At 33.9% G+C, this 214,092-nt stretch overlaps 1 protein-coding gene across 2 annotated transcripts; it reads left to right on the top strand.

Moving 5' to 3' along the window:
• The first annotated feature begins 47,498 nt into the window (after nt 1-47,498).
• Nucleotides 47,499-172,892, top strand: cntn3b (contactin 3b). Of its 2 annotated transcripts, none has more exons than XR_012408172.1 (23): nt 47,499-47,829; nt 62,008-62,145; nt 67,417-67,561; nt 85,624-85,799; nt 95,889-95,984; nt 105,401-105,604; nt 108,687-108,789; nt 111,435-111,619; nt 117,801-117,937; nt 121,378-121,507; nt 121,927-122,077; nt 122,366-122,493; nt 129,298-129,473; nt 138,987-139,104; nt 141,997-142,155; nt 144,423-144,572; nt 148,384-148,454; nt 150,946-151,199; nt 154,498-154,607; nt 162,316-162,502; nt 167,682-167,794; nt 169,569-169,734; nt 172,437-172,795. XR_012408172.1 is itself a non-coding variant. In XM_679004.11 (23 exons), exons 2-23 carry the CDS (start codon nt 62,091-62,093, stop codon nt 172,529-172,531), a joined length of 3,090 nt encoding a protein of 1,029 aa, XP_684096.6. In that variant the 5' UTR covers nt 47,499-47,829; nt 62,008-62,090; the 3' UTR covers nt 172,532-172,892. The 2 variants fall into 2 exon arrangements, 1 of the variants encoding a protein (XP_684096.6); XM_679004.11 differs by having other exon boundaries at nt 150,965-151,199; nt 172,437-172,892.
• The last annotated feature ends 41,200 nt before the right edge of the window (nt 172,893-214,092 follow it).

The following is a 214,092-nucleotide window of genomic DNA, read 5'->3' as shown; positions in this document are numbered from 1 at the left end:
TAACAAGCGTGGACTTAAATGTTAATAATAAATTAGTAAATGTTCAATTATGATTAATAAATGCTGTACATGTGTTGATCATGATTAGTTCATGTTAGTAAATGCATTAACTAATAATATAATTAACATCTTGTATTACAAAATGTATTCAAAATAGAACAATGAAAATTACATTTGTAAACCATTTAAAAATTATATAATAACTATAAATAAGAATATGTTTGTACATATTCATGTCGTTTGGAAATGATTTAATAATCATTTGTATTGTCAGTGTAAAATGTAAATAAATTACAGTTAAATTGTCATACTGTTTAATTAAAATGTGGTAAAGGGCATTTTACATAAAAAGAAGTAGTGGTAAGGCTTTATACTACAAAATGAAATTGCCACTGTAAAACAATATTACAAGTAAGTTGCTGTAAAGGGGCATTTGCAATAACTCACTTGTAACAATGCTGCCATTAAGTTATCACAAAAATACAATAAAATGTTTACCAGTGTATCCTTTTTACATGAAGAGCATGACAACTTGTCAAACAAGACACAGTGTGTGCTTTAGAGCTCCTGTTCTTACAAAACTATTTAAACCATTTAAACAATATTGTAATTTACAGTGCACTTTACATAGTTAAAAAATGTGCAATCTGCGCAAATCCTTAGGTCAGCATTTACCAAACTTAAGCATAAAGCAAACAGATTACCATTCATCTCCAAGAATGCATCTTGAAGGACACTTACAGCTGGCTTTCATGATATCTGTTCAGTAAAGCTTCAGTACTCAAAGAGCCAATTGTAAATACCTCCATACAGTGTACTTCTCTGTGATTGACTGTCAAAATAAATGAAGATTTTTCCCTGTATGCAAGCAATTGCTCAGAAATGGTTGAACAAAACGTTAAAGCTGGTGTAAGTTAGTCTTTCCATCTAACGCCTGTCACCGAAGACTTGAGCACAAGCTAAACAAAAGAACAATTAAGTCTGAGAGGAATAAAATAGCTGCGGTACATGCTGTGTCCTTCCTCTTTGAAATTTCATCAAGAATGCAAACCTTGAGTTCTTTATAAAACCTCACACATTCACAACTTCCAATAACCAAACCAGACTCTAATCAAACCAGATGCGACTTTCGAATGAAAAGAGAGAAATATGTGACTCGTTTCCTTCTACGGAGCACCGTCGTGTTTTAACAGACTGTGAAGATGATTCATAAGAACAAGGCTTGTGTCAAATGTCTGTCTTTCATTTTTTGTATCAGTACTCCCACCTATCCACACTTACAGTCACATAGATAGACACAGCTGCTTGTCAAGTTCTGGATTCTCATATATAGAAGAATTTATGTGGATATGGCTTGCAATTCCACTTCTGCTTTCCAAATCGCAGCCTCTCTGATCTTCCTAAGGAGCTTGCGTTTGATGTACTTGAAGGTTATAGGTTTAAAGAACAGGATGTCATATTCCTTTTGAGGATTTTGATGTGCTCTGCTTATCTTCTTGGCATGTTTGTATCATTTTTTTTAACGATAATGAAAGCTGGGTCGTGTCTAATGAAACATGAAGATCACGTGACCTAACAAGTGTGTGATTCTTTGAATTAAGAGTCTTTCAAAGGGTCAAGGTTGGCTACCATGCTTAATTTAACTGTTGGCAAGAGATTTATTATGTTATTTTTAACATTTTATTTACTTGTTTAAAGTGATGAAAACCATGCTTAAAGTCCACACCCTAGCACAAAACCTTAGCAACCACAATGCAACACCCTAGCATCAATAACACTAGCAACCATCGGGCAAATACAATTTCAGCCACTTAAAACATCATGTTAAACACCTATAGCAGCAACAAGTCAGCCAGAACACCCTATGAACTGCATAACAACTGTTTAAAGAACCTCATAACAACGTTGTGACCGCAACAGCCACCCTGAACAACCAAACAGCCACCCTGAACACCAATGGAACCAGATTGCAACATTCTAGCAGCCACCCAGATCAACTGTAATAACCCTAAATTATTTGTACAGAGAAACCCACACCGACTATGGTACATACAGTAGCTACTGGCACCTAGCAACATCCTAGCAGACAGCAACACCCAGCAGATATCAATAACACTAGCAACACCCATTCAGTCACAGAGAACAACCATACGTAGAGGACCTGCATAGCAACAACCAAGCAACACCCATAACAATCAGACACAAAAAACACCCTAGCAATCAACTAACCATAGCAACACCCCAGGAGCCACACAACATGAGAGGGATCCGTCTGCAGACTCGGTGCAGTGCAATCAGAGCTGCATCCAATGATTTTTAATTCGCTCACCTAACCCCACCCCTAAGCCCTTCCCCTCACAGTGACATCACTAGTAGCTCCACAGAGTGCATTGTGTCTGAGATTGCATTTCTGAGCGGTGCAATCTCAGCTTTCATCATAAAGGCTGCATCCAGATACTATTGCACAGCACTCTAACAAGTACACAGCAACACTCTATCAACTGCCCAGAACACCCTAGCAACTACTAAGCATCCGCTACCAAGACCACATTTGCATAATTATACTAAACAGCAAATTTGCCATTGTACATTTACACCACAGGTGGGGAATTTAACACTTTTCTGGTGTGTAAATACGAGTGCCACCAGCAAAGTGCTCAGGTTACACTTTCAAAAGTGTTGAAAATACACACCTCTGCAGTGTAAACTATTTTATTTTACAGTGTAAAAAATGCACACCACATTAAACATTTTAATACCTGCTGGATAAATTGTCTAGTGTGTCCGTTGTTAAATTACACTCTCTTCTAGTGTATATATGAATCCCACCAGCCCAGTGTTTAAAAAGTGTTGAATTAATACATTTAAGCAGAGTAAATAATTGTAAACTAAGAGTGCAAAAACTGTATACTAGATTAAATACTCTATCACCACTGCCAGGTCATATTTAGTATAAATTATATTTTTTTTCTTTATACTGACATGAGCAACATTTTCCATTTTAACATTTCGAGCCTCGGCTGGGTCAGTTGGTGTTTCTGTGTGGAGTTTGCATGTTCTCCCTGCGTTCGTGTGGGTTTCTTCCAGGTGCTCCGGTTTCTCCCAAAGTCCAAAAACATGCAGTACAGGTGAATTGAGTAGGCTAATTTACGCCGCTGCGTAAAACAAGCGCAGGATAAGTTGGTGGTTCATTCCGCTTTGGCGACCCCGGATTAATAAAGGGGCTAAGCCGAAAAGAAAATGAATATATTAATAAATAAAAATAATGATAAAAGTAGTAATAATAATAATAATAATAATAATAATAATAATATTAATATAAAATGTCAATAAACTATTACATTTGGATTTTTAACTCTATAACACTACATGGGCTTACACCCGAAATTCAACACTTTACAATTTGCAGTGTAAGAATACAACAACTACCTAAAAGTATCAACAACCTACAGCAGCAATACCTGACAAAACATTGTCAGTCACCCAGAACTCCTTAGCAACCGTATTTCAGCCATTCAGAACAAGAACTTAATATCAAAACCCTGGAATATGCAGATAACATCTTAAAAGCCAGCCGGTAATTACTTTTCAGTAACCAGATCTCCCTAGCAATCACTTAGCAGCATTGTAGTAATCATTTACTGTACTATAAGCAAATACCAAGTAACACCTTATCAGCCAAAACAGACTAGGAACCACCAAGCATAAACACTTACTCAAAACACCCCAATAACAGCCTAGCAATGTATTTTTAGCAGCCCAGAAAAGGTTAGCATCCAACTAATTAATCAATATTCTTGAAACCCCCCAAAACATGCTGACAACAACATTAGATCATTGTTAGACCCATAGCAGCTATTGTATATTGAAGTAAATCACGTGCAATATCTGCAGGAAAATGTGGTCAAAAACACTGAAGACCAAAATGTATGTTAAAAGTCTTAATTTCATTGTTTTTATTGTAAATGTCATTTGAAAAAGATCACTTTGGCAGAGTTTCACTGAGGTTTTTGCTATTTTAGATGTACAGTTACCAGTATACAGGTAATTACTATAAATACAGTTTGCTATAAATGCAGGTCAACAAGAAACAGTTGTTAACCTTAATAATCTTGAGTTACCTAAAGTGTGTTTTAGTTGCACAATTAATCATTCTTTTTTTTAAATTTATATATCACATATCCATCCAACGTGTTGCAGATCAAAGCTTTTACATAAGAAATCATTAACATCCATAGTGTATGTATATATGGATGTAGAAAAGATGTTATAGACTTGTATGAGCCAGAATTTCTAGAAAGCAATACAATCACAGATGGGAAGAGAACATACAGAGTGAGTTAACGGATCTTTCTGTGAGGCCAGAGCCATCTGCACACTACATTTCATTTTTTCAGAATAGGCAAAACTCTGTTTAAACAATTTTTTTGATCCCAGATCTGTAAGTGATGATAAATTGTTGAAATATGAAAGTGTATTATGATTGGAAAAAATTGATGATATTTTAAATAGATGCTATCAATACAATTTTATACTTTATTAAAAAATATAAATTATTATTTACTTACCCTCATTTTGATCCAAAACTGCATTATCTTATTCTGTGGAGCATAAAATGAGACATTTTTAGAATTACACAGTTGCTCTTTTCCATGTAATTGCATACAGCATAACAGGTATTAGACTTTTAAGCTTAAAATCAGTCAATAAATATCAGTCAATTAATTGTAAAGATGGTTCACAAGATGTAAACATTTATTATTTGTTTATGTATAATGTTATGTCATTTATATACTTATTTAAATGGTGGAAAGCAATACCCAAAATACCCTCTGAATTATAGGGTGCAAATACGCTAGCATTACACCGTAACATCCACATTGTAATACATAAAAAAATTATTACTGCTACTTGTTCAAACTACCAGTTTAAAATGAGCTAAACAAAACAAAATTTGTGTATTTCTTCGTCTAATTTCTTTGTTTTATGTTCAGTGCCCTTACATGTGTAAACCTTTATGTTAACTTAGATGTTTTGTGTTGGGACAACATGTAGGAATTGTGTTCGTTCAACTAGCTGATTAGGGGATTTGTGGTTCCCAGCATGCTTTATGTGGGATTGAATTAGGTGAGGGAAAAGTTGACAATAAAAGTAGTCTTAAGTCTTTGAAGTTAATAGAAAGACTTGTCAGTGTTTAATCTTCACTTTAGTTTGAAGATTTAGAGTTTCATAATGCTTTGAGTATTGAGATTACCACCTTGCAGAAGCACCGATGCTTTGGGTGTAGGCAGCTTGATTAGCAAAAATGCAGTCAGTTTGCTCAGTGTGCAAGAACTGTCCAAAAATTCGTTTTGAGATCAGTCTTAATCAGCTGTATGTGTAACTCTTGAAATATGCTTAAAATGGCTTGCATAGTTTATTTAGGATAACTTCAAATAAAACCAAGAAACCTCGAAATGTACAGCACATAATAGACATACATGATATTATCAGACCTATGAGTTTAAGTTAAATAAAAATAGTTATGTATTTAAACTTTTATTTGATAAAATTATGTTAAACCAACTTAATAGCATTTAATTGTGTAAAAAGTTTTTTTTTTAGTTGGTGCTAAACAAATTTATTGGATGGGAAACCTGCCCTCAATTAAATTGATTTCATCTAATGAGTTATTTTTTTTAAGTGTACCCTTGCATCACTAATACCATACAGCCTAGCAACTACATAGCAACATTACATAAACCTCCTAGCAACTACCTGACAATACCCTTTCAGTCACAACAACCCTAGGAAATGCATAGAATCACCCTTAAACCACCAAAACACCCTAACAACCAACTAGCACTTTTTATTTATTTTTTTTACCAGCCACAGAAAACCGAACCATCTACAAACCAACACCTTTTCAGACAAAAAAAATGCCTTGTAATCACAATGCAAAAACACCCACTCAAAACACCATAACAGCTGCCTAGCAACAACATTTTAGCAACCCAGAACATTCTAGCAACCACCTATCAACCACCTAGAACACCCTGGCAACCACAGTACTTGTAATACTGTAGCAACCACCTTATAACATTAGCCATGAACAACAACAAAGACTAATGCTGATCAATAAAGCTTATCAAAGCTTTTAGAAACACTACTGGAACAAAACTCTAAATGGTTTTCACAAAACACAAAACTTATTTTATTGTTTTTTTTATATTTATTTAATTTTTGTTTATTTATTTATTTATTTAGTTATTTATTTATTTATTTATTCATTTATTTATTTATTATTTTTTTTTTTATTTATTTATTCATTTTGAGCTTCAAACTTAATCTTCAGTGCAATGGCAGGCAATCTTTACATTGTGAAACTGTATCTGTGATTAAATGGACACACTGATGGTCAACACTGAATTTACTGCAAGTTTTAAAACCTTTTGCAGGACTTTAAACACATTTTATATATCTTTCTTTTCCCCTCACACTGCTGATATTAGAATCGTTTAAAAACATTTAATCTCATTCACAATGGGTTATCCAGCATGTCTTAAAAAATGACCTTCGCAATTCACCAGCCAGTCCCAACATAATAAAAATTTCAACCAGCTGGTCTGAGATACCAATCAGAGCTTTGTTCGGTTGTTGTTATTTCAACTAGCAGAGCTCTGTAATCCTCAACACTACTCAGAGAAGCTGTAATGACAGCAAAAGAGTTCCTCAAAATCCTGGTTTTGTGATGAAATGACTGTGTGAAAGTACTTACAAGAAGCTTACACCAAGGAAAGCATCAGTGAAGCGCTAAAGACAACCTCTTTGTCTCTGTGAAGGATTACACAAGCCAGTGATCTCAGCCCAGAGTGTTCCTGAGATGCCTGAAGAGGCTCTGGGAAACACGACTGCTTTCCTGAGTCTCTATTTAGGAGCAGAAATGTTCACATTACACCCACTACACTTTGAAGCCTGCTGCTTGACTGCCTGTAACAGTACTGTTAATGCCTATAGCCTGGTTCAGTGCTGTCTATTACTATTGGTGGTACTGTACAATAGTAAAGTCTTGTTTCTTTAGATCAGATTTGAAACACAAAAAAGAAGAGAAAAGGGGAAAATAATATTTTGGAAAAAAAAAAACTTATTTTACTTAAAAATATATGCTATATTTACAAATCAGTAGTGAGATTTCTGAAGGAGTGCTTATTTGTAGACAGAAATCCAACAATCAACTAATTTAATTTAATTTAATTTAATTTAATTTAATTTAATTTAATTTAATTTAATTTAATTTAATTTAATTTAATTTAATTTAATTTAATTTAATTTAAAAATAAATAAATCTAATTAACTCACAAAACATGTTTAAACTGTCATTAATAACATTGACTTCTATATATGTAATTAATTTTAAATTAGATAGCAAAAGGATGATTAAATTTTTTTAATTTAATTAATATTTTAAATTTAATTAAATTAAATTTATTTATTTTTTTCCCGATTTAAATGAAAATGAAATGAAAAGTTTGGGTTCAACTGAACTATTATATTTATATTAAATATTGACGTTAATGCTTATACTTTTCAAAAGTGTGGCAATTCACAGTGAGAACACAGTTGCAGACTAAAATTAATCGCAATTAACTGGCCATCTGTGAACATGTCACACTAAGTGCCTGATGATTTTTTTTTTTTCTATAATAAGAAATCTTATTACAATCACTGGAAGCAAGTGCATCTTTCTTACTGCAAAGAAATGTTCAAGGCTTCATATATTCCACAACATACAGCCACAATGCGAAGGGCTCTCACCTTTTGTGAGATTACTCCATCAAGCATCACACTCTCCATCAGAGATAAGTCAAATTAGATTGAGAAATGATGTGATTAATTGCAAGAGAGGAATGAAAGTCCCTATTCTCATTATTTACAAGGGTGGTGGTGAGAGCTTTTATTTGGATTCCCATAGCAAAGCAGATAAGTACAGCTAAAGGACAAGGACACTGTGTTTGTGCTCACCGTTGAGCTCAGATGGCATTTCTCAGCTGTTAGACACTTGATAAGAGCATGTTTGATTCTTAGGTTGTATTATTACATTTGCACAGAATTAAGATTGCTCGGATACATTTCTGCAGCTAATTACAGTCATCCTGCTGTATATCTTTAATTAACACAATGATTTAGTGCCAATATTACAGCATGTTATTTTAAAGGCTGCTCATTTTGTTTTTCAAGGTCTTCTAAAATATTTATATGTATCTACAATAGATAAACAGCCATTCAGTATATTAACAATTATTCCTTAACTATATAGTGCCTAGTAACCAAGTGCACTGTAACATCAATAGACGACACTGATTGAGAAAATTCAGGCTAACATAAAAAAAAAATAATTTTCCATTTTATCAGATGATGCTACTCTGCTCAGATTTGTTAGATGATTCTATTCTGCTCTGATTGGTCAGATAATTCTACTCTGAGTGGTCAGATGATGCTACTCTGCTCAGATTTGTCAGATGATTCTACTCTACTCTGATTTGTCAGGTGATTCTACTCTGCTCTGATTGTTCAGATAATTCTACTCTGAGTGGTCGGATGATGCTACTCTGCTCAGATTTGTCAGATGATTCTTCTCTGCTCAGATTTGTCAGATGATTCTACTCTGCTCTGATTGGTCAGATGATTCTATTCTGCTCTGATTGGTCAGATGATTCTATTCTGCTCTGACTGGTCAGATAATTCTACTCTGCTCTAATAAGTCAGAGGATTCGTTGGATGGTTCAATTCTGCTCTGATTTGTAAGGAGATTCTGCTCTACTCTGATTGGTCAAATAATTCTGCTCGGCTCTGATTGGTCACATTATTCTACTCTCCTCTGATTGTCAGATGATTCTACTCGGCTCTGGTTAGTCAGATGATTCTATTCTGCTCTTATTGGTCAGATGGTTCTACTCTGCTCCGATTAATCAGATGATTCCACTATGCTCTAATTGGTTATACAATTTTACTCTACTCTGATTGGTCACATCACTATACTCTGCTCAGATTGGTCAAATGGTTTACTACTATACCTCATGTCAAACCTTCATTAACCTACCTGAATTTGCACCCTGGAGACTTGCTAAGCACATTTAAATACAAGAAGTAGTATTAACAGTAACAATTTTACTATTTAACAATTTGAGCCTCAGCATGTAGTGCATGCAATTAGGATTTTACAGTGCTTTTACAGAGAAAAAAAAAAAAAAAAAAACCCTTCTCAACACGGCGACAACATAAACCAAACCTTTCCATACTTCAGGGTCAAAGCAGAAGCTATTCGCAGACAGCAAACAAAGACAATAGGTTTTTATTATCCACGTTTATTTTAAGCCTACATATGTTTGTGCTGGAAGTAAGACTGTAATTACCGACGACTCATTTCAGACAGTTCATTGAAACTGATCTTTGAAAACTTGCAGACCTTTCACATTCGCAAACAGCTAATGAAAGGTAATACCCAGGAAAGCTTAATAGGGGTACTTTAAGGTAGATGCACTGCAGTATAGCACAGACATGAATGCAGAATGCTAAATAACAACTTCGCAGAGCAAGTCAACTCAGTAATGCTGTTATTTATCCACTTTAATGTACACCAAGAGCTTGTCATAATGCAGTCCAAGGCATTAGCAAGCTTTTCAGTCATAGTCTGCAGAGAAGTATTCATAAAACAACACATATGCATTTTTCCCCTAAGCTTTTAAGCAAGTGTGGAACGTCATGATCAATTTTGAATGAGTGCTTTTGGAAACCACATTCTCTGCGTGTGTAAAAGTTTGAATCAGTGAAGTGTTGGCAGAAAAACAGCCTCTCTGGTTTGCCTCTGGTTGCATATATTGTGTTTTTAAGCTGTGTAGGTGTGAGGCTGAGGAGGCCTAACATGTTTTAGGAAACTTTCTGTCCCTCAGGTCTTATTCAGCCCAAAGGAAATTCCATTTCTCTTTTTGCAGAGCATATTCTGCATACATCTGAAACAAGACAGCCGCTTTAGAGAGTGTGAATCAAATTTGAGGTATGGAGAGATGTATAAATTGACTGGCCTTGGTGACGTTCGCTCTTCCTCAACAAACATCGACATATAATTAAGAACTCTAGACTGTACGCAGCTTGCAGGCATAAACACAGAACAGCGTTTCATTTCATGTTTCATGAATTTTTAGGTCTAAATCAATGCCCTGCCATAGATAAACAATATATAGTGGCATACCGTAGCACAGAATTGAAAATATATAATATTAGTCAGTAGTCACCCCTGCTGTGCATTTGCATTTAAATGGAAAAAACAATAAAACTCACCAAGTTCATTTATTGCCCGACACATACTGCCTAATTTGTATGCAACCCATAAATAAATATATATATATATATATATATATATATATATATATATATATATATATATATATATATATATATATATATATATATATATATATATATATATATATATATATATATATATGTATATGTGTATGTATATATATATATATATATATATATATATATATATATATATATATATATATATATATATATATATATATATATATATATATATGTGTATGTATATATATATATATATATATATATATATATATATATATATATATATATATATATATATATATATATGTATATATATATATATATATATATGTATATATATATATATATATATATATATATATATATATGTATATATGTGTGTGTGTGTATATATATATATATATATATATATATATATATATATATATATATATATATATATATATATATATATAAATATATATATATATATATATATATATATATATATATATATATATATATATATATATATATATATATATATATATATATATATATATATATATGTATATGTGTGTGTGTGTGTGTGTGTGTGTGTGTGTGTTAATATATTTATTTATTTATTTATTTATTTATAGAGAGAGAGATGGACAACCAAAATAATTAGCTTTTTGCATGTAAGTCATGTGTAAACCATGTGTTTTCATTCACCATGTCTGTAGTATGTGGGGATCATATTTAATCAAAACTGATCAGTCCATCATAGGTCAAGTAACTTTTATCAGTTAGCTTCTGTCTTTACTGTTACGCTCATGCTTCAGTATTCTTTCACAGTATAGTAAGTTGCTCCAAAAGAAGAAAATAGTAACCATGGTGATGAAGGAAACTCGCGGGAGAACATGCAAAAGGGTTGAAGGGTGAACAAAATAAAGAATGCAGAGAATTTAACAAAAATTTAACAAACAAAAAAAAGAAATTGAAACCTTTTTTTTGTAAAGCTCCATTGCTCATTGCTGCCTCCTCAGACATGATTCAAAGAAATGGAGATTAAAGGGCACCTGTGATGAAAATTCTAATTTGTAAGCTGTTTGGCCTGAACATTGTGTAGGTACAGTGTGTCCACTGTCATATCGGGGTGATATAAAGACAATAAGCCTCTTTTTTTTTTTTTTTTTTAATGTTGAAATATGATCTAAATCCCTTCCATTTTTAGGCCTACAGCAACGTGACATGGGAGTGGTGTTACTTCGCCCACTGAATTGATTGACAGCAGAGTATTAACATGTTTCTGTAGTTACACATAGAATCATATCAACAAGACAGGACGTGCGCAAAGCAGCTGGGATTAAAAGATCTGTTCAGCTCTCTGTGATCATCAGTCATCTTCAAATGTGATCAAGAATGAGTTTTACAAGTTAATTTTTTTTTTTTTAAACATGCATGTTTGTTATAAAGACATTTAAAAAAAAATTATGTAATTTATCACCACAGCCGCATGTCAGTACAACTATAAAAGAAGATGCTTCAATAGTGGTTTGTGGACGTTAAAGCAGGTTTATGTTGTACATTGACATAACGGATACAGAAGTGTATATAAACGAAAATCCTATCACATTTGCCGTGCAAAAACAATGCAAATTTAAACATGCAAGCTGTGTGTGTGACTCATTTTTGCAAAAGGCTTGAATTAACTCCAGAACAAATATATCAAATAACCCTTGAAAAAGTTCTTACTGTAGTATTTCTCACAAATGTGAAATCTGCTTCCTTCATGTCTGTCACTGTGCTGTTTATCTGATGTAGCAGGAGATAAAGACACTATCACACACTCTGACAGGCACGTGGTAACGGTGGGTGAGAAGAATTAGCTAATTTGCATTAGGGGCACAGGCAACAAAAACAGCTTGTTTTCAGAGCTGAAAATCCAATATTTTGAAAGGTATAATAAATAATCTGATGGGTATTTTGTGATAAAACTTAACAGACACATTCTGGAGACACTGAAGATGCATCTGTTACAATAACCAGCGATCGTTCTCCGGAGATCGCTGGTTTTCACTGTATCCATGAACTACACTTCCGCCTTTTCCTGGACCACATTTTCATACATGCACTCCTCCCTGACACCCATGCTCATTCATCTAACTTGATTGCATTCATCACCTGAACCTTGTCATAGACTGATATCTCACCACTTAAAAGCCACTCATGAACCCATCAAGTTTGTCGAGTCTTGTTTACTGTTAAGTGACATTACAACGCGTTTCTCCCTGTCTTGTTTCTCCGTGTTTGAACCTAGCCTTGTATCCTTGTTATCCTGTTTAGCCGCCAGCCTTTCGACCTTTTGCCTGTTTACCGTTTATGATTCTGGATTGCCTTAATATACCCGTTTGCACCTTTATGACCACTGCTTGCCTGACAAAGAATAAACCTGCATATTGGATCCTACCTCAGTTGTATCTGTCACTCCCTCCCCGGTCGTTACAGCATCTTAAATCTTAAAAATGGGTAAAATAAGTGGCCTTTAAAACTAACAGAGATTGAAATTATATATATTATATACATTATATATATTTAGACATGAAAATTGTATGTGTATTTGCCAAATGTAAATCCCAAACTTTCTACTAGTACTGCAAATAATATTTTTATTTCTCAAAACTGAAAGTTGAAAGAAAAAAACATAAAATAGTCCTAACATAATATTCATGATATTGCCTACTGTAAATTAAATGTAATTAGTTTCAATGCAAATACATTGAGCAGATACAGTATAGTTAAGATCTTATACCCTCATTTAGGTTCTACTCAAGGTTTATTTAATGATAAAAAAAGAATAATATGTATATAACGTGCTCGTGTGGGTTTCCTTCGAGTGCTCCGGTTTCCCCCACAGTCCAAAGACATGTGATACAGGTGAATTGAGCTAAACTAAATTGGCCAGAGTGTATGTGTGTGAATGTGAGAGTCTATCGGTTTGACCAGTACTGGGTTGCAGCTGGAAGATCATCTGCTGTGTACAACATATGCTGGATTAGTTGGAGGTTCATTCCTCTGTGGCGACCCCTGATGAATAAAGGGACTAAGCCGAAGAAAAATGAATGAATTTATAATATAATATAATATAATATAATATAATATAATATAATATAATATAATATAATATAATATAATATAATATAATACAATATAATTCAATATAAAATAGTTACTGTCTCACTGTAATCACTATGACCTATCAGCAACTTTTCACCACATTCTTTGGATAACTGCCACAAGATTCATTTTAAAACAAACCAAACACTCTGAACTTTCAAAGACTTCTTTCGGAAAAAAAAGATCAAAAACTTGTCTGATAATAGTGTGGATGGCCACAGTTGCAAAGGTTTATGGCCAGCGAGGTTGTTAGGCAGGAGCAAAATGCATGCTAAACAGAAAAGATCAAACAAACACAAAGATAATAGGCTGAGAGACAACAGACCCAAACAAACAAAGCAAAAATTCTCAGTGATCATTGCAAACTTTTACAGTCAACACTATAATGAAGTCCCCATGCGCTGTGTTGCCGCACTGCAGTGGGAGTAGTCTGTGTCTCGATCCTGTTGCATCTTTTCTATTCAAGTAAACCATCATCTTTTGTGGGCAAAACACTATTCCTCTCTGTATTTTTCTTCCATGTGCCCTTGCAACCCTAGACATCAGATTTTTAAGCATTGCCTCCAGACTTCATTCTGTTAGTAATCTATGCAGTTGTAGCTACTTTCTGTACCCTTTGTAAATTCAAGAGCCATCACCCGAACCCGGGCTAAGCTTTGCTATTCACAGCTGCGATGCGGATAAAACCCTCCTCTGAGTTTTCCTCAGCAGCCTGTGGGTTGCATAATGAGTAAAATACAGTGACTGATTGCTGTTAGGACGCCAGCGGCTATTTGGCTAACCATGAGGCTTTTCCGGCGTGAAAACAACGTGAAGACATTAACATTTACACAGCGAATTTGTGCAATTTAAGCCCAGAGTATGCTTAATTTATTTATATGTTTATTCTTTGAACAGTTTAATGTGCAGGCTTTTACTGAATTAGGTACCATATGGGAACACAGATCAACTAAAAAGATTCATCCTTGTGTAGAGTCATGTGCTACATGCATGTTTAAACCCACTGTGTTTCACTCAAAGACACAAGATCCTGTGATTCACTCTGCAACCTCCCAACCCCCAAAAGAGAAAAGTTTCTTTGAGAGAACATGTTTTAACATTGTGTAAAAACCTTAGGATTTCACTTTTCATGTAGATACGACATGGTTTTGGGCAGCTAGAGATGTGTCAATATGGCTGCAGAGTAAGTAAACAGAAAGAGTACTGAAAAATCATCCTCAAATACAAGTACTTGCCAAAAAATGTAGTGCAAGTAGTGAAAAAGTATCCGTTGTAAATATTATTCAAAATATGAGTAAAAAGTAACCCTTCAAGAGAAGTGAGTAGTACACTGTGAAAAGTTGATGCGTTTACATGCAGTTTGTGCAGGGATGTGTAAACGTAACATTCTGTAGTGCATTTAGTGATCTTCCTATATTCCTTCCTTCCATTGTTTGTTCATTCTGTCCTTCCATCATTCATTTGTTTGTTCATTTCTTTCATTCATTTGTTCCTTTTTTTATTAGGTCACTTGTTTATTCAATCATTCGTTCCTTCCCTCCTTAGTTTGTTTAGTCCTTACTTGAATCCTTCCTTCTTTCAGTGCTTTCTTCCATTCCTTGTTCAGTCCTTCCTTCATTCGGCTGTTCCGTCCATACGTCATTCGTTCCATTTAGTGATTCTTTAAGCGTTGATACATGAGGCCCCTGGTATTTGCGTGGTAGCTCATTATGAACTTTGTCACCAAAAAAAAGCTGTGTGACAATGTGGTAGAACCAGGTGGCCAATATGGTGTCAGTTGACATCAAGCTAATATATTATGCACAACGACAAGCCAACGGGACATTTGCAGAAATGGACACAGCGGACTCTGGTGGATTTATGACAAACGGCATGTATGAGAAAACATGCCCTAGTAACGTATTTGAGATAGTCCGAAATTCACACAGTGGATTTGTGAAAACTGCAGGCAGATGTAAATAAATTTTAGTACATTATTCTTGGTTCTCAAAAATGCATCCCTGGGCACATAATTGCGATGAGCATAAGTTGCATAATTTCTAATCAAATACATTTGCCTCACCTATCTATTCCTGTAGAGACAAGATATCTAGCATGGTCAGTTTGCTCAATGGCTTACTGAATATGGTGTTAATGCAGAGCACTTGGGTATGAGCAAAGTGAAGCACAGTTCCAAAGCATTGTAAAATCAAGTTAAAAACTGTATTGTTCCTTGCTTTTGAAAACTCTATTGTTTGGTTTTGAGAAACGGTTTAGGTTAGTGGTTCGCTGATCTAGGTGATCTGTACTACGAGCCTCACATTCTTGTCTTAAACCAGGAGAAATGTATTTTAGGTTTAGCTAAAATGAAGGCTGATGCCTCATTTAGACTAACAGCAACTTCGTAGCTGCCTGTCGCTCTGGGTTGCGATCTGCTGCAAACGCAGCTCTGTAAGCACGAATACAACCTGCCTCTGAGCAAGCTGAGAGAGGATCATGTGAGCTCTACAGGTGCTCCTATTGGCTGTCGCTCAAGACAATTGCTCTTCATTTGCGCAAAGTTGAAGGATTCTCAACTTTGTCGCATCGCTCGACATTCCCAGTTGGTCGCCAATGGTCACTGTCACTCGCGCAGACTGAGGTTGTCGGAAGTCGCTCGCTCTCCTTTAAAATAAACAGTCGCTTGTCACTTTGTCGCTGCGAGTCGCTTGTAGTGTGAATGAGGCTTGAGGAATGTATTTGATGGTACACAAGTTGTCAGAGAAGTAAGACAATGCATTTATTGTGCTGATGATTGAACTTGCACATGTGCACTCTATGCATACCCCAACATGTAGTACAAAATATACTTTGTGGATATAAGAGGGTTATTAAATCCACTCAATTTTGTCAAATCAAATTGTTGCAATTGCATACCTGCAACAATATCTAGAAAAAAGACAACACATAAATAAGTTGCATCCTCAGTAACTCGATGATGATGGTAACAAATGCCACCTTTAAGTCACTAAATCTAGAATAAGCATGAGCGGCCTGCGTCCTATCATTCATTCTTGATAGCCTTTTACCATGAAGCACAATGATGAGCTAGCCAGAAGATGCAGAGGGGATGCTGGGAGCAGTCGTGAGCTTGAGTGTGAAGCGTGTATGACCTGATTGATTGTGTTGTTATTGTTAAGGACTCTGTTCCGTCTGCCTGCGGGATTCTCCCTCACCATTCATCCACTCGTCTGTTTGCTCTGGCTCTCATAAATTTCACAGGCAGAGCCGAGCTCTGCTGGGAGCTTAAACAATTGCCTTATTGATGGATGCCCACGTATGAGTGGAGAGAGAATCTTTACAGGAGCTGCTCCTTAAGGCCTTGTGAATTTTTTCTTTTTTAGTTTGCTGGCTGCATTCAATCATTATGTTAATTGTTAATTTGCTATGGATGCATATACTTCATTTTGGGTATGGTGCAACAAGTGTTTCTTTCCAGTCCATTCTTCTCTGTTGATCGTCTTGATCTCTGTCAGACTGGACATTTTTAGGTTTTTCAAAAGATGTTTGGGTCCATATTCCAGCTCTAATCGGACCATTCAAGTTCGTAGTTCATAGGGACACTTCCAAGCATCTAACTTTCAGTCCTGTATGAGGTTTTGAGTGCTTTGGATCATGTTTTATTTTATTCATTTATTTTTTTTTTTATTAAAGGAATATCTCTAATATTAGCTTTTCTTATTTTGTTTGCTTCTCAAGTGCCTGTCTTCAAAACAACAACACTATGGCAAAGACTGTAGAATACACAAGACATCTCACTCAAATAGTTCTGAAAGGGGAAAAGTGTAATGGTCAATATTGCAAATGAACCACCGCCTACTAGTACAGGAGCCAATCATTGATCGCTATGGACTGATAATTCTCTGGGGAGAAGCTCAGACCAGATCTATGCTTTTAGGGCCCTTTCTTACACCCATTGCAATGTGGTGCAAAGCGCAGCACAATAGTCTTTTGGTAGTTTCAGCTTGGCGCAAGAGTCGTTTTGAGGCGTTGCGCTACGCTGTTAAAATAGCAAATGCATTAGCGCTCATATGTGCGCCCATAGGCATTCTGGTCTAAAAAGGGAGGCGTTCTGAGGCGCATTGATGGCGCGTTGCTATTTTGAGAAACTAAAACAGGTTTTTCATTTGACCAAAACAAACCCGGTCTAAACTCCGGCGCAAAGTTGCGCCTCGCTTACACACTGCTTTATACGCACAAGAGAGCAATAGGCAAATATCTTTACAGATGAAAAAAAATAATATTAAGGATATATATAGGATATAATAGGAATAGATATATGATTTAAATATTAAGGATTAAAATATTACAAAACATATTATTTTCTAGCCTACATAAATATGAAAAATCACTGCTTTTATGTCTTCTTTATCTCGGGAGGCTTTTTCAGTTCATTCATAACAATTTGCTTTTGTGTAATGTTATTATTATTAGCAGTATTATTTATTATATCCATATTTATATTTGTTTTATTAAAAACAAGCTTAGATTTGCCCACCTGTCAGGTTTTAGACCATATGGGGCACAGCATGTGTATTAGGATATAACTCAGTTTTTTGAGCACACTTTGTTATTATTGGTCATTTATTCATTTGCTGGAAGTTAGAACTGAATTTAGAAATAGTTTTGAAACGAATATTAGCGTTTAACAAACGCAATTAATTATTTATAGAATAATGGATGTCTGTGCGTAAAGGTTTCCCTATCCAAGAGCGAAAGTGAAAGTAGATCGATTATCTCTCATTCTCACGCAGTAGATGCTCTGTTTAACAGTTTTCTGTTAAAAAAAAATAAAAATGTTAACTGTTTGCTAGTGAAATGCTCAGTTTTTCCACTTAGACTTACTTTACGTCTTGTAAATAGTGAATGTGCTTATGGCGCGACGGAGCTGGCTCTTAAATGTAATAGGAGATGAGACTCTGATTGGTTTATTCTCAAGACACGCCTATAACTCATTAAGAAAATAAACTCAACCCTTTTAGACTATGCGCCATGGCACAAAGCGGATTTTTCCATCCTTAAATTAGCAAAAAATGCGTTCTGACACGCCCTGAAAGCGTTTGCGCCCTTCGTTTTGCGCTCTGCGCATGGACCGTCAAACTAGAGCCCTTAGTTTTTGTGGTTAACAAGCGCACTGGAATCTCAGCGAATACTTGCTTCACAGGCATAATAAGAAATATATCCAAATAAAGCTTAAAATCTCTTCTTTTAAATGTACCAACTACACTTGAAAACAAAAGTTTTTTGGTTTTGTAATCTGTATGAAACTAACACGAGGTACAGTCTGTCCTGTCACAAGCACATCACATGACAGCAACAACTCAAACACCCACAAACATGTAAACAAAGAGTCACTGTCATTTCTAGAGGAGATTCGTCATCAGGACCAATTGTGAATTACTTCAGAAGACCAGCACAATCTAATAAAGCATTATGTAGAGGATGATATATGTAAAACGGCCATAAATGAGGTTGGTGTTGTGATCTTGTTCCTTTCGAGTGCGCATGCACATTAGTTTGAGCAACATGACAAAATTATGATTTTGTTTGATTTGAACATTTAGAAATGAAACTTAAGATACAGTTGTTGTTTAATTATATTGGTGATTCCAAACATGTAATGTAATCGTAAGCTTGGCAAACAGTTTTGGAGAATTTGATGTTTCCCAATTTGGACAGAATGCTTGAGCATATTTCCCGAAAAGCATTTCAAAGATGGCTGCTGAGTGAAATGACTTGTCTTAAACTATGCTTCACTGATATATACTGTTTAGGGGATTTTCCTCTAAGCATGATGCTTTTAATTAGGGTTCATCAAATAAGAAAATTTTGTTTCTCACAGTTGCTCTCCACATCTTTTCCAGCAAGGCAGTTTAAGTGCTGGTTTGAAGCCAGAGCCTATTGACAAATTGGTTTCTTGTCTTTTGACACCCAAAACACTGGCTCTGAACCAGAAAAAGTGTTTATTAAGTATCACCAAAACATTGCAGGGTTAGAAGTAAGAACCAATTGTATCAGGAAGTAAATATAAACTATTTTGAGCTACAGATTTGAATAGATATTTTTTTCACATTTCTGGGTTTCTCAGCAGTAGAAGTCTTCATAGTTGGGTTACTTTGAGGGCAGCTTATTGAAGAGTGCCTCGAATATAGAGTTGAAGTCAGAATTATTAGCCCCTCTGAATTATTAGACTCCTTGTTTATTTTTTCCCCAATTTCTGTTTACTGGAGTAAATATTTTTTCAACACATTTCTAAACATAATAGTTATAATAACTCATTTCTAATAACTGATTTATTTTATCTTTGCCATGACGATATTAAATAATATTTTACTAGATATTTTTAAAGACACTTCTATACAGCTTAAAGTGACATTTCAAGGCTTAACTAGGTTAATTCACTAAATTAACTAAGCAGGTTAGGGCAATTATGCAAGTTATTATATAACAATGGTTTGTTCTGCCAACAATCGAAAAATATATAGCTTAAAAAGGGGTTAATATTTTGACCTTAAAATGGTTTTTAAACAAAAAATAAAGTGTTTTTTTTTCTTTCAAAATCAAACAAATAAGACTTTCTCCAGAAAAAAAAAAAAAAAAAAAAAAAAAAATATATATATATATATATATATATATATATATATATATATATATATATATATATATATATATATATATATATATATATATATATATATATATATAAGATGACATACTTTAAAAATTTCCTTGCACTGTTAACCTCCTAGGGCAGGGATGTCAAACTCAATTCCTGGAGGGCCGCAGCCCTGCACAGTTTAGATCTAACCCTGCTCCAACACACTTACCTGTAGGTTTCAAACAACCCTGAAGGACTCAGTTAGTTTGATCAGGTGCGTTTTATTAGGGCTGGAACTAAACTGTGCAGGGCTGCGGCCCTCCAGGAATTGAGTTTGACATCCCTGTCCTAGGGCTTAGTGGCCACATACGTGGACAGCACATTTTAGCTGTTAAGTGGCTATTTAAAATACTTTGAACCTTTTATATGTTGTTACAGACATACAGTGTCATCCTGCATATGAAATGTCCTAAACACTATTTTTAACTGTCCAAAATGGGGAAAAAAATGTAGATTTTACTCTCTGATAGTCAAAACATAAAAAAAAAATAATAAATAAAAATCTATGTTAAATATGCATCACAAAAAAGTCAGAAAAAAGTGTTTATGTAAATTCAGACCACGAGTCCACATATATGGACATTTTTCTTTTTTTTTCTAAAAGTACATCATACCAAAAGATGATACTTAGGTTTTTATTCTAATTAGGTTCCAATAAGGCCAAATAGCAAAGAGGAAAAAAAAAGTGCATGTAAAAAACTTCTTGGGCCTAGCACAATTTGGTTAAACATAATTTAAACATCATTTGGGAAGTATATATATATTTAAATATATTCAAAATAAGGGGGGTTAATAATTCTGACTTTAACTGTAAATAATTTGCATTCAAATTATTCACATAGCAAAATAAAAAATCCACAATCGTGTTTTCATGTCGTGAGACATGTGAGACACAACGGCAGTCAGAAAAGAGAACAATGTCACATTTTCTGTCCTGTCCAAAGATGCTGTAATAGAAACACCTCACATAAGTGTTAACTAGTCATTTTTGTAATTGGATGTAAAGAAAATAACAGTGGCTGGATACGGGAACAGGGTTGAGGATCCAGTAGCAGTTTGATAAGTGAATCATCTTGCAAGCAAAAGTTAAAACAGAAACAAACAGAAGGATACAGATAATCCAAAGCACGGTCAATAAACAGGTGAATGGTTGGTACAGGTGGCAAACAATGTAAACAACGAAACAAAGCAAAGAGTCAAACATGGCCAGGCATGGGAAAAGGAAGTTTAGGGAAAATGTGCCTTAATGCTCACTTAACAGTTCAACAAGACTCGGAACCGATGTATCAGTGTGCTGAGATTATAGTCCTTGAAATCAGTCAATAACAATCTTCCGGCTGTGCTTGTGTAATCAGTCGGAATTAGAAACCGGTGTGTGCGAGGTGCATGCTGGGAGTTGTGGTTTGTTAATGTGGAATGTGTGTAGTTCTGCTTATGACTGTTGAAAAGCTGTTGAAAGGGTCAATGCTAAAATCATTATTGCTTCCAAAAATGTATTCTCCCTTGTATTTTCCTTCTATACAAACTACATAGTGCTGCATAAACACATTATTATCAATCGTAATGTTGGTTTATACAAACTATGGCACTACATTAACAAATTGGATTTGCTTTGTTTAGTTGTCGATAAACAGGTGTGCAAGTTATTGACACATCATTGATGCCACATTTGTATTTTGCAGTTCCATATTTGTCTTGCTGGTATGAGAGGTATGCAGTGACATCAGACCTGGCTCTGCGGTGACCCTTGAAATTGTGGGAAAGCAAAGCAATTCTAGAAGGCTTACCAAACCAACCAGCCCTGAACCGGCAATAGTACTGGCTCCAATCTATAGCATAGGGTTCATGCTGGTGGAAAAGGGATTATAAGAGATCTTGAGTTGTTTGTTAGGTGGTTTTCCAATGGGGTTGGTGTGCCTTCATTGAGAAAAGGCATCCTTCTGGCTAATATGCAATAATGTCCTTATTGTTGAGGTGTTTGCCCTTAAATTTTTACCATTTAAATACATTGTTTTCATCTCCATATGTGATCATAGATCTCAGTCAGAGGGGTCACCACCATCTAGTTTACCACTCAAAGCTCTTCTCCTGCAATTTCTTAGCTTAGCTAGAAGACCTGCTTTTGGAAAAGTCTACAACAACAGTCTTGTGCAACAACCTTTATCGGAAAAAGGTTGTTCCAAACTTCCTCCATTCATGATTATAGAGGCTAGATTCACCCATCAACCTATAACACAGAAGAAGTTTTCCCCTGGTGTATGCCTCAACACAGTCCTGTCACTTAGCCCTGCAGTCCATTTCTTTGACTTCATGGCTTGGCTTTTGTTCTGATATGCATGTCCAGAAGGCTTTTCTACTTCTTTAACCAACAGGACTGACACTCATAGGACATATATTAGATTTTGCACCATTTTCTATAAAACCTAAATATAGTTCTGTGTAAAAATCCAGTACATCAGCATTTTCTGAAATATTCAGACTAACCTGTCTTGCACCTACAACCATCCCACTTTCAAAGTCACTTTCAAAATTACTTTCTTTCCCATTAAGGCTGTAAATGCATTGGGTTGCTGCCATATGTGTGTGTACAAATCAAACTAATATGGCTGTAATTCCCGTTTTTATAGATTCTTAGAAGTGCACTGAGGAGGCAGAGACAATTATCTGGCTCATTTCTTTTATGGAGTCCCTGAACTTTTCAAAAATGTATAAGCATATTTTTAAAAAATAAAAATAAAATTGTCATACCTGCAGAAAAAAAGCTCTAGTTAATTTAAGCATTTTAAATCATTATACCTTAACAATTACTTAAATTAAAAAATCTGTCTCACAGGATCATCAGTCTAGATATATTTGTAACCATCTTATGAAATTTGAAATTGATATTATTGTTCAAAATGTCATTTTTTTAAAAATATATTATATGTTTAATATAATATATTGAACGCACTATTGAAATTGACTCATAGAAATCTCAAAAGTCCACGGTTCATGTAATGTGTTTGTAACCTACAGTATGTATCCTCTCCCTTAATTGTTACACTTGTGTATGCCCTTTTCAAGACATTAGACATACTAAGAATGAATTATGTTTTTTATGTTTCTAAAAGTATCATGTTTGGTGTCATTCTACTCTATACAAAGTTTTACAGCTTATAATCTAGGACATTTGATGATAACTTGTATGCTTTGTGTAATTTTATACCAAGAGTTAAAGTCTGTCTGTGTGTCTTTGCACGGCACAGAACAGTGAGGAGGAGCAAAGACTTTTCCTCTCACGCTATTGGTCAGTCAAGATAGACTGGGAGTGACTTATATAGTCAAAATCCTTCTACACCCCAAAATCCTGGCAGAAGGTCCCTGACATGAGGGAAGACCTGACAAAAGAACGTCCTTGAGACTCCATCTTCTAAACATCAAAGAAAATAACAGGAAGAAAGACAGAGACCCAGATGCAGGTACTGGTCATGGGTTTTTACAGGGCCATATAGGCCCCCTGCCCCTGTCTCACTCAGCTGGGTGTTTTCACATCTCTAATTTGAAAAAAGTCAGGAAAGTGGTCGAGTCCAGCTTTGTTTAGGTGGGAGTGTCGAGTGGCGAAAGAACGAAGGGTTTCCATGAAAAGGGGAGTTTCAGTTCGAGCATATGCTGATTTTCACAGAGGCAAAACAACAAACAGACTCAAGGGGAAAGACAGTGACTATGTTTACAATGACATCAGTAACTGAATCATTTGCCAAATTATTATTAACAAGGTGTTCACATGTTTCCATTCTGAGAGCAGCATTAACAGCGGATCTTTCAGTCCATGATATTGTAGTGATATTAACGTATTGTAAACTTCAACTTCAACTTCAACTTCTTAACTACATCTTTTTGACTAAGTTATGCCTTAAAAAACTGAAAGAGTATGCGTGAGTCCAGCTGTGCTCTCATAGCGGGGAATTGAAAACAAATCTTTCGTTGCGGCACATCTATAAACGTAACACTGACGACCCACGTCTCCAAACAATTCTTCTTCTTCCACTTGTTTTAATTATGGTGGACAGCACAATGTGGCGTCTCTCTGCCGTCTAAACACCTTAACAGGTAAAAAGAGTCTTCGAAGCTATCATGCATATTAATGAAGTTGCACCTCATACACAATAGAGCGTGCTAATTGGTTTATCCAAAGGTGTTTTTATAGTCTTGTTGGTTCTTGTTGTGGGGAGGAACTGAACAAAATTTGTCATTCTTTCATCTACATTATCTATTTTCCTCGCTGTTCTTTTGTTTGTGTATTGTATGTTCGTTCGTTATGTGTTAGACTAGTCATTAAACCAATTTATAATCACGTTGAATTGTCTTTGTTTGCCTCAAAGAAATGGTCACTTTAACGGTAAAATCCGCAAGAAGTAAGCTATAATTCCCTTTCTAGATAAATAAACAATAAAAAGTCTGCTCAGATGAGTGGACAAAGTCATTGTTATATTTACGTTGTTAAATTAATTATAAGTTAATTCGGAATATTCAAAATAATAATAACTTGTTGTTCGCAGCCGGCAGCTACTGTAGCTCACTGCAACTCTCACATGGTCGCCTGAAGCCAAGCAGAGCTGCGCCCAGTCAGTACCTGGATGGGACACCACATGGGAAAGCTAGGCTGCTGCCGGAGGTGTTGTTAGTAAGACCAGCAGGGGGCATCAACCTGTGGTCTGTGTAGGTCCTAATGCCCCAGTATAGTGATGAGGACTCTACAATGCTCAGTGAGTGCCGTCTTTTGGATGAGACGTTAAACTGAGGCCCTAACTCTGTGGTCGTTTAAAATCCCAGGATGTTCTGCAAAAAAAGAGAAGGGGTTTAACCCCGGCATCCTGGACAAATTTGCCCACTGGGCTTTATCCATCATGGCTTCCTAACCATCCCCATACCCATAATTGGCCTAAGTACTCTGTCTCCTCTCCATCATTCAGCTGGTGTGTGGTATGCGGTCTGGCACAATATGGCTGCCATCACGTCATCCAGGTGGATGCTACACACTAGTGATGGATGAGGAGATTCCCCCAATGTGTAAAGCTCTTGGAGCGCTATAAACATGTAAGGAATTATTATTATTATTATTATTATTATTATTATTATTCATTAATATACACAAATTGAGCTAATTTCACCACAGATGTGTTCAAAAAAGTAAGAATGTTTTAGAGTTAGACAAACTAAAACCTCAGTTAATAATTGTTTTCCCTCTAAAACAATCTTACTTTAAAGAGGGTGATGCTGAAAACATTTCAAATCTAACCTATAAACACTTTCAACACACACAACAGTAATCTTATAATACAATAATTTTTAATACGATTTCCAGGCTTACATCAAATATCGCATTCTATTTAATAAGACAACAATGTACTTTACTGCACAGCAGGAAGCCCCCGTAAGCGAATTAAAATGTTGACTCATATAAATACACTGATTTTCAGAATGTTTGAATGCGCGTCTATAATTTCCTCCCAATAATGAAGCAATATGAGTCTTAATGGGCCTTCCAGAAAGCCTCACCTCAGCGATGCCCTGCTTGTTTTGTTCCCTTTTTTTTTCAAGAACAAATACTGCTATAACATGTTTAATTCTTGCATGCATCAGCTCGAGGCACACACTGAGTCAGTGGGGGAGCTGGCGAAATGGAGTGCTGAAATATTTATCAAGGCGTTGCATATTCAGCCTGAGGTCCTTTGTGAGTGCTCTTGTGATCTTCCGCAACACGTTCGCAAATTAAATATTGATGGCGTTTAAATAAATAGGGGAATGGTGCACCCCGGCTCAAAAGGATGCCAAACTGAATAAGTGAACATATCGGTGGTGGTTGGGACGCTTCTTTTGTCATAAGGCGCAGGAGCGATAAGGACAGATCGCTACTGTATCTTGCTTTCGTGGCACGTCTTGCCTCTTCACACTGGATAAAGGCATCAGTTCCGCACATGGTTTGATTGAATACGGTCATAACAAAAGAAAAGCATTAGGTCAATGGACCCTAGTCAAGCAGATGCCGTGTTTAATATTGGGCGGGATGAAAACAAGGCTGAGGAATTGGCATACGGTCTGTTCTGTAGGTTTACCCTGCCAAATTGATGGCTGAAATATACAATAGATTTCTCAAAGAAGAAAGGGTGTTGTTAACACTTTCTGTGCTAAAGAAAATTGCAACCAAATACGATTTACAATTATGGATTGTTGTTTTTTACAGTTATTAGTAGTTGGTGCTAATTACTATAATTCAGATGTTTTCAGGAAGTAACAAGAACTGCTTTTTATTTTATATTTTATGTATAGGTTTATGCGTGAGGGAATCGTCAAAATAAACAGCAAAAGTCAGTCTATGACACTCTAAAAATGTGAAAAAAAAAAAAAAAAGCTTTTATTGACATGGCTATTACTTAAAACTGCACCTTCGCATTTCAGCAAACACTTGCCTTTATCATGGTAACAGAGATCAGGTATGTCTGGAGTTTCTTTTGAACATAAGTTTTTGAGTCACGAGACCATAGTGTTTAAAAGAAACTCCAGACGCACATGATCTCTGTTACTCTGATGAAGGTAAGTGCTTGCCAAAACACCTAGGTGCAGTTTAAAGGAATAGCCAGGTCAATAAATGCTTTTTAATATTGTTTTTCCACCCTTTTCAAGTGCCTTGCACTGACTTTTTACAACACCTAAGCTGGTTCAGAAACAACATTACTGGCCAGCCTAACAAGACCTATTTCTTATATACTTTTTGAAGTGGCTGACACATTGCTTTAGAACATATTTTAGTCTAATGTTTTAGTTTTCAGACTGACAGTTAAACTGTCAGACAATTTGCTTTTTAAATAGCAAAAATAAGTTGGTTATATATACATAATTTCCCTTTTCTTTCTTCATGCAGCATCATTCAATTTTTTTTTTCTTACAATTCCAAGTTCATTCAATCATTCATTTACCTTCATCTTAGTGTCTTTTTTCACAGGTCACCACAGCGCAGTGAACTGCCAACTATTTCACCATGTTTTTTTGCAGCGGATGCCCCTTTCAGTCGCAAACCATACCGGGAAACCCATACATACTCTCACTCATACACTACGGCCAATTTAGTTTATTCTATTCACCTATATCTCATGTCTTTGGACTGTGGGGGAAACCAGAGCACCCGGAGGAAAGCCACACAAACACTGAGAACATGCAAGCTCCACTCAGCCACAAGACTCAGCCACCTGCTGTGAGGCACCTACTGAGCCATTGTGCTGCCCCAATTCCAAGTTCACATTTTGAAATTCTTTTTTTTTATCTAAATTTTAAAATGTACGAGCAAGTGGACAGATCTAACTGATTTGATAAATGTAATCCAACACATTCATTCATTTTCTTGTCTGCTTAGCCCCTTTATTAATGCGGGTCGCCACAGCGGAATGAACCGCCAACTTATCCAGCACATTTTATGCAGCGGATGCCCATCCAGCTACAACCCATCTCTGGGAAACATCCACACACACTCACACATTCACAAACACACACACTACCCAATTCACCTGTATCGCATATCTTAGGACTATGGAGGAAACCAGAGCTACCTACTGCACCACTGTGTTGCCTAATCCAACACAACATTAAGAAAAAATCCCATATGCAGTTAAATCTACAGAACAAACAACTATAATTTTACCTGCAATGATGCATAAGAGTGGTTACTTTGATGAGGAAGGTCAATAAACGTTAAAGGGTCTGTTCACAGTAAAAGAAATCTGTCAATATTTGCTCAACATTGAGTTGTTTTTAAACCATAAGTAATGTGTTCATTCTCAATAGAGAAATGCAGATATTTGTCATCAAATCCGAGAGATTTCTCTCCCTCCAATGAAACTCTGACACTTCAAAACATTGATGAAGAGATCAAAAATAAATCCACATGGATTGAGTGCTTTAATCCAATAGTCCTCTAAAGAGACATGATTGCTTTATATGCATGAACAGATTATGGAGATTGTGTGTACTGATGTAATTTAGGCCAAATTCGAACACTATAAACATTGTTTATACCATTCAGTTTGGTCATGGAAGCTCAAGCATGTTTGCTTGACACACGAGAAGGACATAATATATGTTTTGATCTACAAACATTTTAAAGCATCACACATTTGGATGCAAAGACTTTAAATGAATGGATCTGATTAAAATATACATTTATTTGTGTCCTGAAGATGATTAGGAAACTCTTCTGCATTTGAAAACAAATCGAGGGTGAGTAAAGTATTGCAGAATTTTCATTTCGAATTAAACTAGCCCTTTTAAATAGACCCCATAATTAAAACTTCAATCAGAAAAAAAGCAAGAAAATGATATGAGAAAGAACACCCAGTATCCTGATTCTTCCAATTTGGAGGGCAGCCAAGAGTTGATATATTCATGCATAAATTTGTTGGTTCCATATTGCATATTCTTTTCAAAAGCGTAAACAAAAGAGCACACTACAATAGCACGTATTGGTTTTGACAATGCACTGTAGAAACGCACACCACCTGGGCCTCACACTTCCTCTAACCTACATTGGGAAAGATAAGGAGGAAAACATCAGAAGCTCACTCATATCCTGTTCTTCTTCCCCAGACGGGCACCGTGGGAATACAGCATCATTTATAACGCTTCAAATTACAAACAGAACAGGATAAGGAGATGGATTCAAAGTGCTCGTTTGCATTAAGGTATTGCCTTCGTTTCTTCTATGTGCATAAGATTTGTTGTTGAGCATATAAATATAGTGATCTTTTAGCTGTCAGATGCAGGCTAGCAGGGGCCTCCTGGGATATGATCCAGTTTTAAAGATCCCCTTAGGAAATTCACAATCCCCAGCGGTGGTACACATGCTATAAATACGCATGTGTCAGAAAAGCAGATATGTAAAATATTGTACACTTACGCTTGACAGCTACTTTGTAATGATCCAGAAAGACACCAGAAAGGGCAAGATGTTCATTTGAGTTTTGACAGTATTTGAGAAAATAAAAATGAGTAACACTTTAAAATAATAGTCCATTAGTTAATGTATTTGCTAACATGAACAAAGCGTTAGTAATGCATTTATTACAGTATTTGTGCACCTTTTTTAAAGGTTAGTTAATGTTATTTAGGTTAAATAATGTTAGTTCATGTTAAGTAGCGCATTAACTAACAAAAGCAAGCACTACTTTGGATTTTAGTAATGCATTAGCTAACGTTGAAATATGATTAATAAATGCTTTACAAGACTATTGATACTTAGTTATTGTTAGTAAATACATTAACTAAAGAACCATTATTCTGAAGTGTTACCGAAAAACAGACAGTGGTTACTTTCAGGTATTAAAGGACAATCAGATAAAGGGATAATTTAATTTACCGGATTATATCATCAATTATAGTGTAAATAAAATGAATAGCCTGCATATTCATTTAATTTCTTTCCAGAAAAAAGTTGATTGTTTATTTTTTATAGCATCCTTATGAATATTTGAATATAAATTGTCACCTTGGAATTATAAGGTTATGTCTGCATTCTGAATGATTTTAAGATATTGAGCTTCAAAGTTTTTGCATTCCATATAGCAAACAAAATGTGTGTAACAATATATATTTTTTTTTTAATAAAAAGTCTTAAAATGTAAACAACTGATAAAAAAAAAAAAAAAAAAAAAAAAACATCCCATAATGTAAGTTGTCATTTAATAAGAACATGTCGGTAAATGTAAGATAAGTAATGGAATTTGCATAAAAAATTTTTGTATGCATTTACTAACATGAACAAAGCATTGGTTATGCATTTAGTACAGTATTTATTCATCTTTTTTTAACGTTAGTTAATGTTATTTAGGTTATATAACGTTAGTTCATGTTAGTCCATGTTAAGTAGTGCATTAATTAATGTAGACAAGCACAACTTTGGATTTTTATTATGCATTAGCTAATGTTGAACTATGATAAATACATCCTCTACTAGATTATAGATACATAGTTAATGTTAGTAAATACATTACTAAAGGACAATTATTCTAAAGTGTTACAGAAGTTATTTTTATTTATTATAGAAAATCAGTTAAGAAAGGGATAATTTAGTCAGCCAGATTACAGTATATCATCAAATATATTGAAAAAAAAATGAATAGCCTCCAAACTCATTCTCTATATTCTCTCATAAATATCAGTAACTGTAAAATATACTGCAAAAATTATGAATGCAACTGATTACTCAACACAATCAGTATTCCAAAAAAATGTAGATGCATTATTTTATATGGTATTTATGGATATATGAATATAAATGTGTATACAAAAATGATAATACTGTATATAAATGAAAAATCTGACTTGTTACACAGACATTCATTTCAGCATAAAAATAGGCTTTTACTGATAAACTATTTACATAATTTTATTCAATGGATTTTGGAAACCCAGGCTCATTGCGAATATGTACACAACTCTACATTTCTGACAGCGAAATACATAATCAGAGTTAAGTCTGCTCGAGACATCCACCAGAGGCCACTATATATGCTATTTGATGATCTCAAATTTCTCTCCATGTCCTCCTCTCACATAAATCCACCAGAGGGTGCAATGTGCACTTCGGCCGACCAGGCCAGCTTGCTGTCGACTGACCAACTGACTGACCCACCCACCCCTTCTCTAAACCCAACCAATAGTGTTTTCAAAGGCAATCTAGAAAAAGAAAACCAGTCGTGGCTACAACGTTTTCAGTCAGTTTATTTATTTGCTTTTGGTGTATCTGGTTTCTGGAACCACTCTTCACTGGACTTGAACCCGATCATCAGAGTCAACTCTGCTCTGTGTCCCAAGTTCATCAACACATGCGACAAGCCATTGCACACAAAGGTAAACGCTCAGCAACAGCTCAAAAAGGAACAGAAGCCATTGGCAGCATCATACCACCCCATAGAATTCATTTTAATGATGGAATGCAGCTAAACCCCTGGCTGGATAATTTGGGATCTCTGCAAATGTAGACAGGGGTGTGTATTCACAATTAGACTATGTTGGATTTTGTATATAAGTAATGACCAAATCCAATGATCTAATAATCTCCTTAATATGTTTACTGATTCTACAATTCCAGAACTTCTTTGAATCAATATTGCTTGATCAATAGCTGGCCTCACTGCTAGTTTTGATTCTGAAAAGCTGAGAGAAAACACATCAATCAATAACAATAATAATATTAATAATATTTAATAATAATAATAATAAACATTCTGGAAAAAAAACTTTAATTTTAGCAGTGATTACAATACTATCCATCATCAGGTAAGGGTTTATTATCAGCAATATTTTCAAGAGACCCAGCTGTATTTCACTTAAATGCCATGCCGCCGCTGAAGTATTTCTGTAAAACGGTCTAGCAATGACCCTGGTTCAAAGATTGTTTTATCTCAAGATGAAGTGGGACGCAATGGATTGAATAGCAGGCGCTGAGTTTTTGAGTGAGTGTTGCGAACATGCTTAGTCAAGAGGAAAATTCTTCTATCTGCCAAAAAGAACCAAACACAGACACTAAACAAACTCATACTGTGCAGAGATAAGATTGATATTGACAGCTGCAACACCCAAAAAGGCACAACAGATATTTCTTATCTAAAAGACTCAACAGACATTTTATGTGGCTTTGCTTTTTGAGACTCTGAGCCTATTTATTTTATCCCACCGAGGAACAGTCCACCAAAAAAATGAATGTTCTGTTGTCATTTACTCACCATTATGTTTGGTTGTTGCTGACATTTATTTTTTGTACTGTATTCGCCCACATGCATTCTTTTGAATACAATGTATACAAGCCATATGGACTACTTTAAGCATACTGTATCATTAATTGAAGACTCAAGTCACTTATCAAGATTCTTTAATCAAGTTGAGGAGTCAGAAACTGGAGATAAATAAAGTGTTTCGTGTTTAAAGTCTAAAACACACACACACACACACACACACACACACTCATGCACAGGCATTCATCCAACACTGGCATAGAGCATGTGGGCCAAACATGGCCTGGTTTCGGCAGAGGTGGTACTGTGTTTAAGGCTGCACAGTAACTTTGAGTAAAAACAAATCCATAATGCACCCAAAGCGCAATGCTTTGTGGGTTTATCAATTTCATTGCAGTCGTGCCAGACCAACATATCTGGCCCAGTTCAGGCCCAGTTATGGGTTATTAAACTAGCTGAGATTTGGCCCAGATATGGTCCATGTTTGCCCCTTGTTTGGAAGCCAGACTTGGTTCAGTCATGCACCGTAATTCAGAGCGGCATGTGGGCCAAGCAAAAGCTGACATGGGCCACAGCTGGGCCGGAGAAATTTTGCTATGTTGGAATTGTTTCAACAACAATAATGATTCAACATACTGATGATATTTTTGTACTTAACATGGAGAACCAGTGCTGAGTATATTCCTCATTACAGATTACAGTACATATTCCAAATGAATTGACAAAAATTGTAGTCTAATTTAGTCTATATTGTAGTCTAATTGTAATTGTAGTCACTAATTGCAATCTAGATGACTTTAGTTTTAGGTAGTGCATTCTGGCTATTTATAGTTTATTTTTAGATAACTTTGACCTTTTTATTTGTTCAGAAGCATTGATTGTTGTTCAAAAGATCACGCCAAGATATTTTGGTGCTATTTGTACTACACTTTGAACCAGCTTAAAACAATTACTGTAATTTGTTAGAGCTAAATTTGATAGTTTTTCCTCATAGTATTATTTAGCTTTGGTTTAAACTATGAATAAATTTTTTTTTTTATGTTTTATATTTGTAATTTTTTTATATTTATTATAGTCAACAAATGGAATTACATTTACACAAACTAAAAATATTGTTTAATATAGAGATAATAATTATATACATGTTATTTTCAATGATGAGGTAAACTACTGTATCTGCTAGTAATTTCAGTACTGCTATAAATGTCATGCAATATGGTAATCAAACTCATATTAGAAATATTACCTTGAGAAAAATGTATGCTTTATTAAGTTTTTCCCATAGGGGATTCAAGGCCAATTAAATAAAACAGGTTACAATCAGAAAACATTGTTTCTTACCTAATCCAATATGAAAAAAAAATATCTTTGAATAAAAGACACAGCAATTTATTTATTTATTTATTTATTTATTTATTTATTTATTTATTTATTTATTTATTTATTTATTTATTTATTTATTTATTTATTTATTATTTTCTTTTCAAACCATCAAGTTTTGTTATGGTAATGGCTGAAATCCACACTGCAGCATTTTTGACCTGTGAAAACAGCGCATTTTGAAAAGTCGATGAAGAACCCTTTTCATTTTTGGAAAATGATGGTCTTCCATTTTAGATTAGAGGGGATTTGTTGTGAACATTAGTAGGATATTTGGTTGTGTTTGGTTTTTTTCTTCAGCACCACCCATAGCCAGTTTTTTCTAATATTTAGTTGTTTATTGTCTGAAATTGTATATATTGTAAAAATCTTACTCGTATCTTACTCTTATCTCTTTAAATATCTTATTTTACCCTCACTTTTTTGTAAATAAATCACCATCATTTTGTTCACTAATTCTTGTTGTTCATCCTTACTTTGTAACACAATTTACTTTGAGTTTTTTTCGCAATCAAAATTCTCAGCTGAGGTGTACAACCCCACTCCCCTAGACTCCCAAGTGTTGAAACAGTATACTGTATAGACTGAAACACTGACTTTTGGTATCTATAATCACTCTTTGATAGGTCTTCTTTGCTATTGCTTATCAATCCCTGATTAATCATGCACCTCTCATTTGTTTAATAAACATTTGGTTGACAGCAAATCCAGATGCTGGCCAAGTATGAACATGCCCAGTGAATGTGAATGGTCAGGCATCGTGTGTTTTACGCTAGTATGGATGAAGATTGTTTAAACACAATTAAAATCTCAATATGAACGAAGAGAATTTTCATTTTAAAACAAAATTGAACTAGTGTAAATACATTGTTTCTGTAGTTTTGCAGTGATACTTATATCCATAAGAAAAAATAATTCACATAATCTTGTGATCTAAGTTTCCCCTGCAATTACAGTAAATGGTCAAAATTATGACAAGAAGTTGCAGTTTCAGATGTTTTTATAAAATTGTGGCAAATATATAACTCTCCCTCTCTGAAACATAATAAAATAAGTATAAGAGATCATTTCTTCTTTTGTTTTCAGGAGATCCAAGAGGTTTTCTACAATACACAATAAATAAATAATAAATAAAGAACAAATGTCCACTCTGCAAGTTTTTATTGGGGTATTGCGGTAGAGTCCGCTGCCCTGAATAAACTGAAGTCATAACCACAGCTGCGCTATCATTTACAACCTCAAATCATCACTTCCAAAACCCTGTTGCCAAAAAGCCTTAGCGGCAGAGACTTCGGAGGGCACCTAATTGGGAGCAATGTCTGTCGTGGGTCAGAGCGTAGCCGTACAGATCTCCCTCTCTTTTTAATTAATACCAGTGGGCTGTCACAGCCTCCAAATGAGAAGTCATGAAAGATGAGCGTGCAGTCGACCATGCAGCCATCTGAGAAAAAAAAAAAAAAAAAAAAAACTATGTGTTTGTATTGATGCCTCGTTCGCTGTGTTTTTTTTTTTTTTTCTGTTCTTGTTCGCTGTTGTGGATCAAACTATTTAGTCAATAAGGCTGTTTGGTGAGCTGGACACGTTGAGAAATGTTCCAGCAATCCAGAGTTATGACATACATATAATAACACAAGCAATGTAGGTCAATATTGCACCATATCCAAACATTGATCGTCATGTCACTTCTTAATCATACCTGTGTCTTAAAAAATCGAAACTTGACAGTGACATACCATACAAAGGGTCAGTTCATTCAAGCTAAAATATAAAATTGACTCATCATTACCCTCATGTCATTTTGTTCATCTTCAGAACACAAAACAGGCTAAATTAATATAATCATTCAGAAATGTTAGCTGCTCAATTTACTGAAAATATATATGTTTTTCTTACTTGGAGTTTTTGTCTGGTTTCTAGTCCAAATATCTCAAAATTCTTAAATCAAGAAGCATTTTCTAGATCAACAAAAAATAGTCTCATATTTAATTAGACAAAATAAATGTTCCTTAAAATGAGCAAAATAAATTGTCAATGTGACAAGCAAAATAATTTTGCTTTCAATTTGATATAATTATTTTTTTTTACCTCATTGAAAGATTATTTAGCTTTTTAAAGCAAAACACAACTTGCTTAATTTTGACATGATATTTTTGAAAACAACACAACATTATTTAGTTGTCTAGAAAATGCTTCTTGATATAAGAATTTTTTGATATTTTGACTAAAAACAAGACAAAAAAAGTTTTTTTTTTTTTTTTTTTTTTTTTTGCAGTGTTGAAGGTTTTAGGTTTGAAGTTTTAATCATAGTTTACGATTTACTGGTGCAATATGAATGTTTTCTGTGCTAATATGATAATATATGATATATGATAATAATACAAACGATCAAAGAATCCTAAAAAAACATTTAGCCAAAAGACTCATTTTATGATCTGCGCACACAAAGCTTTTGAATCATTTCATAATATTTAGATTGAACAGCTGAACAGTTCAATGATTACTTTTAAGATGTTTTGCCTGAGGGGCAGACATATCTCAGGTTTCAGTAAAATATTTTAAAGATGAACAGAAATCTTATGGGTTTGAAATGAGTGTGAATAAATAATTGAACTAACGTTAAATAAGAATAATAAATACTACAACCAGTGTGTTCCCAGTTCTGGGTTACAGCTGAAAGGGCATCCGCTGTGTAAAACAAATGCTGGAATAGTTGGCGATTCATTCCACTGTGGCGACCTCTAAAATAGAGGCCGAAGAAAAATTAATAAATGGATAACCAATGTGCAGTATTGAACATCATTGTAAAGTGTCATGCATTTTTGTTCTGGCATAAAATGCAATTTTAAACCAAAAATGATTTTATATATATATAAAGAAGGAGAAGAAAAAAGTTTGGCGGCCTTGTTCAAAGATATCATTTCATTATAAATCATTTTCTAAAAGAAAAAAAAAAAGCATTGTTTGCAACCCAGAGGCAATATTATGTAATATTGGGTTAAAAATAAAGGCTGTTATAGAGTAAACAGCAAGTTTAACCTATGATACAACTTTACACTCTCAGAAACAAAGGTACACAAGCTATTACCTGGGTGGTACCTTTTTAAAAAGTACAAATTTGTACCTAAAAGGTCTTAATACCTTAAGGGTTCATATTAGTACCTACAAAGTACAAAAGTGTTCCACTTACATTTTTAGGTACTAATATATACTTTTGAGGTACCAATATGGACCTTTAAGGAACAAATGTACTTTTAAAAAAAGGTACCAAACCAGTGACAGCACGCATACCTTTATCTTTAAGAGTGTACTTAGTGTAGTCGATAGAAGCATGAATAGGTAAACAACCAACACAGGCTCATTCTGAAAACGTACCATTATATATGTTTTTGAAGAGCCCCAAATATGTTGCTGGAGGTATGCTTTTTTGCAGTTTTTGTTCCATTTTTTTATTTTTTATTTTTTTGATCCACAAGAGGCCACTTTGTATGCTTTTTCAGATCTCAAATTTCTTCCGCGCCTGCTATTCACGCATAAGTTCACCAGAGGCCACTGTCGACTGACTGACTGATTGACTGACTAACTGACGGACCGACTGACCGACTGACTGACTGACTCACCCTCCTCCTACCCTAAACCCATCCAATAGTTTTTAAAAAACAATCCAGAAAAAGAAAACCCATCGCCTGGTTTTTACCACATTTTCACATCTTACATCTTCTTACCCTGTTATTTACTTGTTTATTTCATTTTTTGTCTTCTCTTTTTGTCTTACCCCATTTCTAGAACTGTTCTTTGCCAGACTCGAACCTCGAAAAGAAAATACCACACCGGATTGTTCATTTTAAAGGCAAAATGCAGTCTTACGTACTTCTGGCTACATTATTCATGATCTCCAGAAACGTATGTAGGACTATGTTTTCAGAATGAGCCTATGTTGTATACAACCCTTGAAAAATGTATTCAATTACTTCATTAAACCAGGCAGCCAATCTTTGACACATTTAATGATTAAGTTTTTCAGATTCTACAGGCAAAAGAGAATGTGTTATTTGATATGAGGTGATGAAAGTAAGCCTACTGAAACCATATATTAAAATATTTATATTTAATGTCATTTTGCAATTTATAAATGCAAATCACAAATCTCCCTTAATATCTACAGTATTTGTAGATTTTTATTATCAAAACTAACCAAATAAATAAGTACACACATTAGGTCATGCATTCGGTTTAATTAAAAGTTTCCTTCAACAATTTGATCATGATTGATGATTAAGAGAGTCATGATGGATGACCAGTCATTAAAGGTTTCCCAAACTATTTGGCTATGATTTATGATGAGCCATGATTGACGGGTCATTCAGGAGTTTCATTACTAAATATGTTTTGAAAGCCAGAAATAATGATTTTTCTTGGAAATTAGGCCATTAAAAGATGGAACTGCAAACATGGGGCTTGGAAATTTACAAAATCACATCAACATTAAACACTGCATCCTAAGAAAATCCTGCACGGTTGTTTCAATCCAATGTGGGTCAGAATTTATAAAAAAAAAAAAAAAAACAACCACTGGGTTAAAAGTTTTATTTTTAAAATTAAATATTTAACTTAATGGTTAAGTTTTAATCCATATTCCACCCATAATTTGGGTAAAAAAAAATCTAAAATCTTCTCTGTTGACATTTGTTTGTTTTTTTTGTACTTGAACTCCTATTGTTCAAACTCTATACAGTAAAATTCTGGTTGCCTTACATTTTTAAGCTGATTTAAATTAACCACGAGTCACTTATATTATATTAAACTGACTTAAAAAGCTTGCGTAACATACACAATTAAGTTAGAACATGATTAACTTAGTTTAATAACTTACAACTAACTGAAAACATATAATGTCATGATTAATTGTTCATTTAAATTCAGATGTGCACTAAGAATATAATTTTAAATCAACTGCAATTGCAAACAATGTATTGAAGCATTATTCAAGTTGACTGAGCCGTAGGTGCCAATTAGGAAAAAGGAGATACAAAAGAAGTGTAGTTTGGCAGAAAGTATATCACACAAGCTTATCGTTGTCTCGAGAATGCACAAATAAGACACGCTGCACTGTCTAGAGAATACAATGAAAGCAATGCCATGCTGAATAAGCATTGCGGTACCCTTGATTTGCTCAAAGCCTATAGGGGAACCAGATGGATCTGTGTCACCTGCCCAGCTTTGAAGTTCACAAACCCCAGCAGGATTTCCACCAAATGAGGGATCATATTCTGTTTGATGCCATTTTTTCCCCTCTCTGTATTGAAAGATAAAATAACGTGAGAAGATTTGTCTTTATTGCACATAGCCAGGGTCTCATCCTCGAGCCTGGATAATGAAATCTGAGGTTAAAGCTGCTTTTCATAATAATGTTTGTTTAGATGTTTAGTTTGCTGGCTCAGCTACTAAATCGAATTTACTTGTCTATTAAAGTTATGTGATATGTATGTAAGCCATATACCAATTCATGCAAGTATTACTTAAAACATTGTCTATACCTGTTCACATACAGTACATGTATTTGTGTGTATGTGTGTGTGTGCCTTAAAGGCGTAGTTGACCTAAAAGATAAATGTACTCATTATTTACTCATCCTCAAGTGGTTCTGTACCTTTATGAATATCTTGTTTTCTGTTGAACATAAATTAGGATATTTTGAAGAATGCTGGAAACCGATTGCCATAATAGATCAATGGCAATGAATTTTTAATATTATTCAAAACATGTTCTTAGGTGTTCAATAATATATATGATGACAGTAAATAATATTTGACTAGGTATTTTTCAAGACACTTCCATACAGCTTAAAGTTACATTTAAATGCTTAACTAGGTTAATTAATCTAAATAGGCAGGTTAGGGTAATTAGGCAAGTTATTGTTTGTTCTGAAGACTATTGAAAAAATACAGCTTAAAGGGGCTAACAATTTTGACCTTAAGTTTTTGTTTTTTAAGATTAAAAACTGCATTTATTCTAACTGAAATAAAACAAATAAGACTTTCTCCAGTAGAGAAATATTATCAGACATACTGTGAAAATCTATATATACACAACTGTTCTTTTTGGTTCCTGAATCTGATTGGTTGATGGCCGTGCGATATTTTCAAAATCACAGCACTCGTACACCCTCTTCACCTTTCACTCCTAAGTATTACTCCGCCCACATACAGCAACAAGCAAAGCAAATTTTGATGCTGTTGGACAACATAATTTACTTTTGAAATTTTTTTGTCAACTATGTGGTTGTTTAGATTGCAACTATGCAGCTTTATTTATGAGGATAGTGACTTTTTTTTTAATATTTATAATTTTCGAGATCAGCGCATCGGTCACCATCAGCCTGTCAGACTAAAGAAAGTGACGGTTGACAGAACGACTGGGACCGCATAATAAGTCAGAGAGAGAAAAACTCAGGGTGTTCTCAATGTAAGTTTCAAACTATAACTGAATAATTAATTATAAATACGGTAAGTGACAATCTAAGTCGATCTCTATTTTGTAGTGCTATATTTATACTATAGAAACCAGTAGTGTTTGCTTTGCTTTGGCTTTTTCGTGGTTATTTATTGTGATATCCTGATTTACAAGGAAATACTGGGAAAAGTCTCTAGATTGATGGTATAATATGCCGTTTAGCCTTATAATCTTAAAATGTAAGCAAATGGGGGCTGTTTTGTCATCACTTTAAACATTAAGCTAGAGAATCATTCAAATTCTAGCTCTAATGTGACGTTTGTGAATTGGAAACAGTTTCTGCTGTTTTGATGATCAGCTGCAGATTTGTCGGAAGAAAGTAGTTCTTCGTACAAAAGGGTTTTGAGACTCTCCGTGTTTAACTGTATTTTCTAACACATGATTATGCTGTTGAACTGTTGTATAAATGTAATATCACAGTCCAAGTGAGATCACAGTGCGATATGGCTGTATAACGGCACTCCCTCTTTCACCAGTGTCGATACACAGCCATATCACACTGCTACTCGTGTGATATTGCTCATATATTACCTGGTTTGGGGGGTTGAACTATTGCAAACCAGTACATGCTATTTTTCCATTTAAGATGATTCTGTTTGATTTCCACTTAGTTAAATATTAAAAAAAAAAACTGTGATGCTGTTTGTGAAACAAATGTGAAGACATTTATGCATTGGTGTTATTGTACCGTTATAAAGTTTTGACTAATTTTATTTTAATTTTAGTAATTTGCTTTTGACTGAAAAGAGGAGTTATTTTCTTATCAGTAACCTATAGGGTGTTATGTTGTTCAATTATTAGTAACTTTATTAAATACAATTTCAAGTTATATGCAACAGGATCCAGTCAGAAATCTATTTTAATAAAGGAATAAAAGTCTAATTATATAGAATATATAGAATGGAGAGTGAGCACCATTAAGAGAAATTTCACACTTACAGCTACAATACTTAGATCAGATAGAAAGAGGGCGAGTTCAGCCAACTTAACGCCAGTTGTACAACCGCAACATCTGTATTTATGAAGATAGGAACTGGGTGCTCACAAACTTACATGATTGTTAAAAACACCCTGTGCATTCAATGTATGTGGCAACTGAGATCCACGTAGTAAAGAGTACATTTTCTTCAATTCTAAAAAAAAAAATAAAATAAAAAAAAATACAAATAAAAAAAGTAAAAAAAAAAAAACTAAATATTTGCTGACTGACTTGAGGTATTATCTGTTGAAGCAAATTTTTGCACACCTTACATTGAACACTTGAAATCAAGAGTAAAAAATGGAAAACATAATACACCACATAATAAACACTTATATAACAACTCATAGTGACACCTGACATGAGGGTGGGTAAGTGAAACGATTTTCATTTTGGGTGAATCATTCCTTTAATGTTTATGTAGCTGTAAAATATAGGCTTATGTTCACCTCAAGCGAAATGGTGCAAATGACATGTTAGAACACTGGCCAGTGCAGTCAACCGTTCAGCTAGATTCAATGTTTCACAAAGCAGCAGGTCATGCGGTTGTCAGCTGAAGATGTTTTCACCCCTAGATGAGGAGCTTCTCAGGGTCTCACATAATTAAATGAAAAACTGTGCTATTATTTACTAGACATATCTGAAAGACCTTTTGCTCCATCTCTCATCAGTGGCTCATCTATCTTTCTCTGATTTCTAGAAACTGCAATGCGCTTTGACACAGGGTCAAAGAAAAAAACTCCATCCTTGGGCCACAATACCATAAATCTAACCTTCAGATATCTCAGGCATTATCGATTGACACTGTTAAGTGTTTGGTTCACTCTGCACAATCGTAAAAAAAGATATTTCCACTTTTCTTTTTCACCACTTCTCATTGCAATGACGTTAAGAACAATACTAGATTGAGTTTTAAAAGTAAATGTGTTTAGTACCATTGCTAATGAAAAATAACAGCTTTAACCATCCAACAATGCATTACAAGAAATGCAATTTTATGAAAAGTTTTATATATATGTTCCACACAACAGGATCTCACAGCAATTTGTAACGTTATTTATTTTGTCATACGATCTCATTCATAACTTTTAGTATGATTTGCTCATTCCCTAATCAGTGTTGCCAACTTTTTTCAATTAAAAGGCACTAAGCTCTGCCTGAAAAATCACTAAAAGTCCACCTAGATTATGTCATATTTCAATTAGCATATTACTAATGTCATCACATCCAACTTTTTCTGTTTGTTTAACAGCTTATGGTTAATAAAGGGGTATTTATATTTGCACAATGATTTATGTATACATGTAAATGTAACTAAATTCATTGCTCTTTGAATACAGTATATCAGTATAGATGTGTAGTGAATTTGCAGTAATCTCTCAGACGTAATAATCTCAGACAAGTTCCAAAACTGTCACTGAAATATCTGTGAGTGTGAACAAGAGAAGAGTGAACAGTCAAGTTAAATTATAACATTTAAAACAAGGGAGATGCAGATCACTTTGACTATACAAGGGAAATACCTCACACTCGCCGTGCTAAATCTTATGCAGAGGAATGATCTGCCCTCGGGCTGCAGGTGGGAGAGAATTGCTGTATGAGGACTGGGCCGCCTGCGTGTGCTCTGAGGCATGAGAGCGACCAACAGCATCATGTGCAGCTCATTGAAAAGAGTAGGAACAGTACAGTATCGACACATGAGTCTATAAACATCTATAGTAACACCAAAATGTCGCTAGATTTGTCGCTAGTTGCTTTTTTTGAAAATTTGTCATTAATGGGGTCTGAAAAGTTGCTAAATTTGCAACACTGCCCCTAGTGATGGTTAGATCTAGGATTGAAGTAAATAATTTATGGGTGAAGTATGCCTTTAAGAGTGTATGAATGTAAAATGTTCTTCAAGAAACTATCAATGTCAATAAAGCACCATTATAGGTCAATTCAGTAGAATCCTTTATTTCTTAGTCTAAGAGAAAAATTATATATATATATATATATATATATATATATATATATATATATATATATATATATATATATATATATATATATATATATATATATATATATACATACATACATACATACATACATACATACATACATACATACATACATAACATACATAACATACATACAGTTGAAGTCAGAATTATTAGCCCCCTTTGAATTTTTTTTCCTCTTTTTTTATATTTCCTAAATGATTTTGACAGAGCAATGACATTTTCACAGTATGTCTGATAATGTATTTTTTTTCCCTCTGGAGAAAGTCTTATTAGTTTTATTTTGACTAGAATAAAAGCAGTTTTTAATTTTTTAAACAAAATTTTAGGGACAAAATGATTAGTTCCCTTAGGCTATTTTCTTTTAGTCTACAGAACAAACCATCATTATACAATAACTTGTATACACACACACACACACACACATATATATATATATATATATATATATATATATATATATATATATATATATATATATATATATATATATACTTGTATACATATATACACACACACACACACACACACACACACACATACATACATACATACATACATACATACATACATAACTATTTGCCCCCTGTTTATTTTTTCCCCAATTTCTGTTTATTGGAAAGCAGATTTTTTCAACACGTTTCTTAACATAATAGTTTTAATGACTCATCTATAATAACTGATTTATTTTATCTTTGCCATGATGACAGTAAATAATGTTTGACTAGAAATTTTTCAAGACACTTCTAAACAGCTTAAAGTGACATTTAAAGGCTTTACTAGGTTAATAAGGTTAACTAGGCAGGTTAGGGTAATTAGGCAAATTATTGTATAACGATGGTTTGTTCTGTAGACTATTGAAAAAATATATATAGCTTAAGGAGATTAATAATAATTAGGTCCTTAAAATGGCTTGTAAAAAGTTTAAAACTGTTTTTATTCCAGCCGAAATAAAACAAATAGACTTTCTCTAGAGGAGAAAATATTATCAGACATACTGTGAAAATTTCCTTGCTCTGTTAAACATCATTTAGGAAATATTTTTAAAAAGAAAAAAATTCAAAGGGGGCTGATAATTCTGACTTCAACTGTATATATATATATATATATATATATATATATATATATATATATATATATATATATATATATATATATATATATATATATATATATATATATATATACAGTTGAAGTCAGAATTATCAGCCCCCTTTGAATTTTTTTTCTTTTTAAAAATATATATATTTACATTTAGTCATTTAGCAGACGTTTTTATCCAAAGCCACTTACAAATTAGGACAAGGAAGCAATTTACACAACTATAAGAGCAACAATGAATAAGTGCTGTAGGCAAGTTTCAGGTGTGTAAAGTGTAAGAAGCAAAGCATTAGTGATGTAAGTTTTTTTTATTTTTTATTTAGTTAGCGGTGGAGCCAGAGAGGCAGTTGCATATATTATATATTATATATTTATATATATAATCACAATAAATAACCTATATACAATGAAAAGATTCTTCAAGAAACAAACAATGCTAAAAAAAAAGACTTTTGTTTTTAAGAGAGTAAAAGTTTTGTTTTCCACAAGTGTTCTTTATAGTAGTAAAATGTTCTTAATGAGTCAAATATTATTCATCTATTAGTCAAAGAAAATAAAAGCATATTTTGGGAAATGAATACTGAAAAGTTAATTCATATAATTGTCAATGACAATAACAATCCTTTTTTTTTTCTTCTTTTTTTTCACAAGAATATGCCAGTTTGGTTTTGAATTTGTTTAGCTGGTCTTCCAGGATGACCAAATCCAGACATCAGAAGTCTAATACTACAAACTTAAATCAACAACTAAAAAGCAGCACACCACATATTTCATGCATGTAAAGCTGTGAAGGACAAAGGTTGTGCAAGGTTCAGAGGACTAACATTGACTGCGATATGGTGGCATTCAGCAGTAGGGTGTGCTGTTTTGTAGCTGAATTCCCAATGACCTGGAATGGTATGGGTTATCTGAGATTACTCTGGTTTCCTAGTCAGTTTAAATCACGGGAGACTGGGGCTAATTGTCACACATAGAAGTTTGCAAGGGCTATATGTCAGTGCCTATAATGTTTTGAGGCAAAAGTCCAATTAAATGAATATTTTTTCTAGCTGTTATATTGTTGGTTGGGAGACCAAGTTCAAATCATTTTGCAGTAAATAAGAATCTGTCACGATTAAAACAAACATTATAATATAATAATAGTTGTTTTGAAATAAGCAAATTAACAGCTTAGAAGAATAGTTTACCCCAAAACAAAAGTTGGTGTTAATTTACTCAGCTTAAGACCATACGAGAGACTTTCTTTTTTCAGTAGAATTAAAGAAGAGCAAACTGATGTTTTTAGAGATTTATGAAATGTGATATTCATTGGGAACTCAAAGAGTAAAAAATAAATAAATAAAGTAAATCATACTAAGTTATGTTATTATAAAGTTAAAAGGATAGTTCACCCAAAAGCTATGTCATAATTTACTCACCCTTTATCTTTTCCAAATCTGTTTGTTTGTTCCTTTTTTTTTTCTTTTCTTTTTTTTGAACACAATGGAATATAGGTGGGTTATTCCGCTGTGGCAACCCCTAAATAATAAAGGGACTAAACCAAAAATGAAAAAAAGAAAAAAAGAAAATGAATGAATGAATGAATGAACAATGAAATATATTTTGAAAAGAGATGGAAATAACCATTGACTTCCATAGTATTTGTTTTATTATGGTATCAATAGTCAAAATTAACAGGATTTCAGCTCTTTTAAAAATAAAATATCTAGCATTTAACAGAATAAAAAACTCATTAAGATTTAGAACCACTTGAGGGTGAGTAAATAATGAGTACATTTTTTCTTATTTTGGGGTTAACTATCCTTTAATACATGTGGATCTTGACCAGATATGCCAAAAGTAGGGCCTGTGGGCCAAAGTTGGCCCAGTGTAACCTTTTATTTGGCCCACCGTCCCATCTGAGGGGAGAGTGAGAGTGATGGAGAGGGTCAGAGCAATTGCATGTAACACAGAGATCATCATTTCTAATGTGACGTAACCTTTTTTGTTTATTTTATTGCTGAGCTACAAAAAAGCACACTGAAATTAAATGTTTCAATCAATTCTATTCTATTTTTAAAAATCTATTTTTAAAATATATTTATTATCTGTTTTTTGTCCTGTCTCTGTAATTCTGTTGCACTGTAGAAGCTCTGTCACGAAAACAAATCCATTGTATGTGTGAACATCCCTGGCAATAAAGTTTTTTCTGATTCAGATATGTAAATGAATCTGGTTAAAATATTGTATCTTGATGGATAGAGGACTGTGCTGAAGTCATCGGTGAGAAAATCAAGTCAAGAACTAGTGTAATTCTGTTATGAATGAGATTGTTTTGTTTTTACTGTAATAAATTTATTTTAAAATGTAAAAAACTGTAGTTTATATAAAGCAATATCACTATAAGTCATTATCACTATAAAGTGCCTTTGATGTCCCACAAGATTGAATCAGTTCTATATGAACACAATGTGAAATAATGACATTCTGATGTTTTAATATAATTGGTTACACCTTTACACACATGCAGGTAGAATTGTAAGTGTTTTAAAATATGTATTTGTTAACTTTTGTCATAATCTTTCCTTGAATGGATGTGATTTTGCCATAAATTAAAAAAAAAAATTTAAATATTCTGATTGTCTTTAACAAGTTATTTGACAAAAAAAGGTCAAAAAAAGATGTCCTAAAGGCACATTATAGTAATGTGACTCAAAAGTGATAACGTTTACTGGTCATTTTTAAATATTATTAAATAAATTAGAAATTTACGCATGGAAACTATATTTACCTTCGGCCCACAAGCCTCAATCAAGTTTGGTTTTTGGCCCTTCATAAGAAAAAGTTTGTGCATCCCTTGTCTTGACAATACATTGAAGTGTCACATGTGCCCTATATTATATTTTTAACAAATTAAAATTAAATGATTCATTTCTGTTTATCACAACATACCTTAGACGTTTTGTGTTTCATTACCTCTTTTGTTAAAGCCTGACAACGTTCCCCGTTGGGCTGATTGATGTGTGTTCATTCAACTGTATCTTTCAGTGCTGGACATGTTTAATTGCTTTTTTCACAGCCTTTAAGTCTGTTCCTAATTGACTTTCAAAAATAAACCTGCCCTGAGAAACATTCACAGGAGTAAAACGTGTGACAACTAGCACCCATCTCCCAAAAGTTGAGCTGTGAACAAACTGAAAACGCTACAGGGTGGAGTGCTTTTGTGGAACAACTATATCTTCTAAACATATTAGATGTACTAAATTTACACTGCAGATGTAAGCGGAATTAAAGGATAGCCATTACAGGCTGTTGCAGTTCTAATATTGCAGAAAATGAATTTCTTAAGGGTACAATTCTCAGAGGTTATCCAATTTCTAATGCACACAGTGGCACTGCAGGAGTGGGCAAGCATTAGACAAGTGATGCAAATTTAACAATCGCATAAAAAACGTTCTCTTTGAGCCACTTTGCTCGCTGAATTTGGGGCGTGCTAACAGAGACACTCTCAGCAGGAGGTGTATCAGCATGTAAGGTACCACAACTGCGCATTTCATCCACTGAGCGGCTGCTGGAGGAGGAGATACGCATCATATATACCCAACCAACCGTCTTTTTGGATCACTCTGCTGGTCGGAACCGATCACGGGGCACGTGTGTGCAGTGGATACGCCGGAGCGCCGTGATTCGTGGACTAATTGCGGGGCGCTTGCGGGAATACGAGGAGCTTCTCTGCGCACAAGAGGGAATAAATCTCCTTTTCCTGTCCGTCTCCACGCAGTCTTCGATTTAGAGGGCATTTATTTGATACTAAAAGTGAGAGAACGATCTCAGGCAAAATGTTACCGACGACATTAGGAGGTTAGAGGTGTTGAGGTTTAACCCATCACTGAACATGGAATAAATTCGCTCGTCTTCGCTCATTTGGACTTGGAATAACGAGAGCGCATCACGGTGAGTTTGATTCATTAGTTCAACTGGAAGTGCAAGTTTTATCCGAGATGCCAAATGATGAACATGATTATGGACATCGTTATGAATAGTAGGCTGTATCGCGTCGAGTTAAATAGGAAGCAAGCGCTGCTTTTACACATCAACACCCATAACGACCGCACTTCGGATTCGCTGCTGCTATTTAGGGATATCACTTTGGAGGAGTCCAATTTTTCTTGACAGATCCTGTGCCTTGACAGTTCCACTTGTAATCGTCGAATAGTTTTGAGGAAGCGAATATGAAGCTAGATAAAATGCATTTACTTAAGAATTTAGCTTCTGCAATGATTGATGGGATCACTTTATAACAAATAAAAAAATGGCTATTCGTTTCCATGTTGCCTACTTTTCAAAAACTATTTATAATACCCTATTGAACACCAGACCAAGTATGTGTTTTTTTAAAAAAAAATCTTATTTTGATATCATGCATTCATTCAATTTCTTTTCAGCTTAGCTCATTGATTAATCAGGAGTCACCACAGCGGAATGAACCACCTTATTTTGATATCACTATTACATTACCTCAATGTCTGTCCTGCGATGCAATAGCTAACATGTAAAAACATGCCTACGAGGTTTAGCCTATAAATACAACAAAATATTTCAGACTCAATAAACCATTGATTCAAATAACGACTGAGACATATAAAAGAATCAGAGTCGTCTGGGAATCCGACTGTGTTTCACTTTGTTTTATTGAATCAGTCGTGGATTCTGTTTTTCACTCACAATAATTGGTTTATTCATTCATATATTTATTTTCTTTTCGGTTTAGTCCCTTTATTAATCAGGGGTTGCCACAGAGGAATGAACCGGCAACTTGTTTAGCACATGTTTTACACAGCGGATGCCCTTCCAGCCGCAACCTATCACTGGGAAACACCCATACACATTCGATAATTGGTATATTCATACATTCATTCATTTTGTTTTCAGTTTAGTCCCTTTATTAATCTGGGGTCACCACAGCGGAATGAATCGTTAACTTATCCAGAACAAGCTTTACGCAGCGGATGCCCTTCCAGTTGCAACCTATCACTGGGAAAAAACCATACACACTCATTAATTGTTATAAAATAGAGTCATTTATTCGCATAATTTAAATAATTCACTAACAAAAGCATAAGAGATTCATAAGAGAATCAAAGTGTGGATCTAATTCGGGCATGGACATTTGTACTATGCTGGGTCTAGTTTGCTTTATAAAAATAGCCTAGTGAGGTAATCATTAAAATGTTTTTAAATATAATATTGTAAAAAATAAAAAAAAACTAGTTTAATTTAAATCCAGAGGTTTGTATGCTTACATTTTCAGTTTTTCATGTAATATATTTTAAACTCACCCGTTAATATTTTTTAAAAAATTTTTTATGGGTGGTATTATTATTATTATTATTTATCCTTTTTTATTGTATAACAATTCCTATTAACCTGAGTTTTACCTTGCTCTCTTTCAACTTTAAACGCTTCAATTGGTGCTCTGAACTGTAAACTCCGCCTTCTTTAATTCTGGTGGGCTCTGATGGTGGACGAGGGCTGTGTAGTAGCATAAAATACAGAATTTACTGACATTGTATATTTGCCATACTGCCACAATCTTTGACCTCTGTTACTTATAACATTCTGAAAACTAAGATGCAACTAAGTAACAATTTAAGTTATTGAATTTTTTCAATTTATATATATATATATATATATATATATATATATATATATATATATATATATATATATATATATATATATATATATATATATATATATATATATATATATATATATATAATTATTATTATTTTTTTTTTGCAGCCAAGTTTTTAAAATATACATAAATTCTGACAGCGCCTTATGCTATTTTAGTTGCAGCACATGTTTGATTCATTAGGTGAACTGCACACTGTTCTCAGTCATATAGGGCAGAAGATCACAAGGGGCGTAAACATCATCCCTATTTCAGATAACCTAAAATTCCCTTTGACTCAGGATTCATAATATACAGTAAAGCTGACAGGTGCAACCGGTAGGTCTTTGGCATCTTTCATGTCGGTTTTTAGAGTGTAAGTGGGTAAAACCACATTGTGTAAAGCTTTTATAAGTGTGATCCAATCTGGGTTGGTTTCTTTTGAAGTATACCCTCAAACAAATGTAAGGTGGATCAATAAACTCTCCTTAGATCAGCCAACCCTGCCTCTGCCACCTGGCTTATAATCTCGCAGAGGTGTTCTAAAACTTTGGGAATTTAAGTGCCATTATGCATCGCAGGATTGAGACAGAGATGGAAAGGAAGGACACAGGAGAAAATACACATTCGGCTCTCTATCTACACCACATCTGCTATTCAAATAGGAATGGGATCCTTCTCTTGTGTGTTCATGTTTATTTATGGATGCATCTGGGATGCATGGCTCATCTCATTTTGTTGCTAACAAGCACAGCCAAATTAGAGGTGAGAACACTGGGAAACAGCAGTGTGCGGGATTCAGTCAAACCAGTCCACAGCACAGCTTGGCTTCCTATGAGACTATTTATTTATCTCATTGTGTTGTATAAAGTTCATTTAAAGAGAGACTAAAGCTAAATTTGAACATGAGGGAGGAATTCATTAGAGATGAAAGTAATGTTAGTTTATATAACATTTTTTTTCTGTCTTTCTTAATATCCATCTCTGGAATTTGCTTTCTACAGTCTGGATCACAAACTTTTTCCACACATCCTTATCTTTGTAAGTGCTTTTCTTATATCTTTTTAATCTTTCATGCCTGAAGGAATAGTTCACCCCAAGATGAACATTGTCATGTTGATGTTGTTTCAATCTGTGGAAGAGAAAAACTGAGAAAGTTTGATGAATTTTCTTGTGGGTTTTGATGTTATGGTCGAAGTCATCAAAGTATCAAGTCATTTAAAGGACAGTTCACGTAAAAAAAGAGAATTTGCTCATACATACTCACCCTCAAGTGGTTCCAAACCTTTGAGTTTATATCTTTTGGTAAACACAGCTGGAAAATGGAACCATTTTGTTCCAAAGTATTTGTTTGTCCTACATGTAAGTCAGATTTTCAGCTTTCTTCAAAATATTTACTTTGTGTTCAACAAAACAAATAAACCTAAAATAAAAATAAAAAAATACATTAAATGCATCTTTATTATCAGCATTACAGATGGAATTGTTTAGTCTTATTTTCTCTTTTCCTTAGATTTGATTCCCTTTACCAACATTAAAAGCTAATTTAAAGTTAATCTTCGCTAACCCTTTGGTATCAAAAATCTAATATTTAATAATCACAAATTGCATTATAAAGTTGTGATGCCATTTTTAAATGTACTTATACATACTTAAATTATTTTAAAAACTTTTTTGAATGTTACTATATGATAATTGTAATATAAGCACATACTATTTTATGTTTAATGTAGCATAATGTTTGAAGCATTAAATACTAAAAACAACTAAATCCTGGTTGTTCAAAATAAGTATGTAAAATGAGCATAATCAACACAATGGTTATGTTTTTTGTGACAACTTAATTGTTTTACAGTATGTTCAATCAACTTGAATTTATAAATAGAGAATTACAACTCACTGTAAAAAATGCTGGGTTCCACTCAAATTCCTTCATGTTGTCCTAACACAAATCCATTAAGTTAACTTTGTGAAAACTTAATTGATTTGTGTTAGGACAACATGAAGGAATTTGTGTGGAACCCAGCATTTTTTACAGTGAGTTGTAATTCTCTATTTATAAATTCAAGTACATGCGAGTTTAGAATGACACAATTGTGAGCAAATGATGACAGAATTGTCTTTCATAGATGAACTATGTCTCTAAGGCAGAAGGAGTGTGTCTGTTTGTGTGTGTTTGTGTTTGTGTGTGTGTGTGTGTGTGTGTGTGTGTGTGTGTGTGTGTGTGTGTGTGTGTGTGTGTGTGTGTGTGTGTGTGTGTGTGTGTGTGTGTGTGTGTGTTGAAGAGGGACCTGCCACTGTGATTATTGGGTTGTGGGATGGATCGCTGGCTGCAGTCTTACTGTTAAGTGCACTTTTTCTTCTCATCCCACAACACTTTTACAGAAGGCATCTTTCAATTTTATAGACACCAAAAGAGAAAAACTGTTTTTAAAAGGTTGGTGGTGAGGCTTGTGTATATTCTGTTTAGGCTTTAGTCATGCTTTATCTGTATTCATTACTGTAAAATAAAAGTATCTGTAAATTGACCCTATTCCATTATTTTAGATTTATGTTTTTTATTCATTTATTTATGCTTTAAAATTGCATTTGGCATTTTGACCTTCCTCCAACAACTTTTGATAATTGAAAATTTGCAAAAGTGAAAATTATTAATAGTCTTAATTGATATGTTGACTATATTGGTGTTGTAAATTATGATTATGTAAATACAAAAATTTTCACAGAGATGGGTTGTGACTGGAAGGCCATCCGCTGAGTAAAAACTTGCTGGATAAGTTGGCGGTTCATTCTGCTGTGGCGACCCCAGATTAATAAAGGGACTAAGCCAACAAGAAAATGAATGAATAAATACAAAAACCTGGTAATAAACTGTCAGTCCTTTCTCTGTCGTATTACAGACTTAATTCTGTATATTATTTGATTTTACAATATATCACAATAAGGAGCGAGACGTGTTTGGTACGATTTGTTGCTGTTTTTAGACCACTGGGTTTGAGTTTATTCACCATATGGGGCATAAGAATAGGAAATGTGGTTGGATATAACTTTATTAATGAACTTTTTTTGACCACACCTCTTAACTTAGAAAAAGTTTTGAAACAAATACTTGCGCTTACTAAATGAAATTAAGCTAATGAATGTCTTGAAGTGAAGTGAGTTTCCACCTTTTTCTTATCCACGAAATGAAGGAGTAAATAGTAAAAGTAAAGAGAAAGAGAAAGTAAAAAGGGTTGAATGAAGGAGACTCGTTCTTTATCCTCATGCAAATGGTCTGTTTAACTGTTTTCTCGCTAATCAAGCATTACATTTTTCCACTTACAAATTCTGATATGTAAATAGCAAATGTGCCATGGTGTGACAAAACTGACTCTTAAAGGGAACAGAGATAGGGCCTCTGTTTGTAACATCAAAATTTGACAGAGCAAAATTCAACTTCCCATAAATGCAATTCATACCTACAAATAAATAGATAAAAGCAGTGAATCATAAAATGTGTAATCTGTAAATTAACAGATATTTTTTTACAGTGTATAGTTGGCCACTTGCACTCAAACTGCTTCAATCAAAACTATATAAAAAAATTGTTACAACATTTCCAATTTCCATCTAATATTTATATTTCGTTTTATAACACTGGCTGCAGCAGACCTCTTTATTCTCGCAAATCGCTATGCTTCAATGGTCATGCATGGGACATGATTTATTATCACTGGCTAAAAGACAATATGCAGTCAACTTCCCCATATTGTTACAAGAACTGATGATTTATAGCAGAAATATGAAACCAGCTCCTACACCAAATGTTCAGTGACAGTTGAAGCACCACTGTGCAGTTGATCTACAGTAATTATAGTCTAAAAGTACATGTAATGCTAAGGTTCAGCTGACACACTTTTCCAAAGAGTCTTATAGCACACTTATTAAAAGGGACAATCCCCCTGAAGTAACTTGAGGTTAAGTAGCTTGCTCAAGAGCATGACGGAGACGGTTTCAGGAGCCGTTCTTTTCAGATGATAGAGTTTGCCAAGTAAGATGAGTTCTGTCAACATTAGTGTTTGATTTTGGACCATTATTCCTGTCAACAAAATGTTTTTAAGGCAACCCATGGCCACATCCATGGCCCCAGTGCAAGAGTTGAGAACTTCTAGCCTAGCCTTAGCCTCAGACATCATGAACTGCTCACTAAATGACAAAACTGGAAACATTTCAGGAGTTTTGAAGTTCTCATCTGATTCTACAGGATTTGTGTAAGATGTTTATATATTCTTAACCTTATAACCTGGAAAGACAGCTGTTATGATGGCAAATTCCTTGTTTGGAAGATGAAAGCCATTGTAATAAAAAGCAACAAATGGCACTTAAAGGGATAGGTCATCCAGAAATGAAAAGTGTGTTATCATTTACTCACTCTTTTCTTGTTTCAAACCTTTATGAATTTCTTTCTTCTGTTAAACACAAAAGGGGATTTTTTTTTTTGTGTGTGTGTGTTCAACAGAAGACAGAAAATCATAAAAGTTTGGAACCACTTGAGAGTGAGTAAATCATGATTCAGTTTACATTTTTGGGTGAACTATTCTTTTAATATAATAAATTACATTCTAAATTTTACAAAAATGATTTGTAGGTTACACTATACCATCTAAAAGATAGAGACTGCTCTGTTATTGTGGGGATATTGACAATACATTTTACAAGTAACACTTGAAGGTGATGTAGTTACACATATCCCAAGCATTACCATTGTAATTACAATGAATTGTGCATAATTACATGTAGCTAATCCTACACCTAACTCACATTCTAGCCTTTTTTTTTGCATAACAAGAACAATAGCATACAAAAAATGAGGAATACAATGCTTACATTTTTCACATCAAAGGAACAAATCAGTAGAGAATAAAAAAAAAAAACAGGAGATACAGATTTTACAAAAAAAATTGCATAAGAAAAGGATTCAAAAATTGCATACATCCTTACAGATTTTTAAAAATATGTTTTATATCTTTTAGGGTTTTAATATAATGCTTAACATCAATTTTAAACAAATAAATAGTAGGCTTATCATTGGACCATTTCTGTTTGTGTATATGGTACTTCCTATATATTATCATTAAACTAATAAACAAATTTTGCTCCAAAGTTTTGTTATTATTGTATATCAAAAAAAAAAAATAACAATCTTTACAAGTCCACATTGTAACCTCAACATATAGTAAGTCCATGTGATGAATTAATATTACTCAGTAGTTAAAAGAATTGTTACACTGTGACTACTTCACTTAACCCTAACCCTAATTGCCATACCCCTAAACATAATGATGAACAAAACAAACTGTGATTGGTTTCCATGGTCAATAAAATATACAATAGATTTTAGACCTGCTGGCATTAGTATTTAAGTTTGGCTGTGTGAGAATAGCACTGGCCAAAACCTCCAGCCTCAGACATCTTGCCCACAGACCCCTGACTGAGCTGATGCAAAACACCATGTTTACATCAGAAGCAGCCCAATGCAGTGTGACTAAAAACACTGCCTGACTAAAAACAGGCCTTAAAGTCACTTAAGGCAGTGGCTTCCATAGCATTGAATAGTATGACACCTTAAGGTTGTCAATGGTTACAGGTTTTCAGCATTCTTCAAAATATCTTCTTTTGTATTCTTCAAAGTCAAGGGTGAGTAAATGATGGCAGAGTTTATGAGTGAACTATCCCTTCGACTCACAAGCATACTATGTTTACATTGTTGCACGTTAAAGGTCCAGTAAAAGTAAAAAAAAAAAGTTTTTTAGATGTTTGCATTAGAATGTTAGTAATGAGTGTTATCTATAAGCTAGTGTGCTACAAAACAATGTCGAATATTGCATTTAAAATATATAAAACTAATATAAACATCTAAAGCTTGCAGTTTGTCGCTTCCTCCTGAATGAATCAATGTTTTTTTTTTTTTTTTTTTTTTACATCACCTCAATCTTCAGTCATTCAATAATTAATTTTCCTTTGGCTTAGTCCCTTTATTAATCAGGGGTCACCACAGCAGAATGAACCGCCAACTTATCCAGCATATGTTTTACACAGTGAATGCCCTTGCAGGTGCAACTCAGCACTGGGAAACACTCATAAACTCTCGCATTCACTACCATACACTATGGCCAATTTAGCTTAATCAATTTACCTGTACCACATGTAACTTCACACAGAAATGCCAACTGACCATGCCATGACTCTAACCAGTGACCTGTTTTTGCTGTGAGGTGACAGTGCTAACCACTAAGCCACTGTACAGCACCCTCAAACTTCAGAATCTCATCAAATCTTGACCAATCAAATGCTCTCTAGTATCTGACATGCCCTGCCCCCTTCAAGACATTTCTTATTTGCTTTTCATTTGATGTGCTTGATCTCAACCACTCCCACCAGCAGAGCTGTGATAAAACAAAATGCTATTGGCGTTTTTTTTTTTTTTTCTCTCTACATGTTTCAGTTGAAATTATGTCAAACATTGAATAAAATTTTACATTTTAAAGCACTTCTCAGTATCTTTCAGTACAATTATGTGTAATTGAGCTTGGCTTGATTCCCACAGAAAGTCTTTCGTAAAATTGCAATTGTTCTGTTGGTGGATTATTTTTCATATAGTATCTTACATTTTTAAATACAGCATGATCTGAGATTTCTAAGTCAATCCATGCTTATACATTTTCTTTTATTTGATCATACACAAAAACAACCTTTACTGTTCCACTAAACCAATGAACAATCTTGGCTTCAGCACAGAGAGTGTGATGCTTCATGCTCACTGCTTAATTCCTTTTTATCTTAATCATTGATCCGCATTTAAAACCGTCATTGCACAGATATGTGTCATCACTATGACGCACTGTTTACCACATTGATCCCGCTTTTTATCGCTCTGTGTGAAAAGGGTTTAAAAACAAAAGGTCCATGTTGATATGTAAGATTTGTAAGATTTCTATATATATATATATATATATATATATATATATATATATATATATATATATATATATATATATATATATAAACACATCAACATTTGTAATCTATTTTGTCTTCTAGTGGGAAATTTACTTAAAGATAGCTTCCACATACAGGTCAGTACCATAACCAGAGAGCTACAGTGCTTGGCATGTTCCTCAACACACCCCACACTGATGATCATCTCCGCAAAATGTGTTTTCAAATCCTTACATCCTGACTCTATGAAATCAACCTGAATTGCTTCCCCATTCTGCATCGTACTATAATAGTTCATCCACGAGTTACATCGTTGTTTGGAAAACGTACCCCTGATCAGTTTGTTATTTGCCTAATAAATGATAATAGGCTACAGTTTTTAATCAGAAACTTTAACAGATTACTATTTTTTTCTAATGATATATGATGTAATTAATTTGTATTTCTTTCTTATTTCTGTATTGTAAATCTTTAGGAAATATTTGGAACATAAAAAAGTGTGATTATAATGAACATCCGACAAGTTAATCCAGCTAAAAACAGTGCTTAAATGTCATTAAAATGACACCATCATCGTAAAGATATGTGTTATCACTATGACATACTGTTTACCAGATTGGTCCCACTTTTTAGCGCTCTGTGTAAAAAGGGTTTAATAACAAAAGCCCCATGTTGATAAGATTTACAGCAATGCCACAAATTAATAAATAAATCAACCTTTGTGATCTATTTTGACTTCAAGTGGGAAATTTACTTGAAGATAGTTACAATATACAGATCAGCAGCATAACCAGAGAGCTACAGTCCTTGGCATGTTCCTCAACACACCCCACACTGATCATCCTCTTTGCAAAATGTGTTATCCGTTTGCAATTACATGTGCATGTGGCTCAAATCCTTACATCATGACACTATGAAATTGTGAATTGCTCCCCCTTCTCCTCACACTTTCCAATCGTTTCTTTAGAGTGAAAAAAAAGATGCCTTTAACCACTTCTTACATTAGCTGTATGCCAAAACGGTGCTTTTGGTAACCAAGCAGTGACTCATTTACTGGTGCAATGGAAGCATGCAGTGGCTTTCATTGCATAGCACTGATGCAGAGGTGATGCCGCACTGCCTCATTACATTTGCCAGTCGAATGCTCATCATTCTGCTTAATAAGATGCTTGGTGGAAGCTGGTGGAAAATGACACCACTGAAATGTTTTTTTTTTTTTAGTGGGGGAAGCTCACGAGAGATTGCTTGTAATTGCAATTCATGGCTTGTCTCTCGTGATGCTGGATGTGAAATGAACACAATTTCGAAACTACATCCATTGTTTGGCTTGCATTTATTTTTTTTCCCCTACAAAAATCTGCTTTTGAAAGCCTTGCTGTGAGGTGTTAGTTATCTTGTTTTTATTTGCAGGCTTGCCTGTTAGTGTGCTTTTGTTGGGCTGCATACACTGCACAGGTTGCATGCAGGGGTCATAAAGCGAAACATAGACAGCTGAAATGATTTCCTCTCCCCTCTTGTCCTGCGTCAAAAGCAGAGCTGTGTAATCCAATCTGACAGAGTTTCCTGCAGCATAACGTGCCCCCAAACTTAAAAGACGCCAGGCAAATCCGCCCAGGGACCCCCTGTCCCTGCAATTACGACAGACACCCAGCAGTTATCCCCACCAGGATACAGCGCTAAACAAGGGGCTCCTCTGAAGATTATGCAATTATAACGAAACGATAGCAGATTACTCTTCCCCAAAGCCTTCATGCTTTTATTCATTTAAAGGGCCAGTGCTGCAAAAAATGAGTAAGCCTTTCAGAACAGAACTGAGAAAAATAGTGTAGACAAATGGTTTTAAACCTCAGGGTGTTAAATAAAGACTGTCTAACTGGTTCTTTAGATGAAAAAAAAAATCATATGGCCTTAGGCTATAGAGCTAGAACTGTGACAGTTAGGGCTTTTCGAAAGCAAGTAAAGAAAAATCTCCAATTCTCACAGGAGTGAAGCCCTCATGAAATGCTATAAAAATCCCACAGTGCTCACCAGTCTGTCAAGATAACTTTTTAGAGTAACAGAGTAAATGCAGCTTTTTGATCTAGAGCCTCACAGCGCATAGAAAAGCTCAGAGTAGAAGAAATGAGACATCACTATCTATATTTTAGTGGACATTATACCATCAAAAATCATTTGTCATTTTATATTTATGGATTTTTATCATTTATTTATTTGGGTTGGCAGTCAATTATAGGCATTGTAATAAAAATGAATCACTTGGGCTATTTAGTCAATTCATCAGTGTACTAATAAATATGGATGTATAATAAATAATGAATATTTGTGGTGAAAAATGTATTGCATTTAATGTATATTGCTCTTCATTTTGACATGTGCATTTTCTACGGTCTACTGTCCTTTTTTTAATCATTGCTTTTGCACACATTGCAGGCCTGTAATAGCCAGGGGGGGTTCTGGTGGTTTGGAATATACACATATCACTGACTGCAGAATTTGTCCCATAATCAGCTCATTTGTCCTGTTTTGACTGCTATGCCATCATAAAAAGTGAAAATAACCCTTTGAAAAAGGCTTTAAGACTAAGCGGAATTTTTTGTAGGCTGTGGTTCCGATGTGACTTCAGCTAGTTTTGGCCAATGCTAACAAATATTTTTCATGAGTGTAACATCCAGCTGTGCAAGAAAACACACAATCTGATGTAGGAGAAGTCCTGCATTGTTTTTAAATAGAGAAAACATTTAAGAGTAACTTTTATTCAAAATCTTTTAAATATTTTTTTTATTGAAATGGCCAAATTTTGACTGAAGAAAATTGAAGTTGCATTTCCGAAAACCATTATTAGCCAACTAAGATTACAAGTTCTGTAGATACAAACATAGTTTGTTGATTTGGCGTTTCCCAAATATGTCGTTTCAACAAACATTTGCAAACTGCATCGCAAACTTGTACACTTGCAACTACACCTCTAGAGTTGTAGAAGCAAAGTTCCTGGTTGTGTTCTAGTCCCAGTTATCTCTCATATGCCCTATTGATTTAGAACGTTCCAACATTTAAACTTGGAATGATTTATAAACAAACAAACATTAAAGTCATCTATCTTGTAATTTGCTTTGCAGGTGTTTTTACAGTTAAGTTTTAGCAATCTTCATAATGACAATTGCGCTCCTTTCGTAGTGCACTTTGAAAATATCTATGCTATTTTGAACGCAGCTGTAGCTCATGACGAAAGCTATATATGACCTATTATTTAAAGGCTGAGTTTATGTCTTCAAAGCTTATGAAAACAAAAACATATAGCATACTTTAATGGTTTTAATTAATAGTAGGTTATTTATTAAGAAACATATCTGTACTATAGGCCTATATGACATGGACCTGATGGTTAGAACATTTCCATAGTGAATTGAATGTCAAATTGTACTTAAAAATAAAAATTAATAAATAAACACTATCCAACTTAATAATAATAATAATAATAATAATAATAATAATAATAATAATAATAATAATTATTATTATTATTATTATTATTATTATTATTATTATTATTATTATTATTATCATCATCATTATTATTATTCTTTTTTATTATTATATATTATTATTGAGTAGGATTTTTTTATTTCTTAATAAATAGCTTACTGTAAATTGAATCATTAATTATTTATATGATTTATATATGAGATTACATGTTAGTTAAGTGTATAGATTAACTATAGATTATGAAAAATATTTTTTTGTACATTTTTTGATTCTAAGTCTGTTGGGAATATTTGGTACATCAAAATATATGATTATGATGACCATTCGACAAGCCAATCCAGCTACAAAAATAGTGCTTGCGATGTTACTAAAATGCAGATATAAAATTTAAATCTCATAAGTAAATAGGAAATGAGGCAAATAACTGCAAAAGGTCCAGTTTTTAAGAAAAAAGAACTACTTCTTTCACCAGGCTGGCTACGGGTCTGCATTGCATTTTGCGTGATCTGCTGAACACAAATGAAGAATTTTTTTTTCATTCCAGCACATTTGAGCTTCATATTAAACTGCTTGATTCATATGGATTTATTTTTTAATCTCTTTATGGACGGCTTTGAAGCAGTGTTTGAGTTTTGTGTGAATAGGCATTCAGCAGAGATGCACAAATATCTCTGATTAGATTAAAAATAACTTCATTTGTGTCCTGAAGACAAATAAAAATGTAATGAAATGATGGAGGCTGAAATAATCCTTTCAGTTTAACATTGTTTAACTTTAAAAAATTGGCAGCACGGTTGCTCAGTGGTTAGCACTGTCACCTCACAGCAAGAAAGCCGCTGGTTCGAGTGCCAGTTGACATTTCTTTGTGGAGTTTGCATGTTTTCCCTGTGTTTGTGTTGCTTTTCTCTGGGTGCTCCAGTTTCCCCCACAGTCCAAAGACATGTGGTATAGCTGAATTGAATAAACTAAATCGGCCATAGTGTATGTGTGTGAATGAGAGAGTGTCTCCTGGCACTGAGTTGCAGCTGCAGGGCTAGGCTAAAACATATGCTGGATAAGTTGGCGGTTCATTCCACTGTGGCAACTCCTAATGAATAAATGCACTAAGCTGAAGTAAAATGAATAAATGAATGAATGAACTTTAAAAAACTCCAGACCCCTGCTTTAAGTTCCGTTTGGTTAAACTCCATCTGTTTGAACACAAGAATTTCACAGTAAAATGAAGATATCCATAAACAGCGTGGATGCAAAATGGCTGCATTTCTGGTAATCAAAATGAAATATCCTCCGAGGAGACATTGCGAATTATACTGTCAGATTAAACCCAGGGCCTCAGACGATGTCATTTTGCCTGTAAATGTGGGTGGAATTCTACGGTATGTGCTAATGAAAGCGGCTAACGGTATTTAGGTTGGCTCCTAGCTCCTATTAATAGTCGAGAGAAAGTAGCTTTTGAGGTCAATAAACTCCAGCCCCCTTATTTCTCTGATGTTGCAGGTTTCTGTTTGTTCCTTTCGGTCTCACAAATAATAATGCATAATTTAGACGGCATCAAGCTTCACAACAAAAGCACAGGATCTCAAAAGCAGTTTCTCTCTTTTTTTAATGCAGGATGAATATAGAGTTAACAGTTGGGGGTTTCTATAACTGTCTGCTTTCTTGTTTTATTCTTCCATCCAAGCGTCGCTCCCATCTGTCATTCACACTCAAAACATCATCGCATTGATTTTCTGCACATTTTGACTCTAGTCTCTGAGGGCTTTTGTTTGCAGTTCTTTAATATTTTAGTTGGCATCACATTGAAAACATCTCAGTTGTTAACTTTCTTTGTGATCCAACAATGTTTCACTAGCGTTTGTCCTGACAGTCAAGGTGATCGCTTCAGCAGAGGTGCAGTCTTTCAGATCTGTCTATAAAAGCAGCGTGTCTGTCATTTTTTTTTTTGACGCAGAATGTCTTATTTTAATTATTTCTGTAATTACTTTCCCCCACAGATTATACGTCTCACATTCAAGGGAGAAATCATTCCATTCACAAGCAATTGGATGAGAGTCATACTTGCCCTTGGCAACTAAAGATGACGTTACTATGGAAACGACTTGTGGCGCTATCAATCATTGGCTGCCTCGCAGGTAAATTATTGTCCTGCTGTTTGTCAAACTGCTGACTTTCTTTCTGTTTTTATTTTGGTGCTCGATGTTTATGTTTAATGGACTGTCATGAAAGAAAGTATTTCATTACGATCTTAATCCTTGGATTCATTCAGTCCTCCGAGGAGGTTTGAGAGGAGACACTGAGGTTTGATGAGTTTATTTGCGCACTCATGTGGAATAGATTGTTATTTTGAATGCCATTGAACTTGATTATCATATTGTGTTCAGAAAAGAAATAACAGTTAGACACATGCAGTGAAAGTCCCCAATTTTTATTGATCAATTTGATTTTAATAATTAAACTCAATAATTACCATTTACAGTCCTCAGCCTATATGAGTGCACCCTTTATAAATCAATCTTTTAAACTCATATTTTTTTTAATAGGAAGCTATACCATATTATATTTGAACATATACATTGTATATGTACTGTATTGTATGAGTACTGAAGCCAAATCTGAAGCTTATCTAACAAGATAACGGTCTAAAAACTAGTACACCCAAATTTATATGTTATAGAAAAATATAAAATACAAATTTAAAAAAAGAGGAAAATTTAAGAGAAGCAAAACATTGACAAAATTAGTTGAAATTTTGTAGATTGTATATATTTTTGCAATGTTTTGCTTGAATTTGATTGTGTTATCTTTCTATTTCTAAATATGTTTGGTGACAAAAATATTATTTTAATAAATATAACTGTTTAATTAATCTGTTTTGCTTAAATGCACCAAAATACATTGCCTATAATCACTGAGAATAAAAATTTGGGGTGTAGTTAATTATGCTGAGCACTATATATAACCACAGTTTTGCCACAAATGAACCATGGTTAAATTATTATTATTATTTGTTTTTATATGTTGTAATTTATTTTTGATTTTTCACAAGTCTTGTGGCTGTGTGCTTAGCATCTTGCTAATCAAGACAGAAACACGCAATGTGATGAAATACAGATAATTCATGCTTGCATAGTATTAAAACATGCTAACAACATACTAAAAATGCTAGCTATCTTATGAAAATAAGTAAACCAAAAATGTACAAAAAAGTCCCACTTTCTTCATAAAGAACAATTCTGCCAAAACTCAAAATCATGCTAATGTTTGGGGTGAAAACCTGCTAGCAACATAGTAAACATGCTAACTGCAACACGCTACAAATTCTGCTAGTAGCATGATCATGCTAACAATATGTTAAAAATGCAAGCTATGTGCTAAAAATGATTATTTCTTTGTCTCCCTCTTCTCTGTATTCCGTTCGGCTGTTATTTCTTTCTCCATAATTACTATATTACCTCAATATATATATAAATATATATGTTAGTGTTTTGTACATTATTTGGTGCAGTCACTCCCCTGCCGTCCAAATTCACGGCTCCTGAAATCGCAAACACGCTCAATAAAGATGACAAAGACCCACTAGATTATGTCATTCGTCAGTTATCGTACTTTATAATAGTACAATTTTTAATGAAAAACTGTATTATATCTAGCATGTTTTCAGTTGTGTAGTTAGCAAGCAAAACTCGTCAAATTGTGCAATATTGCAAGGATCGCTGGTCTCACTCTCACATGCTTTGTCCTAAAGCGACCATACTATGCTTAGTGGTTGGTCAGTGGTGTGCAGAAATTACACATTACTAAGGCATACTTACATGCTATTTTAGACTGAATATTCAGAATAGCATTGTAAACAATAAAAGGACTGCGGCACAGATTGTCATTGTTTAAAAATTAACCAATGTGAATATAAAACCAACTTCACCTCAGTAAAGCGGGCTAGGCAGAATAACGCTATTTACTTATGTTTTGTTTTTAAACTAAATAAAAGTTCTACATTATCAATGTTGTAAAAGTTCCCTTACGAATTTAAAAATAGTCACATCAAGCTTTCGCCAGAAGATTTCTGTGGCTGAACCACACTTCTGTGCATATAGCCTATTCAAAACACAACAAAATCTAAAGCAGCTTTACGTGACTAAAATAGTTTTATAACAGAACATTACCTGTCTAAAAGAAATACTTCAGCCATGTTGTCATCCTTCCTCCAGCGTGCAAAAGTAACTCCAATATTGATATAAGATTTTAAATTTTTGATTCAGCATTTATTTTTACCGCTGTCATTCGAGTCCATGTGATCGCATCATGCATGTACGCGCATCAGAGTATCTGCATGAACAGGGGTGCACAGCTCTACAAATCTATATTTGCTGACAGACAGTTTGGGCTACTTATCAGAATCATGGGAATTATCTGCCTGACAACTTTTAATTGGATGAACATTTTTATTTTATTTTATTATATTCATTATATATATATATATATATATATATATATATATATATATATATTTATATATATATTTATATATATATATATATATATATATATATATATATATATATATATATATATATATTATTTTATTTTTATTTTTTATTTTTTTCACCCAGAATTCAAAATACATATAAATACATTTAGATCATTTACTTTAATTTATTACTATTGAAATGTGAAGAGACTTTCACAACAAAAAATATTTCTGAAGACAATCACCTACTGCACCTTTAAATAACAAAACATGGTTTGAGATAACTGTAGGAACCCTGATTTATAATATTTTTTCTTCACCCAGTCTTTATATCCATCTACAGTATGCTTGGTTGCGGTGAAGCTGTGTCCCGATACCTGTTTGTCAAAGATTATTATCAGGAAACCTGGGATTGAGGTTTACTTGTATCTCAGCAGAAACCGCTGCCTATTTTCCTCTCTCTGGATGATATTTTTCAAATACAACTAAAAGGCAACTTATTTTTGTTCATTGGTGGCAGTATTTAAAAGCTAAAATTTATCAATAAATGTCCATGTGATATATAGATATATATATAGACAAAATTTACTTATTTTCTTCCTCTATTGATGAAACCAAAACAAAGAACAATTATAACCAGTACATGCATCAAGTAACCCATGGTTTGTAATTTCAGAATTGATACACACAACCATTCCTCTGTTGATTTTTCCACAACAGCTGCTGACAGAAGTTTATTTTCCTGTAGTATGGTGTTTCAGCATGAATTCTCTGGCCGCTTTGTATATGTGGCTTCAAGGTGGATCCCTGTATAATCTTAATTAATACAGAGAAAATCACGGCCGCAAGCCTTTGGAATCTATTTCGATATATTATATAATATTCTAACAATGGGGGCGTAATGTCTCCTGAAGCACACTTCTAGAAAAATGAGGTGCATAGAGCTGCCAAAGATGTGTGAATAATGGCATTTACTGTAGTTGTGGATATCTTTTACCATTATCATATGAGCTCTCCAAGCACGCAAAATATAATCAGGCAATTTTTTTTTTTTCAAACACTGTTTTAGGTGACAAAAAATGTAATGTTATGTAAACCTTTGTTGCTCACATTTTATAATAAGTTTCATTAGTTATTGTATTTACTAACATGAACTAATAATGAACAATACTTTGAGAGCATGTATTAATCATAGTTCAACATTTACTAATGCATAAATAACATCCAAATTCATACTTGTTAACATGAATTAATGCACCATGAGTTAACTAACAAAGAACAACTGCATTTTCATTAACTGTTAATTAACATGAACAAATATGTGTTGTTTATGGTTCATGTTAGTAAACTAACTTTAACTAATACAACCCTATTATAAAGTGTTACCCTGTTGTTTACAGTAGCGTCAAAAAGAGCTAAATCTGATATACTGTATTATGCCTTTAATCTAATGTATTTATGATGTTAATGCACTGTATATTATTTTTGGAATTAATATTGCGTCTGTGCACTTTGGCAAGTACTAATTTGTCAACAACACATTTTCACTATTATAAACATATATTATTTTATGTATTAAGCACATTTAAAAATAAGTGTGTTGTTTTATTTTTACATAAATACATACACTCACCGGCCACTTTATTAGGTTCACTAATACATTACTAGTCCCGGGGTGGAACCCCTTTTTGCCTTCAGAGCTGGTACTGTTCAACAAAGTACTGGAAATATTCCTCAGAGATATGGTCCATATTGACATGATTGCATCACACAGATTTGTCAGCTGCACATCCATGATGCAAATCTCCTATTCTACCACATCTCAAGGTGCTCTATTGCTCCATTTGCTCCATTTGAGAACAGTGAACTCATTGTCATGTTCAAGAAACCAGTCTGAGATAATTTGCGTTTTATGACATGGTGCATTAGCCTGCTGGAAGATGGGTACACTGAGGTCATAAAGAGATAGACATGGTCAGCAACAATACTCAGGTTGTATGGTAGGTACTGGCCGCAAAGTGTGCCAAGAAAATATCCTGTTACACCACCACCACCAGCCTGAACCGTTGATACAAGGCAGGATGGATCCATGTTTCATGTTGTTGATGCAAAATTCTGACTGTACCTTATGTTGCTGCAGAAACCGAGACTCATCAGACCAGCAACATTTTTTCAATCTTTTATTGTTCAATTTTGGTGAGCTTGTGCAAATTATAGCCTCAGTTTCCTGTTCTTAGCAGACAGGAGTGGGACCCGGTGTGGTCTTCTGCTGCTGTAGCCCATCTGCCTCAAGGTTGTATTTGTTGTGCGTTTAGAGATGCTCCTCTGCATACCTCGATTGTACAAGTGTTTTTCTGGCCAATCTACTCTGACCTCTGGCATCAACAAGGCATTTGCGTCCACAGAACTGCAGCTCACTGGATATTTTCTCTTTTTTGGACCACTCTCTGTAAACCCTATAGATGGTTGTGCATGAAAATCCCAGTAGATCAACAGTTTCTGAAATACTTAGACCAGCCTGTCTGGCACCAACAACCATGCCACGTACGAGGTCACTTAAATCATCTTTCTTCCCTATTCTGATGCTCAGATTGAACTGCAGCAGTTCGTCTTGACCATGTATACAGTACATGCATAGATATTTGCATTAACATGCTGTTGGAAAGGTGTACCTAATAAAGTGGCGGTAAGTGTATGTTTTACTGAATGACAGTGAAGCATTAAAAATATTTTATACTTGTCTGGCAGGTTATTTTTACAGAAGTTATTTGAAACATTCAAGTAGACAGTTTACTAATTATGAATGTTCTGAAATATAGTAGTGCATCCAAACCATCGAGGATCAACCTAAAATTGCCATAAAGGAATATAAAGTTAGACTAAATGACTGCATATTCAAATATTAAAGTAAAATACATATTTCTGTCTGTCTCAGTCTCATTAGCACAAGCAGAGGACGCTAAATTCTCTGGTCCAAGCTGGAAACGAGAACCAGAAGACCTGATACTACCCATCTATTCCCCTCAACAAGAGGCTGTTTTAAGCTGTGAGGCGTCTGGAGCCCCTTCTCCTCAATACAGGTAGGAATGAGTCTAATCTAGCGTCCTATGATAGCAATTTATGCATCCTTTCATTGCTATTACAAACCATTTAAGGTGGTTGGCTTTGGCAAATTGGCAGCTTATTCCCTTAAGGATCAACTTGAAAAGTAATGGCGCTGATTGCTATTGATTTTCCAGGTGAGAGCCAATTTATTTGTCCTTGGGGTCTGTTATTGCATAAATCCAGCAAACTACTGTATTTCTATCAGCCAATCCCAGTAGCATCCAACTGTGAACCATCTTCTATTTGCTTTCCAGTGTCAATAATCTTAAATGTAGATCAACAGATTTGATGCTAAAAAAAGGCAATTGGCAGTCTAGCCTACATACTTCCTGTGTACACATATCAGTAAGAGCTTCATACATTTGAATTATTATTATTATTATTTTTTTCACTTATGGTCTAATATTTTATTCATATGTACATATTTAATATTTATACCCTTTCAGCTTTTTTGTTTTAGTTGCACCTGATGTTATTTTTGTCATAATAAATATTGTAGCTACTATTTTTTGTAGCTCGGTCAAAAATGAGACATCCTTTGTCATTCAGAATAACATTTCTGCATAAATACAAATTAAGTATGTATTTATCCTTTAGGTCTGCCATTGCATGAATCCAGTAAACTACTATATTTCTAAAAGCTTACCCAAGTGGCATCCCACTGTGAACCATTTTCCATTCACTTTCCAGTGTCAATAAATTTAAATGTGCATCAACAGATTTGTTAAAATATTGCAGTCTAGCCTACATACTGTGTACACATATCAACAAGAGCTTTATGCTTTAGCATTATGTATATTATTTTCTTTCTATTTTATTTCTATTTTATGTCTAGCCTGTCAACTTTCTCTTATAGAGTTTTAGCTGCATCTGTTGTTTTAATTTAAATTTTTATTTATTATTGTCATCCTTATTAAGATTTTTAATAAGAAGCTTTGTTCTAGAAATTTGCTAATCGTCATCACTGAGGGTCTGCTGTTGCATAAATCCAGTAAACTACCAGTAGCATCAGACTACAACCCATTTTTCATATGCTTTTTAGTGTCAATGACTTTAATTATACTGCATATCAACATATTTGCTTAAAAATGTCTATTTAGCCTACATACAGAAATAATTGTTCAATTTTACATACCTGTGTGCACATAACAGCAAGTGCTTTAGCAATTAATGTAAATTTTTTTTTAATAATATAACATTTTAATTTCTGTTTTGCTTTTTAATATCTTTTTTCGTTGCTATTTTTTTCTTTCTCCGTACACATTTTTTGCACCTAAATTTGGCGATTTTAGCTTTAACATTGAAATACTGATTAATCTTCTGAGAGTATGCTCAGAGAATAACATTTCTGCTTAAATACAAATGAAGTATTTATGTATTTATCCTTTGTGTCTGCCGTTGCATAAATCCAGTAAACTACTGGATTTCTAAAAGCTTGTCCCAGTAGCATCTGACTGTAACCCATTTTTAATTTGCTTTCCTGTGTCAATAACTTTAAACACACAGTATAAGTATATCAACATAGTTGCTAAAAAATGTCAATTTAGCCTACATACAGAAATAATTATTTAATTTAACATATGTGCTGTCTGCACATATCAGCAAGTGCTTTAGCGGTTATTATTTATTTATTTTATTTTTTTTATTTATGATATAACATTTTATTTCTGTTTTGCTTTTTAATATCCTTGTTCATTGCTATTTTCAACTTTCTCTGTACACATTTTTGCAGGCTAAATTTGGTGTTTTTAACTTTAACTTTGTAATACTAATAAATTTTCTGAAAATATGCTAATTGTAATCACTCACATACAGCATGTTTTAGTAGTTTGGCCATGTAGCTACTATTTTTTTATCTATTTTATTTTATTATTTTTTTGTAGCTGGGCCAAAAATGAGATATCCTTAGTCATTCAGAATAACTATTTTGCATAAATACAAACTAAGTGTTTATGTATTTATCCATTGGGTCTGGTGTTGCATAAATCCAGTAAACTACTGTGTTTCTAAAAGCTTGTCCCAGTGGCATCTGACTACAGCCCATTTTCCATTTGCTTTCCAGTGTCAATAACTTTAAACATACTGTATATCAGTACATATAAAACGTCAATTTAGCCTACATGCAGAAATTATTGTTTAATTTTATTTACTTATATGCTATGTTCACATATCAGCAAGTGCTTTAGCAATTAACGTTACTTGTTTTAAATTTATCCAGCAGGCCCAAGATGTCAACATAATGTCAGATTGACATTGTACCCCAACGTCGTAGAGACGTTGTGTTTTCTTTGCAAAGGAAAATCAGGTTGACATCAGAATCCCACGTCAGGTCAACGTCAATGTTCAACGTCCAACCTAAAATCAACCAAATATCAATGTCTAATAATGTTGCAGCTTGTCGTTATGTGGACATATGATGTCTTTCAGATGTTGGATTATGTTTGCCATACCTGACGAATAAATGTCAGAAGTAGGACATTGGTTTAAGATGTTAGCTTGACATTGGATTTTGATCGCTTTCCAACACAACCTAAAATCAACCAAATATCAACGTCATTTCACATCGTTATTAGACATCAAACTAACATTGCCCTTAGACGCTGAGATTGGATTTAATCAAGTGACATCACAAGCTAAATCAAACCAATTATTAATATTGTATGATGTTGTATAGATATTTATGATATGATTAAATAAAATTATGAACATTTTATTTCTGTTTTGCATTTTTATATATTTTTTCACTGTTATTTATAACTTTATTTGTAGTTTCACCAAGAGATGCATTGATGTTTTTAAGCATTAATATTGGCATACTAATTGGGATTTGACTTTTTTTTTCTGAAAATATGCTAATTGTCATGACTCATATCCAGTATGTTTTAGCAGTTTGGTCATGTAGCTAATATTTTGTGTAGCTGGGTCCAAAAGGAGACATCCTTTGTCATTCAGTATTACTTGTTTGCATAAATACAAACTAAGTATTTATGTATTTGTCCTGTGGGTCTGCCATTGAATAAATCCATCATACTGAATTTCTAAAAGCCTCTCCCAGTGGCATCCGACTGCAACCCATTTCCCATTTGCTTTCCAGTTGCAATAACTTTAAACATGTATCAGATTGGTTAAAATAAATGGGCAATCTAGCCTAAATATGGGGCTTTGTATGAGATTGTACACATAACAGCAAGAGCCTTAGGAATTAGCATACCAGTTTTATTTATTTTTACATTTTAATACCTGAGCTCATTGCTATCTTTTTTTTTTTTCTCTGTAAATTGTTTTTAGTTGCGCCTAGAGTAGCTTTAATGTTTTTAGCTTTAACACTGTCATGCTAATTAAGATTTTTAATGAAAAAAAAAACTTACTTTTGTGTTCTGCTAAAAAAAAAAGGGCAATTTAGCCTACTTACAGAGATATGTTCGAGATTCATTACTTGTGTGCTGTGTACACATCTCAGCAAGAGCTTTAGGAATTAGCATGCCAGATTTATCTTTCCGAGAGGGTAAACGTAAGCTACAGTACTGTAAGAACGGAAATTGGCTTTGAAATTGGGAGGGGTCTAAATGACTAATTTGTGCTCGAGATCCTAAGATACCGTCCCGTGTATTCCCTGGTGAGGCGTCTGCTCTGAAAATAGCGGCGTTCTCCGGCTCTGTGGTATATTGTGTTTCGTAGCTTGGGTCAGCATCATGTAAATGCTCAGGCAAGCACAAGGGAGGGAAGTAATAACCTTGTGAGTGACATTCGATTTAAATGCTTACATTTCCCTTTAGTGCATCTTTGTGGTGATTTAACATTACGAGAGTATCAATGAAAGAGCGAAGAAGAAGTAGAGCACACTGACAGTTTAAGTTGCCATGCTTCCTTTACTTTTTTGCAAGCAGTAATTGTCTCCAAGGTCGGAAAAAAAAAAGTTTGACTTCTCGACCTTGCTCTTGGTTTATTTATGCAGATGTGAAACCATAAATAAACCTGGGTGGAAAGCAAATAAAGTGGCTTATGCATATATTCAACAAAATGCAAAACAGTCATTTTCAGCTTTGTCACACTGAAATACACTGGAATCCCTTAATTCTCTTAATTCTTTTCTTACGGATATTAGGTGTGTTTGGTTTCAGATTGTCATGAAAATTATTTTTCTTGAACCAGCTGAGTGTGATTGATTTTACACATTTGGAAATTATAACCATTTACTTTTTGCACCATAAAGGAGCAATCAGCGCTAACAGAAATAGTACTACTATGAGCAATATCACATGAGAAGCAGTCCGATATGGCTGTGTATTGGCACTAGTGGAAGGCGTGTGTTTGCTCGTGGCCACAGGCTGAGTGCCTTATTGTCCCATACAACTGCATTTTTACAACAAGGCATAGGCACAATTCGAAGGCATAATCATGTATATAAAAAAGAAATTAAAACAAAGAGTCTAAAAAATCCTTTTTTTACGAGGAGCTACTTTCTTCCACCATATATTCACATTTGCAGCTGACCATCAGAACAGCAGAATCTGTAGCTACTTTACAAACTTCACTTTAATATTTGAATGATTCTCGAGCGTAATGTCTAAAGTGATGACGAAAGTATTTCTCTGTTGCAACTGAGATTTCACAACAATTAACCCTGAAAAAGCCAAAGCAAAGCAAGCAATATCAGATTACTATGGCATAAATACAGTACTTCATAATACAAAAGAAAGAGATCGACTTAAGAGTATCAGTCACCTGTTCTATAATGATCTGTTTAGCTGTAATTTGAAACTTACACTAAAAAAAAAAAAAACCTGTCAGTAGTGTGAAAGTAGTAGATCAGTTGTTTTTAATATAGAGAAATACAAAGAAATGCTAAGAAATACAATGGTGTAACGCAAGATCAAGTTCTTTTACACACACATTCTCAGCGGCCACATCACTACAATTCTTTCTGTTAAAATACTACTTTTTCAGTGAGTGATCTGATTCTAGCAATTTAATTTATGTTAGCAGCTTTCTCTCATATTATAAAAATATATATATTTTTTTTATTTTGTTCCAAGTTAAAATGATAAAATTACCAATAAATTATTATTGTTCTAATATTGACTTTTTTGGTATATAAACTACTGTTACAATAACTTATAAATACTTTAAATTTTATGTAAAGCATGGTAAAGAATTCAACCCAAGCACATTCTGAAAACATACCTATATATACATTTCTGAAGACCATGAAATACGTCCCAGGACGTATGTTTTTTGTAGTTTCTGTTTTTGCAAATACATGAGAGGCCGCTGTGTACACATTTTGAGATCTCAAATTTCTCTTGCAAGTGCCATTTGTGCCTGCTGTTCTTACGTAAACCCACCAGAGGCCGCTGTTGACTGACTGCTTGACTGACTGACTGATTGACTGACTTACGCTCCCCCTTCCCTAAACTCAACCAATTTTATTGATTGACCTGCCCAACCGCTTGCCTTAACCCAACCAGAAATTTTGGTTGGGTTCCTGGAACCGTTCTTCACCTGACTCAAACTGTCGTTGTGATCAACTCTCTGCATCTCAAGTTCGTCGACGTACATGGCAAGCTAAAGGGACAAACTGGTTACAGCGGGAAAGCCGAATGGCGTCATACCACCCCGTAGCATCCATTTAAAAATTTAAATGCAACCACACCTCTGGCTACATAATTTGCAGTCTCAGAAACGGATAAAGGGCTACGTTTTCAGAATGAGCCTATGTTAAAAGAGTTACAATACTATTGTTGTTTTTTTTTTTTTTTTTTGGCTTAGAACAAACATTTTAATGTATGAAAAGACATTATGTTTTTTAGCAAGCTACAGTTTCAAAGTAGCTTCCACCAAAACCAGTATTACTGTAAAATCTGTATTGCCTGGCTTTAAAGATCACCTCGATTTAATCTGTGGATTCTAGTGAAACTTTCGTTCTGTGTGTTTGATAAAACCTACACCCATCCTTCAGTGAACTTTACCGCAATACATCGAGACACTGATAAGATTGGTGACGCTTTAAAGATAAATTTTCAAAGCTAAAATTGACATTTGTGCAGTAAATTTATCCCCAGTAGTAAATTCCTCAATGCCTGACTTAAATGCATCCAAAAAAAAATAGTGAAGAGGCACCAGAAAGGTTCAGTCTCAGCCCAGCAGTCATTTCGAGTGTGTTCAGTCGAGGCAGCTAATGTTGACTGAAGAGAGGCCAATTCTGCTGCAAAAGAATAAGTGGAGGAAGAGTCTCTAAAGAACATCCTGCTACTTTCTTTGTCAAGAGAAATTGTCCGTATTCCAGCAAAGTATTGTGGTATTTCAGTGTCTGCAGGGGCCGGTGTGAACCTTGAGAAGTAAATGTGCCAGGCTATTTTGCATCTCAGTTTCAGATTCCATGGAAAAGTAAGTCAGAGCTGAGTCAGAGAAGATCACTTGGCTGCATTCTGCTTTTCTTTTCTTTTGTTTTTTTAGTTTTTTGGTTTTTTTTAGTTGCTTTATTCTTTTACATGGTTACAACCTAAATAATTTATTATTATTATTATTATTATTATTATTATTATTATTATTATTATTATTATATTTTTTTGTTTGTTTTAAACAAACTACCAAAAGTTTGAATTAGTCATGTTTTTTTTTTTTTTTTTTTCACTAAGACTGCATGTACGGCATTTACACTCACCAGCCACTTTATTAGGTACACCATACTAGAACTGGGTTGGACCCTTTTTTGCCTTCAGAACCATCTTGATCCTTCGCGGCATAGATTCAACAAAGTACTGGAAATATTCCTCAGAGATTTTGGTCCATATTGACATGAGCATCATGCAGTTGCTGCAGATTTGTAGAAGATGGGTACACTGTGGTGATAAAGGGCTGGACATGGTCAACAACAATACTCTGGTAGGCTGTGGCGTTGACACGATGCTCAGTTGTTAATAATGGGCCCAAAGTGTGCCAAGAAAATATCCCCCACACCATTGCATCACCATATCCAGCCTAAACCGTTGATGGAAGGCAGGATGGAACCATGCTTTTATGCTGTGGATGCTAAATTTTGACCCTACTATCCGAATGAAATCGAGACTCATCAGACCATGCAACATTTTTTACGGTCTTGCCATGTGATTGGCTGAATTTAAATTTGCATTAACAAGCAGTTTGACAGGTTAACCTAATAAAGTGGCCAGTAGGTGCATTTACCTTTTAAAAATATGGTTAAAACAGTGTTATTGTGATTATTATTTTTTAGAAATTGAGATAACTATTAAAACAATTTTTTATTGGAGCACATTCTTAATGAAGATACCCTAAGCTGATCTGAAACATTGGTATGAAAGGTATTTATTTTATGGAATTGGCTTTAGAATATAAAAGTCCATTGATACCACTAAATAACATGTAAAGAAAAGAAGCAGTTGTGATGTTTTATGTAATAATAATAAAATGTAATAATGCTGACTTTACAATAGCAAAACTATATCTTTCAATTAAGACTTTTTGTCATTGTCATGGCGAACTTGAATTTGTGATTATTATGTTATAAGGCAATTGAAAAAATGACAAAAATAAATTGTCAGAATTGGCATATATACATATCTCAGAACCAGGAGAGATTCTCCAGACTCCCAATCACCACAATCATTCTGATCACGATCAGATGACACCTGCACTTTATCCCCGTTCATCACTATAGCACTATAAGAACCCTCACCAACCCTCACTCAGTCTGCGTCGGAAATCGCATAATTCCATAATATATAGTTTGCTAGTATGCAAGCCGAGTAGTGTGTCTGAAAAACAGTATGCTAGAAGTACCCGGATGACCTACTACTTCCGGCGAGATTCTGAAGTGCGCATTCGATGCATGCTACGATATCCCATGATGCCCCGTGAGAGAATTCATGAATGTGAATGAAGAGACGCAACTGATGCAGGTAGGTCATGTGATCATGACAAAATGCCGGATGTAGTACAGTTCCATTCATACTGCTCACATTCACGCTGTATAGAACATACTTTTCTAACAGTTGAGTAGTAAATTTAAATTCAAATGCTTTACCTACTGAGTAGTAAGCGATTTCAGACACAGCCTCAATGTCTGGCAGCTGGGGTGCTGAAAAAAAAAAGAAAGGCCATTAAATTACAGAAATTTACCATAAAATAACGGAGGTTAAATACAGAAATGTCCTTAAATTTAATTTTTTTGTAAATTTCTGCCATTGTCTGTTAATATCCGGTAAATTTCTGTAGTTTAATAGCCATTATTTTACCAAAAAAAAAGTTAAAATAAAAAAAAAATAAAAAAAGTTTTTAAATAAAAAAAGTTTTTACAGTGTATGAAGGACAAAACCCTCTCTATGGCCAGTGTAATTAATCTAGTTCTAAGATAACTCACCACTCTCGTTTCCTGTGATCTCTAGTGTCTGCATATCTGCCCTCTAGTGTGGTTTATCCCGGTCCCTCTTTCCATATATCGGTGTGCCTGGCTCCTCCGCATCATCTTCTGGTCCACCTGGTCCATCTCCACCCTGCAATTAATTTCATTGAGTTTTATTTATACCTGCCATCCTATAGTACATAATAACCTGTTGTTATACTTCCATCTCAACCCTCTATTCTGACTCTCTCTATCTATCTGCTCTAACAGAGCACGGACATTTTCACAGTATGACTGATATATATATATATATATATATATATATATATATATATATATATATATAWTTTTTTTTTTTTTTTTTTTTTTCTGGAGAAAGAAAATTTGTTTTATTTCAGCTAGAATAAAAGCAGATTTTAATAATAAAAAAAACATTTTAAGGTCAATATTATTAGCCCCTTTAAGCTATATATATATATATAGCTTATGATTTGAATCCAAAGTGGAAGAAAGTAGTTCCTAATACAAAAGGGTTTTTGAGACTCTCCATGTTTGATTTAGTTTTTATATACACAATTATGCCGTCAAACTGTTGTATAAATGCAATATCACACTCGTAGCAGTGCGATATGGCTGTATATTGGCACTTGTGGGGGCACTAAGGCCTCAATTGCACGCCTCCCACCAGTGCTGATATACAGCCATATCACACATATCATCTGTTTGTCTGTCAACAGTAGCCTTGAAAATAGTCCACAAATTTGCTCTAATGAAAATGTATGTTTTCCTGTATTTTCACAAGTTTACCCATTTGATCACAAATATATCACAGTTGTAATGGAAAAAAAAAATCTTTTTTCACTAATAGTCATCTCTGTGAAAAATTCACAGCTGCTGTTAAACCATGATATATATGGATGTTATAAGGCTGGTGATGTGCAGTTTGCAATGCCTTAATTTCTCTTGGTGTTTCTCAGCTTTTTTGTCAGCTCTGTTTGCTAAGCCAGTCTCGCTGTTTGAGGTGTTTAACCGAGTTGTTTGACTTCCCCAATAGGGCTTTAAAGACGAAGATTCTCAGTAGAGCTCAAATGTGTCATACAGGTTTAGTGGCCTGTTTTGTGTTGCTCAGGCGATCGTGTTTTTATCATATCTTCAGACGCTGCTGTGCTACATGTGCCACTCGCTTGTAACATTCGCTCCACTTAGATAATTGGTCTGCGCTGCAAAGAACATTTAGCACTTTTCAGATAAAAGCACAGAGTGGAAGACCTACAATATGGAAACAATTCACAAAAACCTTGACTGTAGTGTCTATCTGACATTCTGTGGCTTTTTGGTCCATACCAAAGTTGCATTAAAGTGGTAATGTGGGTTTTTAAAGAGGATAAGGCAAACTGTTTTAAAGTCTGTGGCGAAAGAAGCAGTGGCTTTTGTGGTTGTCAAACATTCTCAGAGCAAGGATTTATACTTAGGTGAACTTAATTTCAGTCCAATCTATCCATCCATCCATCCATCCATCCAGCTATCTATCTGTAGCATGAAAAAAATTCACAACAAGCCTTGACTGTAGTGAATGTATCTGACATTCTGTGCCTTTTTCGTCTGTGACTGTTACAGTCTGAAGCCATAAAACAGCAGTGGCTTTTGTGGTTGTCAAACATTCATAGAGTGAAGATTTTCATGCAGGTAAACTTGTTTTCAGAGCAGCGAAAGGTCAGTTTTTTTGCCAAGTCTAGCCAATTAAAATGGTAATTTTAGACCCTTCAAGAGAACTTGTAAAGGTAATATAACCCTACTTGAATTTAAATAATAGCAGTTTTGTGGCAAATAAATAAACAAATAATGTTGCCAAAATGCTTGTTTAAGCAAGAACCTTGTGCACAGTCCTGAATTAGATAAAGAAAGAAAAATTCATCAGATTTGTGTATCATGTCTTTAAGTGATAGCAGCCTACTGTATACCTTTTGCTTTTTGCATCCATAATATTAAGCCCTGTGCAATGTCAACCATAATTTTGATGTCTAAGACAAATTTGGGATATTAAAAGATTCAGGAATCCTAGGCTAACATCTGTGATCTTTAACCATTGCATTGAAGTGTTTACTGACAGCCATTAAATGACCACTGCGATCAAATTTTGTTCACTTATGACAAGCATCAAGAAACAAGAAGTGCCAAATCTGAAAATGCAATCCGTGTGACAACCTCAGACCACCACAAGGAAATGTAATTTTTTTATTTAATTTTTTCCCCCTGGTTTTGTTATTGAGGCACGCTGTGAGCAAAATTACCTCTACAGATTGTTTATGTTTGCTTTAAAGTATCATTTTAGAACGCTTTCCGTGTTCGGCTCATCTTAATTGTCTATCAGTCTGACATTACAACAAATGAGATCTTACAGTGTGACATGAAGATCATGTTCATGCAGTCTGACAAGCTACACTTATTTAGGTTTATTAAAAATTACAGTGTGACTCAGGCTTTAATCAAGCACAACAAAAAGTCATCTATCTTTCTAATAATTTCAACACAGGCTCATTGTGAAAATGTACCCCTGTATTTATGTCTGGAGAGCATGAATTATGTAGCCAAAGCTGCGCATGGCTTAATCTTGACTTTAAAATGAACGCTAGGGCTGGTTTGATGCTGATGACGGCTTTTGTTTATTTTCGCGCTACCAGCTGAACGCCTACCTCTGAGTGAACAGCTTTTTCGCTGTAACCAGTTTTCCCGGTAGCTCGCCACGTATATCTGCAGACTTGAGACGCAGATAGGAATTGACCACAATGACGGGGTTTAAGTCTGGTAAAAATGGTTCCTGAAAGCAGGTAAAACAAAACGCTAAAAATAAAGTAAATAAGTAAATAACAGGGTGAGAACGTGATAAGTTCTGAAAACATGGTAAAAATCATGCTGATTACTTTTGAAAACACTGTCGGTTGGGTTTAGGGCCTCTGGTGGATTTATGCAAGAACAAAAACTGCAAAAAAAAGTGCCTCCTGGGATGTAATTTGAGCTGTCCGGAAATCTATACAGGGGTACGTATCAATAATGAGCCTGGGTCCTACTGATCCTACAAGACAGCAAAAAAATAAATAAATAAATAAATAAACCTTAGCATTGTTCCTGAGTCCTGTTTCACATCCATCTCATTCAGAGTATACATATTTATCAGTTTATGTTTCCTGGGGAATCAAACCTACAACCTTGCCATTGTTACACATCAAAAGCACTCAGTTTTACTCACTTTAAGCCTCTCTGTGTTACTGGTTTAGATCCTTTGAAAGAGCCCCAGATCTGTTTTTCCCAACCTACATTTAACCTGACAGGATTTTCAACCTGCCTAGCATGCTTTCTAGATTGTAAAGATTTGAACCCTGGTCTGCGGAGCAGTCAAACGTGAGAGATGAGAATGTGAAGGAGAGCTGGTTAAAATGCAGAGATTACACAGAGAAAGTCAGAGGTGCTCTTCTGTCGGCCCTCATTAACTCGGCTCCAGCGTGATCTTTGTTGAATGTTGCTTGCTTTCTCGTTTTTTGGGGGGAGATAATTGGAGCTGACAGTTTTGTATGACACTTTTTTTTTATTTATTTATTACTTTTTTTTTTTTGCAATTTTTACATCTTTTTTTCTGTGCAGATTTTTGTCTAATGAGCAGGTGTATGGTGTGCCTCTGAGCAGTTTATTAATGTAGTCTGAAGAAATCGAGTTGATAATGATAATAATGATGAGGCAATGTTAATAGTGCCAGTAATAATAGCAGAGAGGATCATAATGACAATGATGCTGATGGAGACTTGGACAGTTGGGTTTTGCGGAGGCAGGATAATTGTCCATTAAACTTCTCAAGGAACTTTTGGTCGTGGATAGAAAAGAGCTGGAAGCCCTAGGCCCTCTACTCATTATGTGAAAATACTTCGGCTCCCTGTCACTACTAAGCCTTTTTGATTCTTGTTAGGGGCTCCTTAGAGACTGGATTGTTTGTAATTCTTCATCTAGCCTTTAAAAAAAAAAAAAGATCATTCATGCACCAATTACTTTCCGGATATGTGAATTCTGCCACCTAACCTACCGCTGTGATCATGACCATTGCTGTTCTTTAGTAAGATTTCAAAAAAGACTGAATACAAAAAAAAAATATTTAATCCATGGAAAATAATTATATAATATTTGAAGCTCAGAGTGTATGATGTTAGAGAATTTTAATCTTTTAACCTTTAATATAGCAATCGTTGAAATACGCATTGTAAAAAAAACCTGGGGATTATTACAAGACTTTTGAACTTTATATATTTCTTTACTTTTAAAATTTTTTTTAATCAATGTCAATGAAGTTACTATATATGGTTTTTCACCCAATGAACCCAAAAAGGGAGTAGTCATTCAAGATGTTTGTGGCATATTGTAAAATGCAAGTCAATGACTATTGATACTTTATAGTTAACAATAGATACACAGTTAAAAAAATAAATAAAACCCGCAACTTCTGATAATACGTTGAGGTAAAAAAAAAATTATTAGCCTGTGCAATTGAAATTATTTACAACATTATTGTTCATACTTTATTTTGATGGTCCGTTTGTTGAATTTAAGTTATATTGCTGCCAACTAATTCTCATTAGATTATTAGCAGACTGTTAGGTTGGGGTTAGTGTAAGTTGACATGTACTTGCAAAGTTTCTTATAGTCGGTTAAATGTCTGTTGAAGGAGCATATCAACAGATATTAAGAAGACAGTCTACTAATACTCAATTGGACCATTAAAATAAAGTGTTACCACATTATTACCTTTAAACAGCCTTTTTTTTTTAAAAACAATCCACATGTTAAGGTTAAAGATACTAATTACCTGATGGTTAGAAAATTAACAAGACATACAACTTTTTATTTATCATTTTCTTTTCTTTGGTTGGTCAATTTTACTCAGGTGTTGACTGAATCTAAGAAAACATCTGTTGATGCTTCCACAAAATAAAAGGAATTGGGAATAAAACTTTGACAAAATGCATGATCTATTTATTACTGGCATGACATTTTTTGTCATCATGGAAATTGAGCCTAAATACTCAGACAGCACCTCGCTGCATGTGTTAGAAATCAATAACTGCTATTTCCATATTATTCTAAGCCTATTGATTCATCTGGAGTACAGTAGCTCCCCTCTGAGAGCTCCATTCAATACCCTGTAGACTAAACTGAATAAACTAATACATATTCAAACAAGCAGTCAAGTACAGAATAGCTAAGGTTATAGCCAAGAATAATAACTCTTAAATGGATTCATATAGGAACTATTATTATTATCACCCAAAATTGAAAATTCTATTGTTAATCCTCAAGCACAATCAGATGTTTGGTTACTAACATAAATTTTTATCTTTCTCACATTTAAACTTCAAATTTAAATTTGTCACATACACAGTCATTCTCACGATCACCAGCGATCCAATGCTTGCAGATTGCTGGAGAACTACAATTCAGCCACTGAACTGAACTACAACTCCCAGAACCCTTCGCACTCAACAACTCCTGCCGCAGCTGACAAAGTTTCAGACATTGACACACACACACACACACACACACACACACACAAACACACACACACACACACACACACACACACACACACACACACACACACACACACACACACACACACACACACACACACACACACACACACACACACACACACACACACACACACACACACACACACACATCCACCTTCACTAATTTCATGGACTATTTATAAACTGCACTTTTACATGTGCATTGCTGAGTCTGTTTTACCCTGTGTAGTATTACATAGCGGTTTCGCTTGTTTGGCTTGCCATGATTTGGCCCTTTGCTTAGTTTATTGTTTCTGTTGTCTAAACCATTCACCTACTTCTGACTACGCTATGGATGACATGATCTTGTTTGTCCCTGTTTTTGACCATTGCCCGCATGGCTACTCTTTAATAAACTGCACGTGGATCCATAAATCCATTGTCAGCATCCTCACATGACAGTCATACACAGTACAATATGCAGCGAAATGCTTATACAAACGTCTTTGCCCTTAAAATAATAATAATAGCGATAGGAATCTAAATTATTGAGTGTAATAAAGTTAAAAAGCCAATTTTAGACATAGAAATAGAAGTTATAGCTATAGAAAATAAGACCAAATATAAAATATTTAACATATGAAGAATTGAGCTATAGAAAACAGAACAAAATATAAAAATATTAAATATTTAAACATCTTAGCAAACAAATGTAGAAAACACGGATGTGCTTTTTCCTTGTTCAACAGAAGGTTTGGAACTACTTAAAGGTGAGCAAATAATGAAATGTTAATACCATACTTCAAAAGAAAAAAGAAATCCTTATTCGATGAAATAACCCTGATTTTATATCACAAGAAATACATTTTGACCAACTGTCATTTTCTGAAAAAATCAGTAAAAAAATCAGACCCTTATGTAATAAAAAAAACTATTTTTCTCAAACCCACCTTATAAATCAAGTATAGAGAACACGAATTCCCAAGTAGTCTCCTAATTTATCCACATATAAGTTTGTATATACCAGAAAAATGACTTACAGCATCCCTTATCGAAAGAAAATAATACATATTAATTGAAATGTTTTATGGTGGCTTAATTTCTCAATGTCTCATATGCGAACATTTAATTTGAATAAAACTTAGAGTAGCTCTTATTATTTAGGAGTCTTATTATTATCTGAGTCGTGTAGACTATTTGAAAAACACTGATCTGCATTGAGATGACAACATTATTTTGCGCGGGCATTTGTGTATCAACACAGACGATATTAGATCCTTTCAGGATAATATACTGGTTCTTTCATTCGTTTTATCCACAGTATGTGGGATGCAGGAGCTTTGGAGATTTATCACGCTATCTAAAGTGTATTAGAAAACTAGATTAGCTTGATGTCATAATATAATACTTGACTGCTTTGTGCAAATGCAAACATTGTCTGTATTTACAAGCAGACTCGCAGTATAATCAACTGTGTAAGCCTGCAGGCCGAATGTCACGGTAAATGATATCAAATATAGCGGCTATGATATTAGACTCACAAATGATGACTAAAGGAGTCAGATTAACTCGACTGCCACACTGAGATCAATAAATAATGCAGCAGAAATGGGCTTCGGAGAGCTGCAGTAGATCTGCCCTTTGTTGTATGTCTATAGTTGCTTTTGAAAAACGCATTGTCCAGCCCACTTGTTAGTTTTTCACACCGGTGGAAGAATATAAAAAATGCTGGGTTCCACACAATCGATTTGTGTTGGGACAACATGAAGGAATGAAATATACATGTTAGTTTATTTACAAATTCAAGTGGACAAAATATAAAACATTTAAGTTTTCTTATTGTGTTGTTTCATCTTATTTTAAATAAGTAGTTTAAACAATGAGCAAACATATTTTTTTTAATGAATAATGTACACTGTACACTGTAAAAAGTGATTAGTTATATAAAGCGAGAAAACCAATTGCCTAAAAAGAAACAAGTTGACTTTACAAAAAATAATATAAGTAAACCCATTGTAACTTAGAACTGTTAAGTTGACTTTCATTATTAAGCAAATCATACTTACTTAAAAAAAATAAAAGTAAACTAATCACTTTTTTTAAATACACATTTATTATATATATATATATATATATATATATATATATATATATAWTTTTTTTTTTTTTTTTTTTTTTTTTTTCCCAACAAAATGACAGTAAGTAAAATAAATCTACTCTTCCAGACTCAAGTGTGTCTTCTTAATTCAATACAGGCAATAATTGTAGATTTTATAGAATTAATGGAGCACCAAATATGCAATATTGTAATAATTACAGTAATTATTTGAAAATAGACGTGCTAAAATAGTCTGGCACTTTAAAAAAAGAATTAGTTGACTTTAAAAAAGTAAGTACAATAAGCATAATTATGAAAATAAAGTCAGCCTAACAGTTCCAAGTTACATTGGGTTTATTTACATTACTTTTGTGAAGTCAACTTCTTGCTTTAAAGGGAATTCGTGACCTTGGAATTATAAGATTATATCTGCGTTCTGAATGATTTTAAGATTATGAGCTTTAAAGTTTTTGCATTCCATAGCAAACAGTATATGTGTAACATTTGTTTTTTAAATAAAAATCTTAAAATGTAAACAACTTGTACAAAAAACATCCCATAATGTAAATAAGTTGTCATTTAATGAGTATGTCAATAACTCAATTTTGACCAAAATGTCAGATAGAACCTTATAATTCTAAGGTGACAAATTGGTTTACTCGCTTTAAGTAACTTATCACATTTGACAGTGTAAGAAATGCTGGGTTCCACACTATTCCTTTTTGTTGCACCAACACAAATCACTTACTGTATACTGGCCCATGCCTACATGGGGTCTCCAATTCCCCTGTACGGGGTACTTAAAAAGTTGCTATCGACAGGAAGTATGCAAAATTACTCTATGCATCCCACTCTATTGTAAGTCCCACTTTAAGACCCAATTTTCATATTTGTGGCCATCTCACACAGGACTCGGAGCGCAATCTCAAATCTCTTAGAATTTCAAACATTGTTTTCTATGAGAGTACACACACTGGCACTGCCATTCGGTAACTGTTCACTATGCTTAGCAACATAAAAAAATGTAAAGACCAGGACCAATGTGACGACACAAGTGAGAAACAAACATCCATTTAAATGTTCTCATATCGTTGCAGGGAAACAGTGCTCACATTTAATATTATGATGAGTTATTTATTGAATATTAAAGTGAGGTAATTATTTTGGTTTAGTTTGTTGTTGCATATAGATATAGATGTAAAGTCAAGTTCTTGTTTTAATATATAAATACATTGTCATCCATGTCACATCCAGTATTTGGACCTCTAAAACTGTAAAAGAAATTAAATTGCGTTGAACTGTTATCACATTAGAACAGAGATGAGCAACTCAAAGTCTGCAGACCAAAACCTGTGATGACCTTAGATTTGGCAATATATGTCATATTTTGAGTAAAATGTTTGTGTTTGAACATTATTAAATCATTCCTGAATATTCCATTTGTATTTGTGCTGATAAAATAATTAACATCTCTTTTAAATATGAATAGGTTGAAGTGAAATAAGTTTAGTTGTATGATTAATTTCTCAAATTTATTATATGACCATTTAAAATGTTATTATTGTTATAATAATAATAATAATAATAATAATAATAATAATAATAATAATAATAATAATAATAATAATAATAATTATTATTATTATTATTATTATTATTATTATTATTATTATTATTATTATTAGTAGTATTATTATTATTATTATTAATTTGTGCTTTTATTGTTGTTTCCATTAAGTGTAATAAACTCATGTGTTCAACCTACTAAACATATATTCTAGGTCAGTAACCAACTGGAAACTATTTCAGATTCCTGAGCGCTGTTTTGTTGGCTTTCATCAGTTGTTAGTCAGACTGAACTGCAGAAGAACAAAAGGAGGAAAACAAATGTCAGCAATGAGCTTCGTTTCATGCTGAATCTGGCTGTATAATGAAGCAGGCTGCATCAGATCGATGCATGTGATGAATATTGGTGAGTTGGCTTCTCTGGAGACCACACTGCTGATTGTGTTTGCATCTCTCCAGATGGTCTCTAAACGGGACGCTCATTGATCTCGGTGGTGACGAGAGGCGTCGCCTGTCTGGAGGTAACCTGATCATTACCGGCCTGGATCGGGACCAAGACAGCGGGGTCTACCAGTGCACTGCCTTCAACACCCGGGGAACCATTCTCAGCCAGAGAGCTACGCTACAGTTTGCATGTAAGTTGCAAAGTTACTGTATGTTGAGTTGAAGAAAATTATTAGCCCTAATGTGATTTCTTTCTTTTTCAAATATTTCCCAAATTATGTTGAAGAGAGCAAGGGATTTTTACTTTATTTTCTATCATATATATATATTTATTTTTTTTTTTATATATATATATATATATTTTTTTTATTGCACTTTAAGTTGAATACTAGTATCTTGAAAAAATATTTAGTAAAATATGATGTACCATCATCATGGTAAAGATAAAATAAATCAGTTATTAGTAAGGATTTATTAAAACTATTATGTTTAGAAATGTGATAAAGAAATCTTCTTTCCGTTAAATGGAAATTGGTGAAAACATATACAGGAGGGATAATAATTATGACGTTAACTGGATGTCTTAAAGATATGTCATTTATGAGTATCAAAGATGAGACTTCCCATCTTGGTGTCTGCATTTATTTACTTGGTTTTGCTAAGCTAATAAAAATGTATTGCTTTATTTGTCACCAAAACATTTAGCAAACATTTTAAGCAAATTCCAAGATAAAAGTATATAATCTACACAGTTTAAAATATATAAACTATACAGTGTATAACTTTATATGCTGCAATTAGGAATCAAACTAATCAAAAATATAATAAAATAATTCATTTAAAATATGAATTTAAAACTAAAAGTTTCTTGATACTGACATTTTTTTCTTTATTATTTCTGTCTACTCCATTTTTTGTAAAATAATTCATTTTTTTTAATACGATTAAGGTGTATTAAATTAGTTTAAATATATGATTACTTTTGTTATATTTTATATGACTGCCTAAAATATAGTTATTTATTTATTTTTAATTTTTTTAAGAAAATAGACAATTATAAAAAACAACAAACAAAAATCACAAAAAAAACACAACAAAGTTACTACATGTTTAACTAAATTTAGAAAGGAAGAGGAAAATATGCAAATAAAAATGTATTTTTTTATTACTATTAAATATTTAATAAAAAAACTATAACAGATTCTAATCCTGAAATGTCACTCTCTCCAGTATAGTAACATTGAGCTTTTTCCCCTTCATTATTCTTTCTGTCTATTCCGTTTTTATTATTTTTAATAAAATAATTCATATTTCTTTGAAATTTTCTTTGAATTAAATCTGTTTAATTGTATAGTTACTTTGGTGCATCATGGTGGCACTGTTTGCATGTTCTCTCCGTGTTTGTGTGGCTTTCCTATGGGTGCTCTGGTTTCCCCCCACAGTCCTAAGACATGCGCTATAGGTGAATTGAATAAGCTAAATTGGCTGTAGTGTATGTGTGCGAATGTATCTGTGAGTGTATGGATGTTTCCCAGTGTTGAGTTGTGGTTGGTAGGGCATCCATTACGTAAAACATGTACTGGATAAGTTGGCAGTTCATTCCTGTGTGGATTAATAAAGGAACTAAGCCGGAAAGAGAATAAATAAATGTACAGTTATTTTGTCATTTAATTTATGATTATTCACAAATGACAGTTTTAAATTTTTTAATTACACAAAAAAACTACAAAACAATTTATTTTTTAAATTAGAAAACTTTTAACTAAAATTACGAAGAAAAATGCATACAAATAAAAATGCAGTTTTTTTTATATTAAATAAAAACTAAAATCGATTCTCAATGATACTGAAATACCATAGTGTCTAGTATAGTAATTGTTGAGTTTTAAGACAGGATTACCCAACAGGAGGAGCGTTTGGCTGTACATAAGCAATATAGTAAAGGCACTGGTGATGGTATTTGGTATTCACATGGCATTGCTGAAGAAAGAGCAATCAAACGAGCTGTCAAATGTGACAATTTCACAGGGTGAAGCACCATTTCATCGACTTCAAACTCCATCACTCACTCTCATTAGTCACCAGCTTCAGCAGCATCTTTGTGCGCTGCCTATTGACTCGCCATATTAATACCCACAACGTAAACCGCCAAGTATGAGAAAAGCCATTCTAGCCACCTGGCCTCTGTGCGGATGGTTTCAAATGCTGTCCTCATGCATGTGCATAAAAAAGAAAAAAATCTGAAGCCTTTTCAAAGAACAGAGAGGGTTTGTTTGAGATGAGATTGGTGGACAAAATATACAAATCAAGCACTTGGAAAAAGTACAGATATCAGAATAAAATCTTACTTAAAAATAAAACTAATAAACTAATTAAACTAATAAAAACTAAATCTTTTTCAACAAAAATAAGTGATTTTTAATGTTTTAAAGTATTATACATGCATTCTTGTCAGGTGGATTTTTTGAATTTGTATAATGTTGTTATTAGCAGCATTATTTATTATATGGATATTTATATTTGTTTTAATAATAAAAAAAAAAAAGTTTAGATTTGTCCACCTGTCGGATTTTGGTGACGTACTGTATACATCACCATATGGGGCAAAAGAATAAGATGTGTGTTTGGATATACAATTTTTTGACCACACTTTGTTATAATTGTTCATTTATCTGTTTGCTGTAAATTAGAACTGAATTTAGAAATAGTTTTGAAACAAATCTTTGCGCTTTACAAACAAAAATAAATATGTAGGCTAATGGATGTCTTCAGTGGAGTGCGCACAACACCGTTTCCTTACTCAACGACAGTAAAGGAGTAAGGAGTAAAAGTAAAGAGAAAATAAAGAGGCCGAATGGAGGAGGCTCGTTCTTTATCCTCGTGCTGCAGATGGTCTGCAAATGCGCTATGATGTGACGCAACTGACTCTTAAAAGGAACCGGAGATGATGCTCTGATTGGTTTGATGCAGGTTGTACTCAAAACACACCCAACTTGTTAATAGAATAATCACAACCCTGTTAGACCATGTGCCAGGGCGCAAACTATATTTTTCCATCCTTAAAATAGCAAAAGTGGATTCATGTGCTTTAGACTTTGCGCCTAGATTGTTAAAATAGAGCTCTGACTGTTAAGCGGGCAGACTTAAGTAAAGATGTTTGAATTATTGTCAATTAATTTTAAGTTACATTGCATCTACATGCCAACCAATTCTCATTATATTATAAGTAGAATGTTAGGGTTAGGGTTAGTGTAAGTTGACATGTACTTGCAAAAGTCAGTTTAATGTCTGTTGAAGGAGCAGTATCAGCAGATATTAAGCAGACAGTCTACTAATACTCAAATGAGAAGCAATTGGCATGTAGTTGCAACGCAACATTTAAGTCAACAAAATGTGCAATAGGGACCATCAAAATAAAGTGTTACCTTATTATTTTCTAGCATTATATTTCATATGCAACAGCTATGTGAACTTTTATAAAGATGTGTTTGGTCGTTAACTTCTAAATGCATAATTAGGCAAACATCTGAAGAGATTTTTTTTCTGCATGAAACACCCACGAAAGTCAGATTAATATGCTGCCACATCATCAATATGGTAGGATGTTTAAAGTTTGTGTGAAACCAAAACTTACTATCTTTATTTTGCTACAGCACATTGTTATTCTTTAGGTGAATTAATAATTTGTGCAAGTTAATCCACTGAATTTTTTATTTTTTTATTTTTATTATTTTGATGTTCTACAATCAAAGTCTAACAAAAGTCAAGTTAAAAGTCAACAATATACTTAACCATGTCCCTTTTATCATTAGATTAATAGGAGGGAATGATGCGCAAAAAGAAAACCCCATCCCTACTTAATATTCCATTTTCAGTAAATTCCATTCACATAGACTCTAATATGGAAAAACAAAATGTGAACAAAGTCACACGATGATTTAGAGCAGCGTTTTCCAACCCTGTTCCTGGATGCACACCAACAGTACATATTTTGGATGTCTCCCTCATTTTATTTATTAATTTAGGATTTTAGAGTCTCTTCAGGTGTATTTAATTAAGAAGAAGTTGATAATGTGTACTGTTGGTGTGCCTTCAGGAACAAAGTTGGGAAACACTGATTTAGAGGGCATGTAACAATGCAACAGATCAGTAAATTATTGATGAGCTTAAGCAATGATATGTAATCATTGATTTGATTTTTTTTTTCACTGATGCATTGTGTGTATGTACAGTAAGAGTGTTTTGTACTTTGTATTTAAATTAATATTGTTAATTCTATTAAAACTTAATGCCCAGGGATTTTGAGGTGTATATTAGCTTTATAGCTAACTCCACCACAACATGTCATGTTGTACATTGTTCCTGTATAAATAAATAAACAATAAATAAATAAAATAAATTTTGCCCTAAAGCTAACATACTCTTCTGTTACACACTCAAAAGCATGCACATTTTATACACAAAAATAGTACATACTTTTATACAAAGTATAAGTAGGTGATTTGGGATGCAGCGATAGTTACTGTCTACTAAAGATGCTTGGACTTCATTTGTCTGAAGGTGAAGACTCTTAGCACTCATGTCGTCTAAATATTGATCCAACCATAGAAATACATAGAGCATCTCCCATCCCTCTTCAGAGACCTATTCTTATCTTTACCAACGAGATAATGAATCTCACTTCAGGGGACTGGTTAACAGGAGTTGCTTGACATTTATTTCCTATATTGATCATTGGTTAGTCAAAGGGGAATTATGATTTTAATAGGATGATAATGTCGCTGGCTTTGATAATATGTCATCGTGACATTTCTTATCTTTTCGACAGCTGCTGAAAACTGCATCCCATTGCGTTTGCAAGCCAATTTGAAATACATGCTTAACTGTAAAATTTGTCATTGGAGATTTATTCCATGGTGGCTCTCTATTGGCTGTGTACTGGGGTAATCCTCTCCTGGGGCGAGTCTGAAATGAGCAGCTTTCTCAAGGGTGCAATAGCAGCAGAGCAGATTTGTGACCTGACAAACTCTGGCGCCCACAAAGCGACCTAGAATTCAAAGCCTAGTTATAACAGTTGGGATTATTCACTTGTTTAACCAGTGGATTGAGTGTCAGGGTAGTTATAGTTAATTAAAAACTACATTGTTAACATAAAATAAATAAACAGAGTAATGCATTTTGAATGTTATTATTTTTTTAATGTACATTATTAAAATTGTTCATGTAAGATCACAGAGCATTAAAGGGATAGTTCACCTAAAAGTGAGCATACAGTACTGTCAGATAATTTACATAATTATTTTAGATTACACAGTAAATGCTAAGTGAACAGTATACTGTACACTAACCGGCCACTTTATTAGGTACACCTGTCCAACTGCTCGTTAACGCAAATTTCTAATCAGCCAATCACATGGCCTTATTTTATTGCATTAATCAGGCATGTAGACATGGTTAAGATGATGTGCTGCAGTTCAAACAGAGCATCAGAATGGGGTAGAAAGATGATTAAAGTGACTTTGTACGTGGCGTGGTTGTTGGTGCCAGACAGGTTGGTCTGAGTATTTTAGAAACTGCTGAACTACTGGAATTTTCACACACAACCATTTCTTGAATGGTCAGAGAATGGTCCGAAAAAAAGAAAATTTCTAGTGAGCAGTTCTATGGGCACAAATGCCTTGTTGATGCCAGAGGTCAGAGGAGAATGGCCAGACTGGTTTGAGTTGATAGAAAGGCAACAGTAACTTTAATTACCACTCGTTACAACCGAGGTATGCAGAAGAGCATCTCTGAATGCACAACAGGTCAAACCTTAAGGCGGATGGGCTACAGCGGCTGAAGACCACATCGGGTGCCACTCCTGTCAACTAAGAACAGTTTGCTTATAGGGCCAACAGGAGCACTGTGGATGCCTCTCTTACTCTTTTGAACAAAGTTCAACATCATCTAGATAGGCCAAATACGTATGTTAGAATACTTTTTATGGATTTCTCAGCTGCTTTTAATACTGTTCAACCTAATCTTCTTTTAGAACGTCTTTATAATTTAGGAGTAAGTAACTGGTTGATTATATGGATCAGAGAGTTTTTAAAAAACCGACCACAACGTGTCTGTGTTAATCATGCTATGTCTGACTGCTCTGTTTTAAATATAGGGGTACCTCAGGGATGTGTACTATCACCTCTTTTATTTTCTATATATATTAATGAACTGCAGTGCAATATTGATGACAATCTCACACTCATAAAAAATGCTGATGATCTGGCATTGGTTTCCAGTCAGGAAGAAATGAATAGCTCTTTATATTTTAGATATATTGATAGTATTATAGATTGGTTTGGCAAAAGTTTATTAAACCTAAATATTGGGAAAACAAAAGAGTTATGTCTGGGGAGTAAAACAAGAAGAGTAGATACTGGACTCTTTAAACCAGTCACCATAGACGGACAAATAGTAGAGCAGGTTTCAAATTTCAAGTATTTAGGCACAATTATTGACAATAAATTGAATTTTAATAGTAATGTAGAGGCGGTTTATAAGAAAGCAAGTCAGCGCCTCTATCTCCTCCGCAAATTGAGAAGTTTTAATGTTAGTACACAGACTTTAAACTTGGCATATAGATCACTTATAGAGAGTGTTCTCACATATAATATTGTTTCATGGTTTGGTAACACAACACTTAAACAGAAAAAGAAATTAGCGCAAATTATCAATCAGGCAAATAAGATAACTGGTCACAAACAGCATTCATTGCAGATTTTATTTGACTCTTTTATGGAAAAAAGAGCAGTTGTGATTTTTAAAGATAATACACACCCCCTTCACTCAGCATTTGAATTGCTACCATCAGGACGCAGGTTTAGAATTCCTAAAGCACGAAGAAATGCCTATAAAAAGTCATTTATCCCAATGGCAGTTGTTGTTCTAAACCGGATCAATGTTTGTAGTGAATGAGGTGGTTACCAAGTATAATTTGCAGTATTGTGTATGGGGCTAATTTGGTTTTTAAACTTTTAACTTATGTTGTTGTGTTGATAAGTGTTATTGTGTCGTTGTTGTATGTTTGTAATTGTTGTCCTAAATCCAGTGTTGAAGAAAAATTTCCTTTCTGTGTCAAGCAGAACGGACAATAAAGTTTAAACTAAACTAAACTAAATTCAATTCAATTCAATTCAGCTTTATTTGTATAGTGCTTTTACTATGTAGATTGTATCAAAGCAGCTTCACATAAATGGTCACAGTAACTGGAACAGTGTGGTTCAGGTTTTAGTGTTTAAGTTCAGTTCAGTTCAGTTTAGCTCAGTTCAGTGTGATTTATTCATTACTGAGAGTTCAAACACTGAAGAGCCAATTCATCGATGCGTAGCTCTACCAATCCTGAACCATGCGAGGCAGTGGCGACAGCGGAGAGGGAAAAAAAAAAACTTTACCTGATGGGAGTGAAGAAAAAAAAACCTTGAGAGAACCAGACTCAGTTGGGCACGACCATTTTAAACTAAACTAAACTAAACTGAGGCTACAAGCACAGGCTCACCAAAATTGTACAATAGAAGATTGGGAAAGCGTTGCTTGCTCTAATAAGTCTTGATTTGTGCTGCGACATTTGGACGGTAGAGTCAGAATTTGGCGTCAACAACATAAAAGCATGGTACCAATTAGCATTGCGTCAACGCCACAGCCTAATGTGTACCTAACAAAGTGGCCGGTGAGTGTATGTAAATATAGCACAAATCTACACATTAAACTAATGTTCTGCCTTGAGCTTCAAAGATGGTAAACCTAAGGTTATTTTCAAATCCAGTTAACATTCAGAATGGCTAATTTTGACTAACTGGACTAGTATACATTCAGCCAATATTATAATCTATAAAATTATATGATAAATAAGTTGGAGTCAAGTTTTGGAGAAAAAAAATCATGTTTCAAAAATGTGTATAAAATATCAAAAACAGCAAAATTACTAATATGTTATTACAATTTTAAATGGAAATAAAAATATATTAATAATTTGTATTGAAACTGTAGTAACTACTGTACAAATTACAGTGTAGTCATAGTCAAACACTACAAAAACGCCATGACTAAAAGTGAAGACAACAAATAATTATGTTGCTTTAACTTATTTTAAGAAGTTAATCAGTTTTTTTTTTAAGTTATACAAAGTTATTTTATTTTTAGTCATTATGACTAATTTAAGTGAAGATGACTAGAAAAGTCTAAACATTTAAAGCAGCAATATTTTTACAGTAAAATTGCATTAAAACAGCACTGGAGAGTGAAAATAAATAAATATGCCTATAGTATCATAGCATAATACACCACTTTACTTAGTAACGATATAGTACTACTTAGAACCAGGGGTGTTGCTAGACAAAGCTTTACTGGGGCACAGCTCCTCCTTTGAAAAAATAAAATATAATTTTATATATATATATGATGAAATTTATAAATAAATAACAGTAATATTGATATAAAACAATTATTATTCTAAATACTGCAGATAACAGAAATTAATCTTAAATCTAACTTGAAAACCATCTTAAGACACAAATGGAGTGATGCTAAGACAAGAAATATTTTGCATGAATTTAAATTTTATTAGAATGAAATTCTATAGAACACAAAAAAACATGTTTTATAGAATTATCTGTTTCATATTGTCTTAGAGCCAACTCATAGCTGAGAATTAGGTTTATTTAGATTTACCTCCTTGACTCATCATCTCTCCTTTTTGCTTCATGCAAACAAATCTATGTGGAGACATACTTAGTTTAAAAAAGATAACCATTATATTATTTAAACTATGTTTTGTCGTCTTGCAAAACTCACTGCGTGCCAGCACATCTGCATAAAAGACTGTTACACCAGTTTCACATCAAGCAGGAACAAGAGGTGCGCAGGTATGATTATTTTTTTTTGTGCACATGCTCAGTTTGCAGTTTAATTAAACTACATTACTTTCACTAGTGTTGGTTTGGTTGCAGATAACAAGAATAACATCTTAACTCTGGGATTACCACTCTTAATAAATACACTTACATATAAAGTAAATTGTATCTCAAAGCATTTACTGGAACACTGTGCCCCAGTAAATGGGGTCTAGAGATGTCCATGCTCAGAACATCTCAACAACCTAAAATCATTTCCATTTGATAAATTAATCTCATAATGGAAATTTTCTATTACATTCAATATAAAAAAACTGCTTAATAATTTAGATTTTCAAATTTTCTTCTACTATTTATTTTCTGAGCCACTCATTTTAGTTTAATGTTTCCAATTTATATTAATTGAGTTTTTAATTGAAGTACACGCTTTTCATGATGAAAAAAAAACGGCGAGTATCAAGTGTTTGATGTACAGAACCTGGAAGTTGGATCATCTCATCCGCAGAAAGAATCAACAGGAGTTATGTAAATGAACCCATTAACACTCCACACTGCGACCTTCATGCACAGACATGAATATCTTCCATTAATGAAGACAACCATTCGCTGCGAAGTCCTACCACACAGCCTGCATGCTTTACACGAGTCCAACCCTATAGATTTAAACACAAAAGACCATAAATCAGCATCCGTGGCTCTGCAGCTCTGGCTCTTAAGCCATTCATCCTGTTACTGTGAGCCAAGCAAGTCCTTCTCTTTCCACTTCCACCACGGCTCAGTATGACCCGCCTGTGTGGGACTTTCTTTTCGGTCAGCGGGGAATCTCTCATTAATCTTTCCCACTGTTTTCCACCATCTCTCTCTAATCCTGATGTTTTCTTCTGCTTCTTTCGTTTCCCCGGCTCTGTAATTTGTCTTATCGGTCACATTGACTCTATATTGTTAGTGGTGGGCTCTTGGCTTGTTTGCTTAAGGGTGTGGAATTGGCACAGCAGGCCACAGTTACTGAAGGCCTTCTCTGTCACGAAACAAGGAGAAGGTTTTTATCATGCCAGGTATGCGAGCCGACTGCCAACTTCCTCTCCTCCTGTTAATTTGTGAGGATGAATCGTGTGGACATGTATTGACAGGGAGGCTACAGGCTCAGTGGGTGAGATTAAGATATCTCTGGTAATGATGCGGTTTACTGCTGGTAGGTGGAGGCGATGTTAGCATCCCTTTTTTTTCCGTATAGCATTTCTTTGTTAGACACCCACTCTGTGTTTTAGACATTTCTTTAAGCTTTCTCAAATATTTACTGCTTCAAAATGAGTTTGTTTTTCCTCTGAAATGACATTATGCTTGCCAAATAATTGCCTCATAGAAATCCATTTCATAATTAATCTGTTACAGATCTGGAAAACTTCAAAACGCAGACGAGAAGTGCTGTCAATGTGAGGGAAGGCCAAGGTGTTGTATTGTTATGCGGCACACCTTTACATTCTGGAGGTAAGTCGTGTGGGCTTCACTATTTAAAGGGTTTTGAACAATTTGTCTTATTGCGAGTGATTCATTGGTTAGTCAGAGGAAAACATTTGTCTTCATAATGTTTCATCAAAATGCTCTGCCTCTGCAATGGCACTGCTTTTCCTTTTAATTATGCTTCAGGGTTATTTTAGCACTATTTATTGTAGTTTATACTTTTATTTTTCAGTTAGGTTATGTTTTATGATATATATATATATATATATATATATATATATATATATATATATATATATATATATATATATATATATATATATATATATATACATATATATATATATATATATACATATATATATATATATATATATATATATATATATATATATATATATATATATATATATATATATATATATATATATATATATATACAGATACACAGTTGAACTCAGAATTATTAGCCCCCGTTTATTTTTTTCCACAATTTCTGTTTTAACGGAGGGAATATTTTTTCGACACATTTCTAAACATAATAGTTTTTATAACTCGTTTCTAATAACTGATTTATTTTATCTTTGTCATGATGACAGTAAATAAGATTAGACTAGATATTTTTCAAGAAACTTCTATTCAGCTTAAAGTGAGACTTAAAGGTTTAACTAGGCAATTTGGGTAAAGGTTAGGGTAATTAGGCAAGTTACTGTATAACAATGGTTTGTTCTGTAGACTATCGAAAAAAAAATTGCTTAAAGGGGCTAATAATTTTGTCCTTAAGATTGTGTTTAAAAAAATTATAACTGCTTTTATTCTAGCCGAAATAAAACAAATAAGACTTTCTTCAGAGGAAAAAATATTATCAGACATACTGTGAAAGTTTTGTTGCCCTCTTAAACATAATTTGGGAAATATAAAAAAAAAAGAAAAGAGTTTCAAAGGGGGGCTAATAATTCTGACTTTAACTGTATATACATACACACAACGGGGCAGATTAAATAAATAAGCGAGGTAAGCAGCTGCTTAGGGCTTCAGGAAAACTGGGGGCCCCCAATAAATATCTAAATTTATTATCGCTTTCTGCAATATTTTCCAAGTGGTGCTCGCTGCAGATCCATTTGAGGAGAGGTGAGCTCCAGAGAGGGGGAACTTAAGCTTGAGCTCCACCTTTTTTGCACTTCTTCTACGAGTGATGTCACTGGGGGTAGGGTTAGGGGTGGGGTTGGTGTACGCATTAAAACAGCTTACAGGAGGAGGAGCGACAGCTCATGCTCCCCCTCTCTGGAGCTCACCTCTCCTCAAATGGCTCTGCAGCGAGCACCCTCTCATATTTTGTATGGTAAGAGTTACAGATACAAATTTAATGAAATTAAATATTATTTAATCTACCATCAAATATAATATAATTAAAATACTGTAATGTTATGTAATAATAATAATTATAATACAAAAGAAAATATCCATAATGGAGCAGTCCAACATTTAAATGTATTAAAAATATATATTTATTATTTTTAGTTATAAATTAATTTTATAAAAACTATTCATTTACAATGTAGAGATTGCATGGAAAAGATTACATAAATAATAGAGCAATATAAACAACAATTAAATAAAAGTGGAAAGGGCTCATTTCATGGGCCCCATGGCTGGGATTGATTAGGGCTCCAAAATCACTAAATCCGCCCCTGTATTATAATATTATATTATATATTGGTGTGAATATTAAATTAGGTTTGTAACACTATTTGAAGGGGGTGTTAGTGACACCTTTATAATCATCATTATCCGTTATGAATAAGAATGAGATTCTATGCTTGCTTATACAGGTAACAACTTCCATTAAGCTTCATTTGTTCAGTTAGATCATTTTGAAAGCAAAGGTGACATATTGTTTTAGATGTCTTCATTATGACAATGTGACATAACCAAATACATCATGACTTATTATCAAGACAATTTAATACGAGCATTATAATTGTTTTATGACTTTCACAATAGTGTAATTAAGATATAAATACAGTGGTTCACATTTTATTTGCCATGAAAATGTCATTAAAATCATTCAATTTTAATGACGATGCTGATTAAATATGATGGTGTTAATATTTAAAAATATATTTTATATACGTAGTTTTGACACAGTTAATGATAAATTTCATTGACAAATTCACTTTGTTCCACTAAAAACGTGATCAGAAAAACGTTTAGGACACAATTATAATGGCCTTATGATACATATGTTTATGAGAGATTTATGACAAGCTTTGTTGTCTTGAGAAGGTCAATTTTTTCAAGACAAAAACAGGTTATGACAAGTTGCCATAACAAAGACATCTCAAACAACGTCTTCCTTGCATTTAAATTGGCATAACTGAGCTACTAACACTTAATGACAGTTGTCATAAGCAGTGTTGGACAGGTTCCTTTAAAAAAGTCATTAGTTATAGGTACTACTTCTCACACATAGTTTTGAAGTTAGTAACTGAGTTACATTATTATAAAAGTAACTAATTACCAGGGAAAGTAACTATTGTGACAATAACAAATATAAAACAGTGTACACTAATTTACACTGTTTTAATGCTGTTGTGAGACAATGTGAGAGACAACAACAGCATGTCATCAACTTTTTATCTAGATATCATTTTGTTCAATTCTGTCTGAGTTATATGAAGTTATATTTGCTTTGACGTTCTGGCTTCGTCTCTTCTTTTTGTAGCAGAACTCACGTGATCACCTGCGTAGCCACTAATTTTTGTGGTGGCATGTGATGCCGTGAGGTGCTTTGTTTAATTAAAATGACTTGCCATTGACACAGAAAGACTCTTTTTTTCCTGTGCAAAAATTGCACGATACATGAACATTCTTGCCTTTCACCTCAACGAGGGAAAAATAGTGTGCATATTTCCAGTTTGCAAAGGTTACCTTTGAACTTGTTGGATTTGCCATCGTTCTGACTCCCGGTAGTTGTGTGTGACTGACTGTGAATGTGCTTGTGTGACCACCCACCCTACTCTTAGTTACATCATGTTCACACCAATCATCATCACTGGTTGGTTATGTGTCCTACCCCAGCCCTGAACACACGCACACACACCCACCACAGAGAAAGAGAGGTCTTATGACTTAGAGAGACGCTGCTCATATTAAAAAAATGCTTCAGTGTTCTCTATTACAGAAATGCACATTTGATTGTCAGTAACGATAAAGGCGTTGTAACTCGGGAAACAGTAATTCATTTGATTACTTACTGAAAAAAATGTTGCTGTTTATAAGCATGTCATCATTAGTCATAAGCATGCATAAAATTGATTTCATATTCTTAAAATATTATTATATATATTATATTATATGCATATTGCATTCAAGTAAAGTGTTAGCTTAGGTCTTAATCATTTTCTTACCTTTTATTGTTTTTATTAAATATTTACATATCACTTTTTATTTAGTTTTACTAAAAATTATTTTACTGCATTCATTTTCAATTTCAATTCAACAAATCTAAAGTGGCCAACCCATCTAAAACCAGCCTGCTAAACCAGCTATGGCCTGATGGAAGAACAGCCAACCAGGGGTGCATTTCCCAAACAACGACGTAACTCCCGGCTGAACTATCATAGTAGGATGCATCTTTTAGGAAAAGAACGATGTATTGACGAGGGTTTCCCAGAACGCGTAGTTTCTCTGTCGCAGATCCATCGCTTGAACCATGTTAGTTATAACATAAAACTCCCATAATGATGCTCTAAACAGGGTGTATGATATCACATATCATATGAATAAATAAATAATAAGGCTATTTATTACAAAATGAAGTTTATTATTTATTAGAAATGAAAAAAATCATACTTTAATAATAATATTAATACTAATGATGATGATGATGATGATGATGATGATGAGTATTATTATTATTATTATTATTATTATTATTATTATTATTATTATTATTATTATTATTATTATTATTATTATTATTATTATTAAGTAGGATTGTTTTTTGTTTTTTTTTAAGTCTACTTTTACAATTTGACACTTGTAAACCAGAGCAGAAATTTCTAACCAGTAGGCCCCTGTCATATACAGTACAGTAAATAACCCACTATGTAATAAAATAATTACTGTATGCTTTTTGTTTTTACAAGCTTTGAAGATAAACATAACATAACATAAATAACATAAATTCCGCTTTTAAATATTAGGTCACCTATAGCTTTCGCCATGAGGCTGTGTTCAAAATGACATCAATGTTTTCAAAGTGCACTGCGAAGGGAGCACAATAGTAAACATGAAGATCGCTTAAACTGAACTGTAAAAATTGTTTGAAAGCAAATTACACCTAAGAGAAATGACCTTAATGCTTTTTTACTTTTCATAATTCCAACTTTGAATGTTAGAATTTCTTAAATGAATAGGGCATAGGGGGGATAAGTGGGATAGAACACAGCCAGGAATTATGTAACTACAGCTCCAGAGATGTAGTTGCGAGTGCTCAAGTTTGCGACGCAGTTTGCGAATGCTTGCTGGAGCGACTGATTTGGGAAACGGCAAATCAACAAACTTTGTTACAATGGAACTTGAGACCTTAGTTGGCTAATGATGGTTTTGGGAAATGCACCCTTGGCTGAGGTATATTACTGACACACTTTTTTACCATCATTTCAGTTGAATAAATATCCAGTATAATTGCACTGAAAGCATTCAATTTATGGGAGTAAAACAGGTTGCAAACAGCAGTTCACATTCGACCTGAATAAAAACGTAGTCAGAATCTGTGAAGTGCTGCCTACACACACATGTACTTGCTTTTAAAACCATAAATTGCCTGCTTTCAACCAACTGAAAAACATAAAACCATTTTTGTTGTTTCTTCATAACTGAGAAATTATATGAAACTTTTCTTAGATTTACTGTTGTGAACAATTGTAACAACAAAATCATCCTCTTAGAAAAAAAAAAAAAAATTGTATTACAGTGTACAGTATTTCTAAGCATGTACTATATGAGAAGTGTGATAAGGACCAGCAGAAACTCGCACACCAATTCTGTCACACAGCAGTAGCCAGAATGCATGTTTTCACGTAAACTGTGCCTCTATATGTGTCTATCCTTAGACAAGAAAGAGCTTGTAATTCAAGCAGCCGTAATTGGACAGAAGTCATTAGACCCCAAGTGCAAACAAGAACCAAGCAGTGAGAGACATCAATATCAATTAGAGGTTGTGACTATTACTGCGACAAATGAGATGTCAGAAATTAGAAGATGTGAATTTGTTTCATGGGCTGGGCAATTATAGTTTCCCGAGATAAATCTGTAATTAAGCGTTTGCTCAATTAGAGAATCCAGAAGAAGGGTGTTTCATATGAGAATGCTCTAATGTTTGGCTTTAATGTCACAAGTGATTGAAAATGTAGGCTAAAGATGACTAGAAAGTGCGAAATAAATCATTTAATAGCACTGGGCAAAGGCAGAAATTCAATCAAGGCACTTTTGTTGTGAAGCAGACCCATTTCTGAATCACTGATGGTCATTTTACTGGGAGTAAGCATGCTGGATAGCAATAGGCTTTCTAAAGAAACTTGTTTACTATAGATCTAGCCATCTTTTGTTTGGCTTCAATTTGTTATCTCATTTGGATCACTTTCTTTTCAATCAAACCAGCATCTGAAGGCAAATGGAAATAAAGACCTGAAACTGAAGTCTCAATCCAATTAGTGAGATATGTGTTGTTGTTGTTGTTGTTGTTTTTTTTTTTAGATGAATGAATTTTCTGTGCAGAGCAGGTAATCAATTGTTTATTACAGCAAAATGCAAACAAGAATGCTAAGCTTTGCATATTTCCAACTGATTACATTATAAAAGTTTCATAACTTGACGTATTACAATATTGCTCTTTATCTGTTTAGATTTAGGCTGTGTATTGAACTCAAAAGAAAAAAAGGCTATTATTACCAACCTGTTTTATCATCGTGGAAGAAGCTATATTATTTTACACTAGACATATTTGAAACATCTAAGCTGTTCTCCTCCCAGAGCTATGGCGAATGTGTTCATTTTGGAAAAAAAAAAAAAAAAAGCACACGATCAAACATTTTTAAAGCAAGTTCCTCTGCTCCACATTTGCAGCTTCCTGCTAGATCAAAATGACTAGTTATCAAAGTTCCCATGATTTAGCTGTCTATTGAGATTGCTGAACTCAAGAAAAAACAAACTGGGTATTATTACCAACCTGTTTTATCATATTGGAGGAAGCCATATTGTTCTACACAAGTATTATTCAAAAGGCATTTTTTTCCAGGGCAATAAAATCTGTTTAAAAATATTGTCTGATCAAACTGTTTTCCTCACATCTGCTAACGAAAATGGCACGATATCAGTGCATTAAAAACTTGGATTGGTTGTTAGATGCAATAAAATAATCAAATGTGACAGTTAAAATATGTTCTATTTTGAATAAATTAGTTTTTGGGATGTTTTAAAAACATAAAATATATAATCATTTTTTGTGTGTGGGAACATTTTATTATTAAATTCTTGATCCAACTTTTTTTTTTCTCCTAGGGTTGGGTTTCTCTGTATTTTACCCAAATTTGTGTTTTTTTAACCCACATTTCTGTTGTGTTTTACCCAATTTGTGTACTGTTTACAGAGTATTTTTGTCAAATAAAGGCAGACTTAGTCAAATTTAAACATTAAAAATGATTACCAAGTTTATTGTTATACCATGTAACTTATTTGTTTATGAACTGACAAGCAAACATGTAGTAACAAGGAATGCCTTTTTTTGCTGTTAAATATTTTCAGTCAAGGACACAGACATACGGCATGACAAGAATGAATAGTTGTACATTTTAAGCTTTAGTGCAAGCATCTCCTGATTTTGACCTTGTTTATAATTATTTTTCAGCCATTGACCATTTTTCTGGTGTTTTCATTACCTCTCACTTACTTGAAAACCCTAAACCGAGCATCGATGGCTCTAATATATAACATTTCAAAGGATATATCATGTAAACTAAAGCTGCCACAATTACCTATACAGTAGTCTAAATCCTATAAAGTTGAAGTCAGAATTATTAGTCCTCCTGAATTATTAGCCCCCCTAAATTTTTTTTCTCCCAAATTCTGTTTAACGAAAAAAAAAAAAATAAATAAATATATATATATATATATATATATATATATATATATATATATATATATATATATATATATATATATATATTTTTTTTTTTTTTTCATCAACACATTTCTAAACATATTAGTTCTAATAACTACTTTCTAATAACGGATTTCTTTTATTTTAACCATGATGACAGTATTTCACTCAATATTTTTCAGGATACTAGTATTCAACTTAAAGTGCAATTTAAAGGCTTTACTAGGTCCATTAGGTTAATTAGGCAAGTTAGGGTAATTAAGCAAATCATTGTATAACAATGGTTTACTCTGTAGAATCTAAATTGAGAATATATATATATATATATATATATATATATATATATATATATATATATATATATATATATATATATATATATATATATATATATATATATATATATATATATATATATATATTGCATAAGGCGGCTAATAATATTGATCTTAAAAATTATAAATATATAACTAATAATAATATATAACAAAATAAAATAAAATAAGACTTTTTTCAGAAGAAAAAAATATTATAGTATACTGTGAAACAAAATCCTTTGTCTGTAAAATATCACTTCAGAAATGTAAATTTCTGTCAATAAATATCCATGTCTTTATCAATCCTCTCAACATTTACACTACCTAACAAAAGTCCTGTCGTCGATCCCAGTTTTAAGAGCAACAAATAATAACTTGACTTCTAGTTGATCATTTGGAAAAGTGGCAGAAGGTCGATTTTTTAGATGAATCATTTGTTGAATCTGTATCATCACAACTACTGCAGAAGACCTATGTTTTACGAACTCACATGGATCCAAGATTCTCACAGAAATCAGTCAAGTTCAGTAAAGGAAAAATTATGGTTTGGGGGTTACATTTAGTACGGGGGCATACGAGAGATCTGCAGAGTGGATGACAACATCAACAGCATGGGATATCAAGACATTTGTGCTGCCCATTACATTACAAACCACAGGAGAGGGCAACATCTTCAGCAGGATAGCGCTTCTCATACTTCAGCCTTTACATCAAAGCAAATGATTTAGTTAAAGGTTAAGTTGCTCCCGGATTGGCCAGCCCACTCACCAGACATGAACATTATTGAGCATGTCTGGGATAAGATGGAGGAGGCATTGAAGATGAATCCAAAAAATCTTGATGAACTCTGGGAGTCCTGCAAGAATGCTTTCTTTGTCATTCTAGATGACTTTATTATGAAGTTATTTGCGTCATTGCAGAGATGTTTGGATGCAGTCCTCCAAGCTTATGGGAGTCATACACAATAATAATTCTTTTTCCACTGCACCATGATTTATTTTCTTGGTGATTTATTGATTGATTGATTGATTTATTTTCTTATTTTTCTTTATATTCTGTACTGTACATTATTTCTGTTGACAAGACTTTTGTCTGAGCTAAGTCAGACCTTACTGTCCTAATAAAATAATTAAAAATCAAGACATGATCATATTTTATTTTGGTAAAACAAGCGTAATCTAGAGGTCTTTGCCTTTCACATAAGCCACTTCTGATACCAAATAATCAACTAGAAGTCAAGTTATTATTTGATGTTCCTAAAACTTGGATTGGCGACAATACATTTGTCAGATAGTGCATTTGATAAGAGCTAGCCCTTCTTATTAACCAATCACAACTCTGATGCAGGAATTCCTGTGCCAACCCTACCAAAAAAAAAAAAAAAAAAGATTTTAACTTCACAACAACCAACCTGCCAGTGTGCTTCCGCATCTGATGGGCACCACTGTTCCGGGGGACACTTTTTGAGTGGCAGTCATCTCTTTTATAGCTTTCCAACAATTGCATCATGTACCCAAGCCACTCTTTCGGGTTCCCTTCCCCCTTTTCAGTGTCCCTTATATGCCACGCTAATGCACTGTGGCAGGGCCTTCGGTCGTCTCTGGTTCAGCCCTTTCCAGTAAGAGGCAGCCATGCATGAATGATGTCAGCAGAGAAGCCTTCGTCCCTAGCCATGGTGAAGCCGGACAGGGCATGTGTCATAAGAGTGCCAGTGAGGCGCTTTAATCTAGTTTGTTTCGCTCCCTTTCCTGCCGCCTCACAAAAGACGAGTCTCTCTGTTTACCGAGCCTCACCTGCCCTAAGGAGGTCAGCTCGAGGCAAAGCGAGTGGTGTAATGCAGACACTTTGTACACCGCTTTCAAAACAAGATTATAGTTTACCGAGAAAAGTGACTCAACGCCTTTCTGAAAGCATAAATGTCTGTGTCAGGATCTAACACTCTTTTATTGACATCTTTCTAGAGCTCACGTTCACCTGGGTCTTCAATGAGTACCCTCACTTCGTCCAGCAAGACAGCCGGCGATTTGTATCTCAAGAAACGGGGAATCTCTACATAGCAAAAGTGGAACCGTCCGACGTCGGGAATTACACCTGTGTGGTTAACAACACTATTACCAAGGAGAGGGTGTTCAGTTCGCCGACACCGTTGGTTCTAAGAAACGATGGTAAGAAAGGTGTTTCAAAAATCACACACTGTCTGTCTGTTAACATCAAAGGGCTTTTCACAGTCATTCTACACCTTGTGTAAACAGTGTTTCATAATAATTTATACAGAATTAACGGCTAATTAAGGGCTTTCATTTCACTTTAAACATTCTAGAACCCAGGGTTGTTGCCATTTGCATATTTGCTGCGAAAGTGTCATTGATTGGATTCATTGATTGGCAGTTTTTTCCATTAACAATTGATCATCTAACACTAGCAATTCATATTAAGGACTCCCATGGGTGATCATGGAATATCTCTGGAATATTTTAAAAGGCTCTTCCAGACATTTCAAGTCAGGATTTTTTTCAAGTCATGTAATATTGGGTCATATAATTGTGAAAGTATTTATCAAAACCAATGTTTTGCGTATTGGTCCTTAACATGTTATTCCTTTACCATTTGACAGAATGCAATCACATCAGGGATGCATTTGACCCAAGTCAGGGGTGTCCAAACTTGGTCCTGGAGGGCTGGTGTCCTAGAGATTTTAGCTCCAACTTGCCTCAACACAGCTGCACAGACGTTTTTAGAAAGCTTAGTAAGAGCTTGAGTAGCTAGGCCAGGAGTGTCTGATTGCGGTTGAAACTAAACTTTGCAAGACACTGGCCCTCTAGGACTGAGTTTGGGGACCCCTGACTGCAAATTCAGTCACCAGACTGTATCTGTTAATATAATAAATATTTGGAGGTTGTTTGGTGTCTGTTTAGTGCTCCACACAACAACTGTAATAGTTCCAGTAGCTCCTGGACAGATCAAGAGTTTAAACTGACAAGATTTTAAAATGCATGTAGATGTTTTGTTTGTTGTTGCTAGAGTAATCAAGGCACTTTGAACATTCTTGAAGGGTGTATGTACAACAAAGGTTTTTTTTTTTTTTTTTCAAACTGAGTATTTTTATATTTTTGTTACATTTACATTTATGCGTGCAGCAGATGCTTTTTTATTCTAAGCAACTTACATTCTTTAGCACACACTTAGGGAGCAGATGGGGGTTCAGTGCCTTGCTCAAGGGAATCAACTCAGCGGTGGTATTGCGGTGGATATTTATTGACTCTCCTTATCAACAATCCCTGTTGGTACCATGACTCCAACCTGCAACCTTTGGATCACAAGTCCAACTCTCTAACCCTGAGTTGTCGAAACTCGGTCCTGAGGGGGCCAGTGTCCTGCATTGTATAGCTCCAACTTCCTTCAACACACCTTCCTGGACGTTTCTAGCGAACCTAGTAAGAGCTTGATAAGCTGGTTCAGGTGTGTTTAATTGGCATCGGAACTAAGATATGTTGTGGCACAACATACCCAATGTTGTCAGTAGACTACATTTTGTAGAATACCGAACACAATCTCATGGCAATTTGTAACTTTGGTTTAGTGGCTTATGAATTTGTATAAGCTTATTTGTACAATTTAGTACAGTTTGCTAATCCCCCAATGATGGTTGCGTTTAGGGGTGGGGTTTGGTGCCACACCTCCTTTTTTAAATTGTACATTTTTGTACAACTGAACTCATACAAATGTGTACGAATTAGTTACTAAACTGATAAAATTTATAATAGTTATGTTTCCTCTTTAGATAAGGCTGGAATGCCACCAGTGTGGCGAGGCACTGATCATGCGTTTAACGCAAAGTGCTGACTGCTCAGTGTTTTTGAAATTGTCCAACAGTTGGAGAAGTGCTTACAGCTGATAATTTTTGGAAAAGCACTGGTGGTTTTAGCTGCACAAAAAAAGGATGATGGACACATGCCCTAAAGGCACTGCCCTCTTCTAGAAAATGGACAGTGGACAACAACTTATTTGCATTAAAGAGAGGCACGCAAAAGTGTAGGCTTAAAAAAAAAAAAAAATATATATATATATATATATATATATATATATATATATATATATATATATATATATATATATATATATATATATATATATATATATATATATATATGGCGAGGCAGTGGCGCAGTAGGTAGTGCTGTCGCCTCACAGCAAGAAGGTTGCTGGTTTGAACCTCGGCTCAGTTGGCGTTTCTGTGTGGAAATTGCATGTTCTCCCTGCCTTTGCGTGGGTTTCCTCCGGGTGCTCCGGTTTCCCCCACAGTCCAAAGACATGTGGTACAGGTGAACTGGCTAGGCTAAATTGTCCGTAGTGTATGAGTGTGTGTGTAAATGTGTGTGTGGATGTTTCCCAAAGATGGGTTGCGGCTGAAAGGGCATCCGCTGCGTAAAAACTTGCTGGATAAGTTGGCAGTTCATTCCGCTGTGGCGACCCCGGATTAATAAAGGGACTAAGCTGACAAGAAAATGAATAAATGAATATATATATATACATATATATATATATATATATATATATATATATATATATATATATATATATATATATATATATATATATATATACATTGCTTCTGGCCAAAATGGGGCATTTTATAATGATACAATTGTATAATAATTTATTTGTGTTTGTGTCAATATATTTATCTTGTTCAACTTGTTCAGAACTGTTATTGTGATTCATTTTCATCACGTCAAGGTGGCTCACAATGTATTATAATACAGAAATTATATAAACACTACTGAATGAAGCATATTTTTTTACAATCATTGAAGTTACATATGCAAAACATATTGTTTTTACTCATCTACAGTCATTACATTTACACCAGATCTCACAGATGTTTTAAAGTTAGTCTCACAAGTCATTAAATCATCCAACATTTTTCTTGAGATCTTCATTCATAAATGTTAGATGCACATTTATGCCCTATAGGAACCCTAACCTGCACTCTTGACAATGCCTCCAAGAAAGCTGCATTACTATTTGAGAAGGATCCTGATTTTACTATGTGTGTTCCATAAATCTTTAATAACATGTCTGCGTATTTTTGGCACTGTCTTCTCAGCTCTCCTTCTCATTGACAGGTCTTTGTGTTTTGCCATTTGTTGTTGTTTTGCTTGTATTTCTGGAGTACAAAGCTTGTATGTCGTAAATCATGAATGACAAAGCCGTATGCATCTGTGGTGTATTGTCTGCCCGTGGCAGGAGCGATGGGAGAGTACGAGCCTAAAATAGAGCTTCATTTCCCCGACACCATTCCAGCTGCTAAAGGATCCGCGCTGAAGCTCGAATGCTTCGCCTTGGGAAAGTAAGTCCGCTGTTTGTGCACCTGCGTCTGTCTGCGTCCTCCCGCAAACTGTTGCCTGAGTTCACACCCTCTCTTAGCGCCATTTATTTTTATCCCATCATATGAAATACACCCAATTTGTGATCAGCACTTCAAGTTCATTCTTAATGCGATTTGCAGACTGTCACGGAAGCTTTTTACAGAGGCCTTTTCAGTAAAATGGCCTGCTTTGCAGAGAGCAATGACCCGTAAGATTTACTCCTTAAATAGTGAGGAAATAGAGCTCCATGCTTCTTTTCAAAGGAAGAGCAGAAGTGCTGTCGTTTTAGAGAGGGGGTAATGCTGGTTTTTTTACAAAAAGCGGGAGATGATAGCTTTTCACACTATACAGGGAGTGTGTCACCCCAGATTCAAACGTGAATCAGATCCTTTTACACTCAGATTTCTTAATGGGGTTCAGCTTTAAAGAAACAAGAGAGGAAATGGGTTTTCTTTTGCCATGCATTATGGAGCTTCACTTCCTACTGTAGCTCTTAGAGAATGATGCTGAAAATGGCAGTGCCATGCATTTGATTGATTCCTAGGATATAAATGAACTGATCAAAATTATAATTTAATGCAATTTATTACTGTAGATGTAAAGTAATTTTAAAAAGTATAAAATGTTGGGTTTTAAATGATTTGAAAAGTATTTTGTGTTTATCAGACTGCATTTATTTATTAAAAAAGTACAATATTAATATTATTACCTTAAATAATTTTTAAATGCTAATTGGTTGTTTAAAAAGCATTTATTATATTATATTATAATATTTTCTTATAATTTATTATTATTATTATTATTATTATTATTATTATTATTATATAATTTTATTATTATTATATGTTGTTATGCTATATTATATTATATTAGTTTATATTATTATATTATATTATATTATATTATATTATATTATATTATATTATATTATATTATATTATATTATATTATATTATATTATATTGTGTTATATTATATTATATTATATTATATTATATTATATTATATTATATTATATTATATTATATTATATTGTGTTATATTATATTATATTATATTATATTATATTATATTATATTATATTATATTATATTATATTATATTATTAATAAATCACTGTTGAGGGTGTTGAGTATCCTCAGTTGTTAATCAGAGTTGAGAATCCTTAGCTGTATCCTATCTAGACTTCTACGATGAACTCTAGATGGGATACTACTGAGGAAGCTCAAGTCATTATACAGTAGCATCATTTTTGTGACACTGTACAACAAATACTATTTTTACATTACCGTGAGGGTTGGGTTTTAGGTTGAGGTAGACAATAATAAAATACAATTAATGCATAATTCAATAAATAAATGTAAAACTTATTAACTTTCAATCTCAGCTGTTTCCCCTTCTAACAACAACAGCGGTGCCCATTATAACAAATAATATGATCATTATTAAGCTGTTTAAAAGACAAACTACATGTTCCATCACATATTTTACAAATGGAGTATCAGAAATGTCACATTTTAATTGGAACATATGTCAACATTTACAGAAAAGGGCAAAAAGAAACAAAATAATGTATATAAACACACTGTAAAACCCAACAGTCAATTTTATCAAATGAAATAAGTGTAGTTAACTCAAAATTGACAGTTAATTCTACTCATTTGAAAAGAGTTTTGAACTCAGTGTTAAAGGTAATGAGTTAATTAAAAACCTCATTACTTCAACTTAAATGGAGTAAGTTTACAGTACTCATATAAATTTGTTTTTTAACTTAAATGGTTTGTATCAGTTTCCACAAATGGTTTGAGTTGACTTAACTTATTGGGTTTTACAGTCCTCAGTTGGTTTGAATTCTCTATTTATTGGGTTTTACTGTGCTCAAATTGCTTCATTTACTCAAATGGATTACGTCCACAGTACTAATATTTGGATTCGTTTTTTAACTTAAACGGTTTGTTGCAATTGGTTTCCTCAAATGGTTTGAGTAACCTTAATTTTTGGGTTTACAGTGTAGTGATAAACTTGGCGTATTGCCATGAGAACTTTACAACGCATTGGATTGTAATAACAAAAAATTAATGCAGGAGAGTCAGCTGGAGTGAAAAAAACTCACACGTGAAAGGGTTAACTACTAACTACTTGCTTATTAGCAGAAAACTATTATAATATTGGCTTTTTATTATTATATTTGTTGCAAAAAAAAATCTAACATTATTAAAAACATCAGTAAAAAATTAGACATCAAAGGTATGTCTGATAATGTAATTGATTGAATGGAAAAAGAAGACTGTGTAGCTGTAGAACATTGTCTATGCAATGCCAAGGTCTTTGATTTTGTCCCTATGCATCAGTGATTAAATACCTTGAAAGCTTTGAATAATACTGTCTGCTAAATGCAAAAAAAAAAGTAAGTGCTACATCTTCACATATTAAAATGCAAAGCTTGGATGAAATGTACATCTCTTTGAATATAAGTCCTAAGGATGAGAAAAAGTAAATCCTACAGTAGTTATGCCAAGGTCATGGATTTGACTCCATGTAATAAACGCACTAATTAAAAAGTATATGGACTTAAGAAAAAGTTTGACATCGATAACTAATTGTGGCCTTGTTCTGTTTAAAACAGTCCAGTTCCTAGGATCAGCTGGAGAAGAACCAGTGACGTTTCATTCCCAAATAAAGTCAAACTAAAGAATTCCAATGCAATTCTGGAAATTCCCAGTTTTCAACAAGAGGACACAGGAACGTATGAGTGCATTGCTGAAAACAGTCGTGGAAAAAATGCTGCAAGAGGTCGGGTGTCTTTCCATGGTGAGTTATTCTTGATTTTTTTTAGGTGTTTTTTAATTTAACAATTCTTTTTGCAATCTTTTAATCTTTATTAAAACAAATATCTTATACATTTATGATTCACAAACACCTTTATCAGGATGTCATTGCTGGTATGTGTGTACTGCATACAGTATGTATGTATTTCTTCTGCCTCTAGAGGTCTTTTATTGGTATAAATAGATATTTTTGACAGTTCATACTGTTGTTTTACAGATTGATGTTACCATATGGCTCTTGTACAGCATTGAAACCACAGTGATAAATCATTATATAGAACTATTGGTTATTTTATTCAAGATGCTTATTAATTCTGGAGGTGTTTTAAAGAAATACAAATGTATTTATTGAAAAAGAACATTATGATTTATGTTTCAGTTTTATTCAGGTTTGTTTTATTTTGTGTCTGCAGGAGAACTTAATTCTCCAAAATCAATTTATTATTATACAGTGCGTTCAGAAAGTATTCATAGTGCTTCACTTTTTCCACATTTTTTATGTAACAGCCTTATTCCAAAATGGATTAAACTCATTTATTTCCTCAAAATTCTACACACAATACCCCATAATGACAAAGTGTTTTGTTTTTAAAATTGTTGCAAATTTATTAAAAATTAAAAACCTGAAAAATCACATGTACATAAGTATTCACAGCCTTTGTTAAGAAGCTCTAAATTGAGCTCAGGTACATTCTGACCATCACACCAATCACACCAGTCTATATAAGGTCCCAGGGTTGACAGTGCATGTCAAAGCACAAATCAAGCATGAAGACAAAGGAATTATCTGTAGCCCTCCGAGATGGGATCGCCGAGGCACAAGGCTGAGGAAGGTTACAAAACAATCTCTGCTGCTCTGAAAATCTCAATGAGCACAGTGGCCTCCAGCAAACATAAGTGGAAGATGTTTGGAACCGCCAGGACTCTTCTTATTGCTGGCTGGCCATTTAAGTTGAGTGATCACAGGAGAAGGGCCTTAGTCAGGGAGGTGATCAATAACCCGATGGTCACTCTGTCTAAGCTCCAGTATTATTCTGTGGAGAGAGGAAAACCTTACAGAGGGACAACCATCTGTGCTGCAATCCACCAATCAGGCCTGTATGGGAGAGTGGCCAGATGAAAGCCATTGGAATTTGCCAAAAGGCATCTGAAGGACTCTCAGGCTATAAGAAACAAAATTATCTGGTCTGATGAGACTAAAATTGAACACTTTGCAGTGAATGCCAGGCGCTACGTCTGGAGAAGACCTGGCACCACTCATCACCAGGCTAATACCATCCATCATCATGCTGTGGGGATGTTTTCCAGCAGCAGGAACTGGAAGACTAGTCAGGATAGAGGGAAAGATGAATGCAGCAAGGTACAGAGACATCCTGAATAAAAACCTGCTTCAGAGTGCTCTTGACCTCAGACTGGGGCGACGATTCATCTTCCAGCAGGACAATGACCCAAAGCACACCACCAAAATATCAATTTTAAAATTAAATAAAAAAAAAAACTTGAAAATTCCCAATTTCTCTCGAGTTTAGATTTTGTGTAATTTTTGAGTAAATACATTTTTCGAGACAAAATTATATTAGTTTTTTGATATAAAATACCAATCATTTAATTAAAAACACTCATTGTGCAGCTATATGAAAAATGAGATATGTATTTAGTGCCATGTATAAAAGAATAATCATCAAGAGAACATTTATAGTTTGAATTTCCTGATCAAATTGACGAAATTTGAAAGATGAGACTTTGTTTTGTTACAAAGCTTATGTGACAAATTCTGTTCAATTTAGAAATATTGCTTTGTGAAAGTGAACCAAAATTGCAACATTTGTAACAGTTTCAATCCTGATTTTGGGACACGGCTAAAAATCTCCAGGTTTGAAAATGCTCTAAGTTTAATATGATTCTATCGCAGGTGCAAACTACTAGAGTGGCATAATTATGACACTTTTCCCATATCATTGTGCCACATTCAACTGCACACAACCCCGCTATGCCATGTGCAATAACTCACAGTGAGGACATGCCATAACTAGTGTCTCATTTGACTTGTGTCCTTGAGAGACATGACATTTCATGATTCACATGATTGTGACCTTCTGCAACGAGCAGCTCATTGTAGAAGGTCACAGTGGCATTACATGAAAAGTCAAGCTTAATTTGAAATGTATGGGATTGTTGTGTTATTAATGTTTTACCCTTTGTACCCTTAATGAAATATATAACATACGTTCTGCATTTTTTTTTTCTTTCTTCAAATTTTATGTATGTTATTCCCCCTTTTTCAATGTTAATATTGCACTTTCAGTTTGGAGAACTTCCATTGAATAAAATCAATCAACAAATCAATTGAAATTATAAGGTTGTGCTACAAAATATCAATATATACACTGCAAAAAAAAGATGCTGGGTTTCACACAATTCCTTCATGTTGTCCCAACACAAATCTGTTAAGTTTAAGTAACTTAATTGTTTATACAAATTTAAGTTAATTTGACATAAAACAATTAAGTTATCCCAAAAAATCTCTAGAATTGTTTTGATTCTGCTCATTAAAAATAAGTAGTTTGTATCTACTGTAAACAAACAAACAAAAAAATTACTTGTGTCACCACAAACAAACACAGAGAAGATTTAAGGCTGAAAAGTAATGACCACAACTATGTTTGTGCCTGACCTTATCCAATCAGACGCAAATGTTATGGGAGGGGAGTATTTAAATGTATCACACAATGCAATTTACTAAAGGTTGTGCTTCTCAAAATATGGGTATTTACACTATTACGCCTAAAACGCATGTCTTAAATGTTATGCTTTAAATAGCTGCATTTGCTGTTGCAGAGAATGTGTGGTATATATTTGAAATGCCAGATGAACACATCGTCCAAACATATTGTTTGCCAAATATGTTAAATGTAATACCCTTCAGGATTAAATGATTACTTGAAACAAACAGCTAGGGTGAGTCACGTAATACCAGCCCAATCTTAGTTCCCTTAGACAATGTGCGACCTGTTTTCCTTGTGCCTGAACTGTCGAAAACACAAACCGTACATCTTGTAGATGTTACGAAGCAGATGCTGACAACAAACATGCGGATCTAAATGCAGTTTGTATAAAGGCACGGTCGTACAGGCAATGGTCAAAAACAGAAGCAAAACAGTAGCAAAAGGGTAATCCAATAAACGTGGTCAAAATACAGGCGAGAGGTCAGGCTTGGCAGCAACGAATCAAAAAGAGAACAAGGCAAGAATCAAAAACACAGGAAAACAACCTCTGTAACCTTCCCCAGCCTTGTGCCTGGAGACAATTCTTTCTCTGTGGTATACAGACAATTCCTTTGTCTTCATGCTTGGTTTGTGCTTTGACATGCACCGTCAATCCTGGGACCTTATATAGACAGGTGTTACTTACAGATATTTACACATCCATCAACAATGTTTTAGATTTGTACTCTTGTGCAAATTTGCCATTTGCTAAATATCGCACTTGGTGTTTTAATGTGAATAATACAACCTTCTAGCATGTGATGTTGGAAAAGGGTGGATAATGAATGGAATCTGCATGCCTGTCTGCTGCGAAACTCAAACACATTTCTGTAGGATAAATGAAAAAGATTGTTTGCCCTGCTGAAGTAGATTTTCTGTTCCGCTATTTAACATCCTGTGGAAAAACAAGCAGTTTGAAGAGCAGTGGATTGGTGTCGGTCTTAAAGGATTCGTGGGTCTTATCCTGTGACTTTTAAATGAACATTCGTAGGGAGAAATGCAATCATATGAATTGGTTAATTGAACTCAAGATGTGGAGTGGTTGCCAGTCGAAAGGATAATAAAGCTTCCAGAAGGAGGTCAAAGGATTTGTAGCATGTGGCAGTCGTGTGATAGAATTGACATACTCGCTGAGCGTCTCACTACGGCGGTTAGATTCATATTCACATGGCTCTGGTGAAATGGGTCGTCTATTGTTTGTTTTTGTCGGAGCATCAAGCATGCAGTCGCTTTTATGCAGACTAGCGAGTGGGTGTATGGCGAGCCATTTTGAGGTGGTGAAGCGGCTTATGTGCTTCTCATATTGCAGCCTTTTCTGATAATCATAATTAATAATTCAAGGGTCACACTGCATGATTTGAGCTATTTGAGTGAATGTGGGTGGAGATTTGCTGGAGAAATCTGTATCCAAAGACATCTGTAACCAATGAAGAAATAGACTGTATAAAAATAAAGACCTCAGATCTTTTTCAGATTAATCTGATTAATATCTGTTTACACAAAATGGGTTATTTGCTTCAATATGAATGAAGTATACTGTTTTAACATTTTTTTTAAATTAGAGAAAAAGATATCGTAGAAGATATTGTAGAAAACATATCAAAATGAGTTCATGTTAAAGCATTATTATAATATATATAATGCATTTTTTATTAATAATTTGACTTTTTGATTTTTTTTATCTTTTACATTTAAATGTTTAACAAAATTACTAAACTTTAACTGTAACTACGCTACTATGTTATGTTATGTTATGTTATGTTATGTTATGTTATGTTATGTTACGTTACGTTACGTTACGTTACGTTACGTTACGTTACGTTACGTTACGTTAAATCGATTACATTTTTGGTTGGTCAGTTATATTAATGAAAACCATTTGGGTCCTACTGCACCCAACCCATTCTGAGCTGGGATTAAACCGGCGATTCTTTACATGGGAGTCGGTTGCTCTAAGGACGCTAAAGATCTGCATAGCACTTCACTAGCTGGCCTCCATTACACTCAACCCCCTAAACCTCACTTCCATCCCGGACGAGCCCCCATGTGTAGCCCGCCTATCCTACTGCACCCAACCTGTTCAGAAGATCGAACTGGTGATTCTTTACAAGGGAGTTGGTTGCTCTAATAAGGAGGCTAAAGACCATAGCCTCTAGTGTTTGTTGCTAGAACACCTTTAGAGGTCAAAGGAGTAAGGTTTACCTGCATAGCACTTTGCTAGCTGGCCTGTGTTTCACTCACCCCTGTAAACCTAACTCCCATCCAGTATGAGCCTCCACATGTAACCCACCTGTTCTATCGCGTTAACCCAGTCTGAGCTTGATTTTTATCCGGCAATATTTTGCATAGGGGTCTAACAAGGAGGCTAAAAACTATGGCCTCTAGTGTCTGTCGCTAGAGCACCTTTAGAGGTCAGAGGAGTGAGGTTTACCTGCATAGCACTTCGCTAGCTGGCCTCTGTTACACTCACCCCCTAAAACCTCACTCCCATCCCAGACAAGCCCCCAGGTGTAACCCACTGGTTCTAACGCACGCAACCCAGTCTGAGCTGGGATTAAACCAGTGATTCTTTGCATGGGAGTCAGTTGTTGTAACAAGGAGGCTAAAGACTATGGCCTCTAGCGTCTGTCGCTAGAACACCTTTAGAGATCAAAGAAGTGAGGTTTACCTGCATAGCACTTTGCTTGCTGGCCTCTGTTACACTTACCCTGTTAAACCTCATACCAATACTGGACGGGCTCCCAGGTATAACCCACTAGTCCCATTGCACCCAACTAGATCTGAGCTGGAATTGAACTTTGCGTAGGACTCGGTTGCTCTAACAATGAGGCTTACGACCAAGGCATCGCTAGAGAACCTTTAGAGGTCAGAGGAGTGACGTTTGCCTGCATAGCATTTCGCTAGCTAACCTCTGTTACATTAAGACTTTTTCCAGTCTTTTTATGTTATTATTTTTTTCTAAAGGTTAATATCACAAATTATAATATACCTTTTTTTCTTAAAATGTATTTTATTTCAAGTAACTAAAATGCTTTATTAAAACAATTAGTTTTATGATTTTAATTTCACTCAATAACCATGGCCTTACCAAGTCAAACTTTTGGACAAAAATAATCATAACTTAAGTTTAATTTTATAGGAACAAACAACCAGGCTTTTGATTTGCACATTATTGAGAAAAAAAAAACAGGTTTAAAGTGACCCTAAGGGTGAGAAAACGATGACAGATTTTTCATTATTAGCTGAACTTTTACTATAATTGTTTCTGTCATCAAGGCCTTTCACTATATTAGCCTTGGGTAATACAGGTGGTTTTAATATGCAAGTGTAACATTTCACATTTCTGAATCTGTCCATCATTGACCATTGTTTGATTTATGATTTGCTCTATTTCCATAGCCACACCTCATTGGCTGCAGACGATGACAGACACTGCCATGTCCATTGAGGAGAATCTTTTTTGGGAATGCAAAGCCAATGGAAAGCCAAAACCCTCCTACAGCTGGCTAAAGAATGGAGAATCTCTCATATCTGAGGTACGTCTAAAACATCCTAATTAGTCTAGAGATGTAGTGTGGAAATTTACTTAAAACATTTATTAATGTTATTATTACAGTTTGTTTAAAATTAGCTGAAAATAATCAAAAAGAACGGATAGACAAAAGTATTTAACCAAGTTTTCTTTCTGAAAACAACTATTAGGACCGTTAAAGAAACTTCTCACTCTCAGCTGCCGTGACATTTTTGCAATTATACACAGTGGTGACAAAGACGAGACAAAACAAGACAATTGCTAATTATTAAGGCCAATCGCCATGCGCTGGACAGGAGTGGGAATTACAGTTAATTACGAATTACAATAGATCCCCTTTAGCATAATCTGTCAAAATAGTAATCACCTTAAGATTTTTTCATCACTGCTGAATAAATTTGTTTTTTTTTGTTTTTTGTTTTTTTTTTTAACAATGATGCCTCTAGTACATCACCTTATTATCAATTGGGTGTCTTTCTGGTTGAACAAAAGTAACTTTAAGTCAAAATTTGCCAGGGGTATGAATAATTTTGGGCTTGACTGTATATATGCACTTACACATTTACACAGCACTGCATGACACACCTAAAATCGCTTTATGTTATCAGTTTAACAATAATTAAATGATAATAATAGCCATCAGAAATGTATTGTAAATATTTATTTCAGTCCTAAGTGAGACTGAAATCTTAATTTGCACTTACTGTAGTTCAAGGTCATTGCAAACATTAATTCTCATCGCAGACATAAAAGCAAAGGCAAAAAAAAGAAGCCAATAGCTGTTTAAGTAGGAGAGACTCCCATCAACAAACATCAGCGGTTATAAAGCAGCAGAAAGCCTCCATTAGAAGTGACCTGCATTGAGGCAGAGCGTGACCTGCTCTCCATCACACATCACGTCAGTCTCTCCATCTGACTCTTTGTGCTGAGTTCAGCCCTTAAGAACAGCCCATAGGCTTCAATGTCTGCTGCGCCATTAGCAGAACCATCAGCTCAACACTTCTCTACCTGTCTCACATGCTTTTCCGACTGAACGCCCATGCCAAATGAATTGGCCATTAGTATTTCAACATTTCTTTTCTGTTCATTGGAGCAGAGGGTCAGCGTTTTCGCACTTTCTAATTTGTAACCTCCTCTAGCCGCTGCAAAGCCTTCCTTCGCCGTTCAGCATGATGGACTTTTAGTTGGTGTGTAGCATTTTTGTAAAACACATTATTCAGGTCAGCAGAATGGTATAGGCGGGCTATTGCTGTTCGATAAAACTATGAAATTAACACACACACTGAATAATGCTAAATTGCAGGAATGCTTTATACACAGCAAAAAACATATAGGTTCCACGCAATTGATTTGTGTTGGGACAACATTAGGAAATTAAGTTAGCTTGTTTTTACCAATTTAAGTGTAAGTTGCCCCCCACCAAAGAAAAAAAACTTGAGAATGATTAGTGATTCAGCTCAGTTTATATAAGTAGTTTGAACAAACAGAATACATAGTTCTTTGAGTGTAAATAAATTGAATATTTATTAGAAATAGTATTGCTCAATTTCCATTAACTGTAAAACCCAATAAGTTATGGCAACTCAAATTGTTTGAGGAAACCGATTGCTACAAACCATTTGAGTTAAAAAAATTATCTATATAAGTATTGTGAACTTACTCCTTTCAAGTTGAAGTAATGAGGTATTTAATTTACTCATTGCCTTCAACACTGAGTTCAAACCTCTTTTCAAATGAGTAGAATTAACGTTTTGTTACACTGTAGTTTTGCAGTATAAGAAATCTTAAAATGAATAATATTTTAATACAATAGATTACGAAGTGAATGACTAAAACAGCTGTTAAAATGATTGGTTTTAGTTTCAAGTTTAAAATAAAATCAATTTTGATAAAATAGTGTTTGATTCATTCAGACTTTTAGCATTTAATTCAACAAGATAATCTAAAACAGTTTGAATTGTTTTATTGCTTTTTGCTAAATGTTTTTAACATGCATATTTGCTATTGTCATAAAAACAATCAAAATTAAAAAAAATATTGTGCAAAAACTGAAACAAAATCCCAGTGTAGTAAATTAAGTATAATGTATTAAGTATTTTTGTAACATTTCATTCATTTATTTATTAACAAGAACAAATAATGAACAATGTTTGTACAGCGTTTACTAGTTATAGTTAAACATTTACTAATATGTTAGTTAACATGAACAAACCAGCCTGATCTCACGAGGAAACAAAACTATTTTGCATTTTGTCAGTTTAGTGGCTAATTCGTATGAGTTTATACAAGTTCAGTTGTACAAAATTGTACTTATTTAAGAAAGAGGTTTGGCACCCAACCTCACCCCTAAAACCAACCGTCATTGTGGGATAAGCAAACCATACAAATTGTATTTATAACATCGTACGATATCATACGAATCAGCCACTAAATCAAAAAGTTACGAATTGTGTGTTGGAACTAACCATGAACAACTATATTTGAATCAACGTCACGATTTTACAATAAGGTTGTATTAGTTACTGTATTTACTAACATGAAAAAGCAATAAACAAAACATTAATTATGGTATTTATTTATTTATTTATTTATTAATGTTAGTTAATGATAATACAGGTGTTCATTGTTAGTTCATTTTAACTCACAGTGGATTAACTAATGTTAACAAATTTTCTAATAATGCATTAGCAAATGTTAAACTATGTTTAATAAATGCTGTACTAGAATTGGTTATTATTAGTTTATCTTAGTAAATGTATTACGTAATGAACCTTATTATAGAGTGTGACCAAATTAACTAGCGTCAACAAAATATAATACTATTAAAATGTATTGTTTATTGTTTGTTCATGTTAGGAAAAACTTCATTAACTACATGTCATGTATTGCAAAGTGCTACTATTTAATTTTATTTATTTTAATTTTATTTATTTATTTATTTATTATTTATTTATTTATTTATTTATTTTATTCTTCTTTATTCTTATTTTATCACATTATTTATTTTTTATGTTATTAATTTTATATTTATTTTATTTATTTTGTTTTAATTTTGTTTTATTATATTTATTTTATTTTTATTTATTTATTTATTTAATTACATTTTATTTATTATTTTTATTATTTTTTATTTATTATTGTTATTATTTTTACATTTTATTATTTTAGTTTTATTTTATTGTGTTTACTTATTTTTTTATTTAATTTAATTTTATTTTCATCTTTAATAACCCTGCATTGAAGTGATGAACCCACACCATATCTGCTCACCAGAATCTCTTTTAAACTTGGCAGCGTTCTCTTTTAACTTTGCCCAGAACGCAATCATATAATCAAGCATACCCTAGCGACAGCATAGCAACGTTTTTATTTATTTATTTATTTATTTATTTATTTATTTATTTATTTTTGTTTTTCTTTGATTGTTTGTGTTTGTCTCCACAGGGCCGAGTGCAAATAGAGAACGGCGCTCTCTCCATCTTCTCACTAAACCTCTCAGATGGCGGCATGTATCAGTGTGTGGCAGAAAACAAGCATGGCATCATTTACTCCAGTGCTGAACTGATGGTGCTTGGTACGACCTCTGTGTTTCCTTCAATCCTTCATTTGAATGCTCAAACTTTATCGCTTGAGGTCAAATTACAAGGCAGCACCACAAACATCCATCTAATCCAGAGCTCCATCGTAACACTCATATTTCCCCAGTATTGATTCTAAAATTTCAATCACGACACACTGGTCAGTATTATGCGGTGTTAAATAAATGGCATTGTTTGAAGACACGACACAGTAAAATGTAGGTTTAGGTAAAGACAAATGGCCTGGAAGAATCTGGTGGAAGTGGACAGCTCTATTTGTTAAGTTCTTTAGACTTTTCTAAAAGGCTTTCTTCCAGTTCTTTGCCAGAGGCTGTTTGAACGTCAATCGCTGTTCATCACAGATTCCATTGAGGCTTAAAGTGTCCCAATATCTCTCTCTCTCTGTCTCCTGCAGCCTCTGCTCCCAGTTTCTCCCAGAATCCTTTGAGCCAAACGCTTAAGGCGCGTTCTGGTAGTGACGTTAGCCTAGATTGCAGACCACATGCTTCGCCCAGAGCCATTAGCTTGTGGAAAAGAGGAACTGAGATACTGCAAAGAAACGAAAGGTATTTTATTTTATTCGATTTTATTTTATTTTTAATGTTATATATATTTTTTATTGTTTTAATTTAATCAAAATTATTTTATTTATTTGACTTTATTTTATTTTACTTTTATTTCATTTTATGTATCTTTATTTTTTATATTTAATTTAATTTAATTTTATTTTTACTTTATTTCGTAATTTTTTTTATTTACCCTATTTTTTTAATTTATTTTACATTATTTTATTTTACTTTATTTACATTTTTGCTTTGCTGTGTGATGTTAAAATGTTATTCTTTATTCTCAAGGACTTTCCTTTTCCCCAATGGGACACTTAAGATTACCAACATAACCAAGCGAGATGGAGGTAGTTACACGTGTGTTGCTAAAAACCAGTTTGGCACAGCTAGTACTACTGGGAAACTGATCATTACTGGTAAGTTAAATTATTATTATTATTATTATTATTATTATTATTATTATTATTATTATTATTATTATTATTATTATTATTATTTTAGATTAAAGTTTGTCTAGATTTAATTGATTTTATTTATTTATCTGTTGTTTAAATTTAATTGTATTTAATTTTATTTAATTAAAATGTAGTTTTATTTTATTATATTTATTTTACTTATTGTGTTTTATTTTTATTTTATTAATTAAATTATTATTTGTTTTATTTATTTAGCCAAATGAACCACAAAGCAGTACTATTTGTTAACAATTTTTTTTCTAATATTTTAAGGTGTTTTTTTTTTTCTTTTTTTAGTTCCATTTTATTTTCACACATTCTTTATTATGAAACAGTGCCATTGATTTGCACATACTGAAAATGTAGGCTTGCCAAGCCTTTGATTAATTTATCCAATATTTGCCAAATTTTGTGACATTCTGTGTTATTTAATTAAGTTTTTTTATTATTATTATTGGACTTTGCAATAACTTTGCATCTTCCCTAATGCCTAAATTAAATGAATTAAACTGTTTAGGTTGAGTTTTCACTTAATATTTAATTTAATTCAGGTTTCATTTATCAAAAAGATTGCATTTTTTTTTTTTTTGCACCATTTATAAATCAGTTTTTTTTTGTGCGTTCTTTTATGTACTGCTTCTTCCTGTTCTCTATTTTAAAAAAATAAATAAAATACTTTTATCATCCAAACGAGAAAAAAAATATATATCATGTAATTTCTCTGTTGCAAAAAAGCTGATTCATCTTTCCTAAAATATTGTGTCTTTCTGTTATAATCATTTAGCTTTAGGCTTTAAAGTAGTTTTGGATGAATTACTGCTTTCTTTTTCTTTTTTTTTTTTTTGCTGTGCAGACAATACACAGTCCAGTTCTCTGTTCTTGTTGACTCAGATGCTGTACTCCTGATGCTTTAACTATGATTAGCTTTGAATGAAATGCCACATATCGTGATGCATTGCTTCATCTGTTTGGAGAAATGTATTAGCCAACTGACAACTCCATTCTTCTAAGTTTCTGTTGTCACTGCTGTCAGCCTTTCAAGTCAAAAAATCACAAAGCGTAAGATTTGTTTTAGATAATCAAGCACACAGAGAAGTCTCACACAATGCCACTACACTATTTCGAGACAAATGGCTTTTGTTATCAAGTCTCTCCATGTCTAAAAAGTTTTAAGACATCTTTCGAAAACTCCTGGAATAGTTCATGCAGAAATGTTAATTTTGTCATCATTTGCTCATCCTCATTTTCCAAACTTTTATTATGTTCCTTTTATTGTGAAACACAAGAGGAGATACTGTATGAAGAATGTGCTGTTGTTGTTTTTTTCATACTTTTATAGTAAATTGTGACAAGAGGTCTAAAAGTTCAGAAAAAGAGATACAGATTATAATGGATGTAGTCCAAATGAATCATGTGGGTTATTTCAAGTCAATATAAGGTTGCTTGGTGTCATACTTCCAAACCAGTGAGTAAAAAAAAGACAACTGAAAAACCCAAGGGCTAAATCAGTCCAAATTGTGAATGAAGTTTTGTGTATAGTATCCAGTATATACATGGCTTCAATAAAAAAATTATTTCTATAGAATTCCACTACAGCACAATAGGTACACCAATGTTATGGGTTTGATTGATATTTACCATTCTTATAATGACTTTGTGGCCTTCCACATTTATTGTAAATGAACAGAAATAATTCCTATATTTTTGATTCACGGAAGACTATAATGAGTATAGAACTGGGGCCTGTTTCAGAAAGGAGGTTCAACCAACTCTGAGTTTAAACTTGAACTCTGAGTTTTCAGTTTCAGAACAGCTGATATGAGTTAGATCAATAAACTCTGAGAAGACTAATTCAGAGTTAAGCACACACACCGTGGCTAAGAAAAGGCATTATTAATGGAGTACAGATGTTAGAATTTGATGTGCTCATACAAAGTTATAGCAAATATGATCATATGTTTAAAAAAAAGCAATACCACTGCGTCAGTGAAATCGAGACATTTAGAGTGGGAAAATATAGTTAATGCAAGTTAATGCGTAAGTTTTCATTTAAAATATTTAAAGTATTTAAATATGTAAGTATAATAATAAAATAATTAATGTATTGATTGACGTTTTTAGATTTTCTTCTTAATTCTGAAGTTATTTCAGATATACTTGCATTAAATTACATAAAATAGGCTACTGCACAGTTTCTACAACAAATTTAACAAAACAAGAATGCATATAACTTTCACTTAATTTAAGATTCCCATGTTTACAAATGTTGATCAGGTTAAGATAATATTTCTAAAATTGAGTTTTTATTAAATTTAAAAGTGCACTTGTTTGTTTCTGCTTTTTTATTGATCAAGTATAGAGGTTGATATGACATTTAGAATGTAAGCAGTACTAAAAATAGTGTTTAGAACCAGTATTAATCCCATTAATCTAGTTACAGTACATGTCCCTGTCGAAGGTCAGTGAATTTAAGCTAATTTTTGTATATTTTTTTTACAGTAATATCAAAGGTAAGACTTAAAACTGGTATTGAATCTAATTGTAATTTCCCCCAAAAAGGACAAGGCATTTTCGTAAGCTTGTTCTTTGTGTGACTGAAAGGTAAACAAGGAATTACTAAGGCTAAGGTGAGAAATACCACTTCACCTTTTCAAAAGTGGAGGAGACAGACAGAAACTCAGAGTTTAGAGAATAAAACCTGATCTGGACCAAGTTAGGTTCATAGAGTAAGTTACCACGGTAAATGACTCAGTGAGTAAAAGTTACTTCTCATTAAGAATCAGGCTTGACTTAGCCTACCCTGCTTTCTCGAGTTTGACAAACCTGCCATTTTGAAACAGAAAACCCAGAGTTTCTCTCCTTTCAGGGTTAACATACTCTGAGTTTTCACTTAACCTCCTTTCTAAAACAGGGGCCCTGTACAACCAATCTCAGCAAAACAACAGCAAAAACAACAACAAGAAAATTGAAATTGAAATAGTTTAACATACAGTTTAATTCACAATTATAAGTCCTAATTAACCTAGTTAAACCTTTAAATGACACTTTAAATTCAGCTTAATACTGTAAAAATTATCTAGTAAAATTTTATATTACTTTCATCATGCATGGCAAAGATAAAAGAATCATTAGAAATTAGTTATCAAACCTATTATGTTTCGAAATGTGTTGAAAAAAAATATTCTTTTATTAAACAGAAATTAGGGAAAAAATATATAAGGGGCTAATAATTCTAACTTCAACTGTACATGTCGGTGGCTAAACTGAAGCTCATTTAGAAATATGATTAGCTTCCGTGGCAAATCTATAGATTCAAGGATTAAGCTAAATTGAATCACAACAAGAGCTTGTGAATCAGAATCAAATTGGGACACTTGAATCAATACATAGCACTGGTCTACAGTATTTATATTTTTGATATGATCATAACTGTTTTTTTTTTTAACAATGTAGTAAAAGTTTATGCCATTTTTTTCTCATTAAACCTGAGAATTCAAATGAATTAACTGGATTATTAAGCCTATTAGAATTATGTTTTAATGACTTTTATTCAAATCTGTTTGGGTTTTGTAGACAAAATAGTTATCTCTCAAGCAAGAGTGTCTGAACATATTTGCAAATGTGATATTCTTATTGAGTTCAGTACACAACAAGTTATAATGAGTTACTTTAGATCCTGTTTTTTAAAGCACAACATCTGTTCATCTCAGAGCAACACTGTGGTGTTTTACTCCTGAATGAATCTGTTTTTTGAATGAACCGATTAAGCCAATGATTCAATGATCCATTCATAAAGTGACTCAACTGCTGCAGTGTTTCTACATGAATCAGCTATTTCGAAGAAATCTTTTTAACAAATGATCAGTGAATCACTCATTAAGAATTACCGCCACCTACTGGTGAACAAAAACAAACATTGCTAAATACAGTTTAATTATCGCTATTGATGAAATCGTAAAAAAATAACATTTCTCAGAGCTTGTTGAATATGACAATAGTTCATTTGGGGTGAACCGTCTCATTAGTTTTCATTTAATACTCCCTTTTCCAGTGCTGTGTTTAGCTCGTGTAACCTCTCGCTTTAGTCCTCCACACTCCATTCCACGTTTCGCTAATTACTCATTGTTAAGGTCATCCCTAATTGCTGTGGCCATTATCCATGTGGATTGTTATTTCCTCATTAAGCTATAGGATGAATGTTATCCTTCACTTTTGTTACTCATTACATAGGGTATAAGTTTAATCAGCTGTGTTTTCACGGAAAATCAGAAGAAACTCATTAACTATGTACTCTGCATGAGCCTGTACATCTTTTGTGGGGTTTCTATTCCCTCTCTCGCTTGTATTTCTCTCTCATTATGTTTTTGTCATGCACCAGCAGTTGACCCCCTTAATGTAATTTAATTAAAATGACCTTTACCTCGCAAAGTGTCTTCACCCAACTGTATTCTGCACACGTAGACGTGCTGCCAATTCATTTGGCTCTTATTAAAATTCACTTTATTTTCTTCTTACATTAATAGTCCCCTTATGGGATCTAAGTATAGTACGCAGAAATGAACATTATTTATTACCGCTATAACCCACTGTAGGTTGGTGTGGAATAGTTAACCCACAGACTCGAATGCTGCTCATCAGGACAGCAATGTAGGGCGCTAAATTGTCAGATGACCTAAAAGTTTAAATTTTTCAGTTTTAGGTTTGTGTACCTAAAATATTATAATATAACTTATAATATGTAACTTTAATATAATATAATATAATATAATATAATATAATATAATATAATATAATATAATATAATATAATATAATATAATAATCCATTCTCACAAAAAAAATCTACTCTCCTGCCCTAAAATATTTTTTTTAATTATGGAAATCTTTTTAATTGATGTGTTATTTTGCATAAAATATTAGTTTTTAATAATGTTCAAGTATTTATTAATTCATTTTATTATATTTATTTTGACATCTCAAAATACATTTAATGTTGCAGCGCATTTCGTTATCATAATGCAAAAAAATGAATAAAGATTCAAAGTGGCTTATCTAATCAAGTTTTATATTATCAATGAATGCAATGATTACTGTATTTTTTTGCTTATTATTTTTAAAAATCTTTTTACACTATTTATTGATATTTTTTGTATATAGTGAATTATATTTATTTTGACAACTCACAATACATTTTTATTTGTTTCAGTGCTTTTCAGTAATATAAAATACACCTTAATACTAACAATTAATACTTCACTTATTGTATTACTAGCATAAATCATAAATAAAATAATAGCTTTTAATAATTTAAAATGATTTATTGAAGCATTTTATTGTTGAGTATAAGTTGTATTTATTTCAACATCCCAACACATTTGGTTGTAGTCCATTTCAGTATTACAGTCCAATCCTTATATTATTATTTAACAAATTAATTACTGTATTAGCTGTATAAATCTTGAATAAAATATTAAGTTTTAATAATTGTAAACTATTTATTGATGCATTTTATTATTGAGTGTAAAGAATATTTATTTTAACATTTTCAAATACATTTTCAGATGCAGCGAATTAAAGTATCATAATGCTAAATAATTAATTACTGTTCAAATGTGGCTTATACAATAAAGTCTAATATTAATGCATTCATTGCTGTATTACTTGCATTATTATTGAATAAAATAATAGCATTTATTGATGTATTTTATTATTAAGTATAAATTATTTTTATTTCAACATCTCAACACATTTAGTTGCAGTGCATTTTGTTATTACAATGCAATCTTTATATTATTATTATTTAATAAATCAATTACTGTATTATCTGTATAAATCTTGAATAAAATAATAATTTATTGATGCATTTTACTATTGAGTATACATTACATTTATTTCAACATCTCCAAATGCATTTTTGCTGCATTTCAGTTTTATAATGTTAAATAATTATAATTCAAATATGGCTTATCCAAGTCTTATAATAATGCATAAATTATTGTATTACTTGCATAAATATTGATTAAAATAATAACTTTTAATAATTTTAAACTATTTATTGATGCATTTATTATTGAAGAAATTATATTTATTTTAGCATCTCAAAATACATGTTTGGTTGCAACGTATTTCAGTATCAAAATGCTAAATAATTATTAACAGTTCAAATGTGGCTGATCTAACACAGTCTTATTAATTAGTGCATTAATTACCGTATTACTTCCATAAATCCTGAATAAAATAATAGCTTTTAATAATTTTAAACTATTTATTGATGCATTTATTATTGAAGAAATTATATTTATTTTAGCATCTCAAAATACATGTTTGGTTGCAACGTATTTCAGTATCAAAATGCTAAATAATTATTAACAGTTCAAATGTGGCTGATCTAACACAGTCTTATTAATTAGTGCATTAATTACCGTATTACTTCCATAAATCTTGAATAAAATAATAGCTTTTAATCATTTTAAACTATTTATTGATGCATTTTATTATTGAGTATAAATGATATTTATTTCAACATCTTCAAATACATTTTAGTTGCGGCTCATAATGTGAAAAAATTATGCAGCCTACTCTTTTTGGATGATCCTTGGTGTCAGGATCATGCCTTAAAAATGCTGCAGCCGCCGGCGGCAACACACTGGGGTTTTTGAAGAAGAGTGATTGTCTGGTTATATTCCTGGTCACAGAGGATGTTTTCTCACTTCAGCTTGTATCCCAGAGCTAAACTGACAGACTGTGTTGGCACTGTAACTAACAGAGCCCACGAGGATCAGCCAGAGCCCCAGCAGCACAGAGATCACAGTGGGGGAGAGTGTGGTGCTGCCCTGCCAGGTGACTGCCGATCCAGCCCTGGACGTGGCCTTCTCCTGGGCCTTCAACGGTCAGCCCATTGATTTTCATCAGGATGCCGACCACTTCGAGCGAGTGGGAGGGGTGAGTTTTGTGGTTTTAGGGTGATTTTGCAACCTCAGCAACCTCCATCCCACACCACCACCTCCAAACATGAAACATTTATAGGGAACAGGATTTTCCTTGTTGTTTTTTTTTTTTTTTTATGCAGGCATAGTCAAACATTTACAAATCATTTATGGAAGCCTGAATACAAAAAAGAGTGTCTTAAAGCTATAGTAACACGCAAAGTCTGATGTAATGTTTTTCTTTTTTTTCCTTTAAGTGTGTATTGTATCCGTCTATACCTAAGATAAGATACATTTAAGCTCACAGTCTCTCACATAATGGAAATATGCCAAAATGTTGGTAGAAGCTAGATTATTAATTAATTTTCCTGTCAGCCTTGTCCCTTATTTATTAGGATTTGCCACAGTGGAATGAACTGCCAACTATTCCAGCATGTTTTACATATCGAATACTCTTCCGGCCGCAACCCAGTACTGGGAAACACCCATAGACTCTTGCATTTACAAACACACTCATACACATATGGCCAATTTAGTTTATTCAATTCACCTATAGCGCATGTCTTTGGACTTTAGGGGGGAAACTAAAGCACCCGGAGGAAACCCACTCGAACACAGGTCACACACAAACTCCACACAAAAATGCCAACTGACCCAGTCAAGACTTGAACCAGCAACCTGTTTTGTGTAATACTTTGAAATATTAGCATAATGAAGACACACACTAAGACAGAAGATAAACCTTCAGTGAATTGTTGTTTTGTCGCATTTTGTGAATGCAGAGATTTAAAGATAAAAACGTATTACTGTGAAATACTTTGCTTATTTCCGATAAATCTGCGTGATCATCATTAGTTTGTATTGTTAGAATCTGACTCTGTCTAATAGAGTAGAAGTGACATTTTTAACTGTTTGTGTTTGTGTAAGATAAGTGTTACATTTCTTACACATTTAAGATGCCTGGCCAATGGAAATACACCAGGTTGGCTAGCTAATCAGAGAACTTTTCAGGCTTTTCACACTTTTGAGCTTTTCAGGTGGAGGCACTTGTAGAAACTGGAACTCAAGAGTATTTTCAACGATATCTCATGCTAATTTAAAACTTGCTAATTTAGTGGTTTGTTCAAACACTGTAAAAAAAATAGCTGCCTTAAATTTTTTTGTTGTTAACCTTTGTTTGTCTTCAAAAAATGAGTTGAAACCCAATTAACTTGTTAAAATAAGTTGAAGTAACATAAAAGCTTTTGTTTTGATGGCTTTTTGTCATACTGTTTTTTTACAGTGTGTGAATTTGTATGATCTCATTCCTACATTAAGCATGATTTGCTCATCTCCCAATAATGGTTAGGTTTAGGGGTTGGGTTTTGGGTTGGTGCCACATCTCCTTTAAAAATCTACAATTTGTGAACAACTGAACATATTAATGAGTGCAAATTAGCCACTAAACTGACATGTAAAATAGTTAAATTTCCTTGTGGGATTAGGCTGGTATTTCAGACAGACTGCCAATATAAATTAATAGAAATAATGTTTTTGATTAAACCATTAAACCATATTAAAAAAGATCAGTAGTATTTATTTAATCTTAAAACTTATAATGCCATAAGAGTTTTGGAAGCTACTCACTTTTGAGGTAATTGGCCAATCACAATGCACTGGATTGCCAGATCCTACACAGACAAAATAGAGTTAACTACTGTAAAGTACATTGTGTGAACACACACACACACACGCACACACACACACACACACACACACACACACACACACACACACACACTCTCACTGTGTATGATTTAACCTTTAAGGTATACAGTATGAAGCTAGTCTATTTAATAAACAAAATAATAACTTTTTAAAATGACATATTGCCTGTTTAATTTAAAAGTGTTGAATCATATTGCCTGTTTAATTAAAACAGAGATAAATTAATGTAATTTGACAGAAGCCTATGTCATAAAAATAAACACATGTGTCATTTTGAAGGGAATGTTCCCCCAAAGAGATCACTTGGTTATCATTTATTCTCCCCCGACTTCTTCCAAACATTTTTGAGTTTCTTATTTCTCATGAACACAAAAGACGATATTATGTTGGAAACCAGCAGCCATTAACTTACATAGTAATTATGGTTGTCAATTGCTTCCTTAAATGTCAACGTTTTCTTTTGTGTCCAACATTAAAAAGGAAACCATAGCGTATTAAAACCACTTGAGGGCACGTAAATGATGATCAAATGCTATTTTTGGGGTGAAATATTCCTTTAATAAAGCACAAGAAATTTAGAATGAACCAATAAAATGTGGTTGCAATAATCAAGCCAAAGAACATTAGATGTACAGTAATGAAGTCTTTGTAGTGAGTATAGTACAAGCACTTGAAGGACTAACTGGGTTTCATCTGATGGTTGTGCTTCACGAGCTATTTGGAGTTTGAATGCTCCCTTTCTCAATCAGAATCGTCTGCCTTTATGTCTGCAGTTTGAAATAGGATTCTTGAGATGAATTTTGCCTTCTTGTTACGGGTCGTTCTGTTGTTGACCTACATTGAATGCGAATGATTCTGCGTGTATGGCAAACAGCTGGTGTCTGCAGAGTGAACCAGGGAAACAGGCCAGATCAATTAAGAGTCTTGTTCCTATTTTACCCTTCCGCTTTCACGTGGCATTTTACATTGCAAGGGTGACCGTTCCCTATTGGCACAAAACTCAGAATGAATTGAAATCCTGCTTTAAGAGATGCTTTGTGTGGAATTGAAATTTTTCTTTTGGTTAAGATATTTCTTTAGTCAGATGGGAATTGAAACTGAATAATATGCAGCTTTTATTAATTAAGATAAGTAATTTAACAGTAAATATTATATTATATTACATAGTCACCGGCCACTTTATTAGGTACACCTTACAAGTACTGGGTTGGACCCCCATTTGCCTTCAGAACTGCCTTAATCCTTCATGGCATAGATTCAACAAGGTACTGGAAATATTTCTCAGTGATTTTGGTCCATATTGACATGATAGCATCTGCAGTTGCTGCAGATTTGTCAGCTGCGCATCCAGGATGCGAATCTCCCGTTCCACAAAATTCCAAAGGTGCTCTATTGGATTAGGTTCTGGTGACTGTGGAGGCCATTTGAGTACAGTGAACACATTATCATGTTCAAGAAACCAGTCTGAGGTTATTCGCGCTTTATCACATGGTGCGTTATCCTGCTGTAAGTTACCAAATGAAGATGGTTACACTGTGGTCATAAAGGGATGGACATGGTCAGCTACAATACTGAAAAAAAATGGTAGTCTGTGCCATTAACATGATGCTCAATTAGTAGTAATGGGCTCAAACTGTGCCAAGAAAATATCCCCCAGACCATTACACCACCACAGCCAGTCTGAACCATTGATACAAGGCAGGATGGAACCAATGCTTTTATGTTTATGATGCCAAATTCTGACCCCGCCATCCGAATATCGCAAAAGAAATCAAGACTCTTGATTTCAGCTTTTTTCCAGTTTCCTATTGTCTAAATTTAGTGAGCCTGTGCAAATTGTAGACTCAGTTTCCTGTTCTTAGCTGACAAGAGTGGCACTCTGTGTGGTCTTCTGCTGCTGTAGCCCATTCGTCTCAAGGTTGGATGTCTTGTGCATTCAGAGATGCTCTTCTGCATACCTCGGTTGTAACAAGTGATTATTTGAGTTTTGAACCATCATGTTCAAAGTCACTTAATTCACGTTTCTTCCCCATTCTGATGCACAGTTTGAACTGCAGCAGATCCTCTTGACCATTTCTATAAGCCTAAATGCATTGAGTTGCTGTAATTTAATTGGCTGATTAGAAATTTAAATTAACGAGCAGTTGGACAGGTGTATCTAATAAAGTGGCTGTTGAGTGTATGTTATTATGTTATTATATTTTTAAAAATATATTAGTATGAGTCAATAAATTAAGCAAATAAAAAAAGTTCTGTTTTTCTATTTTTTCTTATCTTTTTTCATATTACATTATATTTAAATTTGAATATTTTTATAATTTTATTACTAATTTTATTTTTTTTAAATATTATGAGAAATATTAGTTTTTAAAACAAATATTACATATACATATTATATACATGTATAATTAATATTTTCTATTGGATGCTTTATAATAATATATTTGTGCAAATACATTAGATTAGTCAGTACTGAAGCTAAATCTGGAGCTTATCTAACAAAATAACTTATATTCACAGAGATCTGGGCAGAAAAATGTCAGAAAGAAGCTCTCCAGAAGTGCCCCCTTTGAGGGGGCAGACCACATTTCTGTATCCTAGTGACTCGTCTGAGTCCATGTTTTTCTTATTTTTCTGGCAAAGTAAACTCAGTATAAAGTTTGCGCCTTGCGTATCCTCCGATCTGCTTCACAAGCTTCTTGCATCAAGAAAGGACACCAAAGGACTCCATCCTCCAGCGCATCAGAGAAACTCACGCAAAAGAGAGAAATACCCACTAAATCCAGGAATTTAGTTATGCGTTAAGCTGTGTGCCCCTGATGAAAAAGGTGTTTTTTATAATCTTGGTGATCCTTAATAGTGTGTGGAACTGAGGTAGATTTGGTGTCTAGTTATATTTATTTGGTCAAATTAACAATAGGTTAATTCGGAATATTAATAAATAATTATTACTCAGTCATAAACTAAATAAAAGTTAATTTTGCTACAATATATATAAAATAGTACAATATTCATAAAACCTATATATATATATATATATATATATATATATATATATATATATTAGAAAAAATCTTAAGAAACAAAAACGTAAGATTTTGCAGAATTTTTAAAAATGTTTTACTATATAATATGAATTTAAATATATCATTTTTCTATTATAATAAATGTATCTGCTTAATAAATCTGTTTTGTTCCAACACACCAATATCTATTACCTATATTAACTGAGAAATGGATTATAAAATGTTAATTTTTAAAATGGGGTGTACTCATTTATACTTCTTTTGAACACCATTCACACCTACGTTCATAATCTAATTCCAGTTCCCTCAAACCTACAGTCAAACCCTGTTTTTTACTGCTGTGTGATTCCAGCTAATGTAAAGTTCATAAACGGGTCTTTTCTCAAGGGCAATTACAATGACATTGACATATGCAGATGTGGATTATAATGAGATATGCCTTTCATGGATTCACACTTTCTCTGCTCCCAAAGATTACGCTAGCCCCTGATGAGCGCATTACCATAATTAAACATCAGCCCCTCATAGTCTTTCCATCCAATAACTGCAAGTCCAAACCACAGAACAGGCTCTTGTATTGATATTGATTCAGTTTGAGGCATTTTCTAGCCATTTGAATTGAGCCTGACTGAGAGGTTTTTGAGTGTGGAGATTGTCAGACTCCTTCATGTAGTATTATTGTAGAGCAGTGATCTGTGGTTTGGGGTTTGTATGCAGACCACTGGAGACATTAGTGTGATATCCTAGATTTTGCTGGTATGAATGTCTGGGTATATTTTATTTGAACGCCAGAGAAGCACAGAGGTAAACTGTGTTGGCAAATATATATTTAAATTCATCTTTAACTAACTTTCAAGTTAATTTTACTGTAGTTCAATTATTGTGTTATTAAAAAAAAAACTGTTTAAAAATGAAAAATATATTTATATTTGTATTTTAATATTTAGATTTTAAAAATCAATATTTCTTAATTTTTTTAACCACATGAGAACTACAGAGATATGGATAGGTGGAAATTTATCTAAATATTAGTGAAAAATATTAATTATAAAAATATATTAATTTATTTATTAAATAAATATTTTTTTTAAATGTAACCATAAAATAGGTTGTTTTTAACAACATGAGAACTATAGAGATATGGATGTGGGGTATCTAAATATTAGTTACATTTATTATTTATAAAAATGTGTTAAATAAATAAATAAACAAATAAATAAATGCATAAATAAATAAAAATATCTGATCATTTATTTTAACAACATAAGATTTAGAGATATTTTTTAATTTTAGTTGACTTAATATTTACAAAAAAATATTAAATAAATAAATATTTGTTTATTTATTTTAACCACATCAGAACTACAAAGGTAAGGGACATTTAAAAACAAATAACATGTTTTTATATATATTTTTTTTATTTTAATACTATTAAATTTTGGAATTACTTTATTGTTTTTATTTTTATTTTTATTTCATAAATGCTATTTATTTTTCTATTTTCATATTTAATATTATTAATTCAATTTAAGCACAATTTGTGCTGTAAGTGTGTTTATTTACAATTTTAAAAAGATACCATAAATGACGACTTGGATTTATGTGCTTTTCTGATACAATAGTGACTCTCACTTGACTCTTGCTTTTGCTTTGCACATTTTACCTGGTTCTGCTTTACATAACTGTGAAGTGATTAGCATTGTCTTGCCAATTAGCTGCAGTGGGTGTGGGTTTTCATGAGCTTTTGTGTGTTTTCATGAGCTGGATCTGAATGAATCCTGCAGGCCACTCACAGACAGACACTGGTTATTTAGGTCTACTTGTATCCCAAAGCACTGTAGCTGGTTTGAAAGTGTGGGAAGAGTGTCTGTGTTTGCAGAAATCTGCCTGCCTCAGCTTGATTTAGGTGATAATTACATAAGCACACCAGACAGTAGACACTTATTCCTGTTGGCCCTTTGATTGCTCAACCTACATTAGCACTGCAGCTCAAAGTGCCCCAAATCTGATTTTTTATTTTTTTTTCTTGCCTGTGATAGATTTGTTTTTGCGGATAACCATGCTATATGTCAAAATTCAAAATATTTCCCACACTAGTATTCAGCCTAAAGTGCAATTTAAAGGCTTAACTAATTATGTTGAATACAAGTTATGATAATTTGGCAGGTTATTGGATAACAGTGTTTTGTACTATTGACCTTATTCTAAAATGCGGAAGTGCGCTCGTTTTTGCGATTGTTTTAAAAGAAATGACTACGAATAATAAACGGCAGAAAATGGTCAAACTACTTGCTCTACAAACAAGTGCTTTCATGACAATACAGACAAAGCAGAAAAATAGAATAAGAAAATATCAGTTTGCAACATCAAGCAAGCTGTTTTTACCATCTAAAAATCAATGGAAGTGAATGAGATTGGAAGTCTCAAGCCAAAAAGATTGAAATGACTGCGCCCACTCGTAAGCAAAGAATAAGGTCCATAGACAATTGAAAAATAAATAAATAAATACATAAATAAATAATAACATTTATTTAATAACCAATAAATAAGATAATAACCTTCATTTTTTATTTAATTTGTTTTGTTTTCTAACTGATTTTATTACAGCCAAACTAAAAGGTATATATAGAAAATATATAAAATAATCTAAAATGAAAGTTGAAGTCAGAATTATTAGCCCACTTTGATTTTTTTAATTAATTAATTTTTTTTTTAATATTTCCCAAATGATGATTAACAGAGCAAGGAAATTTGTCAGAGTATGTCTGATTTTTTTTTTTATATATGTATTTTTAAGTACCAAAAAAAAAAAATTTAAATATGCTTAAAATTCCAACATAATAATAAAAAAATAAAAAAAAATACCTTATATAAATAATTATTTAAATTTTGCTCACTCGCGTAATGTGCTTGTCAACATGTCGTAAAGGCAAAATCCAAACAAAAATGGCAGAGAAACGTAAATGCAGTGATTATTCAGTGTGCAAAGAAAAATGATAGACCGTATGACAAAAACCTATTTAAATTTTGGTTTTATTGAAGGACAGAATGTGTCATTTGTGGTGACAAACTGGCAAACAACAGCATGAAACCAAGCAAAATTAAAAGACACCAGAAAAACAAAGCATCCAGAGACAATAAGTAAAGATCAGGAATTCTTTAAGAGAGAAAAAAACAGATGGCTCTGTTAAAAAGATCGACAGATATCAGAAAAGCATTCGAAAGAGCAGGTAGTGATTTGCAAAAGGCCACTAAAGCTTCGTTTGACTGTTCGCTGTGGATTGTCAAGGCAAAAAAGCCGCATAATGTTGCAGAGGAACTAATCAAACCCGCCTGTACAGTATGTTGACGGAGAGGAGTTGAAACAGGACCTACTCATGTCTACCAATTTACCCACAACAACTACATGTCAAGATATTTTTATGGCTGTCGATTCTTACCTCACATCCTACATACAATCTGCCGTATGGAAATTTCATCACTTGCTGCATGGTTGGGACTGCCGAGATGATGGATAGAAATAAGGGATTTAACAGCCGTTTGATGGAAAAAAAGCCTGCAATGTGTTATTTTCCACTGTATGATCCATCACCAAGCACTTGCCAGTCCAGAGACCTTAGTGACACACTGGCAACAGTTGTAAAAGCTGTAAACTTCATTAAAGCTCGTCATACGTACAAGCTAGAGATTATTTGCGCTACTGTGTGAGAATGAAGGGCACCATATTCTTCTGCTACAGAGATTTGCTGGCTATCGTGCGGCAACGTGCTCGTGCACATTCCATCATTAGTCAAAAGCATGCAACCCCAAGGTGGATATTAGCTTTGTGTTAGAAAAATTTGCTTTTGTGAAAAAAATCATATTAAAATTGACAGTGACTTTGTTATACAAAGTGTATATTCATACACAGATGAAAAAAAAACATTTATTAGTTTAAAAATATAAATTCCTGTGTATTAATGTAAAAATAAGGAAAAGGTTGGGAACCACTGACCTGCAGAACAAACAAATCTTCTTTCCGAAATTGAAAAAAAAAAAAAAAAAAACGGGGGCTAATAATTCTGACTTCAACTGTATATATATGTGTGTGTGTGTGTGTGTGTGTGTGTGTGTGTGTGTGTGTTTGTGTGTGTGTGTGTGTGTGTGTGTGTGTGTGTGTGTGTGTGTGTGTGTGTGTGTGTGTGTGTGTGTGTGTGTGTGTATGTATATATATATATATATATATATATATATATATATATATATATATATATATATATATATATATATATATATATATATATATATATATATATATATTTATATATATTGGTCTGTTAAACATAATTTGGAAATATTTTAAAATGAATAAAAATGTTACAGGAGGGCTATTAATTTTTGACTTCATCTGTATTTTGATATTTTCTGAAAGTCTTATTGGTCGAGCTTATAAATATATCAAACATATATAATGTGTTTAAATCAATAAAAATGAAATAAATAAATAAATAAATAATGGGTAAAACAACATTCCATTTAAATTCATTATAACATATATTTGTGCAAAAATGATCAAAATGCTTATTCTGACCTGTGCTTACTAACATTTACAAAAGAGCACGTGTCCTTCCTCTTTCATAGTACCTGTCTGAAACACCCTTTCATTCATTTGAGCACATACTGCCACAATTTAATATCACACATCCCAAATATAGAGGTTATAATCTGATTCATGAATCATGTTATGAATGAAAATGCATGTTGTAACAGCATAAACAATTCATTATTACAACCCTTTTCTACTGTGTCTCCAACAGAGCTTTTCTGGTGATCTTATGATTAGAAACATCCAGCTCAATCACGGAGGGAAATACGTTTGTCTTGTTGACACCGACGTCGAGAGCTTGTCTGCTGACGCAATATTGGTTGTTAAAGGTAGGAACAAATCTTACGCCATTGTATACATCCACATGCACCATATTCACCTGTTGATATATATATTTACAACCGTTGAAGAGCTCCTCACGAGGTGTGTATTTTAACGTAAGGCCACTGCTAATGTTGCAAGAGTTCACACAGTGCTAAATGTGTCACTTGGGATGTTTTATGGAGCCTGCTGCGTTCTTTTTTTTTTGTGAGTCACATTGGTATTCATGGCCATTTCACATCACACTTCTGTCCCAGGTGTTTGGAGAGGAGTTGTTTATCATAGAGGATGTCTTTAATTGGCTCATTTACACATCGGCTAAGCAGCACGACGGGCCCCAGAATGCAGTGTAAATGAAGAGAAAACATTTAAATGGCAGAGAATTATTTGGAGCAGAAATGTGAATCATTTAGTCGCGCGTATGCAAGCATACACACATACAGTGGCCTACGCTAATATTGTCATCCTTGGTAAATATGAGCAAATAAGGCTGAGATAGAAATGTCTTTATTGTTTAAATGTGTTTTATATAAGTTTTTTAATCTTTTAAAGCATAAAAAATACCATAATATGTTTGCTGATGAACATGAACGTATTTGTTTATCGAAAAAGGAACGATGCAGTCTGTTATTCTTCGTTGAAAATGTGCTGTCTGGGTCAAAATTTCTGTTTTTGTTTGGTCTGTATAACTCCACCCACTGCTAGTTTACTCAATCATATTGCGGGACCCTTGGTGGAAATTAGTGTATTTAATTCCAGTCATAAAGGTTACCTCCATGTACCTGCGCTGCATCAAATTGAGATGCAGGTACAAAATCCACATGAAGTTGTTTTAGTTTACAAATAATACAAATATTACAATAGTAAACATTAGCTGTGAAGTTTACATTGTAATGCTGGGTTCACACCATATGCGGAGCACCCTGTCACTTGCTGTAGTTTTACTTGTGGGATGTTTTTCACCTCAAGTTAATTTTCTGCTCAAGTAGAATTACAGTATTTGAATTTGTATGGAAATCATGATTGAGGTTTAATTTTGCGCATTTCGTTTCATTTCTGCCACCCTGTGGAAACTTTCCTATTTAAAAATCTATGATATAAGACATATTTATTGTTTTTATACTATTTAGACACATCGCCATACACTCATTGGCCACTTTATTAGGTACTTAGGTATTAAGTATTTAGGCATATAGACATAGTCTAGACAATCTCCTGAAGTTGAAACTAAGCATCAGAATGGGGAAGAAATGTGCCGGTCTAAGTATTTCAGAAACTGCTAATCTACTTGGATTTTCACACACAACTATGTCCAGGGTTTACAAAGAATGGTCTGAAAAAGAGAAAATATCCAATGAGCGGCAGTTCTGTGGCCGAAAATACCTTGTTGATGCCAGAGGTCAGAGGAGAATGGCCAGACTTATTCAACCTGATAGAAAGGCAACAATAATTCGAATAACCACTTGTTACAACGGAGGTATGCAGAAGAGCATCTCTGAACACATAACATGTTGAACCTTGAGACGGATGGGCTACAGCAGCAAAAAACCACACCAGGTGCCACTCCTGACAGCTAAGAACAGGAAACTGAGGCTACAATCCGCACAGGCTCACCAAAATAGGACAATAGAAGATTGGAAAAACATTGCCTGGTCTGATGAGTAAACAACATGAAGACATGGATCCATCCTGCCTTGTATTAACGGTTCAGGCTGGTGATCGTGGTGTAATGGTGTGTGGAATAATTTCTTAGCACACTTTGAGCCCATTCCTCATGTAAATATCACAGCCTACCTGAGTATTGTTGCTGACCATGTCTTCTGATGGCTACTTCCAGCAAGATAACGCACCATGTCACAAAGCACAAAGCAGACTGGTTTCTTGAGCATGACAATGATTTCACTGTACTCAAATGATCTCCACAGTCACCAGAACTCGATCTAATAAAGCACCTTTGGGATGTGATGGATCAGGAGATTCACATCATGGATGTGCTGCTGAAAAATCTGCAGCAACTGTGTGATGCTATCATGGTAAAACATGGACCAAAATCTCTGATATTTCTAGTACCTTGTTGAATCAATGCCATGAAGGACTAAGGCAGTTCTGAAGGCAAAAGTGGGTTCAACCCAGTACTTGTAAGGTCTACCTAATAAAGTGGCTGGTGAGTGTATTTATACCCTTGTGAAACAGGAGGTTATAGTTGATTAATTTTATGTTAGTATCCAAGTTGTAATACAAAAGATAAAATCTATATACAAACATATTTTGTGATTCAAAAGTGTTTTCTGTTTATTTACAGCTGTGAATTGCATTATGGGATGTTGATCTCTGCTCTATCAAATTTTATTTTAAGTTACTTTTATTGACATTTTAACAGTTTGAAATAATATAATGTATAAGAAATAACATATAGAGAAATAAGTCTGGAAAATAACAGAAAATGTTCTGGCAGTTTATTACAAAGTTTTAGCACCGTGATATACAACACCAACCTAGACAATATATCACTTTAAATATATATATATATATATATATATATATATATATATATATATATATATATATATATATATATATATATATATATATATATATATATATATAGCTTTAAATTAAAAAGTTAAACAGCTTTTCCACAGCCTCCACAGTTGCTCATGTTTATAAAGAGTCCCAAACTGCCAATATTAGTGGACACACTATGTTGGCCTTGTTTAAACTCACAAAGCATGCTCCAACACAAAGTACTTGTCGTTTCTAACAGCACTCTCAGACAAATAGTGAGAGAGTTTCATCAATATGCAGGATGCATGGGCCGAATTTAATGTTTGAGCAGATGCAGAGTATAATCAAACTCTCCTAATGAATTGAATTCCTTCTGGGCGGTGTGATGGAGTCAGGTCCCCCCAGTCCTCCAGATATGGTGGTGGTCGAGGAGGTCACAGACAGCACTGCCCAGCTGTCCTGGAGCCCCGGCCAGGACAATGGAAGTCCTATTACTGGATACGCCATCCAGGGCAGGACTCCCTTTACTGTTGGCTGGCAAGCTGTCGACACAGGTACTTCCGACACCACTGATATGTGCAATGTGGAACAAACTGCCAACCTCTATCAGAACTGTCTTCACTATTTAAATTAAAGTCATTAACTTGCTAATCTCCTAAGCCTTAGTCTACAGAGTTACCAGTTTTGTCTTGTTTGATAGCTGCCTTGTTTTTTTCTATGATTTTGTCATGTCAGGGATTGTTGTCAGTAGCTGCTTTGTGTTTTTATATGTTTTTTTTTTTTTTTTTTTGTGACTCTTATACCTTTTGGTCTTTTTTGATTGTACAGCCATTTGCTTTATAAATAAATAAAAATACAAATAGAAAGCTGCTGTGAATTCAGTGGTCAGCATATGAGAGACCAATAAATTAACTACCATTTTCTTTTTACTGTCTCGATTAACAGGTAATGATTGTCTATTATTTTCAGGGCTATTAGTCCAGTGTTTCCCAACCTTGTTCCTGAAGGCACAGCAACAGTACACTTTTCAACCCTTTCCTTATCAAACACAACTGAATCAACTCAACATTAGAAGAAACTCCAAAACCTGAAATGACTGGGTGAAATTAGGGAGACTTCCAGAATATATACTTCCAAAATATCGGTGTGCCTCCAGGAACAGGGTTGGGAAACACTGTATCAGTCAAGTAAAACCATATAACTTAAATATTTTTATAACTTGAAATAAATGTTAATTATTCATTCAGAAATGTTCTTTTCGGCTTAGTCACTTTATTAATCTGGGGTCGCCACAGCGGAATGAACCGCCAACTTATCCAACATATGTTTTACGCAGCGGATACCCTTCCAGCAGCAACCTATCTCTGGGAAACACCCATACACACTCATTCACACACATGCACTACAGCCAATTTAGCCTGCCCAATTCCCCTATAGCACATATCTTTGGACTTGTGGGGGAAACCGAAGCACCCAGTTGAAACCCACGCCGACATGGGAGAACATGCAAACTCCACACAGAAACGCCAGCTGACCCAGCCGAGGCTCAAACCAGAAACCTTCTTGCTGTGAGGCGATTGTTCGAACCACTGCGCGACTGCGTCTCCATATCTCATTTTAATTTTTTTTTTATCCTTAAAATACAGAAAGATCTGAAACAATGTAGACATGTTTGATTGTTGTTGTTTATAAAAATAATTTAAGTATTCATATAAAGACAGACATACAAAACGAACATGTAAAATACTAAAATTGATATTAACATAAAAAATTGCATTAAAACAAAACATAATAGTTACATAATACAAGCTACAGCAGGGAAAATACGTATTGAACACATTGCCATTTTTCTCAGAAAACAGTTTTAAAGGTGCTGTTGACTTGAATTTTAAAAAAGCAACCTAAGAAATCTATATATGCAAAGAAAAAAAATCTAATTAGTTTACAACTGAAGTTATGTGTAATTAAATGAAATGACACATGAAAAAAGTATTGAACACATGAAGAAAGGGAGGTGTAGAAATGCAGTGAAAGACCAGACAGCAGCTGAAATTTCACAGTAGTTATTCAGCAAGCCTCTGCCCTTCTTCATTGTAAATTTATACTAACTTCTTTACTCCTACATTAGAAGGATGATGAAGATGAAACCAGGGTGGACATTTCAGTAAGACAATGATCCAAACACAGCCAAAGAAACTTTCAACAGATTTCAGAGAAAGAAAATCAAGCTGTCGAATGGCCCAGCCAATCACCTGACTTGAATCCAATAGAAAATACAAAGTAAAGATCAGATTTTATGTTTGATGCTTGCATTGCGGCGACACAGTGGCGCAGTAGGTAGTGTAGCCTCACAGCAAAAAGGTCACTGGTTCGAGCCTCGGCTGAGTCAGTTGGTGTTTCTGTGTAGAGTTTGTATGCTCTCCCTGCGTTCGAGTATGTTCCCTCCAGATGCTTTGGTTTCCCCCTCAGTCCAAAAACATGAGGTACAGGTGAATTGGGTAAGCTAAATTATCCTTAGTGTATGAGTGTGAATGAGTGTGTGTGGATGTTTCCCAAAGATGGGTTGCGGTTGGAAGGGCATCCGCTGCATAATAACGTGCTGGATAAGTTGGCGGTTCATTCCGCTGTGGCGACTCTGGATTAATAAAGGGACTAAGCCGAAAATGAATGAATGAATGAATGAATGAATTTTGCATTGCTTGGGTTTTTACCAAAAGCTGGTTCAATTCCATGTTATATGTATATGTATATGTTATATGTATAATGCTTCATTATAAACCTATTTTACTTCAGTATATTTTTATTGTGTTTTGCTGTTCAGTTCCTGAGGTGATCAATGGAAACACTCTGACTGCGACGGTAGTGGGTTTGAACGCTTGGGTGGAATATGAGTTCAGAGTGTTGGCCAGTAACAGTGTCGGAATGGGAGAACCCAGTCCTCCATCTACCAAGATCAGAACTGAAGATTCCAGTGAGTAAACCAGCGGTAGACTCTCTTCAATCTCACTGCCTTATTTCACACAGTCATTCAAATGGAAAGCGCTGAAGCAGCCCATACCTCCTCCCTTCTCCCTTTATCCGTCACATCCATCACTTTTATTTCACATGCAATACGCAAACCTGCTTTCTTTTTTTCACAAATATCTGATGAATGCTTTAAAGCAAGACACTGCAAGTGAATGGGGTAAAATATTAACATCTAGTTATTTTCATACGTCAGTTTTCTAAGATGTTATGTTTCACATATGCAAATGACTTGATTAGTTCATTAAATATGCGCACATTTGCATACATTTCTAGCACAAAAATCCCAAACACATAATGAAGTCATGTTCAAATCCTTGTTTCATTTTCGGTAATCTTTTTTTATTATTATTATCACTGCATACTTTATCAAATACTGCAAACAGCCAGAAAAAAAATCACATTTCATTTTTTTTAATAAAATGCTGTATATAACCAAACAAATTACATATTTACACATACCTCTGTTTCAAAATAAATAAATAAATATTTATGTGCCTTTGAAATGACTTAAATCAAACAATTGTTTTATGAAACACATTTTGATAATGCTTTTTTAAATACACTATAAAAAAATTTAAGTCAGTACCACTAAAAAAATCCTTATCTCCTTTCACTTTTTCTTGTTCACTCAACTTTTGAAAACATCAGTTGTACTGACCTAAAATGTCTAAAGTTGTGTGAACTAAAAAAAAATATTTTACAAACTTGGTACTTAGAAGACATTATCAGAACAAACAAACATGGCTCAGTTGAAAAAAAACAAAACACAAACAGAGACAAATGTTAACAAAACATGTATAAGACACAGAATTAGAAACAGGACAGGAGGTAAAACAACAATAACGGTAAACAAGACAATTATCAAAACATGCAAGGACAAACAGGGAAAAATGCTGTGTAAAACTTTCAGATTTTTCTACTGAACAATGTTTGTTTGTTCTGACAATTTATTATTTCTTATTACCATTTTCCAAGAGTTACAAGATAACAAGAGTTTTTTTTTTTCAGTCGTCTTCAGACATTTTAAGTCAGTGCAACTGATGTTTTCAAAAGTTGAGTACACGTCAGGGCAGTGCCAATAATGGAGTGGTTAGTGCGTTGACAAATGGCACATTCACGGCGACCCTAAATTGATTCCTATATGCCGATCCTTCCTCTCTCTCCTCTCCCCATGTTTTACTGTCTATACTCTCTGCTGTCCTATCAACTAAAGGTGAAAAAAAAATGTTGAATACATGAGGAAACTAACTAAAGGAAATTACAATTATATATATATATATTAGGGATGCTCAAAATAATCGATTAACCGTTAACCGAAAGGGTGCGTTTGTGACCGATTAATGCTATCAGCTAAACGATTAAAATTATTATTTTATATATTTTTAGTCTGACTGCATAAGGTGCCGATTGAATGCACCTTTGCGTTAAGAGGGGCATCTTTTGCATGCGGCTCATCCCAGAGCAGCAGTTTGTGTTGTCAAGACAACTACAGAGAACTTTTAAAGAGCTTGGTTTCCGCTACATTCATTCTTCCATGGCGGGGAACAAAATGCATCCCGCCACGGCTACATACCCATTCAAAACATTCAGTTATTGGTGTTGTTGTTTTTAATAGCGGATTATAATCGCATCAAAACGTATTAAAAGGTAAGTGGATTATAACAGCGCAAACTTTTCTGTCACCGTATTGTGCTGTGCGCTATTGTTTAATCCTTTGGGGTTACGTGCTGACTGACTGACTGACAGGTGCGCGATGCGTGAGGCCAGCAAACACAACGAAGCTTTCAGTTAAGATGAACACAGTTTCTAGTTATACTTTATTTATAGATAAAGCATGACTCTGCATATAATCACTCTATCTTGCTGGAGTTTATAGCCGTTTCGCTTTACTTCAGGACGCGTTATTGCCGCTCTAAAGGTCTAATCGCTGTTTTAAGTTATCCAGAGCTGGATGAATGTACAAATCTTGAATATCATAATATTATTAAATATTACAATTTGATCAACATATACAGGAACACTTTTGCACAATCGATACCCAGCTGATTCAGTCGTTTCATAAGAGGACCGCGCCTCTTCTCTTCTTTTTTCCTTGTCAACATATAAAGGCAGGTGCGCCTCGCGTTTTTGGAATGAAAAAAGCACGTTAGCTTTGGTCGGCCACTTGTTCAACTGCAAGACATGCTTAACTTGCGGGACGATAACGTATAACCCGTGCCTACAGACACATTTGCCAAAGAAGCAAAATGGAAGAAGAATATTGCTGTTTAACAGACGTGTTGATGCCAAAAAAAGCGCTGATGTTGACCTGGATCTGCATCATAAACGCAGCAAATAGGCTTTACCTTTTATTTTACAGCTTAAAAAGCATGTATGCACATTAATTCAATATCATATTTAAACAACAAAACTGTTTACAAAAAGTCAACATATGCACGCGTGTTGTTGTCTTTTCATCACGCAGCGCGCGCACTTGAGCCGCGATGGAGAGAAAGGAAACCACGTCAAGACATAATCCTTAACATAATGATTTCTATTAAAAATGTAAAAAGGTTTTGTGATTATAATAATACAAGCGGGGATTTAAATAAATGCATATTTTCCATGGAGCGAGCGATTTGAAGAAGTCTGCTATTTTATTTGACGGAAGACAAAAATATGATTGGAAAAAACAGCCTATGCCGGTTATTAAAAATAATCAGTCAGTGTTTTCGAGTTGTAATATTAATTAATTATTTAAGTGGAAAATAATTTAGGGCAGTCCTATTTATTTTATTTATTTTATTTAGTTTATTCTGTTCTTCTGTGCTAAACACTGCAGGTGGGAGAAAATGCTCTGTTGTATTGTTCTATTATTAATAAGCTAGCATATAAAAATAAATCAGTATTTTATGCAATATTTAATGTGTCAGACACAAAATAGACACGTCAATTTGTTTAATATAAAATTAATAGTAATCTGACCAGTTAACCGTTAATAACCGATTAATGAGCGGCGGTTGTCGGTTAGCAAAATTAACCGAAATGAGCATCCCTAATATATATATATATATATATATATATATATATATATATATATATATATATATATATATATATATATATATATATATATATATATATATATATTGTTCACTCAACTTCAGGCATACTAGTTCTGTAGACCAAACTATTTCAGTTGGCACAACATAAATTTGTTTGTTACAGAGTAGTTCACCTCTCCAGAACTACTAATCTTATGTTAACCCAACTAAATTTATTTATTGATTTTTTTTTTGTATGAGTGCCAAATAATTTAAGTTCAATGCAACTGATGTTTTCAAAAGTTGAGTGAACAAAAAAATGAAAGAAAATATGTATTATGTTTTTTTGTTTGTTTGTTTTTTTGGTACTGACTTAAATTTTACAGTGTATGCACTAGAATTAAAAATCTACAAATTTAAACTGACAAAGCACAACAAAAGAAATAGGTATACACACATGTATTTTAGACTTCTCCTTTCATTGGACTTATGAAATGCTAAATGATTTATGAAATGCTAAAAAGCTCAAAATCTCAAAACTGAGAGGTGCATGAAAAATCAATATTCCACCTGCAGTATCTCACCCATTAAGAAGTGAAAGAGATAGTTTTAAGTCTTTTATGTGATGAAAAATTAAATACACTTTTGATGCTCAAACATGCAGTAAAAAAAAATCCCAATCAGAGCTGTGCCGGCGGCGTTTTAATCTCTTCTTTGGGTTTTTGCCTGCAGTGCCTGACGCTGCTCCCACTGATGTTGGAGGCGGAGGAGGCACCAAATCAGAATTAGTGATAACATGGGAGGTAAGTCATTTGTCAGATTTTACTGCTCCCTCGGCCAGCCTGGGCTAAATGCCGGTGCTTAATTGTGTAGAATGAAATGTAGCCATTTTATGATTGCGGCCCACACCAAGACCCATCCCCTTCTGGCCTCCGGACTGCTAGCTTTAATACTTCTGCTCCAAATGAAAGTCAGCTGAGGGCCAGAGACTTTCTTTAAAGTTTATTTCGCTCGCAGATAGGCTTCATTCTATTCAGATACATCATGGAGGAAATAGGGCTTCAGCAAGGGAAATGTCTGACATTCATTTGCTGTCGGGCGTAAGAAATACCTTTAGAAATGCTTTCATTTGAAATTTCAAAGCCTTTCAGGGAGCTGTAGTGGTGATTTGGTGTATTTATGCTAACTTAAATGCTAATGTGTTTCGGAAAACCAATTTTACATCATATTCTGCAACTCTACCCTTCCAAAAGTGACTGAAGTTGTGCAATTTCAGCAAAAGTGGAATAATTCAAACTATAAAAAAACATTTGAAATGCTGGTTAACTAATGCACTTTTGAGTATAGAATATGTGTATACACTGTGCATTACCTGTACATAAAATTATTATTATTTTCAATAGTTATATATCATATTTATAACAGTTTTCCTTCTTTAAGCTGACAACTGGAGTCCTTTAAATCTTTCACATATACTCTAAAAATGCTGTGTTGCCCAAAGTTGGTTCAATTATGGACAAACCCAAATTTCCGGTTAAATCTTAAATCTTAATATCTTAAATTTAAAATTTACTTTTTATCTCAGCAGTTATACTTTGACGGGCTGTTTACAAGACAATGGATCTAGCCAAAATCAAAATAATTGTAAGCATTTTCCCTGTTCGTTTACACAACTATGATGTTCAGGGGACTGGAAAAGTACATCTGAAAACATGTTTCAAACAGTGCAAGTTTTTAAAAAAAGCAACACTTGAAAACAAAAGTCTATGAAAATGATGACGTCATGTATATTAGAGTTAAGCATGAACAAACACACAATAATGGTGGAATACATGGTAGTGTTGTTGTTGCTCAAGTGGTGGCTAATGCTTCTTTAACAAAGTGTGGATTTACTTCCCATAACCATACCAATAGTGGAGATGCATCATACGCACAAAGCAAATTCTGCATACAGAATAAACCAGTGCTGAGTGACAAAGCATGACCTTCCCTACACTGTTCACTAATAAGTAGTTTACTAATTAGTTTCAGTAACATTATTGACTAATATGAAAATGTTCATCTGATTTATTTACAATAAAGTTTGTTATATATTCTGTCTTTTAGTAGATACAGTGTTCAGCATACAATATTTGAGTAAACCCCTCATAGAGTTTTCTATAAGAAGCTATACAATATTATATTTGTGAAAATACATTAGATTAGTCAGTACTGAAGTCAAATCTGGAGCTTACCTAGAAAAATAACTTACAATAATGGTTCAAAAACTAGTAGCTTAAATGTATATGTTAGGGAAAAATATTAAATACAATATTCAAAAATAGCAAAAATCAAGAGAAACAAAACATATCTACAATTTGGTTGAAATATTGTTGTTTGTATATTTTTGCAGTAATTTCCATGAATTTAAATGTATTATCCTTCCATTTCTAAAGGTGTTCTGTGACTAAAATATTTTTTAATAAAAGTATTTGTTGAATAAATCTTTTAAATGCACCAATATATACAGTATTACTCATATTTACTGAGAAATGGATACAATATTTATTTCAAAACGGGGTGTAGTCATATTTTGCTGAGCACTGTATATTATATGATAGACTTGCTTTGGTTTCCACATAAGTGGATCGAATTAGATTTGCATTGTAAACATCAAGTAAAAGTTAAAAGTTTTTTTTATTATTATTTTAAATTTTAAGTTTTAGTTGTGTTACTTCCAAAATAATCCTATACACAGTAAATCATCAGATTTTTTACAAAATTCTGCACAGAGAAAGAGAAGAAAATGTCCGGAGATTCTGTCTGGCCCTACTAATAAGGTAACAAATACTGGCCTGGCATACGTAGTACATTGTTTTGGTTGTTTAAGCAGATATGTAAATGTGGATGGTTTTTAAAACATTTAATTTTTTTTTTTTTAAACAAAAGAAAAAGAAAAAAATATTTCCTTTTGAGCTAAATAACTTGAATGTAAAATCTACTGTAGCCTACAAATGTGGTTATTTTAACCCAAATTTGGCTAAAACATAGATTAACACAACCACTGAATTAAAAAAAAAATGAATTCAGCAGATAGATTTGTCCATATTAGAACTAAATTTGTGTTGTAACAATGCAGCAGTTTTTTAAAGAATTTATTCTACAAATTAAAGGCCATAAAAATGGCATGCATAAAAATAATTAAAAAAAATGTCTTGAGAGAGGAAGAGCTCTTTAGACTAAGTGCTAATAAAGCCCTGTTGTCATGTGGGTCAGTTGGTTTGTTGACCTCAATTTGTTTTAATATCACTATAGTTTTGTGTTCCACTCTAAGCCTGTTCCAGAGGAGTTGCAGAACGGAGAGGGTTTTGGTTATATCATTGCTTTCCGGCCAGTGGGAATGGTGACTTGGACCCGTGTGGTGATTTCAGCACCCAGCCTCACCCGCTATGTTTTCCGCAATGACACCATCCCGCCATTCTCACCATTCAATGTCAAAGTGGGAGCCTTCAACAACCGCGGAGAAGGACCTTTCAGCACTATTGCAACTGTGTTCTCCGCAGAGGAAGGTACAGTAGTGTTTTCAAATGTTTTCCTCATTAAAAAAGATAATTACTTATATGGATTTTAATACCATATTTGGGTCAGACGGAAAGATGAAAGTGGGTTTCAAACATCAAAGAATAAAAGTAGTAATAGATTTTTGACTTCATTTAATTTTTTATACATTATTGCTTAATTAAATTAATAATTTGTTTTGTTGAGAGTAAACAGAAAATAGATGTTATACACTGTTTCATTATTTATAAGTCCTCCAGCATAATTTATCAAAAAAATCTTGTCAGACTTATATAGTACACAAATCAAAGTAACACATCACAACCCCAAAATATTAATAAATTGGCATATTACATTTTTATACATTGCCACTATTATTCAACCTACTTCATTTGACCAATTGTCTGCTTATTTTCATTTGACATATTTTTAAATAATGTCTAATTTATTATGGGTAATTTCATCTATATTTATTTTCACCTTATTATTAATAATTAGTAATAATTAATAATTATTAATAATAATATTATTACAATTTATAAAGTTTTAAAATGGCAATTCATTAATATTTTGGAGTTGTGATATGATATTTATTTGTGTGCTAAATATTGTAAGTCTAACAAGATCTTTGTTATAAAACCTATGCTGGATGACCTAAATAATAAAAACTGTATAAAAGCTAAAACATTTTTGTTTACTCTCAACAAAACAAAATAACTTATTAAATTAACCAATAATATTAATTATTATTATTATTATTATTATTATTTTTTTTTTTTATCAGTAGTAGTAGTAGTAGTAGTAGTAGTAGTAGTAGTAGTAGTAGTATTGAAGGCTTGTTGTAAGTGGTTTAAGGGTGCTTTCACACCTAGACTTTTGTTTCGGAACCTGGCACATTTCCCCAGTTAACGTGGTTTGTTTGGCATATGTTAATGCAGCACTCATGCTCGGATCTGCAGCAAAACAATCACTTCCAGATCACCTGATTAAGGTGGTCTCCATTCGATTAAAACAAACTCTAGAGCGAATCAATTATAGTGAGAAAGCAAAATGATCCCAAGCAGGTTATATCACAGTGTATTTTAGATAAGTAATGGATAAGTAATAGGCATATATGGCTATATGAAGAGAGAATTATGAGCAGGGCGGGATGTCATTCCAACCGGTAAATGTGTGTTTCATGTGAAATACGAAAAGTGAAAGCATGTTAGCTATTAACAAGACCTGTGTATCCGTTAGGAAAATTGACCGAACAGCAGTCTTATCTGTTACTTCTTTCTATAATGTAAAGCCTAAAATGCATAAGACAACTGCTATGTGAGAAAGTCTTACTACTGATTTATATTTGGTGACGATAACTGTGGGTGTCTGTGAAACTGTGACCAATGTGACGAGGGTTTACTCGCACATGACTTGTTTTAACTCTTTTGGTACATTTAGAAACTTTTCCGCTTGAAAGTGAACTGCAGCAAGAACAATGTGCAACATTTTTACAATTTTATTCTCTGTTTCAGAACAAAAGAATCGATCCACAGGTGTGAAAGTACCTTTAGTTGATATGCTGTTGATATTGTATACTATGTGGCTGCATGTAAAATGTATCAGTATTACTGATATTTTAAATTCAGATATACTTCAAATCCTATAAGAAAACAAATTGTTTTCTATTTTTATACATTTAGCAATTTTTATATAGTTTGAAAACTGAATAATACACTTTCTTGGTAAAAGGTTTTCAAGCATGAAAAAGCACAGTACACAGATGCTACAGTACATTATAATAGCAATGACATAGTATATTAGAATGTGACCTGCATGATTTATTTGACAAAAAATAAATAAATTGCTGTCATGCATTATTCATTTTTTATTTATACTTAGTCACTATCCTTTAAACCATTTACCTATTTCCCATCAATACTGTATGTTTGATTAGTTTAAAATATAAAACAATTTAGTATGATCATTTATTCTATTCTATATGTAAAAAAATTCTATGCTGAATGATGGTGCAAGATAATTTTAACATTTTATTTTCACCAAAGTATTTTGAAACACTAAAGTAGACTATTTTGCAAGCATTTAATATTATTTGTATGTAAATAAAATTGAACAGAAAGGTAGCTCAGTTGTTAGCACTATAGCCTCACAGCAAGAAGGTCACTAGTTCGAGTCCTAGCTGGGCCACTTGGGATTTCTATGTGGAGTTTGCATGTTCTCCTTTTGTGTATGAATGCGAGAGTGTATGGATGTTTCCCAGTAATGGGTTGCGGCTGGAAGGGCACCCGCTGCGTAAAACATATGCTGGAATATCTGGCGGTTCATTCTGCTGTGGTGACCTCTGGTAAATAATAGACTCAGCCGAAGGAAAATGAATGATTGAATGTAAATAAAATTACTTTTGTAAATCTGATCTGATCAGACTAAAACATTTTATCCTTGACCAATGCAATTGCTAATTTCATCTGCTACTCTGTGATTTCCAACAAAAAATGAAAATATTTACAATAGAAATTTAGTATGATCCTCTATTATTTTATATAAATAAAAAAATTTATATGCTGAATGATGGTGGAAGATAATTTTGACGTTTTACTTTCCCCAAAATATTTTGGAACACTAAAGTAGACATTTTGCCACCATTTATTATTCTTTGTATGTATTTGAAATCACTTTTGTGAATCTGATCTGATCAGACTCAAACGTCATCCTTACGATTGTTAATTTAATTTACTACACTGTGATTTTCAACAACAAAAAGCAAACATTTACAACAGAAAACAATACCAAAAGCATAGCTAATCCTACTTGTAAGCCTAATAGTCTGCTTACTGACCTAATCAGCCATACATACTAATGCAGGTCAGTCAGCGATGCACAGCCCATGGAGTTAAACTCTCAGACTCAGCAGCAGTCCCTTCACGTCCTCAAACACTCTCGCTTCCCTCCCTTCCCACATACAGGTGTGACCTTGAATGAGAATGATGGAATAAGTTGATTGAGACAGCTTTGGCCCCTCCCACCTCGTTCAAGCTGCCAATGACAACCTTATATTAGTTACTTCGGCTATAGGTTACAACAAATCCCGCTCGACACTTACAGGCCTATATCGCGTGCTGGAGTGTTAATTGAATTTGCCCAGCAGATTGTCTCCTTCTCTGTCAGTCACAGTTCCCATTGAAATGAAGTAGGGCTTTCTTTCTCAGGTGAGACCCGGGCTTGGTTTTCCGACTTAATCCAATTTTACTTCATCGCCTGTGTAAAGCGCTTTTTGAATAAGAGCCTCAGCGTTTCTCTTTTCCTCCACAGTGCCAAGCATTGCGCCGGAGAAAGTGTCAGCAAAAAGCCTGTCAGCTGCAGACATTGAGGTTACCTGGGAGCCCATCGCATCAATTCCTGAAAGAGTCCTCGGATATGAGGTTTGATTCATATATTGACTTCTTGTTCGCCGCCATTATTGTTACGCTTTCCGTTTGGTAATACAGATTTTGAGCAATTATTAAAAGTGCTTCTGATCTCTTCCATGCCTCCTCAAACATGGAGAAATGCAGTGTTTAGATAGAGCCGCTGGTTTGTTCAATGACTGGATGAAAACTCTATACTGGAGCTTTAAGATTGCAAGTGAGGTCCAACAGTCCGCTAATGCAAATGATTTAGTCTGTTTAGCGTTTTTTTTACTTTTAAAATGTTTTGTTTGCATTACAATTTAAACATTTTGTTGTCAAGTTTACTAGAAGCTGAGCTATTGAAAACAGTAGGGAAATGTAGCTGATACAGTTTTCAACAATTTTGAATATTTTTTTTATTATCATTGGCAACATGCATTATTTTTTAAAAACATTTAAATCTGAATACTGCAAACTCTAATGTGGAAGTGAAATATAAGGTTTTTCTACAGTGTTACTTTCGTCCCAACAAGAACTCTTGCCATTAAAACCTGATTTACTGTCAAACTGAACAACTCAGACATTTCAAACTAAAGAATGTCTTGTTGCACTAAATAACCTGTAGATTGATCATTAGTGTGACACATGAAAAAAGAAACTCAACTTGTAATGAGGAAAAAAGGACTGCTACAATAATTTACTTTTTGCACATAAAAACTGAAATTAGGAGCTAATGGCGGGACATGGTCCCAAAATCCACTGATGTTTGGCAGCTCCATCAAACGTTGCATGCTGAATATGCTGTTATAAATTGGAAAGCAAACAATGTCAGGGCTTTGAGAAAAATTCATTACCTATCTCAATGCTAAAACATCCTATAAATCTCACAGACCAAAAAAATAAATAAATAAATACACATGGACAATTGAAATTCAATTTTAATTATTTAAATTCTTTAATTTTAAGTCAAACAGGGCCTTTTAGCTTTTTTGAAATATTTACATATTTTTAAAAAAAAAGTTAAATATTAGAGTATTATAACATGAAGCTTTTCCCCCTCAAAAAATTAAAGCATATTCCATATATACCAGGGGTGTCCAAACTCAAGGAGGGTCCTGGAGAGTTTAGCTCCAACCCTAATCAAAAACACTTGAACTAGCTAGTCAAGCTCTTACTAGATATACTAGAAACTTTCTGGCAGGTGTGTTGAAGTAAGTTGGAGCTAAACTCAGCAGGACACCGGCCCTCCAGGACCGAGTGTGGACACCACTGATATATACCATATATTATTATTAATTTCTTACTTAATAAATAGTTTGAGCATATTAAAGTGTAGCACCTTATCTGTTTCCCGATATTGATTTCTACAAAACTGTTGAATATATGTACAGTACTTACAGCAAGTACATTATAAGTGACTTTAATTAAATTATTTAAAAGAAGTAATAGTTTACCCTTTTTCCTTGTATAATTAATTTGATTGCATTATCTAGTTACTTTATAACTACATTGTAAAAAAAATATGACCAATTAGTCATAACAGCATGTTTTTTTAGTTCATTGTAACTTATTAAATTAAGTTAATGTTCTAACTTAAGTTATCCAAGCTGTTTTAAGTCAGTTTAACATAATATATCGTAAGGTTAATTTGATTCAGTTTAAAAATTTAAGGCAACCATTATTTTTATACAGTGTAATTACACCCAACGCTGTTTACTAGACATGTTTAATATGCTGCAGTCTAACATTTTAATATTATTATATTATTATTTGTGAAAATCTCAATTTGATTAAACGAATCAATAGCAGGTGACATGGCTGCTCAGTGGTTAGCACTGTCACCTTACAGCAAAAAGGTCACTGGTTCGGTCGCGGCTGGGCTAGTTGGCATTTCTGTGTGGAGTTTGCATGTTCTCTCTGTGTTGGGGTTGGTTTTCTCCAAGTGCTCCGATCTCCTCCAAAGTTCAAAGACATGCGCTATTGGTGAATTGAATAAACTAAATTGGCCATAGTGTATGTGTGTGGATGAGTGTGTATAGATGGTTCCCAATATTGGGTTGCAGCTGGAAGGCCATCCGCTGTGTAAAACATATGCTGGATAAGTTGGCGGTTCATTCCGCTGTGGCGACCCTTGATGAATAAAGGGACTAAGTTGAAGGAAAATGAATGAATGGATGAATGAATGAATGAATGGATGAATGAATGAATTGATGAATGAATGAATGAATCAATGAATCAATGAATGAATCAATCAATGAATAACTCATTCAAAAATAGGGGGTGAATCCTTTGTAAATGTCCTCAAATATGAGGTTTGATTCATATTGTCTTCCCGTTATTGGCCACGCTGAATGTCATGTTTTCCCTTTGATAATGCGATCCGGATCTGGAGCAATTATTAAAAGTGCTTGTCACCTCTCCCATGCCACCTCAGACATGGAGAATGGCAGTGTTTAGATAGCGCCACTGCTTTGTTAAATGTCTGCCGCTCTCAGAAGCTGGATGAAAGCTCTCCACTGGCCTTTCAAGAATGCAAAAAGAGTCGCGCTTTCTCACAAGCCACTCTCTCCATCTCTGTCACCCCTGCCCTGCGGCACAAAACTGCCACGTTGCCATGGCAGCGCCCATATTGTCTGGAAAGAATAGAACTATCATGTCACCGGATTCTAGATGAGGGGAAACTTTTTAGGTTTTATTTTTGTCTCGTCTTTGGTTAGTGAGGACTGAATCAAAGCATCATGGATCAAGGAACTGCGCCGTATGCTGCATATACCATTTATGTGTGCTGCTTTGAAGCACCTGCAATATTTGAAATGGAAAATTCCAGTTTAAAAAAACATCACTGTGTTTCCTCTTGAACAAAACCAGACAGTGACGGCCAATAGAGTCCAGTAATGCAATATGTGTGCATTTTTCTTATTGATTGATTTTTATTAGTGACAAACTATCAGCAAAACTCACTGAGTATACTGAAATACTGAGTATTTCACACTCACTGGATACTGAATTATGGAATAACAGTAGAGATTTTACTGATATGGTAAAAATAATTATCAATAATAATAATAATAATAATAATAATAATAATAATAATAATAATAATTTATTATTATTATTATTATTATTATTATTATTATTATTATTATTATTATTATTATTATTATTATTGATAATTATTTTTACCATATCAATTATTTTTATTTATTTATTTATTTATTTTTTTATTTTTTTTTTATTAAACTTAAAGCTCCACAATAACAAATAACAAATGCCACCCAAGCCAGAATTACATTTTTACCAAAACACATTTTTCATTACTACAGTAAATAACAAGTGGAATTTACTTTTAGTTTCTGGTTTCACTTTATATTAAGTGGCCTTAACTACTATGTACTTAAATCAAAATATACATAAAATGTACTTATTGTGTTCATAATGTATCGCATATCAACTTCCAGTTGAAGTATGGGTAGGGTTAGGGACAGTGCCGGCCCGTCCAACAGTCAATATAGGCAGCTTATACAAGTTAATATTGTATATTTATAATATTTGTTACTGTGAAAAAAAAGAACAATACGCATTGGGCAATGCACAAACCCCATTAAATGCGATAGAATTCACAACGATAGTGAGAAAAAAAATAAACCCTCATTTCATCAAAAGAATAGCTCTGTATAATTTATACATGACAAATAACTGAAAACCATGCTAAATACACAACAACAGTATGAATAAAAGCAGAACCATACCCAGAAGCACCACACTCTATTTAGTATAACATCATTCGCGATCGGCTTTTGGATGAACAAGAATGATGTAACGTAGTCCTACACAGATTCCACATACCTTTCCAAATTGCTCACGTTTGATAAAAACCTGAAAAAGTGTCTTAAAGTCTTAAGTAATATAACATCACAAGTGTCCAATCCGTGTCCTTCTTTGTTCATTTTTTTTTTTATTTGTATTTTATTTTATTTAGTTTGTTTTATGTACAGCTGTTTTTTTACAACACACTTGCACTTTCATTTGTAATACTTTACGATACTTGCAAACTTGTTTGTTTAAATCTGAGTAAATATTTTTTACATATGTATTATAGGTTAAAGATGTTACAGTTAATACAAATGAATACGCTTTGATATTTGTGTGTGTGTGTGTGTGTGTGTGTGTGTGTGTGTGTGTGTGTGTGTGTGTGTGTGTGTGTGTGTGTGTGTGTGTGTCTGTGTGTCTGTGTGCTGTTTTCTCACTGTTTTTACACCTGTGGGCCAATTTAATTTTATTTTTTTAATCTTGCCTAGAGCCCCTCAACCCTACAGGCCGGCACTGGTTAAGGGAATGATTTGGCGGTATGGGTAGGGTTAAGGTGAAAGAGATGGTCAACAGTGTAAATATAAATGTACTTCTCAAAATTAATTACATAGGTAATTACATGCAAGTATTTAATCAAGCATAGGTACTGTACAATACAAAAATGTATTTACACAATAAGCACATAGTAATGAATCACTAATTTTAGTGTAAGTACGTATTAGTTAAGGCCACTTATAGTATATAAAGCAGGATCTAATTTCTTTTATATACTTTACATTTATTACAAATTAAGTGTTCTCCTTTCCTAATACAAAAATGTTCACTCATTCATTCATTCATTCATTCATTCATTCATTCATTCATTCATTCATATTCAAAATCAGCCAGTATTGGATTCCAGCTAGTCACCAACATATTTGTTATGATCACCAGCTATCTAGCTGCTGCAGATTGCTGGTAAACACACAGTTCACTAAAGAACTTCAAATCTGCCAGTATATGGACTACAATTTCCAGTCATGCACTGCTTACATACACCTGTTCCTCATTTCGTTGATTTTGCACACTCAAGGCTGGAAGGTGCTCATGAACTAATAATGATTACATGGACCATATACACAGCACCAACACACCTCTTTGCTGAGTCTTGTTATACACTTCAAACAATACTTTTCTTACTTTGAATTTTTGTCTTGTTTCTAGTCCAAATATCAAGCAAAACAATGTCTTGTTTTCAGAAATAGTACGCCAATATTAAGTGAGTTGTTCCTTAAAACAAGCAAAATAATCTGTCAATGGGGTAAGCAAAATAGTCTTGTTTTTCCTTTTGACATAAGATTGTTTTGCTTACACCATTGGCAGATTATTTTGCTTGTTTTAAGGAAATAAATCACTTAATATTGGCATATTATTTCTCAAAACAAGACAATATGTTTTGCTTGTCTAGAAAATTCTACTTGATATAAGAAGTTTTAGGTATTTGGACTACAAACAAGACAAAAAATCTTGCAGTATACTGTAAGTGAACATTACGACGCGTTTTGCTTGCCTTCTGTGTTTGAACCTTGCTTTGTTTTGTTTGTTTATGTTGTCTGCTGCCTGCCTGTTTTGACCTGTTGCCTGCCTGTTTGTAGTGTCTACAACTCTGGATTGCCTGTATATATCTGTTTGCCTGTGTTGACCATTGCTCACCTGTCCATCTCTGTTTAATAAACCTGTAATTGGATCCGCACCTCCCTTGTCAGCATCCGCTTCATATTACAATATTGTTCATCAACAACAAGATGTTTTTCACAGATTAGTTTGAATTTAGCACAGATTAAATCTTCTCCTTTCCTAAACCACAAACATTTTGTTTTTAAAATATGATAAAATAAACACATTACTATTTAAAAGTTGAGTGACTAAAATTTCTGAAGAATTCTTCGACAATAAAAACCGTAAGTAATGATGCTGAAAATGTTATCACGTTCTGAGAAATGAAGCAGAGAAAAAACACTTCCAGAGAGCAAAAAGTAGAAAAGAAATAATTTAGCTATTCGCCTCCCTTAGATGGATCTCATTATTGTCTCATCTTTAAATTGGCTTAAATCTTCCCATACTTAATGCCTCAATATTGATATAACATATAACCTGAGGTTAATAATTGATTATTTCATTTCCGCTGTATAATTGTTTCTCACCTAGCACACAGCTAAAAGTTAATTGAAATTTCATATCCTCAAGAGAATCATTTTCACAAGAATATCATATTTCCAGACAGCCAGAGATATCATGCTTTTAAGTTCCATTAATTGAAGGTCAAGAATTATGTGTATCAAATTCCTGAATTTATTATGTTATTTTATTGATTCTAGATTTTTTTATTGTTATTCTCAAGTGAATATTCTCAAGCCATGTTGACAGTCACATTAGAAATATCATGTCATTTAGTCGCCTATGGGAGAAATGACTAGGAATAATAAACAGCAGAAAACGGTCAAACTACTTGCTCTATAAACAAGTGTTTGCATGACTATACAGGCAAAATAGAATAATATATTAAGAAAATATCAGTCTGCAACATCAGCAAAACAAGCTGTGTTTAACATCTAAAAATAAATGGAAGTGAATGAGACCGGTAGTCTCGAGCCAAAAAAATTCAAATGGCTGAGCCTAATTGCTCTGCGCGCTAATTAAGAAGAGAAGGCAAGAATCTTACAATTTGACGAAGATAAACATGAGTCTTCAGGGACGATTCCAAATCATGGCACAAGTACTTCCGGCTCTAATCTATATTGAAGCACAACAGAAAGGGTATTGAATATTGATCTCCAATAGTTTTCTAAATTAGGGGAAATCCAAACTGTGTGCATTAAAGTACCCTCAATGGCCTGGTAGCTATTACACGAAGAACTAACACCAGGAAAAATTTAGCTAATTTAACAAGATCTATGAGCTCTATGTATAATTTTAAAATGAAGAAGAGAACGTCAAGCACAAATGGATGATGAGTGAGCCTGACTGAGAATGCTATTCCACAGATCATCTGAGTGTGAACTGCCATATACAGTTGAAGTTAGAATTACTACCCCCCCCCCCCTGAATTATTAGACCCCTGTTTATTTTTCCTTACTTTTTGCTTAACAGATTTTTTAACACATTTCTAAACATAATAACTTTAATAACTCATATCTAATAACTGATTTATTTTATGTTTGCCATGATGACAGTAAATGATATTTTACTAGATATTTTTCAAGACACTCCTATACAGCTTAAAGTGACATTTAAAGGCTTTACTAGGTTAATTAGGTTAACAATGCAGGTTAGGGTAATTAGGCAAGTTACTGTATAAAGATGGTTTGTTCTGTAGACTATCAAAAAAAATTGCTTGAAGGGAATAATAATTTTGACCTTAAAATGTTTTTTTTTAATTAAAAACTGCTTTTATTTTTGCCAAAATAAAACAAATAAGACTTTCTTCAAGACTTTCGCTCTGTTAAACATAATTTATAAAATAAAAAGAAAATAAAAAAATGAAAGGGGGCCTAATAATTCTGGCTTTTATTTATATTACTGTATATTTGGCAGATTTATTTATTTATTTATTTATTTATTTATTTATTTATTTATTTATTTATTTATTTATTTATTATTGTTTGTTTATTTATTTATTGTTTGTTTGTTTGTTTGTTTGTTTGTTTGTTTATTTATTTTAGCATTAGCTTTGTGGATTTGACTAAACATTGTAAACCCAATTAACATTCATTTAGTTCAAAAACATGCCAAAAACCTATTTGTGTAGTAGCACATCTTTTGACAAAAATTAGCATATTTAGGGTCACAGCGGGTTACAGGAGTGTGTAATTGTTCTGGCACAAGAGCTGTTTACATCTAAATCATAGTCAAGGATATATAAAATGCCCTTGTTGTGTGTCCTGGTGAACAGGTGGTGTACTGGGAAGATGACACCAAGCCGGATACAGTGGGTAAAGTTCGAATCACTGGAAACTACACAGCAGTGAATGTCAGCGGCCTGCAGGGGAACACTCAATATTACCTAGCGGTGTGCGCCTTCAATACAGCAGGAACCGGCCCACAGTCTGCACCGGTCAACATTACCACTAAGAAACCACGTAAGTAAGCCCTTGTCTAAGAAAACCCCATTTTTTGTGCAATCTTTTAAAGACAAACCAAATCAACTCAATTATAACTTGACTCAAAAGTATGACTTACTAACTTGTTATTATGAGTAAGTCAAAGTTATATTGTGTTTCCTGAAACAGTGCATGCAAAATGATTTGATTAAATATTATATGATTATTTTGATGCAGGTTTAGCTCTTAGCTCTTATTGCCTTCCATTTTGATAAAAACTCAAGAAGGGTTTGTAAAACCATGTTTAAAACGCTTCCGACCATAAAAATATTTGTAAATTAACAGGTTACATATTTCATGGTTTACAGGGGTTTTTATGTTTATTTACATTTGTTTATTGTATTATGGGATGTTGATCTATGTCCTGTCGACTTCTGATGATGAAAATTTGACTGTGCATTTTATCAAAGTGACTATCACTTACATTTTAGTGATTTGAAACTATATATTGTATAATGAAAGTCTGTAAAATAAGTAAAGCACTAGTAGTTTATTACCATGTTCTTGTATAATAGTTTTCAACACCCAACCAGACCATATATCACATTAAACTATTATGAAATGTCAAGAAAAGTCACATTTTCAAACTTTTCAACATCAAAAGTGGATTGAGGTAAGATCAAGGTCCCACAGTGCAATTAGAAACAGCCGATTCGAATGTTATCACTTGATTGAATGAGCGTTATCAGTGGTTATCAGCTGATAGAAATGGGCCTGTAGGGGCCTTTTGCACCTATTAGTAAGCTCAGAAGGCTGTTATCATCCATCCACATGGATAATCAGCTATAGATCACATCGGCTGGAAGTTAACAATAATTATTTTATCATTCATTAAATTTCCCATTAATTGTATTTTATTAACGTCTACCCCAACCCTAAACCCAACCGCCACAGTAATGTAAAAACAGAGCTGGATCTGGAATCTTCTCTATTAGTATAGCTGATTAGCCAGGTGGATGGATGATAACAGCCTTCTGAGCCTACTTGTAGGCGCTAAAGGCCCCTACTGGCCCATATCTTTTAGCTGATAACCACTGATAACTCCCATTCAATCGAGTACTAACATTCAAAGCAGGTGATTAAATAAGAATAAATGAATAAATAAAAAACATGAATCCCAAAATACATACAATTATTATTAATATAAGGATAATTTTACAGTGTATAGCTAATGTATTTATAGTTATATTAATGTAAGTGCATTAATGTAAGCTCATTATAGCCCGTATTGTGTCATTTAGTCATATTTTTGATATGTCGTAATTTCAAGTTACAATGTCATAAATTCAACTTCAAATTATCATTTTGACTTATGTTGTAGTTTTGCCTTAATAAATTTTAAAGTTGTCGATACAAGTTGGTTCAAATTAGTTTTATCTCATAATAGGGCTGGCCGATATCGCAAAAAAAAGATTTAGGATTATAATGATTTTTTTATTCAACCACTTTATTTTAATTTATCAACATTACTAAGGTATATAGTCAAAATAAGTCAAAAACGAAAATGTTTGAACAAAATATCTGATCTCTTCATAATAAAATAAACCTCAGAGACTTTTAAACATGTTAAATAAAATGTTACAAAGTGTGTGCAATGGTGAAGGTAGACAAACATCTTTAAGGTTATCAATACTAATGTTACAATAAGCATTAAACTCTGCAAACAAAACAAATTATGATAATCAAATCTGAGCTTTCAAGTAAAGGAGCCAGCCATCATTTTTCAAATACATATTACAACATTACAAAATTAAGAAGTTGAATGACTATATTACCCCTATGCTAAAAAATCTTTCAGATGGGATGCTAGTGGCTGGGATGCACAAGAAAAGAAACCAAAAAGCCACTCTGATGTTCGGTCAATAAATACTGATATTGATTTTATCGCCCAGCACCATCTCATAATTCTGGCTTTTTGGTGTGTTGTTTGTAATAGTTTTGTATGGTGGAAATTTGCCTCCATGCATTTTAAATAATTTGTTAAAAAGAAAAAAAAAAACATGATGTGATGGTAAGTGGCTGAGGCATTTATTTGATGTGTGCATATGTAATTGGGTGATGCAAGGCTGTCAACAATGAACTGTGTATTAATCTTGGCTTTAATTAAATTACTCTGTAATCATTAGGTTGTTGATAGCATTTAAATGTTGATTTGCAGCAATGTTTCTCAGTATCAACTGACTGGTTCTGCAAACAAAATGATTGTTGCTGAGGCTGGAATAGATTGTAATTTCTTTAGGTATCATTAAACCTTTAAAACGTCTTCAAAGGCATTTTGCTTGAGGCATCTAGTTGTAGATTTGTGTTATGAGCTATGCCTGTTAAAAATTCTGAACTTTTGGACAGATCATTACGTGCACATAAACATTTCTTCTTGTGTTGATGGTAAAACTTTTCACAGAAACAGCTGAAGCGTTAAGGAGTTTTTTTTCACAAATGAAAGAGCTTTCAACCCTCTATTTTTGTAGTTGTCAAGAAAAGTCGTGTTTATTTATAAAGCATTAAAAAGCTGCAGACATTGACCTGAAGAAAAGGCATGAATACTTTTAGAAAAGCTAAAAAGACATCAAAATGTGAAAGCAAAATAAAGAAATTTAACCAGTTAACCAATTAAAGAGTTTAGATGAAAAAGCCACCTGAAATTTTCTTTTGTAATGAAAGTTTTTCTCATTTTTCATTGCCTTTAAAATAAAATAACTAAACATGAGCAAAGGAGCATAAGGAAAACTTTCATTATAAAAGAAAATTTCAGGTGGCTTTTGCATCTGAACTCAAACCTACACGCTGGAGAAATAAAAAGTGCTCATTTAAGAAGACGGTTTCTAATGATTTTAGAAGGCTTTTGCATCTGAACAGCATCCAGTTGTTCTATATTGAGAATAGCAATAATTATATAAGCGAGTATCTCATAATTCTAAATAAAATAAAATAGCATGTTTACTAGAAGTACGACAAAATGTTAATCAGCGCAGTCTATTTAAAAATACTGAAATATTTCTAATTGATTTGTTTTAAAATCTCCTAATTTAATGAGTCAAACGATTCAAATAATAAAAAAAAGACTTGTTTACTATAATTATCCAACTGGGCCTTTTTGAATGAAGCTCTTAAATCAATATTTCATTAACTCATTCATTGAGACATGTTTAGTTACCGAATGAATCAACTTACTGAATAAACTTTTTGAATGATTGATGAAATGATTCACTAATAGTGACTTGATTAATTACTGGATGAATGAACATTTTTGAACTATTGAATGAGTAACTTAATGACTCATAAAGGCTTATTGCTGGATAAATTTGCATTGTTTTAATGACACTTTTGAATGATTTAATAAATAATTTAAAAACTCACTTTTAAACACTAAACTTACTAGATGAGTCAGTGTACTGAACAGATTGATTGGATTAATGATTAAATTACTCATTAATGGATGATTTAGCTTATTGAAGTGCAGTATAGACATGTAAACACCTTAATCATACTATTATGCTGGTTTCACATTAGACATAAATGAAGTATAAAGCGCGAGTAATTTACATGTAAGGTCAATGCAAAGATGCAAATAGATATTCTGCGGTTAGTTTCACGTGAATGGCACGAATGACATGATTTGTGCGAATGAAGCAATGCGAGTTGAACTCGAGTTGGAAAATCTGAACTGAATCATTAGCTTGCTCTTTTAGGGGAGTGATTATGACGTAGTGCCTGTTGTTAGTGGTCAAGGGTAAATCCTCTTGCCGACACCAGAAAACTGGGCTCGGTTCAGTTTGAAGCACCACTGAAAGCCTCCATTATCCAGGTATAGTTTCTGGTGGAGTTGATGAACTTACAGAGCTGGGTGCATCTCTGAAAGGATCTAGTGGACTCAGACGTGGCACCGAAGAAAAATATTCTGATCTTCAGAATTCCTAAAGCACATAAACACAGCTATTCTCTAAATAAAATCCATGGTAGCCATTAAGCAATGGCACTAGAGTCACCAGGCAGACAGAATCCCTCCCCATGAAGCGAATCTAAATGAAGCGAGTAAACTCAAAATGGTCATGCGTCTATTTACATACAAAAAGTGCAATTTATTTTGCACAAATTGTGCAATTTATTGTGCATTATCAAATTCCATTAAAACAACACTCTTTCACCCACCTTACTTCATACACACATCCAATACCTCAGTTTGTCAAGTGGGCATACATGAAATGTTCCTGAATAAAAGTGAAACAGCTGTACTACAGTTAATTAATTAAACAACAACAACAATAATAATAATAACAATAATAATAATAATAATAATAATAATATTTATTATTATTATTATTATTATTATTATTATTATTATTATTATTATTATTATTATTATTATTTCCTTTATTTAGCCAGGAAATCACATTGAGACGATTCTGTCTCTTTTTCCAGTGAGACCTGGTCAGGGTGGCAGGCAACACATAAAGTTTCACATAAAAATCACAAAAACATTACCATAAAAATATAAAATCACCTTTTTAAAAAAGATCAGATTATAAAAAAAATTATTACAAGTATCCTTAGTTTAAGACGTTGTACAGAAGATGTTTAAAAGTTCTCAGAGTCGGATATGTGTTAATGTCAAAAAATTCTAAATTAACCATTCAAAATTACATGAAACTCCAGAGGATACATGGATAGCGTGGTGACACAATGACATTAATCGATCTGTGTTATAACATGTGAAACAGGATCATGAAAGGACCATTCAAAAAGCAACTCGTAAGCACCTTAATTATTGTCTTAATCAGATTAAGACAAATAATTTGATTACTGATGTTCATGTAAACGTAGTCTCTAGATCTATAAACTGTTTCATCGCATTAATAATTTGACACCTTGTAATGCAGAGATGTAACAAATATGTGGTAAAAATTTGTAAAGGTGAAGGCTGTTTCATGACTATACTTGTCAGCTGCACTGAGTAAAGTGTAGATATGAATGATTACATTCTACATGCATCCAAAATTATTCTTTTGGAGATGAAATGAATGGTTGTTTGACTTCATATTGCAGTATTTTAATAACCAATTGCACAGCACTTCAATTTCCTTGTCTTCTTTTGTATTGAATATAATGACAGTTGCGCATTATCAACACTTTCTTTTCTTGTTTTGCTTTATATGCTCAGCACCTGGACAGCCTCCGCAGAACGTAGAGTGGAATCTGATTGGCTCTCAGCTCATCCTTCAGTGGGATCCTGTCATTGCTCTGGAAACGGAATCTGAGGTCACTGGATACATAGTGAGTGTTGCTATCTTTACAAATGGATTGGGATATTTTTCTAGTTTCACTATACATGAATTAGTTTTCCATTGAGCATCTCCATTCCAACATTGTCAGCCAAACAATGACGCCAGAAACTACACTGCATTTTCGCATCTGATACTATTGATATATATATAATAAGGGTTGTCGGGTTCAGTCATTTAACAACAAAGATATGGCAGTTACATGCCTGAAAACCCTTCATTTGTGTGTGTTTTTATAGATAAGAGCACAGCAAATTCTATTCCATGTCTCTCTCGCTCTCTCTTAATTACACATGCATGCAATTAACAGCTCTCACACTGCTAATTTCCCCACAAGGGAAAACAATCATGAAGCTCAGGGGAAACGCAATAGCCATTAGCATCAGTAAACATTATGTGGAATAACAGGGCATCACCTATGTTTAACTCCTTTCATGATCTGTGATCTGTATGCATGTGTCCCTCTTGCATCATTAGTAGTACTTGCTATGTCAAACATCACTGCTGTTGATTATACTTAGAGACCACTTGTGTGAATGAACCTTTCTAATATTAAAGGGCTGCAGGCGTGAATGATGCCTTGAAACATGCAGTAAACTTAAATTACTTTTTATTTTAGAGGGCAACGATGATGAAAATCATATTTTGGAAACTGTTTGGACAGAACTGTGTGTAGGTATAGTGTGTCCAAAGGTCATATTGGGTGATATAAAAACAATAATTCTCCATTTTACATATATTGATGTTAAAATAGGATCCAAATCCCTCAATTCTAAGGCCCACCGCAACATGGCTGTCTCTTTCTCTCTCTCTCTCTCTCTCTCTCTCTCTCTCTCTCTCTCTCTCTCTATATATATATATATATATATATATATATATATACAGAGCCTAAATAGCCTAATAATTTGTCCTAAAATGGTGTTTAAAAAAATTAAAACTTATTTTATTCTAGCTCAAATAAAACAAATAAGACTTTCTCCATAAGAAAAAAATATTATCAGACATACTGTGAAAATGTCCTTGCTGTTAAGCATCATTTGAGAAATATAAAAAAAAAAAAATAAGGGAGGGCTAACAATTTCCGACTTTAACTGTATGTATATATATATATATATATATATATATATATATATGAAGAGTTTAGATGCAAACACCTCTAAATGCCATCTGAAAGTTTCCTCTAAAATTATTTGATTTTTGATGTAAATTTCAGACGGCATTTAGAGGTTTTTGCATCTGTACTAGATATGTGTGCAGTTCTCTCTCTTTTCTCATCTTTTCTCTTTTTTTGCAATATTTTATTTGTAAATACTTTTTCGTTTATAAATAAAATGATTTTTTATTTGTTTATTTAGTTATTTATTTTTGCAATAAAGCAAGTTGAAGTGCTGTGAATAAAAACCAGGAGCATTTCCTCGGCAACTGAAATAGCTTGAATGGTTGATCTTGACATTAATTATGGTCAAACTGAATGTTCGAGCTTGAACTTTATTGGAGCTGTCAGTTTGTTGCATTAATTAGTCTAATTGATTTAGAAAAAAATAATGAGCACTTTTGCGAGCCCAGTTTGTCACTTACAATGGCATAATAATGTTATGTCTTAGAATTATCGTCTTTGACTTCCTTTTTCCACAAGTACAAGTGACTAATTGCAATTAAAAAAGTACTTCTATCTAATCTTATTTTCAAAGAAATGATTGACAAGCCCAGTTTTTATTACTCTGAATGAGATCTTTGACAGACCGGGATTTTTGGTCATCCTGCAGGTGCTGTACAGAAGACACCGGAATAACGACATGTACTCCATCATCACCAACAAAACCTCGGCTGAACTGACCCTCAACCCTAACGACAACTACGTCATCCAGATCAAGAGCCTTAGTGAAGGGGGTCTGGGGGAAGGAAGCGAACCCATCCACATCCACCAGCTCAGTGAGTTCCCCTTTATTTCCTCTTCCGTCGCCATTGATCAGCTCTTAATGGGGATTCAGGCGGTTTGGATGGCTAAATATTTCGCTCTGTTCGCTTCAGTCTTTCAGAGTGTCACAGAATGCGACCTTTTAAGAAATGCACGCTGCTCTGCTATCCGTCTCTGTCACCGCGGAGCCACAGCGGCATATAAATGAAGGAGAATCACCAGTTCCTTCGGCAATAAAAACATGCTTGATTTCACTCTTCTTTCTTACAGAGCTTTGCTTGTACAGATTAGATATTAGCAAGTTATAGTCACAGGAGTGTCACGTTTCTGTCAATGGGTGTACATTGGTGACAAACAAAAATAATATCCTCTTTTCTTGGGTGATTTGATATGTGATGTACTGTCATTTTGTACTGTTGTTTAACAAAAATCAGCCTAACATGAACATGAACTACTTTATTTCAAGTAACAAAACTAATAACAAGAATATCAACAATACATGAAATAATTAATATAAAACAATTAACAATAATTTCATACTTTTAGACACTGTAAAAACCTTGTTATTGTAATGATGTAATATCACTCTTATTTTATGATTATTGAAATATAATTGCAGTTTTTGATCATTCTTAATTTATTCATTTGTTTTTTTTTAATGCGTGAAATAGAAAAATAGTTTTTCTATGCTTATTATTTAAAGTTTTTAATTTTTTTTACTTGGTGTTCTGTTATCATGGATTTAATGGTATTCTGCATTTTGTTTTTTGTTTTCGTATTATTGATGTATTATACAGTTGCAGTTTGTTTAACTGACATATTATATTATATTATATTATATTATATTATATTATATTATATTATATTATATTATATTATATTATATTATATTATATTATATTATATTATATTATATGTTTGTCACAAAAGAACTACAAATCTGCCACTTTAATGAACTACAGATCCCATTATGCACTTTACTCACACACCTGGCCCAGATTCCATTTGATTGCAACCAAACAGCTAAAGCTGTTCAGGACTTATCAGAAAAACTATAAATACATCGCTGTTTATGTTGTTTTGCCGTCTGTTCCGACCATTTTGACCATGCTTTTGGATTATCTGCATGCTTCTGATTGTCCCTAATTTGACCATTGCCTGCTTGACATTTTCCTTATAAACTGTATTTCGATCCATACCCCTTTTGTACCCCTACTCTTTACAATTTTGTATTAAACTATATGTAGTGGTCCCCGTTTTGGCGTGGGTTTCCTCCGGGTGCTCCGGTTTCCCCCACAAGTCCAAAAACATGTGGTATAGGTGAATTGGGTAAGCTAAATTGTCTTTAGTGTATGTGTGTGAATGAGTGTGTTTGGATGTTTCCCAGTGATGGGTTGCAGCTGGAAGGGCATCCGCTGCGTAAAACATATAGCGGACAAGTTGGCAGTTCATTCTGTTATGGCGAGCTCTGATTAATAAAAAGACTAAGCCGAAAAGAGAATGAATGTAGTGGTGGGCAAAGCGAGGCTTCATGAAACAGCTGAAGCTTCGAAACGTTTCAAAACCCATCTCTACAATTACACCTAGCGGTAATTTTTGCAGAGATGATGGGTTCAAATCCAGGGTGATGCAGCTATAGATGTTATTTTTTAAATGCTCTGTTTGTAACATGTTGTGTTTTAACAGTGGTCTGACATCTGAAGGAACACTTTGTGATTAACATTTTTAAAATAAAGTCATAATTTCAGAGTTTTTGTACAAGTCGGGATTCAAACTCGGTACTTTTGCTGCACAGTTACTCTGTGCACACACAAGGTCCCCTAGGCTACATGAGATAGAGTTGTTTTTCCGACCCTGTCAATCAAACGCAGATTCGCCAGTTCTCAAAATGCTTCTGAAATGATCGATGCTTTGAATCGCTTTAGTCACTTGACCTAGGTGATTCAGATCATGCTTCGGTGCAGTGTTTCGAAACACTTGCCCTTCGGGATATCAACATTGTGTCGAAACATCTGTTTCACATCAGCCATCCCTACTTATTATATTATATTATATTATATTATATTATATTATATTATATTATATTATATTATATTATATTATATTATATTATGTAGAAAGTTTTATTTCTTTTAAGTTATCTGTAAAAAATCTGTTTTTATTTTATTTATTTATTTATTTATTTATCTATTTATTTATTTATCTATTTATTTATTTATTTATTTATCTATTTATTATCATTTGCAAGGTCAATATTATTAGACCTCTTAGTTTACTTTTACTTTTATTTGATTGGCTACAGAACAACTAATTGTCGCCCAATGACCTGCCTAATTAACCGAACTTGATCTAATTAATCAAGAAAAGCTGTATTAGGGCTGTATCATTTTTATGTAACTGGTTTCATTAATACTTTAAGTTTTAGTAAATTTGTGGTGATTCTTTAAATCACATTAGGATTTGTTTGTTTTTGCCTACAGTTTTTTATATGCATTTATTGTTTATTATAAAACAAGCTAAACTTTTGGAAGCTAAACTACTATTACTTTTTATTCCCAACGTTTTCTCCCTTAAATATATATATATATATAGCTTTATGTACAGCTGTCTGAATGAGTAATGAGATGTCTGACATTTGAAAGTCAATGCTCTGGTTTTCTTTCCTTTGGGATGTTAAACAGTGCTTTCTAATGTATGTGAATGTGTTTGTCTCCAGGTATGGGTGCTCGTGGATCTCGATCAGGAAGGCTGTGTTCACTGTCTCTTTCTCCACTCCTCATCTGTGCTCTTTCCTCACTCGGTGCCTCCTGATGTTAACCAGAGGAAGAAAAAAACAAAACAAAAAAACCACACTCCTGCTCTGCTCTCAAACAATGCTTATGCTTCCCATCACAGTCTGAGCGGATGCAATTCTCCAGCTCTGGCAAACAGAGCTGCCGGATATTGAAATGTCAAGGGAATGTTGGGAATCCGTCATTAGTAAACATGGTCGAGCCCCGCAAGAGAGTGATTGAGGCTTTTGGGAAGATCTGGAGAAAGATCTTATTTGCATCATTAAACAATATCAATTAATTTAAAAGGAAAATCACATTTTAAAAAATTAATATGTAAACAGTAGTGAATTCTGGGTATTTTTTAACCCCATTGACATTTTTCGCTTTAGGATATCACCATTATACTTAAGAAAAAATAAATATAAATAAATATGGTAAGAAAACTTCACATTATACCATATTATATTTATATTATATTATATTATATTATATTATATTATATTATATTATATTATTACAAAAGTAAAATGATCTTGTTTTAAGTGTTATTTTGTATCATTTAATAACTTTTTTATTTAGTTTAACGTAGTTTTTATTTTTAGATTTTATGTTTTCATTTCAATTTAATTTCAAGATGTAGTCATTTTATTGTGCGTCATTTATTTTCATTATCATTTATATTGTTTCATTATATACAATTAAAAATAGCATCAATGGTATGGTAAATCCATATATTTTACAACCCTATTTTTAATTCTAGTTTTAATTTTTAATTATAATAACCCTGTCTTAAGACAAATCACTAAACATGAAAACTCATCTGGTACCCTACAACCAGAAAAAAAAAAAGAAAACTCAAAACGCTTCTGATATTTGTATAATATGCTTCTTTATGCAGTGTGCCAATGTGTGCATCATTTTTTCCTCTGATTCCTGAGAACAGTCTATGCCTTAAATTCATGTACGCACCAAAGTAGATAATAGAAACTAGTTCTGCAGAGGAGGACAAGGGCTAAGAAACCAGTGTTGATGGAAGTTGCTCTTATATAATTTATTTTTAAGTTTTGGGTCTGGGTTAACAAAGCCTGGTTTATACTAATGGGAATCTCCCATTGGTTTAGACATGAGGGCTGCCGTCCCACCTCGATTACAGTGCCATCGACTCCCTCTCAGTCTCTTTGATGGGTATTAGCATTTTGTTTAACGCTCCATGCCAGTTAAATTATTAATGCGTTAAGCATTAGACACTCTGTACAATTAAGGCTTACTTTCCCTGTGAGCATTTGCTCCATATTCGTCATCCAGCTGAACCAGTTTCACACTTTAGTTGGTTCTGCATCACACAATTTTTGCAACCCATTCATGCCTTTTAGTATTTATCAAATCTCCTTGTATAGCTCTACTGGGGTTGCAGATGTAAAAAAACAAAACAAAAAACTTGCGAACAAGTACAAGGTGCATGAAAGTCCCTAAGATATCCCCCCCAAAATCATACTTTTTCTAAGTATGCTTCTTATTTTCCAGTACAAATATCTAAACGTTTTTTTTAAATCAGTATTTATTTGCCTTTAAAGCAATCTGACAGAATTATTTTGTTTGAAAAATCATCAGAATTAAGTCTAGTCTAAAACAAGAAATAAAATATTATCAGTTAGAAAACTATTGCAAAACTGAATGATATATACAGTATATTTACAAGGTCACGAGTAGCAGTGTGATGTGGCTGTATATCATCCCACCAGTGACAATATACAGCCAAATCGCACTGCTACATGTGTGATATTACATTTATACAACAGTTCAATGGCATAATCGCGTATATAAAAAAGAAAATCAAACAGAGAGAGTCTAAAAACCCTTTTGTATTAGGAACTACTTTCTTCCTCCATTCACTGCCAGCCGTTACTAATTCACCAACATAATTTTAGAGCTAGTGAATGATTCTCTAGCATAATGTCTAAACTGTTGACAAAACAGGGGGGTTTGCTGACATTTTAAGATCATACGGTTGAACGGCATGAAATGCCATCAGTCTACAGAGATAGCTCCCTACAGTATTACACTCTACAGTATTTCTCTGTTGCAATACTTAAAGCCAAAAAAAAGCAGCGCAATCACTATCATATTGCGGTTGTGTTTGGGATAAGGAAAAATGCTAAACACACACAGGCATTTTTTTCTTTCTTTCTGCCAACACAACACACATTCTTGATATGCGAGTCCCATCTCACACTCAATTTATTGCAATTACATGGTATAGATACAGCACTACAACATGCAAAGGAAAGAGATCGACATAGAATATCACTTACCAGTTTAATAATGATTTGTTCAGATGTAGTTTAAAATTACGCTGTATTTTTTCCTCCTCTAAGGGCTTATTATGCAGGCTCTGTCACCATCTTGTGGATGCACAACATCAATCGCCTTTGCTCAGTATGACAGGCTAATGGACGCCGATGTGCTGTCTTTCAGAAATTATAAATATTGTAAAATAGGTACTATCATTATAAATAAACTGCAAATCTAAACAACTACATTCTCAACTTAAAAGCCTCAAAACTACATTGTTGCCCAACAGCAGTCATAATTTTCAAACTGTAGATCGTCCTCTACTTGTTGCTGTATGTGGGCGGAGTAATACACAAGGGTTAAGAGGCTGGACAAGTGCTGTTACTTGCAGAATATAGCATGGCTGTCAATCAATCAGATTCAAGAACCAGACAGAACTGTTGACTGTTGTATAAATAAATAAATAAACATATATATATATATATATATATATATATATATATATATATATATATATATATATATATATATATATATATATATATATATTTTTTTTTTTTTTTTTTTTTTTTTTGCATATGAACAGAACATTTGAGGCTGTAAATGTAAAACATTTTGCTCCATTTCACGCAAGTTATGATTATAAACAAAATGCTATTGGATATTTAAAAAAATGAGAGGAGCTGTTCAATTTACTCCACCTGTCTTCCTGTTTTAGTTTAAATACATCCACACATTAAATATTGCAGCATTTCAATGCACATCAGGAGACTTTTATCAATTTAAATTTCAGAAACTAAAATTTAATATCTTTATCCTAAGTAACTATACCTTAAAGGCATAGTTCACCTAAAAATTAAAATGATCAATTTTCAATTGCAAATCAATAGCATTTATTGACCCTCGTGTGGTTTTAAACATTTTTGTTACCACAAGAAGAACAAGAAGAAGATACTTTAAAGAATCTATGATCTATTCTTTTAGTGCAGTGTTACTCAACCACATTCCTGTAGGACCACCAACACTGCATGTTACATGAAAGGAGACCTCCACCAACACTGGAGGTCTCCTTTGTCTGTCACACCCATTACAGTTATTTCAGTCTCTACTAATGAGCTAATGATCCAAATCATGATCCAATCGTGTGTTTTTTTTAAGTCATGGAAAATGTGCAGAGCTGGTGGTCCTCCAGAAACGTGGTTGAGAAAAACTGCTTTAGTGTGAAGTAAAGTGAGCCTTGTCAATTATGATCCTCTTCTTTTAACGGATACAAGTGCAAGCACACATTGAGTGAGGAGTGAGAGCACAGACACAGATTGCTTCCAGCTCCCAGGTTTAGGTGCCTTTCTCAAGGGCACCTCAGCTGGGTATAAAAGGTGGAGAGTGTGGTTTTGTTCACTCCCCCATCTTAAATTCCTGCCAGGACTGGAAATCGCAGTTACTTTTGGTTTACTAGTCCAACTTACTGTGGGTTACTAGTCCAAATCACTGACAATTTGGCCACAACTGCCCCTAACTAACTTTAACAAAATAATGTTTAGATATCTGTAGCCTACTGGAAAGTAAGACAAAACAAATAAGTAAACTTTTTCTAACAGTACCAGTATACAGTAGATCATATCTCATGCTTAAGCTCATATAACGCGACTCGAATTAGGAATGACTCATTTGTACCCTCAATGAGACAAGGCCGATACATTTCAGGGGTGACCTTTTAATGTCGAGGTTTGCTGCCAAGGAATCGTGCCTTCGCTGGACAATATGTTCCTGGCTCTGTCATGGCAGTATCAGGCTGTAGAGTCCATAATTTGCACTTGTTCTTCTCAAAGTAAGAAGAAAGCACAAGGTAGTGAACCAAGGTGACACAACCTTCCTGTCCGAGTCTCCAGTACAGATGCAGCCCATGAAGACATGCTAAAAAAGTTAGTAAGGGAGATAAAAGGAGTCTGCAGAGTTTCAATCAGGACAGCCTATCTGTTCTCCTTCAAGCTTTCATAAAGGTCTGGGCACCTTGATTAGGCTGCAGTGGCCCAGTCAATGGGATATCGATTTTTCTGCTCTATATTGCGGCTGTCACAATGCAGACTCTTGATTGACTGATGTCGGGGTTCCTGTCAGCCATCTTTTGTATAGTTTGAGCTTTGAGTGTTTGAGATGTCCTTGCCCTCCCTCTCTCTCCTCCTCCTTCTCTCATTCAGAGATCGGATGGACTCGAGTTTTATCAGAAAAAAAAGAAGTTCCTTGAAGAAGAATTAGAAACCCGTGTGTCAGTGCAAAGTGACAAATATGTACATTTTAGGATGTGAAGTTGCTCGCTCTTAGAGTTTGGGGTCAGTCAGATTTTTAAATGTTTTTGTTTCTCACCAAGGCTGTAATTATTTGAGCAAAAATATGGTAAAAATGCTAATAGTGTAAAACATTTCTAAAATTCCAAATGTGATTTCTTAGTTCAGTGTCACATGACCCTACAGAAATCATTTGAATATTCTGCCATGATCCTCAAGAAAGTCTTTTCAGTCCTTGAAAGAAGTTTATTTTTCTTTCGTTAAAAGCAAAGAACACATTTTTCAGGTTTCGTTCATAAACAAAGTTCAAAATACAGCATTTATTAGGAAAGGAAGTCTTTTGTAACATTATTAAACATATCTGCTGTTAATTTAAATCAGTTTAGGATATGTTTCAGTCTTAAAAACGGTTCATTATTGACATTGATGGTTCTCTGAAAAATCTTTAAAATCCAAAAAGCCTTTCCAATCCACAAAATGATTTTTTTCCGTATACTTTAATATAGAAAAAGTTCAACAGATTATTCGAATAATATTCCTCACTCTGTGAAATAAATGGTTCTTTAAACTTTTCCAAATATGGTTCTTCAGTGGCACTGAAACAAAAACCACAAAAGTCTTACTGACCCTAAACGTTTGCTTGTACAGTGGTCCCTTGTTAATCGTGGAAGTTCAGAGTAACACTGCTAGCAACCGAACATGTATGTAAATTTGGCAAGCTGAACGCATTCTGTACTGCACAGGAGACACGGCATGAAAGAGATTTATTGACAATGGTGTACAGCCAATCATGACGCAGAACACAATGCGCGAATCAGGACACAGAATGCGATGTAAAAACAAAAAAGAAACTGCGAGATGCAAAAGGTGAACCGTGTTATGATGAGGGACCACTGTATACATTTTACCATCACAGAAGTCATTTAAACTATCACTGTTTCTTTTTGAATTATTTAAAAAAGGCTCCGCCCCCAAACGATTTTCCATTGCAGATAATGTAATGAAGTCTTATACGAAACTGAATCTGAACAGAACTTATCTGAAATTATTCAGATGGATAAATCCTATAAAGTCCTGCACTGTTACATTACAGAAAGGAGTTCCAAACACTTTAATGGCCAAGTGTTCTTTATGTTCTATAGCTTCTCTCTTCTGAATTATTTACAGTACAGATCGTCTATTCAGACTGCATTCTTTGTTTTATTTATTTTTTTCAGTATGAGAAATCAAATGCAGACACATGATATGTATAATAAGTATTTCACACTACAGTAATTACAAAGTTAGTACTGCTTTGGACTTGTCACTAATATGTTCATTTTCCAATTAGTTGTTTTCCTCCTGCTCTCGGTTTGTGCCTCATCAACCCTCAGTTACAGTATCTGTGTAATGATGCATATAAACACAGAAACAATAATTGTTGTTTAATAGCAATGATTTCTATGCTACTCTTAAAATTGTAAAGTCTAATTTGCCTAATTTGGTGTACATGGTATAATCAGTGAGTTTCATTTCTTCACATTATGGTTTCCCTTTGGCAAAAGCTTCAAATGAATATCTGAGCTGTTGATGACAGATCTTATCATCGCAATCCAATTATGTTTCAACGTAATCTGAACTGAAAAACAATGAAACCTTGGCCAGATGTAAATAGTGACTATATATTTTTAGAGTTGGCCAGCGTTGATAACCTGATGTTTTCTACTGCACATGGCCCTGGGAATTTAATACTGATGTATTAGCGAATAATCTCTGTGAGATGACTTACATATAACACAATATTTTCATATTGAAAAGTAACCGTTTTGTCTTGTATACTAAAACTGTGCATGTGGAAAAAAAATGTGGTGCATATGTGTTGAATTTTATAATCCTGTTAAAAACTTAATAAAAATGTCAAAAGCCTGGCTTCCAGCTGTGTCTCATTGGGAGCTTTAAATGACTAGAATTACATTATACTGTAGCAGGCAAACGGGAACTCTACAAACTTCTACAAAATACTGTTATGAAAAAGTTGTTTGAGTCTAGTTAGTTGTGTGTTTGTGTGTGTACAGTACAGTAGCTTTCATCCCTTTCACAGCAGTTTGACGATAGTTTTATAAACTGTAGCTATGGCTTTATGACTTAGGAAATGGTGTAGAAACTGTTCCTACATAGAAATTGCTAGTACACTGTAAAACAAAAAAATCCTGGTTGCCTTAAATTTTTAAACTGAATCAAATTAAGTTTATGGGTCCATTGAACTTAAAATTGGTTAAACTGACTTACAACTGCTTGTGTAACTTAAGTTAGAACATGATTAAGTTTAATAGGTTACAATGACCTAAAACATATGCTGTCAGGACTAATTGATCATATCCTTTTTTTTTTTTTTGCAATGTAAATTTGCCTGGTTAAATATGAAATGTGTAGACTAAAAATAAAAACTACTTAACCTTAACCCTACTCTCGTTCATATTCAAGTGACTAGATTCTGTGCATGCTTTTGACAACTGTCAATAAATATCATTAGCTCAGTTAAATGCAAAGATTACAGCATGAGATGTCTTTTTATGTCAACTTTACATAAACACTATAGCATAACCTGTCTTTGTCATGACAACTTGACATAACCAAAACAATATACTTGTCATAAATCTGTCATAAACACATTTTTGTGAGGCACAATTATAATGGCCTCATAACAATCATTTTATAAAAGTTAGTTAGGTTACTTTGGTCAAGAGTCCATTTCATTATGGACTCACAAAACATGGCCACAAAAAAACTCACATGTGATTACAACAACAAATACAAAACACTCACAATTCTCTTTAGCTGCCTGGTGTACACAGCTTTCAGATTGGCTAGTGACACCCCAGTCAGCTTACTGGCACTTAGCTATCTGATTTAGTGTGTTTTATTCTTAACAAAAAGATTCTCAAACTATGAACCATGAGTAGAAGACACAACAGATTCTAGAAAACATGAAAAGCATGGTAAAATAAAATCATCATGTTTATCAACATGGAAACAGTTTAACTTCCTCAAACAGAATGGTCGCAAGTGCCCCTTTTTACACACTGCTTCACAATTCTTGTCATAAAGGAAAGTTTGTGGTCATTAATTGTGCAAAGGTATTTGAATGATTGCACTTTTGACAGTCAGATATTTAGTTCAAGTGTTGTCATATATTGTATCTTTAATGCTTTTAACTGAAGATATGACTCCTCACACCATCTGACAAATCAGTTTCATTATGATGAAGTTGGCTGACAATGACAAGTGTCATCTGCATTATAATGGTTCTATTTTCCCACCTACTCTGGCACATATTTGTGTAAAGGACGTATAACAGACGTAAAAGAACACCGTCTTGTGTTGACCAAGTTGAAGAGCAAACTCTATCAGATAAGCATCCATTCACTCTAACACTGTGTTAGGTTAGTTAAAAAGTTAAGGATTCAGCTCACCAGGTTATTTACTGAGGTCAAACTCTTCCAGCAGTCTACCAATTAAAATGTGAGGTTGAATTCTCTTTAAAGCAGAGGAAACGTCTACAATCAAAAGTCTGGTATGGCAACCCCCCCCCCCCAATTTAAAGGCATCCTTTACTCCCTGATGGGGCCTATAGGCAAACTGCATGGGATCAAGTGCATACTCGGACTAACTAAACATTTATTTCAAATTACGTTGTCTTGATATTGTCAAATTGCAGTTGTGTAAAGTGACAAATGACAAATACTCCAATTAATGTAATAAAGTAGTTTTTCTCAGGAATTCTAATTTACCAAGTCATTATAAAAATGTGTACTTTTACTTTCCCTTGAGAACAATTTAAGTGCTGTATTGTTACTTTTACTTCAATATTTTCCTTTAAACTGCAGTTACTACTTTATTATCTCCTGTCTATGGGGATTGGATAAAGTGGAAAAATTGGTCCTGCAATTTCTGTCCAATCAAATCACACATAGAAAGTAAATCACATTCTGTACTGAACAACCTCAAGACATAGGGGCTTTATAAATGCAGCAACCCTTTTGGAAGCATTAAAAATGTCCAAGATGATGTCCAAAATCTTTACATACAATGACCCAGAGACTGCATATGCTGTTTATAGACTGCATGTCACTAATGAGAAAATTAAGGATTTTGACTGTATGTTGACAGAAATCACCGAACAGCCTTTAATAATCACATAATGGAATGAATGAAGAATGTAAGGAAGAGCTGAATAAAGGAAGGAAGGAAGGAACAATTCAAAGATGGACGGAACAAACTAAGAAAGGAAGGAAGAATGGAATGAATGAACAAAGGACCTAATAAAAGAAGGAACAAAATAATGAACGAGCTAACAAATGAAGGGATGAATGAATGAAGTAAAGAACGAACAAACAATTCAAGGAAGAAACGAATGAACAATCGAATTTAGGAAGATCGCTAAAGGCACTACATAATGTTACATTTACACATCCCTTGCACAAACTGCATGTTAACTCATCAGCCATTACTCACTACTCTTGAGTACTTTTAAAAAGGTTACTTTTTACTCATACTTTGACTAATATTTACAACAGATACATTTACTCTACTTGCACTACAATTTTGGGCAAGTGATGGTACTTTTACTTGAATATGATTTTTCAATACTCTTTCCACCAGTCAAACTGCCATGACAAAGACACTGACATGTAGTGATGTATTTTTTTGTCAAGTTGTCATAAATTTACAATGGCATAACTGCACTAATGACATTAAATGGCCGTTGATAGAATTTATGAAATCTCATTCATTTTCATGACTTGTCATGTCATGATTATAAAGAATTCATGACAGTCTTATGAACTCCACCTTTATGGCTTCAGGTGTTACTATTAAAACTTAAAACAACATTTATTAATTTAACCCATAGACTTCCATTCATACACACACAAATGCATTAGAGCGTAAATGCAAGCTTGTGCGACAAGTTTCACAGTTCGCTGCATTCTCAAGTTCAATTTTGGTGAACTCTGACCTGCGAAATCGCATCACTTGACAGCGTAAGACCAATCGAGAATCAAAACATGACCACTCTGGAAAGAAATTTAAAACATGGAGCAATCGCTTACTTTTTTAAATGTCCTTTCATCTTGTTTAATCCCACCCATTTTCACAGTGCTGTACGACAGGATTTTGCAAGCTTAAACCCTAGTTTGACAGCAGCTTAATAACACTGATTAAAAAAAATATTAACAATAAAACTGAAATGGTATAGTTTACTGTTGATTGTTAATTTTAGTAGTAGCAATGGCAGTAATAGTATCATTTCTACTGCTTTTCAAAAAAAAATTGCAATTGCTCTGCTTAATAACATATTTTTTTGTAATTTAAGTGTAATTTCAAATATAAATATTTTGGTAAATATTGCATACTTTACTCTCACATTTGATCAATTTTACTCATACTTGTTTTGTTTATGCACATTATTTTTTTTTATTTAATTTTTGTTCCTATAAACAAAGATCACTACAATCTGCACACTGTGGATTCAACAAATCTGATCATAGGCAAAATCTATTTAGGCTTTGAAGTCATGTCTGTCTGCACTATATTTCCTGTGCAGGCCAAAGAAATCAATGCCTAATTAGCTCAAATGTAGCTTCTTAGATGTAATCTAATAGGAGATTGTTGAATTTCAGAGCTTCTTTTCCGCATCCGCCCCAAATACTACAGGAACAAAACACTGACCCCATTTAATCTCCGGCATCCAAACTGCATCAAGCTTTGCCACGTCAGCTTGTAGAACAAAGCGCCATACATTCACTTATATTCATTTAAAATGTCAAGAGTAGTTAAAGAGCTTAATAGCTCCAGCAAGAAGCGATATTAGCCTGATAATAGTAGGCTACTAATGGTAATTTAATTAGCTGGATGTGCTAATCAATATTTGGGAGCTGTCTGGACTCTAACCTTCATCACAGATAGAGCTGAGTCACACTGGCTTATTTTGGTCCAGTTATCGCCGCTCTGATTGATCTGCAGTGATGTATTTCTCCCCAAACAAGCCTAATTTCAGATGAGTGTGGAAAGGGCTGGTCTGGGTCATCTCCAGCAGCTGGATGAATGGGGTGTAATTAAAGGTTCAGCAGACCAGAGTGTTTTCCTAATTAAGTATAAATGCCAAGCTCGTCAGGAAGACGCCCAGGCTCTATCTTAATGCCAGCGAGAGATTTTATTACTGAACAGCATGTCTGAAGGAAGTCAGCGTCTCTTTTCTAATTGCAAATACACACTGACGCATACGTGCTATTTTGGTTGGTCAAGGCTAACGCGATTCTTTCAAACTGTTTCCTTGAACCGCTTCTTTGCCAGCATGCCCAGTTTTATAAGCTTTAATTTTTCAATAAATGCAATTATTTGTCAATTACATTTTATTTTAACCCTTAAAGACCTTCAGAGATTCTAAAAAGATTCAGATTATTATGAAAACTACCAGCCTGATCTCACGATAAAACGTAAGTATTTTACGCTTTGGCAGTTTAGTGGCTAATTCGTACGAATTCGTACGAGTTCAGTCGTAAGAAAATGTACGATTTTAAAAAGGAGGCATGGCACTTAACCCCACCCCTAAACCCAACCGTCATTGGGGGATATGCAAATCGTACTAAAATGTACGAATTAGATCGTACGAATTTGTACAAATTAGCCACTAAATGAAAAAGTTATGAATTGCCATGAGATTGTGTTGGAACTACTGAGCAAATATATTTAATCATTAACTAGAGGTTGGCTCTTACTGAATCAGTGAATCATAAATTGGAGATTTGCTTTGACTGGACCACTTAAATTGTTATTGGTATTGTGAATGTGTTAACTGGAGACACACTCTGACTACAAAATTTAAATCAGTCAATTTTTAACTGAAGAGTCACTAAGGGTCGTTTTAAACAAAGAATCATAAAAAAAAAACTGGATGATTTATTTTATTTTTTATTTTTTAAATCAGAGAGTTGTTAACTAGAGAATCAACCCTGATCAATTAATTTGAATCAGTCAGTCATTAACTAGTGACTGGATCATTTGAATCAGTGAATTATTAACTGGAGACATACTCTTATTAGAAAATTTGAATGAGTGAATTGTTAACTGAAGAGTCACTCTAAAGGGTTGTTTTAAACAATGAATCAAGCTGCGGTCACGCTGGACTTTTCTCCTCATACGCATTCATTTGCACGCGAATGCATCAGCCTGGAAACGAAAGGTTGTGTGTCAAGTTTCGCAGTTCACTGCATTGCAAAGTGCAAGCTTGGTGAACTCTGATGGTGGTTTCGGACCAGCCACACTCTAATTAGAAAATTTGAATCAGTGAATTGTTAACTGAAGACTCAACTCTGACCAGCTCATCTGAATCATTTGTTCAATAACTAGTGATTTGGCATGACTGAATCATTTGTATCAGTGAATTGTTAACTGAAGACTCCCTCTGGCAGGATCATCTGAAGGACTGGAATGTTATAGTCAATTTTCTCTAAAATTCATTTTAATCAGTTAATGGTAAATTGGAGATTCTCTCATTGGGATCATTTAAATCAGCAGTTTGTTAACTGGAGATGCTTTCTGATCAGATCATTTGAATCAGTGAATCATTAACTGGAGAGTCACTCTGACTGGATATTTTTTCATCAATGAATCGTAAATGAAAGACTGGACTAAAAAAATAGTTGAATCAGTAAATCATTACTCAACTCAGTGAATCATTAAATGGTGATTCACTATGACCTGATTACTTGAACAAGTGAATCTTTAACAGTAGAGTCACTCTGACTGAATCATTTTAATCAGTAAATTGTAAAATGAAGACTGGACTAGGAATTATTTGAATCAGTGAATCATTACTTACTTTTATCATTTGAATCAGTAAATCATTAACTTGTGATTTGGTATGACAAGATCATTGGAATCCATGAATCATTATCTGGAGAGTCACACTGACTGAATCATTTTAATTAGTGAATCATGAATGGAAGACTGGACTAAGAATTATCTGAATCAGTGAATCATTACTTACTGTGATCATTTAAATCAGTGAATCATTAACTGATGATTTGATATGACGAGATCATTTGAATCCATGAATTATTAACTGGAGAGTCATTCTAACTGAATAATTTAAATCAGTGAGGCGTTGATTCAAAAATATGCAATGAGCTCAAATCAAGTCACATTGATTTAACAGGTTAAATGAACAGAATCAGTATGTTCACAAATCAAACAGCACAAATACATTTCTGAAAAGGTGACTAGTCCAAGTTCAAGATAACAAGGAACAAAATGTTTTTATGTAGTAAAAATTGCAACATTTTTCAAACATTTGTTTCCAATCAAAAGTATTTCATAAATTACAGAAATTATAAATGTATTTCAAGAGGATCACATGCTTATGAATGCTTGTGACTGGTCCCACATTATTCAATTTATGATTCATCAATCAGACGATTCGTAAGCCACTATAAATACCCTAAGTTCCATATAACAGCCATCTTCGTTTTGAAGAATCCCCCCTTCCACCCCTACTCCTCCTCCTTTCCTAGACTGGTGGCAAGGTGGCCTAGTGGTTAGCTCTCTTGCCTCACAGCAAGAACATCACTGGTTCTAGTCCTTACCAAGCCAGCTAACGTTTCTGTTCCCGTGCTAACGTGGGTTTTCCCCGGGTTCCCCCGTTTCCTCCCATTGCCCAAAACATGCAACTTAAGTTAATTGACTAATCCAAATCGGCACCAGAGACATCCACCTAATACGTAGTTATCTTTTAAGAGCAATCACTATCTGTTCATTAGCTACTACAACAGGGGAGTTCTCGAGATCTACCTGAGCTTAAACTCCCCTCTTGCCCAGCAAATAGGATGAAGCCCCGGGCTCGAGGATCTTATGAGCTCAGGACTCTCTCCTGGGACATCATTAAACAAGTTTTATAATCAATCATCAGCTAAGTGGGAACTCTTAAAAGAACAAACAATGTCAGAGCAGAGATAAAGGTCCCATAATGCAATTTGTTACGAACAATATTCGTCAAAATCCAGTCATACAACTGTTAACTAGCAGGACTTTTATAAGTGTACATTATCTTTCCTAAAATTATAAATATGCCTCCAAAACTAGCATTAGAACTTGCACCGGATTTCCCCAATCACCACTTGGTTGAGTAGGAAGCGAATGGAACTTATTGTTTTGTTGGACACTGACATGAACTTAATGTGAACCCCTTGGGTGTATCCCATTCCAGCAAATATGTCAACAAAGAACACAAAGCCATGACTATTAACTAATGTCATGGAATTGTGTTTGACAAAAATTCTGAACGTTTGCACTCAATATGTGGCTAATCTTAAAATGATCCTCTGCGTAGTATCCACAGTTAATTTATTCATATCAAATCTAAAACAAGTCCAGATAGCGGTTCATCACCCACACTCACTGTCGAAGTGAGTTGCCCAAATGTCCTTATTATCCAGATAATATCTCGCCAGTAAGTCTCTCGCTGTCGGCCTCGACGGACAGATATATTCACTCATTAGCCTTAAGGTCTTCAAGCAAGCACTCGGCTTGCAGTGTAAATCCAGCATATGATTCATGACAGATTCTATCATACGCTGGCACCAGTTTCTGTTGGAAAAAGCCTGACATGTTGGCGTTTTGAGAGCTGCTTTAGGGCTCTGCTTGGATGAGGGCTAACATTCTTAATCAACATGGTCTGCTGGCACAGAAGTGGATCCTTTGAAGTAGTGCTATGAGTGAGGATGTGAAGCGATGCTCCTCATTATTATGGCGTACTGGTTTGTATCTGGTGTGAGGAACTCTTCAGTGTTGGTTTTCAGAAAACTGCATCTCTTATTGAATTTACAGCTGCAGGATGCGCTTGCCTTTCTGACATCCTGCTGCCATTTGGACAGATGTCCAAACAAATAAATTATCACCATAAATTATTATCAGTGGTACTTTCAAAGATTATATGGGATATAGGGGTACACTCTCAAATAGAAAGGTTGCAAAATTTGCCTTTTGCAATGATGCTAATGAATTATTTACATTAAGGGGGTCAGTTAGCATCTAAAAAAAAGAACCATTTTCCACTATATAAATAAATAAATATATATATATATATATATATATATATATATATATATATATATATATATATATATATATATATATATATAGAGAGAGAGAGAGAGAGAGAGAGAGAGAGAGAGAGAGAGAGAGCAACAATAAATGTATTATAAAATAAAATAAAATTATATTTTATATTGTTTTTCAAATCAAATGAAAAAAAGCAGAATAATACTAATTCAGATTAATAATAAAAAAATTAACAGTGTATGGAGCCAGAAAAAAAAAAAAATAAAACAAAACAAAACAAAATAAAATAAAATAAAATAAAATAAAATAAAATAAAATAATAAAATAAAATAAAATAAAATAAAATAAAATAAAATAAATAATATATATTTTAGATTGTTTTTTTATATAAAATGACAAAAAAAACTTCAGATGTATACTAATTCTGATTAAAAGTAACCTTTTGTAACAATGTATGGAGCCAGAAAAAAATAATAAAATAAAAAAATAAATAAATAAAACAACTTCAGATTTATACTAATTCTGATTAATAATAACCTTTTTTAACAGTGTATGGAACCAGTAAAAAATAAAATTAAAATGTAAATTAATTGTAAAAAATTTAATGAAAAGATAAAATAAGATTAAATTAAATAAAAATTAGATATTTCAGATTGCTTTTTAGATATTTTAAATTGATACTAATTCTGATTATAATAATAATAATAATAATAATAATAATAATAATAATCTGAAAAGATATAATGATAATAATAATAATAATATAATTGATTATAAGTGATAAATAAAAATAATGATGATGATGATGATTATTATTCTATTATTATTTTATTTTTTATTATTATGTTTATTTTTTATTATTATCTATTTATTTATATACTTATTTATTTTACCTTCTTATTTCTCGACTAAAACAAATTCCAATGATTGATGTGTAGACCTAAGAAACTTTCAATGGAAGAGTAAAAAACACAGACAACAGACTGTCAGAACAGAGAGTATCCCCAAAAGACAGCTCAATCTCTTTTTCATATTCAATATTTTCTTTTCAAAGCCATGAGCAGTCTCTCTGGGGCCATTTTTGGGGTTAGATTATATCCACATCTTAATTCAGAGGAACTCCCTTTAGAGCTACTTTGAGGAATAATTTACAGGAGCCTGCTTTAGTGAGGCTTCATCACGATTGTCTTTCTCCCGATTTATTACCAATCCTGGGGTTTTATTACCGGGTTTTCATTACGATTTACCATCCTCTCCGAAAGCCCCTAGTCTATAACGACAAAGGCTTAACGCAGATCATAGGTTTTAGTTTTGAAGCATCAATAAATATCATACTGATTTCGCATTTCGTGTGTGATTCTGGCTGACATGAAGGAGGCAGTTTACCATATTGAGTGTTGTAAGACTCCCCACCAGGGTAATTATCTTGCAGATTGCTTCTCGCTAGACATCCTGATACCCTTTCTTGACAACATGCTGGCACCATTAAATCAAGAGACAGAACAATTCTCTCACACTGAACCCATACTGACAAGGATGCAAACTTGATATTGCATAAGGTCGATACATGCCATGCATACATCCAAATGGAACCACAACCAATTTTAGCCTCTCAGATGCTGAACGTCTCTTCGAGTTAATTTTATTCCCTATGAAATCGCTCAGGGTTTGTTACATCTGCTTAAGGGCAAATGTGATTTGAGGATGAAGGTCGTACGTGTGTGCAACCTTAAAGAAGCGTACCAAACATCAACACTCAAAACAAACAGACTAAATATAATGAAGAGGAAAAAAAAAAACTAATTCAAGCTTTTCTGTGACTTTGTAAGTTGATATAACAATACAAGGGCATTCCCTAACAAGAATACATAAATAAATCAAGAGTACTTGATACAAGTCATGGTACATATCTTGTTGTTTGCAGTGCCTGATTTTGTTATGTTATAAAGGACTGTCTTGTTTTACAAATGTTCGTGGAAGGTCTTCCATTGAGTATTCTGTGATGGTAACCATGGGGTGAGGTAAGCCTTGCAGGGATAAGAATTGAGGTTAATAGAAAGCGAGCACCTTTCATCTCTTCTTTCTGTGTATAATTTAGGAGCACAGCTAATGCTATTGATTGTATTCAAATGTAAATACACAATTCTAACTGAATTACAAGTATACAATGCATCCGGAAAGTATTCATAGAATTCACTTTTTCAAAAAAAAAATTTGTTAGAGCCTTATTCCAAAATTAATTAAATTCATTTATTTCCTTAAAATTCTACACACAATACCCCATAATGACAATGTGAAATTGAAATTGTTGCAAATTTATTAAAAATATAAGACCTGAAAAATTACATGTACATAAGTATTCACAGCCTTTGTCGTGAAGCTCTAAATTGAGCTCAGGTACATTCTGTTTCCACTGATCATTCTTGAGATTCAGCAGCTTAATTGGAGTTCACCTGTGGTAAATTCAGTTGATTGGCCATGATTTGAAAAGGCATACACCTGTCTATATAATGTCCCAGGGTTGACAGTGCATGTCAAAGCACAAACCTAGCATAAAGACAAAGGAACTGTCTATATACCTCCAAGGCAGGATTGTCTCGAGGCACAAGGTTGGGAAAGGTTACAGAAAAATTTCTGCTGCTCTGAAAGTTCCAATGAGCACAGTGGCCTCTATCATCTGTAAGTGGAAGTTGTTTGGAACCACCAGGACTCTTCCTGGAGCTGGCTGGCCATCTAAGCTTAATGATCGGGGGAGAAGGGCCTTAGTCAGGGAGGTGATCAATAACCCCATGGTCACTCTGTCTAAGCTCTAGCGTACTTCTGTGGAGAGAGGAGAACCTTACAGATGGACAACCATATGTGCAGCAATCCACCAATCAGGCCTGTATGGTAGAGTGGCCAGACGGAAGCCACTTTCCGCCTGGAATTTGGCATCTGAAGGACTCTCAGACCATAAGAAAAAAAAAATTCTCTGGTCTGATGAGACTAAAATTTAACTCTTTGGAGTAAATGCCAGGCATTATGTTTATTAAGAAATGTTTGGAGAAAACCAGGCATCGTTCATCACCAGGCTAATACCATCGATACAGTGAAGCGTAGGGGTGGCAGCATCATGCTGTGGGGATGTTTTCAGCAGCATGAGCTGGAAGACTAGTCAAGATAGAGGGTAAGATGAATGCAGCAATGTATAGAAACATCCTGAATGAAAACCTGTTTCAGATTACTCTTGCCTTCAGACTGGGGCGACGATTTGTCTTCCAGCAGGACAATGACCCAAAGCACACTGTCAAAATATCAATGGTGAGGCTTCACAACAACTCTTGTCCTTGAGTGGCTCAGCCAGAGCCCAGGCCTAAATCCTATTGAAAATCCCTGGAGAGATCTGAAAATGGCTGTACACCGTCACGTCCCATCCAAGCTGATAGAGCTTGAGAGATACTGCAAAGAGGAATTGGCAAAAATTCCCAAAGACAGGTGTGCCAAGCTTGTGGCATCATATTTAAAAAGACTTGAGGCTGTAATTGCTACTAAAGGTGCAACAACAAAGCATTGAGCAAAGGCTGTGAATACTTATATATGTGATTTTTCAGGTTTTTTATTTGTAATAAATTTGCAACAATTTCAATTTTTTTATTTTTTATTTTTTTCATTGTCATTATGGGGTATTGTGGGTAGAAATTTGAGGAAATAAATGAATTTAATCCAGTTTGGAATAAGGCTGTAACATAAAAAATGTGAAAAAAGTGAAGCGCTATGAAAACTTTCCGGATGCACTGTATATAATACAGTTGCAAGAAATTATGACAGGTGCTAGTCTGTAGTAAAGTGTTCTGAGTAGTAGCAATGGTTTTACTATAAACAATGGGCCATAAATGAATCATTTGTCGATATTTGTATTATTATTATTATTTATATTTTCATTATGATTACCTGTGTTTTCATCCAAATATCTTTATTTAATGTTTGTTTTATATATTGCCACAAATATTGGCTCAGTGGTTAGCACTGTCTCCCCACAGCAAGAAAGTTGCTGGTTCGAGTCCTGGCTGGGCCAGTTGGCGTTTCTGTGTGGAGTTTGCATGTTTTCCCTGTGTACATGTAGATTTCCTCTGGGTGCTCTTTTTCCCCCACAGTCCAAAGACATGCGCTAGGTGAATTGGATTAACTAAACTGCCCGTAGTGTATGAGTACATGTGTAATTATGAGAGTGTATGGGTGTTTTTTCACTACTGGGTTGCGACTGGAAGGGCATCTGCTGTGTAAAAAATATGCCGGAATGGTGGTTCATCCCGCTGTGGCAACCCCTTATAAATAAGGGACTTAGCAGAAAGAAAATGAATGAATGAATGTTTCCATAAGTATATCTATCACAAACTATCAGCACTTTCATTTCCCTGTTTTTTTCCTATTTTGCAAGCTTATTTAGCAATATTAGACTGAAATATCTTTAAAAATCACCAATGGACTTTGATAGGAAAAGGGATAAAATAGGCTACATTGCATTCTGATGGCCTGGTTTTGAGTGTCATTGGGTTGTAAAAAATACTATGACCTGGCAACCCCGTAAAAGGATTAACTGCTGCTGCAGAAAACATCTCCAAACCGAGACACTTCATCTCCATCTTTTGCTGACTTCTTTACTGACTTAACTGAGGTTCAGTCTTTCAGTTGGTGACATTGTAAAAATGCACTATTTTAGAAATCAATGATTTGGAACAACCAACTCTTGCTATGGTTGAAAGTCTCATGCCTTAATCTGGACAGTTAAACAGTATATGAGAGGTCAAATATCTGATAAAGCAAAAATTACTGTACATGTTTAGCTGAAAGTTGTTCTGAATAAAACAGTCTGCCAAATGAGTGAATAAATGTAAATGTAAGCATCAGTTAAATGTCATCCACTGTGCCAGGGGTAAAATGACCACTACACAGCTATAAATGGGACATTTTGCATTCTATTTGCAAGGTCAGTGCTGCTTGTCTCCTGTCATTTGTGTTAAACAAGACAATAGAAGTGATGACATTAGATTTTTAGCTAGGGGTCACAGACTACCAATATATTTCACAATTCTGTGACCCCAAAGCGACATAAACAAACAGCGGATCGATAAAAAGGAAGGATTCTTGCTGGGGGGGACGCAAGTGTCAGTAAGAAACAAATTGAATCACCTTCATAAATTTGGTCCCTGTGGCGCTGATCATATTTAAAATTCCTTTATTCAACCACTGAGGAAAAAAGTACAACCTACAAACATATTCCTCTCCTGCTGCTTAGCTGTACTGGTAAAGATTAGATGGCATAGGTCAAAGAACAAAGGACGGGTAATAAATTGCAGTGAAGCATAGCAAGATTATTTTAAAAAACTGTGTAGTGCTGGTGTTTTGATCAATAGACAAGCTATCTATACTCCAGTAGGAAAGATAAAGGCAAGGCTATTTTAGCTTCTAACAACAGTAACTGGGATGCAGTGTGATGAACGGCTGAAGTAGAGCTGTTCTTAACCAACAATTCCGGGTTTTAGCTTCAAAAGGCTGTCATTTTGGGATTTAACAATGATAAATATCCCTAAACATATATAGCAGCATGACTCTTGTTTTTCCATAACTGCAGCTTCAAATAAAAGTTATTGTATTAAACCAGTAGAAGACAACAAGTGACTTCTGCCATGAGTAAACAAAATCATTGGATAATTTGTTTAAAACTATTTTTTTCTTACAAAAGCAATTCATTTAGGCACAAAATACCACTGCGATACTCTTAGATGTGTAATTGTATTGCTATTTGAGCTGTTTGTGTTAGTGTATACTAGGACAATTCTCATGCGCATTTTGTCAGTAAAGCTGGTTCTAGTAAACCTCCAGCATGTGCTTTCAGATGGAGCAGCATTTACTAAAAAAATGTCAGTTTACAATTTTGATCAGAATTTAATTAGACAATAATGAAATCAAGATAATCTTTTTGTGATGACACATTTTTACATCCCTTTTTAGTGAACTATGGTTGTGTAGTAAATGCTGCATGTGATAATACCACATTAGTACCAAAGTTTGTACTCACAGCTCACTTCATAACTTTAGTTGAGTATTTTAAATAAATCCTCCCATGTTCCGATAGTCATGTGATTATTAGTCATGCTGAATCAATAAAACCTCCTGAACTATTTATTCAGCAATGGGGGATTTCCAGGGTGTCTTTATGTATTGAACACACTTCTGTGGTTCCCTAACAAGATGTGCATGACAATTGCAGGTTTGATCAATTGCATTTGCAATTTCATTTTGATAAATTGTCCAGACTTCTGTAAATTTATTGTGTAATGTTGACATTTTTCACAGCAATTACCTTAAATTCATTCATCTGAGACATAACCTTGGTTTGACTGTGGGGAAAAAAGCACAACGTTCTTATGCCAGTCCTGATTCTAATACAAAACTGCAGTTCTTGTGTAATTTTGAGGCTGTCAGAGTGAAAAAATAAACTGTCGCTCTATCATTTCCCTGTTTTTCCTATTGTCCAAGCTTATTTAGCAATATTAGACTGTAATATCTTTAAAAAAAAAACGGATAGACTTTACACATCTTCCTAAAAGAAAAAAAATGCAAAACAGACAGATTTAAAAAATCAGCTTTTTAAGGGCCTTTTACACATTTCTTTTTTTTTTTTTTGTCAAAATTGTTAAACTTTTAATGCAGTTTGCCACGGTTTTCTTGTAAGCAGTTTTGCAATGGTTTTCATGTAAGCACCCAATACGGGAATTTTTGAAAATTATGAAACGCGCGTGTAGACAGTCAAAGGCTATTGAATACACAGGACATGTCACACGGATCTTTTTAAATGGGGAAATGTGTAACGGTTAATATGGCGAATGAAGCCCCACCTACTAGTACAGGAGCCAGTTGCTATAGACTGCTCATACTGCGTGGGAGGAGCTCAGACCGGACTTGAGATTTTGCAGATTTTGTGTGATTTGGATGATAAGAAATTAAACTAAAGACACAGTTGTTGTTTAATTTTATTGGTGATTGCTAATATGAAATTCAATCATAAGCTTGGGAAGCAGTTTTGGAAAATTTGATGTTTCCCCATTTAAACAGAATGCCTGAGCATACTGCCAGAGAAGCGTTTCAAAGATGCCCGCCAAGTGAAATGACATACCTTAAAGGGACTTTGATACAGTACACAGTACATTAGGTATGAAGACGTTCCCAGGATGTGCAGCACAAAAGAACAAACAAAAATTGCAGAGTTCTATTACATTCTTGCAACAAGTTTCCAAATCCTTCTTAACTAAATGATTAACTTTACAGATATTACATCCAACAACAGAGCAGTATCATAAACACATGGCTAATTCTTAATAAACATCAGCATTGACATGTCTAATCATAAGGTACTGTTTACTAACAAGGTAACAGTGCTAACTACTGACCTGGCATATGTAATAGCATTTTATTTTTCTTTTTTTTTATTTTTATTTATTATTATTTTTTGCTGACATGTGTAAACCTGAACTATTTTGAAAATGGTATGTATAAACTTAAGGAACTACATCATTGTTACAAACAAAATAAAAATGAATCTAAACACAAAGGGCAGCACGGTGGCGCAGTGGGTAGCAGAATTGCCTTACAGCAAGAAGGTCGCTGGTTTGAGCCCGGTTCATTCCACTGTGGGAACCCCTGATTAATAAAGGGACTAAGCTGAAAAGAAAATGAATGAATGAATCTTAACACAAGGAGCTTGTACCATGAAGCTGAATCAGCTGACCTGCCAGTTAACTTTCAGTTTAGTTTGCACCATTTCTGGGATTTAGGTACCATAAAGGTGGTTAAGCTCAGCTGCTCCATTATACCGCGGTAACAAAGAGTGATTAAAGTCAAGCTGCCTTAAAGGTTCAGGACACCCTGGAGAACTTTTTTTATATATATTAACAGATTTGTGTGTGTTGAGCATCAGTTAAGACAATGTTAGCATCTGTCAGCTTTAATTGTGGGGAAAACTGGATAATTTTGAGCTTTTGTCAGCAAATTTCCGCTTCCGGGTTTAAAATGATTTTTGGTGAGGGATCAAAATCGGCGACGTAGCGAAGTACCGCAAGTGCAATGATGACGCGTCGGTTTCTCATTATTATTCAAAGCAGAGTTTCCTATGAGAAGAGCCGGCTGCTTAACTATTCATGAGAGCACGACAGCATTTGCTTTCCGAAGGCAAGGCAGACGCACAGTAGCCATTTATGAAGGCTCCCCTTCTCACCTGCTGGCCACGCCCACTCCTGCCCGATGCTCGCGGAGCTCCACGCCCATTAATCATGCATCTTTTGAAAACATTCTAAAGTAGACTTTAACCGAAAGTGGGGGGTGTCATGGCCCTTTAATGTTACAAATAAATAGAACGGTGTAAACTAAACTTAAACTTAACTGACTAGCCAGCTAATGCAGCTTTATGATGCAGATACAGTAGATGTTATACACTGTAGATTATACAAACTAACACCATCTCACAAGATGTTGGGACTTAGCAGCTTATACAACAATGAAATGTATTTTATTAAAAATAAGATTGCGTCACCATTTACAGCATTTTTAAAAAAGTTGTTTGTTTATTTGTCTGTATATTTTTTCCCCTGCAGCTTTCACTAGCTTCTTTAAGGGAGTTAGTTCCGAGCTTATCTCTGTCAGAGTTTTTTTTCTCTCACAGCAGGTGGGCTCATCTACACCACTGAAATCTCAACAGAGGGTAAGCTGCCACTGACGTCTTTAAAGTAATGATATCTTTTCAAAAACCATAACGACTTATAAAAAATAAATCATTCTGAGGCCCACCGTAGATCAAAGCACACTGTAACTGTGTTGTGCACTTGTTCTGTTAACAAAGCACCCGTAGACCAGCTGCTGACTGAGAAGCGGATGCTTTACTGATGCGTAGGAACATGTGGGTGGAGAATGAAGTTTACAGAGAAAGTGCTGTGCATGTATATATAGAGAGGGAGCTTTATTCACTGTGATCGAGCTATTATTTAAAACCAAGGATAATCATAATAACTGTTGTAGATAAAAAGTTACTTAGAAAAAAGACAATAGTGAAGTTTGACATTTCGTCTTTTGATGCTGACATCAAAGTGTGAACATAAGTCCAGTCATATACACTACAGTTCTAAAAATATAAGCTCTTTATTGGATTCAAGGGTTCCATCGAGAACCTTTAACATACATAAAACATTTTAATTCCACAAAGGTTATTCTCTGTTTAAAACAAGGTCTTTGTGAGCATTGAAATGTTGTGTTTATTGTATGTTGTTATTGGACAGTAAATTGGCGGAGGTTGCATCACATATGCTCATCAAAGACTTAAAACAACAAACAAAACAAGGTTTTGATGATGAAAATCTAACTCTGCAGTTTAACAAAGTACATTTTATTGATTTTTATAGAGTTTAAAATAATTGATTTGTCTGGGTTGGTGATGTACCTTTTCTTACCTGAGACCCGCTTTTCCCCAGAAAATATTGTAAGGCCCCCCTTAACATGTAATATTATCACTCATATAGGTTTGCAGTAAGGATGACAAAATTTTTTTGTTCAAACTAACAGTATGTTTATTACTATATCTAGATATGTTTATGCACAAATAATAGCCTACTGTAAAATATACAAGCAAAACATTAGTAGGCTATTTATAACTGAAAACCATAAGCTTTTGGTCTTTAAATTGGCCCTATATTAGTTGCCAATTAGTTGCCATTTGTTTCTTATCAGTAAGTGTGACGTCCCTCATCTCATTTTGGGTGTAGGTCAATTCTTTTGCCTTGCGCTTTACAGAAATCCTCTGGGCTTGTCGCGGTATTGGGGATGAGTCGTCTGCAAATGTCTTATTAATTTGGATGGCCTCATGCATTCGTTAGCAAGAACTTTGTCGCAGGTAATGCCCTGTGGCTGAGGAAGGGAACCGCTGATGTAAATGACAGCAGTGTTAATTGGCTACTAGTATTTTTCCAGCTATTTTGAGGATGTATTTTTGAGTGCACAAAAGAAATAGAAAGAAAAAAACATATGTATTTTAAGAGATATTTTAGCTATATCATAGCTTGCAACTCATGTGTTTATTTATTGCGTTGTGTGCATTGTGCATCTCTGCTCTATGTTAAAATCTTTAAAAATTTACATTAATAAACTTTAGTAAGCAGTTTATAACTGCAGTAACAAATGCTCTAATCTTGACTTTTAAGCTCATTTATAATGTGCTAAAAATTGTACTTTCATAATTGGTGAGCGATGTATTTTTTATTACTAAATGAAGTATAGCAATATTTACAAAACATTTGTATTTAGGAGTAGTCAGGGGTTTTTAAGATCATTCAGAATGAGTAATGTATGTAATGATTTATGATAGTATGATATGATAGTAATAATTTATAAACTATTGAAGTAAACGTTTATATTTTATTATTCAGACATACAGTATAGTATTGGTTACCAAATATGTTAATAAATACTTTAATAACACAACTTCATGCAGTTTTGTGACCTGATTTAAAGTCAGGATTATTGTTAGTAAATTCCTTATAAATGACAATTAAAGGCTTAGTACTGAATGAACAATAATCTTTGCAATCCATTCATTCATTCATTTACTTTTCGGCTTAGTCTCTTTATTAATCCAGGCTCGCCACAGCGAAATGAACCACCAACTTATCCAGCATGTTTTTACACTGCAGATTCCCTTTTAGCCGCTACCCAGCTCTGGAAAACATCAACACACACATTCATTCACACTCATACGGACAATTTATCAAACCCAATTCACCTGTACTGCATGTCTTTAGACTGTGAGGGAAACCGGAGCACCCGGAGGAAACCCATGCAAAAGCAGGGAGAACATACAGAACTCCACACAGAACTGACCCAGCCGAGGCTTGAACCAGTGACCTTCTTGCTGTGAGGCGACAGCACTACCTACTGCGCCACTACGTCGCCGATTTTTGCAATCCTTTCTAAAAATAAATAAATAAATATATATATATATATATATATATATATATATATATATATATATATATATATATATATATATATATATATATATATATATATACTGTAAAATTATGTCAAGAATAGAGCATTTGTAACTGTAGTTATAAAATGCTTACTAATGTTTATTAATGTTTAGTTAATGCTTGATAAATGATTTACAGTGTGTTTTTATAAAGTGTAACCAAAGTTTTTAGTTAAGTCATAATTAATTTATTCATGCATGCAAAATCACATTTTCTGTGTTCAGAAATCTTTTAAAAAGCCTTAGAAATTTGGAGAAACTTTAAAATATATTTTTTGAATGAAACATTCGAGACCTCATGTGCTTTAAAAGCGCAACCTCTGAGATATAAAAGTTCTCCTGGTATTCTAGAGCAGACTGTTAATTAACTTAACCTGGTCAGACAGATCAATACAGACTTCTGAGTCTGTTTAATTGGTCCACATCTTTTGGCACATGTCCACCATACATGTTAATGTTTCTGGGCATGAATTCAGAGTGTGAAGAAACACCAGCTGTTCATGCTAATAAAGGCTGAGAGAGAGACAAAAAAAAATGAAGCGTTAGATAGAGAAAGAAAGAAAGAAAGAGAGATAGCTGCCATTTTACAAAAGCTATTTTAAGATTTTGCAACGAGGGACGTGTTTTAATACTGGATGGCATTTCAGCAAATCATTCTGATGAATATTTTCACAACCTTTTCCATCCTGATGGTCCCTCAGGCGTGGAGGAGACGCACTTACAAAGACTTGTCTGTGTTTTTATGCAATGCAATTATTTTCTCATTCACTGGTCAGACAAGGGCTCTACTTAGGGATCAAATGAGTCTGACAATATGATGTGCTCATTACAGCTCCCGCCTATTTGAATCATGAGGCATTTTCTTGTGTTTCCACAGCTTTTTGCGAAGCATCTCAATAACCAACAGTGTTCTTCTGCACTCGCTTTCAGACATATAAAATGCTCAGACTCCATCAGATATTCACTCTGTTGAAAAACATATTGAGTCGCCTACATAGACTGCATTTTATGTATCACTCCTGACTTTGAAAAAGTGGGTAGTGGAATCCTAAGGCATCTAAGTATGTGTCACATTTAAAACAATGGATTAAATGCAACAGGATGAGCTTGGTGGAATTGATGGAAACCACAATGTACAATATCTATTTATTAAAGCTTTGAGACGAAGAATAAATCTTACATACAATGCAGAGACATACATCATAGCTAAACTGTCATCATAGCTAAACCATCATATAGCTAAATTGTCATTTATTTAGAAAAGCTGGTGCAGCACACCTACATACTACATCAAACTGTTCTCGAGCTCTGCTATCTCATGATATAAATAAATATATAAACAAATAACCTCTGCTTGCTGTAGTTTACACACAACTGGCGAGGAAATATGCATTGATACAACCTTATTATATATAGTATGTGGTTCATTTTGATAGGTTAACTGTTTTGTGGTGTTTAGCGCTCCTCGGCGTGTTCAAAGAGAGAGACAGATCACATCACATATACGGTTCTTCCATGCACCTCTTTTCAGTTGATTTTTCCCAGGTTTTTGTTCTCCTCTTTGATCAAATATGGTTTCCCTCAAAGCCTTCCTTACTCTGCCCTTCCATTTGTTCATGCAGGCTCTCCTTTTTAAAAGGGTTTGCCTTTTAATTTCGGAAGTGTACATGACAGCAAGTGGCATCTCCATTCTTCTTAGTGGACATAAACGGATGACACAATGTTTAAAGCTTATACGTATGGACTTATCCATCACTGACACTCAATTAACAAACAGGTGAATATGTTTTTTTACACAATATGTACAGCAGATTCTGATTTAAGTGTGCTTACATTTGCTTTGACAGTATGTTAATAAAAAAAATTGCTAACAAGCATTTTTATTAGAATTTCAGTAGAATTCACTGAAATTACTTAGAAAATCATTACCAAACAGAACAGATGGAAAAGAATGCATCTTCTGTAGGTCTTTCTCTATGTGTTTTTATTTTCCTTCACTTTCGTCTATCGGTGAAGTTTGTTCCTTGCCGCTGTTGCCACTGGCTTGCTAGGTGTGGGACTTGTGGAGCTCTACATCTATTGATTTGCTCTTTACTGTTTGGACTTTCAGCAGTGAAAATTAAACCACACTGAACTGAACTAAACTGAAATTAAACTCTGAAAACTGGACTGACATAGTTTCAATTTACTATAATCTTCTATGTTAAGCTGCTTTGACACAATCTACATTTTTAAAGCGCAATAGAAATAAAGATGAATTGACTTGAATTGAACTAGGAAGCTCCATAAGTGTGGGACTAAGCTTTTTTAATCTAAACAATGTATAGTCATGTGGGGATTTTAAAACTCATGGAAACAGTTAGATTTTTTTTGTTAATTTAAAAGTAGTTTACTTGTTTATTAGTGCTCAGTGCACTTCATTGAATGTTTTGGACACAAATGTCACTCTTTCAGTCAAATAACTTAGTCGGCTTAGATAAGTGCTGGGCTATTTGTATGGCAGACAGAGTACTACCTGTATAGTGTTCCAAATGAGTGACCATTTGAGTTAGGATGATGCCGTAGGGGCTGTTCACACGGGACGCGCTCTTGCATTGAAAAACAGCTCAACAGAGTGCATCGGACTGGAAATGAATGCAGCTGCCACTAAAAAAAGTTTTTGAAAGTTCTCATAGTTTCTAAAAACATGGTTTTTGTGATAGTAAACCAGTAAAATAGCCAGATTGAGAAGGAGAAAATCTAGAGTGGAAAGGTACTGGCTTTCATACAATGAAATCTCATTCTCAAAAGAAAAAAAAACTATCTTTTTTATAAACATTGAATCAATTTTTTTGTTTTCTGGAATCACTAAATTAATCTTTTTTTTTTTAATACATGTGCAGCATTTTTGTTAGTAAAACTTCATACACAAATTTGTAACTAAACAAAATTACCAGTCATGAAATATTAACAAATGAAAACAGTAATTACAAATGAAGAGTTTAGATTCAAAAACCTCCAAATGTAATTTAATATTTTCTTTTAAAATTTGCATTTTTTGTGTGTAGGCTCAGAATTTTTTCTTTTATAGTGACATATAAGTTATTTTCATTGTCTTTAAAGTAAAGTAATTGAACATAAACATAGGAGACTGAGAACAATGCTCATTGTAGAACATTTGAGATGGCATTTAGAAGTTTTTGCACCTAAACTCTTCAAATATACTAAATGTTTTTTTTTTTCATATGCTACATAATTACAGGTAAAACTTTTTAAAAACAAATCAAATATAATATTAACTAATCTGATTTTAAAACTACAAAATCGCAAAGATGTAATTCATTCTACCTTCTAAATTAATAATATTGTCTTTCGGATGACTATTGTTAAACACAAGGATGTCAAACTCAATTCCTGGAGGGCCACAGCCCTGCACAGATTAGTTCCAACTAGTTCCATCATACTAAATTAAAATCTAGAATTTACTACAACAGGGGTCTCAAACTGCCGACACGCAGGGCATTATGGTCCGCCCACCTCCTCATTCCGGCCCATAACTGACATCCAAAATACACTTTTGCCAACTATTTTCAATTAAAAGGCACTAAGCTCTGGCCAAAAACTTGCTAAAAGTCACTAGATTATGTCATGCATTATTTTGCATATTACTCACATCATCACATTCAATTGTTTCTGTTTGTTTAAAAGACTATGGTTAAAAAATGGGTATTTATATTTGCGCTACGCTTAACTAAATTTATTGCTGTTAAAATACTGACAGTATAGATGTGTATTGTATTTGCAGTAATCTCTCAGACGTTATCTGTGCGGTCGCGTCTAGCCACTAGTGGTTTTGACCCGCCACCTAGTCGACATTTAAAGTACTGCATTCAGATCAGTTTTACTTTCATTTTCTCGCAGGTGTATGGTCGAGAGTACACATATGTTTTAATTCTGGGGCTCATTTAAACGTTAAAATATGTGTTGGGAAGTGCTCTGTTTTTGCTAAAGCTCTATTTTTGTAAATTTTCAAGGGTCGTTTGATTATTATTAGTTTTATACCACTTGTATTTGTACCGCTTGTATTCGATTCAAATAGTCTCATTTAATATATTTTCCTCATACTGTGTGCTTATTAGGATTTGCATAAAAATTATGTACATTAGTAAAATTTTAATGCTAGTTGAATTGAACATGTTAAAGTAAATGTAATAATGTACATAATTATGAACACAATAATAATTATTATGACAATTATTTGTAGTATTTTCATAGCAATTTAAACTACCCCTTCAATATGTACAACAAGAAACAAAAAACTAGAGTTTTGACTGCATATACTCTGTTGAAGAATGACTGAATGTGTGTCCAACACTAAGCCATACACGCAACAACCACAGATATAATTCAGCAGCTGATGTGTGACACAGTAAATGTGCTGATTTGCATTATCACTGGTGACTGGTAATGCTTGAAATATAAACATTGTGTCGGTTGTCCTAAGATGCATCAATTCTGTTTTTTTTTTTTTTTTTTTTTGTGGTTAAAATGACCCTCCTATGAATTGTCAGTCACTGAAATGCCCCCCTGTCAATTTGAGTTTGAGACCCCTGCTCAAGAATCACAAAATCTATCATACAATATATTTATTACATATTATTTTTAGTATTTCTCTTCTAAGATATAAATAAGTTTACCACTAAACATATGGTTATATTCACATGCTATATATTGGTATGTGTGTCAAAACTTTTAAATTATTTATTTATATTTAAAATGTTTTTAACTCAGTGTCTAAAACTACACATGGAGATCTAAACTCTGTTATTACTTTACTCAATTATATTATTACTCAATTGTTAAAAAATCAACAAATCAAAATTCTGTCTAGAATTTCACCGTGGAAATCATTTGTAAACAACAACTTTTATGATAATTCCAACAGAAATGTCCAAGAAAACCTCTCCAGTATGTTTTTTTTTTTTTTTTTTCAAATACAGTGCAAATCAAAAAAGCTGTGAAGTTCTGATCTAGTCCATGTTTACACCGAAAATAAATACTATTAACAAACCGCACAGATGGACAATAATGCATCTTCTGTAGGCAGCGAACAACAAGGCAGCTCTATATGTTCTGGGAATGAGCTTTTATGTGAGTTGAGCTTCTTTTAATCAGGAGCCAGGACACTTTAATACGGGGAGGACAGCTGGCTGTCAAGTTTGGTGGACACACTGATGGCCAGCAGTGTGATTAGTTCCATTGTGTTAATCATGGCTCTCAGAGCATCTGTCTGATGACCATCAAAGCAGAAAAAAAATGAAAGCCGTTCAGTGAGTCGCGACAACAACACAGAAAATAACAGGACCTGGCCAAGCATCCTTCATGTTTGTGTTTTTTTAATCAATCTCAGACCCAAATATTCAGTTGTAAGACAAGATTTCCAACAGAAATACGTTTTGTTGTTTGTTTCTTTGTTTGAAAATTGTAGATATTCCATATTACCAGAATGAAAATGTTATCTGATATCATCAAATGCATTTAAAGTCTTAATGCATAAAAATCTTTACTCACTGATCCTAATGAATATACATAATGCCATATGACGTTACAAGCATTGAATGCTTTTAATGGAACGCGAATGTCATATTATGAATCCCCAACCAAGTAAGCAAACTGATGGTAAACATGACAGTCATGAATGTGTCACTAATCAAAAATTCATTAATCAACATTATTTGCTGATACAGTACATGTACTGAATGAAGAATAAGAAGAAAATTAAGTTATGTTAGAAAATACTTTTAATTTGTAATAATAATAATAATTCAGATTTTTAAAAATCTACATTTAAATCATTGTTCACCTGAATGACTATGGTTTATATTTAACAAAATATTGAATCAAACTCTTGAACAGCATAAAAAGTCCAAAGAACAAGCAGGAACTGAAGACAGTTGCTGTAGAGGCCTGGCAGAGCACCACCAGGAATGAAACCCAGCGTCTGATAATGTCTATGTGTTCCAGGCTTCAGGCTGTAATTCACTGCAAACTAAGTATTAAAAAGTGAAAGTTTGATTAATGATTATTATTCTGTCCAAATACTTTTGGACCCTTAACAAGTGGGGGTTAAGGGTCCAAAACAACTCTTGTTGTTCAAGAGTTACCCAATCTTACATTTTAAGCCCATTTTGTTTTTATCTGAACAATATTAATCAGCTGTTCCAGTCTACGCTAGGAAAAAAAGTTTTAATGCATGTAGTGTATTTAAAACCATTGTAATTGTTGGATTATATTTATGTGTAATTATTTTATAATTAATTAATTAAAATTGTTGTCAGGAATGATTATTGTTTATATTGAACAACAATCAAAATCTTGAATCTTAAAATCCAAACTATATTTTTAGTATATTAATATTCAAGCAAAACAATAAATTGTGAGGCCAGATATTCAAAAGAAAATTGTGGACAACCGTAAAATAATATCTACACTGTAAAAAAAATCTTCCTTAGATTTATTGTCTTGTTTCAAGAGTTTCAAGACAAAACATGATTATTTAGCTGACCACATTATCAATTTTAGCATAGAATTTCTTAAAACAAGATGATATTTTTTCCTTTCTAAAAAATGCTTAGTTTTAAGAATTTTTAGATATTTGGACTAGAAACAAGACAAAATACATCTAAGAAAAGCTTATTTTCCAGTGTACAATTTTTTTTTTTTTTTAGATATTGCAGGATGCACTGACTGAGGATTATAACTCATTACATCAAGCATAATGTCATAAGACTTTACATGCATACAATGTGTTTAATGTAATGCAAATGTCATTTTATAAATCTCAAAGTTATGATCACCGATCATATCTATCAAATAAATGTTCATCACTAAGCAAATCAATGTGCAAACATATCAGTCATAAACATTACACTGAGTGTGAACCTACTAAACACCGGTGTTGTTTTCACAGGGTACATAATTATATTGTTTGCTCGTGAATTAAAAAAAATGCCTTTTAACATTTAAGAGGGGCACTGGCAGGGGTTTGCATTGAAATGAATGGCACCAACCCAGATCCCATGGGTTGACATATGTTAATATGTTCTTTGGCTACACTCTAATTCGCTGTTCTGCACATAAGCCTCAAGCGAACAAAACTCAAGACGTGAATTATACATGAATTATACATATTCATCTAAAAAAGCTCATAGTCATTGGCATTCAGGTCACAAATGCCGAAATGCTGGATTTGATGAAACTGTTTGAATTCAGAAACAAAAATGTTTGAGTGTACACAGAGCGTGTTTTATTGGAGTGATCGTAAAAGGTCACACGTGTCCACTACAAAATACCATCCTGCCAGCATGCCTTGAATTTAATTAAATTCAGTTAGGAGGAAACATTTATTTGCCATTGTGGATGAAAATGTAGCAAAAAAATAACTCTTTCCAAAGATTTGGAGAATGTGGCATGTGCGGATCATTTTATTTAATATTTTAGTTTTCTTTTTTTATGTCAGTGAACAGACATAATGCATAGCTTAAAAATGGAAAGCAAAACTACTTGGAAAATGGCACAAAAATGTACGCAAGCTATCGGTCCATTAGTGGCTACAGTGACTTGTTGTAGGTGGTGGAAAGTGTGTGCGAGTCACTGAGTCACACTTTATGAATCAATTCGTTCAGTAGCTGAATCCTAAATCGTATTCTCTTTTCAGTAGTCACTAATTTTGAATTGGCCTTAAAAATGTAGCTTATTTAGTGTAATTTTTTGTACTCAATATGGATGTATTATGTTCACCAAAGTGAACATTTAGCAGTATCATTTATGTCATTTCACTGTCATTTACAAATCATGTCATGTAGCCTTGGAATATTAGTGTCCATAATTTGCAAATACCAATGGACACTTAACCAGTGTTGAGCAAGCTACTTGAAAAATGTAGTGAGCTAAGCTATTAGCTACTCTTCTTTAAAATGTAGCTTAACTTCACTAAAAGATACCTCATGAGAATTGTAGCAAGCTAAGCTAAAAGCTACTTGGCTAAAGTATCTTAGCTACATCTAAGCTATTTTTGGCATTTTCATTTTTAAAATCGAAGCAACTTAAATCCAAGTCGATCATATCTTAGTGATCAATAAAACTGTCAATGAGCATTAGCCTATATATATATATATATATATATATATATATATATATATATATATATACACTCTTCATTAATGAATTACACTACATAAATGTAAATTAGTATCATTATAGTATCTTTAGTAACTATCGTTGACTAATAGTTTATAATAACAAATAATTACCATAGCACACTTTAGCTGTTAGTAAAGTAAACTATATACTTCTCGAGGTATAATCACAAGGAATCCTGCTCCAGAAATAACTCCTAAATAACTCCTGAGTTTGCCTAATTGTTGTTAGCCTAATTGTTTTCCCAACGTCACCGACCAGAGAGAGAGATGGTAGTAACACAACGAAAAGTTTGTTGTCAACCACCGTAAAATAGGAAGAAGAAATTGTCATTCTTGCCATCATATGGATTAAATTTAATCAGGCTAGGCACTGGCCTCATAGGTCCGTGAGTCTGTTATCGGTAAATGTAGGTTGTGTGGACGTTACTATGCTACTAGACCAAAAAATAGCCTCGCTACTGAAAAGCTATTTGATTTAGAAAGTAGCAACGCTACTGACACACTAGTGAAAAATGTAGCTAAGCTAGTAGCGTCACTACTTTTAGAGATGCTACTGCCCAACACTGCACTTAATGTAGCCTATATCAGATGAGTCAATTAGCATTTCTCTCAAAAATTACCAAAAGAGTTTTGGCAATCGATAATCCATAAAGTTCCTTGATTATTATGCCAGAATAAAAGTATAGTGCCAAGAAAATATTTACTGTTCATTTTCTGTCAGTCTTAGTACATGATGGAACCACAGAGAAGTCAAGCTTAGACCATTCGGACCATTTACGAAACTCTTTGGTAATGTTTCAGCAAGAAGCTAATGGTCTAATCTGATTTAGTAATTTATGCTAAGCTAAGCTAAAGGTGCTCCTGACAGGCCCAAAAACTGGCTGACTGGATTCAGTAATGGTAAAACTTGAACAATGGTAAAACTTTTTTCATTCCTAGGGAGTTGTAAAATGAGCCAATCTTTAAAAAATGTGGAGTATTCCTTTCAGAATCTCATTGGAGGGCACTTTGTCTTCTTTTTTACTGTAAATTCTGACATACTACTCATCACTTTCTGTTTTTCACCTTCTTTATCCACCTTTTTCATACACCTCATGGTGCTATGTGTGATTGGGAGTAAAATGTGTTAAATTGAGAACAGTCAGTTAAAAAAATTAATTAAATAAAGTGTTTTACGAAAGTGGGGCATCATCGATTAACTCACAGTTCATCCATCAAATATTAAAAGGCAACTCATCAGAATTTACAAATTACTTTCAGTAGACCATGAATAAGCCCAAAAACTTTAAACAAGTCTTTCCACCACAATTTTAAAGACATACTGAATATTACTGTAGAATACAAAGAGAATCTGGAGGAACAAAATACACTGAACTTAAAAATTCTTAAAAATTTCTATGGCCACAGATAAGCTTGTGATGTTAAAGTGGTGGTCAACTATAATATCATATTTTAAACTCTAGTTCATGTGTAATGTGGCTGGGTGAACAAACAACATCTCTACATGTAATACATGCAAAGTTCAATGCAAGAGACGTTGGCTTTTACAGAGTTAGATTAGCAAAGCCTATAGGGAATAAAGTTTAGGGACTACAAAACAATACATCTGGGTACACCACGTGCACACACCCTGCACAGCAAAGGGGCCTGGCCAGAGGCGCTGTAATGTTACAGCAGAGAAAGCTAAAATGCCATCCAAACGTTGCTATTTCCACAGACCTTGTTCTGTTTCTGTATTTGGGCTTCCAAAGGACATGACACAAGGTGAGACGTGCTTACAATATCTTTTTAATTGTGTTCCAGAGAATTATAAAAAATATATACAGCTCTAGCATTTGACAAAGGAGAACTTCCAGAATCTCTCCCAGTTTAGTGCTGGACTCGGCTAAAAACTCCTCAAAGAAGGAGAAGCTCTAACCATAATAGAAAGAGCTGTGGATTGTATCCACAACCTGTAAGTTTTTTTATATGTTAAATGTAATCAATTACATCCACAGTTTCTACTGTGAATGGTATGTGTAGCAATGACGTAAAGAAGGATGTAAACAATAGTAAATGCTGTTTGGCATCTTTAACAATTTAGCTACAAATCCATTTTTATCTGTCAAACCCCTGTAAACACCCACAATCTTCAGCAGCGCTGCAGTGTCTTTCTATGCAGCCGCTTTCCATGTGTTCTACATCTCAAATAATGAACTCGCAAAAGATATGTGAATGTTTCATATTACACATGCTTATAACCCAAATATATGTGAATGACACTTGTCAGATTTTAAATATGAGAGCAGGCATGAGGTTAATCTGGGTCTTCTTCATTTTCTGTCTGCTTCAGGTTCAAACTGATACGGCTAACAGTTACACTGACTGACAGTATTTACACAATAGAAGCACAGCACGTGCTAGTCGAGGCGTGATGCTTCCTGGTAACGTAGAGCCGATCCACAAATTACAGCACATTATATTAGCTGACCAATCAGAGCCTCTTGAGGGTGGCATTTTGGAGGAACTAGGAAATATTATATTTTCATGTTAGCAGAGTAGCTGTATTTATTTAAAGTAAGATAATTAAAAAAATAATATGATTTTTTTATTATTATTTTTTTTTTACAAATGAAGCATGAACACACATTGTTTTGCATAAACACAACCAAGCCTTAAAAAACCCTCTGGACCACCCCTTTAAAATACCATGCCCTGCATTATTTTCCAAGCCAAACGTATCCAAACACAAGATCTGAAAAACGAAATTGCAATAAATCATCTGAAATAAAGTAGTCATATGTGGAAAAAATTGATAATATTAAAGTTTTTGATTTCAGATGCAGCCAGTACAGAAGAACTGACAGTTGAATCACTCATTCAACTAATGTGCTCATTCAGAAAACTACTGTGATTAGAACATTATAACATGTATATGTATCTTCACACACACACATCAGACAGTCAGTGAACAGGTGTGGGTGGTCAGTATGCCTGCTTTCTTTTGATCTGACCAAGGTCTCTGACACAAGATAAGATATTTAGCAAGTGAACTGCCAAGAAGCATAAGACTGGGTAGCTCTTAAAGGTATGCACGGGTAACTATAGCAACAGCAAAATAGTGTTGCAGGGGCTGAGACCTGTGACAAACCTGGGTGATTGGATGGCCTGTGATGTCTGTTTGTTTGGAAAGTAGCAAAGGCAGCAAAACTCCTGCGCTAAAAGAATGCAGTTTGGCAGCAAACCTTGTACTACCAAAACCCTGTCATTTAAATCTCTTTGACCGCATCCATGGATGTGCATTTTTTCTCCAATTTAATCTGGCATTTTAGTCGTTTTGTCTTGAATCCTGAGGCAGGTTAATGATAAAAGCTGACGGATGCAAAGGAAATTTGCAGTGTAGAAAGCCTATTAGCCAATAGCATAACTGACAGAAAGAAACATAACATGCTCTTCGTTCAAAACACCATTATAACAGCTCACAGATTGAACACAGTCATTGTTAGTTCTAAGTGGCATCATTACCCACAGTAAAGCATGAGAGAGATCGGGATCAGAAGTGTCTGTCATGATGCACAGCTCCAGGACACCAAACACACAGTGAGTCAGTGAAGATCAGAACCCTAAGCTCAATGTAGTCCTGCTCATAACATAGTAATTAACCCACTCCATGTGGCCAAGTATGCGAACGTTTATAATGATGATGCGGATGCTTTCTCCCTTTGGGCTCTTGGGAATTCAGCCCTTTTTTATTTTTAAAGTAACAAGCAAGACATCATTAGAGTCAATGCGCATGGTTACACATGCCAAGGAGGTCATGGTAAATCTTCAACCGAGCAACGTTTGCGATAATAAATGTGGCGTCTGAGACACTTACTGTTTAAGACAAGCAGCAGGTGAAGGTTCCATTGTAATTTCATGAGGACATTTGTATACCCTTTTATTCCCGATATGCAGTTCAGCTTGCACTGCAATCATACACTGCCTTCAGTCTGTTCTGGTTTCATTGTCTCTGATTGCATGAGAATGATACTGATAAGCTCTAATGAGGATGTAGTGAGCATCAATCTAGGGTTGTTTCAATGATGGACACCGTTGGTACTGTGGACCCAAAACCACTTAAAACACACTTTTAATAAATCTGCAACATAAAGGGCCATGAAACCCCCCTCTTTCAGTTCAAGTCTACCTCAGACATTTTTTCACAAAAATGCTTTATGATAGGCGTAGAGCACTGTGAGCAGAGGAAGAAGTGGGCGTGGCCAAAAAAGAGGAGGAAGAACAACTGTCAGTTGGCTCACAAAATGAGATAGACCACAATTAGTTGTATCATTATATAGATAATCATTATTATATAAACACTATAAATGAGGACTTCTCTCCTCAATCCCCGAGTCTGAATGCAGACACTACAGTGCAGCAGGTCTCTTACCATTGTGTCTGAATGGTAACAAACTAAACTGATAAAGATAAATTCCACCATTCTCCAATTCACATACTGCTCTTCCGACAAAAATGTCGGCTGCAAACCAACAGCTTTTCTGTATCATCCCTGACAGAATTGTAAGAGAAACATGCAAAAAAAAAAAAACATGGATCATGAAAACAAACACATACGAGCCTTCATGAAGAGCTAATTACTGTGTGCTGTGCGCGGATGCAGTCTTACAGCTTGGCAGGTCTGTCTTGCCTTTGGAAAGCATGTGCTGTCATGAATAATTAAGAAGCAGGATCTTTTCATAGGATAAGAAAATTCAGCAATGAATAATAATGAGAAACCAACATGTCATCACTGGACAGTCAGATTGGCGCTATGTCACTGATTTTGATCCCTTCCAAAAAATTATTTTAAACCCAGAAGATGAAATTAGATGACAAAAGCTCAAAATGATCCAGTTTTTCCCACAATTACAGCTGAATGGTGCTAATGTTGTTTTAAATAATGCTCAACACATACAAATCTGTTAAAATAAAAATAAAAAAGTACTTGAGGGTTTCTTAAACCTTTTCTAAGGGGTTTAAAAAGTTGTATGGCATCAGTCTGTGAATATAACCAATTTCTAATGTTAAACCATTTATTAATTTAACTTTTTTAGAATCACACTTTATAATTACGGCCTGCATAAACACTTTGATTGACATTCTCTCTTTGCACTTGTCATCAGAGGGGAAAAGCCCTGCCCATTGGTGACAATCTCTCTCTCATTAGCAATGGACATTAGTCGTTTTTAAATCTGCCACTATGCTTACACATAGGCATTTTTTAGCTCTACCCTCTATTGAAAAGAAGGCTGGGAGCACAATCTTATTTGAATTTAAAGAGACGGTCACCAAAATGGCATGATTTGGATTTTAAAAGAGGCAGTTTACAAGAGTTTTATAACATTTTTTTCCAAGAGTTTCATAACATTATACGGTTTTTAAGCTGAAACTGCACATTCTGTACACACTTATTTTACACCTTGTAAAAAGGGGAGTAAAAGGTCCCCTCTTAGCACAAGTGACATGCAACACAAGCCCTCTTAAATGATGATAGCCTCTAAGTGACAAATATTGTGCATTTGTGATTATCCTCGTATTTTCCCACTCAGTATGTTTTTACCTGCTTGCTTTTGCTGATGCGAACACTGTTTGTTTTGTCATGATGCTTCTTGATTCTATAAACCCTTTTCACAAGACTTATGACAGTCATAAGCATCTTAAATAATTGAAAGTTTTTAATATTTACATTTTTTTGAACTTATGAACATTTATATCTATTTATGTATGTATAGCCTCTTTGCATGTCATACGAATTACAAAAAATTATTTACCACTTATGCAATGTGTTTCTAATGCAGCGTCTATAGGCAGGACAGTAAATTTGACAATTGTTTTCTGAAGGTCTAGATAACACCTTTGGGGATTTTTTTTTTATTATTTCTGTAAAAAATATATTTGTTGTACTCTCCCATTCACTGCGCTCTAAGTTTACGTGACAATAAAAACTTCTACTGAGAAACCCCAGAAATGTGAAAAGAGTCCATTTGCATGCATTTCGACAAACTCCAATGATGAGCAAGCACTGGCCCGATTAGGTCACTTACAATCCTGTCTACTGTCACAAGCGTCTCTCACACTGCCATCCTTATTGTCAAGACCTTATACTGACAATGGTTAGTAGATTGCAGTGTTTCAGGGAAACCAAATTCTCGCAATACCTCTTCATTTCAGAGCATCTTATCTTTAAATGGGTTTTGTTGATCTTACATTGATATCAGAGGTAAGATTTCATACAGAACTTGAACACTGCAGTTGGCTACAGTTCTCTGCTTTCATAGTGATCATGGATGCGGGTGGATGTACCTGTGCAGGGCTGTGATGAAGGATTCATCCCCAGTGACAGGCGTTTGATTGCAGGCCATGATTAGAAGCAGCTCTGCCTTTGAGAGAGCTCTTCCTTTCCAGCTGACAATATGCATTAGAAAACCCAGCACCTCTGAACCTGTGAACACAGAGCACACACTCAAAATCCTGAGCTTAGGTATGAATACAGCTGCAGTGCAGATTCAGATGCATTCACACTTTATGATGCGGCTGTCAAAGTTTTCAACATCTCTGTCAAAACATAAGCAGAACTCATGATGCTAAAAGAAGCATGGACATTTTGTTTCACTTTACACCATTTTATTTAGAGATGCAAATACAAAATTGGGATAATTTGGTTGAGAAAAACGTAATTGGGTTCATTACTTAATACTTGAGTTAGTTGTTCAAGAGTTGTGCTTGTTTTGTTTGTTTTTTTATTGAAAAAAAAATCTATGTTAACAAATAAATCAGAAAATGTACCAATAATTTACTGATAACCCTGAAGTTGTGGTTTTAAAATCCCAAGTACTTGTAAGAGGAGAGAGTTCAAGTGTAGTAAATAACAAACAAGGCCAAGAGTCTCAAGTCCCAAGATTAAGACCATGAGTCACACAATGTTTTCATAAATAACATTAAGTCTTGTTTGATGCTTTTATGAAGATTACAGGCTGATCTTGAAAACGAAACAATTAACAATCTTCTTTTAAAAAGCATTTGTTTGTATTATGACCAGCAGATAACCAATGCGAGATCTCAGAGATGTTCCCAAAACTCAGTTAATTTAACAGAGTTAAATAATTGAGAATATGGAAAGGCATACACTGTGTAAAACAAATGCCAGAGTAGTTGGCGGATCATTCTGCTGTGGCAACCCCTGATAAATCAGGGATGACACAGAAGAAAGATGAATGAATTAAATAATTGATAATACATCATGTTTTTTTTCTCCCTTTGGCACGAAAGAGATGAGCACCTATGCTTGTAGTTTACCTTTCAAGTTGATACTGTTGTGATACAGTATCAGTGTACATGTACAGTATATATATATATATATATATATATATATATATATATATATATATATATATATAGAGAGAGAGAGAGAGAGAGAGAGAGAGAGAGAGAGAGAGAGAGAGAGAGAGAGAGAGAAAGAGAGAGAGAGAGATAGAGAGAGAAGAGACAGACAGAGAGAGAGACCGTGCATCTGCATCCATCAGCCTGTCATACTGAGCAAAGCAAAGACGTTAATGTTGTCTATTCACAAGATGGTGACACAGACTGCATAATGAGCCCTTAGAGGAGAAAAACTCCACGGAATTTCAAACGACAGCTGATCAAATCATTATAAAACAGGTATGTTACA

The sequence above is a fragment of the Danio rerio genome, chromosome 6 (assembly GCF_049306965.1).
Source record: "Danio rerio strain Tuebingen ecotype United States chromosome 6, GRCz12tu, whole genome shotgun sequence".
In the NCBI taxonomy this organism is placed as follows: Eukaryota; Metazoa; Chordata; class Actinopteri; order Cypriniformes; family Danionidae; genus Danio; species Danio rerio.
Note: the sequence above shows the minus strand (reverse complement) of the source record. Positions and strands in the feature narration are given on the sequence as shown.

Excerpts from the sequence above, each read along its gene's own strand:
- cntn3b (XM_679004.11), top strand. The coding sequence starts at position 62,091 with ATGACGTTACTATGGAAACGACTTGTGGCGCTATCAATCATTGGCTGC. Across the intron at positions 95,985-105,400 it reads CACACCTTTACATTCTGGAG|AGCTCACGTTCACCTGGGTC; the intron begins GTAAGTCGTGTG and ends ACATCTTTCTAG. Across the intron at positions 105,605-108,686 it reads GTTGGTTCTAAGAAACGATG|GAGCGATGGGAGAGTACGAG; the intron begins GTAAGAAAGGTG and ends TGCCCGTGGCAG.